At 45.4% G+C, this 288,358-nt stretch overlaps 5 protein-coding genes across 9 annotated transcripts; 2 read left to right on the top strand and 3 right to left on the bottom strand.

The window, feature by feature from the left end:
- Positions 1–51,884: 51,884 nt before the first annotated feature.
- Positions 51,885–71,437, bottom strand: MVK (mevalonate kinase). Its single transcript, XM_063086707.1, has 11 exons — positions 71,373–71,437; positions 70,322–70,413; positions 69,360–69,507; positions 66,351–66,495; positions 64,229–64,384; positions 62,856–62,959; positions 62,020–62,065; positions 57,730–57,820; positions 57,196–57,312; positions 53,870–54,023; positions 51,885–52,794 (listed from the first exon to the last, which is right to left on the bottom strand). Exons 2-11 carry the CDS (start codon positions 70,397–70,399, stop codon positions 52,643–52,645), a joined length of 1,191 nt encoding a protein of 396 aa, XP_062942777.1. The 5' UTR covers positions 70,400–70,413; positions 71,373–71,437; the 3' UTR covers positions 51,885–52,642.
- A 274-nt stretch (positions 71,438–71,711) lies between these two features.
- On the top strand, positions 71,712–85,156 carry MMAB (metabolism of cobalamin associated B). The gene is made up of 9 exons (XM_063088105.1): positions 71,712–71,863; positions 72,996–73,057; positions 74,824–74,917; positions 77,883–77,940; positions 80,245–80,317; positions 80,561–80,658; positions 80,955–81,019; positions 82,761–82,820; positions 84,786–85,156. The coding sequence occupies exons 1-9, from the start codon at positions 71,748–71,750 to the stop codon at positions 84,883–84,885; spliced, it is 726 nt and encodes a 241-aa protein (XP_062944175.1). The 5' UTR covers positions 71,712–71,747; the 3' UTR covers positions 84,886–85,156.
- Positions 85,157–107,694: 22,538 nt separating this feature from the next.
- Positions 107,695–167,767, bottom strand: UBE3B (ubiquitin protein ligase E3B). 2 transcript variants are annotated; one of them, XM_063088104.1, is made up of 28 exons: positions 167,646–167,767; positions 164,342–164,444; positions 162,880–163,061; positions 162,619–162,739; positions 161,106–161,165; positions 160,594–160,698; positions 152,161–152,257; positions 150,862–150,947; positions 149,670–149,752; positions 143,038–143,143; positions 142,607–142,727; positions 141,426–141,603; positions 139,661–139,824; positions 138,246–138,413; positions 134,335–134,506; positions 132,775–132,893; positions 132,032–132,146; positions 131,186–131,285; positions 126,612–126,731; positions 122,503–122,679; positions 122,262–122,372; positions 119,477–119,614; positions 119,065–119,130; positions 116,990–117,048; positions 114,323–114,505; positions 113,724–113,835; positions 110,841–110,933; positions 107,695–109,884 (listed from the first exon to the last, which is right to left on the bottom strand). In XM_063088104.1, the coding sequence occupies exons 3-28, from the start codon at positions 163,038–163,040 to the stop codon at positions 109,693–109,695; spliced, it is 3,207 nt and encodes a 1,068-aa protein (XP_062944174.1). In that variant the 5' UTR covers positions 163,041–163,061; positions 164,342–164,444; positions 167,646–167,767; the 3' UTR covers positions 107,695–109,692. The 2 variants fall into 2 exon arrangements, with proteins under 2 accessions (XP_062944174.1, XP_062944173.1); XM_063088103.1 differs by having other exon boundaries at positions 167,632–167,767.
- A 325-nt stretch (positions 167,768–168,092) lies between these two features.
- On the top strand, positions 168,093–209,046 carry KCTD10 (potassium channel tetramerization domain containing 10). Of its 4 annotated transcripts, none has more exons than XM_063086314.1 (8): positions 168,093–168,171; positions 174,892–175,105; positions 183,836–184,005; positions 186,706–186,795; positions 187,104–187,156; positions 188,463–188,658; positions 192,746–192,974; positions 208,889–209,046. In XM_063086314.1, the coding sequence occupies exons 1-7, from the start codon at positions 168,169–168,171 to the stop codon at positions 192,968–192,970; spliced, it is 951 nt and encodes a 316-aa protein (XP_062942384.1). In that variant the 5' UTR covers positions 168,093–168,168; the 3' UTR covers positions 192,971–192,974; positions 208,889–209,046. The 4 variants fall into 4 exon arrangements, with proteins under 4 accessions (XP_062942384.1, XP_062942381.1, XP_062942382.1 ...); XM_063086311.1 differs by having other exon boundaries at positions 192,746–192,966; XM_063086312.1 differs by having other exon boundaries at positions 186,709–186,795; positions 192,746–192,966.
- On the bottom strand, positions 196,450–236,224 carry MYO1H (myosin IH). Its single transcript, XM_063086310.1, has 31 exons — positions 236,072–236,224; positions 233,391–233,506; positions 231,960–232,158; positions 231,038–231,118; positions 228,511–228,690; positions 226,184–226,282; positions 225,063–225,176; positions 224,537–224,608; positions 223,688–223,807; positions 222,547–222,614; positions 222,114–222,219; positions 221,683–221,763; positions 219,446–219,537; positions 217,909–218,003; positions 214,696–214,742; positions 212,121–212,201; positions 211,168–211,273; positions 210,326–210,443; positions 207,271–207,384; positions 205,715–205,791; positions 204,258–204,326; positions 202,877–202,961; positions 202,042–202,201; positions 201,361–201,444; positions 200,474–200,567; positions 200,210–200,265; positions 199,317–199,452; positions 198,875–198,945; positions 198,624–198,721; positions 197,420–197,519; positions 196,450–196,473 (listed from the first exon to the last, which is right to left on the bottom strand). The coding sequence occupies exons 1-31, from the start codon at positions 236,195–236,197 to the stop codon at positions 196,450–196,452; spliced, it is 3,069 nt and encodes a 1,022-aa protein (XP_062942380.1). The 5' UTR covers positions 236,198–236,224.
- Between the last annotated feature and the right edge of the window lie 52,134 nt (positions 236,225–288,358).

The raw sequence follows: 288,358 nt of genomic DNA on the forward strand, positions 1-288,358 counted from the left end.
TTCTGAGTGGTTGAATTTCAGGTGATTTTTTGTCGTTATTCTAATCTTTGCACTTTTCCATATCCACACATTCATCATGTATTCGTGTATTCATACAAACAAACAAGCATACCAAAATAAAAAACACACTCAAGGTTTCAGAATGTTTACTCTGGTGGGAGCCAGCCACCATACAAGAAGTGTGACTACTGTGAGACCACCTTGTGAGGAAGCCCAAGCTAGCTAAGTGGATAGCCTGTGTGGAGACAAGGGACATGTCCAGCCAGCTCCAGCTGTCCCAGCCATTGAGCCCAGCCGTCAGATACGTAAGGGTAAGAGCCATCCTGGACATTTCAGCCCCAGCACATGCAACCTGGAGAAGAACCAAGCAACTCATTTGACAGCCAGAACTATGACCCCAGACATATCGTTATTTAATTCACCCTAAATTAGAACCCAGTCATGGAACAAATAAATACAAGGTGTCCTTACTGTGCTCTGCCTAAATTCCCACCCACAAAATGATGAATATAATAAAATAATTCTTGATTAAACACACACACACACACACACACACACACACACACACACTCGACCTGGATTTGAATTCCAGCTTTGCCATGGGTTTGTGCGTGACCATGGGCAAGTCTCTTTAATTTCCGGTCTTCGTTTCTCTACCAATGGAACTGGCACTGGAGAGCAATAGGTGATCAAATTGATTTCTCCCAGATCTTTCTCCCGTCGTATCAGGAGGGCAGCATGATGAAGTGGCACTAATCTGGGCTTTGGAGTTAGAATGCCAAGTTCAAGTCTTGGCTCTGGCATGTATGAACATGTGACCTTGATTCCCCATGCAATGCTTGGCTGTTTTGTTTGTTTGTTTGTTTGTTTTCCCAGTTTTGCTTTACTATCTGTTGAAAAATGTGTGATGTTCGATGCCACTGCAAACAGAACTGTGGCTAACGTTGCACAATTTATATTGCTGGTTTCAAGTACTTTTGATGGTTAGACATGTTTTGGCAATATTAAAAAAAATTGCTTCTGCAAAGTTGTTGGGGGGAATAAATGCTCTCCTCTTGTACCTTAAGCCTGAATTCACCAACTACTCCTTAAGGAACACACAGGGTGAGCCCCTAGGGTGTCTATGCCCCAACCATTAGCCCCCACCAGGGTGGGATGAAGGTCTTGACAGGGCCCCTGCAGCCCGTGTGTGCATGCACATACATACAGACATAGAGACACACATAGAGATACTCACAGATCTGGCCTGATTAGAGTCAAAAGGGCGAGTAAAGGCCAGATTGAATGTGTGTTGATTATGCAAGGCTGTGCTCCTGTTTATTTCTCATAAATAAGACATGAGCCCTGTTTTCCACCCACCCCCCAACACACACACACACGCATGCATGCATGCACACTTCCTGGGGGTGATATTTATTATATGCAAATCAGAAACTGAACTGCGGGGAGAAATAATCACCTGTTTATCAGATGGCGTGTGGATTAGGCAGAAAATGATAACGTGGGGTAATGACGCTGTATCTGTTTGGAGGTAGATGACACAGACCTGTGTTTGGATTTACAGTCTTCTGGACAAGTCAAAGGCTTAGGCTGAATGGGCTAGCACAGCCTGAAACTGGGACCCACTGACCCCCTGCCTGGTCAGGTCAGACGGGAGATCCCTCTGCTCTGATCAGTGGCAGTCGCTGGGTCATGGGGGGAGGACAACACAGGCATTCGCAAAGCAGCAGGGCAAGGACACCTGCCTGTGCTTGGGCAGCTGTTTGCAGGTGGACCTGGTTCCAATGCAGGACCTGCTGCTCCTAGCTGTGTGACCTTGAGCATGCTACTGAATTTCTCTGGGCCCCTGCGTCTTCATCTGTAAAATGAAGACAATCCATAATTCCAGTCCTGGAAGGTGTTGGGCGCATAAGACTCAGGTGTGACTGGAGCGAGGGACTTGGACCCCCCTAGACCCTTCACTCTTTCTCACCGCCTATATCTGATGGGAGACTGAGATCTGCCATTTCTGCCTCATAAACATCGCTTAGATGAGAATACTGCCTGACACCCAGTAAGTGCCCGATAAATGCTGTCATTGTGAAGTCACTTCTTGGGTCTTACCATCCCTCGCAGAGTGACCATCTTGTGGCCAATCTGTTCCTTACCCTGCAGAGAGAGTGCTCTTCCTAATGTGAAAATCCCTTCATTGCATCACTCCCCTGCTCCAATGCCTGCTCTGGCACCTCAGCACCCTCTAGACACGAAATCCACACTCCTCACAGTGTCCCACAAAGACCCTGGCCTCGCCAGCCCTGTGGCTGCCTCCTTCACTATGCTCCAGCCTCCAGGATCTTTTTCAGCTCCTTAAGCTTGCCAAGCTCATTCCTACCCCAGGGCCTTTGCCTTTGTTGTGTCCTCTGCCTGGAACTTTCTGCCCCTGGCTCCTGTTTCATGACTCCACTTAAATGTCACCTCCCTAGGGAAACCGCTCCATCTAAATTACATCCCTTGCCCGCTATTCGCCCTCTCTTGGAATCTTGTCAGTTTCCTTCACGACACAGATCACAATTTGTCATAATGCTATTTATTTGAGCTTACTGGATTGTGGCTGTCTCTCCAGCAGACTGTGAGCTTCAGAGGGTCTGTTTTGCTTGCCAAGGTAGCCCCGGTGAACTGGTGCACGAGTCGCTGCTTCATGGAACTTCTTTGCTGGCTGCTGTATACACTGCCAGGGAGGCACTGGGGGGTGGCCAAAGTAGAGGGGTACTCTAGGCTGGGGACTGTGTGCCCCAGAGGGGAGGGAGCTGGATACCTGGCTTCTTGTCTCTCTCCCTGGCTCCCTGCCAACTCTAGAGGTCCCCAAGGGATGTTTTCCTCCCTCTCCCTAATGGCCTGACATATAAGGTCCCAGTGACAAACCTCCCTCTGATAAAAGATGCAAAACTAACATCTGGCGGTTAATTAATAAAGAGCAGTGGTGTCTGGCTGGGGCACGTGGTGTGCTGACGCTTGCATTTTCCTTGCCTTCCCCAAGAGAGGTTGACACCATCTGCAAAAATGGGGGGAAAAGATCAATTTGGAGCAGGCCCTGATGACAAGGCTCCTGAGGGGCGGGACACCCCCTCGTCCCTTCTTTGGGGGCTGTTGCTTAGTACTCCACTGAAGGGGCGTGGGTGACAGAAGGGGGAAACTCGTCGACTGAGTGCCTGTTATGTGCCATGCCCTGTATCTCATTCATTCCTTCCAGACGCTCCAAGAGTTGACTATCCCTGTCCCATTTATGTACAGGGAAACTGAGGCTCAGCTGCCTGCCCCAAAGCGTAAGCTCCTCCCACATCACCAGGAAGCGGGGGTGCTGGGCTGTGCCAGCTGGGAAGCCACAGAGGGTGCTTGTCACAAATGCAGGCTCCAGGGCCCCATTGCCACCTAGTCTGCTGTTCTAGGTTGGAGCCAGGGGTCTGTATTTGTAACAAGCACCCCATGTGACTCTGGAGCAGGTAGATCAGGTATTTCACCTCGGAAAACATCGGTCTTGTGAACACCTTCAAACATTTCATCAGCACCTTCTGTATGCCGTGCCCCAGACTAATCCCAATAATGCTATGAGGCAGGAGGGATTGATGTCTCCACTTTACAGACAAGGCCCAGAGAGGGGACAGGACTAGATCAAGGCCACACAGCAATTTGCGTAGGCTCCAACCCTGATCCACTGGCTGGCCCTGGGCCCAGTGCTTCCCGGCTGCCTCCACATTGCCCCTGGGAAAGGAGAGGGCCCTGCCTCACAGCTGCAGGAGGTGCTGCCAGGACAGGGCCGCTGAATATTAATAAAGCTGATGTTTCAACTACTACTTAGGCACATCAGCAGGGCTTGCCGCAACTGCAGCTGAGTGTGAGTACAAGGGTGACCTTCAGCAAGTGGGGGGCCCACCCAGGGGCCTGCAGCTGGTGTCCCCACTTCTCAGACCAGGTGAGTGGCCACCTGAAGTCCTGTTTGAAGGACTGGGAGAAGTGGCACCTGGGCAGTTCTCTGTGGTGACCAGGAGGCCACAGGGTGGATTGATGGTGGGGCAGGTGGAGGGTAGGTAGGTCTGAGGCTCCAGAGAGAGGCAGACAGAGGGACACATGAGATTGAGACTTATAGCAACCTCTGGCTGAATCCTAGCTCCTTCTCCAGCTCTCTTTGGGGCTGCACAGGGTCTCGCCTGCAAACAGGGCACCTAAGGAACCTCCCTTACCAGTGGTGAAAAGGAACCAAGGCGCTGGCTGCAGACTGAGGCTTGGGCAGTGAGAATCACTCTGAGAGCCTCGGGTTTCAGGCAGACTTGGATTCAAACCTTAGTTTCACAGCTTTTGGGTTGAGAGACGGAGTCACCTCACCTCTCTGGACCTCAGTTTCCCCATCGTCCCTGCTCACAGGGTTGTTCTGGCTAGCAAAGGGCTCAGTATAGAATAAAAGCCAACAGACATTGTGGCAATGACACATGGGGAGCTGTCTTACTACTGTTAATATGATCATTATCTTGAGAGCTCATAAGCATGTGTTGCTTACTCATTTTGGGGTTTCCTGTCCCAACTGAGCCCAGCCAGTACTCTCTGCTCTAGGACCCCCACTTCCTTGTGTCTGAGCGGTGGCCTGGTCATCTGCCACAGAAGGGGGCGTCAGCCAGCACAGAATGTCTCTGCATAATCAAATTGTCACCGACTTGCCCTCTTGACTCTCGTCCACAGACATGATAACACTCCCAGGGCTGAGCTGGTGCCCACCTTGGAGACTTCCCAGCACCCCAGAGGGCAGCCAGATCAGGCTGGGGGTTGGGGTCTCATGGGGATTATGGGATGTGTGTGTGTTGGGGTCCCTGGCTCTGCCACTGGTCATCTTGGTCAAGTCTCTTATGCTCTCTGTGACTCAGTCTCCATCTCTCAAGTCAGCTCCTAGGGTTGAGGCTGGGGGAGGGGAGGAGGAGAGAGAGAGGTTGGACTTGGGCTCATTTGAAGCTTCTTCCCCACCTCCCCAGCCCCACCTACCTCCCTCCTTGACCCATTCTCAGTCCTAACCTCCCAGAATCCTTCCTTTATATCAGATAATATTCACTGCCTACGAAATAGATTTTTGTGTTAACCCCATTTTTCAGCTGGAGAAACTGAGGCTCAGAGAGGGAAGGTAACATGCCAAGGCCCACTGCCAGGAAGTATCAGATCCTGGACTTGAACCCAGGTCTCTCTGACATTTGAGCCCACCTTCCTACCCTCCCTACTCTCCTGCCTTCCTTTCCACCCCATCTTCCCCTTTGCCTGGACCAGAAGTTGGGGAGACCCTCCCCTGGCTTCTTGTTTCCCCAGCAACCTCTCCACCGCCTCCTCAGTCCTGCCTTGGGCAATCAGTTTCTGCAGATATGATTTGGGATTCTAATGAACAGAATCATTTAGCATTTAAATAATTATCCACTCTCTAACTGTTAGCGCTGCTGAGTCGGGAGAAATTTCCGCATCTTATTTATGAATATGGTTTTTCCCCCTGATCGGGTGGAGATTTCCCAGCCCATCTCCCTCCCCCCAGCACCTCCTCTCTTAAATGCCTTTTCAGCACACGGTTCCAGTGAAGACCCCCCCCCAAGCCCCTAAGTGCCTATTAACAACTTTTCCCCTTCCGCTATCAGCACCCGTTCACGCCCCTTTTTATCTTTACATTTCAATATCATTACAAATCCTAGTGTTATTCAAATTGCATCAATTATTCAATTTCTCCTCCCTGAGTGGAGGCAGCGGCTTCCCAGTGGCTGAGCAGCAAAAAGCAAAGGCCTTTCAAGGGGAGTTAGAAATTCACAGGGGGATTCGGCTCTGTTCCATTAACCTGGGCTTTTTGGCTCCTACAAACCATGGAATTGATTAAAACACACAGTTTCAATTTGGTGTGGGGAGAAAGCCTGCTGCCGAGAATCACTGAAGGGACGGTTTGGGAGATAAAACGCTTTTGCTGCCCTGGGATATTCGTTCACCGAAGGGTTATTGGGTTCCTGCTGTAAGAATAGCATCCACCATTAACTGAGCACTTACTGCGTGCCAGACACAGCCCCAGGCTCTTTACAGAAGGTGCCTCCTTGAATCTTCAAGGCAACCCAGTCAGGTAGTTATCATTACAACTCCCCTCTTCCCATTACACAGGTGAAGAAACTGAGGTTCAGAGAGGGGAGGTCTCTAGCCCAAGGCTGCCCAGTGGTGGAGCCTGATTTTTGTCTTCAGAACTCAGGCTTTTAACTATCACGCCATCAGCTATGGTTGTTGAGTGTGTGGAGCCAAGGAGTAGCTAGAGAAGGGGCTGAGGGAATTCCACTGCTGGGTATGTACCCAAATGAATGGAAAGCATCATGTCCGAGAGATACCTGCACCCCCGTGTTTATCACAGCTCTAAATAGCCAAGAGTTGGAACCAACCTAAATGTCCATCATTAGATGACTGGATAAGGAAAATGTGGTATGTATAAACAACGGAGTATTACTCAGCTATAAAAAGGAATGAAATATTGCCATTCGCAGCAACGTGGGCGAACTTAGAGAAAATCATATTAAGTGAAATAAGCCAGGCACAGAAAGAGGAATATCGTATGTCCTCACCCATAAGTGGGAGCTAAAATAATAAACATATAAATAAAAGAAAGAAAGAAGGATACAACATTCACAATAATACATTGAACTTCAAAACGATAACTGGGGTTACTAGAAGCAGGAAGGGAGGCGGAGGGAGGAATGGGTAAAGGACTGCGAATAGCAATGACAGTGTACATTATTGAATACAATAATTATCCTGGTGTGAGCATCACATATTGCAGAGGAGTATAGATGTTCAACTCTGTACCCCACAGATACGTCCAATCAACTTTGTTACAATAAAAAAGAGAGAGAGAGAGAGAGAAGGGGCTGAGGGAGTAGGGGAAAAAAAAGAGAATTAACACTTAACTCCCACAGGGCTCATTTTTGAAGAATCATATGAGATATTACTCACATTTCATTTACCAAGAAAAGCCAAATTTTTCAGCCTAAGCAACTGGTAGTTTCTCAGCCTATGGACACGAGGAGTCATGTAATGGTCACATTTTTCCCTTGCTTTGGCTTCGAGGGAACTCTGAACCCACATACATCCCACCACTGGAAACTGTGCAAGATCTTACCCTACAATCCTGTTATCCTGTTCACCCCATCAGGGTATTTCCTGCTTTGGCATTGTGCTCTGTCTTTGTAAGCCAGTTCTAAGCCTTTTTGAAATGAGGCCAGATATAAGTGCTTTTTAAGAGAGACTTAAGCATCCATTATGAAGAGAGCATTCTACACAAGTTCTCATTCAACCTTAGCAGAGGGTTTATTCCCACTTTACAGATGATAACACTGAGGCCCCGAGAGGCTAAGTGACTTGCCCAAGGACACATAGTAAGTGGCAGAACCAGGAGGGAACACAGTCTGCAGGCCTCTAGCACCATCCTCTTTCTATCACCCAGGGGATAAGGGAAGGCCAGGGAATGTGGCCCAACCCAGGCTTCACCCCCTCGCTCTAGGTCTGGCAGAAAGGTGTCATGGAAAGAGCATTCAATCTTGAGGCAGCAGACATGGGTTCCAGCACCTTGCTGTGTGATCTTTCTCTCCCCGGGCCTCAGTTTCCCCACCGAGCATTGTTGGGCTGATTTCCATGGCTGCATCCAGCTCTGACCTCATGTCATGACTTTTTTGCCTATTTTACCAGCATATCCACGATCATCTGAGTCTGGTCCCATCTCTGAGTCACAGCTACCATCCCTGAGGCAGGTGCAGACCTGGGTTGTTGTGTCACCTGGTTCTTAGGGTTTCGTGGTACCACAGACAGGAAGAGGGGGCAGTGGCAGTGGTGGCCACAAGGCTGTGACATGTGCCTTCCACATTAGCCACCTGTGTGCTTCACGATGCTCCTTCCCGGGCAGGCAGGAGGAAGGGAGGGGATGGGGAGAGGCTTAGATCTGGCTGGAGCTCAGCCCTTTCTTGAACTGAAGGGTGTGGGTCTCAGGTCCTTTGCCCCAGCCTGGCCTAGGAAGGTCTGAACTCCAAGAAGGCAGGTAGAATCAGAGAGACAGAGGAGGGAGAGGCTCTGGAGAGTTGGGGGAGGGGGCAGAGACAGACTCCCCAAGGGAAAGAGATCTCATTTATTGAGCACCTACCAAGAGCATTACCTTCCACCCAAGCCACAGATCAAATCTAGTCCACAAACATGGTTTATTTCACCCACCTTGTGCTTTTTAAAAGCTCAAATTAGTTTCTAACACTTAGAAGTGGAGAAATACTACACATAATCAGGATTTAGGGTTCCCTACCCCCACAGTCTCCACCCAGCCTTCTTGTCTCCTTTTCATTGCCTGCCTGGCCCCTGTGGGCATCTGAGTGTCTGACCCTCCCCTTGTAACCATGAATGCCTTCTAGGTAGGTGTTATGATCCCATTTTACAGACAAAGAGACTGAGAGCCTGGAGGTTGCATCCATCCCACCAAATCTCACAACACTAAGTATCGGAGTCAGGATTGAGCCCTGTCTCTAAGCCCAAAGCCTCTGCTGTTTGCAGTGCCGCACACCCTTGCCCACCTATGGAGGCCAGGGTGGGCAGCTGCAGCAGCTCTCCTTTTCAGTGGTCTCTCTAAGGTCCTCACTGCTTCTATCTGTAAAGTGAATGGCCTGTGGGGACCTTTCCCAGCTTTCATGTGGGGTATTGAAAATTGAATTGGGCTTCCCTGGGGTTGGAACCAGGAGTCCAGCTAATCATCATACAAGCTGGTGCTATTGAGTGTTCAGGCTTTGTGCTGGGACCTTCAAACACAATTGCATTGAACCCTCACACCCTCAAAGGAAGTAAGTTCATTCTATTTTGCCCATTTAACAGATTAAGACACTGAGACTCAGGAACTTGCCCTAGGTCACATGCTTATTGCTAGGATTTTCCACCACTCTCCAGGGTCCAGCCTCTCTGGCTTCCTTTTAGCTTTTTGACGGTGTCTTGTGTGTTCCTGCCCCAGGGCCTTTGTCCATGCTGTCTCCTTTGTCTGGAATACTTTACGCCCTTCCCCATGCAAGCTTGAATCCTCCTTCAGGTCTTCCCTGGCTCTCTGAATAAAGTCTGGCTCCCCCAGTTATTCCCTCTTAGATCTCCCTGTACACTTCATAGCATTAATAATAACAGTAACGCTATCCTCCCATAAGCCTATGGAGCGGCTATGATTATTACACTCATTTTACAGATGAGGACACTGAGGCACAGAGAGGGTATGTCACTTGCCCAAGGTCAGCGTTGAGTTTGCCTGCCTTCCCCACCTCCACCCCCCGTGTCCCTGGTGAGAAAGAGGAATTGTGGGGGTTCCCTACCATGGACAGGGGTGCCCTCCTGTCTCCTCAGTGGAGTCTTGTAACTGTCCTCTCACCTCCCCCTGCCCCCCGCCCCATGCCAAGACTGGGGCTGTGGACTGGCCTCTGGGAAATGCCCAAGGAGCACCCCCTCCACCCTAGTCCCCTGTCCCCTCCCTCCTCACCACCCTCCCCTACACCAGTTTACTGCCAATGACATTCAGATAAATGGCTGCTGTCAGCCTGGCTGGTCCTACGGAAAGGCGTGTCGAGTGATGTATGGCACCATCTTCTACAGCCACAGGACTCGCTGTTCAGGAGCTCCAAGGGGTGCTCCCCACCTCCCACCAGCCTCCGACCCTGGGCCACATCTGGGCCTTGGGATCCCCCTCCTGTCCAGCCCTGGGGATGGGTCCCCGGTCAGACACAATTACTGGGGTCTTTAATCACATGCCGTTAAGCCTGGCCCACTCCCCTACTCTTTGGGTTGCCCTGTAACATCCCTGTCTGGAATATTTGGGGCTCAGGGGGCTGAGAGGGTAGTGGCGGTCTAATGCTCAGCTTCTGGGCCCAGGGGGAGGAGAACTAACCCAGCCCGACCACCAGTAGGGCAGCTAATGAAGCCTTGGCTTACAATCGTGTTTTTTCTCAGCCCTGGTCTCAGCTGACATGAGGAGATCAGGGCATGTGGTGAAACTGCTGCCCCTCTAGACCTGCCAACAGCCCCTGGGGAAGGCTGATGTGTCTGGATCCACCCTGTCTTCACACCTCAGGGGGCACCAAAATGTCCTCTCTTGCCCTTGGGTTTCTGCCAGCTGCCAGCTCTGGCACCAGGTTTGTCATCTTTAAAATGGGATTAACAATAATAGCTATCATTGACATAGCACCGTTCTGTGCTTTAAATGCAGTAAAACCCCTGCCGTAATATTAAAGATGGGGTCCAAAGTATCCAATTACACACAGTACAAAGTCCTGTGTGATGTTAATATGACTGGGGAGAGACAGCGGAGACTTCTGGGGAACCAGCTCTGTTGTGTTCAAACTCACACCATAAGGTTTTATATTCAGCCCTTGTAACAACCATCTGAGGTAGTTATCATTAACCCATTTCCCAGATAAAGTAGACTGAGGCCCAGAGAGTTTCACACACTTGCCCAAAGACACACGGCCAGTAAGCTGCAGGGCTGGGATTTGAAACCAGGAGACAGGGCTCTGGGGTTCTTACTCTAACCAGCACCCCAGGCTGCCTCAGAGCCAGGATGAAGATTCAGTGAGTTAATGCTAAAAAGTGCTTAGCATGGGGACAGGAACAAGCAGGCACTGAGGTCTCCTCCCACTTTTACCCTGGGCACTAACGTCACACTCCCACCCCCTGACCTTGGGGGCATCACCGCGGTCCTCAGTGACTCAGAAGTAATCTGACATAATTTCTCTTCCCCATCTCCTCCAGTAGGATCCAAGTCTTATGTACTTTGTGATCCTGAACTGTGGGGGATCTGCTTCCTTGCCTCTTGGGCACCCAACTGGTCACCTGTACCTGGCAGAAGTGGAGATGAGAAAATCCGTAAGTTTAAAGCACATTCATAGCTTTAAACTCTCCAGGTGAAAAACAAAGGAAAATCCACCAGGCATGAATGAATAAAGACAAATGCCCTTACAGACCTTGTTCTTCTTTCTTAATGATTTACGGAGCACCTACTATGTCTGAGAGAAGGAGGAAATGCAAACAGCTCTGAAACATTCTCAGAGCTAACCGTGTGCCTGGGAGACAAAACTTCCCTGCAGGGAATTGGGTGGTCAGACTCCACCAAGAATTTGCTGAGCTTCTGCTATGAATGAGGCACCATCTGGGCACTAAGGCCACAGCAGCAAACAAGACAGACAAGGTTCCTGCCATCATACACGTGCATTTCAGTGGAGGGAGATGACGATGAACAAACACACAAAATAGGACCCGTGCAGTGCACAGAAGAAAATAAAGCAGGCAAATGCAAAAGAGAATGAAAGGGGTCAGGAAGGACCTCTGCAAAGAGAACCAACGAGCTGAGAAATGACGGGTGAGAAGGGGCTGCCCTGTGAAGACCTGGGGTGAGAGCATTCCAGGTGGAGGGAACAGCAGAGGCAAAGATCTGAGGCTGAAGGCATCTGGGGAAGCCTGGAGCACAAGAGAGGGGTGGGGAGGCTGGGTCAAGAGCAGAGGGGCTCTTGGCCAGCAAAGATGGGGAAAGGCTGGGAGCAAGAGAGAGGAGGGGGTGGCCAGTGGGGCTCACTCTGTCAGTGCTGTGTTAGTCTGCTAGGGCTGCTGTAACAAAATACCACAGAGCGGGGGGCTTAGACAACAGACATTTATTCTCTTGCAGTTCTGGAGGGTGGAAGCCTAAAATCGAGGTGTCAGCAGGGCTGGTTTCTTCAGAGGTCTCTCTCCTGGGCTTGTAGACGGTGTCTTCTCATTGTCTCCTCACATGGTCTTTCCCCTGTGCGTGTCTATGCCCTAACCTACTCTTCTTATGAGGACACCAGTTATATGGGATAAGGGCCCACCCAATGACCTCATTTTACCTTATTACCTCTTTGAAGGCTCTGTCTCCAAGTATAGTCACATTCTGAGGTACTGGGGGTTAGGGCTTCAACACTGTCACAATTCAGCCGTAAGTGTCTCACCCACATCCTCTCACCCTAACCACGTGGGTGCCCATTAGCTACCAGCGCCCACATTTCTCTGCCCAAAGACTTCCTTTGCCACCTGTATGCTTAGCCAGAAGTGCTGGGGAATTAATAGCCCCTGGAGCAGCCCCAGTGGTGATGGGAGTTCATCTATCAAGTTCCCAACCCCAGTCCCTCAAAGTGTGTGTTCCACACAGTGTCCCAGCGTTCCCTGTTGGAATTATGCCCCAGTCACCCACAGTGATGGTCGGGCTTGATGACATACCCTTTATTGGCTCTCTCCTTCCCTGCCTCAGTTTCCCCTTCTCCAGCTGGTGTGAGCTTCATCTCCAAAACAAACCACTTGCACTCAAATCCTCATCTCAGGGTCTGCTTCTGGGGAACCAGCAGTTGGGAGGGTGTGGGAATTGTCTCTCCAAGCCCACACAGTCTGGATATAAAGACTGTCCTTGGTAAGGGACAGGTGGGAGTAAATGGGGTCCTGGTAATGAAACAATAGTCATAGCTCCCATTTATAGAATATTTCCTCTTCCCTAGTCATCCTGCCTGGCACGTTAACACCCTCGCCTTAAGCCCTCCCAACAGCCCTATGTGAAGCAAGTACTATTCTTAACCCCCTTTTGCAAATAGGGAAAATACGGCTCAGAGAGGTTGAGTCACTTCCCAGAGGATGCAGGGCCGGGCTCTCAACCAACACCCTATCTACTGCCCTATGAGGTTGGAACCTCAGGCATCCCATGTCCCAACTGCCCAGGGTGGCAGCTGTGCAGGGCTCCCTGGTTCTTGTCGGGGACCATGACAACTCCCCACCCCACATCCCCCTACACAGCCGGGACCTGTTATCTGTTTTGCGCACGGCCTGCGCCGTCAGGGTAATGGACTGTGCTTGTCCTAGCAGAGGTGGCCTCTGGCAGGGATGATGTATGAGGCGCTATTGTTTGATATGAATGCATTAGGCGACATTCCCGATAAAGACTTTACCAGCAGAGCTGCACTTGCTGGCAGCAGCCCCCATGGAGGAAGGGGGGCAGAGACAGAAGCCGAGTCCCCATCAAGCAGGGCCACCTTCAGGAAACAGACACTGGGCCGCTCCTGCTTTCAAAACTTCTGGGTCCTGAGCCCGACCTCTCACAGCCTTGCAAGCAGCAGGGTATAGACCTAGGGATCTCACACCTCAGAAAGCATCAGAATCAGCTTGGGAGCTGCCTCAAAAGGCAGAGTCCTGGGCTCCAATCCAGACCCACTGAAACAGAATCTCCTGGGTGGGGCCTGAGATTCTGCCTTTTCAAACCAGTTCCCTTGTTGAATGTAATATAGCTGGGCCAGGGCCCAAATGTGGTCCAAAAATGATAATGGGATGAAGAGAATGCGTTTGGAGTCAGAACCCCCTGGATTTCAGTCTGGGCTCCTCTAAGAAGCAGCACAGCAATCTCCGGCAAGTCACTCAGGTTACAACTCTCCTCGACAAATAAGCCTCAGTTTCTCAATCTGTAACATGGGCATAACAGCAATGCCTGCTGTGGCTGCCTCCCTGGGCTCAAGGAGACAGAGCCTGCAGTGCTCTGCCCATACACTCACAGCTCCCAGGGGCCGGGCAAAGTGGTCCCTCCATGTCTTTCCAAGGGGAGTCTTCTGGGGGCAGCACACTTACCTGCAGGCTGATGCTGCAGGAGATTCCAGCCACCATATGGGGGAAGGGGAGCCTTTTTAGGGCTGGAAGATCCTTCAGAGCACTCACTCCACAAATCCTTTTTTTTGGGGGGGGGGAACATCTATCGTCTGCACGTTCACTGTTTGCAACCTGGTACTTTCAGGATGCAAAGTGGACAGAATCCAGATGCTGCCCCTGAGGAGGCCTAACAGGGACAGGTGGGAGGGCATTCCTGGAGGCAACATGGAGGGTCCCAACAGAGACAAGGTGACTGGGGCTCTAGGAGGTCCAAGGAGAGAGAGGATGGGCCCACCCAAGAGGTGAAGATGCAGGGAGGACGTCCCAGACAAGGAGGTGGGTTTCGTGTGTGTTTGAAACAGAGGCAGATTCAGCCATGCAGAGGGGGTGCTGGGATGTAGGCGAGTCCTGTGAAAAAGTCAGGTCTCTCCAACCCCATCATTCATTCACTCATTCATTCATTCATTCATTCCACCAATATAGACTGAGCCCCAATTCTGTGTTAGGTGCTGTCTTGGATGCTGGAGATCAGTGAACCTCAAGTCTCTGACATTCTAGAGGGGCAGACAAGGAGCAAATAAACATAGAAAGTGTCACACGGATGGACCTGAAAAACATTATGCTAAGTGAAAGAGGCTAGACACAAAAGGCCACATATTGTAGTGTTTCATTTATATGAAATGTCCAGAATAGGCAAATCCATAGAGACAGAAAGTAGATTAGTGATTGCCCGGGGCTGGGGGACGGGGGAATGGAAAGTGACTGCTAAGGAGTCTAGGGTTTATATTTGGGGTGATGGAAATATTCTGGAATTAGATAGTGGTGATGGTTGCACAATCCATGAATACACTAAAAACTGCTGAATTATACTCTTTAAAAGGGCAACTTTATGGTATGGGAATTATATCTCAAATAAAAAAAATTTTTAAGCCACAGGTTATGAAGGAACAAGGCAGAAGCTAAGGGAGAGTGGCCAAGGGCAGAGGGGTGACTGTCTAGAGAGGGCCAGGGGCCAGGGTCACTGCATGGACTCTGGCTTTTCACTGAGGGAGCTGGGAACCGTGGTGGGTTTTTGAGCAGAGAAGTGACGTGCTCCCCCATCTCTGAAAATGTTCCAACTGGTGGCTGTGCTGAGAACAGACTAATGGGGAAAGGGTTGAGGTAGGAAGGCCAGTGACCCGGCTGGACAGCATGGTGGCTTGGTCCAGGGTGTGCTGCAGCGCTAGAGGTGGTGAGAAGTGGCTGGATTTCAGGTGTAGTTAGGAGTGACACTGACAGGGTTTGCTGATGGACTGGCCATGTGCTGTGAGAGCAAGAGAGGACTCGAGGACCACACGGAAGGTTTGGGCCTCGGAGGATGAAGCTGCCACTAACTGAGAAGAGGAAGACTGACAGGGAGAAGGTCGGGGCTGTGGGACACCGAGGGGTCAGTTTGGGACGTGGTCACTCTGTGATGACTACTGGAGAGGCTAAGCGACCAGCCAGACACACAATCCTGGAATTTGGGGGTGAAGTTTGGGCTGGGGATAGAACTAGGACGTCCCCAGCACATGGATTGGTCAGAATTCTCTGGGGAAACAGAACCAGTAGGATATAAAGATATATAGATAAATATAGGAGGAAATTTACTATGGAACTTGGCTCACATAATTATGAAGTCTGCGGAATCCTACAATCTGCTGTCTGCAAGCTGGAGAACCAGGAAAACCAGGGGCCTAATTCAGTCCAAATCTGAAGGCCTAAGAACTAGGAGTGCCAGTCTCCAAGGGCAGGAGAAGATGGATGTCCCAGATCAGGAGAGAGAATTTGCCTTTCCTTGCTTTTTGTTTTATTCTGGCCCTCAGTGGATGGTGTGTTGCTCCCCTGCCCCCTTACATTGGTGAGGACAATCTTCTTTACTCAGTCTACTGATTCAAACGCTAATCTCTTCCACAAACACCCTCACAGACACACCAGAAATAATGTTTTACCAGCTACCTGGGCATCCCTTAGCCTAGCCGGTTGACACATAAGATTAACCATCATAGATGGGATGAGATCCCAGGGACACATCAAGGCAGAGAGGGTGAGGGCCCAGCCCTGGGGCCTTCCAACCATGGTGGGCAACCTTGTCGTTGTTATATATCTAAAAAGAGAGAACCCTGGTTTTTTTAAAAAATGAAAATCTGAGTTTGCCATTTCTATGTGTTTCCTATTGCTGCTGTAATGAATGACCAAAAACTTAGTGACTTAAAACAGTACAAATTTATTATCTTATATTTCTGGAGGTCAGAAGTCCAAAGGGGGCTTTATGGGGCTAAAATCAAGGTGCAGAGCTCCATTCTTTTTCAGAGGCTCTAGGGGAGAATCTACTTCCTTGCCTTTTTCAGCTTCTGGAGGTCTCCCACATTCCTTGGCTCACAGCCCTGAATTGCTCCCACCTCTTCTTCTATCACCACATCTCTGACACTGACCCTTCTGCCTCCCTCTTATAAAGGCACTTGTGATTAGGTTGAGTCCATCCAGATAATCCTCCCATCTCAACGTCCTTAACTTAATTACATCAGCAAAGTCCCTTTGGCCAGGTAAAGTAACAAACTCACAGGTTTGGGGGATTAGGACATGGATATCTTTGGAGGCCATGATGCTACCTACCACACAATTCTTTGGCTTAAAACCCTCCAATGGCCTCCATCGCTCTCAGGATAATGCCAAAGCCTCTCGCAGCAATTTCTATCATCTCCACCCTTTGTACCGAGTTTAACGACATTTTAAAATATCTTCAAACTAGAATGGCAAAATGTTGGCAATTGCCGACGTTAGAGGATGGGTTTGTGGGAGTTCATGATCTTATTCTTCCTACTTTTGTGTGTGTTTAAAGTTTCCATAATAAAGAGGAAAAAAAAATCTTCCGGAAAGAAAAAAAAGCAAATATAGGTCACTTGAGGCTCTACTTTTGAGACAAGAAAGCAGAGGATCAGAGAGGTTAAGAAACCCACAAAGATGCCCCCAGCAAATGCCTAAGTGCTGCGGCCAGGATGCCCCAGACCTGTCTGATTCCCAGGGATGTGCTTTCTCCTAGTTGAGGTTCCCCTAAAGGCCGTCCTCCCAAACAACTCAGTGCTTCCCCACCTCTATGCCTCTGGGCCCTCAGCCGGAAGGCTGTCTACAGCCCCAACTCTGCCAGTTGAGAACCTGCCCATCTTTCCATCACAGTCACTCAACAATCATGTAGGGGAAACTATGGTGTGCCTGGCACTGTGCTGGGAGCTGGGGTTCAGCACCAAAAAGACAGATACTGTCCCTGTGCTCAGGGAGCAAAGTCCCTAATGCCATCTCCTACAGGAATCCCACCTCTCAGTGCTGGGACCTTAATTTCTTAGGAGGCCTAAGTTCTAAGTCTGTTGCCAAGTTCAGCTGTTCCACGGCTGCAAGCACCCTAGGACCAGGGACTGTGCCTCCTTTATCTCCTGTCCCCAGTGCCTGGTGTGGGGCCTAGCACATAGTAGGTGCTCAAGAAATGGCCTGTCAAATTGAATAAATGCGTGAGAAGGTGAGTGGATGTAAGGGTGAAAGCACTGGTCCTGTACACAGTGGGCGCTCAATACTGGGTGACTCCAGTTGATGGTGGTGCTGCTGATTGGGGGGGTAGAGGAAACCCTTGTTCTTATACTTTGACCTTGAGTTGGGAGAGAGGCTGTCCCCCTCCACCCTGTGCAAACACATTCACATACACGGTCTCACATGCACTCACACACTGTCACTGGAGACGCTTACATGCTGTGCCTTTACACACTTATTTGTGGGCACAGGCTGTCACACACATATGCATGCATGAACACACACATGCACGCCCTCTTTTGATAAGGTGCAGGGTGAGATGATGAGGAAGAGGAACAGTCAAAGCACCTGGTCTGAGTCCTGGCTCAGACACCTTTGAACGGTCTGGTCTCAGCTCCTCAGTTTCTTCACCTGTAAGATGGAGATTATACAAACCAGCCTCACAAGGACATGGTGACACAAGTTCACTTATGCAAAGGTCAGGCCTACAGTGGTTCCTTCCTTCCCTTCCCACCCTTGTCTCTGGGACTCCCAACTGGATGTTGGAAGTGTGGAAAAGGGTGTGGAGTTGCTCGTGCCCCTCCCCCCACGGCCTCTGAGCAGCCACCAAGCCACCTTGGTGGTCCTGTCCTCACTTTCCTTCACTCCCAGGAGGTGCTCTGCCCACCTATGCCTCCACTTTCCCTCCACTTTCCAAAGCTTGCCCCTCCCATGTCCCCATCTCTTAGCATCCCTATTTCACAATCTAGGAAAAGAATCCTTGAGTCAGTGTCCCATGGGCCATGAGCACAGACACATTTCAAGCAGAAGCTTCTAGAAACAAAGTGATGCTAACAGTGAGTATTTCAGGCATGTATCAAACCAACTTCAGCCCTCCCACCCACCCCAAGCCCACCCAGGTTTCAGCAGGAAACAGACTGCAGTGTGGCGGCTCCAGATGTGATTGTTAGAGCTAATTTATGCTCCATTTACACAGGCTCCAGATGTCACCGGCTCCTTTGTGGATTTATCCAAATGCCAGGGAAGGAGGGGAAGAGCTGGGGCAGAGGCTGCAACCCCCTCCCCCTAGCTGGCTCCCTTTTCCTAGTCGGGCTCTGAGGACAGCATTCCAAAGCATGTCCCCGGGCATTGCCCTGCTCTGCTGAGCCCCAGCCCTGCTCCCCAAAACTTCTTTCTGCCTGATGTTTGGGTCATAGACTGTATGCTCCGTGAGAGTAGGAGCCACAGGCCTGGGCCAACTCTGGGGGCACTTGAGTGCTAATTAAATGCCTCTAGCAATGGGATGACAGCCAGTGTGACAGTGGGTAGAATTGTGTCCCCCCAAAAGATATGAAGTCCTAACCCCTAGTACCTGTGAAAGGGACCATATTTGGAGATAGGGTCTTTCAGATGTAATCAAGTTGAGATGTAATCTAGTGTCCTTATAAGAAGAGGGAAATTTGGACATAGACACAGAAAGGAAAACGCCATATGATGACAGAGGCAGAGATTGCGGGGATGTGTGTACACGCCAAGGAGAACACCAAGGATGAGCAGCAACCATCAGAAACTAGTAGAAAAGCATGGGGCAGTTTTGACCTCAGAGCCGCCAGAAGGAACCAACCCTGTCGACACGCTGAGTTCAGATTTCTGGCCTCCAGAACTGTGAGAGAATATGTCTCTGTCCCCAGTTTGTGGCACATTGTTATGGCAGCCCTAGCAGGTGAGTGCAGCGGCAATAAGGGCGCAGTGCCGCTGGCCAGCCTGGCCCAGGCTTCCTCCTCCGAGGCTTCCGAGCCTCCTTGCCATGGACTCTTCCCTACGTAGGGCTGCCACGATCTGCCACACGGAGGCCTGCACCAGCTCCCTGGCTCTGCTTGTCCCTCCTGTTCTCCTCCCAGCAACAAGGGGAATCTTTCCAACCACTAATCTGGTGCCTTCACTCCTTCCCACCTCCCACTCACTCCTCAACTTGCTGCGCTCTGCTCTGACCCTCTGTCCCCTGACACGTGCATCAGCCCCACCTCGCAGGCCTCTCTGGGGCGTCAAACACTGTTCTAACTTTCTCTTTGCAACTCTCTCCTCCCTTCGAGTCTGAGATGTCTTCTCCTGTTCTCCTCTTACCTCCGCAAACATGCCTGCTCGCTCTTCTGTGTGCGCAGCTCCTCCTTTTCTTTTTAAAAGATGACTGGTAAGGGGATCTCAGCCCTTGGCTGGGTGTTGTCAGCACCATGCTCAGCTAGTGAGCAAGCCGGCCATCCCTGTATAGCATCCGAACCCGTGGACTTGGTGTTATCAGTACCGCACTCTCCCGAGCGAGCCATGGGCCGGCCCGCAGCTCCTCCTTTTCTGCCTGCCCTTGAATGCAGGCGTTCCCCAGGGCTTTGTCCTTTTGCCCCCTTTGCTTCTTGTTCCACATGTGGTGATGATGGTGATGGTGGTGATGGTGGTGATGGTGGTGATGATGGTGGTGGTGATAGCAATGACAGTGATGATGGCGCTGATGGTGATGATGGTGCTGATGATGGTGATGATGGTAGTGGTCGTGGTTATGTGATGTTTGTGCTGCCGTTAAGAGATTCTCTCAACACAGAAAGTGTGTTAAGCCAGGCAATGCTGAAGCTTCAGATTTCTCATGCACTAAACCCACTTGTTATTTGGATCTCCATCTCTCTCTCTATTCTCTTTCCTCTCTTCTTACACAAACGTGTGTGCAGATACACTGTATTAGTCTCCTAGGCTGCTTTAATAAAGTACCGCAAACTGGGTGGCATCACACAACAGAGATTTATTCTCTCACAGTTCTGGAGGCTGGAGGTCCCCAGTCAAGACATCAGCAGGGCTGTGCTCCCTCCGCAATGCTGGGTGGACCTTCTTGCCTTTTCCTGGCTTCTGGTGGTGGCCGGCAATCCTTGGCGTTCCTTGACTTGCAGCTGCAACCTCCGCCTCTATTGTCACATCACATTCTCCCTGTGTGTCTCTGTCTCTTTTCATCTTCTTATATCTTCTTATAAGGACATCAGTCATATCAGATTAGGGGCCACCCTAATGACCTCATCTTAACTTTATTACACTTGCAAAAACCTTATTTCCAAATAAGGTCACAGTTATAGGTCCCAAAGGTTAGGACTTCAGCATATCTTTTGAGGGGACACGGTTCAACCCACAACACACACACGCACACACTTTTCCTCTGCATCTGTGTCTCAGACTTGTATCATTTTCATACCCCATTCCTCGCACTATCACACATCTGCCTCTTGGTCCCCTCCCTTCATTCGTATCTCTCTCTTTCCTTCTCTCCCTTCTCGTACCCTTTAGGCATTCATCGAGCTTCACTTTCCACTGAGCTCTGTGCTGGGGAACTGGAGACATGTACATGAAGGTGACATGCAGGGACCCTGTCCTCGGGAGCTCACTGTCTAGAAGGGAGAGTGAGACCTGCATAGGCCATGGGCAAAACAGCCTCATGAGGGCTTTGTTAGGGGTCCCGGAGGGATGCTGCTAAGCCAACCTGTCCTTGGGCCTCTGCCCCTCTATGCCTCCCAAGCCATCTCCTCTCCTGCCCACCTCAATAGCCATAACCCCGATGCTGCTCTGATGTCTACCTGCTCACTGGATGCATCCATCCCCTTGGGTCATCAAAGGTTTCTGGGAGGAATGGCCAACCAATCAAAGGGGTGTCAGGGCTGTGCACCCCTCTGACACAGGCCCACCTCTCTGCCTCCCCCTCCCACTTTCTCTGCGCATGTCTCATTACAGAGGCTGCAGATTGCCCAGCCTGTCTCTGGGCTTTGCACTGAAAGGGCTAAATGATATGCTGACACCTTAATTATGGCCCATTGTCACGGAGTGCTTTGGAAACTGTCTGAGTGATCCCTGGAGAATGGGCGCTAACCAGCCCGTCAGCACCTTTGATTCCCCGTGGCAGATTGGAAAGTGACACAAATGGTGGCTTGTTCCAGCTGCAGCCCCTGGGTGACACCTGCGGACCACTCCTCTCACACATCTACCTGCGTGGTTGCCACAGGCAAGTGTCTCTCAGGCCTCAACTCAGGGGCCAGGGGTGTGCTGTGCCCTCATTCCTGGTTTACCAGGGAGGAGATACAACAGTGCTGATCCCATTCTCTCTCTCTCTCAATCGCTTTCTCTCTCTTTCTCTCTCCCTCCCTCCCTCCCTCCCTCCCTCCCTCCCACTACCCTTAAAGGCTGGCCACACTTGCTAATATTTACTGAGTCCTGCTATGGGTCAGGCACTTCATGTGTAACCACGACTCAGATCTTCACCACAACCCAGCGGGCTGCATACTCTCATTCTCCCATTTTACAGATGAGGAAACAGAGGCCCTACCTGTGGAGGGCAGAACAGGTAAGCAGGCTTCCAGCCTGGGCCTTGGCCACTGCGAGGCACTGCCACGCAGCAGTATGATCCTCCCCACTGTGCAGATGGTGCCTTGAGGCCCAAAAGGGAGGGATTTGCCAAGGTCAGTAGGGCCCCTGCAGCCAACAAGAGCCAGGACCCAGACCCCTCACACCCACTGCACGGCTTTTTCCACCAGGGCAGAAATCTGTAAAGTGTATCTATGGGGCATGCTGTTGACAATAACAATAACACAGTAACAGCAAGGACCCGTCACTGAGGTTAACAGAGCATGAGCTCTGTGTCTTGCAGGCCCACGGGAACTGCAGCTCCACAATCAGCTGTGCCGCTGTTGTTAGCATTGTGTGAACTGGTGCAGGAAGAGCCAAGTGCACTGGAATGGGGGCCTCACGCTCCCCCCGCCCCAGCCTACAGCCCGGAGGGCAGGGGCGCCTGATGCCTGGTGACCAAGTGCCTGGGGATGGGGGAGGAGAGGCTATGCCCCCCAGGTCTCTGATCACCCCCGACCCTTCGGCCACCCCTCCGTCTGTTACCATCTCTGGGCAAGTGAGGGGAGGGGTGGCGCTGGGCACCTGGTAATCTGAGCCCTCCCCTCTGGCTGTTTAATGGAATCACAGGTAAGAGGAACCTCCTAACTCTACTAACTGGTCCCTGTTCACTGGAAAATGAGCGAGGGCACCTCTGTGCAGAACATTCATTCGGCACCCCCAGGACAGGCAGAACTATGGGCCATGACCCAAGGTAGGCATGCAGGAGCCAATTGACAGCACCCAGCCCGAGAGAGGGACAGGGCAGCGGGAGGTGCCCCAGGTGCCCTCACAAGCACTGTGAGGCAGGGCCAGCTATGGACCGTGATTATCACCTTGGTTTCCTCCCAGGGAGCCCAGGCTTAGGTAAGGGGCTGGCCTTCCCCCTCCACCCCCAACACCTGGGGGCATGAGAGAGAGACAGAACTCTGTTTGAAAACTCTGGCTATGTGCCCTGTGCTTTCACAAGCTGAGAGGCTGGGTGTTATTCCCGTTTCACAGACGAGGAAACTAAATCTCCAAGTCATGCATCTTTCAGAAAATTTACTGAGTGCCTGTTTTGTGCCAGGGGCTGTTCTGGACTCTGGGACCACATCAGGGGACAAGACAGATGTGGTCCCAGCCCTCGGAGAACTCACACCCACAAATAAAACCTGTTGCTTGTTGCATTCCTACCAGGAGGAGGCAGGTCCAGACTCTAAGCAGCTGGAGACAAGGGACTTTATCCCTCAGACTGGGGATCTGGCTCTGTGACCTTGGCAAACAATTTCCTGTCTCCAGGCCTCAGTTTCCTCATCTGTAAAATGGGTGCCATAATGACACCTCCCTTCCAGGGCAACATAGTCAGTGCCCACAAAGCCTGGCTCTTCCTGCTCCATTCCTGCTGGCAGGAGCAGCAGCACCTGACAGTTGACACAATATTTCCAGGGCTCTTCCTACCCCAGTGAGCCTTCTCTCTCCAGACTTGTCATTTCAGGTGCCCCACGGAAAATCTGGGAGGCTCCTTGATTGTCTCTGTTTGGCAGATGGGGAAGCTGAGTCAGGGATGGAGAGATTCGCCCAGATGTCATGGCGGGTAAGCCCCACCCCATCTCTCCACACCAGGCAGCTCCCCTCACCAGGCAGGATGTTCCAAAAAGCCTCAGAACTGCCCAAATGCCCTTACAAAACCCAAGCACGTGACCCGGCAATTCTACTCCTTGGTATCTATCCAGGAGAAATAAAAACATCCCCACCAAGATTGTACAGGAATGCTCATAGCGGCATTATTTATAATGGCCCAAAAGTGGAAACAACCAAGATGCCCATCAACTGAGGACTGGATAAACAAAATGTGGCACATCCATACAATGAAATACTATTCAGCTAAACAAAGGCATGAAGTACTGACACATGCTACAACATGGGTGACCCCTGAAAACATCATGCTCAGGGAAAGAAAGCAGTCACAAATGACCACATGTTGTATCATTTCATTTACACGAAATGCCAAGAACAGGCAAATTCACAGGGACAGAAAGATTAGTGGTTGCCGTGGGCCATGTGTGTGTGCATGTGCATGTGTGTGTGTGCGCACATGCGCTTGCTAATGAGTAGAGGGTTTCCTTTTGGGGGAAATGATGAAAGTGTTCTAAAATTGATTGTGGTGCTAGTTGCAAAACTCAGCGAATATACTAAAAACCATTGAATCATGCAATTCAAATGTGTGCATTACATGATGTGTGAATTATTTCTCACTAAAGCTGTTACAAAATACAAAAACAAGAACACACTGGTGGGTACACCCCTGTCCAGAGTCTCTGTGATGCGTAGTCAGAACCTGTGGTGAGTGGAGCGCTCAGCTGGGCTGACCCAGGCCTTCAGACTCCCCCACCAAAGCTAGGCACAGCCCACGAAGTAATGAAGGGAACCCGCCCCAGAGATGCTCTGGGAAAATTTCTGAACCTCTCCATCATTCAACCTCATTCAATGCCCCTTTGCTGAGGGCTTACAACTTCCAGACCCTGTGCTAGTGCTGGGGCCCCTAACCCAGCCCAAGTCTGGGACAGTCTCCCAAGGAACAAACACACAGGCAGAGACCTGAAGGAGCTAAGGAGCCAACCAACTCAGAAGCACAAAAGTCATCCAGTATTTTAGGCCAAATTCAGAGGAAGAAAGGGAGAGAGGGGGGACTCAGGACGACCCCCCAGGCTCTGTGAGGAGGAGGCTGGGAGGGGCTGATTTGAAGCAGCCCATGGCCAGCTCAGCCAACCCTGCATGGATTCTGGGCATCACCCTCCCAAGAAAAAGCCAGCTCCAGGCCACCTCTCCTGTCCTGGCAGCCCTTCCCTGGTCTGGGACTCTGGAGATCCCACGAGAGTGTCCAGTCCCACACAGCTGAGGTTCCCTGACCTGGCCCCCAGCACCTCTCTGTCCCTCTCCCACACCACCGTAAGTGTTAATCACAGCAGAAGGAAAAGCAAGACAACATTTTAATGAGACATCTCTGGGATGTCTTAAGCTGCATTTAAAAGCCCCTAAGCCTCCCATGACAGGGGGCCCGTGTTAGGAAGGGTAAATATTTACGGCTCCACCTGAAAAGCAGGGCCCATTTTTCACGCAGGATTTTAACAATATAGATCATGCCGAGAGTGAGACATAAATAGAGGGAAATGAAACCACGGGTGGCTGCCGCACCAGGGCCCTGAATTATGGATATGAACCTGTCCCCAACTTCTTGTTTTTAATTAAAAAGCCCTTTTCAGTAATTCCATTAAGAGGCGGCTGTGGTTGGAAAGTCTCTCGCTCGTTCTCTTTAAATTATGAAATGTCCCATCGGCCCCTTTAAGTTTCAAGGCGGGAGGACGGGAGTAGGGGAATATTAGGATTCCGGAGGCCGCAAAGTGGGCCTTGACATTGGCTCTGAGCCTCCCTGGCTGCCATCACGCTCCAGCCATACTCACCTTGTGCACCTACTGTGCGCTAGGGCTTCCACCCCATCACCTCCGCTGCTTAGGATACCAGTATGAGGTCAGGATGATGATGCCTGGTTTACAGAGTAGAGGAAGCTGAGTCTCAGAGAGGGAAAGGGCCTGGCCCAAAGCCACACAGCCCATACATAGGAGAGCTCAAACTTGGAACCAGGGTCACTCCAAGTTGCCTGTCTTTGCCACCTCTTGCAAGAATCAAGAGAGGCTGGAGTCCTCATCCTGTCCATTGGCTGGGCCTTGGGGGAGGGATGGAAAACCCCAGAGCCTTGATCAGCCCAGACCTGGGATCCAGGGCCCTGCTGGCAGCACATTGTGCATTTGTTCAAGAAAGGACCTCCAAGCACCTGTTCTGTGTGGGGACCCTGGCCAGGAGCTGAGAGATGCACATTGCCTGCCATGGAGGGGTGCAGAGCACCCTCTTCTCAGTTTGTCTGCAGATGCTTCCTCCTGGAAGTCTTCCCTGACTACCCTAGCCGTCATTCCATCTGTCACTCCTCCTTCCACTTGCTACCTAGACCCTAACTTCATATCCATCCACCCACATATCCATCCTTCCATTCATCTATTCTCCCATCCATCCTTCCATCCCTCCCTCCCTCCTTCCATCCATCCACACCCCCCATCCATTCATCCATCCATCCACCCACTTACCCTTCCACTCATCTATTCTCTCATCCATCCATCCGTTCTTTCACTCATCTACTCTCGCACCTATCTATCCATCCATCCATTCCTCTCTCCCTCCCTCCGTCCATCTCTCCATCCATCCATCAATTCATCCATCCTTCCTGCCACCCGTCCTTTCACTCATCTATTCTCCCACCCATCCACCCACTCACCTATCCATCCATCTATCCTTTCAATCATCTATTCTCCCATCCATCCATCCATCCATCCATCCCTCCATCCATCATGAAAAGGAACCAACACACCTCAAGCCATTATTATATGTCACTCAATGTGCCTCTCTCATCAAATTCTCATATCACCTCTGCTAAGTAAGGCCTATCATCTCCATTTTACACATGAAGAAACTGAGGCTTGTGAACACTTTCATGCTCTTCAGAAAAAAGAAGAAGAAAGAAACTGAGGGTCTGAGAAGTGTAAGTTGTTTGCCCAAAGGGAAGGGAACGGAGAGCTAGTAGCACCGTTTTAGGTGTGGTGCCAGGCCACTGACGGTGGTGTGTTTGGGTCAGGAAAGAGAGATCTTCCAAATCATGCCATGTGGGTGAGCTGCCCATTTCCCTCTCCCCAACTACCATGGATGGGCTCAGCCGGTCCTCCCCCCTTGCTCATAGGCTGGGCACCAGCCCCCAGAGTGGTGCAGGGAGAGGAAGGCCCCCAAACACAGGGTGCCTATTGTACCCCTCCCAGGAGCACAGGCTCCCATTGTCTGGAGGAAGCTGCAGGTGGGCTCTAAGCTGCTCCTGAAGCCCAGTGCCTGTTGTCTGGCTTTGATTGTCACCATTGTGTGGCCACAGGGGCCCTTTGTCCCTAACAGCCTCTCTCTTTGCTTGCCCATCCCTTCCCTCCCCACAGTCATGGTGACAATCATGGTGATTTGCACTCAGAATGGCAGAGAGATTGGGGAGGGGTGGTGGAGAGCACTGGCTTGGTGGCTTGGGAGTCCAGAGACCCCAAGACATTACATCCTCTCTGAGCCTCAGTTTCCCCATCTGCAAAAGGGGAAGATAATTCCTGCTGTGCCTCTTCCATATTGGAGACAATGATAGGAACTTAGAGGTTATTCTGAATATGGGTTTGATCCTAGTTCTGTTAGCCTCTTACTGTGTGGCCTTAACACACGTCATTTGCCCTCTCTGTACCTGTTTCCACATCTGCAAAGTGGAAATAAAAGAGGGCCTGCCTCAGAGGAGAGACAGCGTGCAGAGTGCTTGACTCTCAGGCTGCACTAGGGGACAGCAGTCTCCATTTCTGTCATCTTCAGTGGTGGCGGCAGCAGCAGCCCTCTGAACACCAAGGAGCTCTGTGCCAGTGCAGGTCTTTCTGCTTTTTCTGTTGTACTTCCAAACTGTCAAAGCCCTTTTTTAGGTCATCTCAGGTCTCAGCCCAGAGAAGTTAAGCAAGATATCTCAGGTCACACAGCAAGGGATTGCCAGCCAGGCTCACAGACTTCGGTACATGAGGCTTCAGTTGTGCTATGGGCAGCCTGCTGGTGGGGCTGGACAGGGCTCTGCTTCTGAGGGTGGTTTAATGCGGGGCGCTCAGTGAGGACAGGGACTTGATTGTAACCCCAGTGCCTGGACAAGCTCTACCCATTGTAGGAGCTCAGTAAGTGGACAGATGGATGTCCCGGGAGCCCCAGAGAGGCACCAGATTTAGAAATGGCTGAGGAAGGGTCCAGCCCAGGGTAGGGCCCTGCTGCTGCTGCCCCTGAGGACAGAGAGGTGTTAGAGTGAGAGATGCTCCTCTGTGTGGGGGCAGGAGGATGGACAAGATGACCAGGGTCAGACCTGCGCAGCCTGATCTGTGGTTGCCGAGGACTGCTGTCTCTGGGATGGCTTCCCCTGTTCTAAGGGACCCAGCCTCAGAGTCTAGGGATGGCAGGCAGATGGGCAGAGTGGCTTGGATGACTCAGAGACTCAGAGATGTGTCCAGTGGTCACCAGCCTTTGCCAATGCTTAAGGTCCAGCAGGAACTCTCCAGCCTGGGGTACATGGTTACAGTCCACAGGGGACAGCACCACATGGACACAGCAAGGTCACCTGATGGTGTCATGGGGACACACTTAAACAGTGACACACAGACACACACAGGTCATCCGGACAGTGTCATGGAACCCGATAAACAGCATCAAAAACACACACAGGTCACCCAGACGGTGTCATGGAGATAGATAAACAATGTGACACTATCTAGGTTCATAGGGGAAGTGTCACACACTGTCTGATTTACAGATTCCTGGGGCAGTGTCCCCATTCACTGACAGGGGTCACCTGGACAGTTCCTTGTAGACAGAGATCAACAGTGTCACCTAGATACACATAAAATTCCACACAGACAGTTAAAGTGTCTGGAGGTCAGCAGCACTGGACAGTGTCACATGGACACAGTTAAACAATGTCCCATCCACTCACCAGGGTCGGGCACTCAGTATCACACTGATACAGATAAGCTGTGTCACACAGACAATAGATTCGCCTGGCAGTGTCCCCAAGACATGGATAAACAGCAAAACTGGGACAGTGTCATCCCAGTAGACACAGTGTCTTGTGTCATTTGCTGGCATGATATTCCAGGCATGGCGTCACACACAATGTGGGACACATCCCTATTTATCACACGTGTGGCCATGACCATACACCCGTGCTCTCTCATGCCATGGGTCCAGAGCGGAGGGCCAGGATGTCCCATGGGGACGCAGACCTGGGCCCGGACCTTGGCCATATCCCTCTTTCTGTGTGTCCCCCTCCCCACTCTGAGCCTCAGTGTCCTCCCTGAGAAAGGGATAGGAATGGCTACTTGCCAGGTTAGTGGAGGCCCCAGTGAGACCACACGCATGCAGGGCCTGGACGAGGCCAGGGCGCCGCGGGTGCTCTGTGAAGGTCCACCGTGGGTAGCGTGATTACAGTGACGACAGGCCCAGCCTTGGTGTGGCCATGACGAGTCTCTGGCTCCCCACAGCAGGCCTTGGACATGCAGCATTTGTGTGCTTTCCAGGCATGGAAACCTCTCTTGGGGACTTCAGGGGCGGGCCTCAGGTGGGGAGTAGCACAGAAGGGAGGGGGACCAGACCACCCACACACAGCCCCCTACTTCCATGGGCAAAGCTGGCTTAAGGGGCAGCCCCACCTTGGTCCCGGGCCGCCTGCATCTTAGAGGGCCTGGCCAAGCCCCTTCCCACAGGATGGGCAGTTTATGGGGTCCAGGGGACATGCCCACCAGGAGCCTGTACCTCTCCTGACCACCCAAAATCCCTTTCTCTAACAGCCCTGAGCCCACTTCCAAGACCTGGGGAACTCTTCCTGAGGTCCAGCCAAGGTTCATCCTCCAAGACAAACATGCCACTGATGTGAGCACTCCAGGCCCCAGGGGTGGCCAAGGGACAGCCGCTTGAGGGGGTGGGTGTGGGCCAAACTTGGCCTGGCAGGCAGGTGTCTACAGGTATGTGTATGAGAGGCCTCCAGTCCTAGACACAGCCCATATTGGGAAGAAAAAGCTGTGTGGGCTGGGGCCGAGGTTTCTACCTGAACCTGATCCAGACTCGGCAAGTGTCAGGGGCAGGCCTGGCACAGAGCCGGGCCCTAAGACTGGACGTGTCAACGCTCAAGCCATTCTGCCCGGCCAAAGATGTCAGACGCCTGCTTGTCAGGGGCAATCTCCTCACCTGACGAGAGAAATTCCAGGCCTGTGACTCTGGCCAGCCTCAAATCCCATCAGGTTCATGGTACCTCAGTCCTACCATGGGACCCCCACATGACCCAGGGATTCTAAGCCACAGCCCTGGAGCCTGCTGGTCAACCCAAACATGAATGCATGGGGCATGTGAGTTTACAGTTTCTCCAGGAGCCTTGGGGTCATTGCTGGACTGAGCAGATGACCCAGCTCAGCCCAGGGCTCAAGCTAGTAGAATCAGGGCCACTAGGAATAATCTGACACTCAGAAACCCCAACAGATCTGAGTTCAAATTCTGACTGTTTGGTACCAGCTGTGTGACTTCAGGAAAGCTATTGAGTCTCTCTGAGCCTTACTCTTTATTCTTATGGAAACTAGAGATAAAAATCTGCCTCCTAGGGATATTGTTGGGATAAAATGTAATCACGGCTCTGAATTCTCCCTGCCCAAAGGCTACACAGGCATCCTTGGCCAGTCTTAGGGAAGTGTTTGTCTAATGAATGATTTTAAAAGACAATCTGAAAAGTAAGCCCAAAGGAAGCCATAGATCTCAACACAGCCCCAGCTCCCAAATCCCTTCCTCCACACAGCCTGGGACTCTGCAACAGTAGCTGAAGCCCCTTCCTAGGGCGGGGACCCTCTGCTCCTGCTCAGAGCCCCTCCCCAAGCTGCAGGAGGCGCAGACACATGTTCGGAGGGGGCATTATCTGCGCTCGGTTGACTGTAAACGTTTAAGCGGAATTGACTGTGTACTCAGCCACTTTCAAACACAACTAATCTTCATCGGGGCGACGGGAAGTGAAATATGTTATTGTCGGTGGCAGTAAATTACCCGTGCCAGACCTGGCGCATGAGGCATTATGGGCCGTGGCCGGCACACTCCTTCACCCGGCCACTACCCGCCTGCAATCCATTACCACAAACAGCCCTGGTCATCTCCTCGCCGGGCCCAGGGACATGAAGCTGGCTGCTGGCCTCCCAGGGCCTGGCCCCCACCCATCTTGAATGAGAGTAGGGCACAGGGGTCAGGGCCTGGCTTCGTGCCTGCCCCTTCTCCCAGATGCCGGGGCTAGAGATGCAAGAAGACCTTTGTCCATCAGATTCTAGAAGGTTGGTAACAGATGGGGAGACTGGGGCCCAGCAGGGAAAGGGATTTGATCCAAGGCCTAGCCTTCTAAGCCTCAGTTTGTGCACGTCTATAATGGGAGTTCATTCACTGTTTCACATTTTTGCAAATCTCTTTAATGGCTGGCTTAATAGAACACAGCTGGATTCTCAGATCTTCTGCATTTGGTTTATTTTGACTTGTCATTTTTTTTGAAGTATATAAAGAACATCTGGCCTCACACAGATATGTAACTCAAAAGGGAAGAGTATTCTAACAGGCTTCTCAGATAATTGTGGTTATTCTTCCTTGATACTAAACCAAAACTCTACAAGAGGTGGTTTCTTAATGGTTAGTTACAATATGGTACCTGAAACCACATCCAGTAACCTTTCAGACTCTTAAATTAAAACCCATGGGTCTGTTTTGCACTTTGTGTGGAGCCTTTACTCATTTTGTAACATTACACCTTGGTCATTGGGAACACATTGGTTTACTGAATTACTCAGCTGTGCCACATGTTGACATGTTTCATAAAACAATATCAAAAAAAGTCACATTCACTAACATTACCACCCATCTCTTCAGGAATGTGCTAAGTAGGAAACTGTCAAACCCACGGTGGCAGATACAAGTTCTCCAAAATTCTCATTTTCACTTGAAAGTCAAATTTTATCATTGGCAACAAATACTGTCAGTTGACAGGCAACTTTGTACATTTTTGAGAAAATATCTGCCAAGTATCCAAGTCTGAAAGGCTGTGGTTTGTTTGCCAGCTGTTCTTTCAAGTAAAAATTGTGTTTGAAGGAGGGTGGCTCAGGGCAGCCCACAACCTGAACAACCACATGGCACTTTTCTCGAGCCATCAGGGGTACAGAGGAGAGGCTTTTTGTGTGTCCTTCTCATTTCATTACCCAGAATATTTAAAAGCTGTTTAGTCGAAGGTTGAGTTTTCTTTTTTGGCAGCTGGCCAGTATGGGGATCTGAACCCACGATCCTGGTGTTACAAGGCGGCGCTCTAATCAACTGAGCTAACCAGCCAGCCAATATTTTTAAAAATTAATAATATTTTTACTTTTTATCAAGGGCATTCTTAAGTGGAGTCTTTATGGCGAGAGTGTTTGGGGTGAAGAACGTGATCTCCATTACAGTTTGGTGCTGCGGCCTTGGCTTGATGCAGCAGTTTGATTCACACATTGATTTTGTGCCATCGGTGCAAATGTCAACACAGCGGGAAAAGCAGATGACGTCTTAGTGTTATGAAAATGGTTTTGACCTCGTAGTCACTATGAAAGGGTCTTGGGGAACCCCAGAAGTCTGTGGACCAGACTTTGAGAACCATTGGTCTGGGGTGGTTATACTGGGGTTGCCAGGCATTTGAGAAGATGCGGATGAAATCTGATGAGTGAAATGACCTTAATGAATGGCTCTATGTCACCAGGTACCACCATGCCCATTTGGGGGCAAATGTCTCCTATCACCAAGCCCAGCCTCCCCCCCTCCCCAATCCCAACTCTAACTGAGGCTGCTGATAAAAACCCTTTGACTCCTTCAAAACCCTCTTCAAAAGTCAACTTCTTCCTGAAGCCTTCCCAAATATAAGCCCTCAGTGGGGTTCCTGTCTCCCTCCTCTGAACCTCCACTCCACTCTGTTATCTCTCTTATGGCCTCACCTCATTCCTAGCAACCCTGCCTTGGTTATTGTAAGCCCTCAACAGACCCCAGTGGCTGGAAAGGCATAAAGATATAGAGAGCATGACTTGATCAATGCTGGGGGCTGTTGAGTGACATCGATTAACCAGTGGTTAGCAGACCAGAGGATTCTGGGAGATCCTGCTATAAATCCCAGAACACGGTATATCCCCAGGAACTGAGCACCAGGGACTAGCACCCTGGAAAAACTGGGATGGGTGGGACCTGGAGGAGAAGAGTTACAAATTCTCCTAGGGCTGATCTAGACAAAACTGTGACCTTGATGAGGCATATATTTAGTGTCTTTCTTGCTGTGTGACCTTGGGCAAATCACTTAACCTCTCTGGGCCTCGGTTTCCTCATCTGTCAAATGAACTTCGGACAAATTCTCCCAAATTCTGTGTGTCAATGATATTCATGCGCTAACAATCCATGATGTTGACACTTCAACTTCCCATGAGACGGACATTCAAGCTTTCCAGTCTACTGTCATGTGAACATAGCATGATGCTGACCTTCACATGTTCTGTAACATCATCCGATGAGAACTGACATCACACACACAATAATGCTAACAAGTGAAAAGGCCCTCATGCTGACTTTCAAACACGCTGTTGCTAACATTGAATGCTCTAGGACATCATTCACTCAGGCAGTATAACTGACTGCCAGCTAAGTGCCAATCATGCCAACAGCTGGGGAAACCTATGAGTTCATCAACGGCCCCTTCTCGGAACTTTCCTCTCCAGACACCCCCATAGCAGTACCAAGCAGTGGCTTACAGGGGCTTTAGCTGCCCCCACCCCCCACAGTCCATTCTCTTGCATGAAGAATTACTGTTGTCTCAACATAAAGCAAATGCAATTTTAACACAAGTCCTGTGGCCCTTCTTCCAACCAGATCCTGCCCCATAAGAATCCAGAGAGGTTATACGGCTGTAACCCCTGTTCCCCAAGATCTCCCTGCCCCCTGCTTTCCACCCAGGGCCTAGCCGGCGAGAACATGCTGGTGGGGGCCATCCAAGGAGAAATCAAGGCTCAGGAATGGGACTGTGTCTCAGGCCCCTCCTCTCACACCCCTGTCCCTCTGGCTGAGGCTGGGTGCCCACTGCCCATGCCCCAGGTCGCTGCCCAGGTAAAGGCTCCAAGCCCCAGATTGCCCTTGCCTCTCCTGCCTCTCTTTTTAAAAAAAGAAAAGAAATTCCTGCAACTTGAACAATCATTGTGTTGGATTTGGGAGATGTTATTCCTAGTGACAGACAAGGGCAATTATCTGCAATCCGCCAGCAGTTTTAGCCTAATTTCATTACTGCTGTGCAATTCTCCCTGAGCTGCTAGTCTATCAATGTCTTGCAGAACGGATTAGCGGGCACTTTCTTCATCTTCAAATGAATTTTAACTGTCATGCCCTTGATGAATAGAGCAGGAACAGGCGACTGACCTGGGCCGAGCAGTGGCCAGGGGGCGGCAGGCAGGCGCCCTCAGGTCCTGGTGGGAGGTGAATGTGGTAGGGGGATGGTCCTGTGAGGTGAGTGGAGGGGAGGTGCCTGAGTGGTCCAGCCTTCCCAGAGCCCTCCATGCCCAGGACTGAGGGCTGCTTGGACCCATCTACTGGGGTCTTGCATACTGAGCCCCCAGCTGGGACAGCTTCCCAGGTCCTGGGCTGAGAATATGGGAGAGGGCTCATTTCCTGATGGGTGCTGCTGAGTGACATTGGGACAACCACCCCACCCTGCCCCATTAACACCCAAAAACTCCAAAACTCCAGCTTCGAGTCTGCCTCCCTGAGACACCTCGGACCCCACAGAGGAGTGGCCCAGGGGGGTCTTGTCACTGCTGTGACTCCAGAGCCCGGCTTGTAGGAGATGCTCAGACAGCATTGGTTGCAGGACAAATGATTCTCCATCTCGCTGCAGCTTGGCTGGGGCCCGGTGCAGACCTGGCACATGGCAGCAGCCCAACCTCTACTAGATGAATGGGTGAGGCCAGGGGTGGCTTGTTAGGAAGAGACAGAGAGGGGAGGAAGCAAGTGCGGTATGAGCACCTACCATGCGTTGAGCACTGTGCTGTGGACTTTGCTCATGTGGCCTCTTAACCTCAGAGAAGGGAAGCCGCTGAATCCAGGGCACAAGCAAGTAAGTTGGGAATCGGCAAACCCAGGCCTGTCTGACCATCCTCTGCAACTCCTAAGGAGCACTGTTTTGGGAGTCCTGGACATGAGGTGAGATTCTTCTCATGGGCAGGGCAGGTCCTCATGCAGAGACCTCATGGGACCCAGTGTTGACAACATGGGGTGAAGTCCATGCCTGCTTAGGACCCCCTCGTGCCCTCTCCCACCAGAAGCCTTCTCCTGTAAAATACTTATCCGAATTCCTGGGAAGAGGGGCTGGGCTAGGTTTTCTCCCTTTTATCACCTGTCCATTCCTCCACTTCCCTGCCCAGCTCTGTGCACTGGGAAGCTGACCCCACAGGTGCACCTGGGGCTCCCTGCCCTCTGACGTCCAGGTGGAAACATATCATGGAGGCCGGGGTGGGAGGAGGGAGAGGTTGGAGTTCCACTCCACCTGTTTTGGCGCTGCAATCCTGGCAGTAGCTGAGTCAGTCTGTGTCTGTGGCTCCCACCTGGTGGCACAACCTCCATGGCTCTGGCTCTCAGTGGGCTCTGGTAATTCCGTTTCTGCCCCATCAGACCTGTGAGTCCTTGCTGTTTCCAGGCCCTGGGAGGTCTCATCATCCCTGGTTGGTTTGCACCCGTGCATACAGAATTCCCTTTACTAAAGCCTCTTCACTGGTACCATCCCAGTGGAATGTCGTGTCCCACTGGGAGGCTGACTGTGGCGATTCAGGTGGGACTCTAGTAGCTCATTGTGACAACAGCTTCCATTTATGCCACACCTGCTCTGTGAAAGCTAAGCCACAGGCAGACGCCAACCCATTAGAGACTCCCAACACTCAAAGGGTGGTGCTATTTACAGAGCAGGACACAGAGGTTCAGAGAGGTAAGGAGACCGGCCAGGGTGCCCCTTGGGGAAGGGGAGTCAAGATTTGAACTCTCATTGGCCCAACTCCAGGTCGTGTCATCTTAACCCCACAGTGCACACACTCAACTCTGTCCTGACCAGAAATTGGAGCCAGCAGAGAGCTCTGCGAGGCCATCCATTGATGATTCTTTGGAAAGACCAGACGTTCTCCTTCACCCTTGGATGGCAGCCATGGTGAATCCTTTATGCTTCTCCACCGCCAGCAGGCTGCCATGTCAGCAAAGGGCAGTGAAGCCGAAGAGGACGGGGCTCCCTCCATAGTGGCTGCCCCACCGGCCCCGACCCCCGGAGAGCCGGCTGTCCTCCCAAAACTGCCAGGAACAGAAGGAAGATCCCTGGATGGGGGCCAGTCTAGATGCCCATTTTACAAGTGGAGAAACTGAGGTTCAGAAATGCAAAAGAACTTATTCCAAGCCAATGGGGAGTCATGCAGAACTGGGCCCCAACCCAGGAAGCCAACTGATGTCCCCAGTGCCATAAAATGAGGCTCAGACCTGCCCGAGCAGAGCCTTCTCCCCCACCTTCTGGTTCGGTTCTTCTCTCCAGGCACCAGGGAGACTGTCCCAAGTTATTGATTGCCGGGGAAGCCTAGAGTCAATACGGTGCACTTTGCTAATTAATCTTTTCCAGATAATTGCAGGAAATTATTGGCTGGTGTGAAGCAGGGATGGGTAGGCAGCCTCTGTTCCCCGACCTGCCCTGAGCAGCTACTTGGCAAAGCCCAGGATGCTGGCATAGACCTATGGCCCAGCGTCCTGCCCACCCACCTGTCCTCACTCACTTTTCTCTGCTTCCATGTGGGGCAGATGAGCTCTGTCTCCCTCCAGAATCCTCAGCCCAGGACCCCCACCAGCTCAGCTCCCATGGCTCCACTCTGGATGCAGTGGGGAACACTGGGATCAGGATGGTCCTGGGTTCAAATTTTGTCGTGGCAATCACTACACTAGCTGTGCAACTACGGACAAATTGGTTACCCTCTCTGAGCCTCAGCTGAAAACAAAAATAAGAGTATAATCTCTACATTACAGGCTGCTTATAAAGACAAAACAAAAGTAGGCTTTTTAATACTGATTTAATATGACCTCTACAACTAATAACTGCAACAACACCAGCTAACACTAAGCCAGGGCTTTGCCACCTTCCAGGGACTGACTGGAGTGTCTGATAGGTGCTATCATTATCCCCATTTTATAGAAAGGGAAACTGAGGCCCTGGCCCAAGTTTACATAGACATTGACAGGCAGAGCCCCAAACCCTGTTCAGTGCCTGGAATACCAATCAGAGCCTCAGGCTGTGTCACCAAGCCTAGTATAGTATCTGGCATGCAGCATTGTCACCAGGAGCCAGCCCTCCACTGTGCCCATCTTAGAAGCCAGGGCACACTAGTCCTGGGTGGGAAGAAGGTGGAAGTGGGTCCCAGGGGTGGCACGGGGCTCACAGGCACCCAGAGTGTTCCATTTTAAGTCCCCTCACCCCAAAACTCAGGGCCTGAGGGAGTTATTGGGCTGGGTGGACTCAGGGCCCCCAGGGGCTGCCCCCTTGTCCTGCAGTAATTAATCATAACTGGACACTCTTGGATGAAGTTTCACATCCCTTCTGGATTTCTCTCTTTCTCCCAGATCTTATTTAATTTATAACCTCACTGGGCTGTATATACCTGCTCCTAATAAACCTCTAAGACTTTAATGAACTAAATAGCAAATTACTTTTTTATTCAAGAATGAAATTTCATCATATTCATAATTCATATTTTATTTCAGACATCTGCTGCTGATTACATTACATTTAACTAAAATTAGATGATGCTCAGAATGCAATTAAGGCTCTGCCAAATTCTTCTGCCCACCAATGCCGGTGGAGCTCAGCGGGGGCCGCTAGGAACCTAATATGTAATTAGGAGCTATTTTCTAGCTGTTTTTAAAGTCTGAAAATTAGCTGCCTTTATTAATCACACAGACAAATATAAAGTGGAACCAACGCGCGCTGAAATTTCTAAAAGGGATTTTTTGTTTAATTATACACCACAGAGCGCTGCGACTCGTTCTGCATGTTGATTTGTTGTGCACTGACATTTTGACAACTGGTTCTCAATTTGTCTGTCGTAGTTAGGCAACAACAAAGCCGACGGTAATACTTTAACTTTCAAAACCTTCAGTGTGCCAGGGAGAGGGAGACTGGCATTCCTCGCCACAGGCCTGCGGCGCAGGCTCTCGAAGGCACAGGGGCCAGAGCTGCCAGGCAGAGCAGGGCTTGGTGACAGCGCTGGGTGGGGAGGTGGCCGGAGCGCTGGACCTTCCTCTGTGAGGTGGCTAAGACGGAAGCCTTTCCTCTCCAGGCCTCAGTTTCCTCCTCTGCACCACAAAGGGGTTTGAAGTCTAAGATCTTTAAGGAGCCTTTAGATGCTAAAATTCTGTCTTCTTTTCTCTGTGTGTCAGTGTTTTCTATGTATCATTCAGCCCTTTGACCTTACCAGGGGGATCTTTTATTATTCCATGGCACAGAGGATAAGACTGAGACTCAGTGAGATTTGGTGACTTGTCACCGGGTAGTAGGGGGCCACACCAGAAGTCAAACACAGATCCCGTTATCTCCAGATCCCGCGGTCTTAACTCTATCTACTTTCCTGGCTCAGTAGCCCTGAGCAAGAGGTGGCTCTCTGGGCCTCAGTTTCCCATCTGCACTGCTTGGACATGGGGAAGTAGCACTCAGCTATGCTGAGGGCCAGGGAAGGGGTGCATAGGTGGGGCCACAGCATGGAGCGATTGAACCCCCGTGGGGTCTCTCAGCCCTAGGGCAAGCCCTGAGCTTGCTCTGAGCCCTCAGAGGTCCCTTGGGTCACTCAGTGGGCAGCATCACCCAGGGATGTCCAGAGGATCCTTGGGACAGAGAATGGCTGCCAAGGGGACCAGATTCCACTGCAAGTTAACAACAACAGATGGCTTTTACCCGCATGCCTAGCACTGTGTTGATACATTATTACCTACACTACCCCTGTGCGGTGTGTTCACAGCCAGCCTGGGACCCTCACAGCCTGGCTTCAAACCTAGCCCCACGAATTCTCTGCCGTGGTCACCTCAGCCAGGCCACCTCACCTCTCAGAGCCTCCTTTTCATACCATGAAAGTGAAGATCCTTCAAAAACAAAATTCTAAAGCATATATAAAAGAGGGCTGGCCTGTGGCTCACTTGAGAGAGTGTGGTGCTGACAACACCAAGTCAAGGGTTAAGATCCCCTTACCGGTCATCTTTAAAAAAAAAAAAAAGCATATATAAAAGAGACAATGATGCAAAATTGCATGACTGTCTCGCTAAATTCTTAAAAAATTCAGAGATCTTTGATTTAAATCACATAGTTATTTTTTTCTTAATAGCATTTATAGGGATGTGACTCAATTCGTAAAATAATTGATGATCTGAAATATATAGTAATGAACATTTTGAACTGAAAAGTTGTAAATTACATGGCAAAAACCCATTGCAATCTGGGCCTTCACTCATCCAATTATCAACAAATAAAATTGAAAAAAAAAAAAGAAAGTGAGGATCTTGATGGCACCCATCTCTCCGGGTTCTGGGGAGGACTGAACAGGATAATGGGTGCTCGGCCCAGATTAAGCCCTCAGTGATGGAAGTTACCATTTGACAGATGGGCATGTTGAGGCTCTTCGGGGAGAAGTACCTGCCCTAAGGTGCCTATCACTGAGCTGAGAACTGAACCCAGGTGGGTCTGACACAATCTTCCCTCCACCACCATGATGCTTCCCTGGTACCCATGGGGGAGGGTGGAGGAAGGGCCTAGGGACCCACTGTGGGGTCTGAGCTGCCCCATCTGGCCACCGTGGTGTTTCCAGAGGCCCCCCTCTCCTGTCTCTCATTTCCCTTTTGCTCCCCTCAAGGGAGTGCCAAGCAGCCTCCGGCTGGAGCCAAGGTGTGGCTGAGGCCACCCTGGGAGTCTCATGCCCCGCTAACTTTGGCCAGTGGAGCCAGCACCGCCACCTGCCAAAGCCCATTTTCAGGAGCCAGCCCTGCCTCCTCCTCCTGCCCCCAGACCTACCTGATGAAAATGCCAACGCAGAAAGGGAGGTTTTTTGAGGTGACAATGAAACTGCCAATAACATCTCAAATGCAGAGATAGGCAATGACTGCTCCATGTATTCTGACAGTTGAGACTTTGCTGGGGAAGGGAAATGACAGGTATCTGCTGACATCAACACCACTTCTTTTGGAGAACAACTCTCAGGAGAGGCATTCCCAGGAGACCTGCCTTGCCCAGATGCCAGGTGGGCTGTGGCCGTGCTGTTGGCAGAAGGAGCCGGGGCAGCCACAGAGGGGAGGCTGGAGACCCTGACTTAGCCACTTATTCATCTGTTCCATGACTCCCCTTTGAGCACTGACATGTGCCAGTCTCTGTGCTGGGGACTGCAGAGGCAGAAACAAACCAGCAAAACCCCTGCTTTTAGGGAGTGTTGGGGGTTGATGTCCCCCCAAAAGAGATGTTGAAGTCCTGATCCCTGGTTCCTCTGAATGTGACCTTACTTGGAAATAAGGCCTTTGGGGATGTAATCAAGTTAAGATGAGGTCATTAGGGAGAGCCCTAATCCAGTGGCTGGTGTCCTTATAAGAAGAGGACATGCCATGTGCAGATAGAGGCACGGGTGAGGAGGCCCTGTGATGACAGGCAGAGACTGGAGGCAGGCAGCTGTAAGCTAAGCGATGCCAGGATTGCTGGCCCCACCAGAGGCTAGGAAGAGGCAAAAAAGGGTTCCACCTAGTGTCTCAGGGGAAGCATGGCCCTTCTGACACCTTGACTTTAGACTTCCAGCCTCCGCGACTGTGAGAGAATAAATTGCTGCTGTTTTAAGCCACCAAGTTTGTGGTATTTTGTTATAGCAACCAAAGAAACTAACACAAAGGGCTCCCATGCGAATGAGGGGATCAGCAAAGAGACCCCACCCCTGGCAGGAGACTATCAGAAAAGGGTGTACCTGCTCCTTGCACAGAGGAGACAAGTTGGACTCCAAAACTGAAAGGGCCCTTCAGACACCTATAATCTGTCACTTATCTGTCCCTAGTGCTACTGCCCCCATCCAGCAGTTTCACCTCTCACCCCCTAACTCCTCTTCCCCATCCCCTCCCTCCATTATGCCACAGCCAGAAAACTTTCTAAAGCATAATTGTAACCCTGCCCTCGGCCTAACACCCGCCCTGGCTCCCCAGGTCCCTCAGGATAAACGTTGCTTTGTGTCAGGCCAGGCCCTGCCCATACTTACCATAGGCTCCATCTGAACACAGAACTGTTTGTGGCTTCCCTGCACATACCTCACCTCAGTGCCTTTGTACCTCCTCCTCCAGGAAGCCTTCCCTGATCCCCGCCCCCCAAGGCAGGGATATGCACCCCTCTTTTTCTCTGGCTCCCATGGTAACTCAGAACCCCCTGCTCTTTATTATCATTGTCAGTTTGCTTAGCTGGCTCTACCCTGTGAGCCCTGGAGGGCAGGAATGGGTCTCATTCACCCCTGAAAGCCCAGAGCCCAACGCATAGTCTGAGCTCAGGCAGTGTTACCTGTTACCACTTGTTACCTCGGCCCTAGCCAAACTCAGCCCTTGGCCAGGAAGCTGGCTCTGGGAACAAATGTGGGCTCAGACATCAAGACCCAGGCCAGACTGCCTGCTGCTCTCGTCAGTATGAGATTGTCCAGGGCCAGAGGGAGAGAAACTCGGTTTAGGATCAGAGGACCTTGGCTTGAGTTCCATTCGCCAGCTGGCTGGCCACAGACACATTGCTTTATCTATCTGAGCCTCATCATCCTCATCTGTGAATGCAAACAGTGAGATCTACAACATGGGGCTGAATTGTAGGGATTATTAGTGATTATTGTCATTATAATGATGATCAATTCATTATAATTGTAATGATTGTTGTGTGAACTGCTGTTTCTAAAATCCATGTGTCTTTCAAAGCCACCTTCCCCAACCTACTCCTCAGAAGTGTGACTCATACTTGCACCCTGTGAGACTACTCAAAGTTCCTACTTGTCATTGAATTATTGTAACTCTTTACATATTAATATGTCATCCCCTCAACTGGATGACATCTCCCATACCAACAAGTACTGTGTCATACTTCAGGGGCTCTTGAGGGACTCAACAATTGTTGATTGATTGATGTGACCCCCTCACTGCCTATCTAGGGCCTAACACAGGTCTGAAACAATCCTAGGAGTTGAGTTGAGGAAGAAACTGCAAGGTAGAGATTGCAAACTGAATGTGGAGTCAGGCAGACCTGTGTTTCCACCCAGCTCTGCCTCTTTTTTTTTTTTTTTTTGTCGTTTTTTCGTGACCGGCACTCAGCCAGTGAGTGCACCGGTCAGTCCTATATAGGATCCGAACCCGCGGCAGGAGCGTTGCCGCGCTCCCAGCGCAGCACTCTACCAAGTGCGCCACGGGCTCGGCCCCCAGCTCTGCCTCTAACAGGCTACAAGGCCCCTCACCTCTCTGAGCCTTGGTTTTCTCTTCTGTAAAATGGGGAACAGAACACCTACTTCTCAGGATGTCAGGAGACAATGCACATGCAGGTGTCTGGCACAAGCAGATGTCAGGTTAAGAGGAAGGTGTTTAACCTCAGAGGGAGGGTGGGTCCTTCCTGTCTGGGTGATGTTGGACATGCCCCACCACCACTCTGAGCTTCAGTTTTCTCTCTGGAGAATAGAGAAAATGCCCACCACTGAGAGCATTGTGAGAATGCAATGAGGTCATGGGTGTCAAGCCTGGCATGGGGGACGTGCGCAATAAGAGGTGGCTGTTATTTTATTGCACTGAATTGTATAAATGTCTAGACCTGTCCTTCCCTGGAGCCAGCCCTCCTCCCAGATCTGGTAAATGGGGTGAGGAAGGGGTACAGGTGGGTACTGGCAGCATCATCCCCTCCCTGCAAGTGAGGACATTTCCTAGGCCTGGGACCTTCCAGCCCATCACTTCAAAGGACTCGCCAGCGCCCTGACTGCTGGAAGAGGGAGAGTCCATGGAGTCCCTTCCTTCCCTTTGAGTAACGAAAGGACATGAAAGAAAGCACCCACCCCCTTCTGACCAAGATCTGACCCCCACCCATTCCAAGACCCAGCAAACCCTTTTGGAGGGCTGGGGAGGTGGGCTCAGAGCAGGCAGGCTTCCTAAGCGGACACAGTGGCTGCCATGCAGGTGTGAGGGACCACTTCCTGTCTACCTTCCTACTCATTCATTCATTCCTCTATTCGTCCATTCATTCATTCAGAAAGCCTCAAGCTCTTGTCAGGTGCCAGGCACTACGCTAGACGTGGGGGAGACAGCAGCGGGCAAGAGCACCACATCGCCTGCCCCGGGAGGCTGCTTATTCCTGGGGGAGACAGGCAATGTATCAAGGCAACAGAGGATGGCACGGCTTGGAAATAAAGCGGGGTCAGATGGACAGCAACAGCGGAGGACTCCTTTAGCAGGAGGGATGGTCAGTGAAGACCTCTGTGAGGAGGTGACCAGTGAGCTGAGACCCGGAATCAGCTTGGTGAAGAGAGTCTGCATGTGGAGGCTGGGGGGATATGTCCCAGGCAGAGGGAACACCTCATCACTGTCATCATTGCCATCATCTCTCCCATCTACCCCTCACTCCCTGCGAGAACTCGTGTAGCGCTGGGAGTGGCCGTGTCCATCCTGCACCGGAATGTGAGCTCCCTGAAGGCGGCCCCGGGTCTGCCTGGCCCACCACGACTTCCTCCAAGACAAGAACAGCGCCTGGCACAGAGTTGTCACTCAACACACAAAGTGAATACGGCAGACACTGTGCTAAAGGCCCAACACCTGTTACCTCATGTGAGCAGCACAACCGCCTGACGTGTTGGTTTTCATTTCCTTTTCCCAGATAAAGGAAGTGCGGCTCAGAAAAGTGACATTGCTCGCACAAGTTCCCACAGCCAGCAAGTGGCAGAGCTGGGATTCGAACCCAGTTCTATCTGGGCTTTTACTCTGCACTGCCCAGGCCCTCAGTCCCCTGGATCAGGAAAGGGGGCAGCAGAGAGCAGGGCCCCAGCCCCCTTCCCCAAAGGAAGCAGGTCCCTGAGGGACAGTATGGCCAGCCGGCTCCATAAATAACCCGCGTCCCTGGGCCCTGCCAGCGGTTTAGCAGCCTGAGAGAGAGAGTGTGTAATACAAACAGCACTAATCCCCTGTCAGTTAAACTGGATATCAGAGGAGACAAGCTTCCGAGCGGGGAGGCCTAATTGAATCGAATTGAAAAGGCGGAATGGGCGGTGGGCTGAAGAGGAGGGAGGCCGGGGAGTGAAGCAGGCGGCTGGGGACGCAGCTGCCCGGGCCTCCCCTGCCCTGGCCGGGAGGCGTTCCAGCCCCCGCTGCAGGGAGCCGGGCTGGCGGGGGTGGCAGTCATGGGGAGGGCACCCCAGCCAGGGTGCTCCGCCCCCTCCGGCTTCCCCTTTATCTGCTGGCTCTGCCGTTTTCTCTCCATTGCTGACCCTTTTTCTGCTCCCTCTGTTATCTCAAATAATGTCACTGCCTCTTTAGAATCTATTCATCAGAGCAGAACGAAGCCATTGCTGACACTGATAAAAAAAAAATACCATCTGTGCCTCCCGGGAAGAGCTCTCCACCCAACCGCTGGCGCCCCGCCGCCCCCGCCACCCGCCCGCTGCCATTTCGTGGGGCACCAAGGGGGGAATCAGATTCTGCAGGGGTGGGGCGCCCTCCTGCTGGGGGTGCCTCCTACTCCCCGGCTCACTCCCCAGAGCCAGTGGCTCTCTGAAGGAGTCTCAACCCCAGGTAGTTTTCAGTCTGCAGCTGGACTTGACTTGGCCACTTGGTGTTTTTTAAATTAGTTTTTCTTTATTGCTAAACAGGATTTAAAAATGAAATTTTACCCCCAAATCCAGATTTCTGAATTCTCTTTTAAAACTAGACAGAAAAGTCTGGACAATGGGTCCACGACTGCACAGGGTGACAGTTGACTGCAGCTGGGGTTAGGGCTCTGCTGTGTCCTCCCTAAGCCTGACTGGTTTGTGTCACCTGGAGGCTTGAGACCCCTGAGTGCGTAAAGTTCCTCAAAGTGATTCTGAGGGGCAAGTGGAAGACAAGATCAGGCCACAGACCCAGGATGCTTTTCATGGGGCTGGAAATAATATTCACAGAAACAATGAGCCTAAGGCCCAGAGAAGGGAAGCCACTCGCCTAGGTCACACAGCATTTCGGAAATCTCCTGATTCCCTGGATAGTGCTCTCCTCAACTGTACAAGGCAGGTGGAGAGATGAGGAGTGCTGTCCCTGGCCTTGCCATACCCCCCACCCTGCTTCCCATCAGAGCCATAAGACTCCAGCATCCATGTCAGAGCTCACTATGGGCACTGGTGGAGGTACCAGCATCTCCCAGAGTGAGCAAGGACACATTAGCAGCCCTCTCACCCTTTCTCCTGGCCTTGGAATACCCCATCTTGACCCAGCACCCTCAGCCATTCAGGAAGCCTGGGTTCAAGTCCAGCTGTACCACAAACACACTGTGTGGCCATAAGTAAGTCACTGACCAACTCTGTGCTGCAGTTTCTCCATCTGCAGAGTGTGGGTCCTTGCAGCTGTTATCATGGAAGCGTCTCGGGGGACAGACATCCCTTTTCAAATGGTGGACTTGCCTCTCTGAGGCAGATGGCAAGAGACGGTAACCTGGGGTGAGTGAGAGACGCTCCGATGCCCACCAAGGACAAGGCCAGCCGTGTGCACAGAACATCCCCTGCCCGGTGGAAGCCAAAGGGGGCGTGGAGCAGATGTTGGCCATCTTGGCAACAGAAGGCAGGTGCTCGGTTTGAGAGGAGTCTCTTCCTCCAAGTTCATGTTCTCCAACTCCCAGAACCATGGTAATCACTGGCTGGCACTGTGATCTTGGGGACCGCAGTGTCTAAGGCAGCTCAGCCAAATCCGCCTTGTTGCCGAGCCCCTCAGGGCTGAGAGGGCTGGCTCTTCCCACCAGTCTTCCTCGTGTGCATCAGCAAATCCTAGCCTCATCTCAGCATAAAAGGGTAGGAAGCCCCAGGCTTTGGAGTTAGGCGTCACTGGGTTCAAATCCCAGCTCAGCCACCTCCAAGCTGTCATGTCACTTCTCTGAGCCTCAGTTTCCCTTGCTCTGATAATAACAATAGCTCCCGTTTACCAGATGCTCACTCTATATACCAGCCTCCAGGCTACATGTTAGATGTGCATTATTTCCTGGTATTTCCACTTTACTGATGAGGAACCCGAGGGTCAGAGAGGTGATGTGGCCTGCCTAAGGTCTCACAGCTAGAAGTAGTTGGGTCACATAAGAAGGCCAGATCTATCTGAGCCCAAAGCCCACGAAATATCGATTGCTGGGAGGATTAAATGAGGACATGAGGGCAAAGCTCCTGGCACAGTGAACAGACACCGTTATTTCTATGGATGGGAAAAACAACACCCAGAGAGGGCAAGAGACCTGCCTAAGGTCACACAGCAAGTCACCTCTTCCTCTTTATTTTGGTTTTCTCCTCGCCTTCCTCTCTCCATGACCCACTTACCTCTCTTCTCCCACAAATGCTCACCCACCCATCTGGGCCAAAGACAGCCAGGGCCTCACAGGAAGAGCACTATACTTGGAGTCCAGACCCATCTTGGGACCTAGCTTCTGCACCTGATGACTGCATGACTTGGAGCAGGGACTTCCTCTCTGGATCTCAGTCTCCTTATATGTAAAATGGGGCTTACCACACTTTCCTCATGGGCTTGTTGTGGGTATGAGTGGGCAGAACCGATGTGAAAGCATCTAGAATCAGGGCCAGCATGCCCAGGAGGGCAGGAGTAGCTCTGGTTGGTCACCTGGCTTCCCAAGGCCTAGCCCAGTCCCTGACACATAGTAGGTGTGCATTTAACATCTGCTGAATGGATAGAGCTTATGAGTGAAGGGGCCAGAACCTGCCTGCAGCCCTTGGCAGTCGTGGGGAGGGCAGCCTTTCTCTGGGCAGGAAGGAAACCTGGGGAAGCCAGGTACATTCAACGACAGCCTTGGTGCCCCATCAGCTTTCTGGGGGACACCTTGGCCTTAGCTGATGCATTATGCAAATACCTCAGAATGGATGTTTTCCTTATCAGATTGAAAACATTGTACAACAGACCCAGTTAATCTCCAAGGGAGGGAGTGAGGGGGTTTGGCAGAGCAGCCTGTAAAAGAGGCCCAGTTGCCATTTCATCTGTTACGGTGCTACCCCCCACGCCCCACCCCACCCCCTGTGTGGAATTAGGTGGCTCCCCCTCTGTTAACCCAGAGTGTGGTGAGAACTGGTGCCCTTGGGCCTCATCCCTTCCCATGCCTGGAAGGGAGGCAGGGGATGGGGGGGCTTGGGGGGGATGAGGTCTGGGAGGGGAGGGAGCCCCTTCACTCTCCCTTGGGTGTGGCCCTTGTTCCCACCCCCACTTTGCAGGACAAAGCAGAGCCCAAGAGAACCCGGCAGCTGGAGGCTGATGGGCCATTTTTCTGCAGCCTTGTTCGCCACATTACAAGATTTTTTGGCTGCTGGCCAGTAAGGGGATCCAAACTTGTGACCTTGGTGTTACCAGCACCACGCTTTCCCAGGTGAGCTAACCCGCCAGTCCGTATTGCAAGATTTTTGGTGGGAAAAAATTAAATAAGAAGGAAGACTCCGTTTTGACATAATAACTTGAGCCATTGTACCCGGGACCCAGGGCCGCTAACCATTAGCCTGCAACCTGCGGGACGGCATCTTAGCCCCACTGGCTGGCACGGGGCTCTCCCAACCCGAGTGACAAAGATGGGCCCGGCCAGACCCTGCAGTGCAGGATGGTCACATACAACCAGACTGATGGGGTCCAAACCCAGGCTCACCCCCTGGGCGTATCTGAGGGAGCTTCTGTCTGTTTCTCTGCAAAATGGGAGAATAATTAGGGCCCATGGTCCAGGATGATCTGAAACCCAGACACTGGGCACCCAGACTCACGTGGCAGCAAACACCATCTGGGCTGACATGTTATTTACAGTCTTTACTCCACTTGGTGGGGCTCTTCATACCTGGGGCTGAAGAGTTGGGGGTGGGTGGTTCTGCCCCCAACACCACTAGGGATGAAATGCAGGGGGTCTATCCTAAACCCTGTAAAATTTGGAATTCTCAGTCACATCTAGCCCCAAGGTTTCAGCCAAGGGATGGCGGTTCTGTTGTACCTGCACCACAGGGTTGTTGTGGGAATTAAATGTGACAATGTTTGAGAGGTTTGGCATACTGCCTGGCATTTTACATTTGAGGAAACTGAGGCCCAGAGTAGGGGGGGCTTCCTGCTCCAAGTCACACAGCAGGTACGGAAGCCAGGCCCTGAAACAGAACTCTGGACACCAAGTGATCTTCCTGTGAGGCCCTGGAATAAGAAGAAAACCAAAAGGCAAGGAAGAGGACAAGGCAGCACACTGTGTGACCTGAGGCAGGTGTCTTGCCTTCTCTGGCCCTCGGTTTCCCCAGCAACAACAAATAAGGTTTTGACTGTGTGGTCAAGGATTCTCTTGACCCTGACACTTGCATTCTAATTACAAGCAACTGAAACATCTGTCAGTTGATGTTGGAGACCAGCCTTTGCCCACGGTCTTCTTTGAGAAGACACATGGTGTGGGGCTCGTGCAACCCAGTACTCAGCTTTTCTTTGGACATGAGGAGTTTTCTCCAGGCACAGCTCTGTGACAGCAGAACTCATGGTGCTCTTTGGCAGCTTAGTCAGTTTGCCTGTTTGTTGTGTTGTCAGGGCCACAGGGGGGTCTGAGGTGTGCGTGCCATGAGGGCTGAGGGGGCAGGAGAGGCAAGCTGGGCCAGCGCTGCTGGGGTGGAGGTGACAACTCAATTACGTCAATTAGGCAGGGAAGGGGGAGGGGGCTTTGGGAGGTCACTGGTTGTCTCCTTGAGGAAACAGTCCAGGACAGTGGCCGAGGACAGGGCTCTGAAGCCACACAGACCTGCATTCAAATCTAGCTCTGTCACTTGCCTCATGACCCTGGGCAAGTCACTTCTCTTCCCTGGGACTCAGTTTACTCATCGACAGAAAGAGGATAAGAATAATAACTATCTCAGTGAACTAGAGGATCCCCAAGGATAAGTCACCACAAAGCACTTAGCACCATGCTGGGCACATAGTAGGTGCTCAGTGAGGGTTCTGTTAGCTCTTTGGGAGCTCCCAAAGCCATGTGGAGGGATCGGATTCCGAACAACAAAGATAGAAGACAGGACATTCTGCAGGACGGCTGGGTCTGCTGAGCAGGTCATGGAATGGAGAGAAGAGGTGTGAGTGTGTGTGTAGGGCTGCTGTGCTAGATGGAAAGAGAATTCAGGGCTACAGCAGCCAGATGAGTGGTATTGTACAGAGTTCTGGACATTTTGGGGACAATTGGGGGAAATGTGACTATGATCTGGGCATTAGAGTTAAAAATATACTGATACAGAAAGGTGATAGTTAATTTAAAAAGAGTAGGTAACAAAATAGCATTCACAGTATGATCTCATTTTATTGAACAGCATGTACACACACACACACACACACACACACACACACACACACACACACACAGAAAGTGGAAGCTGTTAATAGTGCTACTTCTCAGGTGGTAAAAACACAATACAGTACTTTGATTTCCTTACTTTTGCTCATCAGCATTTTCTTTCTACAGTGTATATATACTGTCTTTGTAATAGTAAAGAAATTACAGTTTCAAAACTAAAGACAAGAGCCCAGACTCTAGAACCAGATGGCCTGGCCTCGAACCCAGCTCTCTGTGCCTTTAGGTGTGAAGAGACAGCCAAGGAGCTTGTCCAAAGTTAGCTGCAAGCCAGGAAGGGCTGGGGCAGGGGCGCCTGCTAGGTGCTGGACACCAAGCTGGGCACCTTACAAAGAGCTCTTGTGAGGAATGAGAACGGAAGCAGCGCTGGAGGTGCTAAGGCACTGACCGGCCCAAGCACGCTCAGAGGGCAGGGCCAGCCCGATTGCGACTGCTGACCTGGAGGAGACACTACACGCGACAGGCTGCCAGCGGCCACGGGAATTGTTCCGGGGAGGGAGAAAAAGCATCCTCCCCAACAGAAAGCGCATGGGTGCAATCACAGCAACTCCTCAGTCGGTGTGAATCACAATATTCGCTCCTGTCCCCAACATGAGACCCCTGCTGGAAGTGAAGTTCTCTGCGAACTTCACTGTGAGGCTGTGAGGCTGGGAGCGGCTCCAAATGCTGACTTGAAAGAAACTGCTGCCCTCAGCCTGGCAAAGAAGGCACTGGAGCTATGTGCCTCTTTGGAGAGGAAATGGCAGGTGGGAAAGCCAGCGGCATGAATAGTGTTCCTCCAACAGTGACCCAAGGGATCTCTACCTACAGGCTTTGGACCAACCAGGCTGAATGCTTTTAACCAGCCCCGTGCACCATTCTCAAGTTTCTGAGCTCTGAGAGACACCCTTATCTTTTAGCACAAGACAGTTATAATACTGAACATTTACTGAGCACTTAGAATGTGCAGGCACCGTGCCAAGGGCTTTATGTGTATTTTCTCATTCAGTCTTCACAAATCCTCTAGAAGAGGGTATTACTATTACTATTTTCTAGATGAGGAGGCTGCGGCCTCCAGAGGTGAACTGGCTTGCCCAAGGTCACATGGCTGGTGGGTGGCAGAGCTGAAGTGGAGCCCAGGCAGAGCTGAGCACTCACCCACCATGCTGGTGTGCAGGGATGATCTTGGGGGTCACCTAGTTCATTGTCCTCAGCCCTGGCCATTAGAATCACCTGGGAGCATTTAAAAGATACCAGTGATGGAGTCCTGCTGAGAGCAGTTAAAGCAGAATATCTTGGGGTGGGGCCAGGCATCCCTGGGTGTCTTTTACAAGATCCCCAGGTGACTTTGATGGCAGCTGAGAGTGAGAACTACTACAGTTAGCAATGACAGGGTGATAGCTGTACATGCAAACTATCTGCAAATGTAATATCAAAGACAGGTGGCCTGGGGTGGGTGGGTGGCACTAGGCCCATTTGGTGGCTGGTAGCAGTGGCTGGGGTGAGAGGCTGCACTGGCCCAGGCACACGGGCAGCTGCTTCATTCGGGCAAGAGCATCAGTCGGCCTCTGCTCCAGGAGTGCCGTCCTGTCCCCAGGAGTTGAGAAAGCAGGAGGGCCTCAAGGGGCACGTAGGCTCTGGGGGTCTCAGCCTCTGGACACCCTCCCCCTCTAGAGATCTACAGCAGTCGTGGGCATCTGTGGAAGCCCCCGGAGGCTCCCAGGCCCACCTCCTGCAACTTGGAAAGTGGCTGTTAACCAGCCTAAACCTGAGAACAGTGCCTCTGGGCCCAGGCTGCCCATTCAAATCATGTGGGGAGAAAAAATTCCAGGCCCAGGACCCACCTGACCACGTACATCAGGATCCAGCGGAAATAAGGAGCCTGAGACTGAAAGGCTAGAACATCACAACAAACCTGTGCACAGAGCTGTGCCAGGCGGAAGCATGCAGGGGCTGACGGCAGGCTCTGGAGTCGAACTGAGTTTGAAACCTGGATCTGATGCTGATCGGCTGTGTGGCCTTGGACTCAACCTCTCCGAGCTTGTTTCCTGATCTGTAAGATAGGGATGAGACTGGCAGCTACGCTCTGAGGTTGGGGTAGAGATGAAGAGATGATGTATGTACTATGCTTAGAACAGTGCCTGGCCCCTGGTTAAGTGCCCAGGATTAATATTACTGTTCTATGTGTTATTTGTGTTTTAAAGAGTGGGGGCAGGGAACCCCCATCGGTGATGTGGGGCCATTTTTACAAGCTAAGCTGGGGCAAGTGTCCTTCCTATTGCCCTCACATTGCTGGCAGTGACCCTAGACAGGGCCTGGAGAGGGGTCTGGAGTGAGGGTGGTCTCTGCTCTTCTGGCCAGCTCAGGCCACCTTCCACTCACCCTCCCCGGGAAGACGCTGGGAAAGGCGCCAGCCGCCCTCTACTGGCCAAGGGCAGACGCACTCTGAGCCATTTTAACCAAATCCCGAAATCCCTGTCCCTGCTCCCACCTTTCTGCTCTGACTCTTACAGATCCGAGGCTCCCAGAGGTTCTGCTGGCAATGCGCTAGCTACAAGGGTTTTCTGACGGATTATGCCATTTCATAAAGAGCCAAGTTGACTGGCAATATAAAGTTCAAATAGGGCCAGGTAGGTGCCAGGCACTAGGGCTATGAACACTTAAGGAGTTTGTTTTCTCCACCTGGCCCATTAATCTCAGAAAGGAAGGAATGTTCAGGAGCTACTACAGGTTATTTTCATGGCTTACAAAAGTGCATGAGTGGGTGCTCGTGATTCCAGGAGCTAGGAAACTTAATAGTTCCCTTCTGGAAAGGCAGCCTGGTGTTGTGGACTGAAAACCTCGTCCTGGCAGACGTGTCCCCAGCCCTGTCCAGCAAGGGCTATCTGGGAAAACCCACCCCAACCCCAAGACAAAACAAAGCAACCCAAAGCGCTTATTTCCTTCAGCTCCTGAAGAACTCCACCGGGGAAGTGGCTGGAAAGGGGACAGGGACAGAGGAGGAAGGTGCAGATGGATGGAGTCTGCCAGATCCTCACCTTTCCGGACACGGAGTGAAGCACTGTTTATTCAAGATCTTTTTATTCCCCTTTTGCCATCTGTTTGGCAAACCCCTCAGATACAGAGTGGAAGAGATTGCTCATCGACTCTGCTTTCATTACACCTACCCTCAGGCCAGGACACAGTAAGCAAAGACCACCACCTGGGTACCCGCTGGGGGAGACCAGTCTAGCTGAAGAGACGGGCTGGCCATGCAAAGTGCTGAACAATTTAGACAGAAGGGAGAGGGAACAAGGGTGGGCCTGCCAGGGGTCAGGAAGGCTTCCTGGAGGAGGTGGGAGGGCCCTGGGCCCTTGGAGACAGGTGGAAGTGTAGAGGCAGCAGGAGAGGGGAGGCACACTGCTCCAGGAACCAGATCTGCTCCCGGCATCCAGCATGCCACATCCCACCTGGCCAGGGAGTTTGAAGGTGAAGGCAGAGGCCCAAAGCAGATGGGTGTGCGGGAGCTTCAGGGAGGACACAGAAGCCCCTCATGTCTCGGATCTGAAGCTTCAGAGGACCCCAGATGGTCTCACTGCCTGGCTGCTTGAGAGAATGCAGAACGCAGTGTCTCCCTGGCAGCCCATTTCAGGGCAGACTCTGGGGTCCCACTCCTGGGGATAGAGGGGCACAGTCAGCAGGAAGGGTGTTACAGAGGGGCTGGGGGCCTCTCTATCAGTGTTGGGAGTTGCGCGCCCGCTGGCCAGCACAGAGGCCAACTCCTGCCCACAGAACAATCCAGGAAGGGGCTCCTTTGTGGGGCTGCAGCGATGTAGGCTCATCTTAGAGGCCATCCAGGGCTTGCTGGACATAGCTGTCCAGGGAGGTGGCTGAGTGGATGGAGACTCCAGGGGCACCAATGCTGGTTTCCCAGCAGTCAAACCCACAGCTGGTCAGGGCCTGCTTCACAGCCTCCACCTCTGACTGCTCCAGATCTGGGGGAGAGAGAAAGCAAGTCACCACTAATAACCAGCCATTCCCTTACACGGACCTGGCCCTGCCGTGTATTGGCTGTGTGGCCTCAGACAAGTAACTTGCCCTCTCTGAGCCTCTGTCTCCTCATCTGGGAATGAGGCTCATAATGCCTAGCTCTCCAGAGTTACAGTAAGGCTTACATGGGATGATGCAGGTGAAGTGCTGGCCTGGCACAGGGTATGCTCCAGAAATGTCAGCTCTTACCATCGCCACTAACCCCGAACTAGGGACCAGCGGTCAGGGTCTGCTGAAGTGAGGACGTGGCCACTTCCTGAGGCCTGGAAGTCACCACAGGGTTGAGGGATGCCTTGGGGCCACTGGTGGGCTTAACACAAAGCAAAGAAGAAAGGAAGGATGAAGAAAGGGAGGGAGGAAAAGATAAAGACGGGAAGATAAAGAAAAGTGAGACCAGAAAGGAGTGGACAAAAAGCACAGAGGGCAACAGAGGCAGATGGTGACGTTTGGTGCCTAATAGATGCCAGAAACGATCCTGAGGGCAGATGTGGTGTGTAGAGTACTTAACCACCACCAGGAGCCCCTTGTCAGGCCCTTAGGCCCCAGCACAGGTTTCCCCAAGCCCATACCCTACTCTTTCCTCAAAGACCAGAGAGGAAACCTCTTGGTTCTGTAGCAAGATAACCCCCATCCTGGCCACGTCAAGAGGTGAGACTATGTGTGGGGGATGTATGTGTGATGCTGACATGGACGGTGACAACATCCTGGTTATTTCTCAAGCTTGTGGGAGGCTCAGAAGGTCCAGAGGTGGTGGGAACACCCACCAAGACAGGAGCCCCTACCAAAGCCAAAGCCTGTGTCAGGCTCTCTAAATACGCTTTTCTCCTTGAATCTGGGTGACAATCTTGCAAACCAGATGCTCTCATCCTTATTTAAACAATGAGGCAACAAAGGCCCAGAGAGGTTCATTAACTTCTCCAAGGCCACACAGCAGAGCTGAGACCTGTTCACAGGCCTCTTCCTCCTCCCAAGGGAATTCTCCAGGTGGACCCTTCATAGGAGCCCAGGCTGGCAACATACCTGGCTTGAGGAGAGTGATACCGCAGCCACCTCCGCCTGCGCCAGTGAGCTTGCTGTGCAGTCCATGGGCTCTGGTCACCTGACAGAGCTGGTCCAGAGAGGCATGGCCCACACCGAGAGCATTCAGATGATGCTGGTTCATGTCGATGAGCTCCTGGGGAAAGTTCAGTCTGTTCCCGCCTGGCCTGTCTGAGGCTGAGGACCTATGCCCACCTGCATGTCTGCCCTGTCCATCTGACAGCTGCTGGTGTGGGACAACTAATGGCTTTGACTACCTGGCACACTGTCCCTCTCCACTGGTAAAAGAACTCCTCCTTCCTGCAGGATTTCCCATGGGCTGGGGTGGAGCTGAACTCACCCTCCCACTACAGTGGTGAGCCCCAGAAGCTCCTGGCCCTGGTGACCCAGGTATGGGCATGTCACCCTAGCTGGGTGAATCAGGGCCCTCCCAGGGTTTTCTGTGCCTCTTTCCTCTAGAGCTGCTAAAACTTGTTAACTTCAGACACAAGCTGCCAAAATAATCTGCCATACTTTACAGATCAGAGAGTACATGGAAGATGGAGAGTTCCCCCAACAAATTGTTTCAGTCCCTGGATTGAGCTATGCCTGAAGCTGTTTACCTCTGGTCTTCTCAGGAGCCAAGAAATTCCTTTTCTGCTAAAGCCTGGTTGAGATGGATTTCTGTCTTTTGCAAGAGAAAAAAAAAAAAACTCAAATAACATGCCACCCTACAGCTGCCTCAGGGACTTTTTATAGTTCCAGCAAGGTCATGAGTGGGGGAAATAGCTAAATGTTTGTCTATGGTTCTTCAACTGCATGTTAAGAGAATTCCTGCTGTCCAAGGATCAAACAAGATGCACATGGATGGAATAATGAAACTAACAGCTACCACCGTCCAGGCACCTGCTACTGACATTTCATTTACCAATATACACACATGCTGGACACCATCTAAGGATGGGCACCCAGCCAGCGCCCTGCTGATGGGAAGTTGAGAACACAGGATCTGGGGCTGGCTGGTTAGCTCACTTGGTTAGAGTGTGGTGCTGATAACACCAAGGTCCAGGGCTCAATCCCTGTACCAGACAGCCACCAAAAAAAAAAAAAAAGAGAGAGAGAGAGAGAAAGAACATGGGATCTGGAGTCAGGCATGGGTCTGGGTTTGAGTATCAGCTCTGCCCCTTCTTGGTCACAGGTCTTTGGGCAAGGTCCTTTGCTCTGAATCAGTTTTCCCCCTTGTAAACAGGGATTATAAGTGTCTGCCTCATTGCTGTGAGGTGAGTCTTTTGTATCTTGTCTGGCACAAATTAAGTGCTCTGCAAACAGTTGCTATTAGCATTTTTATGGGCATGTTACCATCATCCCCATTTTACAAAGGGGGAAACTGAGGCTCAGAGAAGAAAGTGACTTGCCTAAGGTCACCAAGTTAGTAAGGTACTGAATCAGCACTGGAATCCAGGTCTGCCCCACACAAAACTCCTGTCTACCCTGCTTTGAGCATGCCCCTGGCATTCCTGCCACCACCTGCTTCTGTGGGAGTAAGCAGGGCTTGTGGTGTGCAGCTCGACAGTGCCAAGCTCTGCTCCAGGGCACAGGGAACGCCTCTGTGCCAGGAGCTGCCAATCACCGGGACATCTCTGCTGCGGCCCGCCTGGTTCTCCCACCAGGGATGGCAGTCAGATAGGGTCGGGTCAGCTCTCCCCCATAGCCCACCTTGTCCCCCGTTCCCCCCCAGCACTTTTGACAAATGAGCAGACAGGCATGATGGAGCAGTGGGTGCCTTTCACCAGCCAAGCAGGCTGGATGTGAGAGACTTCTGGGGGTCTCTCTTTGCGCTGAAGCGCCAGGTGTCATGTTGCTGAAGCAAGTTCCAAACACCTGTCACATTCTGATCCAAAATCGGTCAAGGATCAGATGACAGGTTGTGACACAGGAGAACAGCTCACTGGTTTGAGTGCAAAGCTGCCCAGGAGCCAAGCTGAACATTTCAGCAGCTGCTGCAGCCAGAAATATACACAATGTATAATCAACGTGCTGTTCCATGGCATTCTCCGGGGGCTCAATGGTGTATTTTAAGCAGTACTCTATCATTATTAATTTCCTACTCAGGAGGACTGTGTTCCCTCCTTCTACGTGAAAGGAATAGAGAGCCAGGATGGCAAAGGAGGGGAGAATGAGGGCAGAAGCACAGGATTGTATGGAGGCCCCACACCTGCACATAGTACGTGCTCACTAAAAATTTGTCGAATTAAAAGAATAAACAAGTAAGCCAGTTTAACCCCTGGCTCAGCCACTTGGTAGGTGGATAATCTCAGAGGAAGTTACTCTCTTTAGGTCTCAGTTTTTACATCTGTAAAATGGGGATGATTCACCTACTTCATGAGGAGCAAGTGACAAATCATTTGTAAAAAAAAGGCTTGATTTAGTAGCAGCTTCCATTCATTCCAGGGGCTGCAGACAGAACTGCCTACAGAGGGACAGGGAGGCTCCAGGCAATGACTGTAGCACATAAGTAATAAATTGCAGAGCGGTGGGGACTGTGGCAGGATGGAGACACCGAATAGCCCCTCTCCAGGGAGGCCTCCCATCAGCAAGCGACTGCCCGGTCCTCTCATTCTTCAAGGAAAGCCAGATGGCTTTGTAGTGTCAGCCCACATCCACCAGATGCTGTGCTTGTGTGTCACCCAGGGGACCTCAGAGCATTCTTAAGACACCCCTATGAGACCACACAGCCAACAGAGGCGGAGCCAGGATTCAGAACACAGGCCGCAACAAACCCAAAGCAGGAGATCTGAACCTCTGCACTAAAATTATGCAAATTGTGATGGGGGAGGAGGATTTTCAATAACAAAAGAACAATTTTAGAAACTGACCCAAAGCAGGCAGTTAATAAATAGTTGTTGAATGAAGTTAGCAGTAACAGCAGGAAAAAGGAGGCCAGGTAAGAAACCATTCCTGGATTGATGGAGAACTCTTTCAGCAACATTCCCATCTACCCATATGAGTTGGCACTCCTTAAACATGTGACCCCAAACCTGGTCCATTGCACTTATCATGTGCCAGGCACTGCCCTGAACACTTTCCATGTACTCTCTCTTACTCAGAATCACCTGGAAGGAAGCTTTGAAATACCACACACTTGCACTCATGTGCACACACACAAACTCCAGGCCCAGGCCTGGGGATGTCAATAGTGTAGAACAGAGGCAGGGCCTGCTCTCTGCGTTCAGCTCCCAGGGGCTTCTGAGCAGAGTCAGACTGGGGAGCCACTGCCTCAGAGAGTGGCATGGAGTGAGTCACTCTGGTTCCTGCAGATGGGCGCTTACTTCCAGCACGAGGTACTGCTCCAGGGCCGGGGCTGCAACCATCTCTGACAGCACGCGCTCACACTCCAGGGAAATGGCACTTATCGAGGTCAGGAGGGGGGCCACGATCTCTGGGAACTGGAGGGAAAGGAAGGAAGGGCTCGTGAGGCCTAGGGGCAGGCAGACACACGACAGCTGCCCCAGCAGTGGGGTGGAGGGAGGACGTGCCCCCACCACTTACACCTATACCCTGTGGAAACCTCTTTTCCTTCCAGCCTGGTCTTTGCCTTGCCGGCTGCCCCTGTCATCAGGAAGGGGACCCTCAGTGCAAAGCCAGTGTGTTTTTTGAGCTCAATCACTGTTGTTTTAGGAATCCCTGTACTGTTTCTTATCCACACATGGGCATGGACAGCACCTTCTTTCCTGCACAAACTGACTCCCGAAGTCTCCCCTCCCCTCCCACCCCCTCCCCCAAGAGCCCATCAGCCAAAAGGAGAGCTCAGAAATCCAAATGTGACTATATCGTAACCTGCCCAGGAGGGGAACAAGAAGCACCTTGATCAGCCTGTTCCTGACGCCAGCCACAAGGGCCTTGGTGCTGCGAGGGACGTTGGTGTTGGTCAGCAGGATCTGAAGAGCCAGTGGCCTGTAGGGTGAAGAGGAGGCAGGTGCACGCTGAACTCAAAATGGAGGAGCTGGGTCAGGACTGAAAGTAAGCTGGGACTCCACCCACCCTGGTACAGAGGAAGCAGAGGCCCAGGAGATGACATCAGGTTAGAAGGGAGCATGAAACTTCCACTGCCAGCCATGGCTATGTCTCCACCTTTGCCCATGGGAGGATGGACACTCTCCCTCAGCTCTTCACTCATCCATCCACTCACCTTCGACTGGGCACCTACTATGTGCTAGGCACATGTGAGGGAGCCCAGCTTGGCCTGGGGACTGGGGCAGAGAGGGGAGGGGGTGAAGGGCAAAGGCTTTCCCTGGTGTGAGGTATAAGCTGAGAACTGAGGACGGGTAAGAACCAACCAGGGCAAGGGCAGGAAAGAGTTTGCAGTGGGCAGAACGGCCTGTGCAAAGCCTGGAGTGGGTAGAACATGGCACATTCAGAGACTCAGAAGTTCAAAGTGACCACAGCAGAGTGCAAGGAGGAGCCAAGGTTCAGTCGAGTGGGCCACACATTCTGGGTGCTGAGGACTTGGAAGAAAAAGTAACAGGAGCTGGGACGTTTGGCATGCAAGGGTGTGGGGAGGGAAAATGCCCGGGATGGCAGGTCCTGGTAGCACTATTCACCAAGACAGTAAACGCAGGAGTGAGGGGAGGGTAGGCTGCTGAGAAGATGTTTCCCAGCACACTGAGCCCTTTCCTGCCCTACCTCAATGGCGCCTGGGCCAGCAGACCTGGCACAAAACCAGGCATGGTTTGAGTCAACTGTCTACTCAGCTGCCGCAGGTATAAGAACAGACCTGCCCAGGGCAGCTGCGGTAAGCTGCCTCTCCAGCATGGCCCTGGTGTTCTCACCTGCCCCCAAGCAGCCTTATAATCCCTCCTCAAGCCACGATCCCAATTGTCCTTGTGGTTATCCATCTGCGGGGGCTCGGGCCACTATTTCTTGTCATCCAACCTGTCAGTGCTGCAGGCCTGGGATGCAGGGCAGAGAATCTGGATGAACTGTGGCCTGAGACAGCTGAGGTGGGCAGACCCTAGATACCTTTATTCGCTCTCTCTTTGCAGTTCAAGATTGTAAAACCCAGTAGGGCTGGAAAAGGCTGCCAGAAACCTGCTTTATCTCACCGCCCATAAGCCCATGAAATTAATATCGATTCTCAGCTGCCTTGGAGGCTGGCTTTTTTCTTTTTTAACTTTACAAAGACAAGAACATTCTATTTGGCTTTTCTCTTCCCTTTAAAGACAAGCCTTTCGTTCCTCAAAAGGGCAGCGTTCTGGAAGGCCGCATCTTGATCCACTTCGCAAACAATGCAATTTTTTATGGAGAAGCTCCAGTGAGGTTTGGGGGGAAAAGGGCTATTCTTCAAGCCATCTGTGGGATTAATGTGGGGTCTGATCTCCCACTGGCCATCTGCTCATGTGGCACCCTGCGGCCAGCAGCAAAGGTCGGTCTACTCTGTGCTCCCATCCACTGGGATGGCAGAAGTCTGTACACTGCATCATCTTTCTTAGACAAGTCCTCTGCAAATGGGCCTGCCACCAGCCTGAGACCCAGACTCCTTTGACACCCAAAAACCACCACTCAGGGTTATGCTCTGTAAGCATTCCTGTGATTGAGGCGTGGCCATGTCCCCAACCTCCTCTCATCTCCTCCCTCCCCTGGGAGCTCATGCCACTCAACCACCCTGGCCTCCTAGCTATGCCAGACAGCAGGGGCACTCCTACCTCAAGGCCTCTACACTTGTGGTTCCTCAGCCAGAGACGCGCCCCCACCCTGACAGCTGCGTGCCTGGCTTTGCTTTCATTCAGGTCAGAGGCTCCCCGCGACCACCCCATCCAGGAGGCTCCCTCCTTCACTTTCGGGTCCCTAGCCCTACTTTGTTTCCCAAAGACACTTGTGACTGCCTGACCCGCTCTTACAGGGCCACTGATTTGTTGGGTGCCCATGAAGACAGGACTTTCTATTGTGCCCTGCTGAGGCCCCAGCGCCCAGCACATAGTAGATGCTCAATAATGTTTGTGAAATGGATGAATAAATTTGGTCAGCAAAGAGCTGAGCACTTTAAAGACACTGTTTTTGATATCGTGCTAGGAGCCCTGTTTTAATGAAGAGCCGGAGATCTCAGGAGAAGTGACTCACCCAAGGGCACCAGCTGGCAAGTGGTAGAGCCAGATTCAAAGCCAGGCCTGTGGACCCTGGAGCCTCTGCCCATCAAACCCTGACAACTGGCTGTTCATCCTGCCTCCCAACCTTGGAAACCCTCCGTCCTTCATCTCTGGATTCCCCCAGGAGAATCATGCTGGCAGTGCTGAGGCCATGTCTTAATCGGTTTTCTCTCCTCAGGGCCTAGTGCAGTGTTTAGGCTCCACCTGGCTCTCAGGAAACAAGGATGAATGAAACGCCACTGCCTCCATGCAGGATTCCTTAGAAGTACAGCCGGATTTATGCCGCCCCTTACTGTCATCCACAGCAGCTTCAGAACCCTTTGGGTGCCTTCTCTGACGGTTATGGTCACGGCCTCCTCCAAAAGACCGTGGGCTCCTGAGGGCAGGTCCAGGCCCGGCCATCTCAGAACCCTCCCCTCGCTCCTGCGCTTGTTCCCCGTGGATTTGTACCACTGGCAGAACCAACCTCCCCTGGGGCCCCCGAGGCTCCACTGGCAACGAATCCATGAGCAGCCACAGGACGCTGTTCCATGCTCCTAAATGGCTCTGGTTCCTCCTTTGTGTAGAGCAGCATTGACACCAAGTGTGACTTTGCCCTCCAAGGGGACACTGGGCAGTGTCTGAAGACATTTTTGGTTGTCACAACTGAGGGGCGCCACTGGCACCTAGTGGGTAGAGTCCAGGGATGCTGCTCAGCACCCTGCAATGCACAGGACAGCCCCCCCAATAAACAAGTACCCAGTCCCAAATGTCAGCAGTGCCGAGGGTGAGAAACCCTGATGTAGAGCCATGGAAAGGCAGGCCTGGCTCCCAGATGCCAACGGAGCTGGCACAGGAAGATCCCAGAGGTGCAGCAGGTGCATGCAGATCCCATGGTGCAGCACATGGCACGCCAGCTTGCTGGGCCTCTGCCCATCTGTGAAGAAGACCGCCCTGGGTAAAGAAGGTAAGAGAGAGCCCAGGACTCTCAAGCTGTGGAAAGGCCCACTGAAGCGGCAAAGCACCCTGGGACAAACACTACCACGCAATTCAACTGAAGGCTCAGAGACAGCCAAAAAGGTAGCTGGCTCCCGCCTGCCAGGTATTTAATTCCCTGCACCTAATATTTCCACTGTAGGTACACACAGGACACAGGATGTTGGAAATTTTTTTTTCATAGCTGACTGGTATAGAGATCTGAACCCTTGACCTTGGTGTTACCAGCACCATGCTCTAGATATTAAAATTTAATATGCATGTTTGTAATTCCAATTACTCCAGAGGGAAGGGTAAAGAAACATATAAAACAGGCTGAGAATTGCCAAATGTCAGCTCTGCTTGGGGCTGGCTGCTTAGCTCGGTTGGTTACAGCGTGGTGCTGATAACACCAAGGCCCAGGGTTCAATCCCTGTACTGACCAGCAGCCAAAACAAAAAGTCACCTCTGCTGTAAGCCTCCCACAAGGCACATGCAGTCTTCAGTCCTGCCTCTGCCTTGTATGCCTCCATCATGGCGACTCTCACATTGTCTTGTAATAGTTTTTGTGTGCACGTCTGCCCCCACACCACCCACCCAGACGGAGAACTCTTAGAAACTGTGCCCAACATTCATCTTTATATTCCTAGGCCCTAGTACAGTGTCATCAAGCACACAGAAAGACATCAATTCTTGCTTACTAAGTGAAGAGATGAATGAATGAATGAATGAATGAATGAATGAATGAGTGAATGAATGAATGAGCAGCCAAGGGTCTGAGGAACAGCCACTTGCTGGAAGATGGATGGGACCGCCATGCATGACTTTCCTCTCTTATCTCTCGGCAATGTAAGAGCTGAAGTGGAGAAGGAAAGAGCCACTGCCAGGTCATCCTCACTGCCCTGCATCCTCACAGCCAGGAGACTATGAGGGTCATACCTGGGGAGGGAAAGGCCAGGGACACCTGTTCCTTGTGTTACTGAACCAAGATGCAGCGCTCTCCCTCCAGCATGGCAATGCAGCCACATGGGAACATGCTGCTCCACCCAGAATTACCTCTTTAAGGATGAGATCTTCCCTTGTTGGTACCGGAGCGCTCCTCCTAAGGAGAAAAACAAGCAGATCAGAGCTGGAAGAAAAGCTTATTTTTACCTCTTGGGAGAGGGGTTAGAATTTTGCCCCATCCAGGGACCAGGCTAAACAGCATAACTAGTCATCTCAGCTTTGTATACAAAAGGTCCAGGAGGGCAAGAAGGCCCTCGAAGTTTTGCCAGGGAGTTCTTGCCAGGCCTTGGGCTCCCAGGTCTGTCCCTCTCCTCCCGCCAGGCTGTCCAGCTCCACTCCGACAGGCCATGTGATGAAGGGTGACCCAGGACTCAGTGTCTAGCCCAGAAAGCAAGTGTCTTCACCAGAGGGAGCCCATGTGTGCACTGCAAACTCCACAGCAGTGATTGTGCAGCTTGAATGTACTGACTCCCCTGGGGAACTGGCCAAAGCTGGAGATTCCTAGGCCCTGCCTCACCCCACAGATTCTGATTCGGGGTGTGAAGTAGAGCCTTGAGATGTCTTCCATTCTCCCCGAAACAGGAAAATGCTATTTTCCTCAGAATCCCTTGATTCTATTCATCCCAAACTAACAGAGCTGGGGCAGCCACAGATGTAGCAGGCATTTTTATTTTTATTTTTTAATTTTTTAATTTTTTTTTGTCTTTTTCATGACCGGCACTCAGCCAGTGAGTGCACCGGCCATTCCTATATAGGATCCGAACCCACGGTGGGAGCGTCGCTGCGCTCCCAGTGCCGCACTCTCCCGAGTGCGCCACGGGCTTGGCCCTAGCAGGCATTTTAAAAATAATAAAAGTAAAGAAAACAAACCCGAGGCAAGCACCTACCCCAGGTGCTGACAGCATTGTCCACACCAGAGGGGTTCCCGTGAATCACCCTCTCTCCCTGGTAGGCCCACTTGTTAATGAATTCCAAATCCTCCTCGGTCCACCTGAAGACATAGAAGCACATCTTTGCCATGGTGGGGATAAGTACGAGGACAGGGATCACTGCAGGGCAGCAGAGGGCAGGAGCCACAGGCTGTGCGTGGTGGAGGTCAAGAGACAAAGGCTCAGGCTCTAGAACTCAGAAGGAAGAGCGAAACAGCCAAAGCCACGCCGACCCCTCCCTTCCCTCCAAAACCCGCAGTGGAAAGAGCCCGGGTGTTGGATTCCCGTGGTCCTACTTTGCTTCTGACTAGCTGAGTGGCTCTGGGCCCACCTCCTAACCTCTCTGAGCCTCTCTCCTCACCAGTACACGGTCACTCCACCTCCTCAGAGGCTGACTGTGTGCCTGGCAAGGTGGCCACAAGTCTGGGAGACGGATGAGCCCAGCGGTCCATGTGAAAACAGTACAGCTGGGCTCCACACAGCTGGTACCCAAAGCCCTCCAGTTGGGAGGGTCCCCCAAACCATGTGGGCCCAGTGAGACGCTTCACAGAGAAGCTGCCAGGCTTGATGCTGAGGCCTTGTCCACAACTCCTGGTGCCCAGGACAAACTGCATAACTTCTGTGCTTGGGTAGTTTCTCAAGTAGCACTCCCCAAATGACAGAAATGGCCTGCCTCAAGCCTGTCTTGATAAGCCTCACTGGCTCCCACAGTCCCCTAGGTGAGACCACAGAGAGCAACACTCCCTTGATGAAGACAAGGTCAAGGCCACAGAAGAGACACCTAATCTAACCAGACACACCTCCTTATGTTGACTTCTTGGCACATTATACTTTTTTTTCATAACTGGTACAACCTCACAATAACCCCGTGGGCATTACCATCACTATGCAGAGGAGGACGCTGAAGCTCCGAGGGGCACAGGGACAGGGACAGGGCCAAGGTCCCTCAGCAAGTCCATGCAGAGGTGAAAGGGCTCATCCATCCCACAGCCCTCTACTTCCAAACTCAAGTTCTTTCTGCCATACCTCGGGCACTTGAACCCAGGAGAGCCAAGATGGGGTGAGTGTAGGGAACAGAAACAGGTTAGCGCAGGGGTGCAGAGCTCAGACTCTGGATTCAGACTGCCTGGGTTCAATTCCCTTTCTGCCATTACCAGCTGCATGGCCCTGGCCAGCCATGTGGCCTCTCAGGGCCTCAGCTTCCTCATCTGTAAAATGGCCACCAAGACACCTCTCACCTCACAGGGTGGCAGTGAGGTCTCAGCGAGAGAATCCACGCTTGGGTCCTAATGCACAGGAAGGACAATGACCAGGGCAAGGCCCGTGATTACCTGCTGATGCAATCCCTGTCCTTTAGCGGGTTTGGGATCTCCTCACATGTGGTCAGGAGGGCGGCTGCCAAACACACTGAGTAGGCGGCACTGGAGCCCAAGCCTGCACCGGTGGGCAGCTCTGACCACACTACGATGTCCAGGCTCGGCAGGGCCCTGAAAAACACAAGGTCACAAGCGTGACTCTCTTGAAGGGGAACCAGGGGCCGAGGCCCAGGACTGGATGTTGGCAGGACTGACTCTAAGTGTTTGGCCCAGTTTTCTGAACTCGGGGAGATTTCCCGACACCAAAGCCGTCCCCATTGGATGGCAGGACCTCATGGTGAATCAGATAACTAGAAAACAGGTACCAGATTCATTTAAATCACCACATTGTCCAACCAGAGCTCTTCCTAAAACTGCCTTGAGAATTACCAAGCCCTTTCTTAAGCTTCTTCCTGTTGCCACCCATGCTAGACTCCTCCACGATCCTGTTCTTCTTAGTACAGGCTGGTCCCTCTGCTTAGGATAGCCTCACACCTCTTTATCTCCAGAGAGATCCCTACGCATCTTTCAAGACCTTATCAAACGTTGCTTCCACTGTGACGCTTTCCCTGACTACCCACAAAGGCCATTCCCAGCCCCGCCCGGGACCCCCTAGCAGGTGACCTTCCTCCACTGTCACCTCTATGTTCGTGCCCTCACAGGGAGGACTCTCCCACCTGACAGCATTCCCCAACCCTGTGTAACGCAGGTCTGTGTTTGACCACAGGGAAGTTAGGAATCACTCCATCTTACGAGCATTTCCCCCCAAGTGAGAATTGTCAAACTTTATGGTCACAAATTTCCAGTAAGTACTTTTCCCATTTTCCAAACATAAAACTTGTAATACTGAATGTGCTTTTTCAAATTATACATGTCCACTGCCCAACCCCCTCAAGATCGGGAGATTCTGAAATGCCCTCCACCCATCCAAGAGGACATGCTCCTCTCAAGATGAAATTCCCTGCATTGGACAGCAAGTGACAGGCCATTTACAAATGTGTCCTCAGCCTAGCGCCTGGCCATTGAGCCAGTATCTGCTGTTGTTGTGAAGGGCTCCCCTCGAGTTCCCTAATTTGAAAATCTGAAGTCCAAAATGCTCTAACATCTGAAATTTTTTGAATGCGAGCATGACACTCAAAGGAAATGCTCATTGGAGCATTTCAGATTTTCAGATTAGGGATGTTCAACCAGTACGTATTCTGCAAATATTCCAAAATCCGAAAAAATCCAAAATCCAGAACACTTCTGGTCCCAAGCATTTCAGATAAGGGATACTCAACTTGTAATAATAATAGCTAACATTTATCAAGCTGCATGCCAGGCTCTGTGCCAAACACTTTAGATAAATTAACTCATTTCACCTCACAACAACCCTATGAGGTAGGTACTATTACTACACCCATTTTACAGATGAGGAAGCTGAGGCTCAAAGAGAGTAAGCACCTCAAGCAAGTGGCACAGCTGGGGTTGAAGCTGATGCAGTCTGCAGCTCAAGCTCGTGCTCTCTATGACCATGTGACACTGCCTCAACAGTACTGTCACCCTTTAGGAGCTGGCTTCCCCAGGAACCGATAACCCAGATCTTATCAGTGGTGAGGTGGACACCAGTTTCACTCTGCTAATCAGAGTTTCCCTGGAGCCATGAGACGTGGAACAAAGGTATCTATAAGCACGGCATGGGAGAGGCCACACAAGGATCCAAGAATAGAATTTGGCTTTGGTTCTACTGAACCAAAAAGAGCAGAGGAGAAAGTATGGGGTACAGCATGTCAGTGTTAGTAAAAAGGTGAACTGAGTTAATTTCCCGGCTCCACCACTTCCTAGCTGTGTGGCCTTAAGTGTCTTTATCTCTCCGAGTCTCAGTTTCTCCAGGTGTAAAATGAGGCTAGTGTCTCTACCCTAGGGTGCTGTGAATATGAAAAGCAGGCCATGTATACAGTGTTTGGCAGGGTGCCTGGCACGTGGTAAGCTGACGGCTGCTGTCATTAGAAACCTAGAAGGGAGCATGTGTAACATGCTCCAGTAACAACGACAGAAACCCCTCCCGCTTCTCCATGGGGGACTGAGTCATGACTCCTTCCCCAGACCACGCACACACCTCTGCTTCCGGCAGATGGACAGGTATAAGTAAAGGAAGGCCAGCACGGCCAGGCGCTCAGTGGCAGCACAGTCCTCGGAAAAGCCTGCCACTTCCTTCAGCTTCTCCACTTGCTCTGGGATGGGCATTGGGACGTCACCTTGTTCTGTCACACAGGCAGACAAGCAAACACAGGTGGGTGAGAGGGCCGCAGGTGCTTTTATCAACAACAAAATACAATACACTGAGTAGTCAGTGGAATTAGAACGTGGATGGATGTGAATTTATGGTTCAAGAGCCACAGCCGAGTCTATCCATTGACTCTGACCTTTGGAGGCAGGCAGACTTGGATTTGGGTCCTGACTATGCCATTTACTAGCTGTGTGGCCTTGAACATGTGACTTAACCTCTCTGAACCTCAGTTTCTCTCCTTGGTAAAATAGGGATAACAACAGCACCTCTTCACAGGGTTGTTGTGAAGATAAGTTAAATAAGGTATGTAAAACTCTTAGCACAGCTCCTGGCACATGGTAAGTGCTGATTAATAGTAGCTTATACACACACAGAGTGAATACTAGCACAGTCACTCAAGTGCCTGAGTTTCACCTTCCATTGTATAAAACCAAAATCAAAGGGAGTATTAAGTTATTCCTAAAATATTTCCCTCTCCAAAAAGATAATTATCAAGAATAGGACACTCAAATAAAACCAGTGAACATGAAACACTGCTTGGGCAGGAGGGCAAGGTGAGGCTAGCAGTTTCTTTCTCAGAAACATGTAGGAGGAACCTGGGCCACTTTCCTCTGAGATCAGGAGGGGGCAGAGCAGGTCTGACCAGCTTATCATTGCCTGAGCCTCAGGCCAAATTCTAAAGGAATGTGAGATGGGGTTGGGTGTGCCCGTGTTAGGAAACTTTAGGACACCTATTAATTGCTCACTAAAATGTGTTGGATGAATTCAAGACAGCCAAGCCAGTAATGTTATCAAGAGCCCAGGGTCTGAATCCTCCTTTATCACAGACAACCAGTGTGACTTGAGCCACTTGACCTGTGAACCTCAATATCTGCATCTGTAAAATGGGGATGAATAACACCATCTAATTCCAGGGAAGGCTGGAGAATTCTAAGAGTGCCAACATAGTTAACACCCATAGTTCAGTGCATGGCACACATAAACACCTGATAAATGTTCACTGTGTTTATTACTATTAGGAGGAACAAAAGGACATTGAAAGAAAGACAGCAGATCCTGGCAACCTAGTAGACAGTGTGTCTCCAAAAGGCTCAAATTCCCTTTGTCTCCTACACAAAGCAGACTGACAAGCCCTCCCCTATGTACTGCACTCTACAGCCTAGCCCTCGTGTCCATCTCTAAACTTGCTGGATCCTCCCAGACATCACCAAAGCCAGGTGGGTTAAGTGACCTGCCCAGGCTCACCCAGGGAGTCAGAGTAGTCTGAGACATGTCCCACCACACCTGGCAGTTTCCATCCTATGCTACTGACATATAAAAGTAGCAGCTATTCTCAGGGAACATTTCTGGCCTGGCTCAGTGGCCATGTGCACTAGGGAAAGCACATTCTAGGTGCTTGGGCTGGCTATTCTCTGTGGCATGCTTCAAAGCAGTGGCTTTTAACTGAAGGTATCCCTGGAATCACCCAGGGAACCCTTTTCAAAATACACATGCCTGGTCCCCTACCACCACTACCAATTCTCAATAGGAGAGTGGCAAGGCCAGGAATCCATCTGTATTGTTGAAAACAACAACAAAAACCTCTTCAGGTGATTCCAAAGCATGACTGAGGTTGAAAATATTTTCTATAAAATGTGGATTTTCAACTCTTACTCCATCTCCATACAGCATCTGGGAGTGGCTGAGTGGCTTCTCAGGGAGAGCATGAAGCAGGTGTCCAGGGTTCAGGTGTAGTTTGGAAAAAAAATCCCTAGAGGAATGTCATTTGCCCCACCCAGACTGAGAAACACTGTCCCAAACAGTGAGGCCTCAACCCAGAGAAAAGACAACAAATTAAGAATAGAAAATGAACTCCAGCTCTGGTGCAGGTAAGTGACTCCACTGATTGAAAAAAACCTGGCCTGCTTATGAGTGGAAGCAAATTCCCAGTGCTGTCAATAATCAGCACAGAGGCCTTTATTTATTGGCATGGAAAGACAATCCTGATACCCTGAAGGAAAAATACCCACTTATTTCTGAATGGTTAATATGGCCTGATCCAATTTTGGTTAAAAAAAAAACAAACGAAAAAAACAAACAAATAAACAAAAACAAGGTATCTCCCTAACTCAATCAATCTACAAAATAATAATCCAGAAGGATACCAAAATGCTTAGAGTCATTATTGGGGGGTGGTGGGTCAGGGGGGTGGGGAGGAGAGGCAATAATAGATTTTTTTTTTACTTGCAATGTCCCAGATTGAATATATTTTCCAGTAATAAGCATAAGTTACTTTTATTTTTAATAATACAAAATGCCGACACATTCTCCTTGTTTAAGACAACAACAATGGGCTGGCCAGTTAGCTCAGGTGGTTAGAGTGTGGTGCTGACAACACCAAGGTCCAGGGTTCGATCCCTGTACTGACCAGCCACAATAAACAAACAAAACAAAAACAACGGCAACATTACAGAAGGTAAGACTCCCTTTGCCTGCTTCTGGCCCTAGGACCCTCCCACAGGAACTGATTAACATTGCCCATCTGGCATCTATGCCACCAGACCTTTTTCTATGCATTTACACACAGACTTATACATAAGTATGTACATATGCTGTTTTGCATCTTATGCTTTTTCACTCAACAACAGCCCACAGAGATCCAGTGCATTGCTTTATGCTTTGAAATTGGAAATAAATAAGTGAAGCTAATTTTATAGGGTCAGAATAGAAAACACCCCTGGAATCTCTGGCCTCTGGCTGCCTGGGGGATAGACTGGAAGAACTACCCTGCTCCCTCTTTCTGTCCTTTCTTCAGGACCGAGGCTCTCACCATACCTGGTTTCTCCTCCCTGCACTTACCCAGAAAGCTTGTGTCCAGCTGCTGAAGCTTAGCCACATCCCAGGCCCGCTTAATACCAATGTTTGGTAATTTAAGGCCCACTTTCCCATTGCTGTGGGGTTGAAGCCGGAGGAATGTTCTCAAGTTCAAGGCCACAGCCAGTGCTACCTATAGAATAAAGGGCAAAAACAATAAGCCTGAGGGTGATGGCAAAGGGACCAGTGTCAATGTACTAAGAACACCCATGCCCTTGGCAGACGTTGCTAGTCAACCTCTCCACACTCTTCCACTAAGTCTGGGCACAGCCACTACCAATGAATGAAGAGTTACTCTCCCCTTATATCTGCCTTCCCCATGCAAAATCTCAGAGGTTCTCAACACCGAGGAATCATTTCCCTATAGTCACCATGTTTTCAAAGATAAATGTAAGTTAAGAACATAAAGAATGGCAGTTAGAATGGAAGAGTGAAAAAAGTATGAGCTTTGGGTTCAGACAGGTTCACTCCTAATTCTACCAAGGTATATGGGACCTTGTTCAAGTTACCAATTCTTTTCTAAGCCTCAGCCCTCGCATCTGTAAAACAGGAAAATAAAAGGATGCACCTCAGAGAGTAGTTATAAGGGTCAAATGAGATAATGAGTCTTTCTAACTCCTGTGCTAGATCATCTTTCCAAATTTTAAACATAGGATGCCCCAGAGCTAGTCTTCAAAACTCTTTTCTTCTCCAATAAAGCTCACTTCCTAGGTGACCTCATTCCACTTGCGGGGCTTTATATAGCATCTTTTTGCTATCTTATTGAGGGAAGCCAGAGAAGCCTTTCAGTGGGCATAAGGCCTGTATTTTCCTTGCCTGTCTGGGGAGAAACTGACCTCCTCTGATCTGCTCCCAGGCTATGCCTCAGGGCTTCCTTTTAGCTACCTGCAAAATTAGTGTCAAGGAGAAGTGGTGCCCAATCCTTGAAGGTTCTGAGGGCCTTTTACCTTGCCATGGACGACGGCATGTTCTCCATGAAGGATGACTTTCCCCGGAGCAGACACCAGCAGGACTTCTGACAACATGGCTCCTGGGAATCCTGAAACGGAAAGCCAGAGAGAAGAGCAAAGGTCTTAGATGTTATTAGAACCAGCAGGAAGGGATGTTAGAGAATGCTTAGCTCAAGCCCATTATTATAACAAAAAAGGCAGCTACCATCCAGCACTTGCTATGTACCAGAAAGGCAGTGCAGTGCAGAAGTCAGCCGTACACATCAGAAAGATTTGGGTTCAAACCCCAGCTATCCCACTCTCTAGTGATGTCAGCTTAGCTAACTTACTTAAATGGCTGTGAACCTCGATTTCCCTACATATTATATGGGGACGATAACTGCACCTACCTCGATGAGTTGTTAGGAAGGTTAAATTAATGCAAGAGAAACTCTTAGTGTTCGGCACACGGTAATCACTAGATCACTGATAACTACTTACTACTGGCTCTGTTCTTGATTTCAGCTTTTATGATCATCTACTATTGAAAGTAGAAATTTAAATGAAACCACAGACCAGAAAAGACTCTTTCCTGGACATTTAGGCTGTTTCCAATGTATCACAATTACAAACAAGGCTGCCGAAAACACCTGTTACGCCCCGTTTTGCACACTTAAGCGAGGATTTCTGCAAAACAGAGTCCTAGAAAGTGGCTTGCTGGGTTGGGTCTACAGGCGTGCGGATTTTACATTTTTATAAGTAATGTCAAATTACCCTCCGTTTAATGCTTTACGTAGACCATCTTATTACACTAAGACCTCAATGGCACTATGAGCTAAGTACTATCGTGATCTCCGTTCTTAGAGACGGAAACTGAGGCTCAGCGCGGAGACGCCTCTTGTTTGTCCGAAGCTCAAAATCACGACTGTCAGATTCGAAATCACCTATCCCCGGGACGGATTCTGAGTTGGGGAAACTGAGCCAGAGAAGCAGGGCGCCCGACCCGGGGTACTCCCGGGGCTCGGACTCGGACCTCGCGCCACCCAGTCCCGCGACCTCGGCCTCTCACCTGCAGGCGCCACCGCCCCTCTGAGCCCGAGCCCAAGTAGCTCCCGGGCTCCTCCATCCCGGAGTGTCCAAGCCCCAGGGAGGCGGCCTCTTCCTTCCGCCCAGCCAATCAGAGCGAGCGACTCGGGAACCTCTTTACCGATTGCCTTGAGCATTGGCCAATGGGTACTGCAGCCAACCGTCAGGTGTTCTCCCGCCCCGCTTTTTTCCGTGAACCAATTGGAAACAAATTCCTGGGAGTGTCCCGCCCTGGGGAGAGAGCCACGGACCAATGGCAAACGGCGGCTGAGCGGTGGCGCGGCCGACTGTAGGTGGAGTCACCCCTGAATCCGGACGGGAGCCTGGCGGGGTCAGCCCCGGTCAAACGGCCAGGCGCATGGCTGCGTGGGGCCTTGGAGGTCGCCTTGGCTTACGTGGGTGCCTCGGCGCCGGCAGGCTACTGCGTCCCCGTTTCCAGAGCCGCGGCCCTCAGGATGTGGAAGACGGGGACAGGTGAGTGTCTGGCTGGGAGGGTAGCTCGGAAATCTGCTGTGAATGGTGGTGTACGTCACACCGTCGTGAGGTCACCGCAGCAACCGCCGAGTGACGTCTCCTCTCTGTCCTGACGTCATCTTGGCAACGTGGGCAACGTCGAAGCCAGCGACCAGGATTTCTTTGCAGGAGTCTGAACGAAGCCCAGCTATCAGTCAGGGCAGGACATATCCCAAGTGGGCCAGGAGCCGTCAATTCAGGTTTTGACCCATCTCCAAAGCAGTTCATACTCTTAAGACATGAGACACCAATGCGATCTAAAGATGCCTTTCATCATATACCTTGGAACTTGTACCCCAACCCAGATCTCAGAACCTGTAGAGTACCATGAATAAATAATGGGTTAATATATTCATAGACCCAGTTATTTAACATTTGAGTGACCTCGTGATATCATATTTTAACTTTGAAGTATGTATTTAAGTTGTATGTTGCTATTTGAAAATGGCAGTTTTCGAACGCTGTTTTGGCAATTCTTCATTTCTGAGTATATTTGAAACCACACAGAATGGAAGTGGCTTAGGTTTCTTTCCCTCCAAGAGGCCCTGACTTGGTGGAGTACAGGGTAAGAGTTTGGGTAGGGTAGAGGTATTTGGGCACTGGAGTAGGACAGTCTTGGACATGAATCTTAGTCCTACCTCTTCCTTCCTGAGTGACTTAGGAAGGCGAGTCCCACTTTGTGAGCTACAGTTTCCTCAATAGTAAAATGAAGGTAATAGGTTGTGCCTACCTTTGGGACTGTGGGAACGTTCCAGGGATAATTGTGGGAGATAATGGCTGTAATCTACTTAATACAGTGTAGGGTCTATGGTAAGCAATCAGTCCTTTCAGTGAGTATTTATTGAGCATCTACGTTGAGCAGTGCACTATATCAGCTGCTCTGCAGATATGGACATGTGCCACACACAGAGCTTACCCACAAAGCACCTGCAACTAGAAAGGATGGAGGGGAAAGATGTCAACAGGAGATACCACCCAAGCAGTGGGGGATGAGTGCTGTCTCTGAGGTTAAAGCAATAAGCTGGGACCCACTGTAGGAGGTGTCCCTGTGGCTAGGCCCACTCACCGCCTCTTGATGTCTGTTTCTTATTAGGCTACAGCCTTCCTTGAAGACACCCAGGATCCCCAAGATTTACACCAAAACAGGAGACAAAGGTAGGGTGGGGATAAGCGAAAAATACAAAGAACTATGGAAGACACCATTTTAAGGTTTTTTGAAATTCTTTGCAGCCATTAAAAAGTATATGATGGGCTGGCCAGTTAGCTCAGTTGGCTAGATGCAGTGTTATAAGACCAAAATCAAGGGTTCAGATCCTCCTACCAGCCAGCTGCAAAAAAAAAATGTGACAGATCTCAATATACATCACAAAAAATCATGTGAAATGAAAAATGTCCAAGATATATTAAAGTGATAAAAGCAAGTTGCAGAACAGTCCAGATACTCTGAATCCATCTGGATAAAAAGCATGTGTGTATGTGTGTTTTCAAATATGCATAGAATAGTCTGCAGGGTTACATCTTGGACTGTTACCTGTGAGAGAGATTGAGTTATGGGAAAGAAGAATGACCAGAATGGCTTTCATTGCTTACTCTATATACTTTTATTCTATTCCATTATTTTTTATAATGACCATATATTACTTTGATAATTTAAAAAACATCAGAACATGATGTTGCACAGAATAAAGTAAGATGCAGAAGAATATATCAGTATACCATCTGCTGAAGCTTAAAACCATGCAGATCACTAGTATATATTGCTTTTTGGATACATACTTATGTAGTAAAGGTATAAAAACATGCATAAAATGTACTTAATGCCACCAAATTGTACATTTAAAAATGGCTTAAATGGTAAATTTTATGTTATGTATGTGTTACTACAATAAAAAGAAAAAAAAAAAGAAGAAAACATGCATAAGAACAGCAAACATCAGGTGGTGGAGTTGATATCCTTCAGCCAAAGACCTCCAGGGACAATCTCTAGTCAGACACAGCTGGGTCAATTGGCCCATTAGAATGAGGGAAATGTCACAGCATAGGAACTGTGGGTGTCCCAGTGAGAAGGTGATGGAAAGGACTTATAGGATTGGGCTTGTGTTGGCTAGTTTGGGGGAGGATTCAAGGAAGTGAGGCTTGCTTCTGGATTTGATGCCATCAGGAAGCAGGGCTAATTTTGTAACTGGATATCTTAATAATTTTTCTCTAGAAGGTGGCAGGGACAAAGAGATGCTAAAGCTGTAATGGGTAAGGTTGCAGTACTCACTTTAGTCAGGAAAGAAGGATGTCTGGTCATTTTTGTAGTTTGGACAGTGTTCTGTGCTCATATGTGATTACAGAGTGGCCTTGTTTTTGGTTTTCATCCATCGCAGTCATAGAGTGGCCCGTCTGATGGGTTCTGTGCAATTGCTTGTGTTCAACAGAATATCACAGCCTACCTGGGAGTGCAGGTTTTTTCTTTCTCAGAGGCAGGGGAGAAAAGCAGGAACCATGACCAGGCAGAGGTACAGAAGACCATGATTTTGTGTGAAATATAATCACAAGTACAATGTATATATAATGTGCACATATTTGTTTTATTTCTTTAGCAGGATGGTTAGCACATAATTCTTAAGTTTAAAATAAAAGCATATCAGAGAAAAAAAAAAAAGAAAAAAAAGTATATCAGGAAAGGAGAGGATAGCGGTTACCCTTGGGTTGCAGTGACTGGAAGCGGGTACATGGGGGCTTCTAGGGTGCTAGTCATGTTCTGTTTCTTGAGCTGGGTGCTGATGACGGAGGTATATCAATTCATCAACTTGTACACCTATGATTTGAGCACTTTTCTGTGTATATGTTATACTTCAAGTTGAAAGTTTTTAAAAAAACAGCATATCAGTGGAAAAAAATCTTAATTTGGGTGGCTAAACGTTTTTTCACAGGGTTTTCTAGCACCTTCACGGGAGAGAGGCGACCCAAAGATGACCAAGTGTTTGAAGCCTTGGGAACTACAGATGAATTAAGTTCAGCTATTGGGTAAGGGAGATGGGATTGGCCTTGAAGTTGAGTTGGAATTGGGGCTTAGTATATGTACTTAGTGTGAAGTTTTCATGAATGCTGAGCAGACCCAGAGGTTGCCAACCCTTGCTGAACTTGCCTCAGGCTGGAAGTGTAGGTGGTCAGCTCCACAAGGCTGCCAGGCTGCAGACATCTTTCCCTCCTGTACCAGCATCTGCCTTCCCCCTCCATCCTTGGTTCCCTCCCCTTTCAGGTGAGCATGTGTGTGCCACTGAGGTACCTACATTAAGTGAAAGGGTCGAGTTAGTATAACACACAGTACATCAAATGTGATCCCTGTTGTGAATGTTGTTTTTTAAATAAGCCAAAGTTTAGAAGGTTGACTCAAGGAATTAGTCAGGATGGGCCAGGTTGTGCTGTGGTAACAAACAATCCCCAAATCTCCCTGATTACAACTCCAAAGGTGTATTTCCTGCTCTTACTTCAAGCTCATCACAGACTGGCTATGTCTCTGCTCCAGGTAGCTTTTGCTGTAGGACCCAGCTGCCAGGACAGCCTCTGTCTGGGACAAGACCACTCATGTGGCAGAGGGAAACGAGGTCATGGTGAAGCTCACACTAGCTCTTAAGGCTTCCAGGGGAGTGACACCTCCTACGTATTGACATTTCATTGGCCACAGCCACCCCATCAGTGGTGGGGGCGCAACATGGACTCCCCATCAGTGGCCATCAGTATGGTGGGGTAGGGAGCAACAAATATTTGGAACAGTAGTACAGTCCACCATGCTCAGCAGCTATTAACAGTGTGAGCAGCCACCATCTCAAGTGCTGGTTCACAGGATCTGACGTGGCTCTGTAGTTATAGGTGCGTGGGAATCAGACAGACCTGGCTTCACAGTCTGCACCACTGCTGACTGGCTGTGTGACTTCAGGCAAATCTTTGGCCTTTCCGAGCCTCAGTTTACTGTTCTGTCAAATGGTCTCAGTAATGATATCCATCTCACTGTATTCTTGTGAGGACTAAATGAGATAATTCTGTGTTTCACCCCTAGGACAGTGCCCAGTACAAGTAATAAAATAATGTTAGCTATTATCATTATTATTAAAACTTTCCTGGGCCGGCCCGTGGCTCACTCGGGAGAGTGCGGTGCTGATAACACCAAGGCCCCGGGTTCGGATCCCATATATGGATGGCCGGTTCACTCACTGGCTGAGTGTGGTGCTGACAACACCAAGTCAAGGGTTAAGATCCCCTTACCGGTCATCTTTAAAAAAAATAAAAATAAAAATAAAAAAATAAAACTTTCCTGTTCACGGCTACCACTTCTCAGTCGTGGGCCTGATGAGGTGAGATTTTCAGGACAGGTAGTGGGAGGTGGAGATAGTCTTCCAGCAGGTTGCAGAAGGCAGACCGCTTGGTATGTGTGGGAAGTGTGGGGAGAGAAAGACACAGATGAAGTGGGCAAAGGGGAGGGAAGGCGCGTTCCAGTTCAGAATGAGCAAGTCAGAAAGCCATTATCTCTCAGCTGAGGTGGGCAGGAGGTCGGAACACCTCAGTTGTGGGTTCTTCCTTTGTCAGATGTTGACCACGCATCTCCATGTGCCAGGCACTGCTAACCAGAGGTCCTCAGTCCTGCCTTGATGGGGTCGTGATCAGGGGGAGCAGACAGACACTAACCGGGCAGCTACAAGTGGTGGGAGCTGGCAGGGGACAAGCACCGAAGAGGAGCCTGCCCTGGCTGGGCTCATGGGAGCATCCCTCAGGGAGAAGACATTTCTCGACACCTCCTGCATGCCAGGCCTGAGGCGGACTGCCATGATGAAGACAGGCTATGTCCCAGCCTGCTTAGCCCTCCCTTACAGTCCAGAGGGGAAGACAATGCCCAGACAGCCAAGTATATATTTATTTATTCAGTTCTAATTGTAAGATGGGCTAGGAAGATGTACTGGCTATTCTTCATCTGCCCTTTCACATCTGTTTTCCACCTTTTAGCTCTCTGTGCCTGGGAGGCCAACCTTATCATCTGGTGACTGTATTCCCCCACCCCCACCCCGATTCCCTGGTCTTTGACTTTCAGGTGGGTCCAGCCAGTAGGAAGCACCAGCAGGAGATAGGAGAGTGGGTGGAGAGAGGACTGGGAGCATGTGCAACCCCATTCCCCAGCTGTGTGTGGCTCTGGCAGCAGCTGGGCTGTCTACCTAACTCCGTCCCTGCTGCGTGGCTCCTGTCAGTTGCCCCCAGCATCCAGCTCTCCAGGCTCAGTAGCACCTTCCCCTCCCTTACCCCTCCAGGCTCCTGCCCTTGCTAGTCTTTGCCATCCATTGTCAGTTCCTGTAACTCTGTCCACACCTCTGTGAAGAGTCCCTTTGCAAAACTCCCAGAATCCTCTGGTGCACCACTGTCTGTCCCTGCCAGGACCCTGTCTATACAGGAGGGGGGTGCAGAGTTCTGAGTAAACCAGAGTCAGAGTCCTGACCTGCTCCTGTGGCAGTTTGCTTTCCCCACCCCACCCCGCCTTACCAGGGAACTCCGACTCAGCCTTCAAAGTCCCACCTCCAGCGTTGCTTCCTCCAGGGAGACCTCCCTGCCCCCCTAGTCAAGACCAGGCAAGGCTTCTGTTGCCCTTTCTTTCAGAGCACTGAGCTCAGTTTGCAACTTCACATTCAGTAGTATGATACGTTATTCACACCTCCCTCTCCTGCGGGACAGAGCCTATGCCGGCTGTGCTCACGGCTGAGTTGCCTGGAACTGGCCAGAGTAGATGTTCAAAAGGACCTGTCGACTGGGAATAATGAGCATAAGAAACGGCATTTCTAGAAACAAATACCCCCATCCACATGGAAGGTTACGATGTTCTTACTGTCAGCAAGAAAAATAACACCATGGCTGTTATAGCTAAATTAGCTAAATGGCCTCCCTGAGAATCTATTGTCTTACAGCAACATTACAGTAGAGGCAAATTCTTCTTCGTTTTTCCTCATAGGTTTGCTGTGGAATTAATCACAGAAAAGGGCCACACATTTGCTGAAGAGCTTCAGAAAGTGAGTAACATCGTCTCACTCCAAGCTAGGATTTTTCATCCCTGAGGCCTGGTGGCCATAACTGGGTTTTCCGTCCAGCCATCACTTGCTTCCTCTTGGTGTCACCTGGTGCTAGTCACTCTCCCTCTGTGAGTCTCAGCTTCTTCATCTGTAAAATGGGGACAGACGAGATAATCCACAGGTGAATGGTGAGGATTGCACTGAGTGATGGGAACGTAAAGTGCAGTGTTCAACCCATGGTGACTCTGCCCTCCGGGGCACACTGGGTGATGTCTGGAAACATTTTCAGTTGTCACACCTGGGGATGAAGGTGCTACTGGCATCTAGTGGGGAGAGACCAGGGATGCAGCTAAATATCCAACAATGCATAGGACAGCCCCCACCAAAATGGCAGTGGCACTAAGGTTGAGAAACCTTATGTAAAGTGCCCCAGCTCGTGCCACAACACAGAGTGGAGCTTGGGGAGGCCCAGCTGCAGTAAGCCCTCAGCCAGTGGGACTGATGCTTCATCCTGTTACTGTTCTGTTCATTGACAAGGAGGGGGCCTCTGAGCCTCAGAGAGAACTTAAACACAGAGACAGGGATGCCACCCTGGGACACCTTGGGACATGACTGAGGTTTCTATCTACACATGGACCTGAGTCTTTAGAATCTGCTCCCTAGAGGGTTAGCCAGCGGCCTGGACTAGAGCCCAGTTGGGCTCCTGGGAACAGACAGAGGGGAGTGAGTGGGGCTGCCACAGGCTGTGGCTGCAGAAGGATGGCAGGCTTCAGCTGTCAGAACATTCTGTGAATGAGTCAGCTCCTGTGTGATGGAGGATGGGTTTCAACCTCATAATGAGGAACCATGCACATCCTCAGTGGTCATTCCTATATGTTGTGCTCATCTTTGAGCGGGGTTTGCAGAGGGAGAAGGCACCAGTACTTCATGACCCCCTGTCTTTTGGGCCACAGCTTCAATGTCACCTCTTCCAGAGCCCTCCCTGGCCACCCTGCCTCCAGCGGGGTCAGGAGCCTCTCCTGGGTTTCCACACCTTCTAACCGCAGCATCAGAAGGAGTGCTAACCTGCCTGTTCACCTGTCTGCCTCTCTAGCAGGCCTGGGCACCATGACGGCAGGAACTGTCTGGTCTACCTGGGAGCTCAGCTCAGCCCTGAGAGCCACTCGCTTGCCCATGGGTGAGAGCTGGGTAGCGTGTCTGCTGCTGTCCTCAAATCACCCCATCTGACCCTCACAGAAGCCCATTAGGTGGAGCTTAACATCCACATTTTATAGGGAGCAAGCCAAGTCTCTGAAAGGCTGATTTGCCCAGGCCTTGCAGCCAGGAATCAGTGGAGCTGGGATCTGATTCCCAAACTGGTATAGACTCTCTCCAGCCCCTGTGGTAAGCGCTGCAATTGGCCATCCAGGGGGGTGGTATTATTCCTCCCCCTTCCACTGTGAAGACACAGACATCAAGTGGTTGAATAACTTACTCAAGGTCTGTTGGGTGGGCATCCTCTGCTCTCACCCCTGTGGCCTGCTCTTTGCACTCTGTCACAGTGGCCATCTTATCAGAGGTTAGATGTTGCAGACCTCCACCCTCCCTGCAGCCCACCGTCTAGCTTGAGTGGACATTGGCCAGGCCCAAAGTCTGAGGCAGTGTTTGTAGGTTTTGTTAACACAGGAGCACATTGGTCATTAGTCATGTAGGGGCCTGGTCCCTTCAGCAGACCTCTCCAGGCCACCTCTGTTCCCAGCAAACCTGCCCCTGATAGGTAGAGCACAGGCCTCACTCAGCCAGGCTTCCTGCTCCCTGAACATCCACACGCCTCAGCTCACACAGTCTCCCAGTTCCCTGTTCTTACACTTGGGAAAGCACTGTCATGTTTGGTCTCTTGGCCCAACTATTACAGGTTAGAAAACCAAAGCTGTCAGTGTGGAGAAAAGAAGAAAACCTCTTAGGGCCCAGGTATGTGGGAGACACCGATCAGGGCCGAGAAAGTTCCTCTTGCTCATCACCAAGGCACTTGATGCTCACCGTCAGCAAAACTCAGCTGCCCCCATGGGAGCCTTTTCTTCCCTCAGACTCTGCAAGAGCCATGCCAGATCCCCGCTCAACAGGGCTGGTGGCCAATGAGAATGTTGTGCTGAAGATTCAGGAAGTTTGTCCTTAAATGTTGGAAAATTAAAGGTCAGACAGTCTCTAGCAAGCCAGCCCTTGCACACTTTGCAGGCATGTTAGGTGGCACCTCTGCATGTGGAACTACATTATCTCTGTCAGGCTGCCACAGATCTTCATTCATGCCTTCTGTTGCTTCCCCAGATCCAGTGCACATTGCAGGATGTTGGCTCTGCCCTGGCGACACCACGCTCCTCGGCCAGGGAGGCTCACTTAAGTAATTCTCTGCACCTGCTGTGGGAGTTCACAGGGCCCTGGGGTTGGGAATGTTACCACCTGGTAGCCCAGTCCCCCAGGGACCCGCAAGTGGGCTAGTTGCCTAGCTTGTAGCTCCTGGGAGGGAAGGTACCTTCTGAGCTGGGGAGGCAGGACACACAGGCAGAAGGGACATGGGGCGGTTTCCTCGATGCTCTGGTGGGCAGTGGCTCACAGCAGTTCCTCCTGCCCCTTGATTCCTCAGAACACACCGCATTTGAGGCAGGGCGCATCCTGGAGCTGGAGCAGTGGATCGACAAGTACTCCAGCCAGCTGCCCCCTCTCACGGCCTTCATTCTGCCTGTAGGTAGTGGGCGGCCTCACCTGGGGCTGGCTGTGGGCCAGGCTGTGGGTCAGAAATACATGGGCTTTGAATAAGTCCCTCTCTTTGGCTTTCAACAGTGACAGAAGCTGTCCTGCAGTCCCCCCAAATCCTTCCAGGTCCTTTCCAGCCCCTCCCCAGCCCTGCCCCCTCTGGAGGGAGGTGCCAGTAACACTGTCCAATGTGGGCAGGGCCTGGACATTGGAGGAGCTCCCTGTCCACAGCGGGCACACCTCTCTGGCTCCTGCCCCTGCCCATACCTGCTTTCTCCTTGCAGTCGGGAGGCAAGAGCAGCTCCGCACTGCACTTCTGCAGGGCCGTGTGCCGCCGCGCCGAGAGATGGTAAGGGGCCTGCGGGCAGGGCGGCTGTGGTGGGGCCGGCCCCGTGCCATGTGGCACTCATGGATAGACCTTCACTGTGCCAGGCGGGTACCGGACAGAACAAGTCTCTGTCCTCAGAGCCCTACATTGTGGAAGAGAGACAGCAACACATGACTAAAACAAACTGATGATGTAATTACATGCGGCTCGTAGGCCCAGAGGGTTCTGCCTTTATCCTGAGGGCAACAGGAAGCTGTTGATGGGCTGTAGACTAAGGGGTGACATGAAAGGACTTCACTGGCTGCTCAGTGGAGAAGGGTCCAGAGGGGTCCGTGTGGTCTTGGGAGGCCCAGATGGAAGCTGTCAACAAGTGAGCCACCTGCTGACCCAACCCCTCCCCCAAAAGCTACTGACAGGCTTTTCAAGGAAAATTTGGAAGAGTAATTGCAAAATTTCCTTTTATACCACTCATAGACACAGGCTGCCACCCAGCCTTACAGAGAGAGAACAAAGCCCTACTTTGACTTAACAGACGGACTGTGCCAGGCACTTTATGTCCATAATTTCATTTATTCCTCATGAGAACCCTGGGAGAGAGGTGGTAGCAGCCCCCACTTTACAGGAGTCAGGACACTGGGGCTCAGAGAGGTAAAATCATGGCCAAGGTCACCCGAGTGGTCCATGGCAGAGTCCAGATTCAAGGCCAGGTCTGTCTGTTCAAACTGAGCTCTTTCCACAGCCCCACATCACAGAGATTTTGTCCTTCATGAAAGGCTCTTGAGCCCAGATAGTTCCTAAGGGATCCTGGGGAACAGAAAGAGCTTTGGCTTCAAAAGAAAAAAAAGTCATTTGTACAAAGCCATCCACATCAGCAGTGCTTCTAATAGCAAAAAATTGGAAATGACCCAAAGGCCCAACAAACGGAATGGCCGAGCAGACAGTGAGTCCTCAGTACACCAGACACTAACATAGCTATCGCAATGACAACCATGCAGACTGTCGGTGAGGTGGGGACAGGTGTGTGGACACCTCTGGGTGGAGAAGCTCCTCGCTGACTGTGAGGTGCCCACAGAGGCCACCTGGAGCTACAGGCCAGCCTGGACACACACTCTGGCTGGGCCACTAACCAGTCATGTGGCTCTGTACAGGGACAAGAAGCTGAGGCTGGGGTTTGGGGGAGTGCCTCCCAGCAAGGGCTATGCAGCAGAGGCGATGTGCATGAAGGGCCCAGCAGGGACCGGTCACATCGCTGGTGTTCATCACGTGACTGTCTCTTGTCTATAATGTCTGCATACAGACTGGCACTGACGCCAGGGAGTTCAGAGTTGTGTGGAGCTGGGAGCCTGGTTTGCCTGGGTCTTTTTCTTCCCTGTGAAGTTGCTCTATGTCATAACTTGGAAGGGGCTTAGAGTGGTAGCCCCTTGGGAATTAAGGGTCAGTACTCCCTTCCTTTGAAGGCTGAAGGCTGACCACCCTACCTAGGGAGGATGGCAGGCTGGACGGTGGTAGAGCCTGCCCCCTCAGCTTCCTGCCATCCTCTGTCCCTTCCTGCCGGGCCCTCATGTGATGCACTCAAGGAAAGGCGGTTGGGTGACCTGTAGAAACCCACTGGTGTTGGATTTTCCTTCTCTAATGCCGCTGTTGTGTGCAGGTTCAGGTCAGGTGGTGGTGGGTTGGAAAGGCAGGTCAGATGCAGGCCCTGGGTCCCACGGTGTGTGGAGTCCTATAATGTAGCATGATGGTGTGTTTCCTCCCTTTCCAGTGTGGTGCCTCTTGTCCAGAGTGGAGAGACCGACGCAAACGTGGCCAAGTTCTTAAACAGGTACTTCTCTGGAATTTGGAGAGTCTCTCTCCTCTGAAAAACGAAGCACACTTATGGGGAATGTCAGCAACACAGTGGGCCTGAGGAGCTGTGCCGGGCAGTGTTCTTTCTCTCAGCCTTTGTGCATGTCTGCTGGGTGCCAGGCACTACGTGAGAGGAACTGTGAATGAGGCAGACACTGTGCCTGTCCCTGGTGAGGTTAAGATCTTGTTGGGAGAGCCTGCTGTAAAAACCAGCAAAGAAGATCCTGAGTATAAAGGGACAGTACAGTAGCCAGTGGTGCTCTCAGAGGCTGGGTGCTCAGAGAAGGCCTCAGAGGGTGTCTTGATGGTTACTGCCCAGGGAGCCCAAAGATCAGTCACCCTCCCAAGTCCCCAGGACAGTGTGAACCGAGGGAAGATAGCCAGGCTGAGCTAAGCTCAGGGTCCCCAGAGCAGGGCCAGGTGAGCTGGGCTGGGCTAGGGAGGACCCTGACTCTGCCCTGAGGTTGGCCTCCGTGGCAGGAGCCACACTGGGCCCAAAGCCTGGTCTGCTGGTTTCCGCTCCCGCCCTGGCTCGTGCAGTGCTAGGGTGAGCAAGGAACCCAGTGGAGCCCAGGGGCAGGCAGAGAGCTGGGGAGAGGAGGAGGGGGTGGGGGCTGCACCCCTGGAATCTGTCCTGGGTGCCCAGAAAGTGACCTCACAGCCAGATCTGGCCCCTGACTGTGGATGCTCTTCTGCTGGGACACAGCCTGGGCTTTGTGGGTTCTGACCAGCTTCTTTCCTCCTGGGAGGGGAGTCTCCCAGCCAGCGAGTGAGGAACGACTCCATTTTCTCTTTGCAGCAGCAGCCACTGGGGAGCCTTCACGGTCCCGTAGTGTTGTGTTGGCCAGGTTGGCTCATCCCTCAGCAAGGCCTCACAGAGCCAACAGGAACCAAGCATGTCACTTCCCTCCAGGAGCACGTGGTCCAGGGTGGGGGCACTTACGCAGAGCAGAATCTCTTTCACTGTCCCCGAGAAGGCCAGCAGTGGTGCCACCAGGAGTTAGGACGCATGGGTCAGGAGGTCCCAGGAGGACGTGCCATGGAGCTGGCCTCCGAGGGTAGGACTGGGCAGAGAGAGGTGGAGGAGGGTGGTGGCCGGGTGGAAGAGCTTGGAGGACCTCCCTGTGAGCATCTTAAGGGCAGGCACGGCACCTTCTCTCATGTTTCTCTCCACCACCCCCCACAGAAGGCGTCGGGCATAGCGCCCCATCACTGTTGGCTCAGAGGATGGAGAGGGAGGGACTAGTTCCAGTCACTAGAACACTCCAGGCCAGTGCTTCTCAACCAGGACATTGGGCAATGTCTGGAGATGTTTTTCGTGGTTACAAGTCGGGGTGGAGTGTGCTACTGGCATCTCGTGGGTAGAGGCCAGGGGTGTTGCTCAGTGTCCTACAGGGCAAAGGACAACCCCAGCCACAAAGAATTACCCAGAATGTCAGTAGTGCTGAGTTTGAGAACCCTGCCTAGGGCCCCTCTTCTCAAAGTGTGGTCCTCAGCCCAGCAGTATCAGCATCACCGGGGCAGTCAGACCTGCAGAATCCTGGGTCTGGCCCAGCCCTCCCAAGTCAGAATCTTCACGTCACCAAGACCCCAGGTGATGCCTGTGCATGCTCCGGTTTGGGTAACGCTGGTCCTGGTCACTCAAAGATGCAGAAACCAGCCCAGACGGTGGTCCAAAGTTGCCTGCCCTGTGGGTAGGGTGGAGGCAATGGCCTTGTCCTGCAGGCACAGCCCAGCCCTGGAACCGGAGCTGGATCCTTGGCTGTCATGGAAGCTGGCCTCAAGTGCCATCCATCAGGGCCAAGTTGGCTGAGCACCTGCCATCCCCACGTGATGCTCCTGGGGGCACATAATTTATATTTCCTCCTTGGAGGCTAAAGTGGGAAGTGAGCATTGATCTCTCATTTCAAATCATTCCCTTTGCTTCTCTCTGCCCCTCCAGACTTAGCGACTATCTCTTCACATTAGCCAGATACACAGCCATGAAGGAGGGGAATCAAGAAAAAATATACAAGAAAAATGACCCATCAGACCGAGCCTAAGCCACTTTGAAATAACAGAAAGGGGGAGCTTTGTAGACCCCTCCATGGTGACAGCGGTGAAGAGAGTTTACCTTTCTGGTGTCCTGGCTGCAGAAGATGTCATGCAGAGGGGCTGGAAGTGGGTTTTTTGTCCAGACTCAGCTTTGTTTCATATCCTCTGCCAACTCCCTCAAGGGACTGTGGCCCTTTGAGAATTCTGTCCTTGTTGCCCCAGGTTGCTGCGAGGAGAAGGAGCTGTGTGGAAAAAAGAATAAAAGTGGGAATGGCTTGAGCCGTGTGGTTGGTGTGAGTGTGCGTGTGTGCGTGTGTGTGTGTGTAGGAGTGGGAGCCCTCCTCTGCCAGCTCAGCTTGTTCAAGGATTTGGAATGGTACCAGAGACCCTTGGAAGTGTAATTGTGATTTACCTGTGCCAAAGGGGCTTTAAATGTCTCATTTATAAAGGGGAAGGCAGACAGGATTTGGAGGTTTCGTCGCCTCTGAGCCACCCACCACCACCACAGTGAGGGGAAGAACAGCTGCAGATTGATGGGCGAGGCGTCAGAAACACTCGACCTGCAGTGCACGTGGCGGGGCTGCAGCTTGAGGAACCCTCTCTAGAAGGGCTGCCTCCATCAGGGCTGGAGACCCTGGTGAGAACAATGCCACCACGTAAAGGCAGCTATTTCCTGCCCAGTTGGACCAAGTCGAGGGTCCAAGGCAGAATGTATTCAGCTTCAGTTTCCGGCGAAGCTGACACCGATGAGACTTATTTCTCTGCTGTTGCACTTGGCTGGTTTATGCCTCTGAGGTCCATGGCACGGCTGTATTTTATTTAAGTTGTCCCCACCGCTCCCTCCTGCTATGAAATGACACTGGCAGTGCCAGCTGTGTCCTTAGGAAGGGGGATATTCATGAAGGGCAAAGAGGCAGCCCCGAGAAGCTAACGATTCCACGCTGCTAATTGCAGGAAATGACTTTGGAAGGGCAGGCTCTTGCTGATCGTCAGGGCTGAGATGCCTGGCGAACTCAATTCAGCATCATTTATTTACCAAGTACCTTCTAGCATGGGGCACCACACTAGGCTCCGAAAGGCTGGTCACTGCTGTCCTCCTTGCCAGCACATCAGCAGACAGTAAATTCTCAGTGACGGGCATGGTTTGTCTTCATTCTCACAGCCTCACCTGCTAATTTTGCAGCAGGGGCAGGTATGTTCGTGTCTGCTGGGTCCTTTCATTGCTGGTTGGCTGTGGTGGTCCTCAAGCCTCAGGCAGAGAAGGTGAAATGCAGATCACTGGGAGTGAGTGAATATGTCCCCACCTCCGTAGTCAGCACCAGGAGTGGTCCACAATAGGTGCTCAGTGTTTGCAGACAGAACTGAAAATACGAAAAGCACGAGTGGTCAGAATATGACGGTGTTAACTGCCAGGTACTCACTCCAGGCGCGGCCAGGGAGGCGGGTGTTCCAAGAGTTTGCAGCAAATCATTCAACGTGCTTAGTTCTCCCTGCACCTTGAAATCTTCCTGGAAAGAGCAGGATGTATATAATAAAACAGCAGCCCACACTCCTAGCCATGGTAAAGCATAGACTACAAAGGATGAGAGAAACTGAGTAAATACGTCATCCTAAAGTGATGATGTTTGAACCAAGGCAGTTTGCTTGTTGTCAAATCCTCCATCAGGAGCGGCTGTTAACATGCTGGTTCCCAGGCCCCCACTTCTTGTCTGTCTCCACTTTCACCAGCAAACATTTCCCTGAGAAACCACCCAGGAGCATGGCAGACTCACCATCTCAGCAGGTGTTCCTCTCTTGTGCCACTAACTTGGGAAAAACAGAAAACTTGCTTTGGGGGCCTGGAGGATGTGTTGTTTGAAACACTGGGTCTTCTGTAGTGAATATGAGGCCATATTAGAGCCCAAGGCAAAAGGAAGATATGTACTGTACATATGCTGATCAAAATATCTTCCCATCTTACAGCCAAGTGAGGAAAGTTAATAAAAGCTCTACAATCAAAAATCATGACTATTTATAAAGCCCTGTGTTGCCCAATCGGCACGGTGTTGTCAGCCCTGATAAATGGTCATTTCCATTGCACAGTAACGCAGCGTTCAAAAGAAACAGCAGCCTGTTTTTATTTAAAATTGTGATGCCTTGTTTATTACAGATTTTTTTTTTCATAATTTTTGAAAATATTGCATGAAAATATTCTCTTCATTACTGTGGTTTTTGGCACCCAAGAAAGTGCCTCCCTACATTTTGCATCCAAGAAAGTGCCTCCCTGCCTTGCCCTTGTCTGGATGGGGCTCCCTGGGACACAGAGGTTAATATCATTACCAGACATGAGCCGGTGGCTGGCTCTCCCATCTGAGAGAACCCCACAATAACACTGCCTCCAGCCAGCACTGGGGAAGGGCTTGCTATGTGCCAGGCCCTGAGCCAAGTGCTCCACAGACATCAGCTTATTTGAACCTCAGGCAGCCCCGGAGGGAGGCCTCTACACGCCCCACTTCACAAGTGAGGAAACTGAGGCTTAGCAAAGGGAACTGACTTGTCCTGGTGAGTCGGTGCTAAGATGGGAGCCCGGGATGTGGCCTTGTGACTCCTTGCCCAGTGCTCTTCACCTCCCACCCCACTGTTACTTGACAGTCGTTTTAATCACGACCTGGGCTGCAGCGAACAATGCCAGGCACTAATAGATCCTGCTGTCTCATCTCTCAACCTAGTTTCCCTTAACTGATATTTCATGGCTATTGTTAATGTGCATTTTTCACTGAGTAATTTCCACAGCCTGAACTTGTAACACATCCCAATGACAAACGTTCCCAGTTCCGAATCTCCCATCAGCTGCAATGTCACCCTCGCCTCCTCCCCGACACCTTCCGACAGCCCATCCAGTTTTATGTTCGCTCTGTCCCAGTGATCACTACTGAACCTTTAAGAATCCAGACGCATTTCAACTTTAATTGAATAAAATTCTTTGTATAATAAATTCTGCGTGAATGCTACATAAATCAGTGCCTGGAAAGATTTGTGGCTCATCCCTCCCCTCAGATGGGCTGAGGAATCTTGCTGGCAGTACTGGAGCCAAGCTGGTGCTGTCTTGATTATTGAGAGGAATAAATTCACCTTTACTGTCCAGCTGGGGGTGCACTTTTAATTTGCTTTGCCCTATTGCTTTTTGTCTCTGAAAGTCCTCATCGAAGACAGTACATAAGGCCAAGCAGAGGCAAGGGATGGGCAAGTTGGGGAGACCTAGGAAATTTGGGGGTGTCCCTTGTGTTCTCCCACTCCACAGAATCAGAAACTTATAAAGCTGTGGTTTGTCAGCTTTGGAACCCTGATGAAAGCTATGTACACACTCTCTAAATAGATGCACACACATGTGTTCACAAGTTTGCATACAACCTTAGGAAGTCGATGGAACCCCTAGGTAAGAATTCCTGATCTAAGACAACCTGGGCAACACCCTCTTCAGGAGCTAAGTCCACCTGTTCCAGCAGCTTCTTTGGGGGGTTCATGTAGCCCCAGCCTTGACATGTGAGAAGGAACACAGGCTGGCTAGAAGAGACTGCTGGATGACCTGTCATGCTTGCAAGACTTCCTGGGGCAGTGAGTGACAAACACATGGCTTGAGCATTGTCCTTGGTCAGACTCAGGTTCAAGACCAGCTCTGTTGCTTCCTAGCTTCATGACTCTGGGCAAGTCTTTCCCTCTTTCTCAGACTTGCTTCTTCATCTGTAAAATGCAAACAATAATATCTACTCCATAGGGTCATTGTGACAGCTTAATGAGGTAATATTTAAGAGAGTAATATTGCTCCCTGAAAATTGTTAGCTACTATTATTATAGTTGTTTATTATTATTATTATTTGAATTCGTATTCCAACTTTGCCACTTCCTAGCTGAGTCACCTTGAGCAAATTGTTGAGACATGTGAGCCTCAATCTTCATCTTTTATAACTGAGAAGAGTAATACCAACTTCCAAGGGCTCAGGAATAAGTCTTCGGGTTTGGCACATGGTAGTAGCTTAAAAAAAAAAAAGTAGCTATTGTCATCGAATCATGTTTTACCCTTTTCAAAGCACTTCCTAATGGCTCAGGCCCAGGTGCAGCACAGGACCCCTTAGCAGCGCCTCTGGTTAGTTACACTCACTGCATGTGAGTGAGACAAGTGGTCTCCAGAGGGGGCTGGTCACAAACAGACCTGGGGGACTGTGCTGAATGAAAGGGAGAGTGACTCAGTCATGGAAAACGAGAGCTGAATGCGGTCACAGAGATCATTGCCCCACTTTATGGATGAGGAAACTGAGGCCCGAAGAGGAGAACAAGTGAATATTAATAATGACCACAAATTGAGCACTGATTCTGTCCTGGCATCTTGCTAAGAAACTCACATGCAATAGTTCATTTAATTCTCTCAACAGCTTGTGAAGGCAGGACTGTTAATATTATTACACCCCCAACTTACAGAGGAGGAAACTAAGGCCCAGAGAGGAGAAATGAATTTCTCAAGGTCACACAGCTCTAGGAGGTGCAGCTAGGCTTAATATCAGGGCCCTATGCTTCCAAACCCCACAACTAGCATTTACTCAACACCTCGCTACATGCTTGTACCACAATGCCAGGTTTTTTATGTATCTTTTATTTCTCAGAACCCTATGGGGTATATACAGTTACCCTCCCCTTTCACAGGTGAGAAAACAGACTCAAAGGGGTGAAGTCACTTGCTCAAAGCCACACAGTCTCCACTGGGGTGGTGATGATGGTTATAATGATATCATCATAAACAGCACACATTTATGGAGCTGTTCATACATGAGGTTTTTAAACCTTCTCACCATAGCTGAACTTGAGAGGGCACCTGCTGTGTGCACTTGGCATATACTCTCCATAATAGCCCCATCAGATGCAGAAACTGAGGCACAGGGAGGCTGCACCTTGGTTGCTGTCCCATAGCAAGAGGCGAAACTTCGATTTGAACTTCAATTTGTCTATCTCCAGCATGTTCTTACCTCTGCACGGTGACTCACACTACCTGAGGTCTTCCTGTGGGCAGCAGCAGAGCCAGGACAAGGGCCTTCGTCTTCAGGTTCCTATGGGGTGGCCATCTTGGGACAGTTGGTGAAGAGGGTGTGACTGACAATTAAGTTGGGCAGGGGAAGAGAAGAGAGTACCATAAACATGGGAGCAACCTGGTTGCCCCAGGTACAAGTAGCCTTTCCAAGGAAGAGTGAAAAGCAGGTGCCAGTTTGGGGTGGCACAGGGACAAAGGCACCTTGGAAAACTGATTGAAGAAATGGCACAATGGTGTCCAGCTGACTCAGGACCTGGGGGTTGCAAGGTGACCTCTCCCCCACCAGCCCCACAGGAATGACTCCCAGCAGATGTTCCCAAGGCACAGGTTCTTCAGCCCTCGCCACTGGCCGTCTGCAGTGCCCACATCCCTCCCCAGCCAAGCAGGTGCCTTTATTTATGATCACCTTGGAAGGGTCGAGCAGACATATGTTGCTAAGGGTCGTTTATTCTTGTTTATAAAATTTATGGCTTCACCTCGATTACACACTGTCAAAACGGGAAGGATTGGCCCCAAAGTCTCTTACCGCATGACTGCCTCAGACGTGCGTACATCTGTTAACTCCGTAGGAGCTGTAGAGGGAAATAAGGTTCACTATAACTCAAAAGCTTGCTGTCCCACCATGAGGTGTGAGCAGCGGGCCTTGAGAAAAGACATCCAGACGTGCACGTGGACAGGGAGGAGGTTGGGATCCGCGAGTGGCCGTGCCAGGTGGCCTTGGACCCTGCGCCGGCCCTGCCGTGAACTCTCTCAAGGTACTTTGAGTTGGGAGGTGGGAGAGAAGGAACTTTATTCCTATGGCTCTCAGGTGTTCAGCTGCAGGAGCCCAGCAGCTGGAGAGAGTTCTGAGCCTGTGGCTCTCCACCTGCCGACTTCAACGGGGAGAGAGAAACGTGGACTCTCCACTGTTGGGGGGAATGGAGATCGGTATGAACGTTCAGGAGGGCAATTTGGCAATGCATGTGAAAGTCCTAGAAATGTGTGTACTTTACGGTCCTGCAATTTTGTGTCTGAGAGTTTAGCTGAAGGAAATGGATACATCGGTGGAGCTGTAAGGGTTTTTTTCAGTCCAGTGTTGCTCATTAAAGTGAAAAATTGGAAACCAATGTCCAACAATAGGGAGCTAGATAATTAAACAAGTAAAGTATTTAACAATAAGGGACTTGGGCCGGCCCGTGGCTCACTCGGGAGAGTGCGGTGCTGATAACACCAAGGCCCCGGGTTCGGATCCCATATACGGATGGCCGGTTCGCTCACTGGCTGAGCGTGGTGCTGACAACACCAAGTCAAGGGTTAAGATCCCCTTACCGGTCATCTTTTAAAAAAAAAAAAAAAAAAAAAAAAAAAAAAACAATAAGGGACTGTAAGAAACATCATGCAGCCAATGAAAATGATGGTGCTTATGTATTTACTGCTATGGATAAGTGTTCGCTGTCTATTATTGTGTGAAAAAAAATACCCAGATTACAAAATATTATGTATAGAATGATCCAAACCCTGTAAAAGAAATACACATAGGTGTATAGATACCATAGAAAAAATGCAAGGATCTATTCTATGTTAATACTACTTATCTCTAAGTGGTAGGATTATGGGTGGTTTTAACGTTCATTTTTGTTTTTTTGGATTTTCTAATTTTTCTACAGTGAAATTGGGTTGGATTTGACAAAGGCTTATGTAGTGAGTTGAATTATGTCCCCCCAAAACTCACTGAAGCTTGAATTGTGTCCCCCAAGTTTTATGTATTAGAAACTTAGCCCCCACTGTGACTGTTAAGAGGGTGGGACATCCTATTATGGTAATTGAAAGGTGGAGCCTTGAAGAGGTGATTGGATTGTAGAACCAGGCAGTAGTGAATGAATTAAAAATGGTGGTCAGGGGCATGGTTCTGAGGGCTTTAAAAGAAAAGAGAGTCTCTCTCTCTCTCTCTGCTCTCTCTGCTTTTACCATCTTGCAATGCGAGATCCCTGGGTCACTGTTGCCACCACCAAATGGACTTTGGACTTCCCAGCCTCAGAAACTGTAAACAATAAATTTTGTTTTCTTTATAAATCACCCAGTTCCAAGTATTTTGTTATAATCAATGGAAACGGACTAATAGAGCTTACTTGTGTAATGGACATGAGAGGGCACCTGCTGTGTGCACTTGTGAGGAAAAAGAAACGAACTGGTTTCTCTGTCTGTAACAAATCATCCACCTCCCTTAGGATGGTTGAAGACAAGAGAGAAGCCTCTTGGAGGCTGATACCCCCCTACATTCCCCACTCCCCCACCATGGGGGGGTTGCCCTCCAGTAGCCAAAGCCATTGGGCCCCTCCAACGTCTAAAAGCCTGGAGAATATGCACTGTGTTCACTCTGTCAGAGACAGCTGGCTGTCTGGGGTCCAGCCTGAATACAGACACTTGGCTTTCATTCTTGGGCAACAGAAAAGGGAAGAAAAATTATCCTGGCCCCACCAAGGTGCCCCCGGGATAATCCTACCAGCTTTTCACCAAACTGTTGAGGATGTTGGCATCTCTTCTGCTGGTGGCTGCATCTTTATCTTGTACAGAGTTTGAGAGCAGACAAAGAGCTTTCATATTTTTGTTATCTCATATAGATTTTCATCCTGGATTATCTCTCTAGCTTTCCCTGGACAAACTGGCACCCAATGCGTAGAGGGATGAGCTGAACGTGCCACAGTTAGCAAGTGGCAGCACCAGCACTCTAATCCCTCTCCTCTGCTCTGCTGAGAGCGGGAAAGGGCTTATCCCAGGGATGGGAAAGAGACGTCAATTCCAGCTGATTGCCTGCCTGGAGGGCTGCGTTAAGATGCAGCCCAAGGCTGGGTCCAGATTCAACGGGAAGGAGTTGGGTAATCGATTAGCAGTGTCTACCATGGCCTCTGCCGGAGGTAGTGGAAAGAGGGGTGTGCATTTGGCATCTCTGGATTCCAAGGGCAAAGCCCTCAGAAATCTCAAAGGCATGGGGACTTCAGAGACAGTTATGGTCCACAGGCTGCCGGAGAGTTGTTAGATTGTCCCTCCAATCCAGCCCAACAGCTCCCCAAGAGAACTAACTAGCAGGAGAGGAATTTCTTGGAGCTTTGAGGAGACACATCAGGGTCATAGATCTCTGAGAACAAAATACTTATAAATCTGACTAATTAATTAGTCAGCCCTGACAAGCTCACCACCATAATTCAGAATCTGTAATTACATTTCATATTAAAGGATGCAAAGTGAAAATTAAAGCCAGTGAGAGATGGTGTGACACCTCCCACCCCACCCCACCTCCAGCCTCTTCCCAAATGTCCATCTTACCTCCTGCCAGCAGGCAGGTCTCATAGGGGATAAAGTTCCAGAAGCTACCTCCCTTTGGCTACTTTTTCTCTTGGTCCCCGTGGTGCTGTTCCCAGCTGTGTGAGGAACCAGTTCCAGCTCCCTTACCCTGAGGTGGCTGCGTTTAGCTGGGGCAAAAAAACATTTTGTTCGGGGGGACATTTTGGGGTTTACAGTTTACAGTGTGCTCCAGCAAAAGACCACCAAGAACACACCTGTGGTCAAACAAAGTTGGATTTATTGTCCTGTTGTAACGAGAGAACACACACACCTTGGGGAACTTTGGGGTGCCTCAGGAAGAGGGTGTTAGAATTTCAGCTTATGTTGGGTGATTTGGGGGAAGGTTCAAGGAAGCGGGCTTTGTTCTGGGTTGGATGTTGCAGGGGTGATTCTGTGATTGGGTATTTTAATAAATATTACCTAGAAGGATGAAGGAATGAATGAATGAACGAATGAGGCTAAAGCTATAATTAAATACACTGGAAGGTCAGGTAGGCATAGCTCCCACCCTTGAGGAGCTGGCAGTTGGCTTGGGAGACCTTCCTCGCACACACACGCACACATCCGCACCAGGACGTGATCAAGTACTTGGTTTGGGAGGTAACTTGGTGCCTCCAGACACTGCATGCATGACCTCATTTGACCTCACAGCAACCTTATGTGGGAAGAATGACCATCCTCATTTTTCAGGCTTGGAGAGGTTAAATGACTCGCTTCAGGTCATGATGAGGAAGTGGCCAAGGCCAGATTTGAATTCTAGTCTAATTCCAGAACTTGAATCCTTACCACCACCCTGGAGGCCAGAATGGGCCTTGAAAGCCCTAAAAATGGCAGAAGCCTCTTGTGGACGTTTGCCATGTCTGGGAAGCTGCCATCATTCCCTCCTCTTGATAACCACGCATCAATTTCCATCTGAAGATTTACTTCTGCCCAAGGGATACAGCCTCCATGGGGCTTCTTATTTGTCTTGTTTTCATCACACCAGAAATTATCTTATTAGTTTCCCATCTGGTTGTCTGTCTTTCCCAAAATAGACTGTATCCCAGTGTCTAGGACAGTGCTTGGCACACGGCAGGTGCCCAGAAATATATATTGAACGAGTAAATGAAAGAGTGACATCAGCGCCATACCAGTCTACTCTCCCTGAATCTTCTCTGAATTTCCCTGAATACTCTTGTGTGCACTGAGCAAAAATAGGCTACTGGTTGGAGGGGACTCATTTATGCCCATGACATCTTGGAGACCCAGCTTTGTTTGTTTGTTTGTTTGTTTGTTTTTTTAAAGCTGACCGGTAAGGGGATCTTAACCCTTGACTTGGTGTTGTCAGCACCATGCTCTCCCAAGTGAGCTAACCGGCCACCCCTATATAGGGATCCAAACCCGTGGCCTTGGTGTTATCAGCACCACACTCTCCCAAGTGAGCCACAGGCTGGCCCTGGAGACCCAGCTTTGGTCTCCACTGCCCTGGCTCCCGTTCTGCCTGTGTCTGTGCCTCCAGCCCTCAGAATCTGACGGCAAGTTCCTTTTCTGTCTTGGTGAGGCAGAGCTGGCTTATGTTGCTTGCAGCTCGAGAACGCTGGCTGACAGACCATCCTCAATGGACATTTGGAGGTCGGCAGTTTCACTGTCCAGCTTTGTAGTTTGAAAACATGCTGGGAAAAGCTTGTTCACCAGGGGCCACTGTCATAGCAAACCGAGAGGAAAGACCAATGAACTCCAGCCACAGAAGCAGTGGCATGTTCACTGTCATTATTAAGGTGTTTGGGGGCTCAGGGACAAGGGCACTCATAAAGGAGACACTCTATCCCCACCCCCCCATCTCCCCACAGTGGAACATGTTCCCAGATGCAGCGAAGGAACCGTACACAGAGTGGGCAGTGATCTTGTCCTGTCTTGGTCTCTGCCTTGGCTGGTGAGGGGAGAGGCTGCAGCCCGTTGGGACTTGAGGGATGAGCTGAAGAAGTGATGGGAGCCCTTGAAACTCCTCCAGTTCCCCCTCTCCCCCCTACACCTGGTGAACTTCTATGGGGTGTAGGGGGTAATTCACCAGAGCAGGTGGCGCTTTGCTCAGGCACACTCCCAAATCCAACCCAGCCTGTTAGCTCTCTAACTGGGACCAGCTGCTATTCTGCAGCCTGGCACCTCTGCTGATTTTGCAGAGCTCTGGGGTCCTCAGCAAATCCTTTAAAATGCTGCAGGATATTAATCCTTTGTCAGATGTATATTTTGCAAATATTTTCTCCCACTCTGTTGGTTGTCTTTTAACTCTTTTAATTGTTTCTTTTGCTGTGCAGAAGCTTTTTAGTTTGATATAATCCCATTTGTTTATTTTTCCTTTGGTTGCCCGTGCTTTTGGGGTCGTATTCATGAAGTCTGTGCCCAGTCCTATTTCCTGAAGTGTTTCTCCTATGTTTTCTTTAAGAAGTTTTATTGTCTCAGGGTGTATATTTAAATCCTTAATCCATTTTGAGTTGATTTTAGTATACGGTGAGAGGTATGGATCTAGTTTCATTCTCCTGCATATTGATATCCAGTTATCCCAGCACCACTTGCTGAAGAGGCAGTCCCTTCCCCAGTGAATAGGCTTGGTGCCTTTGTCAAAGATCAGATGGCAGTAAGTGTATGGGTTGATTTCTGGATTCTCTATTCTATTCCATTGGTCAGTGTGTCTGTTTTTATGCCAGTACCATACTGTTTTGGTTATTATAGCTTTGTAGTATAGCTTAAAGTCAGGTAGTGTTATGCCTCCAGCTTTATTTTTTTTGCTGAGCATTGCTTTGGCTATTCGTGGTCTTTTATTGTTCCATATAAATGTCTGGATAGTTTTTTCCATTTCTGAGAAAAATGTCTTTGGAATTTTGATGGGGATTGCATTGAATTTGTATATCACTTTGGGTAGTATGGACATTTTCACTATGTTGATTCTTCCAATCCAAGAGCATGGAATATCTTTCCATCTTCTTGTATCCTCTCTAATTTCTCTCAGCAGTGGTTTGTAGTTCTCATTATAGAGATTTTTCACCTCCTTGGTTAACTCAATTCCTAAGTATTTTATTTTTTTGGTGGCTATTGTAAATGGGCAGGCTTTCTTGATTTCTCCTTCTGCATGTTCACTATTGGAGAAAAGAAATGCTACTGATTTTTGTGTGTTGATTTTGTATCCTGCTACTGTGCTGAAATCATTTATCAATTCCAACAGTTTTTTTGTAGAGGTTTTAGGCTGTTCGATTTATAAGATCATGTCATCTGCAAACAGGGACAGTTTGACTTCATCTTTTCCAATCTGGATGCCCTTTATTTCCTTCTCTTCTCTGATTGCTCTGGCTAGTACTTCCAACACTATGTTGAATAGGAGTGGTGAGAGTGGGCATCCTTGTCTAGTGCCTGTTCTTAAAGGAAAAGCTTTCAGCTTTTCCCCATTCAGGATGATATTGGCAGTGGGTTTGGCATATATGGCTTTAATTATGTTGAGATACTTTCCCTCTATACCTAACTTATAGAGGGTCTTTGTCATGAATGAGTGCTGAACTTTATCAAATGCTTTTTCAGCATCTATAGAGATGATCATATGGTCCTTCTGTTTGAGTTTATTAATATGGTGTATCACATTTATGGATTTGCGTATGTTGAACCAACCTTGCATCCCTGGGATGAATCCCACTTGATCGTGATGAATAATTTTTCGTATGTGTTGCTGTATTCTGTTTGCTAGTATTTTACTGAGGATTTTTGCATCTATATTCATCAAGGATATCGGCCTGTAGTTTTCTTTTTTGGTTATATCTTTACCTGGTTTTGGTATCAGGATGATGTTTGCTTCATAGAATGAGTTTGGGAGATTTGCATCCGTTTCAATCTTTTGGAATATTTTGTAAAGAATCGGTGTCAATTCCTCTTTGAATGTTTGGTAAAATTCTGCTGTGAATCCATCTGGTCCTGGGCTTTTCTTTGTTGGGAGCCTTCTGATAACAGCTTCAATCTCCTTTATTGTTATTGGTCTGTTCAAATTTTCTACGTCTTCACGGTTCAGTTTTGGGAGCTTGTGTGTGTCCAGAAATTTATCCATTTCCTCCAGATTTTCAAATTTGTTGGTGTATAGTTGTTTATAGTAGTCTCGAATGATTCCTTGTATTTCAGATGAATCAGTTGTAATATCGCCTTTTTCATTTCTAATTTTGGTTATTTGAGTCTTCTCTCTTCTTTTTTTTGTTAGCCATGCTAATGGTTTGTCAATTTTATTTATCTTTTCAAAAAACCAACCAGAATATATAAGGAACTCAAACAACTTTACAAGAAGAAAACAAGCAACCCAATTAAAAAATGGGCAAAAGAGCTAAGTAGGCATTTCTCTAAGGAAGATATCCAAATGGCCAACAGACATATGAAAAAATGCTCAACATCACTCAGCATCCGGGAAATGCAAATCAAAACCACATTGAGATACCATCTAACCCCAGTTAGGATGGCTAAAATCCAAAAGACTATGAACGATAAATGCTGGCAAGGCTGCGGAGAAAAAGGAACTCTCATACATTGTTGGTGGGACTGCAAAATGGTGCAGCCTCTATGGAAAATGGTATGGAGGTTACTTAAACAATTGCAAATAGATCTACCATACGACCCAGCCATCCCACTGCTGGGAATATACCCAGAGGAATGGAACTCATCAAGTCGAAGGTATACCTGTTCCCCAATGTTCATCGCAGCACTCTTTACAATAGCCAAGAGTTGGAACCAGCCCAAATGCCCATCATCAGATGAGTGGATACGGAAAATGTGGTACATCTACACAATGGAATACTACTCAGCTATAAAAACGAATGAAATACTGCCATTTGCAACAACATGGATGGACCTTGAGAGAATTATATTAAGTGAAACAAGTCAGGCACAGAAAGAGAAATACCACATGTTCTCACTTATTGGAGGGAGCTAAAAATTAATATATAAATTCACACACACACATACACACACACACACACAAACCGGGGGGGGGGGGGAGAAGATATAACAACCACAATTATTTGAAGTTGATACAACAAGCAAACAGAAAGGACATTGTTGGGGGGGAGGGGGGGAGGGAGAAGGGAGGGAGGTTTTGGTGATGGGGAGCAATAATCAGCTACAATGTATATCGACAAAATAAAATTAAAAAAAAATAAAATAAAATAAAAAATAAAATAAAATTTATAATGAAAAAAAAAAAAATCAGTGTATAACCAAAAAAAAATAAAAATAAAAATAAAATAAAATGCTGCAGGGACTTACCTGCAAAATGGGTGTAACTTTGTCAGTCTCCAGCAGCCCCTGAGAGGGTAAATGGGATGGAGGTGAACGACAGAGGCAGCAGGGTCTGGGTAAGGGACAGGACAGCCCTGAGGCTTTGCTCAAGCCAGGCACTTTGCTGAGAGGCTCTGCCACCCTCTTCTGCCACTCAGACCGGGTGAGGGCTCTGGAGTGTGGCAGGCCAGGGTTCCAATTGGGCTCTGCCAACTCACTCTGGAAACTTGGACAACGGAATGAGCATCTTTGGACCTCAGTTATCCAGCTATACGGTGGTCATCTTAATGGTGTGGCATTAGACACTGGGGACAGTGATGACAGTAGGTGATCATACATTTTCTCCTTGGATTAGGCACCACTCTTTCCCCACCAGGTAGTGAACTCTGTGGTGCAGGGGGTCCATGTGGTTCCCGATGTGCCCCCTGCACTCAGCCTAGCCTACAGGGCACAGCAGCCCTCGGTGTCTATTTGTCAGATGAATGAATGCGAGCCTGAACTCCCTGGCAGTCTGGCTTCCTGGGCCGGCTGCTGGCTGGGACACCTGCCAGCTGCCCAGCCCATCTGGCACCATCTGTCATGGTGACAAAGCCATCTAGCAGATTCCACACCAAACCCCTAACTGCCCCCCACAGGCTGACACTCTCCTCCCTGGACAGTGTCCCTGGTGGGACAGGAGCAGGTCAGGGAGAATCAGTGAGGCCAGCTCCTGTGGGGAAAGGATCGTGGAGCCTGAGGCCTGGTACGGGTACTCAGGGCAGGTAGAATTTGTCCAGAGGGCAAAGCGTCACTGTGTTGCTCCCCAGTTTCTCTTTGTCCCCACCTTCAGTCTCCCCTGCCTCCCCCTGGAGACCTTTTTCCTGCAGCTCAGTTCTGTCTGCCTTTTTGCACCCAATGACTTCTACAGCCCAGTCTGGGAGAAGGCCCTAGCTGCCCCCCTTGCCCCCCACCCCCAGGCTCCCAACTGCACAAGCTACCCAGCACCGACCCTTCCCCACGGCAGTGGCCACACAGACCCAGGGCCAAATCCAGCTCTGGCACTCTCTAGCTATGTCGTCTCTTGCAAGTGAATTCACCTCTCTGAACCTCGGTATCCTCATCTGTAGAACAGGGTAAGTTATACTCCCAGTTCCCAGGGTTCCTGGGTAGATTAAATGCGGCCAATTGTGCAGGGGGCTGAGCACAGTGCCCCACCTGCGGTGAATACTGGGGGGTGGGAGGAGGGCTGTGACGCCCATGCTCTGTCCCTGGGGACAAATGTGCTCCAGTTCCCACCGTTCACGACCTCCTCACCTTTGGTCTAGCTGCTTTCTCTGCCCCAGTGTCCCCTCCCAGTGTCCAAAGTGGAAACCTTCTTTTCCAGGTGAACATGACAGAACACGTCCTTGATGGCCCCTTCTCCACAAACAGATGTGAGCCTCTTCTTTGAGCCCCACACACTATTTGTCTCATGATTTTGAGATGCTTTTTAAGGCTCATCATGCCCATTTTTTAGATGGGGAGAGTGGGGCTCGGAGAGGGGGCCAAAGCACCCACAGCCAGTGGGTGGTTGGCTGGGCTCAGCTCCCACTCCTGACCCACAGGTGCTGTTTCCACCACTACCTTGGGCTGTTGGTGAAGGTTTTATTGTTGGGGCTATTTCACTGGTGAGGAAAGAAGATCCAGGGAGTTGGAAAGCTGCCCAGGGTCACTCAGCTTATCTGAGCCAGGTTCTGATGCCAGGTTCAGGGGTTTGTCCCACCTGCCTGAACACTGGGCCTACCCATGCTCCTCAAAGTGTGGTCTGTGGTGCAGCAGCATGGGCAGCACCCATGAGCCTGTTGGGATGTGGGATCCTGAGCCCCAGCCCAGACCTTGTGAGTCAGGATCTCCCTGGTGACCATGTGCACGTGAACATTTGGGCAGTGCTGCTCTGGCGCTCACCAGAGAGGCGTGCTCTGTGGCTTGGCCCTGTTGAGAAGGGGTGGGGAGGCCTATCTCACACCCCTGGGCAAGCCTGGTTCTCATTCCAGAGTGACACCCAGCCTCCAGGACACCAACATGTCTGCAGAATGGGCCGTCTGGGAGACAGAATGCCGCTCCTGCCTAGCAAATACTTCCACTAAGGCCTCTGGCGCTCCGGAAGGCAAGTGAGGTCACTTTCCTGGCCTGCCACCTGGGTTCAAGCCCCAGCTCCTTACTTCCTGGCTGCGGGTCCCGGGGCAAGTCATTCCACCTCTCAGAGCCTCACCTGTAAGGTGCTGATAACACTGTCCCCTTACAGGCATGGGAAATTGAGATGACAGATATGAAAATGTTTTCTTGACTGGGATCCACTGACCAAATTTATTTCCCAAAACCTTTTACCAAGACCGCTATGCCTGACTGACCAGCTCATGGTCAGAGAGACTGGTTGGGGTCTACTCAGAAAAATGCATGAGTTTATGTTTTATGGCTCTGACGGTCCAGGGGCAGTCATGGCTGAGTAAACCATCACCATCTCCAGTGATACACAAGGGTTTTGATGTATCAAGGGGCCCTGGAGGCCAGCCTGCAGTCAGGGATGTGCAGGCTGAGAGAACACTTGCCCAGGGCCCCAAAGAAGCCTTCTCTGGATATATGGGGTGGCAGTGGCTTGGTTTTGGGAGCTGCTTTGTCCTTTCTTCTGGATTTGTGCCATGGCCATTGCCAGGGAAGTTCTTACCACCACCCAGAAGTCTAACACCCTTGGTGTCCTGAAGGAGCCCCATCTCCAGCTCCCCATCCACGAGACCTTGGGCCCCATGGCCCTCAGATGTTCCAGTCCACACCCAGCCCCCATCAGCACAGCCCTGCCAGGCCTTCTCAGTCTCTAGCTCCCAATATCCATCTTTGGCAGAAAATTGGGCAGAGCAATGTCCTTCCACGGCCTGCTGGAATGTGTCCCACACAGTGTCCACATTTGAAGAATAACTTTCTATCTGGCAAGGACGGTGGGGACCACACTCAAGGCAACTCAGCAGTGTTGCTGGGGCCGGCAGGTCCAGCTCCCTCCCTCTTTCTTTAATGACCAGAGCCTTGGGCAGCTGCTTCCTAAATATACCTGCAGTATGAGGCTCCACCCTTGAGCCTACCTTCTCAAAGACATAGGTGGATCCAGCCTACCTGGACCCTAACATCTTGGACAGCTGCGTCTGTTTCCTGGATCACTGCCAGGCTGATTTTGAGAGGGACTCTCCAGTTTCTTTGTTGTACCCTCTCTGGATATGCTCTAGTTTTCCCCATGTTCTACTTAACATGCAGTTTCTGGAGAGAAATGAAAAATTCTGGGTAGGGTATGTCCCACGTAGAACAGAACCCTCACCTCTTCACTCTAGATACTCTCCCTCAATCAATGTGACCCAAGACCCTGTTAGGGCCCAGGCTGAGTCCTGATGTGTTCACAGGCAACTGAGCCCATTACTGAGCTGCTCTCCCTAAACCTGCTGCAGGAGGCTGGTTTCTGGCATCTGGGTACAGGTCTGTGTATTATTCCAGTGAACGTCATCTGCAGACGACTCCACCTGTTGCTCTATCTAGGCTGTCAAGACCAATTGTTTGGATTTGGAATCTGGTATCGGATACTGGAAGGACTGGCTACATGGCAAGTCATGTACAGACGCAGCCCCAGTGTCTTTTGTGAGACTGAACCGTGTGTTTTAAAATTTTCAATTATTTGTAAATTTTTTTTTTAATCTGGAGATTCCACAGATACTGGTATTTCTAGCCTCTCTTGAACAATGGGAAGTCTGGCCACACAGAATCTGTCCTCACAGGGCAGCCAGCAGCTGGGCCTGAGCAGCGGTTGCCTGGTTCCTACAATCCCTACTGGCCCAAGTTCAAGTCCTGGTTGATCTCTTCCTGGTATGTGACCTGGGGCATGTGACGGCAGGCCTCAGTTTCCAACTCTGTATTAGTTTCCTGAGGCTGATGGAACAAAGTACCATAAACTGGGGAGCTTAAACAACAGACATTTATTCCCTCACAGTGCTGGAGGCCAGAAGTCTGAAATCAAGGTGTCAGAAGGGTTGATACCTTCTCCCTGTGTCTGTGTCCAAATTCCCCTCTTATTATAAGGACATCAGTCACACTGAATTAAGGGCTCACTCTACTCCTGTATGACCTCATCTTAACTAGCTACGGGGGCACACCCTATTTAAAAATAAGGTCACATTCTGAGGTTCTGGGAGGTTTAGACTTTTTTTTAGGGATTAATGATCTCTTGGGGGATACAATTCAACCCATAACACCATCTGTAAAATGGGCATAGTAAGACCTCATACAGCTGTTGAATTTAGTGCCATAACCCTAGCAAAGTGGCTGGAACCTGAAAAAACGTTAATTATGACTAATTATTATTATTTCTACTACACCATGAAGGGGCCTCTTGGGGTAAGATATACACCAGGAAATGGCAAAAATGTTTCGCTTCCTGGGCCCACTGCCATTGACTGCTGAAGGCACCCTAGGCTTCAATTAGGAATCAATTAGCATTGTCTACCGTGGGCGAGGGTCACCCCGGGATGAGCAGTTGTGTTCATCCACCCCCTCCCCTACCAGAACACTTAGAATACTTGAGTGTATGGTGATCCCTGGCATGGTCACCTCATGCCTCATTTGCTCTAGAAGGCAGCTGTAGGGGGTTGTGTCCCCCCCGAAAGACATGTCCGAGTCCTAACCCCCAGAACCTGTGCATGTGACCTTATGTGGAAATACGTCTTTGCAGATGTAATTAAGGTAAAGATCTCAAGATGAGATCATCCTGGATTAGGGTGGGCCCTAAGTCCAATGACAAGTCCTTTTAAAAGAATGGGGAAAAGACAGGAAGACATAGAGGACAAAGGCTGTGTGAAGACGGAAGCAGAGATTGGAGCAATGCTGCTACTGGCCAAGTAATGCCAGGAACCACCAGAAGCTGGAAGAGGTGAGGAAGGATCCTCCCCAGGAGCCTTTAGAGGAAGTGTGGCTCTGCCCACACCTTGATTTCAGACTTCTGGTCTCCAGAACTGTGGGAGAATAAATTTCTGTTGTTCGAAGCCACCCAATTTGTGGTAATTTGTTGCAGCAGCCCTAAGAAACTAATAGAGCAGCCAACAAATTTCCTTGAGAAGAGTGACGAGAGGGAGATTCTGACCTGGTATTGGCTCCACCCAGGCTGGCCCCATTGCTAAAGGGAGAAGGAGGGAGAGATTTATTGTCACCTACAACTTGCCAGGTGCTTTGCAAGTACGATTGTGTTTACTCCTTGTGGCAGGGAGGAACTGTTACACCCACTTTACAGCTGAGGAGAACAAGGTTCAGAGAAGCGAAATGCTCCTTCTTCAGCACCGCTGAGGGGGTGTGGTGACCCAGGGTTCAAGCCCAGGCCCGAGGTCAAGGACTATGCCTTGACCACTAGTACACACTACCCTTGTTGCTGGCCAGAGCCATGGCTTGGTCTTCCGCTGCCTCTTTCTCTGGAACTGCTGCATCCAGAGCCTTTGCTGCCCAAGGCATCCCAGCCTGTCTTGTCAGAGCTGACCGAACCAGGGAGGGGACCCTGCCTGGAGGCCACTCAGCTGGGGGCAGGCGGACGAGACTGGAATATGGTCTGAGGGATGCAGAGGCAGTGGTCTGGCTGGGGGTCCTGGGAGTACCAGGCTGTGTTGTTGCAAGGATGGTGGCATCAGAGGAAGTCCACGGGGACAGAGGAGCCAGAGAGAAACAGAGCAAGGCTCCTGTGGCCCAAGAGGAGCGGACCACCCCAGCCCCTGCACGCCCCCCAGGTCCCACGGCTGTGCTTCCTGTTTGGTTTCCTGGAGCTGTTCTGCTCCCCGCAACCGCATGAGCTCTGGCCCTTGTTGTAAAACACCTTGTCCTCACCCAGAATAAGGCAGGCTGGTTTAGGATTCTATGTGAGGGGCAGTCCCGGAAGGGCCAGAATGATCTCATAATAGCTTCCCTTTCACACACCCGTGGCATGAAGGCCAAGGACACCGAGTTTCCAGCACATTGAAGTTTTTAAGCCACCACATGCCACCCAGATAAGTGTCTTCCTTTACTTGACAGCCACTTCCATTGCCCCATAAGAGACAGACTTAGAAAGAGGCATTCGGAGGAGGCAACCTGACGGGAATGCCACAGATGTCTCTAGGGCAGATGCAGTTCCAGAGCCTGGCACAGCCAAGGAGAAACCGTCGGCAGTGGGGTTTCTGCTTCCGGCTTCCTCCGCAGGCTTCTCTGGGGTGAGACACAGGGCACGTCTTCAGAGGGGCTTCCTCTGTCATCATGGGTGTACTGTTGGAGTCTGGCTCCCTTGATGGAAGGTCTTTAAACTGACACAGACCCCACGCCAACCTGCCCAAGCCTTTGAGTCTCCCTATGGCTCAGGAACCACCCAGATAGTCAGGGGGTAAGAAGAGCACAAAGGAAATGTGGCTGCCAGTCCACATGTGGGGGTGCTGCAGCCCCAGTGTGGTGGGAGCTTGGGCACAGAGGAAGCCCGCAAACCTGGGGCTGAGAGAGAAGCCCAGTAGAAGCTCCTCAGGATGCTCTGAGAGTGTCTGTGGACACCTAGCAAGGAGTTTGAAAAACAAAGATAACTCTGGAGAGGATGTCAATCCAGTCCCTGGAAGAAAATAATGACTGTTCTAATAGTCATGAGTCACCGACTGTCCACAGATGGCACAGACTGGGGTTTTCAGGCCTTTTTCCCGCTGTTCACATGGTGGGTGCTGCTATCCCTTTTTCACGGAAGAGGAAACCCCAGCTCTGAGAAGCAAGGGGGCTTGCCCCGGACTCCCAGCTCACGGGTGGCAGAGCTGGGACAAGAACCCAGGCGCAGGATGCTCCGAAGTCTCTCTCTAGGCCCTAGTGTGATCCATAAATACTCAGTGTGGGCTCTGGAATCTGCCCTAATCTGTTAAGCATACGCTCTTAACAAATGTCAGCTGTGTGATGATTGTGACAAGGAAACAATTGCATTCTGACCCCACGCTCCAGAAGCTGGAGAGGACTGTGGATCCAGCCTGGGCCTCGGTGCAGCCTCTTCCACATCACAGTCTGACACCGAGTATGTATATGACATGGCGACACATGCCTGCAAACACCAGCCCGTATCCTTCTGGCTTAAGTGCTCTTGGCATGCATACTGCTCTGCTCAGATGAAACCCCAGAGGCAGTGCAGAGGCGGGACTGTGCCTTCTCTCCCATCCTGTGTAAATTCCAGAGAGGTCGCAGATGACCATTCTCTACATAATTTCTTGTCATCCTATTGTGATTGTCTCTGGCAGTTTGATCAAAGCCTGATCACCGGGTCGTGGGTAGCCCTATTTTCTTAGAGTGAAAGGTGAGAAAATGTAGGAAGAGGACTAATATTTAGATGCTTACTTGGTGCTAGGAACTGAGCTAGATACATTTTTAATATTACTTCATTTAATTCTCAGCACTCCCAAAGGAGGCATCAAGACTACCATTGTCCAGACAAGGAAGTGGACACACAGACGTGGATTCTATGGGATTGAGGCGGGAAGTTGAGGGACAGGGTTTGCACACACATCTGCACAATTCTAGGGCCCGCACTCTGCTTTTTAGAAAAGTGCACAAACGGGCCACTTTCCACAGTTCATCAGCCACTTACACTAATTTAAGGTTTCCAGAAAATAAGTCAGACCTGAGGGAACCCTGGATTTACATGGTAACCACGCTGAGAGATGACCCACCTGTCCGTCCCCATCACACACTTCAGTAGTGCAGTATCTCCTGCACGAGCAGGACAAAGGTAGGTTCATGGCTTTGCTGGTGTCAGAGACAGTGGAGACTGGTGTTTCTCAAACTGTTCTGCCTATATAGTCCTAGGTAATTGCAAGTTCTGACAACATATTAAAATTGCATTTCTATTTTAATGATAATTAAAAAAAAACCCTTATTTTTCCTAGTTATAAAGACAAACTTTCTCTTTGTGGTGGTAACTTGTAAGTAAAAGTCAAAATGTCACAGAATAACATTTCAGGCAGGTGTGCATTACACTAGAGGCTACCAATGTATTTTGGGGGGTTGCAGTATTTTTTTCCTTTGTTGGTATGGATACTTGGTGTGAAAAAGCCGGAGTGCACGGATTCCTCTTGGGTACCGAGGCATTCGATTGATGGAAAATGGCCATCAGCCTGTCAAGACTTCTTTTCTGATTGGATTTCAAAAGGCCAAGGTCCTGTTCTGATCCTCAGGTGTTCCTAGGCCAGGGGAAACAGTGAGAACTCACTGAAGTGTTGGAGCTGCCGCAGATGAAGGGAAAACCCTCCCGAGGTGGACTCGGAAAAACCAGCAGGTTTGAGAAGGGTTCCCTGTGCTGAGGCTTCTCTGCTGAGGGAAATGTCGGCTGGTTTAGCAGAACGAGAAGGGCTATGTGAGCTGTGAGAAAGGCGGCAAGTATGATCCTTGGTAAGGATCACACATACCCAGATGGAGCTGTAAAAGCTGCACATACCCAGATGGAGCTGTAAAATTTCATTTCATACACTTCCAAATTATCTGGATTCTTTTCAACAAACATTTATCACTTCTGTAAGTTACCATGTAAAACATGGACTGCAAAGATACATATCCATTCCAGGGTGACTAATGCCTCTGGGAAGCAGGTGAGAGGGACAGGACCACAGAGGGTGCTTAGCTGAAATGTGCTACTTCTTAAAACAAAACTGGGGGCCGGCCCGTGGCTCACTCGGTAGAGTGCGGTGCTGATAACACCAAGGCCACGGGTTCGGATCCTATATAGGGATGGCCGGTTTGCTCACTGGCTGAGCGTGGTGCTGACAACACCAAGCCAGGGGTTGAGATCCCCTTACCGGTCATCTTTTAAAAAAAACAAAAAAAAAACAAAAAAAAAAAACTGGAAGCAAATGTGAGGAGCCGCCAACAACCGTGAGCCCTGGCTAGTGATGCTAGAGTGTCTGTCATCTCACCCTTTCTATCTTCCTTCCACTGAGGGAACCCTGTACGCTCCTCAAGCACCACATGCCTGATCTTGGACTACTAAGGCACATAGCTTGATAAAAAACAGAACAAGGACTGGCTGGTTAGCTCAGTTGGTTAGAGTGTCATGTTAATAACACCGAGGTCAAGGGTTTAGATTTCCCTACCAGCCACACACAGACACACACACAAAAGGCAGAACAAGTCATCATGTGCTTAAGTACAAATTTAATAATGCCTTTGCTCATGTCTTAATCCATAAGTTATCTACGAAAACAAAAAAGCCCACAACTTTTTAGAGCCATCAAGAGCCATTAAGGTGTCAATGAACACCAGCTATAAAAGTACAGTCAGTGTTTTAGATAGTGCAATATTTCCAACTGTTGAAAAGAATTTAGACGAAATTACAAACTACACCTCCTCATCAAAAAATAAACGGGTAAAGTTGATATTGGTGCTTATAAACCACTCTCTCCCTAATCCCCCACTAGCTCTGATTCTCAGGTAATAAAAATCAAGATGGGATCAATCTTTTCTATGCAGGTGGACAGTTACTAGGCCCCAACACATATGTACGAACCTTCTCAGTGTACACACGTTCAGAAGAAATCTTCAAAGAAATCAAGTTTTAAAGAAAGTGGCAAGTCCATAGAATCAGAATTTACTAAACAATCTTAAATAATAATAATAATAAATTCCTGTATTTAAATTCCTTGCCATCTTTCCATCAAAGTGAAGCATACATTCTGTTCTCCAGAAGCCCAGGGGCTCTGTCCTGGGCAGGACACAAGGCTCCAATGTGGAGACAGGCCTTGCCCGCTCTGCTGCCAACATGTCAGTTCTTGCTGGAAGGGGTTCTGCTGCTCTGAAGAGACGTGAGCCCTAAGCTGGCACCACAGAGCAGAGGAGGGCCCAGCACTCCTGGCTTCAGTCTAGGTAGTGGGGATGTGGAAGAAGCACGAAGAGGTGGGAGAGGGTAGGACAGCTGTCAACAAAGACCGCTCAAGGGCCTTTGCTTCATCCCCTGGATCTAGAGTAAAGTTCTAGGGCATGAGAAGAAAAAAAAAAAATAGAGTAAAGTTCTCATGACAAGGTAAAGAATGAGGGTAGAGGAGCACACTGGGTTGGAAGAGAAAATAAAGTGGAAAAAAAAAAAAAAAAAAAAAGAGAAAACCAGCCCAGAGGGTTTGTGAGTTTCCTCAGCCTCGTGAATCGTTGTCAGTGCAAAGGGCTCCTGGGTTCCCTGTGCTGAAGAAGGCCAGGCAGCAAGGCCCAAGTTTCTTGGGATTTTGCAGTCTATGGAGCAAAGCCACTGCCCAGATGGAACAAGTACCGTAGGTCGGTGTTTGTTTCTTCATTAGATAACAACAAGTGGGGCAGACAAGCAGGAACAGAGGCAGCTGCACCCTTGGGAACTGGCAGGCTTTGGGTAACAGCTAGTGCATCCTGGAAATGGAGCTGTTCTTAAGGGCCGGTGGTTTTTTCTCCCAAACCAGGACGCTGCTGTGAATGCATAGGACGGAACCAGCCAGTGGAAGCTCCTTGGTGGCTCGGCCTGCTGAGGACTCAGAAGGGGGGAGGGCAGCAGTGTGGAAACGTGGCATCAAGGTGGGAGCAGTGCCCTGAACTTCCAGTGCTCCACAGCCTCCCCAGCAGATACCTTGGCTTCTCTGGGCAGCAGAAGGGCCTGGCTGTCTGGGAAGAGGCGGCTGTGGACAGGATGGAGGCAGAGACTTTGTTGGGTGCATAGAGGCTTGGCAAGGCCTTACCTGAGTAAAGGGTTTTCGGAAACAGAAGGAGAGGATCTCGCGTGTAGTAGGCTTCATGTGCTCAGACCCATGTCATGAGAACCATTCTAGACTCTCAGAGCTCCTGGGACTTGTTCAAACACAGCTCACTCAGAGGGTTAAGGAAAGACAGACTCACAAAAAGGTCAAACTATAAAAAAGAAGCCCCTCTGCAATCACCAGGAAAAAGGACCAATGTGGGCAGAATCCGGTGGTTTATTTTCAACACCCCCTTCCCCTTATTATCACCTGGAGAATGCTGTGTAGTGTCATCACGTGCTTCTAAAGTTCCTGAGGCCACGGGGGAGTCTCATGGCTATAAAGAGGGTCTGGGGGCTGATGTCACCTGGCATGTTGGTCATGCTCTCAGGAGCTGAAGGTCCGGAGTCCACAAGGGCAGGTGGGTGGGTTGGGCGCAGGAGCTAGGAGAGCTCGAAGCCCGTGTTCATGCTGATGGCATAGCGTAGCTTCTCACGGAGGACGCTCTTCTTGCTGTAGTTGGGCAGCTTCAGCAGGTTGAAGCAGGTGGAGGAGGTGGGCAGACGGCCGCCAGGCTCCCGCTTGCGGATGGTGAAGAAGCCCCGGAGGACACTGCCCAGGGTGTCGCCAGTGTCCTGCAAGCACACAACACAGCCTTGGGTAGGGAGGCACCTGGCCTGGAGACCTGGCCAGTCCCTGGGCACCAGGCAGAGTGGAGGAGCTGCCCTATGAGTGCATGCACCTCTGCCTGAGGTCAGCCGCAGACTCGGGACTACTGGCCTGAAGGGGATGAGTACAGGAAGCAACTGCTGCTCCTCAGGGCCTGCGCGGGGGAATCCCATGCCAAGTAAGCTCATGGAAATGGGGCCATCTGGCTAAAAGCTAACTCTCGCTTAACCAATTTTCAGAACAGAATAACGTAAAACTATTTTAGGTACCAAAACACTTCTGAATGCAGCCTAACATTCCCCCCTAACCTTGCCTAAGACAGACGGTAACTTGAGTCAACTTTCCCTATGTGTGGAGCTGAGGATCGCCTAGTGTCCTATACGAAGAGGGATCAGGAGCTCACACTGGGGCACCATGAGAGGCCATTGGGTGTTTACGGGGGTGGCACACTTATCTCAGCACCCACTATGGTCAGCCTCGCCATACACAGAGCACGATAACCCCTGTGGCATTCATTCCCTTTTAGCAGATGAGGAAATGAAGCAGCTTGCCAAGCTGTGCATGGCCAGCCTGGGGAGGAGCCAGAACTCCATCTGCATCTGTCCACTCCCTGAGCCCTGTTCTCACCCTCTCCCATGCTGCCTCAAAGGTCTGGAGCCCTGGCCAGACCAGCAGCTGCTAAAAACAGCATGCCCCCACCCCCCACCAGGTACTCTTCCCTGAGGAAGGAGAGAAAGGACCACCAAGAGAGACCTGGGGACCTGGAGCAGACTGAGTGCGCGGACGCCTCTCCTGACGTGAGAACTGTGGAAGCCCCCTCAGCTGGCTCTGAGGAGCCCGCTGCCTGCCTGCCTTGCTGAGAAAGTGGGCACAGCAGATGACCACTAAGAGGGAAGTCAAGGAACCCGAAGCCAGCTCTTACCTGATCATCCGACACTTCGACACAGCGGATGGAGAAAGGAGGCTTGAGGTAGGAGAATCCCAGGAGCGGCGGCCTGGAGCAGCTGGTCACAAACTGCAACATAAGGCGGGTCAGAGCGCGCAGAGCGGGCTCTCACTGCCATCGGGAACACTGGCTTTCTTGGTCATTTCTTGGTCACTGGATCACTAACTGCTGTTTAACCAGCAGCAGGGGGCGACAGAGAGAGGTTCCTGGCCCACAAACTGGGACATGTCACATCTCTCTCAAGGGTGTTGTTCACTGGGACTAAAACACATGAATTCCATACCCAACAGACGTGACTAGTGGTTTGTGGGAGAGCGTGACTGAAGAGTTTAGAAACAACACAAACTCCCAAGCAGGCACTGGTATGATGCCCGAGGAGACAGGTCTCCAGAGGACTGCCACGTGGTCAGGAGGAACAGAGTGATGACTGACACCCTTCCTTAGAGAGAGACTGTGCAATAAGAGCACTGGAGAGAGCAAGGCAGAAGCTGGTGGTGCACACTAAGTGTGGTGTGAGGGGACAGGCTGTGCCCAGAGCTGAGGCCCAGAGCCAGGCACAGGGAGCCCTGGTATAGCAACCACCACTGACCGCACTTGCCTGGCATTGCACCTGGTGTCCCGCTCAGGCATGCCCTCCTGAGCACCAGGGCTGGTTTACAGAGTGGCCTCTGTGAGCTGGGCTCCTGTGGGCCCCTCTCCAGGAAACTGATCTGCTCTCAGCATGCTGACAAAAATCAGGCCTCTGGAGCCAGCAAGGTATTGCGCAGCCCTCGTGGGGCCTGTGGGCAGCCAGCCACACTTTCCTGCTACGTCCCGGGAATTCCTGGCATTCTCCAAACAGCAGCACCTGTGTTATTTCCCTAAGTGTGCTAGCTCATGCCTGGACACCAACCTAGATATCCAATGATAAACCTGCACAGAAAATTCCTAAGAAACCATTCATTTTCTTTAATCCAATAGTGACCAAAAATGCTCTCCCTTCTCTAGGGGATATAGGGATCTGCTACTTACAACACCAAGCTATGCTCCAAAATTCAGTGGCAAGTTGAGAGTTTGAGTTTTAAAATAAAATATTCCCATTTAAACAATGATATAAATGATTGTGATATTCCTGAGACCACCCCAAGACAGTTTTTGTATGTCATGCTTCAAAATAAGTTTTTTAAAAAGCACTGACAAGATAATATTCTTATTCTAACATGTTCCATTTATAAACAGCACAGCAGCAGCAGCAGCAGCAGCAGCAGCAGAAGCTCACACACAGAGAGAATGACTGTCTCTCCACACTGGGCCGAGTGTTCAGTGAACACAACCTCACCCAACACTCCAGCATGCTGTGTGTTGGGACTGTGGTTAGACCTGTTTTAAGGAAGAGCAGACAGACACAGAAGTGTCTGCATATCAATCCAGGCTGGCTCAGACCTGCTGCCCACTGCAAATTGGGGCTGGTCAAAGGAGGGAGGGGAGCTTTCACCCTCCTGCAACAGGACGAAAAACGGAGGGCATGGAAGCCTCTGGAAGCTCTGCTATCATTACATCTAAAAGCAGCACAGTCACATCACTTCTGTGCAAGAGTTACATTTCCTCCACCTGGCTCTGGAGTCTGTCTGCAGTCACAGAAAAGGGAAGGCACTCGACAAGGAAGTGCAGTTTTGACAACAGGCTATCCAAAGGCACAAACGTGCCCACTGTGCACACGGGCATGTGGTTATGAGACCCTGGCTTTCCTCTCTTTCTAGGAGAGGCAGGGATGAATGGTTTTACAGTTAGCAGAGACTGCTCTGCCTGCAAGAGGCACTGCTGGGAAAATGAAACCAATTCTCCTCAGGATCAACCTCTAGAATTCTGTCCTCCTCGAGACCTGTGGGGATGACTAGAGTGCTTGTGTATCTGCTGGACTAGAGTTAAGGCCGTCTCAATAGGAGTGAACTACCCTTAGAATGACCAACCAAGGAGAAAGAAAACCAGCTGCCATTTCAATTGGTGTTGATACTGTCTACGTTGCCTCAACAATGGAGGTCATGTGAGATGGTTCAAGAAACTCAAATGCCTCCAGAGTATGGCAAGATGTTCATCCTATACTGTCAAGTAGAAAAGCAGGTGGTAAAATGATATGATTCCATCTTTATAATAGTACACACATATATCACACACACACAGAGAAGTGTGTGTGTCATCTAGTGTCCTATAAAATATTTACACTTTGCTGATGTCAGGAACAGAAAACAATGCAGTTACATCAGGGGGAACATTTTGAACATTCACAACTTCATGGTTACCAGAACAGGGGAGCTGGTTAATGTCAGCCACTCAGTTTGCAAAAATATACATCGACATCAGCCTAATCAATCATGTGTGTTTTACTGGGACACTGTGTGTGTGTGTTGTACATGCATGTTTTACCCTAAAGAGAAAAAGGGCACATGGAGGTAGTCCCTGGTGAGTAGAAATGTAGATTGTTTAAAATTCTACATTGTAGGATACAGATTAGTTAAAATTTTGCTTGTCTGCATTTTATTAAGGTAAGGTAACAAACATCTATAATGAAAGGAAAGAAAGAAAACAGATGTCAGCAAGGCCAGCATGAGCAAAGAGGACAGAGTGCCACACCCAAAAGGCACGCCCACCAGTGCAAAGATCTTGTCCCTGCAGCCAGCGGCACCCAGCAGCTCAGCTTCACCCCTTAAGCTCCTCTCTGGCTACTGCTTGAGGTAGGCCTATGTGGGAGGCCTACCTATGGGAAGGATACACTGGATAATTTCATTTATTCCAGTGTAAATTATTACATCAACTGGTCTTCTAGGTTTAAGATAGTATCTATGAACCCATGAATGCATGCACAGGTAATAAGTAAAATACCTTCAGAAACATGGCTCTCTCATCGGGCGTGAAGTCAGAGGCCAGAATATCCCAGAGCCAGATAATGACTCTATGACTTCCATGGAAACCACCGTAGTACACTGTGTGCTTCCTGCAAACAATCCAGACAACGAGCTCAGCAACATACTACTCTGATGGGCACTTACGGACACAGGTGGCCATAGTAAATTAGACAAGGTGCACAACCAACACTGACAGGCTTGGTTAACACTACTAACTTTTCTTAAAGCCAGAAGTTCATGCCTTAATAATCCCGTCTCCTTTAAAGCTAAATGGGCAGAGATTTTGAAAGATGGTCTTGCTTTTCCCAAGCAGAAACTGACACAAGATCCAGGATCCTATAACACCTAGAGCTTCAGAGAACCCTGCAGGCCTCAAGACCTGCTTCCACTGTCAGTCTCTAGGAAGCAAGTAGTTGAACTCTGACTCCAAGGGAGTTCAACCAGTGATCAGGGAGGAGGAGGACATTTAGAGATGGGCTCCTGAAACAACCCTCCAAAAGGTACCCCGTGAAGGGAGCATCTCACTTTCTAGAAGGCCTAAAAATTTCACCCTTTCCCCCCTTGCCTGCCCCTTACTTTAAATCTTCCAGATCAATCTCAGCATTGTCACCAGAGATGAGACGCTGCAGCTCAGGGGTTGAGAACATTCGGATCCACTCGGTTTTGATAATGGAACGAAATCCGCTAATGAGGGCAGCTGTCTGATTTTTGATTTGAGTGTGCATTCGAAAATGTGCCATCAGATGGATGTAGCTAATTCTGTTGCCAGCAAGGAAGAGAAAACAATGGAAATTAACAGGACAGGGCAGGTTGTTACCAATGGGCTGAAAGATGAGGCTAGTCTTTTCTGAACCATTTTACAAAAAACGCAAAAAATAGGACCAGAGCATTTCACCAGAACAGTGATGACAATGATTATAACAGCGCCCCTGAACTGCTCATCCTGTGCCACTATGGATTCGTTAAGTGTTCAAGGGCATTACCTCTTTGCTCTTCCCAAAAACACACGCTCATACCACAGGATAACCCCCAACTGTGCTGAGAACCAAAGTGAGATATTCTACAGATAAGAAGAGGGCCCTTCTTACAAAGGGTTCTTTTTGGACTTTTATTTAATCTCATCCCTCTGAACATAAGTTAAGATACAATTCAGTCCTCCAATAAGCGTTAAAGTAGAGAAAATTTGTTTCATGTTGAAACTTCAACCAAAACCTTGCTAATCTGGACCAAGAGTCTAAGGCCATGAAAAGGCAGACCTGCAGGATGTTTGTAACAAATACAGCTGGGTCATGTGTAGGTTCAACTGGAAAGTCAGAGTGAGTAACCTGGTTTCAAGCAGAAGGTCTTCTGGGTCTGCTTTTATGAACACAATGATCTCACCTACAACTGTATAATACATCCCTTTTGAACAGGGTGAATACATCCTATGGGCTTGGCTAGCATCACTGATTTCTTAGTAAACCATTTACTTAGAGATTAAAAAACTTGAACCCAGCCCAAGTACAACTCTCACAAATTCCAAATTAGTACAGTCCAAGTTTTACCCCACAATGCTCAGCACTAAGTTTCTGACTTTAAAAATATCCCTATTTAAAAAAATTATCCAGCAGCAAACCTGTACATCAATACATTTAAATATGAATTTTCTATTATTGCTACTCTTTTCATGTATTCTTTGAAACAGGTTACTTATACTATTCCATTTTAGAGAGGGGGAGGGGAGAGAAAGAGAGAATGGGAAACAGCAACACCCAGTAAGTGCAGTATCAACCATCATCCCTAAAGAGGGGGGACCGGCATTGCCAGGCCTTGTAAGTGAGTCTGCAGAACTGAATACCCTTACACTTACACTGAGACTTTTCTAAGAAGATGTAAGAGTTTCTGAAATAAGTTTCCACAGAGGAGGTTTCCAGGCAGGAAATGAGTCTCACTGCAGCACAGCCCACATGGGCCTACCTCCTCGTCTGCTATATGCTGCAGCCAGAGTATGTGTTGGGAAGAATGAATGACCTACTACCATCATCCCCATGCCATAACACCTGGCAAAACACGGCCTGTCGGGGAGTTGTGGCATTTATGTGACATGTCACGTATCTGATGATGGTGATCACCACTGCTGTCATTTATTAAGCCCCTCCTGTGAGTCCAGTATCCTGGAAGGTACTTTACACACATTACCTCCCGTGCAACCCTCTGAAGGAATGGTCACAGGTTGCGTGTTGCGCAGGATCAGGACTCACCCCTACTATCTGATGCCCAAGCCTGGGTCCTCTCTACTCCCCCAGGCAGCCCCTCCCAACCTACACTTTGTTCAAACTAATGCCCCATGGCCAAGGGGCAAAGCTGGTAATTTCAATCATGATGAAAACTGGGTCTGTTCTTCTAACTGTTCTGACAGTCTAAATAAAAAACTCCCCAAGCATGCAGACTGATCGAACCACCTGATCTGAGAGGAACATGATGCTCAGGAACACTGGACTGTAACATGCATCTGATTCAAATGACTCTTCAGGTGGGACTGAGCCCTCACTTGTCACTGAAGAGACCAATGCTCAGATTAACAGTTCAAATGCTCAGCTGAGCCTGGCGGCAGAAGATTGACAGACTGACAACAGGGCCTACTCCACATGCCAGGGTCTACTGCTTTAATTAGGTGAGAATAGGATTAGGTGGAGACAGTGCTTTGAGTGCTTTTCTTCTGGGACCAGAAAGGTTGACACTTAGAACACATTCCTAAAAGCCTATTATCTGTGACAATAGCTGCTGGGCCTCAGAGTCTCCTCTGATTCTCCATGTCTACCTCTGGTCTGCTGTATTTGAATTCATCACTGTGTCTTCTCAAGCACAGTGTTTTATACAATTGCCACACGCTATCATTCCACAATGATCTGCCCCTCCAAGATGTCTTTCTGCCTCCGTGCCCTCTTGGTTCAGGACAATGTGCCTGAACAGCTCAGAATCCATCTGTCTGCGTCTAGAGCCGTCATTAAATTCTTAAGATCACCACCGCCTGGGTGCCTCTGACCTTAGAAGTGCTACTGCAAAAAATAAATTGTCAATTCTTATTTTGCAAATCGAATTTAATACAATTTTGGCCTATGAACTGTAACCAGTAAATTCCATTATGATATTTATGGCCTCTTTCTACTTCAATCTATCTTAATAAATTCTCAAAGTAAGCCCAGAGAGCCAGAATGAAGTCTTTTCAAGTGGTGACCTTAAAAATCTAATCGCTATACTCACTTATTTTCATCTGTAACAGGAATGGTCTTCCCTCCGGGAATCAGTTCATGGCAAACAAGCTGGGGGAGAAGATGGGAAGTAATTACTAGAGAGAATTCTAATGTGGAAATAAAGCTTCTTGAAGATGAAAGAGCCTGACTCAAACATTCATTCTAATGATGGAATTAAGATGGTATGTGTTTTCACAAAAAGTCAAGGCTGAAACATCAACAAGCAGACCCTATGTGATCAATATGAAAGGTTTCTTCTCATTGGATCCTGCTCAAACATTTGTATTAAGGCTCCAGGATGTCACGGAAGGGAACATGTTAGCATTTAAGCACACAGCAGGGTGGTTAAATGAATGGTTGGTATATCCATAGCTTGGAATACTGTGCAGCTATTAAAAAATATAATGAAAAAATATTTTTATTGAAAAGGTGAAAAAAAGCAAATTATATAATAGCATGCATGGTATAACATCATTTCTGGAAAAAAAATTATATTCATGCCCAGGATCAAGTCTGGAAGGACACAGGCAACACAGTAACAGTGGCACCCTCCAGGCACTGGCATTAGAGGTGGTTTTCATTTTCATCTTTATGTTTATGTTTTAGCTGAATTTTTTGTTAGAAGTTTCATTATTTTTGAGGAAGGCTCAAAATGTGATTAAGGATTTATTTGAAAACTCTATAGAATCAACTGCTCCCCTCAACTTCAGTAAAATTTCTGTGGGTCACCTAAAAATCAAAGGATACCTAATTTTAAACCTAATCCTAAAAGAAATTCTATTGATACACTATAACTCTAAAGATGTAGAAAGGAACAACAGTGATCCCTAGTCATAATGCTGTCAATATCTAGGAACACAAAAGAGGATTTTAAAGCTAGGAGGGTCCTTAGGAATCACCCAGCCTGGTGTTTCCCATAAAGGGTTCCAGGGAACACCATATCTGTGACATTCTTTCTTTGAGAAAAAGAGTTCTGTGATTAGATTCTGTGATCAAAGAGTTCTGTAATGAATTGGGGAAACCTGAGGTTAACACAATCACACTAAGGTTTCTTTCTCACAGGCTTCTCAAAGTCCTTATAGGCAGCCTGCTCAGTGGCCTTTCAGGAGGAAGATAGGGCATGCAGGGTTCCAAATGGTGTTTGAAGACACTGGTCCCATCAAGAACTCACATTTGAGGGCCAGCCTGTGGCTCACTTGGGAGAGTGTGGTGCTGATAACACCAAGGCCACGGGTTTGGATCCCTGTATAGGGATGGCTGGTTAGCTCACTCGGGAGAGCGTGGTGCTGACAACACCAAGTCAAGGGTTAAGACCCCTTACCAGTCATCTTTTAAAAACAAAACAAAACAAAATGAAACTCTCATTTGGCAAAGGAAATAAGGAAAATGGGGCTCAGGGAGACCGAGTGATCTCTCTGAGGTGACTCAGGCCCAAGGCCAAGAAGCCAGCTTTGCTCTAACAGGCTCATGGCGTGGTTTCTCCAGAGCAGCCTTCAGCACATTATGCACACAAAGCCTCACGCAGGTGCCTTCACTGGGACAGAACTGGAATGGGTAGAGGACACTTTACAGAAAAGCCAGAAGGAACAGCTGTGGGAGGAAACACTGCTGTTGCCATGATCTCAAGGGTTTCTCCTTCCTGCTCTGCTCTTCATGATGAGTATGAACAAGGACAGCATTCTGTGAGAGCTACTTTTCGGGTGGCTTCGTCCGCCTCTTTAAGTCATAATCCTCCACTTGTAAGGGCTAATCCTTGCCATGGTAACCAAAAGCAATGTTATAAATGGGGAATTACTGCTTCCATCGGGAATTACCCTAAAATGTGATATAAACAAAGCAAGGTCTCTGTGGGGAGCTCTCCGAGAGGTGAGCAGGAAAGGCTAGGTTGACTGGGAAGGACAGGGGGATACCCTCCCTCCTGGCAAGGTGGATGGGCGAGGGGAGAGGGAGGGGATGAGAGACCAGAAAGACAGACAGATCCTCAGTTTGCGGATCTCTCTCCAAGGACAACACCAGGAGGAGGGCAGGTCTCAGGCAACCCATGTAAAGCAGGGAAGAAGAGCTCAGCGAGACAGGCTGACCTACCTGACCCATGACGTCCTCATCATAAGACAGCGTCAGGCCCAGGTCAGCAATGTCCCCGTCATAGCGCTAATGCAACAGAGGAGGAGAAAATGTTGGGGCTGAGGAGCATTACATTCTTGAAGATTTAACTCTTCCCCTCCTCGAGGTGCTGCTTTGGTGGTGTTAACAAGCTCGAAGTAAAGGAGAAGGCCAGTCATCATTGTGAGGAAGGAGGCTGTGAGGATCAGTTCTGAAAGGAAGTGCCAGAGGGGACGTGGGGCCCTGCAGCACCTACAGGGACAGCAGGAAGGGAAGGGGCAGGAGAATGCCTTCCATGACATATGATAGGGTAAAGTTGAACCCTGTGGGGCTTCACGTAAGCTGTGAATTCACACTGGAGCTAGGTGTAGCTCAGCCGCCATTCTACACTCACCTTAATGGAAGTGAGGTTTTTATAGAACTCTGAGTCCAGAGAGGGAAGTTCATCCACAGAACTATAGAAGATGCTGTGGTGATGCCCAAGCAGCTGGCTCAGGAAGAAGGATGCGAAGGGCACGTCCACCACGATTCCCTGTGAGGAGAAACAGAAGCTTGCAATTCCACTGTCGAGGATTCTGTCTCACACTGCAGCGGTGGCCTTAAGGGTGTCACTGGCATCTCTAGTGACTTCCTAAGTTTTCTTTTTTTGGTGGCTGGCTAGTAAGGGCATCTGAACCCTTGACTGGGTGTTATCAACACTGTACTCTGACCAACTGAGCTAACCGGCCAACCCATTTCTTAAGTTTTCAGTCTGGAGAGCAATACCATCCCTTCGTTAAACAAACACAATCAAGTGCCTCCTAGGGACGTTACAGTGTAGTGGTTAAGGGCACAGGCTTTGGAGCTACACAGCACAGGGATCAAAGCTCAGCTCAGCTACTGCCAGGCCACGGGCCATCAGGTTTCTCATCTGCAAATAGGGACCAGCATTGGCCTCTCAGGTGTAAGGACTGAATGAGCATAGTACCGACCCCTGCTAGGTTCCCAGCACAGAAGTGGGTGACGTGTGCTGTGCCACAGGTACGAGCAGGGTGCCAGAGGAGCACAGAGGACGGGCTTGCACCCAGGTGCAAGGCAGGGAAACTTCCAGGAGGAAGGAATAACTAAGCTAGGCCTAAAGGAGCACTAGGCCCTCTTACGAAGCCACAGGTGTGCTTCAGGGAGGGAACACAGGTCTGTCTGGCCATAGCACTGGATGTGAGGGAGGGTAGGAGAGTGATGAGGCCAGAGAGCAGGCAGGACCAGATCAGGTCGGGCCCCCCAAGCCTCGCTGCAGCCTGGATTCTACCCCGAGGGCACAGGGAACCCCGGGAGGTTCTAAGCTGGGAAGTGACAGATTTGTACTTCACGTGGGGTTTGGGCTGGAAAGAAGACAGGAGGCAAGGAGATAGCTAGGCAGCTGCTACATAAGGCCTGGGGAAAATGCTGACAGATTGTACTAGGGCAGTGACCAGAAGGGTGAGAGAGATATGTGGATTGGGGAGATTTAGAAGGCAAAGTCACTCAGACTCGACAATGGCCTGTCACAGAGGACCATAAGTGATAAATGAGTTAGTACACACCACTCCTCACGCTAAGCCCAGTATGTCCGCACTTCTCTCATCAGTACAATCATTGTTGGAGGTAAAGGAGAGGGAGGAGACAGAGGAGAGGCCCAGGAAATGAAGACATTCCCAAAATCCAGGAGGCCATGCTTTTCAGCTGGCCCAGAAGAGTCTAGGCCTCATCATGGCTACATGTTTAAAGGAAAAACATGGCATATACCCAGGTAGGTCCTAATGGGATTTGAATTTTTTTAAAAAATGGGAATGCATTGAGAAATTGTCTCCATCTTGCAAATAAGGAAACAGAGGAACAGAAAATGAGGCCAGGTCCATACCAGTACAGGGCAGGAGGAAGACCAGAGGGTATTTGGGCAGGGACTCCGAGGGGACACCCGATTTCATCAGGGCCAGAGACTCAGGCCCCTGTATAGAAGCTGTTTCCATAGAGAGACAATGCCGAATTATTCAAGAGTCAAAGTCATTTTCCCCAAATGGCTTCCCTCTCTCTATGGGCCCTAGTGCCCGGCCTCTTCTGTTTGAAAAATGTCCTGGCTTCTCTAGGACTTGTGGGGGTGTGAGATAAGTCTTGCTTGGATGACCCCCTTCCTCCATGCCAGGGCCAGGTGCCTGGCAGAGCCTGGGCCCTGGGAAGGTGCGCCATAGCTCTGGAGCTTGTTGTGAAGTTCACAAAAACTGGCTGCTGATGCACTCGCACCACAGCTTTACTTCCTTCCTGGGGAGCAGGACACTCCAGGCAGAGAGAGGGTCAAGTGCCACCTGGAGGTAGTCCCACCACGGCTCTCAATAGACAGGGACCAGGAGCTGTGTGGGCCTCACCTGGAGCCTGAGAGCAAAGAGCAGAAGCTCAGGCACTCTCCCTCTTTATAATGCTGAGTATGACAGCTCCTGGGGTGACCAGGTGTCTGGCATCACAGGAGGTGCTCACATGTACTACCTCATTTACCATCAACAGCAACTCAATAACATAGGTTTTATTATCCCCACTTTACCGATGAGAGAACAGGAGCTTAAAGAAGTGACTGGAATGTACACGTTCACATAGCTGGCTGGGGAGGAGCTAGTCTTGACCACTTGCTATGGGATATGTCCAACATTTTTGTTCTCGTTCTAGTCTGCAGGCGAACTACCTGGCATCTCGGGCTCACTTTGAACCACAAATAACAAAAGATTTTAAAACCATCAAAGCCCACATAATGCTGCCCTCCTGCAATGGGAACCAAGCCCCAGATGGCAATCTGGCTCTGGCATACTACCCCTCACACCTCAGGGGAGAAGAGGGCTGGCTTAGGACTTGGGCTGGCCTGGGTTTGATTTCTCCTTCTACTGCTCAGCTGGTAATGAGACCCTGGACAAGTGACTTCTCGAAGCCTCAGTTCTCTCACCCTCAAATAAATAAGACAGCAGCAGCCACGTCACAGGAATAAATGAGATGACACATGCAAAGCATCTAGCATTTGTGTCCGACAAATCTTGCTCCTGCCCCTCTTCCCTCCAATTTATCTTAGTGACACGTTGTTTACACGGCTGGGCCTGGTCACATAAGTGTATATGAAGTCCATGGTACCACTAGCATTTTATTTTAAACTTCAGTTCGGTACACCTTAATGTGCCTACCTCATACACAGCCTTCCCCAGCATCTTCCCCACAAACTCGAAGAGCTGCAGGTAATTCTCATGAATGTAGGATGTGGGCGAAGGGTATAGCCTCTCATCCCCACTGGTTGTCTGCAAGGCAAGAGGATGGGGAGAGGCAGAGAGGTTAAGTGCTTTGTAAAGAACAAGCCCAACTCTTCACTTCTCATTTGTCACCTCGAATCTGGCTGTTGTCAACCCTGCTGTCACTCCCTTTAAATACCTTGAACAGATTGAGTGCTGGGTCAAACACCCTCTTGATGATCTCTTCTAAGAACTCCTTGAAAACGCCATCTTGATCAATCCCTGCCTCATCCACTCCGAGGTCATTGACGAACTTCACGCGGATCACACCCTTCATGGCATGCTGGGAGAGCTGCCGAAGCTGCTCGTAGCCGTCCTGCCAAGGGAATTACAGCCCATTAGGAACCCAAGGCCTCCTGCATAATTCAGGGCTCCCTGCTCAAGGCTCTTTCTCCCCTGCAGAAGCTTTCCCAGTGTAATTATGATGTGTGCAAGTCAGGGGACGTGGGTGCATGAGAAGAGCAGTCCTCATCTGCTTGTCAATGAGCCTAGCAAAGGAAAAGTTCATTTGGGGATGTGATGGTATCGCTTTCTGCCCTCAAGAGGGCGGAGAACAGCGAGATGGAGAAATTAGATAAAATGAGTCATGACAAGCTCTTGGCCATCAGACAGATGGAAGAAACCAGGACAAAATGAATCTCTTTCTCTTTCTCTTTTAATGCTAAGAGTGTCTTTTAGGTCATGGTAAAAAAAATTAATAAATAAAAACTAAACTTATGGAACACTTAAAAAATAAAAACACACAAAAAAACCCAAAACAAAAATAACAAAAAGAAAAAAAAAACCCAAACAAAAAAACCCCTTACAGAACATTTAAAATGAAAAAAGTAACCCCCATCCCTAAACTCCTGGTACCTTTCCCCAGATCATGAAGGACCTTTAGAGTCATGCTGAGGAATTTAGGTTATATCCTGGGGAACACGGTTTTATGTAAACAAATCTGAGAATTACTTTTCATGCACATAAAGTTTGAGAACCATTCAGTTAGATGAACAAAAGGGAGAAATAGGAAGTCAGCATGCAGCTGTAGCAGTATTTAACCATTTGGCCTAAATTTAAGATAATTATTTTGGCACTGAGTTGAGGACAGGTGGAGGATTCCAACATGTTCCTGTTAGCCTGCAGGATTTTTTCCATTCTGCTTTAAAATTATGCCTCCCTAACCTTAATACACATTAGTATTTAGGTTTATCATTATGTGGATTAAACGAGATGGTATGTGTGAAAGCACTTAGCATGTGGCCTAACTCAAGGAACACTTGCTGCATTCAAATCTCAATCTTGCTCGATCAATCCCACATTAGCCTCTTCTTTAAAAACTCATATAGAGGAAATTGCCACCTTCCTCCTTTGATATATTTCCTGCCCTCTGGGAACTGTGTGGCTGTATGAAGATTATGTATATGCCTCCCAGGAAGGTGAACGTGAGTCTGGCATCCCAGAGATCACTGAGCTGGGAAAAGGAGGCCTGGATCACTGATACCTGAGCGACCTTGATTGAAAATCTAAACTTCTCTGGCCTCAGCTCTGTCTTTGACAGGGCAAGGGGAAAGAGTTGAACAAGAGTATGTCTGAGGTTCCTTCCAGTTCTGAAATGCTAGAGTTCTAGCCCAAAGTCACCCCTCTGGGAGGACAAGCTTTCCTGCAGGATTTTAGATTAACACTTGGAAGCTGAATATGGAAGCACGATCTTCAATACAAACCATAAGGAAGCAGAATAAAAGCTCAGGATAGCAGATGAGTCTGATACTGACTTTCTGACTCCCCCTGGTGTTCTAATCAAGCAAAGGCTGCTGGGCTCTCATGTTCTAACAACCAAACCACCAATCATGAGAACTGGGGTAAGTGAATAAACAATCCTCTCCCCTTCCTAATTCAACTTCATGACAAAATATCCTCTAATGGAAAGAGGAAAATGGACTTTGCTTAAAATCTAAGACTTTGCTTAAAACCAAAGGACCTCCCTCTTTTGATGTCCCTGAGGAACGTGTTTTAAAAAGTAGGCCCAGTGTAACTGGGATGTCAAGTGAATTTCCCATGAATGATGATATTTGAGGAGGGAGTCAAGGGATTCTGCCACTCTTGGGAGATACCACATCTACACCACTTGGCTCTTCCAGTGGGTGGGTGATGGCCACATCTAAGTGGGTATGATGGGTGGTGGGACTGAGGACTTTTATAAACAGGCGAGGTGCACATGATTCCAATGAGGAAAGTGCTGGAGGAAGAAGTTTCTATGACACAACTGGGCTTTTTCGTTGAGTCAAAAATAAAGGTTGCAAACTGGTGGCCCATAGGTTGAATTTGGTGAGAAGACAGGTGTCACTTGACCTTCGGGGTACTTCTCCAAATTTAACTAGTTCATAACATGAAAAGATCTGGGGATTTCACACAAAACCCTGAATTTTGGCCTTCTCTTAAAAATTCACAGCATGATGGAGCCCGCACCTCCATGTGGCAAGTTGGGAGGAGCTGAGTGGAGGTGGCCTCTTTTGGGGGAGGCATGTGTAATTCATTTGTCCACCCATCTCTGGCTACTGCTCCCCAACACTAAGGCTGCATGTCAGTGTCATTTCTTAACTCACTCAGGGGGGTTGTTTTTCTTAAGGAGAGGCACATAAACTGAGAGGGTCTAAAACAGGAGAGAGTAGTAGAAGTGGAGAACACAGTTGGCCCTCTGCATCCGTGGGTTCCGCATCAGTGGATTCAGCAACCACGGATTGAAAATATTTGAAGAAAAAAATGCATCTGTACTATGTGCAGACTTTTGTTTCTTGTAATTATTGCCCAAACAATATAGTGTAACAACTAAAGCACTTACATAGTATTAGGTATTACAAGTAATCTAGAGATGATTTAAAGTATACTGGAGGATGTGCATAGGTTATATGCAAATACTGTTCTACTTTATACCAGGGACTTGAGCATTCAAGGATTTTGGTATCCTCGGGAGGTCCTGGAACCAATCCCCCACAGATACAGGGGGACAACTGTATTTCTATTTGTTTAGCATGCAAACAAAATTTTCCTGTGACGAGACCCACACAGCCAGATTTATTCATTCACATGACCTGCAGGGCCCCTGTGGGTACTTATGCTCCTTAGGCCTACTTTTAAGAATGTCAAAAACATCTACTGTTTAACACACACTGCCTTTCCCAGCAGCTCTTGGTGTCAATCACCAATGGTCTGGGCAACTAAAACTAGCTTTCCAGTAAGGAGTGACACAAATATGGCATAAATGCACTGTAGGAGAAAATAAAGACATGTGAGGAGGAAGGGCTACTGCCCAATGCCATGTGCTGGCTATGTGGCCATATGCTTGTCATGGGATCCCATGACTATTCTATGCTGCAGAACATGCTAATGAGGAGCTGTGGCTGGAGTGTGATAAAAGGTCTAAAAAGCAAACACAACAAATAAATTAAGCCAAGCCTCTCCTGGGAATGGGGACTTTCAGCTCAGTCGCCAACTCCATTGCTGGCAGGACCAGAACGTATGGACAGGTTTGTGCACTATACAACTCTGGGAAAGGGTGTGGCATGGACAGCACAGACATCATAGGGAGGTACAATGTTTATTACAACAATATTCCAGCAGATTGTAGTCAGGGTCTTGTTTCAACAAAATTATTGTGACAATTTTCTGACACATGGAAGTAAAGCACTTTGAGGACAGGCACCAATTTCTAATATATATGAAGTTACCAGATGGTGGCAGCCCTGGACAATGGGTTTGGCTGTGGCGGGCCACTTCATGTGTATCTCATAAGTTTATGTGTACAAGTAACTTCTAGCTCTGTGATAAATCTATTTCTCCGTATACCTTGGTAAACATAACCCCTCCATTCCACCTTCACTACATGCATGGTTGGGAGTGTGGGCCAAGTTCCTACCATGACAAATGGAGTTTGTCCACTGCCATGAGAATGTCAGTGCAGCTGCTGGAGCTGGCAGTTCCTTTCCTCATTTCAAAGAGGCATGAAGAGTCTGATGCTCAGACCAGGGGCCCTCATGGGGTAAAGGAAGACACTGTGGATCTCCAGCACGGAGGACATGTTAAATCAAGCAACTCTTCAGAATCATCAACAGGACACATGACCCTTTCCCTGCCTCCAGAGCCTTGGTTTCAGTCATTAGATCAAGGAGTGACAAGAAAAGTTCAGAGGTAATAGACCATCTGCTAAAAATTCTACCTATTGCAGAGCACACCTCTCTGTGATAGGCTTCCGTAGGCCTCACCACTCACCTCCAACATCCGGGACCGACGGATAGTGATGTGAGTGACGTGGGGGGAGGCAGAGCTGGTTTCCACAAGCCCCAGTTTCTCCTTCTCTTTGGTAACCATATTTCGGAACAGAAGAACTCTCTGAAAATGAGCAAAGGTGGGAACAGAAACAGGGGTGACATCTGCTGATTCCATAAAAACGCTCTACAATATTACTGAAATTTAAGTCACATGAGATACAACCAGAATGGGACACTTTGGTATGTGCTACCAGTTAGAAGTATCTTGTGAGAGGGTAAACATTCCCAACAACACTTTTGGGAATCAGAAATATAGCTAAATACATGCAAAGGAAAAAATGTTCCAGAAAGAGTGATCTGGCTGCAGCTAGAGCCCATCTAGGAACAGTCCAGGAGAAAATCATTCCCCTCATTCAGTCAATAATCCACCATGGAAACCTGCAGCAGAACAAGTTACAAAGGCTGCTTTATAAAGCTGTGCCTGCTTTAAAGGAAATCAATATTATGAATCAAAAAAAAAAGAAATAACTTCCACTGTCAGAAATTTAAAAAATGATCCTGTAGTATAAAGGTCTGTGACCTTTTTATCTGTTCCCTCTGTGTCTTCAAGCACACCACAGTCTCCCCAGTAATATTTCTCAATTACTGTTTGAAAAGAACCTTCTTTCCTTATTCTTGAGATTCTGATAAACCCTTTTGCCCCATCCTGGATTTGAGAATCACTACTGTAATAGCATTCAAATAAAGTCAGCTGAATGAATACGAGGGTACTTCATAAAGTTCATAGAAGAATTCATATCTTTTAATTCTGTTTTTCCATGAACTTTTTGAAGTCAGCTCGTACATAAATCTAACCAGAGCTGCTTTCTTAAAAATGGAAATCTCCCCCAAAGTCAAGAGCTTTATTAAATAATAAGAACAGTAATAACCATAATATTAATAATAACAATAGCAATAGGGTTAATTATATGGGGGGCTGGTTAGTGCATTTTCATTTAAACATTAACTCTATGAAGCATACATGGTTGTAATAGAAAAAGTAATGGCCAACGGCCTCCTAAGAGGAAGGGAGGATGGTACCCAGTGGAGGGACTATTGTTCAGCCAAGCGTCTCGATGTTGACTGGTTTACAAGTCTAGAAACAAGGACTGAAGTGCTCTGAATAGTATCAAAAGCTGTGGGCTCCAGCGCCATGTGGAAGGGGAGAGTGGACTCAGGACGCAGTGAGGGAAGCTGGTGATGTGGATGAAGGCTGCTCCCACCTCTCCCTTCTACAGTGGGGTAAACTGCAGGACTGTTGGGAACAGGTATTTAAGTCATGTGGGGCCGTGTTGCATGTGATCTAGCTGCTTCCTATGACCTCAAATCTTTAACACAGTCACTTGAACAAGGGGTGCCGTGTTGTGAAACATGAGGTGGAAGACGCGTTTCACATCCAGTCAATCCAGTATGGTGCAGAGACAACTTACGTAGAAGTAGAACTGCAGAGACAGAGGTGACCACGAAAACACCAGCCTCCCAGGAATCACAGAAAGCTTGGATGGGGCTCTGGATTTCCACGGGGCATGGAAGGTTTGAGGCAACCTTATCCACCTGGGAGACCTCAGTGACCTCAGCAGACATCTGGCTAAGGATCATTATCCCCATTTTGCAGATGAGGAAACTGATTTACCCAAGTTCACACAGCTGGTGGGCAGGGGGGCCAAACTCCAAGCAGAGCCCACACATGGACCACAACACTATGCAGCTGCTGCTCCGTCCCCCTCCCCCAACTCCCACCCCTGAAATTAGGCCTTCCAGGCTGAAACAAGGGATGAGGTCTTAAGTCCCAGTCGGGAGATGAATTGCACATAAATTGGTAAAACAACATAGTGAGTGCAGAGAATGAAGCTGTGTTTGTGAGCCAGGCAGAGCTGAGGCTTTTAAAATGTTACGGAAAATAAGAAAGGCATTATAAGCCACCCACTGGAGTGGGATCAAGAATGAGGGAGAGTTCAGCATGTAGGGCAGATGGCACAACAGTAACAGATGACAGAGAGAGATCCTATTACCCTCCTGTGTGCTCCAGCAAAAATATTTTAAGGGCAGGGGGAAGCACACACAGTTAAGAGGGAAGTGAAGCCCCAGTCGGGAGGAGACAACAGGACAGCCTCCTGCTCTGAACACACCAGGCCTCAGATACTCTTCCCAAGACCTGTTGGTGCAATCACAGGGAGCAGGACAGGGGCCAGGAGATGAGGAAGGTCCTACTTTCCCAAGGGAGGAAATTTTAGGAGCCAAGGACAAATAGCACTGATGGTAATCTTAATCAAAATTCAGAAAAGAAAAAGAATGGTGAGGATTAGCATATAGCCTGGGCTCACAAGTCATTCCAGTTCATCTCAGTGGTTCTCAAACTTTCTTATTCACAGTATCCCTATTATCGCAGTAATTTTTTTCATGGCACTCTTAGGCCAAAAGAAATCTCCAACAGTTCCTTTTACTAGGTAGTTATGTTCTAAGAACCTAGTGACTATTTTTAAAATGCACATAAATTAAAACATAAAATATTTTATTTTATGCTTAAAAATCCAGTTTTAGGGCTGGCCAGTTAGCTCAGTTGGTTAGAGCGTGGTATTGATAACACAAAGGTCTTGAGTTCCATCCCTGTACCAGCCAGGTGCCAAAAAAAAAAAATGGATAGGCCCAGGGGATGAAGGGCTGGACATTACCTCAGAGGAATAGTGAGAGAAGCTAAGAATGCTACACTTGGAGAAAACAGAAGGCTCAGGAGGCAAGCAGGAGCTGTCTTGGAAAATCTTGGAAAATTTATTCCATAGGTTAGAGATATCACTGTTAGGGGTTGTTCAAGGGCCAAAGGGTAGAAGTTGCAGAGAAGTAGGTCAGCTTAGGATGAGGAAGAACGTTCCATCAATTGTGAGAGTAAAGACACAGAATGGCCTGCTTTGCAAAGCTGTGCATTCTCTATCGGAAGCAAGGTCAGGGATATTGTTGAAGGGGCTCCCTCGAGGAGGGCACGTTGGACTAAGTAATCTCTGTGAGGTCCCTTCCTTTCTGAGAGTCTGTCAAGTGCAATAAGAATTTAAATAGCCACATCATTTGCACATCACTGCTTGAGGGGAAAGAATAGCAATCGTAAGTATTAAAGTCAAGATCAAAACAGTATTGGAGAGAGTAGTGAGGATTAAGTATCTCTGAAAAGTGAGATTTAATGTACAAAAAAGTTATTTATATTCTTTCCTAAAAGAATGTCAGTTTTGTTTAAGAAAGAAAAAATGGTACAGGAAAGAAAAGAAAGGGCACACCTAGACTCGTAGGAGCCTCTTCTGAGAGGTGCACAGTATTGTCACGACATCCAAAAGACATTTCTGGAATGCCTGCTACTCACCAGGGACAGGAGCAACGCTTTCCCTTATTTTCTCGATGTCATAGTACCTGACCCTTCCCAAGTTTCTCATGTCTCCTAGGTATGTGACACCACACTCTCCTGATTTCCCTCCCTCCTCTGATTCCTTCTTCTCTTGTACTGGCCCTTTAAGTGCTGGGTCCCAGAGGGTTCTGGTCTCAGTCCCCTGGTCTTCTCACTCCATCTGGTTCCCTGACTGCCTCACCCACATCCATAAGTGCAGTCAGGAGGTTTAGGTGCTGTCCATGTGTAGAGTCTATCTCCAGCCTAGTCCTCTTTCTGAGATCCCGACCCCATGTCCAGTGGCCACCAGGAGCCACAGACACCTCACACTCTACCTGCTCAAAGCTGAAAACACCAAAATTTCCCAGACCTGCTCTTACCTTTGCTTCCACCTTGAGGAACGGCCCACCCAAGCACCCAGCCACCCAAGCCAGAAATCTGAGCATCATCTGAATTCTTCCCTTCCTTCCCCTCTGAATATAATTACTCTCCAAAGCCTGTAGGTGCTACCTCCTCAAAGATCTCTAGACATGGTCATCTTTCTGCTCCCATGGCCCCTCTCTAAGTCCAGGCCAGCTTGCTTTAATACCTTCTGTTTCTAGCTAGTCCTCTGCAAGGCAGCCAGAATGATCTTTCTAACGTACAATCTGACCAGGTGACTCTAAATGGCTTTGGATCAAACCCAAGCTCCTAGCCTAAGGCCCTTCTTGCTCTAGCTCCTATAAACCTCCACATCTTCATTTCTCAACTCCTTCCTTTATATTCTCTCCAGCCAGACTGTACGTTTGGCTCTCTATCAACACTGTATTCTCTCATCCTGGACTTTAAACAGTGTCCACTTCTGCCTCTGGGGCCCTCTCCTGATCCCGTTCCCCTCACTCCAGCTGGGTCAGGTCCCTGTGCCAGGGCTCCCACATCATCCACCCCCATAGTACATAACTCATTCTACCAGAATCGCCAGTTCACACTGTACTCTCAAGCTCTGTGCCTCCAGCACTTAGCGTAATAACTGCCATAGTGCAAGATCAATCACCATTCGTTTGCTGAATGAATAATATCATTTAATCATTTCCAACTGCTGTAACAAAGCTGGAAAGTCAGGAACCATGTGGTGGAAAAGAGAGACACACCAGAAGCCCAGCTCTTATGTTTACAGTACAACTCACATTTTTGTGAGGAATGACATGAGGAATGTACTGCAGGATCAACTGTGCCCGTTTTCTGTCCTTGTCGAGTTCTTGGAAAAGCACACTAGGTTTGAGATCCCTTAAGAAGAAAGACACAGGTTTGGAATAATTAAAACATGAAAAGCATTTTCTAGTGCAGGGTTGGGATACTATGGCATGTGGGTCAAATCCTGCCTGCTGCCTGTTTTTGTAGTTTTCCTGGAACACAACCATACTCATTCATACATGTATTGTCTACGGCTGCTTTTGTGCTACAAGAGCAGAGGTGAGTAGCCCTTTGTGGGCCTAAAAACACCTGGCCCTTTACAGACGAAGTCTGCCAGTCCCTGCTCCAGTGCCATAGCTTCAATGTTACATAAGAGTTGAAATGTCAATGATAAAGAGACTGACATACTCTTATGTTCAGCTGTTGTAGGAAGATCCGTCACCCAACTCCCCAAAACACATAGAAGCAGTTTTTACTCTGGTAAGTCTGCTGATAAATACTGCTATTTAACTATCATACCCTGATGCTCAGCTCAGCTCAGCTGAAAGCCCTTCTCTTCCCAGCCTGGATAAAAAAAAATCTGCTAAATATGCCTTGGCTTGTTGCCATTAATTATATTCAGTGTAGGCATCTCTTAACAGATGACTGCTAGGTGATGCATCCTGACAGGTGCGTCACAGGAACAGCAGCTCTCCTTATGCAGACGAGCGGACAGGATGAAGGAGGGGAAGACATCCTCTCTGCCCTAGAACATGAGTGGGAGCACTTGGGCACCTCTACTGTGGGCAGCATGATGGGGCAGGCTCTGGCTCCATATGCCCCCCACCCCTGGTGCTCACTTTCGCAGCCAGTGGTCCTCAGGGGCGAAGCGCCGTCGGCAGTCCCGTTCATAGAGCACCATCAGCCACCCGTGGACAGACTGGAACAGCTCCAAAGTCCCACCTTTGGCATTCTCTGTGCGGCAAACAAAGGGGAGAGACACATTCACGAAAGAGAAGTCAGAAGTAGGGCAGTGGGAGGAGCGCTCTTTCTCCTGTGGTCATCATCAAGTCCTCGATCTCCCTCACTCTGAATTTTACGCAGAACAGAAGGAATTAAAAGGCACCCTGGGTATGTTCTACGAGATTGTAGGGCCTGACCATCTCCTAGACACAATCACTCCTGCTGCCTCCCGCTAGCATACTGTCCAAAGGTCCTTTTTAATCTAAGGAGCTTTGTACTGAACAACTGGAAACACTTCAGGAGGTTGACTCTCATTTGAAGTGTAAACTGGCACACATTTTATCTTCATGGAAATCAACTCAAAGAATCAAAAGGAGATTCAGGGAAAATTAATCATCATTAACAATCCGTGACATATACATGCAAATCCTGCAGGATGCCTGAGACTTCTACAACCACACTATTATCTTAAAAGGTCACAGATAGAGAGTGAAGAAATAAAATTTCCAATTATGTGAATAAATGTGCATTTTCTATTAACTTTGATGACAATAAAGCTAAAATCAGTTGATGTAACATTGACTCTTTGGCTTCCCTGAATGCAGCACCAATTGAATGACGATGGACACCTTTACCTTACCTATGATTCCATCCCAGATCATCTTAAACACAAAGGAATTCAAAAAAGAGGAAATGGTGACCAGCTCTTCCAGTTTGAATGAAATTTGTTCTTCATAAACTTCAATGTCATCAAGGATCCTAAATGAGACAGAAAATTATTCAGAATTCCCACTAAGAAAAAAGAAAAGAACTATACCAGTTATTAGACAAAACAAACATGGTTAAGAAATAAGCTCTATCTTTTAGAGATACTTATTAGAAAATTTACAGATAAAATAAGATTTCTAGGATCTGCTACAAAATAATCTGGAAGAGGAGAGCAAGTGAGAGTTTAGATAATGCAAAACTGGCCATGAGTTGATAACTGCTGATCTGGTGATGAGCTCATGAGGGTTCATTATACTGTTCTATTTTCTTGTTATTTGAAATTATCTGCAGTAAAAAGTTAAAAGTACAATTATGAAAAAAATAAGCAATAAGCTCTACTCTATATTTTTCTTATTCATAAAGACCTGACTGAGACACTCGCTTAATTCAAACCTGAATTCATGCCTTATTCATGCCTGAATATTAAGGAATCTTAACCAAAAGTGTGTTTACTGAGGAAAGCTGTGGAATCTTATTCCACATGTAGTGGCACTTAGTATGTATTTGATAAGAATTTGTGAGTGAATGAATAAATGAATGAATGAAGAATTCATTCATAGACACAGCTCTATCTGAAAATATCTTAAACCGTTCTGTACACTTTAGACTCACTCTTGGGTTACCCTTTCCCAAGCAAGTAAGGATATCTTTACCAGCCACTACAGACCTCTGCTCTCGCCTCCAACTGTTCACTAAACCTAAAAAACAAAGCAAGTGACCGGACTAACATTTGTTCATTTCCCACTCTGTGCCAGGCACTATACTGAGTACTTGACATTCCTTTTCTCATTTACTCTCTATCAGATTGGTAATAGTTTCTCCATTCTATTAATAAGGAAAGTGAAGGTCAGAAAGGTTAAGCAACTTGCCCAGGTTTAGCTGGACAGTAATAAGAATAATAGTCAACAAGTATTAAGCTCTTCCTATGTGCTAGGGACTTTACTAAGTACTTTGCACTGATTATCTTTTAATCCTTATTATGTGCCTAAAAGGTAGGTGCTATTGTTATTCCCATTTATAGATGAGGATCCTGTGTCTCAGAGAGGTTGAATCCCTTGATCCCTTGCCTATGGTGTCTCATTAAGTGGCTGAGCCAGGCTTTGCACCCTGGCTCTCGAATTTTCCAAAAATTTATCTAGCACAGTAAGTAAATGGCTGAGCTGTGATTTGAACCCATTCCCAGGACACCCCAAAGCCCACACTCAGTGGTACTGATCCAGCTCCCCTGAAAGGATGGGAACTATCAATTGCTCAACACCTATGGCATGGCACCCACTCTGTAAATATTTCCTTGCCTAATTCTTATAATGACCCTGCCACACAGGCCCAAATGTATGCCATAATCACATCAGCAATTACTTCCTTACTGGCACTGTGATTTGGTCTCTCCAAATTCTAGGAAAGGTATTCAGTCTCATAGCAGTCAACCTACGTGATAAGATGCCGGGAGCAGTCACAGAACAGCATCAGCATGGCCAAGAGCTGCTTGGACTCTTCGGTGTCATTGTTCAGGCATTCCAAGAAGAGCTTTAACCCTCCGTGGGGCCCCAGCTCACATATAAAGGCCCACAGTTTGGGCAGCAGGTCATCAAGGTAAGTGAGACCTGGAAAAGGATAGAGAAATCGGAGCTTCAGGTGGGGGCTCCAACTGATCTGTTATTTCTCCTATCTACTGGGAAAACAAAACACCTAAACCTATTACTGAACATTTAATGTGCAGGACAGAAAGAAAGTACAATTATTAAGAAAAGCATTATTCCCATGACAATAACAGCTAATATTTAATGGGTGCTTACTATGTGCCAGATACCATTTTAAGCACTTTGCATGAATTTTCTTCTTTCCACCTTCTCAAGCCCAGTTATCTCCATTTAATAAGGGAACAAATTGAAACACAGAGCGGTTATTTAATTGACTCAAAATAACATAGCCAATAAGTATCAGGGTCTAAGAATATAACTCTAGTCTGTTTGTTTTTTTTTTTAAAAGATGACCGGTAAGGGGATCTTAACCCTTGACTTCGTGTTATCAGCACCGCACTCTGAGTAAGCCACAGGCCGGCCCCTAACTCTAGTCTGTTTGACTTAGCATCTTTGTTTTAAATCAGAGATCAGCAATTTTTTTCTGGAAAGGGCTGGAAAGTAAATATTTTTAGGCTTTGTGAACCAGATGGTCTCTGTCACAACTACTCATTGCTACCACTGTAGCAAGAAAGCAGCCATTGACAATAGGTAAATGAATGGATTTGGCGTGTTCCATTAAAAGTTTATTTACAAAAACAAGTGGTGAGCTGGATTTGGCCCACAAGCTGTAGTCAGCTGATTCCTGCTTTAAATCATCTGGCAGGCTCATCCATACTAATCAAAGCTTTCCTCTCATCTTCTGTTATTCTACCTATGTTAAAAATGGGAAAGCAATGAACGGCTGGCCAGGGCAGAGATACTCTGAAGTGTTACACAACAATTTAACCCTGGGGATGCAAAAGGTGACGCAGAGAGCATTCTAAGTCTGCTTCCTGAAGGCTACAAGGCCTCAGACACTCAGGCTACATCACTGGTATATTTTAAGTCTAATAATGCAGCTACTGACTTAGAAAGTCTGGTTGTAAAGTTCCATGTGTCACTGAATATACAGTAAGTTGTGTTCCTCAGAAAAGGGGAAGTCACCCTTTAGGGAACCTATCCTAGGCCCAAGGGCAAGCCTTTATACTCCATCCCTCTGTTGATGCTCCCCCAACCCCAGAGTGCACTCAAAGGCCTGCTGAACACCTCTGCCTGTATGCCCAGCAGGCACCTGACACTCTTCACAGTCACAACAGAACTCTCGATTTCCCATGGTCACGCATTTGAGCCCTTAAAGTATCTATCATTTTATACGGTACTCTGAATTATTTGATTTTGAGCAAAGAAATGTTCGTGAAGGATACAGTAGCCTAGGGATCTCAATGCTACTTATGGGTGCTTAGAGGGTGAAGTGAAAGAACAGTAAAGGAGGCAAACAAATGTAACACCAATTTAGTTATTATTCCTAAAGGCTTGACCGTACACTGTCAAGGGTAGGAGAATGTGGAGGATTAAAAAGTCTTTAAACAGCAAGAGTTTCTTGACCTGGTTGGTGGTTATATAGGTGCTCAGGTCATAACTAGTATATGTTACATTATCCACACCAAGAATGCATATCTCTCACAATCTAAAAACAGGTTAAAAAAGAGTAAATAGTTATATTATGGAGATCACAAATATATTCCTGTAGGACAAAAGAAAAAAAGCAGCTGTCCTTGTGGTATATGAATGGGACTCACAGTGTAGACAAAAACATTTATAGCATCATACACCAATCCAATAAGGGCTGCATCCCAAGCAATTTAGATAGAAATGAAGATGATGGACTCAGGAAAGCTGTGCTAAAGGACCAGCAGTGGCTCCAGTACCATCAGGGGCATGAGGAGCACAAGCAAAGACGCTTTGTAAACTGTGAGTAGAAAAACAGTGGTAGTTTTGAAACAAATGTTATTTTCTATAATCTAATTTCATATGTGCATAGTTAAACTATAACTATCATATATACACTTTGGACTAGTTTATCTTCATCCTTAAATGTGTGTATTTTCAGGTTGGAAAAAAACCTTATTTTTGGATTCTTGCACCTGGGAAAGTGAGCTTAAATGTGAGCTCATCTTAAAAAGCTGGACACAGGTTGTAACCTCAGAATCTTCTCATCTAGTATGCTCCCCAAACCCTCAGTTGCTGGGGTGCTTCAGTGTGGTGTTACCCCTTCTCTCCTCCCTCTGCTCTCATTTTCAGGAAACTGCGCCAGGCCCAAGGCCAAGCCTTTACACTCTATCCCTTTGCTGATGCCACCTGTCCCACCCCCCACCCCGCAGAGTGCATGCAAAGGCCTGTTGAACACCTCCACCTGTATGCGCAGATGGCACTTTATATACTTGTCACAGCCACAACAGAACTCTCTATTTCCCATAGGCCTCACCCCAACTGGTCTTCCCCAGCTCAACAAATGGTGCCATTATCCACCCAGCTGCTCAGGCCAAAAGCCTGGTATTGTCTTTAAAACCATTAATACTCATGCCCCCCAATGCAATCCACCAGTAAGACCCATTGAGTACCTCCAAAAGACATCCAAAATCCTCCCACTTCCATCATCACCACTACGATGCTAGGCCAATGGCTCTCAACCAGAAATTATTATGTCCCTCAGGGGGCATTTGGCCATGATTGGCTATCACAATGTGGGTTGGGGGAAGTGCTACTAGCATCTATGAGTAGGGGCCAGGGGCTGCTAAATATCCTATAATACACAAGACAGCCCCTCACAACAAAGAGTTATCCAGCCCAAATGTTAACAATGCTAAGGCTGAGAAACCCTGCTCTAGTCCAAGCCAATGTTGTCTCTCATAATTGCCATCTTCATAGTGCCCATGACTATATTAAATCTATTCTGCTTGCTTATTATTGGTCTCCCAATACTAGAATATAATCCCCTGGGAACAGAGACTTGGCTGTCTGGTTCGCCTCTGCATCATCAGTGCCTGGCACATGTATGTGCTCCATAAATATCTAAAGGATGAATAAATATGCGTGAAAGAGAAAAGCAGCAACAATTTATGGTTTTAAAAAAAGTAAGATGCAGTTGAGAAGTTTTTAATCCTTTATGTAGTAAATTGCTTCATGGTATACAAAGACCCTTTGTGCTCATAATACCAATTCATACAACTCCTGAGCTGCAACTTTAAGCCCTTGATGCCCAATTCTGTGCTCACAGAGGGGACTTTCTTCCTTGCTCAGCTAAAAAGGAAAATGTTGGTCACATCAATACAATGGAATATAAGCAGCCAATAAAAAGGAGGTTTTTGAAGAATTTTTGATAAAATGCTTATGATAAATGGAAGAGAAAGGATAAAACTATATATTTCAATTTAAATATATATATATTTGTAGTACATTCAGGCACAGATGGTTATCTTTGCACTGCAGGATTAAGTTTTGTGTAAATTTTCTTTTTCCTGCTTCACTATCTTTTCTAGTTTTCTATTCAGAAAAAATAACAACTTCTTATTTTTTTTTAATCTTTTTTGTGACCGGCCGCACCGCACTTAGCCAGTGAGCGCACCGGCCATCCCTATATAGGATCCGAACCCACGGCGGGAGCGCTGCTGCGCTCCCAGCGCCACACTCTCCCAAGTGCGCCATGGGGTTGGCCCAAAATAACAGCTTTTTAAAAGTAAATTGTACTCCATAATTAGCCAGAAAAAAAAAATCAATTTTTTCTGAGAAAAATTGTCTGCCAAATTTGAGAGATGGAGGAATATGCTTTGGGACTCCAAACCTGTGAGTATCTGTAGACGGATCTGGGTGAGAGTTGTCAATGAGGTCTGGTAGAGGACACAGATATTGCAAACCTTCTGGACTTCTGCAGAGTCGACGCGTTTACCCCCCACAGGCCTGAGAATATTCCGGACTGATGCAGATTTCTGAAATGCACGCTTTAGGAGACCTGGCATGGAGATAACAAGAAATGAAAAAGCAAAAGTTCAGCCATCTGCCCAATTTCACTCTGTAAAGAGAAAACCATTTCAATACACCTCTGAATTTATAGCCAGGGCCAGACAGTGGGGATGCTGCTTTGATTCAAAACATTTCTCTGGGATAAATTAAAAAAAAAAAAAAACAAACAACATTTACAATAGGTTTTTAGGTGCATCCCAAAGACCTCTTCCAAATGTCGGAAAACTTCTCAGAATAAGCCACGCATATTCAAATCTTACATGAGATTCTCTCACTGTATCACCTAATCTCAGAACCCACAAAGGTAAAAATTCAGAGCACTACACTAAGGGAAGAAGAGCAAAGGCAGGAGGTCCAGCTAAGTCAATTCTCTGGGCTTTTAGAGTGAAGTAAAGCAGGGACAATTTCAAGTACTGATATTTGGTTTTAAATGGTATTCTATTTTTGTTTTAAACCCTTCTATTTCTATCCTGCCAAAGTTACATTTGCTGAGCCTATGCTAGCTACAAGACAGAACTTTCCAACACACTGAGTGGCAGAAGAAAAGCCACTCTGAAACAGAAAATCTGCCACAGGCATGTAACTCTACTGAATTAGGTGTTATTGGCACTTCCTCACCATTTGTCAGTGTGGGCAACAAGAAACCTTTCCATGGAACCCATTACTGATCCTATAGTAGGGATGCTGCTGAGATGCTAGCCTGGACTGTCTCAGTGGCTTTATAAGAAGCCTCACCTGAGAGATTTATTTTATGATTAAGAACTTAGAAAAGCTCTACTTCCCCTAAGACACAGGTCTTCTTCCTGGAATTGAGAAGACAGGGTACACAAATCCCTTTTCATTTTGGCTACAAGAAAGTGCACAGCCAAACTGAAGTTCAGTGATAGCCACAGTGGCCTCATGGGACATGTATCCCTGGATGACATGATCTGGATTTTGTTCACCTATTTCTATTTCCCCAGTCTTTGTTTTCTATTCCTATGGATTTCTGTCACTGTTTTCCTAAATGTGAACTTGACTAAGCAGCCTCAAAATCTCTGTGGAAGAAGTTAGAGCATCCCACAGACAGAGTGGAGAAATTTTTCTTTTTTGGTGACTAAGCCAATATGGGAATCCGAACCCATGAACTTGGTGTCATAAGGCCCACAGACAGAGTAGAGAATCCACACAGGAAGAATCAGAAGCTGCATTTCAGCTAAGTGGAGCCCTGGTGTCAGGCCTGCTCCGGTCACTCACTCTTCACTGGAAGCACATTCTGTGGGGACGCTGGCTGCGTGTGGGCCAGCTCCTGGTTCTCCAGCAGCTTCTTGCTCAGGATGTCATTAAAGAAGATCCGGATCAGAGGCACCCCCCACAGGAACTGCAGCTGTTTGGTGATTAAGTGTATTGACTCGTTAAGGCTAGGAGAGAGCAGGAAGAGACCAGGTGTGTCAGTTCCCCCTGATGCAAGGCCAGGAACAGCCCACTCAGCTCCTAATGGGCCTTCCACTTGGAGGTGAAGCTATGGCCTAGCATTCAACAGAGCAAGAATAAGAAAAAAAAAAAAAAAAAGAAAGAAAAATAGAACCAACAAATTGTCACTGAAGGCCTGGTATGTTGAAGGCACTGACTCTTGATCTGGTCTGTTGCTCCACCCAAACTTCCTGTGCTACCAGCAGTGTTACTGCCTCCCCTAGGTCACCAGGCTCTACATGTCAGTTGTCTTGGAGACACCCTCTATCTGTTCTCCATCCTAATTTCATCTGTTTACCACAGCCCACAAAAGCTAGTTCATGTTTGCTGTGTTGCCTTCCTTCTTGCAGATATCCTGCAGGGGTGGCCCACAAATCTAGATGACTCACCTGCTTTCCTTAGTGTTTCCTCACCTCCAGGGGCTCCTGACTCCGTGCTGTACCCCCAGCACCACTCCTATTCCTGAAACCTGCTGTCATCAACCCCGCCTCAAGACCCCACACTGGCTCCCCAATGGATCATCACAGTGATAACAGCCACCACCAGCTACTGACAGGCCTTTAAACACATCGTCTCATTCAATCCCTCGAGAGAAGCCTATCAGAGGGGCTATGAAAATCATCCCATTTCAGATGAGGAAACCAAGGCAAAGTGAGTTGTCCAGAGTTCCTCAGAGAAGAGGCAGTAGAGCTGGGACCAGGCTGTCCACTAAGGTGCTGTACTGCCCCGTCCTGCCTCCCAACATATGCTCCATCCTCTTTAGGCTAGGGGGTCACACTGGGGGAGGGTCGTCCTCTGGCAATGAGTCTTTCTAAATGGAAAGGGCCTAAAGATGTCACTCAGGCACAGAGGAGAAGGGTGCAAATCTGGGATTTCCTTCCCCGGCCTTCAGTTTTCTGCTGTAAGGGCACGTGCCAGGAAGCCCATGCTTTAGGCAGATATCTGAACAGGAAAACAGCTAGGCATTATAGCTGAGGCTCCAGAGACAGCTTCATTTCAGCTCAGAGTACACATTTCAAATGCATGATGTTGCCTTACTTGATCCCTGTTTTTCTGGCCTAGGGTTTCTAATATTTTTGAATTCTTAATTAAAATTTTTAAAATTTATATTCCACCTTTTGAAAAGGATCTGGGGTGACTTCTATTTCCTTTGAATCATTCGTCAAGTTTTAGCCTCTGCAAAATATGGTAGTCTAGGCAATCAATAAAAGTAATATTGAAGAAAAGATAATGTTGATAGATAAGGTTCATAATTGATTAAAAGATAACAATACAAAAATAATATGATCTCATTTCTGTATTTGTAGATAAGAAAAAGACTGAAAGGATGTTTACACAGGTTGTCCTTGGGTGGTAGGATTATGGGATAGTTTTTATTCTCTTTTGGTCTTATCTATGTATATTTTAGACAATAAATACATATTATATTTGTAATAAGAAACAAAACAACAGAAGCTGAAAGAATGAAAGAAGGAAGAAGGGGGAGATGGTGGGGAAGAAGGCAGGAGAAGGCAGGAAAGACAGTGATTGATTTGCCTCCAGGACTCACCCATAGTCCACAGATTGGGAGAACCAGCCAAGGACAGGGTGCCAGTGGGTCAGGTTGGATTTCTTCTGGGACACGTACTTCTGACAGTAGCACAGCATCTGGGTGAGCAAACTGACAAACCCATCCGTCTCCTCCTCTAATACTCTGGGGCTGAGGGAGCCCAAGTGTAGGAGATTGCCTACAGAGAGAGAAGGCTGAGTAAATGGGCCCACACAGAGATGCTTTGGTGCCTCCCAGCCCTGCTCTCTGTGGTTCAGGTAGCACGTCATATGTGCATAAAAAAAATTCTACGTGAGAAGCACCAGTCAGTGCTGGGGGCTGCAGTGCAGTGCAGGGGTAAGAAATAGGCCGACTTGACTTCAAATCCTGGCTATTCTACAAACAAGCTGCGTGATCCTCAACCCACCTCTTGAATCTGTTTTCTCATCTATTAGACTGGAATAATGACCCCCACTCTCCATGTGAGGCTTATATGAAGTAATACGTAAAATGTCAGGCACACACAGGTACATATTTAGTTTGCATATTTTAATATTAACATTTAAGACTCAAGGATCAACATAAGAAATGACCATGTAAAGAATATTTGAATACTAGGAAATCACTGTTATTCGATGTTCATCAAAGTTATTTCAAATCACTTGTGTGAAAACTCTTACCATAAGCTTCTCCTAAAGTTTAACCCCAAGAATGTTTTTCTATCTAAAATAAATTTCTTTTTATTAGGCAATAAAAAAAATGTGCCTCCACTGTTTTCAAAAACGTCTATCCGGAAACGCTTTCTTCATCTATAATGAAAACATCATAGAACAGGAGAGGCGGGCCTACTCTGATCTAAGCCCTACCCACCTGCTCCCTCCCTTTTGTCTTGAGATAAGAATTACCCAGGCAACACTACCCCCATTTTCATTTTTTCCTTGGCCAACAGGAAGCTAAGTGCTGAAATTTAACATTCATTTACAGTCACTCAACTAGCTTGCCAGGTTGGTATATTTTCCAAATGATTTTAAATTTTACACGTCTATTTTAAATTGTCTATCTGAATATATATATTTTTTATTATAAGCACTTCCAATTGTTAGTAAAAACAGCTTATGATCTATAGAAGGGTGAAAAGCAAAACACTCTCAGGTTTTCCCTGATGGCCAGGACATGATCACACTGCAGCCACAGATACTCACCCATTAGACAAAGTGTATGGCATCCTTCTAAACTCTCACATACGTCACGGCATCGATCTTCGTCTCTCAAAAATACGATGAATTTACGAAGCAAGTCATGAGATTCTAAAACAGTGAGGCGCTACAAACAATTGCAGACAGTTAAAGCAGAAATTGACGGGAAGAATTTCCTACTACAGCATGACCATGATCACTTGCAGACCACTCTCTAGGTATGGGGAACATGCTACCAATCGCCAAGAAGAAAACAAAGATGAGACTGCTTCTTTGGATGGCTAACTCGAGTGTGTCTATGGTAGCTACTGCTCAAGAAGAAAAATCAGGGGAAGGGGTAGGAATTAGCAGAGAAACATTTTAGAAATCTTCTAATTTCTGAGAAGAAAAGCAATAGCAGAATTGGTTTTTTAGGGGGAACTTAGGAGCCCACTTACCTCAGGGGTCACTGTGCGCAGATGAATCGTAAGAGCAGGCACGGACATGATGTGGACCAGGAAGGGACGAATCAGATTGTCTGAATATTGTGCAGCAATCACAGGGCTAGACACAGACAGATCACCTTATTCAGAGAGGTCTGCATGTACACCTGGAACTAAACAGCAACCCAACCAGTGCTCTCAAATCCCTAAAAATTATGGTTCACAGGCCTTTGAGGAAAACTAAAGGCTGAAAATGAGGATACGTGGTAGAGGAATGACTAAGTCAATGGCAGTACAATCATATGATGCAGTATTGTGCAGCTATGAAAAATCAGTTCTGAAGTTTCACTGACATGAGAAAATGCTTATGCTATAATAAACTTAAAAACAGAATAAAAAACTATATACATGGGAGAGGAGGAGGGGCTTGTGATAGGGAGGGAGAAATGAGAGGCTTCTGGAGTGCTGGTCCTTTTGTTCTATTTCTTGATCCAGTGTGCTTACCCAGGTGTGCTCACTATGGCATATAACTCACTAATAACTCATACTTGAATTAAGCAGTTTATTTAAAACACACACACACACACACATATATTATGATATTAACATTTTAAAACATATACAAAAACACATAAATATATATAAATAAATAAAAGACTGGGAAGAAAAATTCAAAAAAATGTTAGTAAGGCTGGCCAGTTAGTTTGGTTTGTTAGAGCTTGGTTTCATAACCCCACAGTGAAGGGTTCAGATCCTCATACTGGCCAGCTGAAAAAAAAAAAAAAAGTTAACAATGTATCTCTGGGTTGTAGAATCATGAGAATTTTTTTTTCTGCTTTATCCAGGTTTTCTACAATAAGCACATATTACTTCCATAATCAGAAAGAGATAAATATTAAAATAAGAAAATGACCCCTACCTCACACCATATACAAAATAGATCAAAGACCTCAATGCTAATTTTATAAATAAACAATAAAACTCTTAGAAGAAATCACAGGAGTGAATCTTTGTGACCTTGGGTTAGGCAATGACCTCTGAGATAGGACACCAAAAGCATAAGCAACTAAAGGAAAAACTGATAAACTGGACTTCATCAAAATTAAAAATTCTGGTGCTTTAAAAGACACCATCAAGAAAGTGAAAAGACAACCCATGAAGGAAATATTTGCAAAACATATATCTGATAAGAGACCTGTATCCAGAACATATAAAGAACTCATACAACTCAACAGTAAATGACAACCCAATTAAAAAATGGGCAAATGATCTAAATAAACATTCTCTAAACAACAACAACAACAAATGGTTAATAAGTACATGAAAAGATGGTCAACATCATTAGCCATAAGGGAATTGTGACTTGGGATACCACTTCACACCCACTAGGATGGCTATAATCAAAAAGACAAGTGACAAGCATTGGCAAGGATGTGGAGAATCTGGAACCCTCATTCAGTACTAGGGGGAATGTAAGATGGTGCAGTCACTTTAGAAAGCAGTTTGGCACAGAGCTACCATATGCTGTAGAGTGGATGCCCACCAACTTCACTGAAGCTTTATCCTCACTGTAACTGCTGAGGGTGGGAAATCCTATTATGGTAATTGAAAGGTGGGGTCTTGAAGAGGTGAGGTGATTGTAGGACCATGCTGTAGTAAATAGCTTAAAAATGGTGGTTATGAGCATGGTTCTGAGGGCTTTAAAAGGACAGTGCATGAGGAACTGTCTCTCTCTGCTTCCACCATCTCACAATGTGAGACTCCTGGGTCACTGTCACCACCACCAGATGGATTTTGGACTTCCCAGCCCGAGAAACTGTAAGCAATAAATTTCGTTTCCTTTACAAATCACTCAGTTTCAGGTATTTCGTTATAAGCAACAGAAGCCAACTAATACACCATATAACCCAGAAATTCCACTCCTACGAATATACCTAAGAGAAATGAAAACATACTTTCACACAAAAACTTGTACATAAATGTTCATAGCAGCACTATTCATAATAGAAAAAAAGTGGAAACAACACAAATGTGGTAGATACATACAACGGATTATTTTTGGCCATAAAAAGAACGAAATACTGATTCATTCTATATCATGGATGAACCTTGAACACATTATATAAAGTGAAAGAAGCCAGTAACAAAAGACCTCATATTATACAATTCCATTTATATTGACATGTCCAGAACAGGAAAATTCAAAGAGACAAAAAGTAGATTAGTTGTTGTCAGGGGCTTTGGGGAGAGGAGGAAAGGAGAGTGACAGCTAATGGGTATGGAGTTTCTTTTTGGGGTGATGAAAATGTTCTGGAATAGATGGTGGTGATGGTTGTACAACTCAGTGAATATATTAAAACCATAAAATTGTACACTTTAAATGAGTGAAACATATGATATGTAAATTACTTCAATAAAGTTGCTATTTAAAAACAAACACCCAGAGGCTGTATAGAAAAAAAGATAATGAGAACTTATAGGGGAAAAATGATTTCTTCTAGCTAATGTGTTCCAACAGCAATTAGTGGATATGTTACTGGTATTTAGAACATCAGAATTCCTATTACAAACTTTTACTTTCAGGATACCATTTTTGAGACAAGAAAATTTTATAAGGCTGAAATGCTCAAAATATCAGTGCCTATGTTAACCACTTGTCCAAATGAGACTGACCAACCAAACTAATCTCACTGATCTGTGTTGGCGAAATTTTAAAAAGAGAATCAAGTTATTTTCTGTATGTTACAAAGAGGTTTAAAACAGGACTAAACAATTCTCTAGACAAAAGAAAAGCATACCACAAGAGAATGACAGTGAAGCTATAATAGTCACTTCACATTTGCATCATGATAGGGATACAAAAGGCCAGCGCCTTGTCTGGGGTCTCTCCTGGGACCCTAAGGATTCCATCCTGGGCCACACCCCCAAGTGATAGCCTGACTGACCAGGAGCGAAGTACTGGAGAACGAACGCCTTATGGACTGCAGGGCTGCCATGCATGAGTCCTGTCTGAGAAGATCTCACACACACCAAACACTCCCACATGTTTCCCTCAATTTCCTATTACCTGCTTTCACAGCATGAGGTCCTCGGAATCTTTCTTTAGACTACTTGTTGTTGCACTTAAGCCCCTTGGCAACAAAGTCTATAAACGTACTGCTAGTACATTTAACAGGGCTAGACATGGTAGGGGGAGGGTAAAAGAGGTTGATGAACCGTCCCTGCCAACAGAGTTCATGGTGTATGCAGGGAGCTGGGCAGGCACGTGGGAAGAACAGAAACCAGGGCTAGTGGGTGGTGCATGACTATGCACCTGGGCAAACAAGGGCCCAGATAACAAATGCTGTGGTGGTCTGAGGAACAGGAGAGTTTTGGAAGGCTCCCACATGACATTTATTCAAGAAATAAGTATTATTCTTAGAATACAAAAAATGTGTCTGATACGTGAGGCAAGTGTAAGGAATAAGGAGTAAAGAATGTGGGCTCTGGAGTCAGATGGCCTGGGTTTAATTCCTGGTCTGTCCACTCCCTGCCATGTGACTCAGAGCAAATGGCTTAAATTCTCTGGGTCTTAGCTTCCTCATCTACAAAATGGAGATAAGAGAATGTGGCCAGGCGTCAGTTAATGTGTGCAGAAGTCTTATGTGTGGCCCATGATTGTTAGCTATTCATATTTCAGGATTTGGTGATAATGTCTAAACATACCATTGATGATTTTATAGACTCACTATATTCCTGTATGATGCAACCACTGAAATATCTTGTTTTAAATTGTCCTGCTAATGTTCAGTTATATACAAATACTCAGAGTGGGGGAAAAGTACACTGTTTAGGAAAAAGGCTTTAGAGTAATATGGCCTTAACAAGTGGTTCAACAGGATCTAATACAGTTGTCCCTCAGTATCTGTGAGAGATTGGTTCCAGGACCTGCCGTGGATACCAAAATTCAGGATGCTTAACCTATACACATTCTCCCGTATACTTTTTTTTTTTTTTTAAAGATGACCGGTAAGGGGATCTTAACCCTTGACTTGGTGTTGTCAGCACCACGCTCAGCCAGTGAGCGAACCGGCCATCCGTATATGGGATCCGAACCCGGGGCCTTGGTGTTCTCAGCACCGCACTCTCCCGAGTGAGCCACGGGCCAGCCCTCTCCCGTATACTTTAAATCATCTCTAGATTACCTACAATACTTGATACAATGTAAATGCTATGTAAATAATTGTTATACAGTATTTTTTAATTTGTATTATTTTTTACTGTTATATTGTTATTTTTTATTGTTTTTTTCCAATCTGAGTTTGGCTGAATCCAGGGATGAGGAATCCATGGATATGGAGGGTCAACTGTACATAGAATGATAAATGTTGTTATATTCTTAAAGGAGAAGAAACCTGATGGAATGAGTAGATATGACCATGCTTGGTGAATGACACTGTGAATTACAACCACACTAAAGCAAGGAAGGGATGCTAGAAAGGGAAGAAAGGCAAGGTGCTCCTAGATCTTATTCTCCAGAGTTGCAGGAGGGGCAGAGCTGCTCCTGGGCTCCCGGGCTCCTGGGCTCAGGCCTCAGCCTGATAACCCTTCACTTCCTCTGATGGAGGAGAGTGGGTGATGTTGCTGGAAAGAGCTGCCCTACAATGTGACTCAGAAACGGAGATGCACTGAATCTGTATCTTAGGTTTCTGGCAAAACCTGTTTGTCCTTAGATGTTATGGCTCATTAATACGACTCATGTAACTTCTCTCAAAGTATGAAACGAAGGTACAATTGTTTACTAGATAATTTGTTCTACTTTTGTAACTAATGATAGTGTAACTGGTTGGATCCTGTTCCTCCATCACGAGGGTCTAGCCTCTAGAGGTATGCACTATAATATAGCAGCCACCAGCTACATGTGGCTACTAAGCACTTAAAATGTGGCTGGTCTGAATTCAGATATGCTGTAAGTATAAAATACATACCAGCAGTTTGTGAAGACTCAGTATGAAAAGAGAAATGAAATATATTATTTAATTTTAATTAAAATAAAAATTTTAAATATTGATTAGATGAAAAAATGATAATATTTTGGATACATAGGTTTAAATAAAATATATCATTAAATTTAATTTCCCCTTTCTTTTGGCTTTTTAATATGACTCTCATATTTCCATTGGACAGAACTGCTCTAAACCAGTCTTGTCCATTAAACTTTTTGTGATGATGGAAATGCTCTATATTTGTGTTGTCTAATACAGTTGTCACTGGTCACATGTGGCCACTGAGCACTTGAAATGTGGCTAATGCGACTAAGGAAATGAATTCTTAATTTTATTTAATTTTAATTAATTTATTTTTAAACAGTCCCATATGACTAGTGGTTAGTAGAAAGCACAGTCTAGACCAGGGTCAGTAAAGTACACTCCACAGGCCAAATTCAGACCACTGCCTATTTTTCTGATGAAAGTTTTATTGGAACATAGCCATGCTCATTTGTGTATGTGTTGTCTATGGCTGCTTTTGCACTGTAGTGGCAGAGTGGTTGTGACAGAGGTTTATGGCACCCGAAATAGAGCTGAAAATATTTACTTCCTAGCCCTTATAAAAAATTTGCCAACCCATGCTTTAGACCATCATTTTCCAAATTGGTGTTCCATGGAAAATGATTCTATGAGATATTAATAGACATGCTCCATTATCCAAAAATGAGGCGGGGGTATTCTATGCTCAGATATGTGGGCCAACATCAGGCTAAACAAGCCCAAGGGGTCTTGCTACCACCACAAGACTTCTCAGAGCTTTCAGCACTGAGGTGCACTGTGGATTAGCCAGAGGGGGCAGAGCAGGGAGCTTCTACCAAGCTGGTTTGACCATGACATTCTTTCTTCGAGAAGCTCTTATTAATATCACCCCAAGTTAGTGTTCCCCTCGACAGTTTAAGAATGTTGTGAACCCATTAACATGCAGAGCTTCTCTCTCTTTTTTTTTTTTTTTTGGTGGCTGGCCAGTATAGGGATCAAACCCTGGATGCTGGTGTTATCAGCCACAGGCTCTAATCACCTGGGCTAACCGGCCAGCCCCACAGGCACAGCTTTTTACATTTAGCAGTTCTCAGAATTACAGGTGTAATTTCTGAAAGGAAATATCTAGCTTCTTATGTTCTTTACATCTCCAAACTAAGTGAATACAAATATCACATCCTCTCTGGTCCCCCAAATTCTAACATTTTATTTTATTTTTTTTGTTGGCTGGCTGGTATGGGGATCTGAACCCATGACTTTGGTGTTATAAGACTGCACTCTAACCATCTAAGCTAACCAGTCAGCCCCTCTAACATTTTTAAACCTGTGTTCATGACACTAGTCCCATAATCCTTTGATCCTGCCCTTTGCTGGGCCTCCTCCAGCTCTTAGGTTTCCTCTATTTTGTCAATTAAAAATTCAAAAGGAAAAATGATTACATCTTGGCCACTGGCAGAATGAAAGCATATTCAGGGGTACAGATTCAAGGCCATGAAAAAAATCTAAGCAGTCACAAATGTATCACTTTCACTAAGAACAACACTACCCATGAATTCTGACAAACTGCAAGTCTATACCTAATACCAAGAGGAAGAAGCATTCAGAAACATGCCAACACCTCAGCCATAGTTTTTTACTTACCGCAATGCTAGGGAAAAGGCTGCTGTTAGAGTGCCTTTGGACAGACAAGGCCGGGGTCTTGCCAGTCCATGGGTTAGCAATACCTGAAAAGAACATTTTAACTGGTTATGGGATGATACCAATTTTATATTTGTTTGCATTTGTAAAAAAGCAGCAAAAAAGTAAAATGAGTGCTTCAGGTAAAAAAGCTGTATTGGAATGTTTTCAAAAAATGAAGGGGAAGAATAGTATTGGATGTGGAGGTTCATTCTACCACTCTCTCCCCACTTTAAATTTTATGTTTAGAAGTCTTTAAATAATAAACAGCTAAAAAAATTAACAGCTGATTAAAAAGAACCCCAGACTTAAAATTTCAAGATACCATATTATTTGAGAAGCAGTTCAGTTATACTGTCAAGTAGAACCTTCCTTTACTGAGATAAACTATTGGTAATACCACCTTTTGCCATCACCCCACCTCACAGGCTTGTCGTAAGGAGAAAATGAAACCAAATCAGGAAATAGCCCATCATGGCACCAGGCAGAAAGAAGAGCTAAATTAATGTCACTTCTCAAACTCAAGAATTCTAAAGTACTTTTAAACAGCAATTAGGCTGCTGACAATTCCTGGGAGGTAGGAACTGGCACGATAAGATGCATCGTGAACAGAGGCTGTTTGAGGACACAGAGCTGGAAATATCATTTTGGCCACCAACCAAGAAGAAACCTGGGGGAACAACCCCCGAGGCCTCCTTCCTGAGTTTAAATTTCTTTCTTTCTTTCTTTTTTTTAAAAAGATGACCGGTAAGGGGATCTTAACCCTTGACTTGGTGTTGTCAGCACCACGCTCACCCAGTGAGCTAACTGGCCATCCCTATATAGGATCCGAACCCGTGGCCCTGGTGTTATCAGCACCGCACTCTCCCGAGTGAGCCACAGGCCGGCCCCCTGAGTTTAAATTTCAAGAGACTGGATTACCCTTGTAGCCAAAAGTGCAGAGCAATAAAGGGATCCCAGGGCCACTGTTCTCCCTTTATCTGAACCACAAGTAAACCAAGGCAGGGGGAGGGAAAAGAGGACACTGGGCAGTAAGCTCTTCCTGCAAAGGGTATTTCTGGGAGGAAAGCACCAAATGCCAAAACCGAATGTAAAAAATCCAAGTTCAGGGGTTAGAGAGTCAGAAGGTCACATATTAGGGGACTGGGTCACAGACCTGCAGCACAGAATAAAATCCATGCTGGTTGAGATGTCCCATTATATTTGCACAAATGTGGTTCATGGCTGGTCGAAGACTCTCACCTAAATGAAGAAAAAATTTGAGAAAAAAAAATCTTCCATAATGTGACCTATTTATGTGGGATAGAAAATTATGCCCCAGGCCCAAAGCCATAAGGGAATAAGACACTCTGGCTTGCCTTCCCATTCCCTTTCATCTGGTACCAGGGTACAGGGAGGCACTGCATATCTGGAATCCTATCTCTCCTGGAAGCCTGGCTCAAGTGTTACCTCTTGAGTGATGAGTATCATTCCCCTAGCCAGAAGCAATGGCTCTGGCATCTGAGCTCATGCAGCACTTTTCTAATTCACTCCTAGGGGCTAGCACTTTTTATTCTCCATGGTTGCTTCCTCTCCCCACTGGGACATGAGCTTCCTGGCAGGGCCCAGAACTCAGTAAGTTTTAGATCCCTCCCAGAGTGCAGGGTAATGCTTACAGTAAGCCCTCCCCATTGGCCTGAAGTGTCTGCGCACACGGTTTCCTCTGCTTTCACAGTTTTGTCCTTCCTCCTCACTCTGTGAACTTCAAGTCTCCCTCCAGCTTTTTGCTCAGACACCACTTCTTTAGGAAAGCTTGAACCCCAGACCAAGCAAGGCCTCCCTGGTCTCACTGACCATCCTCATTTCTCTTGTATTCTTCCTTCTGAGCACTTAACCATACTCGTGTTATCTTATATATTTATGAGTAACTTCTACTTAATGTTTATTTCCCTCCACCCCCCTAAGCTCTTTGAAGAAGGGAGCACCCAAAGTCCCCGAAGAGAAGTACCTTTTGTTTTGCTCATCATTGTATCTCCAGTGCCTAGCATGGTATCTGGCACATAGAAGGCTATTCATTAAATGGATAAATGAAATGAAATGAAACATATAAGGCTAAGGACAATTTTCAGGGAAGGAGATAGCTTTAAAAGGTAAATTTTATGAGCAAAATAGAATTACTTGCTGCCTAATGATTCTCCAAATGAAACAACAACACTTAAGTGACATCATTTGGAGGCTGAGCTGCTGTGGAAGTTATAAAAAATGAGATCATAAATTCAAAGGAGGGGAGAGTGTAACATACAACATTGAACATACTCTGGATGCAACAATGCAGTCTGATGAAAAGTACCAAGAACATCTTAAGCCTTCCCTGAGACTTGTGGTGGCACAAATACTTCTTACAAAGGAGAAAAGATCCCCCAAGCTCTCTATGGAAATGCCAGTTAAGACAGATTTTGAAGCAAGTCCCACAGACCTTTTCCCCGAAGAATTTTCCATGTTGAAGTGTCTGTGAAGGTGACAAGCATCGTGAGGTACAGTGTGATAAGTCTGGAGTCTTGTAAGATTTCAGGCTGGAAACAATAAAAAGATTAAGATTAAGACACACAGACTCTGATCTCAGACTATGGAGCATCCAATTTACAATTTTTCTTAGAGCACTCAGACTCAAATAAATGAGTCAGGATTATAAGTAAGCCTTCATTCTTTTTTTTAATGGGGAATGACACATTAGGAGTTAAATGACAAGGATTTCGGCACATTAGTGCTTAACCATGGAATCAAATGTTCCTAGGAATGGAGAATTCCTGGGAAACAAGATGACAAGGGTTGTCTTGCTATATGTACATATATGTCTGTCTGTATGAATACTGCAGCAACAGAGCAGAAACTGGGCACAGCAGGAACTCTGGGCTCAGACTTCTTTACCACTTACTAGCTGTGTAATCTTGGCAAGTTTCTTAATCTGTCTGTGCCTTAGTTTCCTCACTTACTGACTAGGGATAGTAACAATGCTTTCCTCATAGAGGTGTTGTAAGGAATAAATGGATTAATGCACACAGGTGCCAAGAACGGTGCCAAGCACAGTGCCTGGCACATAGATAACTGCATGTAATGTTGCCTATTGTTATAATTATGATGATTGTTTATTGTTTCTCAAGAGTAAGTCAGGCAAAGGTACTGCTTTCTAGACTGAGACACTATAGCACGTACACCTGGAAGGGAACCTGGAGACCATTCAAGTTCAAATCCCTAAACTTACAGAGAAGAAGAGAGGGGAAGTGATTTGTGCAAGGCCACATGGGAAATCAGCGGCAGAATCAGGACTAAATTTCAGATCTTCCTGGCTCCAGATCCAGTGTTCTTTTCTCCTAATGTCTGTTTCTTCACATAAGGTTTTTAAATTTTTTCAAAGTAGAAGACCTTCCTCTCAAAGAGAAATCAATTGTGGAATGCAGACACAGAAACAAATAAAAGATGTGTCTGGCCCAAGTGAAGGCAGGGGAACAATCTGCAGGGTTGGCCCTGAGGCATTTCAGTGGAACCCCAAGGTTCCAAGGGCCTGGGTGTGAAGACCACTGCTCTGAGCCATAATACTTCTCCTGACAAGCCAGGTGTGGCTTGCTGTTGGCTTGCGGTTTGGCTGGGTTGCAGCCAAGAGCCATTCACGGGCATCCCAAGAAGGATGGCTACAAATGGATTGCTAGGGGTCTCTGGGGACATTTGCTCCATCACTCAGCTGCTGCCTGAGTCCTTGCCAAACCTCTGTCCCTGTAACCACTCCCTCCCTATTACAAACTGGAAGTGGCTGCTGTTTGGTCCGCTTACACCCCTCTCCATATTATCATAACACAAGGGTGGGCACGGGACCAAGCTGGGCCAGAGGCAGTACCTGATCCCTCTCACCACTGTGATTGGTTCTGAGATGAGTCCAGGACTCCAATGGGCCTTGAACAGTCCTCCTGGATTTTTGAACTCATGAGGGAGGATTCCCTTTCCTCTTTGGTCAAGAGAGTAAGGATGTGAAGTCAGAACTGCTGGCTGCCATGACTACAGCACGAGGGGATAAGTTGACCATAAAAGGGTGGAGAGATGAGAGAAAAGAACAAAAGGAAGAATCCAGAAGCCCATGGCTCTAGTCATTCCCAGCTGCCATGTATTCTGTAACAAAATGTTCTCTTTCTTGCTTAGCCTGTATGTATGTATTGTATGTATTTATTTATTTATTTTATTTTGTCGATATACAATGTGGTTGATTATTGTGGCCCATTACCGAAACCTCCCTCCCTCCTCCCTCTCCCCACTCTCACCCAACAATGTCCTTTCTGTTTGCTTGTTGTATCAACTTCAAGGAATCATAGTTGTTATGACTTCTTCCCCCCCACCCCCCGGGGGTGGGTGGGTGGGTGTGTGTGTGTGTGTGTGTGTGTGTGTGTGTGTGAATTTATTTATTTATTTTTAGCTCCCACCAATAAGTGAGAACATGTGGTATTTCTCTTTCTGTGCCTGACTTGTTTCACTTAATATAATTCTCTCAAGGTCCATCCATGTTATTGCAAATGGCAGTATTTCATTCCTTTTCATACCTGAGAAGTATTCCATTGTGTAGATGTACCACATTTTCCGTATCCACTCATCCGATGATGGACATTTGGGCTGGTTCCAACTCTTGGCTATTGTAAAGAGTGCTGCGATGAACATTGGGGAACAGGTATACCTTCAGCTTGATGAGTTCCATTCCTCTGGGTATATTCCCAGCAGTGGGATAGCTGGGTCATATGGTAGATCTATCTGCAATTGTTTGAGGAACCTCCATACCATTTTCCATAGAGGCTGCACCATTTTGCAGTCCCACCAACAATGTATGAGAGTTCCTTTTTCTCCGCAACCTCGCCAGCATTTATCGTTCAGAGTCTTTTGGATTTTAGCCATCCTAATTGGGGAGAGATGGTATCTCAGTGTAGTTTTGATTTGTATTTCCTGGATGCTGAGTGATGTTGAGCATTTTTTCATATGTCTGTTGGCCATTTGTATATCTTCCTTAGAGAAATGCCTACTTAGCTCTTTTGCCCATTTTTTAATTGGGTTGCTTGTTTTTTTCTTGTAAAGTTGTTTGAGTTCCTTGTATATTCTGGATATTAATCCTTTGTCAGATGTATATTTTGCAAATATTTTCTCCCACTCTGTTGGTTGTCTTTTAACTCTTTTAATTGTTTCTTTTGCTGTGCAGAAGCTTTTTAGTTTGATATAATCCCATTTGTTTATTTTTCCTTTGGTTGCCCGTGCTTTTGGGATGGTATTCATGAAGTCTGTGTCCAGTCCTATTTCCTGAAGTGTTTCTCCTGTTTTCTTTAAGAAGTTTTATTGTTTCAGGGTGTATATTTAATTCTTTAATCCATTTTGAGTTGACTTTAGTGTATGGTGAAAGGTATGGGTCTAGTTTCATTCTCCTGCATATCGATATCCAATTCTCCCAGCACCATTTGCTAAAGAGGCAGTCTCTTCCCCAGTGTATAGGCTCAGTGCCTTTGTCAAAGATAAGATGGCTGTAGGTGTCTGGGTTGATTTCTGGATTTTCTATTCTATTCCATTGATCAGTGTGTCTGTTTTTATGCCAGTACCATACTGTTTTGGTTATTATAGCTTTGTAGTATAGTTTAAAGTCAGGTAGTGTTATGCCTCCAGCTTTATGTTTTTTGCTCAGCATTGCTTTGGCTATGTGTGGTCTTTTGTTATTCCATATAAATGTTGGATAGTTCTTTCCATTTCTGAGAAAAATGTCATTGGAATTTTGATGGGGATCGCATTGAATTTGTATATCACTTTGGGTAGTATGGACATTTTCACTATGTTGATTCTTCCAATCCAAGAGCATGGGATATCTTTCCATCTTCTTGTATCCTCTCTAATGTCTCTCAGCAGTGGTTTGTAGTTCTCATTATAGAGATTTTTCACATCCTTGGTTAACTCAATTCCTAAGTATTTTATTTTTTTGGTGGCTATTGTAAATGGGCAGGCTCTCTTGATTTCTCGTTCCGCATTTTCACTATTGGAGAAAAGAAATGCTACTGATTTTTGTGTGTTGATTTTGTATCCTGCTACTGTGCTGAAATCATTTATCAACTCCAAGAGTTTTTTGTAGAGGCTTTAGGCTGTTCGATAAATAGGATCATATCATCTGCAAACAGGGACAGTTTGACTTCATCTTTTCCAATCTGGATGCCCTTTATTTCCTTCTCTGATTGCTCTGGCTAGTACTTCCAACACTATGTTGAATAGGAGTGATGAGAGTGGGCATCCTTGTCTAGTTCCTGTTCTTAAAGGAAAAGCTTTCAGCTTTTCCCCATTCAGGATGATATTGGCAGTGGGTTTATCATATATGGCTTTAATTATGTTGAGACACTTTCCATCTATACCTAACTTATAGAGGGTCTTTGTCATGAATGAGTGTTGAATTTTATCAAATGCTTTTTCAGTGTTGAATTTTATCAAATGCTTTTTCAGCATCTATAGAGATGATCATATGGTCCTTGTGTTTGAGTTTATTAATATGGTGTATCACATTTATTGCTTTGCGTATGTTGAACCAACCTTGCATCCCTGGGATGAATACCACTTGATCGTGTTGAATAATTTTACGTATGTGTTGCTGTATTCTGTTTGCTAGTATTTTAGTGAGGACTTTTGCATCTATATTCATCAAGGATATTGGCCTGTAGTTTTCTTTTTTGGTTATATCTTTACCTGGTTTTGGTATCAGGATGATGTTTGCTTCATAGAATGAGTTTGGGAGATTTGCGTCTGTTTCAATCTTTTGGAATAGTTTGTAAAGAATTGGTGTCAATTCCTCTTTGAATGTTTGGTAAAATTCTGCTGTGAATCCATCTGGTCCTGGGCTTTTCTTTGTTGGGAGTCTTCTGAGAACAGCTTCAATCTCCTTTATTGTTATTGGTCTATTCAGATTTTCTATGTCTTCATGGCTCAGTTTTGGGAACTTGTGTGTGTCTAGAAATTTATCCATTTCCTCCAGATTTTCAAATTTGTTGGCATATAGTTGTTTATAGTAGTCTCGAATGATTCCCTGTATTTCAGATGAATCAGTTGTAATATCACCTTTTTCATTTCTAATTTTTGTTATTTGAATCTTCTCTCTTCTTTTTTTTTGTTAGCCATGCTAATGGTTTGTCAATTTTATTTATCTTTTCAAAAAACCAACTTTTTGATTCATTGATCTTTTGTATTGTTTTTTGGGTTTCAATTTCATTAAGTTCTGCTCTGATCTTAATGATTTCTTTCCATCTGCTAACTTTAGGTTTGGATTGTTCTTGTTTTTTTAGATCTTTAAGGTGAAGTGTTAGCTGGTTTACTTGCCATCTTTCCATTCTTCTGAGGTGAGCATTTAATACAATAAATTTCCCCCTTAATACTGCTTTTGCAGTATCCCACAGGTTTTGGTATGATGTATTATTATTTTCATTAGTTTCAATAAATTTTTTGATTTCCTGCTTGATTTCTTCTTGGATCCATATGTCATTAAGTAGAATGCTGTTTAATTTCCATGTGTTTGTAGAGTTTCCAGAATTTCGTTTGTTATTGATTTCTAGTTTTAATCCATTGTGGTCTTAGAAAATACATGGGATAATTCCAATTTTTTTGAATTTGCTGAGACTTGATTTGTGACCTAATATGTGATCTATCCTGGAGAATGATCCATGTGCTGATGAGAAGAATGAATATTCTCAGGTTGTTGGATGGAATGATCTGTAGAAATCTGCCAATTCCAATTGGTCTATAGTATTGTTTAGAACTTGTGTTTCTCTGCTAATTCTTTGCCTAGATGATCTGTCCAATATTGACAGTGGGGTGTTCAGGTCCCCTGCTATTATGGTATTAGTGTCTATTTCTTTCTTTAGGTCTGAGTTTGTTTTATAAATCTGGCTGCTCAAACATTGGATGCGTACATATTTATGATTGTTATGTCTTCTTGATGGATCAGTGCTTTTATCATTACATAGTGTCCCTCATTGTCTCTTTTAATGGTTTTTAGTTTAAAGTCTGTTTTGTCAGATATAAGAATAGCTACTCCAGCTCGTTTTTCTTTTCTGTTTGCATGGTAAATCTTTTTCCATCCTTTCACTCTTAGTCTATGAGTCTTTATGGGTGAGGTGGGTCTCTTGAAGGCAGCATATAGTTGGGTCCTCCTTTTTAATCCAGTGAGCCAGTCTGTGTCTTTTGATTGGGGAATTTAAGCCTTTTACATTAAGAGTTGTTATTGAAAAGTGTTGACTTATTCCTAGCATTTTATTGATTGTTTGGTGGTCTTAGGTGTCTTTTGTTCTTTGCTTTCTGATTTACTGTTTGTTTTCTGTTTGTTGGTTCCTTAGGTTGTAGATAGCCTTTTTGTTTGTTTGTTTTCTCTTCAGGAATGCCATTTTTATTATACTAGTGGGTTTTGATTTTTCTTGGGTTTTTATGGCAATGGTAGTTATTTTTCAGGAACCAAACCCAGTACTCCCTTGAGGATTTCTTGTAAGGGTGGTCGTGTGGTAGTGAACTCCCACAGTTTTTGTTTGTCTGAGAAATATACTATTTGCCCTTCATTTCGGAAGGATAGCCTTGCAGGGTAGAGTATTCTTGGCTGGCAATCTTTGTCTTTTAGTATTTTGAATATATCATCCCATTCCTTTCTGGCTTTTAGGGTTTGTGATGAAAAGTCTGATGTTGGTCTGACTGGGGCTCCCTTATAGGTGATTCGACGCTTCTCTCTTGCAGCTTTTAAAATTCTTTGTCTTTGAGTTTTGCCAATTTGACTACAACATGTCTTGGAGAAGACCTTTTTGGGTTTAATACGTTTGGAGATCGTTGAGCTTCCTGGATCTGAAGATCTGTGATTTTTCCTATACCTGGGAAGTTTTCTGCCACTATTTTGTTGAATATGTTTTCAATGCAATCTCCTTTTTCCTCCCCTTCTGGAATACCCATGACTCGGATTTTTGAGCGCTTAAGGTTGTCTGATATCTCTCTCAGATTTTCTTCAATGCCTTTGATTCTTTTTTCTATTTTTTGGTCTGCTTGTGTTATTTCAAACAGCCCATCTTCAAGTTCAGAGGTTCTCTCTTTAACTTCTGCAAGCCTGCTGGTTAAACTCTCCATTGTGTTTTTTATTTCGCTGAATAACTTCTTCAGTTTGGCAAGTTCTGCTACATTTTTTTTCAGGGCACTGATTTCCTTGTAGCTTTCTTCTTTCGGGTCTTGTATACTTTTCCTCATTTCGTCATGATGTCTAGCTGAGTTTTCTTGTATCTCATTCAGTTTCCTTAGAATTATCACTCGAAATTCCTTTTCAGTCATTTCAAGGGCTTCTTGTTCTAAAGGATCTAGAGCTTGAGAGTTATTATCCTTTGGTGGTGTACTTTCTTGATTTTTCGTATTTCTGGTATCTTTTCTTTGATGTTTATTCATTGTGGCAGGGGGTTTCACAGTCCACAGGTTTGACACTATTGACTGACTAAGATGTTGCTGTGGTTGCCAATTTAGTATGGCTACCTCAGTGACTGCTCAGTGGGCCACTAGTGCCTTACGTGTGTGGTTGCCTCAGGTCTTGGGCCTCTCCACGGAGCCACCTCTATGGTCAGCTTGGACTCTGCCGGGCTGCTGGATCACGGGGCAGTACCGCAGGGTGTGTGGTCTCTGCTGAGCTTCCACCTCCCTGTTCCGTGAACTCTGGCCTGGGCTGCTGGCCGAGGCACCGCAGAGCGTGTGGTCTCTGCAGAGCTTCCCCTTCCCCTGCAGGATATCTCCCTGCTCTGTATGTGCTAGGCTGGGCTTGGGATGGAGCCGGCTGGCGGTGGTGAAGCCTACCTGCTGCTGGATTGCACGGCAGTGGCCCCCCCACAGGGTGTGTGGACTCTACGGAGCTTCTATCTCCCCTGCTGGACGTCTCTGTGCTCCGTACGCATTGGGCTCGGCTGCTGAATCGCGCAGCAGCAGTTGGTCCCCGTGGAGTTCCCGCCTCCCCTGCCAGATGTCTCCCTGCTCCAAGCGCACTAGGCCAGGCTGGGAATGGAGCTGGGTGCCTGCGGTGAAGCCTACCTGCTGGATCACGCAGTGGCGGCCCCACAGGGTGTGTGGTTTCTGCGGAGCCTCCGCCTCCCCTGCCGGACGTGTCCCCACTCTGTGCACACTGGGCTAGGCTGGGAATGGAGCCGGGTGGCAGCGGTGAAGCCTCTCTGCCGGATCGCGTGACGGCAGCCCCTCAGGGCATGTGGTCTCTGCGGAGCTTCTGCCTCCCCTGCTGGACGTCTCCCCATTCCATATGCACTTGATGTTATGTTTTTATAGTTTAAATCGGTTGATTTGTAGGAGAGAGTGACGCTAGGGACCGTCTATTCCACCATCTTGACCAGAAGGCCTGTATGTATTTTTTTTTTTTTTTTTTTGTCTTTTTCGTGACCGGCACTCAGCCAGTGAGTGCACCGGCCATTCCTATATGGGATCCAAACCCGTGGCGGGAGCGTCGCTGCACTCCCAGTGCCGCACTCTCCCGAGTGCGCCACGGGCTCGGCCCAGGACTGTATGTATTTATTGGCTGTGCTCATGTTGGGTTTCTGTACTTGTAACGAGAGGCCTGACTAGTATAATACAGATGATAAGTATTCAATACATCGAAAGAACAGGAAGGAAGACAACAGATTCCCTGGCATGGAGGCTGTGGCATGTGTGGTCACTGTTCAACATACTACACAACAAAAAGGGGCTCATATCGATAACAGCATGTAACTTGCTCTCTCTCAGAGAAGGGGCTTAACTAAGTTCTTTACTAGAGTCCAACTAAGATCTATGATGGGAACTCTGAAAATACAGACAAAAGGCCCTAGATGAGAATGGCATATTTAGTTTGTTTTTTTACCTTGAGCTGCTCAAGAAACTCACAGCAATGCCAAAGAATGTCCTTGATCTGTTTAATCCACAGGAGGGTGAGATCCTTGGAAAGAGCCAGGGACACATACCACACCTACAAGCAGGAAAGAGAATGTCACGGGCAGTTACAGGGATCATGTTACATATGCTCTAACTACTGGACTGGACCTGTTAGCTAGGTCCAGTGCCAAATAAGGCAATGGAGATTAATGGATGAATCAGCAGCAAACAGAACTTACTTTTAACACTAAACCCAAAGATAAGAGAGGCCAGTAATGGAATTTACTATCTTGAGTAAGAGGCAAGAGCAGAACCTAGTTTCTTGGATAATGAGAAGACTAAGGAGGAATCATTTGTACACTGTTAATGTTTTCCATCTGTTACTTATTTGCATTTGTAAGTGAATTAGTCCTAACATTCAACAGGAACTTTCAGAGCCTAAGAGGCTGGCCCTCAAGATCAAGAGCCTGTGGGACACCGTCCAGTTCCCATCCCATTTACCTTAGGTTCATTCTCAGCGTCCATGCTGCTCAGGATGCAGTGACACAACTTATCGAATCTCTGCAGAGAGGCAGAATGGGCGTTATAAATCCTCACAATAACAAAATGGAAAGAGAAGGTAGCAAACGTTTGGTGGGCACCAGGCATGTGTAGGCAACATGCCAGGTGATCCACATGATAAGTAAGGATAATATTTAATTTCTTCTTACAGATGTGGAAACTGAAGACCAGAAAGGCTAAGGAAGTGCTCTCAAACTGGTGGCCTACAGGCTGGATGAGCCCTACGGATGTGTTTTAGAAATTGGTGACTTCACATAAAAATCCAGATTGGGGCTTCTTGCAGGAAACAAAATCAATCAGGGCTTGGATTCCTACAGATGAGCAGCTGTCTCCTAAATTGTACTCCCTAGTTTGCCATTTTACAAGCACCATGGATACTGAACTTTTGCCTCACAGACGATAGCCAAAGGCTGTTATTCATCATTTTTATCCTGAAATGCAAAAGGAAGAAAAGTAGAAACTGGAAAGCAGGTTACACTTGGACTATACCAACCCTGGGTCCACCCTTAAAAGCAGTGTCACCTCGGGCAGGTTGCCCTACCATACTGATCTGTAGTTTCCTCCTCTATAAGATGGGGGTCACCTCCCCGAGCTGCTTGTCTTCATCTTATGTGATCACATGCTCACTGCCTGAATACTCCCTCTTCTGCTGGGCTACCAGCTCCATGAGGGTAGAGACCTTGCCCATCTTGTTTCCTTCTGAGGCCCCAGTGCCTAGAAGAGGTTGGCACAAGGTAAGGCTTAGCAATAGCAAATGCCTAACACCTGGTAACATGGAAGCACACCTCAATATATAGTATAGTATATATATAGTATAGAGTATAGTTGGTACTACTACCAATAACCAGCTGCTTTTCTGGAATTGTATTTTCCAGGCTGATCATTCTAAACCCATAGTGCAAATTGGCATGTTTTGTTTGGTTTGCAGGAGATAAAAAAATTTCAAATTGGCTGCCAACTTTAACAAATTATGACATTAAGCATAAAGACCCAGATCTGCAGCATCTCTTTAAAAAAATCAGAGTATGTGCCCACCACTGGCTGAAGGCAAGTGGCAGTGTCTCCCTTTGGATGGGGCAGGCCACAGACCCCATTGCTCCCTTTGATGTCCTCACCACTGCCGACTGTCAGTTACCGTTCATTACGATTTGTATTTTGTAACATGTTTTGTCTCATATATGGCTTCTTTCACTTGTTTACCTAGCCTGCCTGTCTCCTGTATGCATGTGAATCCAACCTGTGCTTGTAATAGTGAATGTGAAAAGATTCCCAGAAGCACTGGGCATAATCGCTACAAAAGGGGTCCCATGAAACAAAAGGGGCAGGATGTGGGGGTAACAGTACCTACTTCACAGAGTTACTATAAGAACCAGATGTGTTAATATTTACAAAATATTTACAAAAAGATCTGGCCTATATGAAGTACTGTGTATGTCTGCTATTATTATTTTACCTCATTATCCTCTTTAATTCTGAATAAGAACAGCAGCTTCCTGGCAATCTTGAAAATACAAAATGCACTTTTTTTACTGGACCCAGAGTCATCTGTTTTAAAAAAGTCATCGATCTCTTGCCTAGAAAGAGAAGGACAAAAGAAAAGACATTTTAAATTAGGAGCACTTAGTATCTGAAAGGCTTTTTGAGAACACAAAACTCATATTTTCTATTAACGGGGAGCCAGAGAAAAATGTGCTGGGGAGATCCTGGCACCCACCTGATGTCTCTCTGCAGTCGACCCCGACAGAGAAAACTCCGGATGTGGGCCTGAATCTCAACAGCTGCCCGCTCCCGCTCCTTCTGCACGAGCCTTTCTTCTCGTGCCTGGCGGGCTCTATCAATAAACCATGCTCTCGAGGTCTGAGATACAGTGAACATGTTTGCAAACTTGCACAAACCCTGCAAGGAAAGTGGTGAGTAGCTACTGTAGGTCATTCAGCGAAAAACACACATTGAGAGGGGCTCAAGGGCAAAGGGTGGGCAGGGACTTGGGCAGCAGGAAAGAAATAGTCAGGACCCTCCAGCACCTTCTGAGGTGCTAACGGCTCTCCTGGCACAAGTCCCAACTTCCTACCAGATCCTTTCATGCAACTCACCAAGACCAAGGATGCTAAATTCTGTATTAAATAATTACATCTTCTTAAGAGAAAGAGCACAGCACCCAGCATAGGGGACGGGCAGGCTCTGAATAGTTTTAACAAAGGAACAAAGTCAATCCCACCCATGAAGCTCTAATTCAAAGTTCCCAGATATCTGAATTTTAAAAAGCAGTCCATAATATTTGGGAAGCCAGCATTGAAGCCAATATTTTATTTTGCCCAGTAAAGACTAGAAGAAGAAAAAAATCTAACATGATTATTTACTGTCACCATTACTTTATTCATTTATTAACTCAACACACATTCACTAGTGCCTACTTTGTGCCTAGCACACATAAAAAGGGGCCGTTTTAACATCAACAGAGCAAAGGGTACACAATTTCGGAATGCAAGAAAGCCCATTAAATAGAGTATGTTCAGTTTTATGTATCACTTATTTGAATGTCTTTACTGTTCTCATTCTGCCAAGGACCGATGAAAACTTTACAGCAGAACTGCTCCAGTCCACCGACACGTGCTTTTCTGAACACAGGCTCTAAATTATATATTACATTTTTACCTAAATTACCAGTAAAATCTCAAAGGGATGGCTTTGGCTAGCAGCCTAAAGCACACAGTACTGATCCAAGGAGCCTCCCATATCTAGATGATTTATTTAAATGCTTTAAGTACTTGATCATTCTATGCAAAATGTACAATCTGCCCAGCTGACAAAAACACTAAAATGAGTTATTGAGAAATCCAGACTTCTGGAAAATAATTTCTTTACCCTGTTACTTCACATCACTCAAAACAGCACCCACATGAAAACATCAACCAGAATAAAAAGTTCATGATAGGCTCCTGCCACATGAACATATATCGATGGACCTCTGTAGCCCCTTTCCAACACTGATTCACATCTGTCAAACAACATCAGGGCTTTGCCAACACGTGGGTCTATCATAAGTAATTCTTCAAACAAATTAACAGAGCCTGCCTGACCGCAGGAGGGAGGGTAAAAAGACTAGATAGGAAAAGGTAGCAGTCTTCTGAATCATTCACTCTTCTGCCCCAGCAACGGAAGTCTGGAGAGCTCACCTGAGAACGTGTTTGTGTCGCAGAAATGCTAGGTAATCATTAGTGATCTTGCACAGGACTCACAAGTGAGAACAGCTTCTTGTGTCAGAGGAGCTTGTTATTTCTGGGAGAAGCAGAAGAAAAAAATCCAGATTTAGGATTAAGTTTTATAGGTATGGCATCACTTATCTTCCTCACTAAGTAAAAGTAATAAATACAGCACCTATGGTTTTTTTTTTAAAAAACTTGTGTTAATGGTTAAAACACTCTTCAGGTAATGGTTCATCTAACTGTTAGACTGTAACTCCCCAGTCCTCACAGTTTAAAGGTAATAAATTGAAAATAATCTCAAAGAAGATGCTCTGTGGTACTAAGCAAGAACAACATTTAGAGGTAATGGAATGTTAACATGCCACTGAAAATCATGTCTGACATTTTTAATGATATAGAAAAATGTTTATACCTTAGAAGTGAAAAAAGGGCTGTCTGTGGACCAATATGATCCCAATATCTGATGGAAAAGAAAAATGCATGTGCACACATAGATACAAAACTGTGATGAAATATACCAACATGTTTAGAGTGGTTGTTTTGAGGTGGTGGAATTGTGGGAAATTTTACTTCATTGGTCTCTACTTTCTAAATTTTCCACAAAAAGTATGTGGTGAAGCAGCATGGCGCAGAGAGAGGCACATGGGCTTTGGAGTCACACAGAGCCAGAGCCAGTCCCCAGTTCTGCCATGTACTATAGGGAGAGAGTCTCAGAGACTTTCTGCCTTCATCTGTTAATTGGCTGAGAGGTCAATCATGAGGATTAAATGAGATTGTGTATATCAAGTAGCTATGGATGTGCTGACAGAGCACACAATCAATAAATCCGATGTATTGTTTTCACAGACACAAAGTTTTGTTTTTTTTTTTAACCCTTCAGCAGGGGTTCCCATCTGCAGTCACTAAGGTTCTTTGGGTAAGAAATAATGCTGGCACCTTGACATTGCTCATCCATTGAATTTTTTTTTATCCATGAGTGCACTAAGATTCACTAGTCTTGTCACTTGGGCTATGAACCCCAGACTCTGTAATCTAAGGTGGAATTTTGTTCGTTTGTTTTTGGTGGCTGGTGGTATAGGGATCCAAACTTGGAAGTTGGTGTTATCAGCACCATGCTCTAACCAACTGAGCTAACTGGCCAGCCCTAGACTGGGTAACAGCTTCAAGCTCTTGAAAGTCACAACAGAGCTGGGCCATGAGAACAATAGCATGTTCTCTCCATAACATGTAGACAGACCATTTCTCATTGGCAGGAGGTACATGGGGGTCAGAAGAGGAAGAGGGAGCCTCTTGCCAATGGAAAAAAGAGAGTTGCACATAAACTGCCTAACTACCTGTAAGACTATCTCAAAATTTTCACTTCTTCCAGGATAAGATCCGTTCCTTGAGATTATCATTCCTGTTATGTGTTGGTTTCTACTTATACCACATAGTAGTCTATGCTTTGCAGTTTTTCTCATTCTTTCCTATATACCTCTTCTACCTGCATAGTGTATATTGCAGTTCATCAATCAAGTAAAACACACAATCAAGCATTAAATACTTATTCTGCTAAATGCCATGGAGAATCAAAGAAAAAGGCTGTGGACAACAGAAAAAGCCTTGGATCAAAGAAAGTAGCCCTTGGATCTTTTTAGTCCTGATTCTACCTCTCATTTCACCAAGTTATTATCCTCTCTAGGCCTCAGTCTCCTTAACTCTAATTGAGGATAATAATAGTACGTACATCTTAAGGCTGCTGAAAGGATTAAATGAAACATTTACCATTCTTGTACCTCAATTTAGTCATCACAACATTGTGATCAGGATTAAAAGGGAAATATTAATAAAGGGTATCTGAAAGCATACAGCATGTAAGTGAGTTTTACCGTATTGTCCTTAAGAGCTTACAATCCAGTTAGGGTAACCAGAATTATATAGGCAAAAACATTAGAAAACAAGAGATGGGTGATAATCATTCGAAAAGGAAAATAAGTCGAGTACCCACTATGTGTCAGATCCTTTCTAAGTTATCTCATCTACTAAGAACAGCAACCCTAGGAAAAGATCATTTATTATCGCCCATAGCCCAGATTAGACTATTAGTACTAATAGTATTATCGCCCATAGTCCAGATTAGACTATCATTACTAATAGTATTATCTGTGACTATTATTATTATTAGTCGCAGAGCCAATATTTTAATACTAACAGATAGGATTCACGCTCCACTCTACCTCTATATTCCCATAAGACCTGCTCAAAATCAATCTTTTCTGGATGAGGCCAACTTCATGGAGAACTCAAAAGCACATGACCATCCAGAGAGTATGGTCCAAAGGTGAAACGCCATAAATTCCAACTGCTGACTGAACCCAAGAGGATTCTCTCTGTACAGCGGGAATAGCGGGGCTGCCAGGTTTAACCACCACCAGCATTTGTTAAGGGTGGACCATGTACCAGAGGGTGTGCAGATATTTAACCAACCTTGTCTTTTTAACAGCTCTATCAGGTCTCAATAGTCTAATTTTGTTGTTGTTCCTGTTTTTAAGAATAGGCAACAGGACTTAGGGACATTATTAATAATAACAGCTATCACTGATTGAAAGCTATAGACTATCAAGGTGGATGCTATTATCAATTCCACCTTCACATGGGGAAAATGAGGACTTGCCGAAGGTCACCGGGTTCCTGAATTTGAACCCACATCTAACTCCAAAGCAATTGTTTACTGGTAAGTAAATCAGAGAAGACCCAGGCCTCCCTCATTCACAGACTGGTAAAGCAAAGACAGGCTGAGAATGCCAGGCTGCCCGTGGAGCTAAACTGGAGTCAAATTACGACCAAGTTTTTCTTTATTGAGAGCTGAGTATCAGGCACAGTACTAAACCACCCTCTGTGAATCGAGCTAATTACTCCATTTAACAGAGGCAGAAACTGAGGCTCAGAGAGGCGAGGGAACTCATCCAAAGCCACACAAACAGCGAATAGGATTCGAACTCCAGTTTGGGTGACTCCTGAGGCCCGGAGTCTTTCCTGGGCATCAACAACTACCACAACAAATCCTCTTCGCCCAGCATTAGTCCGCTTATAAAGGCCTATCTCCCCCAAAATGAAAAGAGGTGGAAAGGTCCGAAGAGAGACCCCCTGGAGCCCGAAAACCAGTACCCAGCACCTGCCCCTCAGAACTGGCCAGACAAGGACTCGGCCCCAGAGCCACCTCCCTCAAAGTCCCCGGTCCCACAATACTAGAACCAACGACCCTGTTCCCACTCGCTAACCGCAGGCGGTAGACCTTTATCCGCTTGAGGCCCCAACGCTCGGGGTCGGGGCCGTAGCTGCCGCCGCCTCAGCCCAAAACCCCCGAGCTCTGCCAGACCCGGGGCAGCACCCCAGGCCCGACCGCCATCTTGCCCCGGGGTGTTCGCTCTCAAAACTCCGCCTGGAAGCAAATATCCAGTTCCGGGAAACGACAGTTCCGCAGAGCTTATTCACTCGGGAAAGAAAACCTCCCCGCACCTTGTCCTCCTCTCTGGCAGCTGAAAAAGCGGAGCATTCAGGAGTGAGATAAATGCTTGACCCAGCCGAAAGGAGAAGGAACCCATGCCGGCGGAGAAGTTGGAAGGAAAGCGGTCGAAGACTATGGAAACAGCGGATACTTTAGGAAGGCGTCCTCAGAGGGGCGGAAGTGAGGTCTGAACAGCGGAAGTTTCCGCCCCTGCCCGCCCCCGCCCGCCCCCGCCCCCGGCTCTCGTGAGCTGGGTGTTTCCTGCCTCTCTCAGTCCGGGTTTGGAGACTCCCGCGATCTCCGACTTTTCATGGTAAGGAGGGTTGTTCCCACCGACTGCGGGCTCTGGGCTGCCAAGGGAGCAAGGCAGCCTCAGAGTAGAGGGAGAAGGGACCTAGAGGAGGGGTGCGATGAGGGGCGGTCACGATAGTGGAGAGGTGGTTGGGGGATTAGATGGGGGCGAGTGTGGGTGGGGGAAGGACTTTGGGGGGAGAATTAGGGTGTCCCTGGCTATTGGGGATTCGGGAAAGGGCGTTTGGGCTTGGGGAGTAGATACTAATGTGGGTGAGTTGGGGGTCTTTGGGTCTTGGATGCCTGTTGGGAGATTAGAATTGGTGATTGTGAGAACAAAGAGATGTCATTGAAAACTGACTTTTGGGGTGGAAAATGAGGATTTGGAGGGTTGTGAAGGAGAGTGGGGAGGTTATGGGAGAGTGAAGTGGGATTCCTTGGGACAGAGCATTTGGTGTTTTGAGGTTGTGGCTGGAGTCGCAGGGTTTGGTAGAAGTAGGGAAGGGTCTCCCAGGTACATCTGAATGCATGGGCGAGTGGAAGAAAGAAATAGAGGAGCCGGCAGGCGGGTGTTTGTTCAGTGCTTGGAATTCCGGGGGCTTGAGGTCAAGGTACTTAAGCCACGGAGTCCAGAGCCGCAACTGGCGCCTAGGCACCTATCTAGTCACTTCCGTTGACGCCCGAGGTGGCCACGCCTAAAGAGCCTAGGATCTCACATGCTGTGTCTCAGCTGTGGGAAGGTTTCTGTTTGCTTGGGATCCTCAAAGGGTCTGTTTCTTGAATAGCTCTTTGTGAGCGGGGACGACCAAAGATCAGCCCAGATTTTTTTTTTTTTTTTTTTAACTTGTTTGCCACTTCCTTGGAAAGTGCAGTGTTTAGGGAAGATCAGTCCCAAGGACACTGCTGAAGAAAACTGAGTCAACTTTTATCTGACTGACTGGTCTACTGCATTTTGTGCAAAGTAAGGAACACCTGAGGGGAAGAAGGCAGCATAAACCAGTGGTTCTCAATCTATGGTCCCCAGAGCAGCAGCAGCAGCACCTGGGAACTTGTGAAAAATGGCCACACTTTCAAGCCCTACCACAGACTACTGAATTAGACATTCTGGGAGTGGGGCCCAGGGATCTGTTTTAACAAGCCCTGCAGGGGATTAGAGTAGCGATTTCTTGATTTGACCTATGTAGTGAAAGGGGCATGAGAATTGGAGTCAGAGAACCCCTACAGTTCTGATTTTTAGTTTTCTCCCCTAAAAAGTGAAATTGATGATTACATCTTCCTCCTAGACTGTTGAGAAATAAGCCAATAATATGTGTGCTAAATGTAGGAAGAGGATGGCATTTGGAGTAAGTCTTACAAGTTTTGGGTGCAAAGTAAGGCTACAATTACGTGGTTGATTGGATTTAGTTTGGTTGAAATGGAGCAGCAGACTTTTCTGAGATGTAGAAATGCCTTCAGTTTGGAGAAGTTGTATAAGTAGCCTCAGTGCAGTGTTTCTTAAACTTCTTTGCTGTAAGAATACCCTGAGTGGATATTTTTGCTCCACATGCCCAGTGATTTTTAGATCAAGCTGGTTAAATGCCTTAGCTCAGTGGTACTGAGCCCTGGCTGCACATCAGAGTCACCTGAAGATACTTTAAGATTCTGATTAATTGGTCTGGGGTGTAGCCCAGGCAGGCACCAGTGTTTTTTAAAAGCACAGTTGATTCTAGTAGCTAGGGTTGGGAACCACGGATCTTAAAGAAAGCTAAGTGACGGTGTATGGCTAAGTGACTACGCTAATTGTATGGCTAGGCAATTCATAACTAAAGCCAAAAAGTTTCATTATCTTGTTTACACTAAGTTTTCCATTTGTATTGTCTGGGCTAGGGGTTAGGGCCCATAGACCCTTCAAACCCATTGTACACTAACCCCTCACATGCCAGACTGGGTCAACAGACCCCTCACATGCCAGGTTGGGTCACTAGAACCCTCACACACAGGTCCACAAGCTAGGTAATTGGGAAAGATCCCGGGAGCCATTGGCAGGCGACATGAGCTCAGTCCTCAGTTTCCTTGGCAGTGGTGGTGGCGGCCTCCCTCGGGGCATCCTGGGGGCGGGGGACACTGGATCAGAGCCTTTCATCCTTTATACTCAAGTCCAATAACCCAGGACACCTGGGCGCACATGCGCAATTACAGTAGACAACCAAGGAACACCTGGGTGCACGTACATATTTACATCAAAAGCTTGGCAAAATTCTGAACATCTGAGGGAGCCCTGACCATTTTCTTATATTTTCCCTACAGATAGAAGGGAAATTACACTAAGGACTAGGTGCCAAGTCCTTTTTTTCCCCTCCTATATAAAGATGACTGGTAAGGAGATCTTAACCCTTGACTTGGTTTTGTCAGCACCACCCTCTCCCAAATGAGTTAACCGGCCATCCCTATATAAGGATCCAAACCCATGGCCTTGGTGTTATCAGCACCACACTCTCCCAAGTGAGCCACAGGCCGGCGCTGCCAAGTCCTTTAACATTCATTCTCTGAGGGTTATTTTGAAGATTATGGCTTTAACACTCCATTTTACAAGGTAGGGAACTGAAACTTGGGTTGTCTGAACATCACACAGGAAGTGGTGGAACTGGGATTACAGTCCAGGTTTGCCAGACTCTTGATTCAGTTTTCCTTCCGCACATACACACGCATAAATGCACGCACAGGACAGTTCTACAGAGAAGTGTATAGAAAACGTCTTAGGGTCAGGGATTTGGGGACTTTTTTCTTATTGTACTTGTCTGGGTCTTCTTTCAAGTCAACCATATTCCCCCTTCAGCCTATTTTAATTTTCTCAAGCATCCATACAATTACTTCCTGCCTGTGGCTCTTAAACTGTGAAGTAGGGCTTGCTTTAGTTTATGGTGTTTTGGTTTAGTTTTATGTATGAATCAGGAATTCACTGGGCCTATAGAGCAAAAGGTTGAGGAGTTTCTCCAAGACCATGGAGTTAATTATAGCCAAATTAAGGGGTACAGAATTTTTTAGAACAGTAGGTTGCAATCTTGGCTGTGCATTAGAATTACCTGGGGGAGTTTTAAAAATTCTGTTGCTTTGGCCACACCCATCAGACCAATTACAACAGAATTTCCACGGGTAGGACCCAGGATCAGCAGTTGCTTAAGCTCCCGAGGTGATTCCAATGTGCGACCATGTGGCAAGCCACTATTTAGGATCAGCACCAGTATATTCAGGGGAGATGGGAAGGAGAGAAGCCTGGACTTACCTGTCTAACTGGAATAAACTTCTGATTGGATAGAATCTGTAACCAGTATCTCAGATATTAATCACCTCTCTGTTTCTTGTAACCATTTTGCTCTTTCCTGTCCTACCTCCATAACCTCATTAATAATGAAATCAAACTTTTGAAAGAAGTAAAAAATCAGAATCCCAGTAAGGACAGCTGTGAGAGTCCTCCGCAGAGAGGTTTGCTTTGAGAGATTTGTTGTCTTCTGCTTTGTGTCCTTGATTCACTGTAACTTGGGCTCAGGGACATGAACACAGCCAGAACCTTTTCTTTAAGGGCCTCTCCTAGTATCAGGTTGACTGACCTTTGGAGGGGGTGGGCTCCAGAAAGGTTCGGAGCTTTTGTAGCCTAATCTGGAGTCTCAAGCTATATTAGGATTGTTTCTGCTTTTATCTTTTAGTAATTCACTCTGTTATTAGAGCTAGAAACAGTTTCCAAAGAGGAGAACAGAATTTGAGGCTTTGAGAGCATTCTCAAATAATCATAACTTGAATGTTTCCTGTGTGTGTTTACTTTGAGCAGGGGCCATGCTGGGTGCTTTCTGTGGCCTCCCTCCCAGCAGCCCTGTGAGGCAGGGGAGGCTGGTGTCCTCCTTTGGTAGATGGTACTAGACTTAGATATCTCACCCACGCTCAAATAGCTTCTAAGTGGCAGATCTGGGGGCTTAAACAAGGTCTCAGTCCCAAACCCAAGCCCTTAACCACACATTGCTTCCCATCTTTTTTTAGGGCTTTTTTTTTTTTTTTTTTTTAAAGATGACCAGTAAGGGGATCTTTACCCTTGATTTGGTGTTGTCAGCACCACGCTCTCCCAAGTGAGCCACAGGCCAGACCTTATTGTACTTTTTCAGGAAGGGAGGTGGGGCTCTCCTTTCTCAACTTATATGTCATAGCTCTAAATATACCAAGCACAAGCATGGTGGGCTCGGGTCCAGCCAGGGCTTGACCACGTTCACTTGCTCCATCACTGAGTCACCTCCTGGCTTTGAGAAGTGACTGTCCCTCTCTGGGCTGAAGCATCTGAATCCACAAATGGGAATAATGATAGCTGTCTTCCAGCACTGTTTAGATCTTAAAAAGCCATATGTGGTGATAGTAATTAAGTGGTAAAGGGGCATGGAGGAGCTTTCTGGAGCCATGGAAAGGTTCTCTACCTTGATTAGAGGAGGGGCTGCATAGACACATATGTTGACCAAAACTCATCAAACTGTACGCTTAAGTTGCTTTAAAAAGGTATTGGAAAGTCAAAAAAAGTAAATTAAGTATACTTCGTATACTTTTTTCTGTTTCATGGTAGGCGCCTTACAAAATGCTAGAGCATTTCCCATAAACATGTACTGTTGTAAAAATCTGAATCTGAAAAGCGTGCTTAAAAAGTATTTCCATTTTTGGTTAAATTCTGCCCTACCTCCCCCAAAAGAACCCAAACTATGAGCCTTTTCTTTTTCTGTCCAGGTCTTCAAAGCTTTTGGAAACTCTTTATTCCTGTAAGCAACTACTATCATCCCACAGACAAAGAGTTTTTTGGGGGAAATTGTTGGCACAATAACTGTTAGTGTAGGGTCTCTGGGGACTGATTTCAAAGGAAAGTCAGAAGGGAGGGGTAACTGCTTCCTCTCAGCCTCTTATCTTTTGTGTTTGGCATCAGGTCACAGCAACCCCAGGTGAGTTAAGCCTGGGCTTTTGAAAACTTTCCTTCTTGTGATGTTTTCACTCGATGAAGCAGGAACAGTTTCTTGAGAAAACACTTTTTTTGTTTCTCTCTGCAGGGCCCTGATACAAGTTCCCCAGCAGGTGACTTCCAGGCCACTGTTTTGGGGAGCTAGAGGTGGGGAGGGTTGGCCAGAAGACTTGGATAACCTTGAATTGAATATTGCCTGCACTGTTGCTAAATCATTGCCTCTTCTAGTGCTGGTTGATGGTAGGGCACCCTTTAGTCCCTGTCCCGTTTAACAAATAACATTTGTGTTTACCAGTTATCACCATACTACATCTGGAAAAGACAGAAAGGCATAAAGAATTTAATAACAATACTTTTTCAGTATCAGGGAGTAGTTCAGAAAAGTTATGTGCTTTCAGTACCCTCTAGCCAAGAACCGCAAGGAGCTGACCTGTAGTCAAAGTTGGGTTTATTTCCTTGTATTGGAGGAGACCTGTGGGGCATCTCAGAGAGAGGAATTGGGTTTGTGTTGGATGATTTGGGGAAGGGTTCAGAGAAGTGGGGCTTTACTCTCTGTTGGATGCTGCCAGGAAGCAGAGCTCACTCTGTGACTGGGTCTCAGTGATTCCTGTCCTGAAGGTGGGAGGCTAAAGCTCTAGTTGGTTAAGAATCCTCCAGGATAGGAGGATATTTGGTCATTTTTGTATTTTGAATAATGTTTGTGTTTTTGTCTTTGTTCAGAGATGATTACAGAGTGGTCTTGTTTTTGTCTTGTTGCAACATGGTAATGGAGTGTCCTTGTCCGATGGTGATGTGCTGTGAAATTGTTCGTGTTTAATGGGAATGCTAAGGCCTAGCTGTGAGGTCCAGGCCAGTTCCTGGCTATCAGGCTTTTTTCTCTTTGTGCCAAACCCCAGATTCCTTAGAGATTCAGCCCACTCTTGGACATCTTCCCCAGCACTAGAATTTTACCTATTCAAGAAATGTTTTCTTTGAGTACACATGTGCCAGGTACCAGTCTCCTTTCCTAGGCCTGCTTAAGTCAGACATTACATTCATTTGTTTGACTGAGATGTGAATAAGAGCTGGCAGTACTGTCAGGGAGACCATCATAGGATCCTACTATTTGGGGCTGCACTGATGTAGGGGGTCTCTAATTTTGCAAGAACTTGCTTCTAAGAGTTCTGTGTCTGTTGTTAGTCCCAAGAAATATTTTCTCCTGATAGGAAGTATGAGGAGAGGGATTCTGAGTTGGAATCCCACTCGGCTTCATAAAAGCTTATTTCATCTGTAATTCAGCTGAAAGATGGCACTTTGAGCAGTTCAGTGGTGCATGGCAGTAAGGAAATGTCAAGAGGCCTGGGCAGTGCTTCGGGTGCTGTAGGTGCAGCCAGGGTGTTCATTTATATGGGTATTGAGCAGAAAGAAAATCCTTGTAGCATAAGAGTTAGTGGCAAACTTGTGCGTTCAGGCTCAGCAGGTGAGGTCAGTGTTTAAGGATATCAAGGCTACTGGGCAGGGTTTGGGGCAAACTGGGAGGTGCATTCCCCTCTTCAGGTACCCCAGCTCCCACCAGTTGTTGCCCTGCTGGCCCAGTTTGCCTCTGATTTTAAGAGAAACCAGAAATCCAGATTTTTCTGTGAACTTTTCTGAATTGTCAACATTGGAAGCACACTTTAAGTTTCAAATGCAGTATCTACGTGGACCAAACAGAACACATCTGGAGGCCAGATTCAGTGCACAGGCTGAAAGAGGTAAACCAGGCCTGGTGTGGTGACCCTGTGTCTTCTCCACTGCCAGGAAGAGATGTCAGGAGAAAGTGTGGTGAGCTCAGCAGTGCCAGCAGCAGCTACCCGCACCACTTCCTTCAAGGGCACCAGCCCTAGCTCCAAGTATGTGAAGCTGAATGTGGGCGGAGCCCTCTACTACACCACCATGCAGACGCTGACCAAGCAGGACACCATGCTGAAAGCCATGTTCAGCGGGCGTATGGAAGTGCTCACTGACAGTGAAGGTAAGCCCGCTCTGCCAGGAGCCTACCTCTGGTTGTATGTTCAGTACTGTGCCGGGCTCTGGGGACATGCTTGTGGATGAGGACTTCAGTCCAGTTCAGAAGACTAACATTAATGGGCAGTTGTACACACAGGTATGGACTTCTCGTTGTGCCCAGTGTTAACCATGGTGTGTGTGAGGAGTCTTGAGAGTGATTAACAGGAAGACTAGATCTGGTCTGGGTGGTCAGGAGGGCTTCCCTGAGGGAATGATATTTAAGCAGAGACCCGAAGATGAGTAGGAATCAGCTGGATAGGGATTCCTACAGTCTTGACTTAGTTTTTGAATAGCTCTGTGGCTTTGAGAAAGTCACTTCTCTATTTTGGGCCTCAGCTTGCTTATCTGTAAAATGGAGGCTGGACAAGCTGCCCTAAAAGGTTCCCTTCCAGTCCTCTCTGAGATGATTCTGTGACTTCAGAGTGAAACTCAGCCTGGGAGAGGCATAAGTGCTTTCTCTGGACCCTCGGCCTTCTAGGATTGGGTCCTGACAAAGACTCACAGATCTGGATTTGAGTCCCAGCTCCCCATTTAGTATCTGATGATCCAACCAAGTGGCTTAACCTTTTGATGACAATTTTACCTCATCTGGTAAAATGGGTACCATGATACCTACCTCATGGGGCTGTTGGCATATAGTGTTATATTCATGTATAAAGTGGTCTTGCCATAACTACTTCCTACCCACATGGAACAATCAAAGAGCACCTGGCAAGGAGGTACATCCTTACCTGGATGGGTTTATGGGCAGGTTACACGAGGTTTAAAAATATCTCCATTCTGGGCTGGCCCCGTGGCTCACTCGGGAGAGTGCGGTGCTGGTAGTGCCGAGGCCGCAGGTTCGGATCCTATATAGGGATGGCCGGTGCGCTCACTGGCTGAGCGTGGTGTTGACCACACCGTGCCGAGGGTTGCGATCCCCTTACCGGTCAAAAAAAAAAAAAAAAACTCCATTCTTCATTCCTTGGCCTGAGATTGCTTAACATTAGGACAGACCACAGCTTGGTTTGACCCTACCTTAATCTATTTCTGAGACTGATCTTCTGTGCTGATGCCCTCACCTTCCCAGGGACATTGACTTGGGAGGGCAGGTGAGTTTTGACACAGGCAGGTGGGGTTGGAGGCCTTAAGCCTTGTGTGCCACAGTTCATTCTCTGATCCTAAGAGAGCTGAAGCTCAGGCTGCCCACTAGTTAGGGTGTTTCACAATGTGTCCTGAAGAAGGCCAGACTGTGGGGCTGGAGGTTCTGCTTCCCTGGACTTCCCGTGAACTCGGGTTTCTGGCCCAGCAGCAGTTAAAAGAGTTTGGAGCCCCGGAGCTGCCATCTGCATCTCACCCAGAAAACACTTAGCTTTTTATGAGTGGGAGGATCTCCTTTGCTGTGCCACACCCCACGATTGCCTGGGAATATTTGTAGAAATCAAGACAATAGCACCCCAGCTGCAGAAGGAAACAGACATTATCCGAGAACCCAGGATTGTTGTGGTTTTTCTTCTGCCCTACACAGTCTCTGGAGGGGCTCAGGAAAAGTAGCAGAGCCACTTTGAAAGCTAAGTGGAAGCCTCTTGTCCTAGAAAGCCCTTGCCTTGGTGGCCTAATTCCATATAGCAAAAGAGACAGAGTCCTCAAGCCTCCCTATCCCCCAACTGGACACAGTATGCGAATGGTACCAGTGGGATTGCTCACATTCTAAATGCCTGCTAAGAAATGTCCTTGGCCCAGTGCTGCCTGGATAACCCAGCTTCTCCGGAGAAGCACTGTCATCTTTGACACTCCAAACCTCGGCTCATTTCACTTCCCTAGAGCTGCAGCCCCCTTCATATCATTATGAAAAGCTCACAAAATATGACATTTTATGGGTGTTATTTCATTTAATCCTCACCATAACCCTTTGAGGGTTGGATGCTGCTGTTACCATTCCAGATAAGGAATCCACATCTCAAAAAAGGTAAAATGCTTTTTCAAAAGCTACAGGGCTGGAGAAGGTGAAGCCATTGAACCCAAGACTCACTGGCTCTTACCATCTGCTGTCTGTGATTTGATGTGGGCCCAGCTCCCAGGCCACATCGCTTGAGTGTAGCAGCCTTACGGTTCAACTGCCAGCTTTTGTGCCTCTTGGGGGGCCCTGTGGAAGCCTGGGCTGTCAGGCTGGGTATCTGGTCTTCCAGCCATCAGCTGTGCCAGGCAGAGCAATCCTGTTGGCCTTTGGGGAGAACACTGCACAGCCTGACCCATGACCTACATGGTGCCTCACGTACGCCCTTGGGTCTACCAAATGGGATAGACTTCCAGCGTCTCACAGCTTCACCCTGGCCTTTGGGTCAGAAGCCTGTCAGCTGCAATGAAATTTGTTACACACAGGCATAAACGCCAAGTGAAGATCAGCCAGGCAAGTGAATCCAGCAATAGAGCTTGCTGGTTAGAGAACAGGCTTTGAAGGTCCAGAACAGTGTGTACATTGTGTTGCTAGAAACCTCTAAAGGATGTCTGAGACAGTAGTTGCTTCCAGATAGAGGACCTGAGGTCCAAGGGGGGGTGGAAGAGCCTCCTTTTCATCCTGTGCCCTTTGCCTGTTTGAGTTTCGTACTGTGTGTGTAATTCCTAAACAGAGAAGAACATGGATGTTGGAGGTTGACCTGGGTTTGAGTCCTGGCTCTGCCACATGGTAACAGTCACAGCTGACGTCTATGGAGCTGTTTCTACATGTCAGGCGTTAGGCGAATTTTGGCTCTTTTGCCGTTTACTGGTAGCATGACATTGAGCTAGTGACTTTTTCTCTGAGCCTCTTTCCTCGTTTCTCAATTGCGAATGATAATGCTTTGCAGAGTTGTTATGAGGATTAAAAGAGTACATTGGAAAGCATTTGATTCAGTGCCTGATAGGTTGGGAAAACTCAATAAATGGGAACTGTTAATTATTGCTTCAGTGCTGTCTGGGCTGGGGGCATAGAGGTGGAAGGGAAGAGCACTGCTGAGGGGCTGCAGAGCAGCAGCTCTGAGTAGCATGTTGGGGAGAGGTTGTTCACCGTGGCCCTCAGAGATGAGCGTGCTGCCGTTCCATGTTACCCCCTACAGGAGTGGCTTTTCCAAGAAGACGAGGACACTATGGCAGTGAGCTGGCCTTTCCCAGGTTCCCCCTCTGTCCTTCTAATGCTATACTTTTTATCTGAGCCCTTGGCAACATTGCCATTGGTCTGTGGATTCATGTAGCATGTTTCGTAAGAGGAATTTCATTTAGCACTCGTCTGTTTTCATCCCTGTTGCTTAGTGCAGTACTTCTCTCCTTATTTGGTTTCTGATTTTTTGCAAATGTTTTTGGAATTAGGGAGTATATAAACTAGATTAAAGAAGAGAGTCATTCATCTTATTAGCAGCACACTTCTAGAAAACCAAGAAGTCAGTGAAATCTGTGGGAAAACTGTAGTACTTGGGGGTTTCCCTGAGATCTCCAGCCCTTCTGCCTTAAATAATAATGCTTTTTTGTGAAATTCTGAAATACTTTGAGAGCTTTTTAAATTGTGAATAATATAAGACTTCCTTGTGCCACCACTGAGACCAGGCATAAAACATGATGGTTCGGCCTCTCTGTACCATCTCTGTTTGCCTCTCTTACTTCTAGAGGTAACCAATAGCTTGACTTTGGGGTCACTAGGTGGATCTCAGTCTTGGCTGAGTTACCCAAGGAGTTGAATGCTGTTGCCTGGGTCCCAGCCCAGAGAGCCAGGTGTCCTTAGGGTGTGGCTGGGGCATTAGGACTTTGAAGAACTCTCCAGGTGATTTTAGTGTCAGCCAGGATTCAGAACCATGGGTGTCGATCTTTCCAAGTATTTTCCCACAACTGTTTATGTCTCTAAACAATGTACTATTGGTGTGTTTTTAAACATTATACAAATGGGGATGTATTGTTTGTATCCTTCCTGCTTCTGCTTATTTAGCATTACACTTGTGAGATTGATCCATGGATAAATAGCTGTAGTTGAAACATTTCCCTGTTGTGGAATGTTCCATTCTAGAAATACACAGCAGTTGATGGTGCCGTATTCTCTTGATGGCTGTGTAGATTTTTTCCAGTGTTCACTATTAGGAATGTTAGCATTCTTGAACACTCTCCCCATGCATGTGAATTTCTCTAGGGCATAGCTTCCCATCCTTTGCGACATCATGGTGCACAGACAGTCTAATTTCTACTTTGGTAAATAAGGAGGCTCTGGACTCCCAGGCCCACCCAGACACCTCAAGGGCTGTAGCATTAAGATCTTACCCACCGTTGGGAGCTCTGCGCTAGTTTGTTCCCATGAGGGGAATTAGGGATAGCATCTTCAGCTTCATTACATATTGCCAGGGTACTCTCTCAAGTGGTTGTGTCAATTTGCAGTCCTGGCAGCAGTCTGGATTTTTGTGGATACTTGACACTATCAAACCAATTGTTTGACAATTGTTACCAGTCTGGTGGTTATGATATGGTACCCTATTGTTTTATTTAGCATTTCCCAATTTCTAGTGTGTTGAGCATTTTTTTGTTTACTGGTCATTTGGGTTTCATCTTTTAGCTGCCTGATTGCATCTTGTTTACATGTTTTCCTTTTTCTTAACTGCTTTGTAACAGTTGGTGTTCTAGATCCTTTTTCTTTGTGTTTCTATGTTGTAAATACCTTCTCCCAGTCTGAATTATCTTAGCTTTTTTAATGGTGTCTTTTGATACCTCAAAGTTCTTACATTGTTTTTTATATTTAGGTCTTTGATCTATCTCAGTGCTGCTCAAGCAGGGGTGGTTTTTTTTTGACCCCCCCCCCCCCAAGGGACATTTGGCAATGTCCAGACATTTTTGGTTGTCACAACTTGGGGATGGGGATGCTGCTGGCATCTAGTGGGTAGTGGCCAGGGATGCTGCTACATACCCTTCAAGGCACAAGACAGTCCCCCCCCAAACAAAGAATTATCCAGTCAAGAATGTCAATAATGCTGAGGGTGAGAGACCCTGCCCTAGAGATTCTGATTCAGGAATGAGGCAGGTTTCTAGAATCTGAGTTTATAACAAGTATGTTGGGTGACTTTTATGATCAAGTAAGTTTGGGAACCACAAAAATATAAATGCCTTAGTATGGCGAAGAGAGGTCAATGAAGGCTCTCTGGAGAAGAAGCATAGGAGAGGTCAGACATCCCCAGAGAGAAGCACACACTAGGCTTGCAGTGCTGGGAGGAGGTAACCTCCTCCAGGAGTTCAACCCCTCACCCCCAGGGCACCCTTCTCCCTTGGAACCCTGAAAGCTGCACAGACTCTCTCGGGGTCGGGGAGGGGGTGTTGGAATTTGCCCCCTCTGGAGGCTGCTGCTGCTTGGTTCCGCAGCGATGGTGGCAAGATGTGGGCAGGGATCCTTGTCAAAGACCTGCAGCTAATTGTGAGTGTTACTACTGGACGCAGCATTGTGCTCAGTGCTTTCTGTACATTATCCATTCTCTCATCTGTTCTTTATGCCAACCCATGAGATACCGTTTTTAGAAGAGGAAACTGCTGGACATAGAGGTAAAATGAAGTACCAATGTCATCCAGCAAGTAGGTGGCAAAGCTTGGTTTCCAGCACAGGCTTTCACTCTTAACTACTGTGCCATGCTGAGAGATGTCCTGGAGTCCACTCTCTAGCTTTGCCAAATGGGTCCTCGGACCCTGGGCTGCCCTGACTTGGACTGTCTTCCTAAATAGCTCCTGTACTCTATGGCAGCAGGAAAGACACCCCCACAAACAAGGACCTGCTTGACTTCCTTTTGCCTTTGTACATGCTAGGCATATGAGCTGTTTCAAAAGGATAGATTTCTGCTTTGAAAGCAACTAAAATATTTTAAAGTCAAAATGCTAATTGAAACCTCATGGAGAGTGTGCCTGGCTCCTTTGCCCTTATTTGTCCAAAGTATGATTCCTTCACCACAAGCATTTCCTGACAGCATTCTTGAGCTGGAGCCCAGTGTCACGGTCCGTCTATTCGTTTGTGGAAACTCTGGGCTGTCACTTGGATAGTTGATTTGAAGGGCCCTTGCTCTTTCTGAGCAGCTAAGTTGTCCGTGCATCGAAGGCAGAATGTGGAAGTCTTATTCCTGAGCAGCTGAGGAATAAGTTGAATTGGTTGCTGTTTCTCTTAAAGCCTGAGTGCTTCTTGTCTTCCTAGTTCTGGTGAAAGGAGTTTGGCTATGAATTTCTTACTTTTTCTTTGTGGTCTAGTCTTGCCTTCCCCACTTGGGGATGTCACTGAAACTCTCTGAGACTCTGTTTTTGTCTGTGAAAAATGTAGGGAATGAATGTCCCTTAGAGAGAACTGTTGGGAAGATAGTATAGTCTTTCCATACCTTGTCAGCTCTTTTTTTTTTTTAAATAAAAATCAGATGACCAGTAAAGGGATCTTAAACCTTGACTTGGTTGCCAGCACCACGCTCTCCCAAGTGAGCCAAGGGCCGGCCCTTTGTCATCTCTCTGGAAGAAAAGTACTTGGTGTAGAGTAACACAGAGGCTGCAAGCTGATGGCCTGCAGGCCCAATTCAACCTGTAGATGTGTATTGTTTGCGCTGTGGTTGGTTGATGACAGTTTAGTTTTAAAAAAAATTAGTTTACCAGCTTTGGCCAGTTACTCAGTTGGATAGAGTGCACTGTTATAACACCAAGGTCAAGGGTTCGGATACCCATATGGGCCAACTACCAAAAAAAAAAAATTAGTTTACCAGTCTTTAAAAATCAGGAGAGTCACAGAAAAATCTTGATTTCTGGCTTTGCTTGGAATGTTAGAGCTCATGCAGCCCTGGCCCCACATTCCTTCCTGTGCACTCTTGGCTGGAGTGGAAAGAGGCCGCCCCTCCAAGGGGTGGGGCACATGCTCTCGCTCAGCCACTGGCCTTAGCCCCAGCCAGCCTGTACTCATTTATGCTGTCTGCTGGCCCCTGTAGGCATCTGAATTGCATAAGAGACCAAGTCCATATTTTGTTGTCTCAAATGTAGAAAAAAGTGAGCTGAGAAAACCGTGGAGCTCACTGTCACGGTGATGTGATTTACCATGCCTGTGAAGGCCTCTTCCTTCCTCAAAACCAGGGGACGACTCCAGGCTACACATTTGCATTGTGTTTGCCCCCATTGGGTTTATTCTTCCACTGTACTCAGGAAATCATAAGTGTGGAAGGATGAAGTGGAAGGCTCTGGAGGGTGGAGACCAGCCCTTTAACAAAAGGCCTAGGAACTTTAGGCTGAGTAGTTTCAGGAGGGGAACATTGAAATGGCCTTGTTATCAAACTCTCCTGGTGATTGTGGCAAAAAATATCACATAGTGCACTAAAACCACAAGAAGGCACTTGGCAGGGGCTGGATTGGGGTAACAAGGGATAGAGGGAGGCAGGTGGATTTGTGACTCTGGAGCATGAAAAAGATGCATGTGTGTCTCTGGACTTTAGTTGGCCTCTGCTGGTGATCCAGGTCCCAAGGGTCTGAGAAGGTCTCAGGGCAGGGCACAGTGTTGTCAGGAGTAGAAACACTGGCTCCTTCTCCTAAATGGGGAAGGAAAGTGGAGGCATAAAATGACCGATTCCTGTTTAAGCCTCTTACCTGCCCTGTGCATTGGTCTTATCGCCTGTAATGTGGGGCAGGAGACTTGGTAAAGCCCCTTGCCTGAGGTTGCCCTGCTGCTTGGGGAGGCCAGGACTTCACCATCTCATTGGTTTGGCTTTTTAGTGCTTCATGCTTATTTATTTATTTATTTATTTTTATTTTGGTGCTTCACACTTTTTATTGAGACATAGTTGGTCTTTGCTCCATTCCTACCTCTGTTTTCTGTACCTCCTCCTTTTCCCAGGCTGCAGTACTGTCTGCTCCTCCGATTACCACTCCCAGGGACATTTGTATTTTGGTAGAGGAGTTTTGAAAACGCTTAGGATCGCTAGTAGAGGAATATCAGGCCAGTGACAAGATTAAAAAGGACATTGACAGGCAGAGGGGGTAGTCCTCCTGGCCACCCCCAAGAATTTTTCACTGCATTTGGTTCTCAGAGTTTGGGACATTTTTGCATAATATCCAATAAAAGCAAGTTCCATCTCCCCATGTTGATTGAGCTGCTTAAGGGCAGGGTTTGCCTCATTCACCGTTTTACGTCTGGTTCCTGTCACTAGTCAATAAGTGTTTGTTGTGGGAAGTTATGAACAGGACTTCCTGTGGTGGGGCTTGTGAGTGTCTGTGGGTCACCCTCAGGAGGCAGAGGTTGCACTCTGCGGGGGCAAGGCTTGTGCTTCCTTAGAAATGGCTCTGTTACTTGAGAGTCTGAGCAAAGCTTTGTAGAAAGAGGAAGCAGAGATTTTTTTTTTACCCAAGAAGCCTTTCCCTTATTGTTGGGATGTGGTCATTTGGACCCATTTTATCCAGGTGTGGTACATAGGCCCTTCTTGGGATGTTCTTGTCTAAGGGATATTTGAGGGTACTTGAGGCATCCAGCAGAGCCTAAGGCCAGTGGTTGTGTCCTGCCAGCAGGTCCCAGAGGCTGTGGCAGTACTGCCTGGGCAAAGAGCTAGTCAGCCTTTGTCGGTAGGTAGGCAGGTGGGGCCCCAACTCTGTGGGCCTGCCCTCCTCAGGGAGGTAGAGGGAGCCAAGAGACACCACAGTTCTGGTCAACACTTCCCACAAGAGGACTACCCATGTAACTAGCCGCTCCTCCCCGCTCCTCCTCCTGCAGGCTGGATCCTCATTGACCGGTGTGGGAAGCACTTTGGTACGATACTCAACTACCTTCGAGACGGGGCAGTTTCCTTGCCTGAGAGCCGCCGGGAGATTGAGGAGCTGCTAGCAGAAGCCAAGTACTATCTGGTCCAGGGCCTGGTGGAAGAGTGCCAGGCGGCCCTACAAGTAGGCATCCCCCTTTCTTCCCATATGGGTGGGGAGGCGCCAGGCCTACCTGCCTTCCTCCTTTCCCTCTCTGCAAAATGGAGGCAGTTCCCCTCTCACTGAAATGTTATGAGAGTTCATGAGTTAACGCTGGAGCCTCTCCCCTTTGGTAAGAGTGACCCCTGAGAGGCTTCCCTGTAATGCACAGGCCACCTAACTACTCTCTGACTTACTTTAGTCCCTGTGGTGTTGGGTCCTCTCATGTGTATATTACAACCCTTTGCAGTGAACCACAAGGTGTAAAACTTGATCAGTTTTCTGGACCCATCTTGGTACTTATTCTGGCCCCACAAGTCATTATTGGAGCCCAGCATGATCTCTATAGACAGACACCTCTCACTCCTCAGCTGGGGCAGGACTGTTGGGGTCAAGTCTAGTGATGGTAAAATCTCACAAAACCAAAATGCTTCTAGACAGAGCCAGCAGCCTTTTATTTCAAGCAAAGTCCAGCATGGCAGAGAATCAGAAGTGCCCGTTTGCATAGTCACAGGAATACGATCTGCGTACATGAAGCTTTTGTTTGTGCTTACCCTGAGCCACATATCTGCGGCTGGCCCTACCCTGGAGTAGAACCCATGATGCCTAGCTCCTCCAGGGATGGTTGTTGGCACACACCACCTCTACCCGAGAGTCCATGAACTCATTGTAAACCCCACTGAATGTTGCAGCATTGACTTTATTATTACTTCATTTTTATGTTTATTTTAAGTAATGCACGTATATCATGTAAGAAATCAAATAGTACTGCAAGGTTGATGTCAAAAACACTACTATACCCCCTCCCACTCTTATTCTCGAGGTACCTCTTTTAATTCTTTCAGCAATTTTTTCCATTTACTTTCATATTGCCATGTAACTTGCATGTACTATTTATTGACTTCTTGACATTATATACTGACATTACTACAGAAAGTTAGAATTTAGCTTGTGCACTACCACCACCGCCAACCACCACCAAACTCACACATACACATTCCTTCTCTCGTTCTCCCAGTATAGTTCTTCTCAGTCTTAGATAAGTCAGTATTCACAATTTACATTATGATATGAAAATATTGTTAACAGTTGAACCACAGAGTATACAACAACTGTTTTCTTTCCTGCATAACTTCAAATTCTCCAGAGTTACTGATTGCCTCATCATTTTGTTTGTGTGTTTTTCTAAGTACATATCCCTAATTTAGCCCCAAATTGTCAGACAGCCGGGTCAGTCCTATATTGGTATGTTCAGACAAATTAGAGATTCTCTGTTTCATCTCTGTTTTGGAGACATGCCCTCTGGGTTCTGTTTCTGTAGCTTCTGTTATTCTGATGTTAAACTTCTGGGACTGACCTCCTAATTCTTTTCTTCTAGTTTGTCTCTTTTATCTTTCTGTTTTACTTTCTCAGAGTTTTTTTTTCAATTTTATCTTTTAAACCCTTCTATTGGATTTTTCATTTCTGCTATCATATTTCTAAATTGTAAGAGGCTTTTCTTGTTCTCTGAATGCTCTGTTTTATATAGAATGCTGATTTGTTTCAGAGGATGCCGTCTCTGCTCTCATCTGTCTGATGATACTATTTGAAGTTTTGTTTTTGTTCCCTTTATCATCTGACTCCTTCTCTTTTGCTGTCTTCGTTTTTGTTTTGGTCTCACGTTTGAGAGGCTTTCCACATACAATCTGATAATCCTTGGCTGTCTGTTGAAAGAGTAAGACTCTGAAAAGCTGTACGTGTGTAGGCAGTCCTGTTGTCCAGTGGGCTTCATTGTGGGATGAGAAGAGTGACTTTTTCAGTGGAAACCCCAAATGTCAGAATCTGTAAGCCTTTTTTTTTGAGCAGATCATTTCCCCATAGAGAAATCCTCTACCCTCCTCCTACATGGTGGGTATAAGCCTGACTGGCTGTCTTCTGGGATCTAGCAGGGGAAAGGGCTGGGGGTGCTTGCCATTTAGTATGTAGATGTTTGCTTAATCCTCTTGTATTCAGGACAGCAACTCAGCCCTGTCCTCTACTGTGCAAACTGCTCCAGGAATGTGGACCTTTCTTCTGACAGGATGAGGAAGGGGATTGATCTAGGGGTCTCACCAGTGCTGCTTCCAACTAGTGAGCAATCCTCTGCTCTTGCCTGTGCCTGCCAGCCCTCAGAGCAGTTCTCTGAAGAATCTCCAGGATTCTTTCCCACCTGCTGACTTGCATTTCAGCTTTCTCCATTTCCTGGTTTATCACTTATCTATAATCTGCTTCCCAGTCTCTAATTTTTGACATGTCTAGCTTGCTGACCTCACTCCTCCCATTCTTTTCCTTCTTATGGAATTATACCTTTTTATTCCTCTGCAGTCATTATAGTGGGGTTTTAGGAACTTTTGATTAAATCATGTTTCATCTGCCATGTTGTGGGTTTATTTTTGAATGGTTTCCTGCCCTGTGGAAATTATGTCATCATTGTTTGTATTTACTAAGCATCCTGGCATATGATAGCCCTAGCCAAAGAGCAGACTTACTGGAAGATTCAACTCCTTGTCTTCCTCCATCCTAATTCGTTGGCGGTAAGAATTGTCCTCTCTTCCCAGCCATGACTGCCCCATCTCCCCTCGCCCCAGTCTGTCTTTGCCCGGCAGGCCAGCTTAAAAATTCCAATGCTGGGCAGGCCTCTTAGGCTGAAAATATGTTTTGTTCCAGCAGAACAAAGATACTTATGAGCCTTTCTGCAAGGTTCCTGTCATCACCTCATCCAAGGAAGAACAAAAACTTATAGCAACTTCAAATAAGGTATGTTGGAGGCACTCGCATGGGATTTCTTTTGCTACCAGAAAGGATGGAGATTCTTGTGAATAACTTTTGAAATAAAAACATGCATAATTGCCTGAGCAAGGCTTGAGAAGTTAAGAATGGGAAACTGGGCTCATCTGTGTCCCCTGCGTTTGGGTCCTGCAGTCTCCCTCTCCAGCCAGCAAAGCAATGCTTGTCTGCCTCTTCTGCCTCATGGCACGGCCCCAGCCCTGTGGGAAGCCAGTGATTCATTCATTGCACCTGCATGCCAAGTAACTCTTTTCTTCCTTTTTTAAAACAACCTATAGCCAGCTGTGAAGTTGCTCTACAACAGAAGTAACAACAAATACTCATATACCAGGTAAGAGTCAGCCTGAAAAGACATCTGCACTTGCTAGGAAAACCTCCACACATACCAGCTAGGCTCGACTCCTCTTGTTCCCTTCAGATGAGGATGACCCCTCTGGAATGCCAGATAGATAGATGGACGGATGGATAGATATAACTTTTACATATAATTCACACATGCCATAAAATTCACCTTTTTAAAGTATACAGGTAGGTGGTTTTTAGTAGAATATTCACAAAGTTGTGCAACGATTAACACTGTCTAATTTTAGAACATTTTCATCACCCCCAAAAGTAAAGCTCTACCCATTACCAGTCACTCCATGTTTCTCACCAATCATTCTTCCTCCAACCCTGGGCAGTGACTAAACTAATTTCTGTCTCTATGTAGTTGCCTATTCTGGACATTTCATATGAATGGAATTATATAATACATTGCCTTTGTGACTGGCTTCCTTCACTTAGCATAATGTTTTCAAGGTTTATCCATGTTGTAGTGTGAATCAGTACCTTTTATGGCAGAATAATATTCCATTATATGGATATGCCACAGTTTACCCATTCATCATTTGTTGGACCTTTGGGTTGTTTCCACTTTTTGGCTATAGTGTATAATGCTGCTATGAACATTCACCTACAAGTTTTTGTATGGACATGTTTTCATTTTTCTTGGGTAGGAGTGGAATTGCTGGGTCATGTGGTAACTCGCTTTAGTCATTTGAGGACTTGCCTAACTGCTTTTTAAAGTGGCTGCACCATTTTACATTCCCAGCAGTAATATATGCAGGTTTCTAGAATGCCTTTTGGCTCTTGGGAACATGTGGCTCTAAATCTGGAACTTGAGGGATTTGAGGGGGGAGGGGATTTAATAAGGTTACTCAAGACCCTTAAAAAGACCTAGGATAAAAAATCTCTTGGGAAGTGCCATTCTGCTCCTTGTGTGGCTCAGTGGGGTTCACTTTGCCACCTGGTCCCTGTACCCAGAGGCCCCACGTGTTCAGCATTCTCTCTCTGGCAGTTGCAGAACAGGCACTTGAGCACACGGGGTAGGAACATAGGCTTAGGGGCCAGAGCTGTCTTTTGAGTTTTGGCTCTGCCATGTATTAGTTTTTGGCTTCAGTCAGTTACCTAATTTCTCCAACCCTCACCTTCCTTCTTTGTGCAATGGGAATTGTAGTGCCTTTCCCATGGGAGTAGTGTGAGATTGAAACGAGATAGTGGAAATAATGGATCCAGTAGAGCCGTGCATGTGGAAATGCTCAACCAGTGGTGGCAGTTCCTACCAGCTTGTGGTCACCTTATCAAATGCTCTTTTACAGCAATTCTGATGACAATATGTTGAAAAACATTGAACTGTTTGATAAGCTCTCCCTGCGCTTTAATGGAAGGGTCCTATTCATAAAGGATGTCATTGGGGATGAAATCTGCTGCTGGTCCTTTTATGGTCAGGGCCGCAAGATTGCTGAAGTCTGTTGTACCTCCATCGTCTATGCCACTGAGAAGAAACAGACCAAGGTAAGGGCTTTGAGGGGACAGTTCTTAGTGGCTATTATTAAATATGTATTTGAACAACTTCTTTCACTTGTACAAAAGCAACTTAAAGAGGGGAAGTTTTTAAAAAATGCTTTCCTTGCCTTGTGGTTGCTTAGTGTTAAAATATTTGTTATCTTTAGGGCCCTGGAAAGATCCAAATGTAGGTCTTAGAGAAACAGAATGGCATTTCCATTCTGATGCTCAGCAAGTAGACAGTCATGCTGCACACAAGTTCTTTTGCTATAGATATGGATTTGGACTTATCCTTATCCCCGTGTGTACCCACTACCAGCATTTTCTCCATCTGTTGTCATGATCTGCCACTGTGCTGCTACTTGCCCTCCTCCATGCACCATAGTTTCCCACCAGCATGGCCCCATTCTGTCTCAGGCACCAGAGGAACAGTGCTACCTTTGGAGATCTCAACCCTGGCTTTCTAGTCATGACCTACTACTTCCTTGCCTCCCTTCTGCACTCCTTCCCACTACACCCTCTGCCATTCCCTTCTCAACCTATCTAAGGGAAATCTGATTACCAGTGACATGCAGTAGGTCTGCCACAGGCAGATTGTCATGCCTCTGGTCACCTTTATATAGTTCATAGATCACTTGCTCAGTTTATCATCATCCCTACAGCTTTAGGAGACACATAGTTCTGTGGGATTCTGGAGCTGGCCTCAAATTAAATTACAAATTAGAAACCAGAGTCTTTTATTATTTTAACTTATTGAAAATTTAAATCATATCCAGAATTAAAGTAGTACAGTGATCTCCCATGTACTCCTCACCCAGCTTCAATGGCCATCGACTTATAGCCATTCTTGCTCAGTCTGTGTCTACTACCCCTCTCCAACACATGCAGGATTAATTTGTCACCATATTTTATTCATACGTATTCAGCAAACCCTTGATCAACACAGGTTTGAACTGTGGGGTCCCTTACATGCAGATTATTTTCATTAAATACAGCCAGCAGAACTTGTGTATACGGAGGGCTGATCCCTCCAAATCCAGAGAGCATACTTTTCATATATGCAGGTTCTGTAGGGCCGAGTGTTATATGCAGATTTTTGTCTGTGCAGGGTGTGGGTCAGGGGTCAACTGTATATTGTTTTTAAGGTAGCCAAGTAGGGAAAAACAATGAGGATCTTTTTTCTTTCAAAGATAGCAGGGGGACCAGAATGGTCTGCTCCCCTTGCTACATTAGCAAGATACATACTGCATTTTTTCTCCTTTGAACTTTTTTGGGGGACTATGAATTCCTCCTATATCTAGATTCCTATTTTGTCATTGTTGGTTTTTTTTAATATATATGGGTTGCCTCTGCCCTTGGGTATAATCACATTGATTAAGCTTTAAAATATTAAGACTTTTCATTTTTAGAGCTTAATAGGGGGCAAAGGGATTTAGAGACCATGTGTCCTGATCTCAACTACTTATAAATTAGCAGGCTGGGAATGAGCCTGGATTAGTGTTTGTGGAGCTGGTTAGTGGCAGAGCCAGGATGAGAGGCCAGGGCTCCTTTTGCTCTGCCAGCCCATCGCTAAGGGCGTCTTCCTTTCTCCAGGAGAAGCGTGTGACTGGCCTTCCTGGAGCTGTGTCAGGGACAGCTGTTCCTACAGAAACAGGTTCCTCCTTCATTCAGCCCAAACCTCTGGGAGCTGTCGTTTGGGCCTATGTTTTGTCTCAAGTAACTGTACAGATGTTCCATTTGGGGGGTTTTGTTGATTTTTTTTTTTTTTTGCATAGTTGGTATCTTCCTTGGCACAACACTCCAAGTGCTTTACTAATTCTTTTCATCATCATTTAACTGTCTCTGGTGGTTAATTTGGAAAGGGTGTGGCTTGCTGAAATTAAAGTTTAGGCAGGTGTGTAATACATGCGTTGTTTGGTTCTTAATTCTGATTTGCTGAGGATTAGGTGATAATTAAGTGCAGAATTCTGACCTTTATTGGTCTTTTTACTTTTTGCTGTTCAGATTGTATTACTTTTACTGACTCTGTTCCCTCATCTCCACTGTTATTGAACCCATCCAGTGAGTTGGGTTTTTTGTTTTTGTGTGTTTGTTTTGGTTATTGTAATTTTCTGTTCAAGAATTTTCATTTGGTTCTTTTTTCTGTCTTCCTGCTGAAACTTTCTATGCTTCCACTTGCTCTAAGAGCATTTGCCCTTACTTGTCGGAACATTTTTAATAGCTGCTTCCCAGTCTTTGCAAGATAATTCCAACATCTTGTGTCATCTTGGCACTGTTATCTATCTTTTCCCCCTAGAGTTGAGATGTTTCTGGTTCTTCCTGCGCTGAGAAATTTTGAATTGTATCCTAGACTTTTGAATATTAAGTTAAAGAACTCTAGGTCGTGTTTAAATACTAGAGAGAATGTTGGCATTTTTGTTGTAACAGGCAATTGACCAAGTTGGGTTCAGGCCATGAGTTCCACCCAGCCTTCTGTGGGTTATAGTTCCAATGACAGTTCTGTTTTCAAAGCCTTTAGATGTGTCCCATCTGTGTGCCACGCTGTGGACAGTCTGTCCTCGGCAGTGCCTGTCCCATTGTTCAGTTCTTACAGTCTTGTGTGTGCTGTTTTGGGGCAGATCTGCAGTTGGAGGAGAGTTTTCAGGAATTTGTGCACAACCTCAGAGGCTACTTTCTCAAGCTCCCCTTCCTTCGCAATCCCCTCAATACTTTTTGCTTCCCTGGGACTCCCCTTTTTCAGTTGTCTGGCCAGAAAGCTGGGGCTTTAGTTACCCCACTCTGACACCCACTTCCTGTGACTGCTTATATCTGGGGCCAACCAGCATTGAGACAGAGAAAAAAGGCAGCAGGGATTCACCCCATCCTGTTGAGACCACAGCTCTTCTAATCAGAAAGTAAGGTTCTGGGTTTTGACTGCAGCAGTCTCTGTTTGTGGCCGAAGCCTCTGCTGTCAGGAAGTTGCTCGGGGCTCAGGTACAAGAAAATAGAGGAAAAATAGGAATTTCCCTCCACTCTCTGCGTGTTAGATTCTATTGGCTCCTCTGGCCGCTGGAGACCTTCTGGAGCACTCTCTATCCTGGTGCCCATTTTGGGGTTTCAGGCTGCGTTGAGCTCAGGCTACATTGATGCTGGTGGGGGAAAAGCAGTAAACTCACTACTGGTTTGGTTTTACTTCAAATTCTGGTCTTTTTCCCCAATCCGCCTGCCACTGTTTATTTCTCAGAGTCCTCACTTAGCTGCTGCATGCACCCTCTCCTGGTTTTGTAGCTTTGGTGAGAAGCACCAGGGGGATTGTGCTTTTACATCATTTCTCACGAAACTGGCACCTCAGAATCCTGCTCTTGGGAGCAAAGTCTAGTCAGTCAGTCAGTCAAGTGTCTATTTGTGTGGCCCTTTTCCTGTTCGTGGTGCTTTAGCCCTGAAGGGTAACAAGCAAACACAGCACTTTGCCAAGCAGCAGGGATTGTGTCTATTTCATGAGTGTCCCTAGATGGTCCCTGTTCAAAAAGAATGCTACTTTAAAGACTGCTTTGAGGTGTGGAAGGACTTGTATGTGAGATTGCAGCTCTGTTAGTAGCAACATATTGGAAATGACATAATGTCCATGACAGTGAACTGGTTAGTTGCATTTTTCTATTCTTTATAGTTCCCCAATGTGGAATGATCTTCAGGTTAAAATAGAGATAAGAGGAAGGTACAGAAAAGCGCGTGGTGGGCTACCTTTTGTGTTTTTTACAATGTGTGAATATACATGTGTACATATACATGTTTACATGCAGGGAGTCTCGGTTGGGGTTTAGAATGACATGTTGCCTTCAGGAAGGGAAACTGGGGGGCAGGGAGGACAGGGAGACCTGTTTCACTGTGTCCCCTCTGTCTCTTGTGAATTCAGCCCCTTGTGTAAATGTTGCCCATTGAACATAACAACTGATTTAAAAACAATGATGATATTCTTTAATATCCTTTCCTAAGGGGCCTGATTTAGCCTGATAGCCCTATTTGCCTAGAAGTACAGATGGATGTACTGGTGCGGTAGATGTGGAGGACTGTGTGTATGTTATGATAAGTTACCTGCCTTGTATTTTGTGGGACACAGGTTGAGTTCCCTGAAGCCCGGATTTATGAGGAGACCCTGAATATTTTGCTGTATGAGGCCCAGGATGGCCGGGGACCTGACAATGCACTCCTAGAGGCCACAGGTGGGGCAGCCGGGCGATCCCATCACCTGGATGAGGATGAGGAGCGGGAGCGGGAGCGGATCGAGCGTGTGCGGCGGATCCACATCAAGCGCCCGGACGATCGCACCCACCTCCACCAGTGAGCAGGCAAGGGGACAACTGCCCTCTTCCACCCCTCCCCCTCCCCCTCCCCGCCGTGCCACACTCAGATTCCGTGCAGGCTCCTGGGCACCTTCCACCTCCCCTGGAGCCTGAAGATACTTTTGTAACAAGCCAGATTATTGTTTTGATATTTCTTGACAAGGTGACCTGATTGTCTTCACCCAGGTGTATGCCCCTTATTGCCGAACAAGCTGTGTCTAAAGTCTGTACTTTTTGTGAGAATCCAGGAATCTTTGGAGCCAGGCTTTCTTGGTTCTCAGAGGAAAAGTATGAATGATGTGAAGTATATGTGAGGACTTTTGTTTTCAATATTTATTTTTGTGGGTGTTGACTACCTATTTGGGCTTCTTGGGTGACAACTCCATTAGGGTTCAGTTTGACAATTCTGAGAGGGGTTCTGGCATTGGCAGCCACCAGAGGTGTCTGCAAGCTACCTATTTCATAACCCTCCAGCCCCAGCAGACTGGCTTCTGCTTCCCATGCGTTTTGACTGGGCACAGTCTCCACTGCGTTGCTAGATGTCCATTCCACAATGTGGTTTTGTGCTTAGAGCTTACTGATAAATAGTTGCAGCTTGGAGCAGTGGAAATGTGACTGTCATTATCTCTGTGCCTCTAAATTGTTGTCACTAGTGTAGCTTTGGCTGCACGTTAGCTTTGTTTAAGGGGCAAGCCTTTTGCTGCTGTGGCTGATCTTTGGTCTGGTGCTTGCTGGGACCCCCCCCGGTCTGAGTAGGAGTAGAGCTTTCCCTGTCACCGAATGTTCAGCTCTGTTGCTGTTTCCCTTCCCCAACTCCTGCCTCTTCAGTTGTTCTCCTCGTTGACCTACTCCATTCCAGGAAGGGCATCTGACCCTGTGGTAGGCATAGCTCACAAACCGTCGCTCCAAGGGCCGCACTCCTTCCTCTTTGGCCTTCTTCCCCATTAAGTTGGGCTCTAGCAAGTAGATGCCCTGCCCTTTGCTTAGAAATTAAATGTGGCCCCAGACTCTTTGTCCTCCCAGCCTGGCATCCAGGCAGGGACACCACTCACACTACCAGCCCCAGGGGAGGTTGCCCATCTCAGGGCAGCTTCCCTGCTGTAAACACAACCATCTCCCAGAGATCCCCTTCTTATCTTTGCCTCCGATTTCTATGCAGTAGAGAGTGGCCATCAATGAACAGGTTGAAAGGTGTGCAGATACCTTTGGGTCCAGTCTGTGTTATGTTTGTTTAAGGGATGTGTATGACTGTTGGCAGGAATGTGTGCTTGTGGGGCACAGGTGGCCCTCTCTGGAGCCCGGCTCTCTGTGTGGTGCTCTTGTAGGATGGACGTTGTTGGTTACCTACCTCCTAGTGTTCTCTGTGCCTGCAAAGGAACAGAAGTGAGTTGTGACTGATATGGGTGGTTGAGACTAGACTAGGTAGAGTAGTTACAAGGAGACGTGAATGTCAGCTAATGGATTAGTTTTGTCTGCTTATTAAGGGAATTGTTACTGTTTTATACCAAAGGTATTAATACGGGCAGCCTTCGACACATGTATTCCAAAAAACAAGTTTATATTTTGAAACGGTTTTTACAGCTTAGACTTTGTACGTACTGCTCTACCTGTGACAGTTGTATGCCTTTTTCTTTTGTATCCAGCAGCAAAGCCTACAATAAAACTTTAAAACAATCATGACTGAACCTAGCCTAAAAATCATGTATTGGATAGACGCTTTTTAAACTGTTGAGTGGGAAACTTTTATATTAGACCATTTGGATTTTTATTAAGTACTAAGGAAAGGGGACTTACAAAATAATATTTTGTAAATATTTTATACTGTTTAAGTTTTAAACACCAACCCTGCCATTTGGGTTGAACTTTTTTAGAAAGTTGAAGTGAATGTCAGTTTGTTTTTCTGTAGGAATGGAAAAGCCATTGTATAAATGCTGTTTTTTAAATGTTTGTGTGAAGAATAAGTTCGTGGAACAGTCTGATTTGTTTTGGCTTCTATACTTATGACCTAATGCTTCTGGCAGCTCACTCTACCTTTCCTTTTCCTCCAACTTTGTACCTGCAGTTTTGAGTCTTTGCCTCCCTGGATATGAACAGGTTTGTAAAACATTCCACGGTGAGTGAGACTGTTAAGCTGCATGAGCTGACAGACAGTGCCCGCTGGTCCAAACTCTGTTAGAGTATTCTCTACAAGGAACGGATTTTTCTTATGCTAGCACTAAGGGGAGAAGCCAATATTTATATTTAAGAACTATCCAAGTAAAACAGTGGCCTAAGATTTGGTAAAGAGTAGGGTTTTATTGCATTGTAATAGCTTACAGTTTTAAAAGTTGGAACAGCTTTTGGTCTGTTGTGATCAAGTTCAGTCTTGTTTTTATTTTATTTTTTACTAAATCATCTGATTGTGGTGACTAGGGGGCCTATGCCTGAGACAATTCCTGGCATGTCCTCTTCCCTCCCTCCTGTGGTGGATTAGCTGGCTGATCACCGTGCGGGTACCCCAGTCCCCTATACAGCAACCATTCAGGACCTAAGTGTGTCATTAACTGTGCTATGAAAAAATGCTGTAAGTTTTGGAAGTAGTCACTGTATGTTGTACAAGCATTTGTGCACATATGTAAAATAAAAGTTATATAATGCTTCTATTTAGATCTGTTTTCTGGGTCTTTTCAGCACAGTGGAGCCACTGAAATGCAGTTTACAGCAAAGAGAGCAAGGCAGAGCTCTACATTCTGCTTTACCACCTCAGAGTTGCTCAGGGTGGAAGGAAAAGATGAGTCATTTTTCTGTAGTGTTTGAATTGAAACACTGAAAGGAAGTCTTGGGTGGAAATGCTGCCTGGCTTGTGAAAAAGCAGGATGAATCAGCTGGTGTTACTGGTCACTTAATATTGATTGAGTGGTGAGGGGACTCACCTCACCATCTGGGACCTTAAAGAGCCTATCAGAAACAACGCAATTCCTTGCCACATTTTTTAGGGGGTGGCTGGCCGGTGTGGGGATTTGAACCATTGACCTTGGTGTTATCAACACCGTGCTCTAACCAGCTGAGCTAACTGGGCAGTTCTCCCCTAAGTTCCATTTATTTAAAGCAAAATTCAAGCTTTGCATTGCTATGAAATTTCATTTACTTACTAACTGTACATAGTATTTCATTGTGTCTCGGGCAGTTTGACAAAAGTAAAGAATCCTTTGCCTGCCCTATAATGACACGTCGAAGTGCCCATCAAGTGTAGGTCCTATGAGGGGTGTTTAAAACCACTCCTTGGGTGACTTGAGGTTAGCTCCCAGAAGGCATTGTAACATAGTGCCAAAGGGCAGCTAAGAAGCTGGGGTCAGGCAGGCTTTGGTTGAACATGCCACTCCGTTTCTTCCAACGCAATCCTTTCCCTAGAATGTTTCCTTGGAGATGTAGCTAACTGGATCACATTCCCAGTTCTATCCTCAGTTGGAACAAAAATGATGATGGTAGACGTAATTCTCTATCAGGACTTCCTCCGGACCGACACCTGGGAGAGAGTCACACTTAGATTTAGAGACCTCACAGCTCCCCACACTTGGAAGGAAGCAGTTAGCACCTCACCATCAGCATCGTCCAGGTGGGTGTGGATGACCTGTGAGGAGCCAGCCCTGCCTCCCATGAGAAAAGAGATCTACAATTGGCTCACTTAGGCCTGTTGACGTTTTCAGCCTGAGCCAGTCAGGGAGGAAGACTTGGTATAAGTTTTAAGACAGCATGTAAAGTGGAAAATCACCTTATAGTTTACATTCAAAATGATCCTTATTTTAACTTGTCTGTGAAAGAGTTAATAGTGTTTAGGGGCAATTATGTTATAAAATTATGTTGTGGGTACTATTTACATCCACAAAATGATTTTATAGGTAAATATTTGTAAATTTAAATGTGTATGGGACATTCTGTGTTGATAGACCATTTTTGGAGTACTTTGTATCAAATAATAATACTTGGTATAAAATACATTTAAAAGATTCAGCCCCATCTGCTTTTAACATGTCACTTCTCAGCAACATTGGATCAAAACAAGCTGTACTACTTGCCAGCAAGGACTATGGGGACCTGCAGCCGAGTGAGGGAGGACCAAGCACCTGAGTGCTCAAATGAGACTTGGGGATCTCTTACATTCCCAGGCCCGGGCCACCCCCCTCAACCAATTAAATCACAGCCTGGGCGGCGGGGGACACAAGCACATTGATTGCAATGTGGAGACAAGTTTGAGTGCCAGCGTCTAAAGGCATAAGGCCTTCACCATCCAGTGAAAAGTTAGACTTTGACATTAATGTCCGCTTCTGGTTCATTGACAACTAAGTGTGATAAACTTTCTTCCCTTTTCATTTAGTATTTATTCCTTTAATCACTCAGTTGAAATTGGTAGAATTTTAACTTGTATTCTCATCTAAAATTGCTAACCTCCCTCCCCAAACACAGCCACTCACCACTGTTAACTGTCCATTTTTATCTTTATAGACTTGTTCTTCTGGTCCAGTGTCAAAAACTATTGTGCCTTCTTTTCCAGGACTACTATAAAACTGTAAACTTAAAATACACAGAGTGACAAATTACTGACATTTTATTTGCTTCCCTTATCCTTTAATCTGCAACAGAAATTTACTTATGAAACTTCACTAGTTTCAAGATCCAATTCCCGTTTTATTGCATATTTGAGCAATCAAAAGAAAACCATTTCTGCAACTGGCATGTCTCTATAGTTATTCTCAAGTCAATTTAGCAATTCAATTCTTCAAAGGGCCAATTTAATGTATGAGAGCCACCTACATGTTGAAACTCTTATTGTGGGCTAAGTATTCCCTCAGAGGTGCAGCAGAATAGAAAACGCTTTTGAAGGATTCAACCCTCTCCCTTTTCTAACTGTGAGTTTGCTCATCAGGTTGTGAAAACGTGGAGCAGCGAAAGTCTAGGGAAAAAGAAATAGTACTCTCCAGGAGCAGCCTGCCTTCACGGGGGCTGTGGGAGTGCTGAAGCAGCTGTACGTGATAAGGTCTGGGAATGAAGCGTGGGCCTCGGGAATCCGAGCACCATCAAGCACCAGCTATGCGATATCAGGCATGCTGATTAACCTCGTGCTCCACTTCTCCTGCCCGTGAAATAGAAAATAGGGCACTGCTTAAGAGTTGTTGAGAGAATTAAACCCAAGTATCATAGTCTGTGTGCTAGGTATTTTTCTTTTACATCCTAAGAAATTTTAGCGCATTGCCTAATCTAAGCAGCCTGCGAAGCTGCAGCCAAGTGTGCTCAAGCACCCGTCCCAACAGGCATCCACTGTATAGGTGTGGCTGTAACCTGCTCTGGCCCAGGGGTTCACCTTTTACATGGTGATGACTTCCCTCTGGAACATAAGCACCTCCTCTGAAAACTGTTCAGGAAGACTCTTGCTTCGTGGGGTCATTGACTTCATTTCTCTGGAGCCCGAGATCACAGGGGTGAGGACAAAAAGATTCTTTACACGAGAGGGCAAGGGTAGCCCCACTAGAGGCTTCTTTCCCACACCTTTCTGGTAGATGGTACTTGCTTGTTTTGGGGGGAGGAGGCAGGCATGGGTGAAATAACATTTGCCTCTTTCTTGATCTGTTAATAATTTAACATTGAATTACTTCCTCAGCTAAAGATGATGCCACCCACCTTCCTTGAACAACATTTACGATGTTCTCCTTCTTAACCAGCATGACGAGCTTAGTAACCGCTTCAAATATGTGTTCACACTGTAAGATGGCATCCCCCTGAGGTGAAGAGGAGACAAGATGGCCGGTTCGGTATTAGTGGCTTAAGAGAAAAAACACACACTCAAATACCATGGTTTCCCAGTGGTCAGCTTAACACTTTATCAGTGTATTGCTTCCCTCTTTTAGCCGTGACTGGCGGCCTTCAATTACCTTTTGCTTGTTGTCTTCTGGTGAAACATGAATGACTAAGATTCCATCAGTCAGATTGCTAGTGGAGATACCTTAAGACAGATCCAGAGTTAGGGGCCAGGAACTGGACAGCTTGACATAAACACAGAAAAAAGATGTGCCCAGGTGTTCCCGAACCCCAAGCTCTTTTCCTCCTGGCTGGGCCCAGGAGGATGAAGGGTATACTTCAGAGGGATCTGAGTAAAAGATCATTGTGGAAAGTGACTATTGTCCAACCTGGACACCTGAGTGAAGCGGGTGCTGTTGATATTTATGTCATAATAAGAGGCACAGGCCAGGCCTGGCAGTTCCCAGCTTTCTGGGTACCTTGTACTTGTGGCGCCCATATGAGGGTGCTTCATTACTGGTATGCCCAGTAGCTGACTCAACTCAGTGAGTTGTCTTAAGGTTGCCCACTTCTTACCTTTGAGTGCTGAGTATTCTATTTTCTGCTTGATTTTGGCAAGTTCCACAACATAAGCTGCTTTTTGAGTAAGAATGAGTTGCCGCTGCCGTGCCTTGAAGCCTTTCCTGTCATATTTAATGACAGGGATACCATACTGCAAAGGAGGTTACCATCACCATGAGGGGAAGGTTACTTGAAACACTCAGGCTCAAATAGATTTTGCGCAAACAGACTTTTTTCTGTGCCCTGGTTCTCTGCGTGATCTTGATTCCCAGCTCTGCCTTACTGAGTTGCCCACTGAAGCAGTCAAAGCTATGATTGCTCTGCCTCACAGGTCTGCTCTGAGGGGTCAGCAGAGATGAAAACACTGTGGGCTTGAAAACCCTCACAGCCAGAGGGTAATCCAGTCCAGCCACGCAGCCTTCTATTCTCCAAGGAACCAAAAGGAAAGCAGCCACCTGGGCACATGTAAAGGCAAATGTTCACCTGCTGCTACATGCCAGGCAGTGACCTAAGCACTTCACACCCATCGACTCATTCATCCTCTCAGTAACCCCACTATCCACACTCACAGAAGATCAGAGGTACCAAGAGCTGAAGTAACCTGCCCAGGATCTCACAGCTACTAAGTTAAGCCAGTTCACCACCCAGGCAGGCGGCCATACTGCCTCTTACTAATGGGGGGATGTGTCATGATTAAGCTCAGGGCCACATTTCAGTGCCAAGAGAAAACTGAGTTTCTAGGATGACAGAGAAGGACCATAAGAACAGCAACAGGAGCCCTGGCCAACCCAGCCGCACCCCTCTATTTATAGTGCTTCCAGGCAGACGCTCTTTATAGAGAAAACAGACCCTGTTCTCAGACTTAATCAGAGAATCCTGTTTGAGGCTGAGGACACACATTGCCTTACCTGGATTTTCTCATTGCTAATTAGTTGAAGCACTTTGGGATTAATGTCTCCTTCATCTAGGGAGGGAACCAGAACACCGTGAATCATCCTGATTACCACTCCTGTGCAAAAGTCACAGGTACCTGCTGGTTTTGTTATGTCCTTCTGTGCAGTGATTTCAGCTGGGGAAATAGCTGTCAGGAAGTGCTACGGAGTCGAGCATCTTCCTTTGGCTTTTTTTTTAGAATTGGGAAACAGAGTACATAGATGGGAAAATGTACTTACCTATTCGACTGTTGGCAAAGGGTTGATTTAAACTTTCTGCATAGCCTTCTTTCTTCCCCCTGAATATTTCACTTGTAACCATCTTTTGCTGCATCTGGTAACATTATTAAAAATATGAAAATGGTAGCCGTGGGGCTCATTGGGATAGAGAAGTTTTAGACCCATGGTATCACATACTTTGCTGGAAAAGCTGTAGGAGCCTGTTAACACTTCTGCATAGAAGTCAAAACACGTTCCTGGCTTTGGCCAAAATGCCCTAAAAATTAGATTGGTAGAGATGGGTTGACACTTCTGCTGGTCCCCTTACTCGCATGGGCTTCCTGAAAGTGGAGTTTTCAGAACTTGAGTGCAGTTTCTTCTAGATCAGAGATCAGCAAACCCACAGGCCTGCCATCTGTTTTTGTAAGTTTCTTTGGAACACAGCAGTGCCATTCACTTACATGTTGTCTAGGGCTGCTTTTGTGCTATAGTAGCAGTGTTGAGTAATTGCAACAGAGATTGTATGGCCCTCAAAGCCTAAAATATTTACTCTCTAGCCCTTTACAGAAAACATTTGCTGACCTGCAGATAACTGAACAAAACCAGACCTCCAACAGAAGGGGGTCCTGCATTCTTTGCAGTGTGGGGGCAATCTGGATCATGTTCCCATGGTAACAATAGGAGCCATGTTTGTTACAACAAATAGCTGGTGTTCATCAAGTGCTCTGTGCTAAGTTGTCTACATGCATTTATCCTCCACACATCTACAAGGCATGGGCCTGTCATGACCCTCGGCTTGTAGGTGAAAGGGTGGATGGGGACTTCTGACACTAGGAGTTGACTGCAGGACCAGCCCTCGGCGCCCCCCCCCGCCCCATCCCGTTGCTCTGCAGCTGACATGCCCCTACCATTGCTCTCCACTCAACTGGGATCCCACGGCAGTACTTCCGCACCAGGTTCCTCGTGCACATTTTCCTGAGAAGATTTGATGCCTGTGTGGAGAACACACATCTTTCCCACCTGCCTCACTCACAACTTGTCTTGGGCTGTGGTGACCAAAATAGAGGCTTTTAAAACACAGCTGAATTCAGTTTGATTTAAAATACATCATAATGTTTTATATTCAAAGCAGCTGATCTTCCAATCTTGCTTTATCTTTTTGCTATTGCTTAACTAGAGGTTCTCAAACTTGAATCCGTTTGAGACACCTGAGGAGCTTGTTATAATGAGAGTCCCAGAGATTTTGACTCAGTGGGTTTGAGGTGGAGCTCAATTTTAGAGTAGCCCCTGCTCTATGTTCCATACACACAGGGTCCTTGGAATACCTTTTGAGAAACACTGTTCTAGGCCACAGTCACCAAACCCTTCTATCAAGGATAGAAACTATTCAAAAGTGCTATCTAAACAGATCTCCATTGGTTTTATAATGCTAGTAAGGCTATCACGATTTCTCGTACAGCACCCTTGCAAGGAAGTGCTTTGCTAAGGCAGCCCTTCCAAACTGAAGGAAGGCAAAACAAAGAAGTACAAAAGTTAAGCTCCATCAGCATCCATGTCACTTGCAACATGAGACCCAGTTTAGTCCTTACATTTTCCAAGATGCCAGGAGGCCTCAGCCAGCTCTTGTCCAAGACGTTCTGTGGAACGTGATACCGAAGATTCAAGATGTAATTCTTCCGCACGAACACTATGAATTCCTCATTGTCAGGACAAAGGGGTTTGTTGCGATTGATGAATCCCTTGATGAACCTAGAAAGGAAAGTGTTTTGTTAGTTTCTGGCCCATTTCATCACTGAGACTTATGTTCTGTCCTCATTTGCTTGATTCAGAGGAGGCCAAAATGGTAAGGTTAAATGACCACATAGGCCAAATCTGCCCTAAAGATATGTTCTGCTTCACCCACACTGCTCTTTGTTTTGAGTGGCTTAAATTAGTTGTCAGTAAAAAAAAACTGGGAGGTATTACATAAAAGCTGGATTTCAGCTTTCCTTGAAAAATCAAACGACCTGGCAGTATTGGCCTGGCATTTCTCCATGGCAGCAGTTTACTAGAGCAGAGTCGTTTGTGTTCACTTTGAAGTATACTGAGCTTTCCAGTTTGCTGCAGTCCCTACTATACCCTATTGTCTTATCCAAAATCATAAGACTCACTCCCTTTACCTGCCTGGCATCAGGAGGCATTTGACTTTGTGTCTTTTGATCTAGGCTTAAGAGAATTTACAAATGTATTGAGTTGTGATCACAATCAAATTCAGGAGCTCAGAGCAAAAGGATAGAACTGCATTTCCAATGCATCCTGAAGGGAAGGTCTCCTTTCTGCACAAATCCAAAAACCACAAAAAAGTCAATCAAATCCATCACCAGGGTCCTCTGCAGTGCACCAGCATTTAGTGACCTTTTTCCTCTGTTGGACCCAAGAACTTACTTTCTTATAATCTGCACAGCCCACTTTCTTCTTTCGATCTCCTTCCGAGCCAGGGCTCCACGCCAGTGGGCTTCCAATGTAATGGCTGAAAGAGTTCACTGCTGGCATTAGAAGGTGAGCACAATCATATGTAGATACAAAAAGCTTTTCCAGAAGTGTTCATCCACTCCACAGACATCTGGACATCCACCACAGCACTCCGCTAGTACAGATGGAAAGTCAAATGACTGTCATCGGTTCTTGCCTGGGGGTGCTCAGATGGACAACTGAACCAGGGACACAGGACAAGACAGGGTGCTGTGGGAAGCCCCACAATTATGTGATGGGGTCAGAGTTTCCCAAGGTCTTTTTCAGGGACAGGAGTGGGACTTTTGATAGTAGTCTCACTACCCAGTGTTTTCTTTGATTTAGTTGTCTACATTTAAAAATTGGTTTACATAAACAGGGACACACAAAAATGAGATTCTGGCTTGTCTCCCAATTTTTAAAAGCTTTCCAGATTTTTTTCAGTTATTCCGATTTTTAACATGCTTTGCTTTTATTCCTCAGAGTAGCATTGTTTCTATTACAAAAATGAGCAGTTGGAAGCAACTCAAATGTCCATCAACAGAACAACTCAGGGGCCAGCAAATACAGCCTACAGGCCAGCTGCCTGTTTATTTAAATAAAGCTTTATTGTAACACAGCTGTACCCATTCATTTACATATTGTCTAAAGTTACTTTTGTGCTACAGTTGAAAAGCTGAGTATCTGTGATGACCCACAAGTCTGAAATATTTACTATCACTTATAGTAGAATACTATACAGCTATGAGAATGAATAACTAAATCTAAACACATCTGGTCGGATTTCAAAACAATTTAAGTGCAAAAATGTCGCCAAGAAATACCAATAGTATAATTTTAAGTTCAAAACATGCCAAACTATAAATATGTATCTTTGTGATGCATCCATAGATGGCGAAATTGTAAAGAAACCAGGGAGTGATAAATGCAAAATTCAAGAGAGTGGTTACTTCCACAAAGTACGTGTGTGGAGTGGGGAGGGAGAGGTGGTTTGAGAACATAGTTGGAGAGAGACAAAAGGGAGGGGCTTAAGGGTACTTGTATTCGTAACCTTTTTAAAGAATTATTCTCTGAATATGCACATGTTGTGGATCAAATAAAACATGTCCATGGAACAAATACAGGCTACTATGTTATAGTCCCCCGGTAAACAGGTAAAAATGAGAACAGGCCCCAGAACTGGGCCCTAAGGCAGCCCTGCACAAGGTTTCAAGGATGGGCAGAGAGAACCAGCAAAGGAGACTGTGCCCCCAGGTGCTGAGGGGATGTGAGCAACAGACCATCGCAAACCGACAAGTTTCTGTTTAATTCTTACCTGCTTGTCTTTTTTTCACATATTCTCTCCTTCTTAGGCAGCCTTTGTATGTGGCTTGGATTCTCGCAACTTAAAATAAAACAAAAATTTTGGTAAATGGCTTTCATTTGTGCATCTTTGTGGTTGTGACCTCCAGAGGGGGGGACGTCAGAAGTGGCCCCAAAGGCCTGCAGTGTAGGGATGACACAGAAAGCCAATTGGGCATGGCAGAAATGAGAGTGGGTGGGCTACATTAAGCCTGGCCCCCAGAAGCTGTCCAGTAACTGGAGTTTCCTTTCTGCCTTTCTCTTTCCTCATCCAGAATAAGGAACAGACCCAGTGGTGAGTGCACCAGGTTCCATGCCAGGCATTATATTTCATCCTCACACCCCCCCGACAAGGCGGGCATCATCAGCACATCTTACAGATGGGCATGTGGGCTGTGATGGTGAAGACACTTGCTGAGCTGGTCCTTAGTAGCTGCAGCTCCTAAGGAGGAGTATGACCAGGTCTGAGTGACCACAAAACACACACTCGCCCTGCAGCCTCTCCGTCCTCCAACCACCCCCTCCACACAGTGAGGTCCCACCAGAGGCCAAGCTCATGGAGGTCCTTGCAGACCAGCAGTGTCACATCCCCTGGGAGCTGGCTAGAGATGCTGACTCAGCCCAGCCAAGCCAGTACCTGCCCCTCAACCATATCCCCAGTACTTGGTACCCAGTGCTGTAGAGGTCAAAAAATGAGACCATCACTCTCAGTGGTTACGAGCCCAGGCCTTGAAGCTAAACAAATTCATGTTCAAATGCCAGCTCTGCTGCTTACTAGCTGTGTGGCCTTCCGGTTACCAACCTCTGTGCCTCAGTTTCCCTGAATATAAAGTGGAGATGATAATACCTACTCCATAGGTTTGTTCTGAGAGAGAATAAAATGAGATTGTGGCATAAAGAGTGCACCTGGCACATGAGCACTCAAATTTCTCAAGTATAGTCTTTCTTGACAGACCAGTTCAGATTTTAAGGGGGAAGGTCCCCTCCCCCAGTAGTTTTGATTTTTTATTTATTGCATTTTCCCCCCATCTAACCTTTCTCATTTACCATTCACAGGAAACACCCTGGCTACAGGCTTTGAACTACATCGTCCAATATCAGATACTTATACAAATGAAGTTTCTAAAACCTTAATTTAAAGTAGACAGACACCCCTTAAAAGTGTTAGATCCTAATATGACACAACAAGGTCTGATCCAAATTAGAACTGAGATGGCACTATAATTGATGTTTCTGCCTGCATCTGTGATTGCCCCGCAAACACTTGTTAAGGAAAAAATTCATATGCATCTTATCATAATCACACATCTTGTTCCTTGTTTTCAGAGTAAATTCTTCTAACATGATATCACGTACCCATGTTTAAGATTTATCCCCAAGCTAAACTTATTCATTTCACATTCTGTTGAAATCAGGGCAGAAAAATCATACCTAATTGATGTTTACTAAATTCAAAGGCATCTTCGGTAGCAAACAGAGTTCTGGGGAAACGAATGAATATTTTTGTTCTAGAAGTGAAAAGAAATGTTTTCATTATTAATTGGTCAGTTCCTATCTATGGTGGTTTGAATAGTGGCCCCCAAAAATTAGGTCCACTTAGACCCTGAGTACCTGATCTTCTTTGGAAATAGGGTCGTTGTGGATGTAATTAAGGTAAAGATAGAGATGAGATCAGACTGAATTAGGGTGGGCCCTAAATCCAATGACAGTGTCCTTATAAGAGACAGAAAAGGATACACAGCAGAATGCAGAGGAAGGAGGACATGGGAAGATAGAGGCAGAGACTGGAGTGATGTGGCCACAAGCCAAGGAACTCCAGGAGCCACCAGAAGCTGGAAGAGGCAGGGAAGAATCCTTCCTTAGAGCTTTCAGAGGGAGTGTGGTCCTGCCAACACCTTGATTTTGGATTTCTGGCCTCCAGACCTATGAGAGAATAAATTTCTATTGTTCTAAGCCAGCCAGTTTGTGTAGTTTTCTATGCAGCCCTAGGAAATGAATATACCATCCTAACCCAAAGTTGCTTCAAGTTATGCTCCTGGGCTTTAAGGAGTGATAACAAAGAATACGGATCTAAGTTTAAAAGAAGATCCCATTAACCAGCATAGAGAAATTACAAATATGATTTCAGATGACCTGCCCCACCCACACACCCACCTTCTGTGGGAAACTTCCCAGGGCAGCCACTGGGGCAGCAGTGTGTTGTGTCATTTGATCCCACTCCCCCATCCCAGTTTATGGAACAGGGACAGACAGATGCCTCTGCTGCTGACCTCCAGGGCCTGCTTCCCTCAGCATGTGCTGAGCCTGATTCCCCTCCAGGATGCAGATTGAATAAGCAACTGATTCTTGGAACAGGGCCCAGAATAGGAGCCTAAAGATGAAGAGCAGCCAGGGTAGCCACAGATGGCCATGTACAAGTGTGAAATTAGGAGTTATTGATAGATTCAAAGGCAGAGATCCCCGAAGCAGGGAAGCTGTGAGGTCTGGGAACGGATCCTCTTCGTGCCTGGGCACTGTTCCTTGCAATCAAATTAACCCTGACCAAGTAATAGAACAGACTCAGATCATCCTGACTCATCCCACTGAGTTGTGCCTGAAAGCTTTCAACAGGTACAAAAATTCTCTGCCCATGGATAACTACAACGCTAGAGTAATGATAGCTGGAGTTCTAGAACATCACTCTCTGGGAGGATTTCACCTCTGGGAGGTAGGTCATGCATACATTTGAACAATGAAAGAATCTAGGTATAAGAGGCTCATCTGCTGAGTCAGGTGTAGAGCACAGGACTCTCTTCTCTGGTAGGCAGCACTATATCCCTTCTAACCATTTAGAGCTGCATTTAAATTGGGTGGAAGAAAGCAACTGCTTGTAAATCTACATAAATCCCTAGAAAGTGAGTATCTGGGCTCTAGACGGATGCGGATCAATGTAGGAAACACTTTGACTGTGAGGGGAGAGACCACTTGGCAGTTTCCTGGTCACTTACTTTCCTAACTTGTAGTCCTCGGGTTTGTAGCCGATGTAGTTGATCAGCCGTTCTACACCCTCTGCTGGAGGCCCGTGCCAGTGCGGCCATGTGTCTGGGCACAAGGACTTGTACCTACCGGGAGAGGAGAGGGACATCTAGAAGTCATCATCGTCCCTTACTCCACACCTGCCCAGCAGTCTGCTTAGCTTCACTGTGGCATGTCAGCCAGTCAGTGTACACTGTAGTCTCATCACAGGAACTTCCTTGAATTCAAAGATATATGCTTGGCCAGAAAGCAAAAAGAGAGAAACTTTCAGTAGAGTGGGCAGTTTGGCCTGTCTTCATAGAACAGTGACATCATCAGACACTCAACCCAAGTAACTCAATTTCACTCCAAGGTATATACCCAAGAGAAATGAAAACACGTGTCCACATGAAAACTTCTACATGAATGTCCATAGCAGAATTACTCGTTATAGCCAATGGTGGAAATAACCCAAATGTCCATCACTGGACAACTGAACAAACAAATGTGGTCACCAGAAGAACAGGTACCATGCTTGGGAAGTGGCGAGGGATTTTTTTCAAGGCTAATTTTGGCTCCAGTCTTAAGAACCTGATTCCAGTCTGCAACTCCCTTCTAATAATCAGTCACTATAAAGGTAACTGGGATGTCTATAATCTAAAGAAATAAGTGAATGCAGAATTCAGAAGAAGGGCCTGGACCAAGGCTAGAAGCCGTGCTGCAGTGGAACTGGAACCAGGCTGCCTGGGTTCAAGCCCAGCTCAGGAGCTGGACAAGTCACTTCATTTCCTCACCTGTGCAATGTGAACAGTCACAGGACCTTCCCCACAGGGTTGTCATGAGGTTTCAATGAGATAATCCAGGTAAATTATTCAGCATAGTCCAAGACTCAATAAATGTTAGCTACAGTGTTCCTATTAGTCTACCTCCCCCATCCCCCACTTAATATCATAATGTTGTTTGTATTATTTCCAAATCAAATTTTAAACTGTTAAGAATATTTTTATTTCCCTGGAACTATACTTTATGAGCAAGTCCTTTAAGGGTATTGGGTGTCACACATTCTTCCTTGATTATCTCCCTCTGCCTGGCCACATACACAAAGGCACGAGATGCACACAAAGACACAGCCTCCAGAACTTCAAGGAAAGCTGGGGAATGCAGGGTCTCCAATCCCAGGGAACGCAGCACAGCCTCAGGCCCTGCTTCCACCCATCTGGACCTCACCCAATGCTAGCACACCTCATGGAAGGTGCCTTAAATGCCTTCAGGATGGAGGGACTAGGAACTTCTGACCTTTTCAACTGTGAGATGTGGTTGTTCCCTGATCAAGAGAGGGCATGGTGCACAGTCCCATGGGTCTCCCCTGCCACTCTCTCTGTCCTGCCAGCGTGCCAAGCTCTTAGCTGGTCCTTGAGCCTGCCCAGCTCCCACCTCCAGGTTTTCCTCCCTGGATTGCTGGTCCCCAAATGCTGTAGACTGAATGTGTCCTCACAAAGTTCATGTGTTGAAACCTAACCCCCAATGCAATAGTATTAGGACGTGGGGCCTTTGGGAGGTGATTAGGTCATAAGGGCAGAGCCCTCATTAATGGGATTATTTCTCTTATAGAAGAGGCCCCAGAGAACTCCCTCCCCACTTACACCATGTGCAGACACAGTGAGAAGGTGCCATCTATGAACAAGGAAGCAAGGCCCTCACCAGAGACCAAAATCTGCCAGCATCTTGATCTTGGACTTCCCAGCCTCCAGAACTGTGAGCAATAAATATCTGTGGTTTATAAGCCACCCAGTTTATGGTATTTTGTTATAGCAGCCTGAATGGACTAAGACACCAGATATCCTCATGGCTCGTTCCTGCACTCAGAGAGGCCCTCCCTGAACCCCTTAACCAATGAGGGATCCCCGCCACTCTTTCACCTTACCCAGATTCACCTTTCTTCAACGAATGTATTCCCACCTGGCCCTATGTATCTCTTTGCTACTGCCAGTCCCCCACTAGAAGGTAAAGCCCATGAGGGCAGGGGTGGTTCTCTGCTGCTACCCCAGCCCCTAGGGCAATGCTGGCTCAGAGGAGGACTAGTATTTATGGAAAGAGTGAGTGAAGCTTGAACAGCAACAGAAATAGAAAAATGGTGGATGAAGTTCAAAAAATGCAGGAAGATGGAAACTCAAGCGTGTGTGTTTGGGGGTGAGGTGGGCGGTGACTGTTGCTTCTGCTATGTTCACCAGAAGTCAGATTCAGGAAAATGGATGGGATGAGGGTGAATGAAGGACAAGCAGCTGATGGGCAAAAATGGCGGCAAAAGAAAGACAAAGGAAAAAAAAGAAAAAAGACACATAATCTGGCAGTTCCTGAAATGGTTATACTCAAAAGGAGTTTAATGAGGTTGAACCATATGAAATTGTCAATTATTCAACCATTTTGACCTACAGAAGTGACTGTTTTATTATTATTCTTACCTTGACAGTGTGTTGCTATTTTAGTAGCACAAATTCCCATGCAGCCTGTCACCAGAGTAGTGTTGGTGTACCAGCGATTTGGGGGATCGTGGTGGTGGTGGGGTTTATCATTAATCCCCATATTACAGGTAAGGAAATAGGGCACAGCTATGACAGACAGAATGAGGATCTGACCCAAGTCTGTGTGGTTTCAAAGCCCGTGTCCCCACTACTACACCATTGCTCTTGACAGCCCATGAGGCTAAGACACTAAACAAGCTCCTGAGGTCACAAATAGAGTCTCCCCAGCTGAATTAGACCCAAGCAGGCACTGCCCGCCTCTGCCCCCTGGTGGCAGGTCTATGCACTCAGCCTTGCCCTTCCTTGACTGCAGGAAGTAAGTTAGGGCTTCGTGAAATGAACAGAAGATAGCAAACTGCACTGGGTTTTTATATTCTTCAAAATGTTAGTGTTTTTTGCCGTCAAAACTACAGCGGCTAACTGAGTTCTCTAAGGGATGGCATTTTATTTATCACCGTATCTCAGAGACCGGCGTGTGGTGGGTGCTCGACTTTTAATGGCTTCAGATCCACAAAGCAAACCTTACCTTTGCAAGAAATGCTCGTATTTCCGCCGGTACGCGAAGCCGGCCCGTCTCACCCGCAGGTGCTCCATCAGCCCCAGGTACTTGATCTGATGCCTTATGAGGAAGTCATCAAACTTGCCTTTGGAGAAACAGAAGAGAGAATGACAACAAAGGACCCCGTGGCTCCATTTCAACCAAGACAGACCAGAGGCTGCAAGCTGATGATCTGTGGCCTGGCCACAGACACATTTTGTTAGGCCTTAATTGTGTTTTCTAAATGGGAGAATTTTATAGGAAATTCTAGATTTCTGGCTTCTCCTGAAAAATCATGAGATCTAGCCATCCGGGGCCCAGACTCCCATGTGGCAGGAACTGTCTGGAAGGGAGCAGTGCTGCCGCCCCTTTAAACAGGATGTGCCTTCTCCAGTGTGCCGCAGTCTCCTCTACTCCCTATTGCAACACAACCAGGTTGCTTCACACATTTGCTCTTCCTGCCTGGCCTCTGTAAGCCTCTGACTGTGCAACTTCATTATAGACCATGGCAAGAGCTTAGAAAATCCCCAGTCATGGACCGTTTTGGAAGACTGATCACTGGCTAGAGAGAAGCCACATTGCTTCCCCTCACCTCTTGCTTGTCTCAGGTGTGTTGCTCCTGAAACTGGCCAAGCTCTGAGCAATGCTCACTCTGGACCACCAAAGGAACTCCTCTCCCAATTTATTTACCCGCTATTGTTTAAAAAGGAAAATGATTCACGGACAGAGGACAATGGGCGAGGCTTTTCGGATCTAAACCCACTGCCATCTTGGTTTGCCGCCCAGCCTCTTTTCCCTGAACTCAGCATCCAAAACTAGTCTCAACTCACTGGGTTCTTTCCTCTCATTGGGCTTGATGCAACGGATGTATGAGGGCTCCTTAGAGATGAGAATTTCCAGAAGGCTGCTCAGACTGTTCTTAAATTGAGTTCCCACCTGCAGAGAGAGAGAATGAGCTGAGCAGATATTGCTGCTTCCAATTAATTACAGAGAAGACTGGTTAGGACACAAGGCTCCAGCCCTTTTGACCCAAACTCCTGAAAGATTGTCCTGTTTGCTACCATTTTGCCCATGAAGAGGAGGCTTTAGATGTCCTCACCTGAGAGGCCCAAGCTTGGTCTGGTCAGGTGGAAGCTGAGCAAGCATCTGACCAGGATGCTTCACTTGCTAGCAAATTCATGGTAAGAGCCTTGTGGGGACCAGCGCCAGAGCTGAGCCTGTCACCCTCCGCCACCTTCCCTTCTTTCCTGTTGCCCTGCTTCCTTCATGACACTTGTGCTGTGAGTTCTTTATTTTATTCACTTGGTGGCACTTTCATCTACCCTCTCCCACTAGTTGTAAGCCCCTTGAGAACAGGGGCTTTGGCTGGCTTGTTATTGCTAAACCCAAGTCCAGCGCGGTGCCTGACACACAGTAGGTGCTCAATGAATGTCCACAAATGAATGAACTGCTCCTAAACTTGGAAAGTATGTCCTTGGTAGAATCTGTTAGAGAGGGATACTTCCAGAAAAGAGAGTGGCTTAAAAAGTGTAACTGGGGGCCAGCCCATGGCTCACTCGGGAGAGTGCGGTGATGATAACACCAAGGCCCCAGGTTCGGATCCCATATAGGGATGGCTGGTTCGCTCACTGGCTGAGCGCGGTGCTGACAACACCAAGCCAAGGGTTAAGATTCCCTTACCAGTCATCTTTTAAAAAAAAAAAAAGTGTAACTGGAGGTTACTGCACTCTCTGGATGATTTTTGTTCCTTTTCCAATTCTGCACAAGCATTTTTCCCACTCACTGTGGGCGGCCTCCTCCGGTTTTCTAACTCGGCCACCAGGAAGCATTCCCTCAGGATGCTGTTCTTGGACCTACACAGCACCTGTAAGTGAAGAGAAATGAGCACCACATTGGCTGTCTCAGAAATCACTGCTAGGCTTCAGGGAGGCTCACACAAGTGAGTAACAGAGCCATCTGTTTCTTGAGCACTTGAAGACATTCCTAGCATTAAAAAGAGGGGAAAAACACAATCATGCGTGGAAGAAAATGTCCAAATATCCATTCCTTCGTCTAGATGATAAGGCCATCTATTTTTTCTCTGATGTGATGAAGCAAAAACATTCCCAGTCCAGCACATCTGCTACAGAAATCAACTCTTTGAGAATGATCGCCAAGATAATAGTATTAAGTGGAAAAAGCAAGATGCAGAACCACATGCACATGTGTGTGCTATTACTGTGCAAAGAGAAAGAAAAGGGGGCAATATGTTTACACCCACACACTGGAAAGACGCACAATAAACTGGTAAGAGCCTGGCTCTTAGGAGAGAGACTGGGTGACCTGGGGCCAAGGACACTAGCTTTTGTACTGTTTGGTTTTTTCCCCCATGCACATATTTTTGAAAATAGCCTATATTACCCAAAGTCCTTAATTAAAAAAAAAAAACACTTTATACAAAACAAATTTCCTTTATATGCATACAATGGAATATTATTCAGCCTTAAAATGGAAGTTCTGATACAAGCTACAATGTGGATAAACCATGAGGACACTATGCTAAGTGAAATAAGCCAGTCACAAAAAGACAAATACTCTACGATTCTATTTATTTGCGGTACCTACAGTAGTTAAAGTCATAGAGACAGAAAGTAGAATGGTGGGTGCTGGGGCTGGGGGGAGGGGAATGTGGAGTGGTTGTTTAATAGCTATTGAGTTTTGGTTTTGCAAGGTGAAAAGTTCTGGAGATTCATTCACAAAAATGTGAATGTACCTAACACCACTGAACTATTTACTCAAAAATGATTAAAATGGCAAATTTTATGTTATGTATATTTTGCCACAATTTAAACATTTTTAAAAATTGAAAAAATTTTTTCTGTTTAACCCATCCCAGTTCTAAAATTTACAATGGCATAGAAGAGTAATTTGCAGGTAGGAGAGAAAACAATTAGAAGTGATCCATGTAAATGTCAAAAAGAGTTCAGGGCACCTCAACCCAGGCTGGTGAAGTGACAGATTCATAGACGCGCACTCGGTAGATTGGCTTGTGAAGGGAATGGCCACGGCCCACAGAGGAGAAAACCGCCTGAGGAACACGGTCTCCCCTGGGTTAGTCAGGCACTACCACTCCTGTGTCATTCACAGCAATTCCATGAGCAGGGCATCGTCAGACCCATCCCACCAATGGAGACATCTGCCACAAGACCCCCAGCCAGGAAGGAGTTGGCCTGGGACCGCCCAGAGAGCAACCGCCTGGTGCAGATAGGTAATTAGGAATCGCTCATCTACCCTGAATCTAAAGAACTTGGGACGAGTCCTAACAGTGCTAGAGAAAGCTCAGGAAGGGCAGAAAATACTCTTGAGATGAACTGTTTGCCTTTCACTTGGAAAATGTCACCTTTAGGCTTAAGGTTTTTATAAACTAAGCTAATTAAATAAACTCCAATATTGTACAAAATAGTTAAATATTTTAATGCAAAATAAAGGCTTTACAGTTTTCTCTGATTGGTGAGATATATGGAAAGAGACTGGGAATTTTATCAGCATGCTGTTCCCACCTAATCCAGCTCCAGCTCCACCTCATGATGTGACCTTACATGAGCTATGACTTCCCTAGGTCTCAATTTCTTCATTCTCAGGTCATGTCACCTCAGATATTCCCCCTTCACTGGAATAAGACCTTTACCCTTCCCTGTGGACCTCACCCTGCAGAGCTCTTGGCCTCTTTCCTAACATGACCCCCTCTCTAAATACACATTGAGCTTATCTGGGCCACAGGGCCTTTGCACATGCTGGTCCCTCTACCTGGAATAATCCCTCATCTTACTCATTCTCATTGGTGAGATATACGGAAAGAGACTGGGAAAATCATTCTCATTCAGGTTTCAGCTCAGACTCACCTCCACAAGGATGTTTTCTCTGATCACCTAAACTTATTTATTTTGGCAGCTAGCTGGTACAGGGATCTGAACCCTTGACCTTGGTGTTTATAAACTAAATTTAAAATGTCCCCTTCAATAACTATTCCTCTTCATAGTACTGATCACTGATGGATAACTTATTTGTATATATATATTTTTTCTCTGCCCCCTCCCACCCCCAACTGTCAGCCCTGCAAGAACAAGGACTGTGTCATGTTCACTGCTAAAACTCAGAGCCGGCACCCAGGAGGGGCACTGCACACATACACGAACCAGTTTGTTGAGGGAGGCATTTGCACAGATAATCTTCAATGTCTGTTCCAGCCGTGGTATGCTGGACTTCTAACACAATGCACGGAAGAGGAAAATCCAGAAGGCAAAATCTAACCCCAAATCAGTGTCATGGATGATATTTCAAAACCATGAGAAGTAAATGGAGTTTGATCTCAGACTTACTTCCTTCAGATGTCTGTAAAGGAGATCATTGTTTTTTTCCAAGAATCCTGCAAAACATTGAGTAAAACATTTTTGAATCAATGGTAACTAAATGATATTATAAAGTCAAAACCAGCTAAGACAGACATGCATCAAAAATATCAATTGTGGGCCGAGCCCGTGGCGCACTTGGTAGAGTGCTGCGCTGGGAGCGTGGCAACGCTCCCGCCGCGGGTTCGGATCCTATATAGGACTGACCAGTGCACTCACTGGCTGAGTGCCGGTCACGAAAAAACGACAAAAAAAAAAAAAAAAAAAATCAATTGTGCAACCTTTTTACATGACAATTTGGAGTCAACAAAACTAACTTTTTTATGGTGGTAAAATATACTTAACATAAAATTTACCATTTCACCATTTGTAAGTGTACAGTCAGTGGTATTAAACACATTCACATTGTTGTGCTCCTGTCACCCCCATCCATTTCCAGAATTTTTTCATCATCCCCAACTGAAACTCTGTACCCATTGAATAAAAACTCCCTGTCACTGCCTCCTTCAGCCCCTGATAACCACTATTCTACTTTCTGCCTCTATGAATTCACCTAGGAACCTCATAGAAGTGGAACCATACGGTATTGTCCTTTTATGTCTGGCTTATTTCATGTAGCATAATGTTCTCAAGGTTCATCCATGTTGTAGCATATGTCAGAATTTCATTCCTTTTCCAGGCTGAATAATGCTTCGTTGTTTGTATATACTACATTTTGTTTATCCATTCATCTGTTGATGGACACTTGGGTTGTTTCCACCTTTTTGCTGTTGTGAATAGTGCTGATGTGAACATGGGTGTACAAATATCTGTATGAGTCCCTGTTTTCAATTCTTTTGGGTATATACCCAGAAATAGTCAAAACTAAGTTTTTGTTTTTTTTTTTTTTTGGGCGGCTGGCTGGTGCAGGGACCCGAACTCTTGACCTAGCTGTTATCAGTACTACGCTCTACTGAGTAAGCAAAACTAACTTTTGATAGAACTTTCATTCAGCAATACCACTTGTGGGAATTTGTTATATGGATATGATGTGTAAAAATGGTTCAAGGGAAATATACAAAGATGTCAAATGCAGTAGTGTATATAAGAGAAAAAGTTGGAGACAACCAGTGTCCATCAGATAGATGTCAGGACACAGCCATCTGAGGGCAGTACCTGCAGCCTTTCAGAAGAAATGCTGCAGAATCTGTGCTGCTCAGAGAGAAGATGACGGTCAAGGGCACAAGGCACAAGACTGAAACCCAGCTCTGACACTGAATGGCTTTGTGACCATAGGCATGTTACTTTACCTCTCTGATCTCAGTTTCCTTATAGATTTAAAGGAGAATAATACCAATTCCCACCTCAGGGCTCTGTGAGGTTTAAAATGACAGCAGAAAGCCCTTGGCCCATAGTAAGTGCTCAATGAACATCAGTTAGAATCCAAATGATCTTCCCCATAGGCATTAAGTGAAAAATGCAAAATATATACCACAAAATAACAGTTTGTGTTATTTAAAAGAACACGTGTGTGTCTCAACATTTGTAGGTATATACATAAGACATTTCTATTTTTCTTGAGGTAATTACAAGAAAGTGTTGGTTTTTTGTGGTTACTTCTGGGAGACAGTAACAGTAAAAGTTTTATTTGAAAAAAAATTTTTTTAAAAATAAGCCTATTAGTTTTCCTTCTGTACTTGTCTGTGCTGTCAGCAATTTCTAGCTTTATTTTTTACACAAAAATCAGGAGATTATCTGGACAGAGAAATTCATCCTGTTCTAAAATTTTTTCTCTTTATACCACTTTGCATTTAAAGAAAAAAACTAATACATGTTATATTATTTTTTAAAAATTTCTAGAGAGGAACTTATTTAGAAGTAAAAATAATTTTGAACCAAAAGTACAAATGACAAAAGGAAATAAATTGGACTTCAAAACTAAAAATTTTGTGCTTTGAAGGATACCATCAAGAAAGTGAAAAAACAGCCCATAGAACTGAAGGAAAGTATTGCAAGTCATATATCTGATAAAGGTCTATTATCTACAATATATAAAGAACACTTACAACTCAATAATAAAAAAAAAAAGTGCCAGGTGCTGCACTCAACAAAAAACAAAAACAAAAAAGCAAAATGAAACCACCAATAACTGAAATTTTAAAATAGGCAAATAATCTGAATAGATGTTTTTGTAAGGAAGATGCACAAATGGTCAATAAGCACATGTAAAGATGGCCAATATCATTAGTCATCAGGAAAATTCAAATCAAAACCAGGATGAGATACCACTTCACACCCACAAGGATGGCTACAATTAAAAGACAATAACAGGTGTTGGTGAGGCTGTGGAGAAACTGGAGCCCTCATACACGGCTGGGGGAAATGTAAAATGGTACAGCCACTTTGCAAAACAATTTGGCAGTTTCTTAAAAGGTTAAACACAGAATTATCATATGGCCCAGGAATTCCACTCCTAAGTATATGAGTATACCCAAGAGAAATGAAAACATATGTCCACACAAAAACTTATACAGGCATGTTCATAACAGGATTATTCATAATAGCTAAAAAGGTGTAAACAATCCAAATGTCCAGCAAGGACTGATTGATGAATTAATCAACAAAATGTGGTATGTCCATGCAATGGAATATTATTGGGCAATAAAAAAGGAACAATATCATGGATGAACCTTGAAAATATTATGCTAAGTGGACGAAGCCAGACACAAAAGGCCATTTACTGCATGTCTCTATTGATAGAAAATGTCTAGAACAGGCAAATCTATAGAGACAGAAAGTAGCTTGGTTTGTTGCTTAGGGCTCTGAGGGGTGGGACTGAGGGCAGTGAGGGCTAATGGGTACAGAGTTTCTTTTTGGAGTGACAAAATGTTCTAAAATTGTGGTGATATTTGCACAACTCTGTGAATACACAAAAAACCACTGTACACTTTAAATGGTGAAATTCAAGTTCACCCACATTCACATGGCATGTGAATGATATCAGAATAAAGTGGTTATATATAAAAATACCGAATAAATTACAAAGTTTTTTTCCAAATGACATGCTTGAAGATGAGGCTAGGGAACGTTTGAGATGGCTGTGCAGTGTTTTCTCAGTGGACTCGCTGCTTTTTTTAGGACACTGGGCTGTGTGCACACACAGGGCACCTGCATAGTTGTGACCTGCCCTGCACAGTCACTCACCCTTGGTGCAGTATGTGACCTCTCCTGCGTAGTGGAGGAGACGGAACTCCATCCAGCCAATCCTCTTTTGGCCCTTGGGACCAGCCAGCTTACGGCTATAAGAGAGAAATAGACATGAATTGACTGCAGGAAAATGGCACTAATATATAAAGTAAAGAATGAGAGAAAGTCTTGGAGAAGTTCTTTAGGAACATGAAAATCCACAAAAGGCCAGCACAAAGTTAACCACATACAGAGGCTCCCAGGAAGCTTTCTGTACCTATTTCATCTTGCTACAGACCAAGGTCTCTCTAAGATTAGACCCTTCCTTCTCATAAATTCTGAGTAATAAAAATACACGTATGAGCACAGAAACACATGTATTTGTACAATAAAATCACTTCTATTTTTCTAGGTGATAACTAAGAAATAATTTTACTACCACACATTTTTATGATGTTGAGAAACTAAAATACTCATGAAACATCATGTTTCAGATTCTGTGATTCACGCTTTTTAATATAACTCTTTCTTGAATTATAACGTGTGTTTACAGCACACATATCCGCAGTGTACAGCTCCATGAATTTTTGTAAATTGAACACACCCGCGTAACCAGCACCCAGTCATTCCCTGAGAACTGTAACCAGTCATCCCAGTCGACTCCCTGAGAACCTCCTCCTTGAGTTCTTTCCAGTCAAGACTTGACATCTAAGGGCATAAGTTAGTGTTACCTGGTTTTATACTGTATACAAATGGAATCATACAGTATGTACTCTTTTGTGTCTGGCTTATCTTGTTCATGTTTGTGTGATTTATCCACAGCATTGCATGTAGCTATAGATTATTCTTTCACGTGGAGGTATTATCCTTCCATTTGTGAATGTACTAAAATTTATTTTTCACTCTTGATTCATAAAATCACACGTCCAGTAAGTGGCTAAGCTGGGATTTAAAACCAGGTCTTTCTGAATCCAGAGCATATGCTCTTAAATTCTCTCTTCTTTGTGTCAAAGACTCATAAGTTAAATTTGTAGCTGATTTTCTGGGATGCTGTAATGCTCTATATCTTGATCTGCATGGTGGTTATGTGGATACACAACAAATATAAAAACTTATCAGTTGTACATTTCGAATCTACACATATCACCGTGTGTATTTTACACCTGAATTTTTTTAAAGAGACTATTTAATGCATATGGACATTTCCAAAATGTAATTATCATTGAATAAGGCAAGATACAAAATCTTTTTTTTAAAGATGACCGGTAAGGGGATCTTCACCCTTGACTTGGTGGTGTCAGCACCAGACTCTCCCAAGTGAGCCACAGGCCAGCATCTAAGATACAAAATCTTTAAAAAAAAAATTCTATTGGGAATTCATTTGAGTTTGATTTCTACTAACAAAGGGATGAAAATATATGATTTGGTGTATCATGATGATAGTTCTGTAAGTGAGGAAGTAGCTGTACGTTTGAGGAGCACTATCCACATACCAAAGAAAATAAATATACAATTATCTGCCCCCATGCAACAGCTTGTCAGATGAAGAACGTACGTTTGGAAGTGTGCGTGCTTGCCGACTTTCTCTTCCAGTTTCTCCAGGAAACTCAAGTCTGTAGCAGGACCAGGACGAATACATTCTTCATCCTTCAAAAGAAAAAGAGGAGCCTCCATCCACAGCACCACAACTCCATCAATTTAAGTTTAAATGCTTTTGCCAGCTGTGGCAGAAATACTGGACTAAAATACTGTCATCTCACACAAATCCAGGTGAACATTCTGGGGCATGGGGGGCTTATTTATTACATGCGCTCAGCTTTGCAGATTTGGGACTGTGGGGCCCAAGGGACTGGAAATTCCATGAAAAGTCAACTCTCCCATCCATCTGACATATACATGTGTGCGTGTGCATGTGCGTGTGCGTGTGCGTGTGTGTGTGTGTGTGTGTGTCTGTCTGTCTGTCTGTCTGGCAGGTATGGATGTCCAAACCCATGACTTTGGGGTTATATGGCTGCACTCCGACCAGCTGAGCTAACTGTTCTGCTCAACTGACCTGTATTTTCAAAGTCTTCCCCAGGATACTCTGTAGCTGCTGCTACCAGCTCACTTAGACACTCAACCTCATGCTCCCTTACGCGTGCATCTCTGACTGAGACCGTGACATCTACAAACTCTTGTAGTAGGAACAGAGCCTTTGTGGAAAGAAGGCTATAAAACCAGTTGAGTCTAGCCTTTCATATTTTTCAAGCTACATCTTTCTATTTTTGGTCCTCAAGAATGATACCATTTAACTGACCATCTTAAAAAATTTTCAGAACAACCCCATAGCTTTTATTCAAATGACAATAACAATAAAAAACCCTGGGTTGAGGTTGAGACAATTTTTATGAAGGGGCATTTTGAAATGTTTTCTGATTTTATATGTTAATCAAATAGAAGCAAGTGTTTATTACTAAAATATTGTACAATACTAGTCTAGCAATCCACATGAACATTAAAAGTGCATAAACTAGTTTCCATCCTAGTTTATGCTTTCTGGAATGCACTTCTGCAAACATCTACATGGCTTGCTCCTCAGCTCCGTCAGGTCTTTGCTCCAATGTTACCTTCTCAGTGAGGCCTCCCTGACCATCTTCCCTAAAATTAAACCCCGCCCTCACCTCCCACAGCGTGCCCAATCTTCTCTTTCTATTTTTTCTCCATGGCACAATCTATATATTTTGCCTACTAGGTGGCTTGTCTGTCTCTCCATGCTAGAACTGAAAGCTGCCTGAGGGTGGGGGTTTTGGTCTGTTTTGTTCACACTGTGTCCCACAGCACAAGGCATAATCCTGGCACAAAGCAAGTACTCAACTGGTATTCGTTGTTGGATGAATAAAGAGTCTGAGTGCTTATCATGCATTGGGCATAGTTCTAGGTGCTCTGGGTCTATTATCTCACTTAATTTGTCCTTATACCTCCTCTCTGAGGTAAGTGCTGTTATCATTGTAGCCATTTAAAGATGATGAAATTGGAGTTCAGAGAGGTTAAGACACCTGCCTAATGTCACCCAGCTACTGAGCAATGGGGCTGAGATTTGAATCCAGGCAGTGCCCACGTTCCCAGCAACTAATCACCACCCATTAATGTCCCTGCTGTGTTTTAGCGTGTTGAGTTGGTGGCAGTGTGGGGGTATGGGGACAGGAGGGTAAAGTGGACCAATTATTTTCATCAAAAGGGAAGCAAGCAGTGCTGCCGGTGATCCCAAATAACAAGCAAGGCAAGGAAATAATTTCTCATTTGCCTTTAGAATTTATTTTAAAAATTGGTGCTTGAATTTGACCAACTGTGGATTTGAGGTCACTGATATTCTCATAAGTCACAATAGTTGAAACAAGCCCATTCTGAGGACCCTCAATTCAGGATCGGCCAAGGTTCTTCGTAAAGCCTTCCTCTGTGTTTCCTGGCTTCCTGCTCAGTGCTAAACATGATAGTAGACCCTCTTCAAGTGCCACCAAACACCTGCCCAAACTGGGTCCCCAGATTCTATGTCTATGAAAGATATACCTGCATGCTTTCATTTTAAAGGTCTTTCCTTGCTGTCTCCCAGTGGGCTATTATTTAGGCCTAAGAATCTAAAGGACAGGGGAAAGCTCAGCCTAAAGCTCCAAGCAAGAGTTCAGTGAACCAGGTCAACTTGCACCTTCAATATTCTAGTGCATTCCACTCTCAACCCTTTTGAAGCCTGGGAAAAAGTCCTTCCACTTGTAAACGCTGGATGAATGGACTGTAAGTCAACATTAATTTTCTTACCAGAATGGATATGATTCCTTTGTGTCTCTCTTCTACCAAATCACAGATGATCTTGTTGTTGAAATATTGAATTGGTTCCCACTAAAATGACAAAGAGGAAAGAACTCTCCAAGAAGTACTTAGATGAGCATAAAATAGACTGGTTTTAAGTGGATTTTCCAAAAATTTTTTTTTCAAAATCTGATTTTTTTATAACCCACCTTAAACAATACATTCTGAATATCAAAATAATTTCCTAGGAAATAAGTGGGAAAAGACTAAAAAATATTCCTTAGTATTAATCGGGAAAATCTCCAATGAAATGATATTTCTCAAGTAAATGGCTTTAGTTAGATTAAGAACTCAAATGATCCATAGGGGCAGACAGGAAAAAGGAAGAAAGAAAAAAGAAAGAAAAAAATCAAGTGGGGAGAAAACATCAAAATGTTTACCTCTATACCTTCCATTTCATATTCTGCTTGTTCTGCCTTCAGAGTCCTCTCTATTAACAGTTGTTGGAGCTTCTCGTTGCAGTAATTTATACAGAACTGTTCAAAACTAGAGATGCAAAAGATTTAAATAACTAAAGTTATGCAAAGAGACCAATTTTTAAAAACCATTTAAGGATGCTCTTTAATTAAAGAAAAAGCAGAGTTCTTATTAATAAAATAATTTACTAAATAGATAATAGAGTCAAGTTAAAATATGTTTGCATTTTTCATGCTTATTCCACTTCTAGAATGGTCTGTGAAATAGGGCTATGCAAATCTGGAGAATTTCTGGGGATGGCCATGTGAATTCTAAGAACATTAGAGATCATGTAAACCTTGACTGAGACCTTAAAGAGGGACAAACGATGGGTAGGTAGGTAATGACAAGACTCACCCATTCTTGTCGAGGACTTCAAATCCATAGATATCCAGCAATCCAATCACAGTTTTCTTGGTGAAATCCTAGTCAAAATAGCACACACCATTAATGATTAGATCTTTTACTTTGTGATACTCAAAATCCTGTAGCTTCCCCAAAGCTGGGACTTGGCTATAAAGCTCATGCCTTCTCTCTCCAACAATGGCTCACAGTGGGTGGAAAGAATGTGCTCAGCCTGCTCCTCCTGTCTGCAGCCTGCCCGGATGCCATCGCGGCTGCCATATCCACCACCTGAGCGCTGCAACCTCCCCCTTCTGATTCACTTCTTTGCTTAAGTCCTCCTCAGCCTCCCAAGGCCATGTTCAACCCAAAAAGAAAAAAAGAAAAAGCCCTATAGACAGCCAGGAAGACGCTTAGCCAGGTGAGAGGACAGATGGTACGGGTATCATCGTACAGAGGACCAAGTACTGTCAGGCAAGGATGGACAAAGATAATATGCTTTTTTTTTAAGGGACATAATTTAATATTCTGTATCAATGGACTGAATCGCTGCCTCCCAAAGCTGTCTTTTGCATCCTACGTCTGTGAGTTTCAACATGTCCATGTACTCCACCCTCTGGTATCATTTCCTTAATTTCTAGCTTTGAAGAAACTTCCTTTTTTATTTAAATAATTTCTCTTAAAAAGGAAACGTGACCTAAGTGTGAGTTTAAAGCTCTAGTTATATATATATTTTTTGACACATTAAAATTTATTACTGGTAAAATAAAGTTTCAGGGCTGGCCAGTTAGCTCCGTTGGTTAGAGCATGATGCTGATAACACCAAGGTCAAGGGTTCAGATCCCTGTATGGGCCAGCTGCCAAAAAAGAAAATAATAATAATAATACAAATAAAAGTTTCTGAGTACACCTGAAGCCATCTGGCTTACCACAAGTGCTGTGCCTACCACACTTTGGGATACTCTGTAAAAGCCACTCAGCATGCATTCCTGTGACCTACTGTATGCTAGACATTGGAAATGTGGATGTGAAAAGATACCATCTCTGCCCACGAAAACCTCACAGTCCATTCTCATAAATGCTTTATAATAACCGTGGTGATTATAAAACATGACCACGTTAGGGAGAGCAAGTCATCCAAAATGTGTTGACCAACCTTGTTAACTAAGGAGGAATTGATTTTGTTGACCAGCCAAGTAAATGTCCTTCCATAAACAGCCTTTGCCATTGCATCTCTAGCGTAGACAGAAAGTTCTAGTATCAGTGGGCATATCACCTGAAAAAAATGACAAGGTGCATTGTTAGACATGAAAGAAAAAGCTCCCTGAGTTTTTTAGTCTTTAATGGTGACTGGCAAAGGATACATGTGGGGGAAATTCCACTACTGCCTGTTATCATTCACACAGTAGCTATTTCTTGAGTGCCCACTGTGTGCCAGGCACTGCGCTGGGCTGCTGAGATATAGCCTTGACCAAGACACACATTCCTGGCCTTCCTGGGCTCACAGTTCAATTGGGGGTGGTGGTGGGGGTGGGGGTTGGGACATAGGGGAGACATCTGAAGAATCACACAAAGAAGATTCACGTTGCAAGTGGAGTGTGACACGTGCTATAAGAAGATGCAGATGGTGCTTTGAGGCAGGCAGGGGTGGATGATCTGGGAAGGCTCCTTGAGGAAGGGACCCCTGGGAACTGAGGAACAGGGAGAAGTTAGCTAGATGAAGCATAGGGAACGGTGTTCCAGCAGAGAGAACAGCAGTGCAAAGACCCCATGGAGGGAGGACGTGGTGAGTGTGAGGCATGGAGTGCTAGCGTTGGTGCGATGGTGGTGGTGGGAGTGGCGGGGGAAGATGGGCAGGACACCCTGGCAGAAGCTGGACCACTCAGGGCCTAGGGGGCTGGGTTCCAGGTTTTGGCCTTCCCTAGGGCCACCATCCTGCTGTCATATGAGGCAGGCAGCAGTGGTGGGCAGGGCAGGCGTATATCCACCTAGAGCCAGTTTTTACCTCCTCGGTTTTGGCTTCAATCTTTCTGTGAGTGAGAGCTTCCAGAAGGACCGATGCATGGACCCCCAGGAGCTGAATAAAAGAAATCCAAAGTGCCATTCAATGACTTAGTTTTACTCACTCACTGATGAAGAGTTTGTGGAGTTTCCAGGCCCAGGGTTATCCACCCTGACTGATCACTGTACTTTAAAGCAAAACAGACCACATTAGACCTTTCAACAAAGCGGCTTTTTTCCATGCCCTCCCCCCCACCCCCTCACTGAAACTTCCTAACCAGGGCTGGCTGGTCAGCTCAGTTGGTTAGAGCGTGGTGCTGATAACACCAAGGCAAAGGGCTCAGATCCCCTTACTGGCCAGCCACCGAAAAATAAAATAAATTAAAAAAATAAAATAAAGAATAAGCCTCCTAAACGGTATCAGCTGAAAGAACATGGGTTGGCCATTTGGGCTCAACTGTGAGCATGCAGCTGCCCCCGCTCTGCCTCTCAAAGGCAGGGTCTCTGTCCTCATTGGAGAGGAACATCACCTTGGCAATCCATTTGATCTCATGGGTGTCTGGGATGGTGGCACAGCCCCGGTTGTCTTCTTCAAAGCAAATGTTCCCCAGGTGCAGGACACTGGCGATAATTCCAAAGAGATTCTAGGAACATGGAAAGAGGTTGGGGGCAGGGGACCAGGAGGACAAGGAGAGAAAATGGCTCATTGATAAATGGCATCGCAGAGACACCTGAAGGGAAACACCCCCTTCTCCCGAATTCCACCCCCAAGTTCACAGAACTGAGCCCCCCTCCTACCCAGAAATCGGTCCTCTCACTCACTTCAAATGTTAAGGGAAGGGGCAAAAGAGCCTCACTCAGTCTCCAGCACAGAACACTTCTATTTTCACACACAAAAAATCCCTTTTATTTTTCATAAAATAAACCACTTTTATAAACTATTTTATTTTATTTTATTTATTTTTTGGTGGCTGGCCGGCATGGGGATCCGAACCCGTGACCTTGGTGTTACAAGGCTGAGCTCTAACCAACTGAGCTAACTGGCCAGCCCCTATAAACTATTTTATAAAACATTTTATAAAATAAACCTCACCAAAAAACCACTTAATTTTCAAATGCCGTGGTCTCAGATTTTTTTAAAACCCCATTCTTGTCTTTGTAAGATTAATAGTCTAACAATCAAAATGAAAAAAAAGAAGACAAAAAGATGTAAAAACAAAATGTTTATAATCCTACAATTTGTTCCAGTTTGTTCCAAAATAGAAGCTTAAATAAATGACACTCCTATGATTCTATGGAATTTAAATTGTTGAGAGGGGACTTAATTTAGGGGAAGAAAAATATCACCTCCTCCTTGCACGACACATTGGGAAAATTTAGGGCTGGCAGATAAAATAACAGAATGCCCAGTTAACGTTCCAATTTCAAATAAGCAATGACTAATTTTTTAGTATAAGTTTGTGCACATGCAATATTTGGGACATACTTATTAAAAAAAAAATCTTCATTGTTTATCTGAAATTCGTCAGGAACTGAGCGTTCTATATTTCTATTTGCTGAATCTGGCAACCCTGCTATGCAAACACCAAGATACCAGGACTGTTTCCTCGACCCCAGCCAGAACTAGCAGTCTTGTCCCCAGCACCCATACCTCAAGGTCAGCTTCAGTAAAATCGATGACAGAAAAGGCATTGGACACAGTTTTCCAGTCGTTCTTGTCGTTAATAGATGAGTCTTTGGCACAATGACCCTGTTGACACAAAATTGGGTCACAACGACATTTTTATAAGGACGGTAAGTGTGTGTACACCTATTTCTAAATCAAAATGCTTTTCTTTACAAACATGCAAAAGCTAGTTCTGTCATATACTAAATTGTAAACAAGTAGTTTTTACTCTAATTGTCTAGGATATAATGATTTGCCAACCACTGCTTTTCCACATTTATCTGGAATTTTATTTTTATGTCTCTGTTCTGGGAAAAGTTTCAAAGTTACGTATTAGCGTTATATCTTTTGTATGTGTTTTTAAACATAGTTTGTCATTTTTGCTAAATAAATTGAAGCTGTTTGTCTTAATAAATACCTGCTGAACCATGGAGGGAAATTACAGTGCTTAAATTCAGAAAAGTCTTGACTTGCATGAGAATCTCCAGCAGTAATTTCACTGAGGGACTAGATGGAAGGAGACCCTCACTCAAGGAAATAAAAGTTTGGCATTTAAAGAAACACAGATTTCATGGAAATGGTCACTAGCAAAGATGTGTTAAGACTTTTTCCACTAACTCTAGAAGTTGTCTTTTAAATAACTAACAGGCTGACCAATGTGACTATTTAAAGAAAAAAAAATCACACTGGACAGGTGTTTTTTATTATTTTGCTTTTGTGGTACAGAGTGTTGCTAGCTTCCTGGTTATCTGAAGATTCATTATCTTAAAATTTTTCTTTGTTGTGTGCGGAAATCAAAGGTGTCATACCATGAAAACATTCACCAGTAAACTGGCCAGTATAAAATTTGCAACCTCACAATATCCTTTCCCATAGAATCAACAGTATCTGCCCCTTCCCCTCAGGCAGTGTCTGAACAAGTCAATTCCTCTTGGACACCTGTTGGTTTGAAAACAGTGCAAATATACTACAAAGTAAAGCCATGAAATTAACCAAAGTTATAGGAGATCATGAAATTGATTGAAAAAAATAATAATGGCAAGTTGCTAAAACCATTTCCAAAGCCTCTGGGACACCAGTATCTGGGTGGATTGGTGTGGCCAGAAAATAATCTGCAATAGACATGTTATATTCCAAAAGAGAATGATTTGATTGTCAAAGGGTTAGAGAAGCCCTTGAGGAAATGGATGAAGCTCTCAAATACTTTTATGAGTTGATCATCTCTGATCATGCTACGAAAATTCAAACATGATACAACTGTACAGTTTTTTGGGAGGGAAAATATTGGGCTCTCAAAAAGAACAAAAAAAATCAAACTTAATTTATTCTTCATTCTAAAAATTAGCTCAAAATCTGTTAAATATAAAATGAGATTATGAGATTCTTTTATCTTCATTATTTAGCTTTAAATAAACTTCAGTCAAGCAAGTTCCATGTTTTCTGTGAAATACTGGCCCTTATTTTGTGAGATTCACTTTATAAGACCTTGTTCTCTCTCTCTAATGATACCCCAACCTGCACTCTGCAAAGTGACCTCAAAATCAGGCCCAATAAGAAGAGAAAAATTTTAAAACCCTGGGACAAAAAGGGTGCTAGCAACATCAAATACTGATCAGTGTCATACAGTCTGGGCATTCCAGAATCCTACTGCAGGCTGCAGAAGAATTAATGCTGCAAAGTTATATTCTGACAGTCAATTTTGCAACAGTAGACCCTGGAATTGCTTAGAGAAATGGCCTGAACTATTTCTTTAAGGTAGTACATTCATTTTGCAGCTAACAGTTCTCAAGACAGAAGGCAGGAAGGTGGGGGAAGGTCTTTTCAAAGCTAGTTTGGAAGCAGAATGAAGTGGCATAGGTTGTGGACATAGATGGATGGTTAGTTTCTATCACATGTAGACCAGCAGTTTTCACCTGAGCTGTGCATTAAATCACCAGGAAAACATTTAAAACAACTCTGATGTCCAGGTTCCACCTCAGACCAACTAAATCCAAATCTCTGGAGGGTAGGACCCAGGCATCTGTGTTTTTAAAAGGCTCCTCAAGTGATTCTAACTTCACCTAGGACTGAGAACAACTTGCCTAGACATTGGCTACTTTACCAAGATGATTATTTTGCTTTTGTGGTACAGAGTGTTGTATATAGCTGTCAGGCATAAGAGGAGACAGATTAGCTTGTTTGTGATATGTGTGAAGAAATCAGCCAGTAGGTACATCCCAAAATGATAACAGAACGTTCTCAAACAACCTATGGCAGCCCCAACAAACACCCTCCTCCAAAGGTCACCAACACCAGGTGCCGGTCCTTCCAACCTGCGAGAGGTATTTATACAGCTGGGGGTCTCGCTCAAGTCCCAGGTAAGCAAGGTAATCCTCTTCAGCACCTGCGAGCAGCTGGTAGAAAATGTGGAAATTCCGCTCACCCTGATTGTGATAGACGACTCGGGACTTTTCTATCAAGTAACTGATGATATGCCCACCTACAGGAATGCCCTTCAAAACAGAACAAAAAAATGCAGCTATGACAACCATCAAGCCTCTCTCTTACTGGCATCTTCTGGGAGAACAGAAGTTCTTAATTTGTATGAAGTCCAAACTATCAATCTTCTATGGTTAGCGTTTCCTGGGTTCTTTTTTTAATAGATTTTTGCCTACCCCAAGGTCATGAAGATATTTTCTACATTTCTGTCTAGAAGTGTGATTGTTTTAATGTTTATGTTTGGAACCACAAACTATTACTATTTGATTTTTGTTTATGGAGTGAGGTATGGGTCCAAAGTCTTTTTATCCATGTTGATATCCGGTTCATCAGCACCATTTATTGGAAAGACAACCTTATCTCTACTGAATCACAGTGGCACTTTTGTCCTAAGTCAGGTAACTGTATATGTGGGGATCCTTCTGGACTTTGTTTTGGTCCATTAGCCTATTTATCTATCCTCATGTCAATATCACACTGTCTTCGTTATTATTTTAATAATATGTCTAATAAAGAATTTTTATTCCAGGACACATACAGAACTCTTGAAAATCAATGAAAAAGAACAGACAATCCATTTCAAAATGGGCAAAAGACCTGAACAAAAAAGAGGATCTTTAAGTGGCCAATAAGCAAAACTTTGTTAATTATCAGGGAGATGCAAACTTAAAGCACAGTGAAAAGGTGCCGTACCACACCACAATTTCTAAAACTAAATAGACTAACAATACAAACATTGGCAAGGGTGTGGAGCAATGGGAACCATCATTAATTATCATAACATTGCTAGTAAGAACCCAACAATTCCACTTCTGGGTATATACACAACATAAATGTATGCTTACATGTACTAAAAGGCATGTGCAAGGATGTTCAGATCACTATTAGTAACAGCCCCAAATTGCAAAAAACTCAAATGTTCATCAACAGGAGACCAAATAAATTGTGATATAGTCATACAAGTACAAAATGAGCAACTCCTACATGCAACAACATGAGTGAATCTCATAGAATAATGTTGATTGAAAGAAGCCAGACATACACGAGATATAATTTCACTTATATAAAGTTCAAGAACCAGCAACATGAATCTGTGATTATAGAGGTCAGTATAGTGGTAATCTGTGTTAAGGGGGATATTGTTGGAGAAGAGCAAGGGAACCTTCTGGATGCTAGAAATTTTTATATCTTGATCTGAGTGGTGGTTACACAGATAGCTACATGTGTGAAAATTCATTGTGCTGTTCTCATGATTTGTGTCCTTTTCAGTATGTGAGTTGAACTTCAATAAAAAGTTTTAAAATATGCATCGTTATTCAGTTTCTTTCAGTCAATGCACATGCCACCAGAGGTCCCCATACCAGCCTTTAGGAGGCCCTGAGCCAGTCTATCCTCATCACTGCACTCAATGCTTAGCTAGCTGGGGTTCTCTAGTCCAAGTGTCATTTTACCACTTGGACCTATATGTCCTAGAGATTGTGTCTACTCTTCTCACTTGCATTAGCCCCATTTAAATTCTGCATATAACACAACCACACTCATTCATTTACGTATCGTCTATGCCACTTTCATGCTGCAACAACAGAATTGAGTAGTTGTGACAGAGGTTGTATGGCCCACAAAGCCTAAAGTATTGACTCTCTGGCCCTATCCAAAAAAGTGTGCAGAGCCCTCAACGTAAGGAGGCATACCTAAACAATACATTGTTTACTTTTTTGTTTGTTTGTTTGTTTTAGTGGCTGGCTGGTACAGGGATATTGTTTCCTTTTGATATTGTTTTTAAGCCTTATAAAAAATGGCATCACAATGGCACACGGTATATTCCCCAAACTCTTCCGTGTTACGTGTAGCTGTAATTCATTTGCTTTCACTGCAACGTGTGTGAACATACCACAATTTAACTGGCCGTTCTCCTGTCCATGGACATTCAGTCCTCTCCAGATGTGTTGGTTTTTTTCAGTTCTTTTACCATCACGAGCATTGCTGTTGTGAACCTACTTACACATCTGCAGGGATAACTGTGGCAGTGGAATGGCAGCCTCTTCGGCAATGTTTTCCAAATGAGTTTTCACGTCGTTTTCCAAATGGGTTGCACCACTGTACACCCCCCAGCAATGTGTAAGAATTCTTAATGATCCACATCTTTGCCAACACCTAGTATTATCAGATTTATTAACTTTTGCCCATCTAGAAGATGTAAAATGGTGTCATTGCAGTCTTTATTTGCATTTCCTAAAACTATCACTAACCCTAGATATTTTAACTGTTTGAGCCCTTCCTCCCTTAAGATGCCTTGGGTTGGGATCCATCACTGGCAAAATAAGGGGTTCCCATGAACCAATAATAGCAACTTCAGTGTACCTGAAAGTCAAACTGTATATCCATGTATTTTCCAAATCTGCTGGAGTTGTCATTCTGGAGCGTTTTGGCATTTCCAAAAGCCTGGGAATACAAAGCATCATTCGCTGTCATTTAAATTCACCATGCTTGTCAAATTCCTGACCCCAAATAACATGCTTAAAAAATGGAAGAAAAAGAGAGGAGCCAGGGAAGAAAGCAATACTTATCTTCTAAAAAGGACTTAATGCCAAATGCTAGAGCTGGACTCAGAGTAAAGAAGGGAAAAATATCTTCTTAGAATCTGATCTAGAAATATATTAGAAATGGCCTAAGAAGAATCACATAGGACCCTATGCCCTTGTTGTCCTAGAAGGCATAGTGAACAGTCCCTATCACCAGACCCCTTCTAAATCAAGTTGTTCAGCTCAAAGTGTCTGCTGGGAAAATTATTTCAATTATGGACATCTTCTTTTATAGAAATGGCCACAAAAACACAGGAGAAAATGACTTGTTCAAGATTAGCCAGCAAGTCAGTGAATTGCAATAGTAGAAATAATAACAATGATTTAATAATAAAGATATTAATAAATAATAAAGTATTAGTGCTTTCTAATTCTGCTGTGTGCTTTTTGTGCATTCATCTCATTTAATCCTCAAAACTTCTTAAGAAGCAGGTCCTATGAGCAGACCCATTCTACAGATGGGTAAACGGGCTCCTGGATTTGGAGGGACTTGCAGAAGCTTGCTGGTGCTTGGCCATGCTGGAATTAGAATCTAAGCCTGCCAGACTTAATTCAAGGCAATGCCCTTAACCTTGACACTACCCACGAGACCGCTTTTTTTTAACAGAGCCCTGTTTTGACTGGCCTGCCCAGGCAGAGGATTCTTCTTACTTAGTGACCTTCTTGGAACTCCCCTCTGTCGGTCTTCAAAGATCACTTACCTCTAGCACAGGATTGGACAGCAGCAGTCTGTCACGGGCTATTTGTAGTGACTCAGTCATTGGACAGGTAACTGCAAAATACTGGAGAATCTTCTTGGAAGCTTCTGTTTTCCCTGCCCCGCTCTCTCCAGAAATGAGGATGAAGTGGTTACTGAGCTCAGAGCACATCATGCGGTAAGCATTGTCAGCTATGGCGTAGCTGGAGAGGGAGTGACACAGAAACAAATTGGTTTTAATGCTACTTCCCTTGGATGTGACATCCACCAGATCAGGACAAAGTACCCTGCCTCCAGGAAGCCACATTCAGACTGTGGTTCAAGGACACTGAGCTCAGACAGATATCAAACCCCCACTATGACCCACTGACTGATCAAACATGAAGTATACTAGATATCAAAACTCAAAGAGTAGAAGAGTTAAAGTGAGGAACTTGAGCAATAATGAAAACATTTTTCAAGATTTAACAAATTTATTTTAATTCACCATTTTTTTTTATAAGAATAAGCCAGATACTAAATTATATCCCCAAGAGACATTCTATTAGCTATAGGTAGAAATAACGTGTTGTCTAAATATGAGGGTGCCTCAGGAGGTTTGTGGAAAAATATAATTAAAAGGTAACATGAATCTCTCCATGAACTTTTTGAAGACTTCCCACATTAAATAATTTAATAAATATAATAAGATCTCATGTTTTCTCTTTCCCTCAAAACCTAGAGCACTAAGAATATAGAGGCAGGAAACCAAAAAGATTTAAAAAACTATTGTGATATCTTTAGGATAAGAGGTAAAACTACTATAAAGGCTTTATCTCCAAGATCAGAAACCAAAGCATGATGGTCTCCCAAGAGTATAATCTTAGCATGTGGCACAATGTCTATTTCAGGAAGTACTTGGTGGTGATGATGCAGAATGGTCTATAAATGCCTTAGGAAGTGGAGTAGCCGAGTCACCAAGACAAATGAGGGGAGAACCTAAATATTATTCCAGTCAACCAGGGAGGAGAACTGGAAGACTCAGCAAAGCCTCAGCCATGTAAGATTGGCAGGAAATTGCTCATTTTAGAGATTCCACAGCGCTGGTAAGTTTTTTTCTACCCATGGGCTGTCTTCTTAGCCGTCATGATACTCAGGCACCAGTAGATGGCACTATAGAGACCCACTTCCCAGAGAAGACCTCTCTAGCCACGCTCTTAGATTTCGCCTCTTGTATTTAAGCTGAGATTCAATAATGACCTTAAAGTTTTCTGCTGCTTTGAAAGACTTATTTCACAAGAATGCAGCAGCTTAAGTGAGGTACAGCACCTAATGAACATGCATCAAGGATTTGGGTGGGTGGGAAGGAGGAAGAGAGGGATGGAAAAAAGAAAAATAGAAAGGAAGGGGAAAAAATAGAAAAATACTCCTAGTGATGACCCTGGATGCTACTTACACATGGGGTGGCAGTTCAAAGAAATTGACCCCTTGATAAAGTTCCATCTGGCTCACAGTGTAGATTCCGAGCTCCTGGTATGGATTCACGGATACAAGAAGGGTCCCAATATATGTCTAGAGGAATGGACCAAAGCATGAATGAGGAATTCTGGAGAACAAAAGACTGTCACACCCTGTGATCCCCATGTGTTCATTCGGGGCTGGAGATATAACACAGGTGAAGTCTCTGCCATCATGGAGCTTACATGGGGTTGGGTCGCGGGGAATGGGCAGACAAACAACCAAGGGATCAAGACAGCTTCAGTGAGAGGTCAGTGTTGAGAAAGGTGTACCTAGGGTAATGAAAGTGTGCAGGACTAAGGAAGCCCATATCAGCTAGTGGGCTTAGGGAAGGCTTCTTTAAGGAGCTAACATCATAGCAGAGACTTGAAGGATGAGGAGCCAGTCATGAAAAAAGTGGGTGGGAAGGGTGTTTTAGGCTGAGGAGTCCAGTGTGGCAGGCTTGGTGCACTGCAGGCCAGCGTGGCTGAAGCTCATGAGTGAGTAGAGGATGGTAAGATAGGATGTCAAAGAGGGAGCAGGTTCAGATCACACCAGCCCTGTGGGCTGACAGGAGGAATTGGAGTTTTATTCCAAATCCAATGGATGGTGGAGACACCGCCCACCCCTGCTGAGATGAAACACCTGTACATGAATAGGTGCTGTGAGAGGGGAACGCCGTGATCGGATTTATGTTCACGAAGGTCTCTCTGGCCATTGGGGAAAGCAGGGCGAGAATATCTGCCAGCCTCCTAAAACTGGGCAAAGTGCTCCCACTATCGACACTTATTTCCCTAGATTTCAATGTTAGGCTCTATTCGTGTTCAAGTTTTTCAAGTACTTATATTTGCAATATAACCACTAACATAAGACTTTTTGAAATACAATTATATGTAAATAAAGAGCTCCAAGTTCTTATGTAGAAAAAAATAATTATTGGGGCTTCTTTGAAAAACACACATCGGGCCGGCCCATGGCTCACTCAGGAGAGTGTGGTGCTGACAACACCAAGGCCACGGGTTCAGATCCCATATAGGGATGGCCGGTTCGCTCACTGGCTGAGCGTGGTGCTGACAACACCAAGTCAAGGGTTAAGATACCTTTACCGGTCATCTTTAAAAAAAAAAAAAAAAAAAAAAGAAAGAAAGAAAAAGAAAAACACACTTGGTATTTTCAGATTCTGAGTTTGTTGTTGTTTCAAATCCTTCAGGTACTACAGCCTGCATCACGATTATGCTAAAATCATTACAACTAATGTTTCCAATCTCCAGGGCAGATCCAAACAGAGAACCAGAACGGAGAAGAGTGTTTTGACTAAAATTCTGTATTACTTCAGTCAGTAGAAACCTGCTCTTCCAGGGTGGAAGGTAGTTTCTGAAATTTCTCATTTTAAATAGGAAACGTTTAACTTAATCATGATTTGTACTCCTCCAATACTATGATATTTCTCCTTTGCTTACCCAGAAAATTAGATGGATTTTTTTTTTTCCATTTCTACGATTAAGGGTGATAATTATGAAATTATAATAATTGGAATTAAGAAATTGGAACTAAGAAATACCTTGCTTATTTTTTCTGGTAACCTTGGTTTCAACATATAGATTAAATCACAGGCACCTTTACAAACAAAATAGCTATAAGAAAAATATTTTTAAACAGCTTCTGATCGCCTGATTGACTTTTAGCAAAAGCTATTAAAATATCAAAAAAATTTAAATAATTTTAATAATTCCCACAAAACACACAAGGACACTACAAAGTTTACACTAGAGGAATTTACCCGAAAATTGACCGATCATATCAGGGTATGGTGATAAATGGAGAATTTACTAAAAACTGGCCACTGCTACATGGGACAAGATCAGTCTGGGAAGAGTTCTGGGCAAGTGCTGCAGTCTTGATCCCTGCAGGTTCAGAGGATGTGGTAGACATCTCTTACTTTTGCCTAACTAGCATCTATTCCTCTTCTTTCAACAGATTCCTTTGAGGAACCCTCTTCCCCAGCTTTCAGTCCATATTATCAGGGAGCTGTGACCCTACCCCTCACCTCCAGAGGTGGGCCTGGGTAAAACCATGGGGTTTGGTTCAGAGATGGGCACCTGACTCAAGATGGGCCATTCAGAGCCAACTAATACCAGCTCTGATAGGCACATGACTTGAAATGAGCCAGTCAGAGCCAATCACTGTCAGCTCTGGAACTGTCTCTTGGAAGATGTGCTCTCTTCTTGCCAACACTAAGCTGATAAAATGGCAGCCTGGATCTGCTGGCAGCTGTCTTGCCACCATGAGAATAGAGTTGGCTTGAAGAGGAAGTTGATGCAAAAGAAAGCAGAGCAGAGAGATGGAAAGAGTTCTAAAGACATCATTTGAAACCCTACGTCTATTGCTGGACCCTAAAGTTATTTAAGTTGATAGATTCCTTTTTGTGGCTTAGGCTGGTTTAAGTTGGGTCTCTGTCACTGGCAGCCAGAAAAGACTTAGCACAAAGGATCAAGGTACATCTGCTGATGGTCCCTCAACACCTCCCTTTAATGTTTAACCTAACAGAGTGATATTGTTCACAATCATCAAGGCTGTGAGGGCTGGGAGGTAGGGGGAACCACCGCTTTAGGAAAACAGCTGAGAAATGGGTTAAGTTACATATATGAGGTTCTCATTGAAACGCTTGCGAAGGTTGTCCACAAAGGCAGATTCGCTGGTGTGCGCATCCAACAGCACAAAATCCTGCACCCCGACCTTGTCCCGGGCAGTCAGCGTCCCTTCCATGTGCAGACGGATGTGCTTCCTCCTCACTTCTTCCTACAGGGAACCATACAGTCCTCAGCAGCTCATTTTTCTGGTACTTTCTATCACATGTCTAACGCATGCAAATAACAAGATGCTAAACTCTGCAGTAGTAGAGAACTGAGATTAACTTATGCTGTCTTCATTTAGAGTTCATAATCTGGTTAAAGATACAAGATGATGATAATAAAAGCAAATACATATATGTATTTATAAAACATATAAAATATGAACCACATATACGATGATGGTCCTATAAGATTATAAAGCAGCTGACAAACTCCTATCACCTGGTGATGTGATAATGTTGTAATGTCATAGCGCAGTTACTTTTTTTTATAAACTTAGCGTAGCCTGAGTTTACAGTGTTTATAAAGTCTACAGCAGTGTACGTAATGTCCTAGGCCTTCACACTCACTCACCACTCACTCACTGACACCCAGAGCAGCTTCCAGTCCCACAAGCTCCATTCATGGTAAGTGCCCTGTACAGGTGTACCATTTTTTATTTTTTATACTGTATTTTTACTGTACCTTTTCTATGTTTAAATATATTTAGATACATAAATACTTACCATTGTGTTACAATTGTGTACAGTAATCAGTACAGTAACATGCTGTACAGGTTGGTAGCCTAGGAGCCATAGGTTATACAGTATAGCCTAGGTGTGTAGTAGGCTACAACATCCAGGTTTGTGTAAGAACACCGTGATGTTAGCACAAGGATGAAATCATCTAAAGATACCTTTCTCAGAATGTATCCCTGTTGTTAAACAACGCCTGACTGTATACATGACAATAGCAACAGCTATATATGTATAAATTTGAGATGGATCTTAGGCCTGAATGTTAATGTGAAATCTATGAAACTAATAGAAGAAAATAGAGAAGGGTGTCTTTGCATCCAGAGGAAGGCAAGTTTTCTTAGGACACAGAAGAAATAATAAAAGAAAATAAGAAATTAGACTTTATTGAATATAATTCTTCTCATCAGAAGACACTGTTAAGAAAATGAATAGGTGCAGACTGGAAGAAAATATTTACAAAATATATACCCGCAAAGGATTTGTATCCAGAATAAAAGACTCCTACTGCTTAATAATAAAAAGTCAAACCCAATAAATATTAGGCAAAGGTCTTGAATGGACACTTCACAAAGGAAGATAGACGAATAGTCAATAAACACACAGAAAAATGCCCAACATCATTAGTTATCAGGAAATGCAAATTAGAATCACAATGAGAAACCACCAAAATAATTAAAATGAAGAAAACTGACAATACCAAACACTGGCGAGGACATGGAACAGACAGAACTCTAATACATTGCTGGCAGAAATGTAAAGAGATCCAATGACTTTGGACAAAGGTCTGGCAATTTCTAATGAAGTTAAGCATGCCTCTGTCCTTTGATCTGGCAATTCCACTCCTAACTATTTACACAAGAGAAATGTAAATATATGTCCACAAAAAGACTTGAACACGAAGTTCAACTTGTGCTCAACTTTATTCATAATAGTCCCAAACTGGAAACAATCCAAATATCCATCAGCTGGAGAGTGGATGCAGTACATCTGTACAATAGAATGAGTACCACAGTAAAAGAGAAATAATGGATACATGCAAGAGCATGGATGGCTCCCACAGACATTATGCTGAGTGAAAGAGCCCAGACACAAAAGGGTTCATACTGTATGATTCCATTGCTGTGACATTCTAGGACAAGCAAAACTAATCTGCAATGAAAAATCAGAACAACTGTTGCCTGGTTGGGGGGTTACCGGACAAAGGACATTTTTGGAGTGATGGAAACGTTCTATATCTTGACAGGCCTATGAGATACATGGGTGTATCTGTTTGTCAAGATAAATTGTTAAGATTTGATGCCTTTTGATTATGCACATTTTTTAAAAAAAAGAACCATAAACAATAATCAAGTGGGGAGGGGTTGGAGAATAGGTGGAGGTCTAAATGACAACAGAATGGCAGAATGTTAATAATTGTTGAAGCTAGGTGATGGGTCTAGGGGGGGTTATTACACTCTTCTGTTTACTTTGAATATATTTGAAATTTTCCATAATAAAAAGTCTTAAAAAACAGAATGGCCACCAGATGTCTCCCTATACTACCTAAATGAAGCTAGAATAAACAAAATCACCAGCAATCTAAGGTTGAAAACAATGCATTTAGGTCAAACAATACTTAGTGATTCCAAATATTTCCATTTTAAAGTTTTTTTTTTTTAAGGGGAGGATGAGGGAGGGGTTTGGGAAAGGTTGGTTAATGAATACAAAATTACAGCTAGATAGAAAAATAAGTTCTAGTGGTCAACAGTATTGCTAGGTAGGCATCCATAATTAACAATAATTTATTGTATGTTTTCAAATGGCTAGAAGAGAGGAGCTGTAATGCTCTCATCACAAAGAAATGATAAATTTTTGTGATTATGGATATGCTAATTAACCTGATTTGATCATCTCATATTAGGTATGTGTATTGGAAATATAACTCTGTACCCATCAATTATGTACAATTCATACATGTCAATTAAAAAATAAATTAAAAACAAAACCAAAAAACAATCCAATGGATAATCAATAAAGATGAGTTTGCATGGTCATAAACTTTTTTTAAAAAGGATTTTTTTTTGTTTTTTTTTTTAAATTAGAGACATCATTGCGTAGTGATTAAGCACAAGGACTTTGGAACCTGAGCCTACCTAGGTTCATATTCCATCTCTGTTGCTTCCTGGCAGTACAATCTTGGGAGAGTCTGTCAATCTCTCCAAGTCCCAAGTCTCTGGCTCATCTCTGTAAAATGAAATAATAATCGTACCTACTTTATAGGACTGTTGGTTTGACCAGAATCATGTAAAGCGCTTGGAACAGTGCCAGGCACAATGGAACCTCTGTGAGTACTTGCTTCTGGCATCATTAGTATTTATAATATGATTACTAGAAACAGGAACATTGTAAAGCAAAAAACCTGCTGATTAGTAACCAATGATTCCTTGTTAAACTGGGGGTGAGGTGGGGTCTAAAATAATGTCTAGAGCTGCATACAGAAACATTACTGCAAGTCAGGCTGCAGCAGGAGGAAGGTGCAGAGATTAACGTACTCCTCTCTCAGCCAGGTCCTAGGGATGCAGCAGTGGTATGCTTATGAGAATGAGTCCTGCAGGCAGCCCCAGGAGCTGATGTGACTTGCAGCCCAAAGAGATTTGACAAAACCTCCTAGACTAAGGAATGTGACCATGATTTTTAACTTGCAAGGGTCAAAGCACACTCCATCCACTTCAGACTGGAGTTTTGGTTTGTCGCAATATGACATTTCAATTCTAAGGCCTGGATTCCTTTTATCTGGTTCATTTCCAGATAACTTTAAAAGGATGTGGGATAACTAGAGTGTCCCAATAAGAATGACACGAAGGGTGAAAGGAGGTAAATGTTGGGATGTAAGAGGAAAGGACAATCAAGAAATTAGAGTGGTTCAGCCTTGACCAAAAAGGCAATGAAGAGATGTATCATGAAGAGAACATTAATGCAGAAATGATCAAATAAGAGGGGGGGAAATTAAAGAGATTCAATCACACCTAAGAAAATTAAGTTACATTATGTTAACTTACACCTAAGAAAGAACTCCATCTTTGGGGTGACAGAACTTTGTAGAGGACACTACTCTGCAAACCCATAGAGCAAGAATTCCAGATTCTGCCCCCTATAGGGTACAAGCTGCCAGGTGATGGGGTCTGGCTTAGACCACGGAATGAATGGCCATCTAAGGTATGTAGCTACTGCTCGGCTCCAGCTGGTTGACACCAGGCACGACTACAGGGCCTGTGTTGCCAGACTTTCCAAATATTTAAGAAATGTCAGAAATTTAGGATTCTGTATGAAGTTCCTGTGGCACAAATTTAGTCTTGCAGGACACTAGTTTGCAACCTCTTCAGCAGATACTCAAAAATAAAACAAGTCACTTTTTGTCTTGGATGGTTTAGACATGTCACTCATCTGAATGCAAGGGATTCAAGGAGATGCTCCCACCAGGACCATTATTTTGGGAGTATCATATACTCAGTGATGATCTGATCACATCTTCTTCTACATAATCTAGTGCTTGACCCAATATAGGGCAGGGGGACAGAGCAGGTACAATATGCGTAAAGAAGGGGAGATGATATGGTAGAGACAGAAATGCCTGCTAAATATTACATTGACTTCCCCACATTTTCCAGCCCCCTTGCATGTGGATTTACTTGACTACAACTGGTTGTGGGTAGAAATGACATCTGTGCAAGACCCTTCCAGTGGGCTGTCAGGACTCCTTCAGTGCTGCAACGACTGAGAATTTCTCTTGTTCAGTGGATGAGCCACATGATCCACACAGCCTAGATCCCTGAGATATCACATGGAAGAGAGATGTCCTGAAGAGTCATCCAGACCTTCAGTAGACATTGTGTAAGCAAGAAATAAACTCCTGTTAGGGCAAACTTCTGAATTTGGGGGGATGCTTGTTATTGTAGCCTAAGGTTGCTCATGCTGACTAACACAGATGCAGAAAAGAGCTTTTCCATTGGGAGATCAGCAGTTTGAATGCTAGCCACAGCTCTTGCTAGTCAAACTCAGGCAATGTTTTTGTTACTACCCTAAATGTCTGGAAGAAGAGTAGGGGATATTTTTAATGGGAAGAAGAGGGTAGATGATAAGCTCTGGAACTGTAGTTTTTGAATTTTATTGGAAGCTTCCGAATCCTTTGTTCAAGGGAAATCTTATACGAAACCTCAATATATAAAATTGAAAGCAGACCTTTCTGATTGAAGGAGGGCTAAGAGTCTCACTGGGTTGTCCTGTGGAAACTTGAAACGGGGTCCAGGGAACTCTTAGGGCAGAGGAGAGTTTGCAAACTAGGGCATGTTCCCCAGATCCTTGCTTCCCAAACATCAGTTGTATATTTCCTTTACATTTATGGTCATTGTCTGTGCACCACCACTATTTTGTTTTTATTTTTGTGTCTGTTTTTTGGTGGCTGGCTGGTCCAGGGATCCAAACCACCAACACTATTTTTTACTTTATATTTTTCTTTAAATATGTTTTTCCTGTAAATATATAGTTAAATATTTTATTATGAAAAATGTTCATATATAAAAGTAACAAAAGTACAACAAACCCAATGCACCCATTACAGCTTCAACAAATATGAACTCTTACTTTGGCTCTGTTCACCACTCTCCCAAACACTGTATTCTTCAGAAGTAAGACATAAACATCATATTACTTTGTCTATAAATATTTCAGTGGGTATCTCTAAAAGACCTCTTTTAAAATATATGTGTGTGTGTATATATATATATATATATATATATATATACACACATTTATATATATAACCACAATACCATTACTGTAAAGAAAGTCAAAATAATTTTTAAATATTGTCATGCCCAATGTTCAAATTTCTGTAATTATCTTATATGACATGTTTTACAATTGGCTAACTCAAATCAGGATCTAAACAAGGTCCATACACTGTATTTAGCCAATGAGTCTCTCAAGTATTTTGTTCTATAGGTTCCCCCTCCTTATTTTTCTTGCAATTTATTACTGGAAAAAATTGGGCAATTTGTCCTACAGAATTTCCCACAGTCTCAATTTTGTTGATGCATTCTTATGCAGTCATTTAACATGTCCCTTTTTCTCCTGCATTTTCTGCAAACTGATCATTTGATTTAGAGGATCAATCAGATCCAGGATTGATTTGTTTTGGCAAAAAGACTTCATAGGCAGTGTAGTATACTTCCAGCAGGAGACACAGAAGGGCTGGCTGTCTTTTCAAGATGTCTGTGCTCTCTGATGCACACTGCCTAAATCCACACTTTCTTAGGAGTTTGCAAGGTTTTGATATTCCAGCTCTATCACTCCTTCCTCACTTGTTGGCTGGGACCTATCTGTAAAGAGAAACTTTTCTTATCAACTATTTAGTTGCTCTGGGGTACATTTTGTAAAGGAAAGGCAAGATAAATGCTTGATTTCCAGTATTCAGAATAATGAGTTGGTTCTATAGCATCCTCCAGAGGTGACAATGAGTTTTTAATATCATTACAATTTCATGGGTTTAAGTGTATTTGATGTGTTTCATTCCTTGACAATTATTGAAACTAAATTTATCCTACTTTTGGCAGGTGGGAACCTATTAAGAGGGTTCTCGAGTCCTTTTGACATGGCCTTGATAGTCTTTAACAGCCTAAGATATTAGCGAATTAACTAACACATATAGAACATTGCACCCAACAACTGCAGAGTATGCATTTGAGTTCAAAAGCACACAGAACATTTCCAAAAACTAACATTATCCTGAGCTATAAAGCAAATCTCAAATTTCAAAGGATTTAAATTATGCAGTGCTTTTTTATTATAGCCATCTTGGTGGGCATAAAGTGATATCTCACTGTGGTTTTGATTCGCATTTTCCTCTTTCATCTCTTTTAAAATATAGGTTTTCTTTAACAAACGTTTTTTTAAAACTGGATAGTTTGTCCTATAGCACTTTAAAATGGTTAATTTTATGTTATGTAAATTACATCTCAATAAATTATTTTTTAAAAGAAAAAAATTATGAAGAAATCAAAGAACTACTAAACAAAAGGGTATACCATATTCATGAATTGAAAGACTCAATATTGTAAAGATGTTATTTTTCTCAGATTGATTCTTAGATTTAATATGATTACAAAATTCCAACAAGTTTAAGTAAAACTTGACATGCTATTTCTGGAATTTTTTATGGAATTGCAAAGGACCAAGAATAGCTAAGATACTCTTTATGTAGAACTGCTTATTGTTATGGGATGACTTGCTCTACTAGTTACCAAGCTATACTGTAAAGCTACATTAATGCAAATAGGATAGTATTGGTATGGGGATTTGAAGATGTCAATGTAACAGAATAGAGAGCCCAGAAATAAATGGACATTTTATTATGACAAAGTTAGCAGAACAAAGCAGTGAGGAAAAGGGAACCTCTTCAAAATATCATCCTGGGACATTGGGAAGGTGTGGAGAAAAAACAGGATGCCTACCTCACACCACACACAAAAGTAATTTTCAGTGGATTAAAAACCTAGATGTGGCAATAAAAAAATTGAAGTACTGGTACATGCTACAACATGGATGAAACTTGAAAATATTATGCTAAGTGAAAGTATGCTAATGAAACTAGTTACAAAGAACAAATACTGTATGATTTCATTTATACGAAATATCCAAAACAGGGAAATCTATAGAGATAGAAGATAGGTTAGTGGTTGCTAAGTGTTAGAGGGTTTGAGGTGACTGCTGAAAGGTATGGGGTTCTTTTCAAGGTGGTAAAAATGTCCTAAAATTGATTGTGATGATGATTGCACAACTCTGTGAATAAATGAAAAACCCTGAGCTATACACTTTAAATGGGGTGAATTGAATGGTATGTGGGTTATATCTCAATGCAGTTGCTATAAAAAAAAAAATCTAAATGTGAAAGGCAAAACCGTACAGCTTTAGAAGAGAATGTAAAGGTTATCATCATGACCTCGGGGTAAGGAAGGATTTTTTATAATTCACGCAAAAAGCATCAGTCATAGAGATTCTCTTTATGTTCAATTTTGGCTATACTAAAATCAAGAACATTTCTTTATCAAAAGATATAAAAAAAGAGTGAGAAGAAAAGCTACAGAGTGGGGAAAAGCTTTTTCTAACACAGAGAATCTAGGAATGAACAAAAATAATCAAACAGCTTAATATAAAAATGAACAAATGAAAAACAGTCACTTTATTTATTTATTTATTTTATTTTTTATTTTTTGAAAAGATGACCGGTAAGGGGATCTTAACCCTTGACTTGGTGTTGTCAGCACCACGCTCAGCCAGTGAGCGAACCGGCCATCCGTATATGGGATCCGAACCCAGGGCCTTGGTGTTATCAGCACCGCACTCTCCCGAGTGAGCCACGGGCCGGCCCGAAAAACCGTCACTTTATAGAAGAATCAAATAGGCAATAAAAATATGAAATGTCCAAATTAATACTCCAGTGGAATACAATTTCATATATACCAAATTGACGAAAATTAAAAAAGTCTGCCAAGTCAGGCTGGCAAGGATTTGGAGCAACAGAAGCCCTTACATTCTGTGGATGGGAGGATGAATTGGTAAAATTGCCTTGGAAAACAATTTAGTGTAGCCTAACAAAGGTGAGGAAACATAGCTTATGACCAAGAAACTTCATTCTGCTTTCTTATGTGCAGTGGGGAATAAACACAAAAAGATGCACAGTAGCGTTATTTGTAACAACTCAAAACCAGGAAGAATTTCAATTTATACCAATAGAATACACTGCTATTATAACTGCATAGTGGTATAGTCACACCACAAACAGTTATATAGAGTTGACGGTGCACCAGGCACTGCCTCAAGTGCTTTGCATGTATGAATTCATTTGATACTTTTCAACAACGCTATGAAGTAATAGGTACATTAGCTCCCATTTTCAGATGGAAAAACAGACACAGAAAGCTTAAATAACTTGCCATATAGCTAGTACATGTCCACTGAGCTTGAAACTAAGCCTGACTTCAGAATCCATACTCTTTTTAACACACTAGAAGGGCACTAAAGAAGATTTTTAAAAATGAAAAGACATTCCAAATTTTGGATAGGAAGATTCAACAAAGATGTTTAATTCAACCATTATGCTGTGCACAGCTGTGAAAGTAAATGAATCACCATTATGCTCATCAACTGGGTTCAGTCTCAAAAAACAGCACTGTTCAGAGAAAGAAAGTCACACAGGAGTTTATATGGTTTGATTCTATTTTAACCAAGGCCCCAAACAAGCAAAGTTATACAATAATTCATAGGTGGTAAAACCACAAACAAAACCAGGTTGGCACTTCATATCTTTCACTGGGTGGAGGCATAAGGGTGTTTGTTATTCTTTAAGTTATACATATATTATATATACTCCTCTATATGTGATATTTGATAAGAAAAATATAAACAAAACTAGACAACCTCACTTAGGAATATCAATATCAAATTCCTCAATAAGTGATTAGCAAACTGAATTCAACAGAAGAATGAAGGAATAATAAAGATGACCAAGTGGGATTTATCTCAGGAATTCAATATCAGAAAATCTATTAATAAAATAGATAATTCTGGGAATTCAATATTAGCAAATCTATTAATAAATAATAGATTTACCATATCACTAGATCAAGAGTAAAAATTACACATCTCCTTAAATTCTAAAAAAGTATTTGGTAAATTCATCTTTCATTTATCAAAACAATAGACACTTACTTAATGTCATAAAAATACAGCTATATCCCAAACACTAGCAGCATACTTAACAGTAAACATAAAGGCATGCCTTTTAAAGTCAGGAAAAAGATAAAAATGTTCTTTATCATCCTGTTCAACATTGTTCTAGAGATACTATCCAGTGCAATTAGACAAGAAGAGAAATAGGAAATAGACTGGAGAAGAAAAGGTAAAACTATTTGCAGATTATTGAGTACTTACATGGAAAAATCCAAGAAAACCAGCCAAATACATTATACATGATACATAAATTCATGCCAAATACAAAGTTAATAAACAGAAATCAACAGCTGTAATGTAACCAAATAACTATTATTTACAAGATGCAATGGAAGAAGAAACTCGACTTAAAATACCAAAGAAAGAGATGATATATAGAATAAACTTTTCAACAAATATGCCAGATCTCTATAAAAATAATTTTAACGCACTCCTGAGGGACACAAAAGAAGATTTGAACAAATGGAAAGATAATCCATGTTCTTGGATAGGAATACTCAATATCATAAAGATAGCAATTCAACTAAGCTCAACTATAAATTAAATAAAATCCCTTTTAAAGTACTGCCATGACTTCTTTTATACCAAACAAACTGAGTATAAAGTTCATATGATAAGTAAGAATATGCCGGAAACTTCTGAAAGAAACAAAAAGATTAATGAAAAGTTTTCAGCTTTTTCATTAACAGATATTAAAACATAAATTCAATAGTGTTCACCAATTCAATAGTATATGCTGCACATGAATTGACAAGAAATTCAATGTAGCTGAATAGAAAGGATAGAGCTTGTTCCAAACATACAGGGGAATTTATTAAATGATTAAGGTAGCATTTCAAATTCATGGTAAGAAAATGAATTATTCAATAAATGGCATTATACAATTGCAAAAACTCAGAGAAATGTCATCTAAAAAGGGTGAGTTTTACTGTATGTAAATGATACCTTTATAAACCTAACTTTCAAAATTAGTGTTGGGACACTGGATATTTCTATAAAAATAAAGATTATACTTTACACTAAAACAAGTTCCAGACAGATCAAAGATTCAAACATTAAAAAATAAAATTATAAAGGAAAAGTACTAGAAGAAAATATAGGTGAAGCAAGAAATGCCTTTCTAAGTATGATACAATTTAGAAGCCACAAAAGAAGAGTGCCTTGGATTGAATGTCCCCCCAAAACTTAATCTCCTTTGTAACTGTGGAGAGTGGGAAATCCTTTTATGGTAATTGAAAGGTGGGGCCTTGAAGAGGTTATTAAGTTGATGGTTTAATGATGGTCATGGGCATGATTCTGAGGGCATTAAAAGGAGAGCACATGAGGAGCTCTCTCTCTCTCTCTTTCTCTACTTTGCTGTTTTCTGCCATGTGAGATTCCTTAACTGCTGTAAAGCTACCACCAAAGAAAACCCTCACCAGGTGTGATCCTGGACTTTGGACTTCCCAGCCTCTGTAACTTTAAGCAATAAATTTCATTTTCTTACACATCACCCAGTTCCAGGTATTTTGTTATAAGCAACAGAAATGGACTAATACAGAACAGGTTGATCAATTCAACTACATTGAAAATATTTCTGCATAGAAAAAAACATCATAAGCAGACAAAAGACAAAATAATTTTGGAAAAATATTTGCAGCTCACATTCAGATAAATGATTAGTTTCCTTTATACAAAGAGCTCCCACAAATCAGCAAGAAAAAATCCAATCCTCCCCACCCCCAAAATGAACAAAGGATGTAAACAATTCACAGAAAAGAAAACACAAATTTGTCTTTTAAACGTGAAGAAAATACTCAAGTTCACTCAGCAGAGAAATGCTGTTAAAATACACTGAGATGCCATTTTCATTTCTGGCAATCTGATAGGTAAAGTTTAACAATACACTCTTGGTGTGAGTGCAGAAAGGGACAGGCATGTATTGCAGGTGAAAAGGTGTGTATATTGTAGAACCTCTACAAAAATTTTATTTATTCCAAAAATTGGGTATCCATTCTTTGATGTGGTAATTTCAGTTCTAGATATTTATCCTCTACATACACTTTCAGATGGAGAAAATGATAAACAACCCAAATATCCATCAATCGGGAACAGGTAAGTTAAATTTTACATGAATACAATGGAACACTACAAAGGTACACAATCTCCTGAATAGATTACTACCATTTGTAAGAAAAAAATATACACGCACATACACATATGATTATAAATTCAAGACATCTCCCTGAAAAGATAACCCCCAAATTGGCAACAGTGGTAACTTCTGAAAAAGGAGGTTTAAGTTGCACAGTACACCTGTTTGTACCTTTAAAATTTTGTAACTTGTATTTGTTTTACCTATTCAAAAAATTTATGAAATAAGTAAATCTCCCCATTATACTTTGTTTCTGCACCCTATTTGCTGCTCTTTTATAGCACTTTTTCACAACTTGCAGTTATTCTAATTATTTGATTTTTTTTTTTAAAGATGACCAGTAAGGGGATCTCAACCCTTGACTTGGTGTTGTCAACACCATGCTCTCCAAGTGAGCTAACCGGCCATCCCTATATAGGGATCCGAACCTGTGGCCTTGGTGTTATCAGCACCACACTCTCCCAAGTGAGCCATGGGCCAGCCCTCTAATTATTTGATTTCTTGATCTTAGGCTGATGCCTTACAGAAGCCTCTCAAGGGTAAATCTTGCTCATTGTTGTGTCCCCAGCTTCTAGTTCAAGTTTTGCTACATAATAAGTATTCAGTAAATTTGTCAGATGAAGGAATTAAAATTTTATTCCATTTCTGTGCCTTGTACAGATTTGAAACAGTCTAGAGAATTCGAAGAGGAGGCATTCTCACTAAAGTCATTGGTCTGAGAGAGGACACAGGTTAAAGAAAGATAACCAACATTGGTTTACCTAAATGTGTTCCTCCTGCTGCTAAAACATAACATTAAAATGGATAATAGCACTTTCTATTTATTGAGTTTGTGCTATGCACAGCACGCAGAAACTGGGAAGTTTGCAAAGATCTGTCTCATGTAATACCCATAACAACTCAGCAGCCACACATCTGGTATTTTCCTCACTTTGTGAAAGTAGAAACAGAATTAAGTGATGGGGGAGGCTATGGAAAGGGCTCAGGATCTGGACCAGTCTAAAGCCTAGCCCCACTGAGTAACTGTGTGCCTTTGACCAATGTCACTGTCCCCCTTGAACCTTGGTGTGGTCAAGGTGCCAGGAATTATCTCCCCTCCTACACCTCCTCCCCACTCCTGCTGAAGGGGTGAGCTGAACTGGTCACGTGTGGACCAGGGCATGGCACAACCTTGGCCTCAGCTGGGGAGGGGAATAGACCTAAATTGGCAAGAAAGTATCTGGCCAAGGAATTTGGGGGGAGTCTATAAAGCTTAATGCACTTTGTCACGGAAAAGTGAATTACAAGGTTATGAAAACTCAATGCTGTTGGCCAGACTGGCCAGTGTATAGGCAAAGACATCAATGTGCAATCCCAGAGGTAGAGAGACAGACAGACACTAACTGCCTGGTAACTTCCTGGTTCCTAATAAATCTGGCCAAACTTTTGGCAACATGGCACGTGTGTATGTGTACATGTACGTGAGAGACTTTAAAATATTAATATCATTAATACCATACAATTTTTAAATGCCAAAAAGCCCCAAAAGAAACAAAATGTTAAAAAGCCTCTCTCATCTCTTTAAAATTCAGCCCCAAAGGCTTACTACAGTTCAGTGTGCATCCTTCTTAAAAATGTATGCATAGATATCATTTGGTTTTTGTATTTACACAGACAGAACCACATCACACACGGCATGTCACATCTTGCTTTTTCCTTACTTAACAATGTATCATAGATATTTTTTTCGATCAGCAAGAACTGCCTTATTCTTTTTAATGGCTGCATTCTATCACATTGGTTATTACCTTCAATTATCCCCCAAACATTTATTGAGCTCCTCTTACATTCCAGGCCCTGTTCTAGGTGTTTGCTTGGGATACATCAGTGAACAAGCCAGGGAAAGATTCCTGTACTTGAGGAGCTAACAGTCCTACAGACACTTTGTTGTTAGTTTTTAGTGTCACAAACCATCTTGTAATGGCCATCCTTCCACTGGCAACTTGACCTCTTCTGCGAGGGGAACCAGCAGGAAGCATTTGCAGAGGAGGAATTACTGGGTCAAAAAACAATTTGCAAAGGAGAGAATGGAACTGAGGCCACCAGAGGTGGGAAAGGGGGATCGGTTGTCAAGAAATCGGTAAAGGGCCACAAGAAATGATTACATTGCGTAATGATAAACATAGAAAAAAAAATAACTAAAATCCTCATTCAAATGTGATTGCTTTATAGATTTAACTCTGGTCAGAGTAATTTGTGTTTTTCTATATATTATTCCAACTATAATAAAGCTGTTTATGCGACGTGGGAAAAAAAAAGACAATTTGCCGAGCCTGCCTAGCAAACATGCATCAACAAGATTGCTCCAGGGGCTAGCCGGTGAGCTCACTCAGTAAAGTGCAGTGCTGATAACACCAAGGTCAAGGGTTTAGATCCTCATACCAGCCAGCTAATGGAAGGGGAAAAGAAAAAAAAAAAAAAAAAAAAAGACTGCTCCAACTTCCCCTCCAACAAACTGCGTCCAAAAGTGCAGTTTCCCCCCAAATCTCTCCAGTGTTGGTATTATGGCTTTTTAAAATTTTCACCAACCTCATAATTGGAGATGGGAGCATTTTGTGAATTGCAAGAAGCCAGGAGCATCTTTTTGTGTGTTTACTGGGCTTTCTATGTTTGTATGTTTATTGGGCTTTTATATTTCTTTTTCTATGATCTGCCTGCTTATATCCTTCCTGTGAGTCTAATAGAGAGCTTATTTTTGTCTTTTGTTTGAAGAAGCTCTTTGTAAAGTTAGGAAATTAGCCCTTTGCCATGTGCTGTGAATATTTTGCCCAGTTTACCATGTCTTTTGACTTTGCTTATGGAACTTTTCCTGCAGAGAAATATCTGATGAAGTTAAGTACATAAAAATGAATTTTTTCTTCCCCCAGAAGTAGCAGATAATAACAATCAGTGTAGTAATAATAATAATAAGTGCTAAGTTCCTAGAGCTGGCAAGGGGTGGAGCTGGGATTCTATCCACATCTATCACTCTATGCCTACCCTTCTTGCCCCTACTAAACGGGCCTCTTTTATACCAAACGCAAGGGTTTTGTCTATACCTGTCTCAATGCTCAATATTGCACTTTATCCCTTTGAATTTATAATCAGGTTTATCTGCATCTGCATGAGAGTCACTGATTTGTCCTTGCATCAGGAGCTTCCAGTTCTTTGGCAAAGAGATCATTCTGGAAGTTCAGAAGGAGGCACTTGAGTAGATCTGCTCACCCTGCTTAAACCACAAAGTAAAACCTGCAGCTACAATGGTTTTAAGCCAATTTTAGACTTGACAGGTACTGAGAGACCCCCAATTTCTCCAAGCCTTTCCCCATCTTAGATAAACTGTAGCACTAGTGAAAAATTCACCCCGGATCCATTTTTAGGGGGCTAATTTATGGTACTTAGATTAAAGTTGATGGGACACTGGTTTAGGAAATTTTGGCAAAAAGAAAGGAAGCAAATTGAAAAGAAAAAGCATAAGAAGTTTTGGGGAAGGCGTGTCTGGCTGGTCTGGATGGCGGGGGGCTCACAGAAGCATCTCACCCCCTCACATCATGCTGGTGCACAAGTGTTCCCTGGTGCTGATGCTGGGCCCATGGCCTTACTTAATGTTAATCATCTCTCTTAATCCTCACAAAACCCCTCTGAGACAGGTGCTATTATCTCCATTTTTCAAAATAGAAAACTGAGGCTGAACTATGAAAGGCCCATGGGTGGTCAGTGAGGAAGGCAGGATTCAAACCAACAGCTGGACTCCAGAGCCCTTGCTCCCAACCTTCAAGCTCACCCCCTCCACCGAGCCTCTGAGCGCCCAAGGGGGAAAATACCAGATGGATGAAAGGGACTGAGAAAAAACCCAAAAGCCATTCTTCTAAATAGAAGCTTGATCCACTTCAGTTTTGCCTCAATACTGTCATCTGCCTGGGAAGTGTTTTCATTTTCGGGACAAAACTGGAATAAGAAAGCATGGCCCATGTTGAGCTGTGTGACTGCTATTGTTCCATCCTTTTGATGTTCAACATCAGTAACAATGAAATGCACACAAACTAAATCAACAACAGAACCATGTAATTACGATGTTATTACCACGGCCAGGGGACTTAGGACTGCGAGCACAACACACTACAAGTAGCACTGTACATTTTGATAATCCCTTTGAAAGTCAACACTGCCATAGGTACAGAACTAAAACCATGATACTATTCGGCCCGGTCCTGCTGTTTATTCTTTAGGACTTCTACCAAGGAAATATTTCAAACAATTTAAAAAATGATCTGTGTTTCTTCATTGTTATCTAAAATGATAACTCACATTACGTTTACAACAATAAAATTTACAACAGTAATGCCTATGAAGATTACGTAACCAATGCTTTCTCCCTTTTAAAGGAGAGCAGCAGAGTATAAATGTGTACGTGCACTATGATTACTTAAATATATATGCATATGTGTGCTTACGGACACAGACTTGTCTGGGACACAGGCCAGACATGCTGTTATACAAGCAGGTGGGAGAAGTACTGAATTGTCCACACTGCTCCCACTTCTAGTGTCTGTCTGCCTTTCCCACTGACTTGTCAGATGCTGGGTGTGAGAGTATTTTGATTTCTTTTTCCTAGCGTCGTGCTAGATATGTTTCTGCTCTGCCAGCATCCAGTCCTCACAGAGGTGCATCCTTTCACAGGTGGGACCAACCAACTAGATACTCCCACTTCTTTAGCCAAGAGGTGAGTGGTAGACACAGCTCAGACTTCCAGATTCCTCTCTCCAGGAACTCAAATCTCCGTTGCAGGGGCATGAGGAAGGGAGTCAGCATTGCTGACACCTTGGTTTGGAGGCGAACTCGGTGTCCAGCACTAGGGACTGGATAAGTGCACAAGATGCACCCTAGGGGATGCTCTGCCGTGGTCAGGGGCAGGAAGCAAAATGTACTCACAGCACCTGGGAAAGATACTAAATGCATTCTAAAGGCAAAAGAAACACATCTACTAGCATGAGATTAATTCACATGCACAAAAAAGTTACACATTGCACATGGATACAGGCATATAAAAGATGTATATCAAATGCACTGGGTGGGGAAGAGAGTCCTTAATTGGGGAGGTGACTAAGAGAAAGATGAAAAACATGAAACCAATTGAGACAGAGGCTTTGCAAAGACCAAAATGCCTGTGTGCTGTGAACTGGGAACTCTCCCTCTTCACCCCCTGCGTCTAAGGTCAAAAGAAAAGAACTCTTTCCTTTTTGGCACAAGTTAGATTGTTTCTATTGCTTGCAACCAGTGAAACCGATGTGGTTCAGGACGTGCTATGCTAAAATGTGGCATGTTGGCATTTGAGAAAACAGCAAAAGCAGGCCATAGAAACTAGTAAAAATTCTCCATAAAACCTAGCTGACCTTCCCCTGAAGGTAGGTCATAAGACCTTCATTCAGGGACTGGCGGGTTAGATCATTTAGGAGATCATGGTGCTGGTAACACCAAGGTCATGAGTTCGGATCCCTGTACTGGCCAGCCACCAAAAAAAAAAAGACCCTCATTCCAGGGGGGGGTCCTCCCTATACCCAGAGGAAAGGAATGTCTTCATCTCTGAAGACACAGAGCTGCCAAGAAGAATCTGAACAAACAGGCCTTGCTACGTTCCCCCCAGTGTATTACCATTAGATCAAACCCCCATTGTCCAATCATTCTTCTACATGACCACCTACTCTTCATCAAACCTAAGCATAAAAATACACAGTTTTCCCTGTTTCTCTGGGTCTTCATTTCTGAAAGCTCCCATGTTATGTAAAACTTATATTCAATAAATATATATGCTTTTCTCTTGTTAATGTATCTTTTGTTATAGGTGTCTGAGCCATGAAGCTTGCAATGGATGAGCAAAAGATATTACTTTTTCTCCCCTACAAAACCAAACTAAACATAGTGGATAGATTTTTTAAATAATAAAATTTAAATTCAGAAGAAAAAAAGATTATTTTTTGGCTCAAACTAGAGCTCAAATCATAAAACCATAAGGTTGAATATAGGGATATGTCCTTTCAATAAATCTCACACCCAATGGAGCCCCAGCTCCCCCCAACTAAATAATCAAGGACACACAGCTCACGTTGATGCTCCCCAACAATTATTTGGTGACTTGTAGTTTATGGGTAAAAGCTCTCCTTTTTGCTGATAGAATTACTAAGACTTTTGTGGCTGAGCAATAAACGCTGTTGGATGTCTGCTTACTCTTTCCAAACTTAAACAGAAATCAATCCACCCCAATCTGAAAGACAATTATTCATGACTCCATGGCTCCATGTTTCAGTTGCGATATTTGCTGTGTCCAAACCACACCTTTTCCGTCATTGACTCAATGGCTTTCTTTGCATTGATGCAGGATTAACGATAGCAGGCAGGCCCTCCTTTGATCTCGTTCTGAGTAATAGTATCTGCACAGTGATGCATTGGGTTTGCTGGTTGTTTTTCTTGATACACATTAAGACATCACTATGCTCATCTCTGTACCAGTTAGAATCATCTAGATGCTTCCATTTTGTGAAACTAGTCTGATTTTTTTAAAAAGCTGCACATTTTAAAAAAATGCTCAGCAAAAACAAGAAGTCATGAAAATCCAGGTAGTGGTTATCTTCAGACAGCACAAAGGAAGGTGAATGGTAGAAGCATACAAGAAAGTCCGCACTTTCGTTTTTCACTTATTATTTATAAAATTGTAGGTGGGTGAGAAGTAGGTGAGAAGCCTTATTTTACCTGGAAAATTAATTAGATGTGTGGAGATAGCAGGTAAATAGCAAAAACAAAAGAGAATGACTGGATAGACAGTCATGTTCATATCCTGGGAGGGAGAATATATCAACACTGTGATACCTTCCAAAATGTAGATTCTTGTTTCTCTTTCTCCATTAACACAGAATCCTGTGGTTGTCTCATGTCTAAAGCTTAAAAACCAACAAAGATTTCAGGTACAGTCTTGCAAGCAAGACCTATTTCTGTTGACATGTCTAACTCACAGATAAGAAATGTTTATTTGATTTTTTTCATCATATAGTCTTCAATATGATTATTCCCAGAGAATAAAAGCAAGACTGTAAATGTTTTTGGCTCCAATTCACACGTCTTCCATGAGGATCAAAGACGTTTTCCAGGGAATAAACACACTTACTCACTGCCCCCACGAAGGCAGATGACCAAGGAGTTAGAAAACAATACATTTCACAAAAGGTTAGCCTATGATGATCAGAAAACCACAGCCATTCTTGTCTCTAACTCCCCAACATTATTAGTGAAGTTTGAGAGACACACACACACACACACACACACACACACACACACACAGAGAGAGAGAGAGAGAGAGAGAGAGAGAGAGAGAGAGATTGGGGCAGGCTAGACCCTGGCTATGGTGGTTGTCTAATTGGCAACAAGACAGCATTGAAACTCTGAAATTCACATCTCCACACTGATTCAAGAAGCATCAGCAACTCTCGTTAATTTTGTCATAAACCGATCAGAGCTGGTACACAAACCCAAACTCAAACTTAGAGAGATGTTGAATAGCCACTCAAATCCCACTAGTTTCCCCAGTAAGACACACTGGGAAATTCTTAATAAGTTCACAAGATGACATTTGAAATTCCCTGCAGTCTCATATTTACCCACACACATCCAGAAAAAAAAAAAAAAAAAAGAAGCGTAGCCAAGAGAAAGTGCCAACCACCCATTCCTGGGACCTCTTCCTTGTTTCTAAGAAATGGGCTCCAAGACTCTTGTAAAGGCTGACTGTCCGGCTGCTGCAACAGGACAGAGGTCGGGGGGAGCTGCTTCCCTTTCCCAAATCAAAAGGGGGGGAAAGTAAGTGAGAAAATCTCCTGAGTTCAAACATCCCTTTAAAACCTTCAACTTTAAATACTAAATGTGTTTCATGGCTGCCATCTTGAAAAACATTAGTTTGCCAAAGGCGCCCTTTGATTCCCATTTGGGATGGAAACGCTCGCAGATAATCCATTGAAACAGGTCCGGCACAAAGGCCCTTTAGCAACAATCATGGTGCTTGTGAAGGACGACATTTTTGTGCGCAAAATAAAACATTTTAATGCGCTACAATCCATTACACATATAGCCCTCCATTTCCTTTCAGTAATTATTCATTAGAAAACATTTAACGTCACTGTGGATTTCACACTGGGCAGTCTGGACACAAAGAACAAGAGATGGCCCATTTATAAGGGGCTGGGGCCTTCTTTTCTAATCTGAGAAAGTCCAAGGAGGTGGGGCCCGCAGGACACAACAGGCCGGCTAAATTGTGCAGTTAACGGTCAAAGCCCCCCTGCCTACTTGGACACTCATTTAAAGATGACAGGGAACAATAGAGATTTGTTCTGTGCAACCCTTTCTTGTTACGCCGTCTACATCAGCTCCGCACATGAAACCGCCCGATATTTTATTCCACCTGCCATCTCCCTCCCGCCTTGGTCAACTCTCTCCTCTGCTACTTTGCTTGTTCCCACTTTAACACAAAGAGACAGGTAAAGAATATCATTAAAAAGGGTCCATTCAGCATGTCAGCTTTCATAATACAATTGCCTGTCAGGTTCCCTATGAGCTATGAGGCACTCTAATGTCTGGGTGTAAGCCAGAAATCCAGCCCACGGTTAGGTTAGTTAGTGAGCGCGACAGCTCCCAAAGCCACCTCCCGCCCTCCCATAGCGGAAGGCACAGACACCGAAAACCATCTTTAATAACAACAATTTGAAACATTTGCCACATCAGCAAGAGGCCACATAGAACTCCCGATGGGCTATATGTATATTCCTTTAATGCCTATAGTTTAAAATTTACCTAAAAACTCATCCCCAAAGACTCAAAAGCTTCTTTGTCAGAAAGGTTCAGAAATACTTCTCTTAAAGCCATTTATTAAAAGGTTTCCAACAGGGCAAAATAGTTTAACACCACAGGATCTTTCCCAAAAGTGGTCGGGGGGGAAAAAAATCTTGCCAGATTACCTGATATAGCTAATCGTGCAGGAATACATAGAGACCTAAAAACACTTACAGGATCATTTCTGCTGTGCTTACTGCAGAGTGCATACCACCTAGAGATGCTTCCAGAACACAGGGATGAGAAAGCAGTGAGCAAAAATAGGCGTTGGCTTTCATAGACTCTCAAAAAGGACTCGTTCACTGTACTGTTATTTTTCCTAGTACAGCAATCCTGATTATTATCATGATGTGTCTTTGAAAACCCCCTCTAGGCATACAGTGTAGCAACAAGAACAAGATAGATAAGATCAGTGGGTGCTTGAGTAAAAAGCAAAATCCCTAACGAAGCCAGTTGTAGAAACTCAGCCAGTGGCCAATGAAGTTCTAAAAGCAAAACAAGTTTAATGCTTTCTGTTAAAGAGCAGCAACTTATGGTCCACAGGCCAAATCCAGCCCCCTGTCTATTTTTGGATGGCCCTCAGGCTAAGAATAGCTTTTACATTTTTAAATGGCTGGAAAAAATTGAGAGAATAATACTATTTCATGACATGAGCGAATTACGTGAAATTCAGATTTCAGGGTCTATAAATAAAGTTTTACTGGAACACAGCCACACATATTCATGTATGTCTGTGGCTGCTTTGGTGCTACAACAGAAATGAGTAGTCATCATAGAATCCTTATGGCCCCCAAAGCCTAAAATATTTACTGTCTGACCCTTTACAGAAGAAGTTTACAAACCCCTGTCCTATGTCCTATTTAGCACACATTTCTCTTTTGCTTAGGAACCAGATTTCTGAATCGATGATATTTTAAAACTGCACACACCAAGTGTGGAATTTCAAAGATAATCCTTTTCAAAGAAATGTTTAATGGTTTCTAACACATCCCTCAAGCTTGAAGTCGTGATAGTTCTAAATTAAGATCTTTATTCCCAGCAGCTCTACAATGTTGAAAAATAATGTCTTTTAGAACCTGAGTTGAGACGTCACCTTTCCAGACCCATTGTTGCTTCCTGGCTCAACAAACACAAACCAAAAATTCACTCTGCAAAGAACAGGCAGCAGTTTCTTGCATAGAACTTGATGAATGTTTGCTCAATGAACAGACGGATAAGTCTAGCTCTTAAGGAAGACCCTCGGAAGGTGCTGTCCCCAATTCTGAATGATCATACTCAGTGGAAGCTAAAATTTAAACCAAACCATACATCAAGAAAGCAAGCATGGTCTGAGGTTTCGATTCAAGGGGTCTTAGCTATGGAATTGACAAAGATCAAACTTGAGTGATAAAATAATTATAATGTGAGTTTTTATGTGTCTGATTTACTCAATAATGACAGCTCTGCAGTTGAAATGAAGGATTATCTTTTTATCTAACAAGAAGACTGTTGGTGTTTGATTATCCAGCTGCAGCCTCTTAATTACCACTGAATGAGGATAATTATGAATATCAGCAAAGAGGATAATGCTTCTAAATTACCTTAGGGACTAGATGGTCTCTTAGTAAAAATGAAAGCAGTTCATAGTGTCTTAATTGGCCCATGGGAGTTGCAGGTGGAGAGAAAATAAATCACTGTTACATGGCCATACTTTGCAGCATAAATGGCTAATAAATATTGAATGCAGGGCCTAGACTTCTCTTATTACCTAATAATAAATGTTAGAAAAAAAAGATCTTTGGAAGTTTATAGCAGTTGTAAATGGAGCACATCTATTTTAATCAAATTTAGCCTTCTCTGAAGTCCATGGCAGTTCCCTGAAGTTGTTTACGGAGCAGAGTTTGTAGATGAACTTGTAAAAGAGGCATTTTCTTGCCTTAAGGGGAATCACTGTGGTATTCTCAGCTATCTTTGCCTGGAAGAAAATATATTTCACAGCTGCAAGCCTTGCAAACACCCAGCAGAAACTGGATATTGACAGGGGAATAATCAAAACCTATTTGGACCAACAAATGCAAACATTTACTGAGGTCTTTTACTTTTTTTCACTTCAGTCCAAGTCCCTTTGGGTTAATGAGAAAATTAACAGACTTCACACCATAGACAACTTTCAACATGGCTTTTTAATTATTCCCCATTTCCCAAAAGGGGTGTTTTAAATAATACGTGGGTAAAAATGGCTATGATTTGGGGCACATTTAGAAATCACTTAAATCTAAGGCTGTGGTTCTCAAACTTTAGCACGTGGGAGAATTACCTGGTGAATCCCTGGGAAAAACACAGAGGGTAGGACCAGGAATCTGCATGTTTTATAGGTATGCTAGGTCATTTCAGTGAGGTAGCCCAGGACTGTCCCTATAACCCTGCTCCTCAAATTGTGGTCCATGGACTGGCAGTTGTGGTATCCCCCAGGAGCTTGTTAGAAACGCAAAATCTCAGGCCCTGTCCCTGAGTCAGAATCTGCATTTTAACAAGATCTCCGGGTGATTTGTGGGCACTTTAGTGTTTGCAGGTGTAAGACCCAGTCTGGTGATCTAGGCAAAGTTTAAAAGTTAAGGAAGATTGAATGTAAGGGGGTACTGTCATTCCCCTGAGACAGTATAAATGCTAAAACTAGAGTTGAAGACAACCAGAGAGAGAAAATTCCATCAAACACTTCTGGGTAGAGAAAGAAATTCCTAGAGGAGGGAGGAAGGAACAGAGACCAGCAGGACGGGCTCCTGCCAGCTCCAGCTACCAGGAATGAAGGACTTGCTGGTTGTGCAAATTGCAAGACAAACTTTTCTTTCTTTTCCTATGACTAGAACTTATTAGAGTTTTTTTTTAACCCCTTTTCCACCATCTCAAATGCAGCCAATGGTGGAATAGCTCAGTTGGTTAAAGTGTGGTATTGATACCAACAAGGTCCAGGGTTTATCCCTGTGCCGGCCAGTGGCCCAAAAAAGAAAAAAGAATCAAATGCCAGCCAGGCTATTTCTCTTTTGTGACACTGAACTTGCCAAGCAGGACAGGCCCCCTCTTCTTTTTTCTTCCTCTGGGAGGTGAGCCAAAAAGGCCTAATCTCAAATCTATAAAAGTAGATGCTAGGTAGACACCGAAACCAAAAAGATAGTGCCAGTCTCTTTAAGATTCCTCTTCTTAAAGAAACATACCTTTTCTGTCCCAAATTTTTAACAAAAAGCAAAATGTACAAGCTTTTTAGCCAGAAATTGGATATACTTACTGGAAATATTCACTCTCCAACAGGCCAATTCTTGGGCACCCACCCCGGGCAAGTGGTAGCCTGGGTATCTTGGGCTGGGATTTTTGTGGCTTGTTATGGGAAAGAAGGCAGAGAGAAAGAAAGCACACAGGAGCACCCCTTGGGAACAAATATGCAAGAAATAAAGGTAAATGGGTACAATTAAAAATTTTTACTTTTCTGGATTTTGCTATTAAACTGAATGATTTGTGATGAAATAAAATAGGGAGATAAGGATAAAAGGTATACTTTAAAAACAAGCAGTTATTTAAAGCCCCCAATGGATATAGCTCTTTAAAATGGTACCTTGTTTGTTTGTTTGTTTCATTATAAAAGAATTACACATTCATTTTAGACATTCTGGAAAAATGCAATCAAGAAAATAAAAATCATCCATAATCCCACCACTCAAAAATGACCACTCTTTCATTTCGGAATATTCCTTCTGGTCCTTCTTATGCCTATGCATCTGTATGTGTGTAAATAATGCTGGGATAACATTTTATATAGGGTTTTATATCACTTTAAAAATAACATGATTAATCTTCATAAATTAAGAATAACACTTTAAAATATTACATAGTGTGAAATCACCTGGATTTGAAATATCCAGAGTTGCAAAGTTAGAAATCAAAATTCAGGCAACAGCTTATTTCCCAGTAAGTTTTATGAATACAATGGAATTTATGAGTCTTTTGGCCAAGTACCCTGATTATAGTATGAACACTAAGGACTAGAATGATTTTCATCAATAAATGTCACCATTTAAAGATTCTATTAAAAGTAATATTATGAGCAGAGCCAGGCTTATGTGACAAGGGAAAAAGAGGAAAAAACCTTAAATCTTCTGAACGATATTGAGAGTAACTTCTCATTCCACTCACTAGTAAAAGTTAAATTCTGAAGCAAAGAAAGCAAGCAAAGTTCACCTGACAGAATCCTGAATAAAAAACAACATGAAAGGGAAAACCGTTTCATTCTCTCCAAATAGCCGAGGGAAAAAGGTATAATTTGAAACAGCATCTCCCACCACCACGGAATCTTCAACCTTAGATGGTGCTTGAGTCAAGCAAAGACAAAATAAGATGATTTTATGCACCTGCTGAAACTGCTATTGGAAATGTTTACCCCAGAATCTGTATTGTTAGCCTAAGAAGCAAATGATCGCACTGGAAATTTAAGTGACTCTAATAGATAAGGACATGAGCATGATCGCAATCATCATACTTATGGGGGCTTTCTTCTTATTTTTCAAGTGAACTCAGTACCTGATCCACAAATCAGCAAATATTTTCTGAGCATCTACTGTGTTCAAGGAGTCATGGGAGGTACCTGGTCCCCAGAAACTTACAATCACTTTAGAAATAAAACACTGTTACAGACAGTGAAACAGCCAATAGTCCTGGACTATTGTGCCTAACCTTTTAAATGGCTTTTGAGCAGATGCCAATAAAAATATGGTTAATTAGGAAGTTCCTTCATATATTGTCATAAGTTCCTGCGGTGAAAATATGTGCGATGTGGCTTTTCCTCAAGATTTTAATATAAAATGCTTATTTTGATAGTTAAAAGATAAGATAGTGAGAGTTGACTAGCGGAAAGTCACCTTTGCTTTTAAAATAGCTGTACCATAATCAGTTGCAATATTAAAAATGAAGGTGTTTGATATAAGATCCAAGAAGCAGCTTATCTAACCCAGTTCTGCACTGAGCCCAACATGTTACTTAGACGCCACTTATCTGTCTTCTAGTGGACCTCCTCCTAACCGAACATGAGAATGAGTGTATGAACAGCTTAATGAGCTTAATTAATTAGCCCTTAAGACACCCGGGGGTACAAATAATTATGCTTGATTGCAGTGGTTGCTCCATGAATCCACAGAGGTGACAAAGTGGCCTGAAGCTATTCACACACATTGTATCAGTGTTATTTGTTCTGGTTTAGATAACATACCACAATTATGTAAGGTGTAACCATCCAGGGACACTAGGTAAAAGGTACATGGGACCTCTCTGTACTGTTTTTGCAACTTCTTGTGAGTCTATACTTATTTTAAAATAAAATGCTAAAAAACCACCTATTGCATTTTGATTCTTTGATATGTTATAAAGTTACAAAAAGATATTTGAACCATGACAGAGTACTTATTAGAAACATGATGGAAGCCTTCTTCTACAAACATTGCACATGGATATAAGCCACGAGTCTCTTCCTCACCATCCGATAGGGAAGCTTACTAGTTACTGACCAAGTCCCTACAACCCAACCAACTTGGAGAAAAGAGGCAACTGCCCAGATGATTTGCATAACGTGAGCTTTTGAGTGAATCACTCATGAACTAAATATGCCAACATGTGGATGATGTCAATCCGGTGGCATGAAGCAAGAGCTCAGTTCACTTTAGCGTCATTATTCATGTTGTTCTAAGTCTTCATTCTGCTTTCTTCAAACCCAGCTCCCTCTGAGGTCATTTCTGAATGGCTCCATCTCTAATATGTCCAAATGTTTCTTTTTTTAAATTTTTTAGTTTGGAATAATTATAGACTCCCAAGAAGTTTCAGAAATACTACAGAGAGATCCTGTGTACCCATCACCCAGCTTCCCCCAAAGGTAACATAACTATAGTGCCAGGAAATTGACAGTGGTACAGTCTTCAGATATTATTCAGATTTCACCAGTTTTTACATGCACTTGTGTGTGTGTAGCTCTACATCTTTTTATCGAGGGTGTAGATTCCTATAACCACCATGACCATCAAGATATAGAAGTGTTCCCTCCCCCCCAAGGATACACCACCCCTTCCTAGAGATATCCTCCACCTGACATGCCCTAACTCCTGGCAGGAGTAATCTGTTCTCCCTCTCTACAATCATGTCATTTTGAGAATGATATATAGAGTCATACAGTAAATAACCTTTTGAAGCTGTCTTTTTTTTCACTCAGCATAACGCCCTTGAGATCCATCCAAGTTGCTGAATGTATCAATCATCTGTTCCTTTTTATCATGGAGTTGCTGAATGTATCAATCCAAATACTGTTCTATCAAAGGAATCTGGGAATTAATTCACAAGGAAAGAGAGCTTCCTTCATTTTTTAAAAATGTATACCTACACATAGATAAATCTGCATGAATTCCATATAGCCATGACAATAAAAAATGCAACATATGACCTTGCTTGAGGACAGGTCTACCTGTTGCGTTTCCTCTGCAAGACCTTTTGCACAGTGAATATACCTCTGTAGAAATCAACCAAATTATTTTCTCCTAATGAATCATGCTTCCTAAAGTTATCATTTTGAGATGTCATGCAGGAACGACAAGTAAAACCTTGTTCTGGGTGTTCAAATACATGTTCGGCCAAGGATGGTGCCATTTCGAGTTACCAGTTGCCAAGGCGACAGTATTCGGTGCTATAGAAATGGATAATTGACTGAATGGATCAGTGACAGGCTGTAGCTAGAATTTCTTCATGGTGCATGAGGCTTCTGTGGATGGCTACTAAATCATCCTTACTACCTATATAAATGTTTCTGTAACCTTTTTGGCTGTCTAGAGAAGCAGAAACAATCCTTCAACAAATAGTGTTTTCTAGATACACATGAGATGGTTATACAAACAAAAAACCAGAAAAATTGTCCTTGTAAGCCTTGATGCATATAATTAACTCCTGGAAAGAGACAATAGGTTTGACACTCAAGCTCTGTCTTCCATCACCCCAGAAGAGCTTTTTCACTGTCTACGTGCCAATGAAAATAGTTCAGTTCAATTAGCTTCTTAAAGTAGATGACCTGGGACAATATTGGGTTACGACATTTAAAAGGAAACACAATATATCTGGGATGATAAAAAAATTACAATAGTCTTCCATGTAAGGGCAATTATTACCTACAATTTTCTTCAACATTAGGTCACCATCTATTATTTAAGGTTCTATCTACACCATCTAACACATTAGCCACTAGCTACGCGTAGCTATTTAAATTAATGAAAATTTAGTAAAATTTAAAATTCAGTTCCCCAGCCACACTAGCCACATTTAAGTACTCAGTAGTTATATGTGGCTAGCAGCTACAGAATTGGACAACACTAATACAGACTCTTTCTCTCATCATAGAAAGTTTTATTGCACAGCACACTGTTTTAGACAAATTTGAAATTAATTGGTAATACTCCACACTTTGGTTCTAAATGATCATACTTCCCCCAGCCAACAAAAGGAAGACATCTACTTGATCATCTTAAATAAAATTTTCACCACACAAATTCAGAATCTTATCCATGAGTCCAATTCTTTCCCCTCGCCTATTGGAAGCCCAGCATCACTGTCATTTAGATGACTCCTGGTGGAAGAGAGGTCACCAGGTGAGGTCACCTTCAAGTCACATTACCTGGGATTCCATTGTGCACGGAGAGAGAGTGGTTGTTAACAACTATTCCACTTGAGCCATTCAAAACTTGCTTCGCGCTGGCTTATGCTCCTGCAATGCACAACCTTCAGCAACAAGGACTAGGTGATTCTAGCTCGGAGGCGGGGCGGAATTAATAATTCACAGCGGGAGGCCGTGACTGCACCTCTTGGCTGCACATCTGTGGGCACCCGGGCCGCTCTGGAGTGATAAGAACTGGAAACCGGACCTCCCTTGAGATTACGTTACAGCCACTGCTGACCTCTGATTAGTCACATTCCTGACCAGTCGCTATCAAAATAAAGGCAGGACCCTCAGTGAGCTATGCTAAAAAATAATTAAAATTCTTCCAACCAATCTTAGCCTAAATCCACCTCTGTGGAACTCTTGTTGGAATCACCTGTTGGCTCTATTTGGAAAACTTCACATCATTTAACCTCAGGAAATCAAGGTGGCTGGAAAACTTCAAGGTTCCTAATACAGAGATTCTAGCCTTTCCCAGGTTTCCTTTATTTTCATTCTATTATTACTTTCAGGTGCCAAAGTAATTCATGTGTACCATCTCCTTGTAAAAAAGTATAAGATTCTGGATATTGGAAGCAGCTCAGTTACAGGTGGTTTTACCATGAAACTCGGAGTTCACCCCTTCCAGGTCTGAGTTTAATTGTATATTTATAAATTTGTATTCTTTTTCTTTAAAAGACCCCCACCCCTCACCCACTACGCTGTATAAGCCACAGGCACCCAAACCTGAGCCTACTGCTGCAATAGGGTCATGGCTAAGAGAATGGACTGTGGAGCAGTGGCTGGGTTCATATCTGTGGGCAAGTGACTGACCTTCTGGGCCTCAGTTTCCTGACCTATAAAACTTGGGAGGATTATTGTACCACCTCCCCAGATTGTTAGGAGGATTTAATACATAGAAAGCACTTGGAAGGGTGCCTGGCGCCAGGGGCACCCACCAAATTCTAGCTCTTGATGTTCTGGGTAAGGCTCTAGTCTTCTTTAAGTCCTCCTCCTCCTCCAAGGGCTCCTGCCCCTGGGGATCCACCAATATTGTCTCACTGTGTTTCCTTCCAGACTTTTCCTATACATGTTAGCACCTATATGTGCACCCATAACAAATACACTGTATTATTTTATGAGTGTATCATGTGCTTTATAAAGTTCTGCAATGTGTTTTTAAGTTTTGCTCAATGATACAGAGCTTGGGGATTTTTTCATTTCAGTGCATACTAGACTCTCCACTAGATCAAGCTTAAAATAATTTTTTTGGTGGGGGGGGCAGCTGACCAGTAACAGGGGTCAAATCCTGGACCCTGGTTTTATCAACACCAAGCTCTAACCAACTGAACTAACCAGCCAGCCCCAAGCTTAAAATCTTAACACACACATATGCTAAAAGGAAACAGCTACCAACACTCAGAGTATTATCTATCCCTTGATGTTTGTAACTCATATAATCAAAATTCCTGCAAATTCTCTCTCAAAATATCAGGCGTGGAAGCAGTGGATCTCAGCACTGGTGACATAGTAGATTCAAACAGGAGCTGATGCCCAAACCCCAGTTCCAGAGGGCCTAATGTCATTGGTCTAGGATGAGGCCTGGGCACCAGAATTTTTAAGAGCTTCCCAGGTCATCCAAATGTGCAGCCAGGGCTGAGAACCAGTGCTCTAGAGAGAGCTCCAAAATAAAGAAACAGAACAAAAATGCTACAAGAAACAAGTCTGTGACTTTTGTTTCCTGTACTGACCCAAGTTCAGGGACAGTGTTCAATAATTGACAACAAATAATTATGATTCCCAATCAGAGAGCCTGTCTGATATTAAGATGGGCACATCTGTCCCCACATTCTGTCACCAAATTGACTGCCAGGAGAGCTGGTATGTCACCTGGCTCTGGCACTCACTGGCTATTCAGCTTAGAGCTGGACCTTTCAGCTCAACGAGCTTCAGTTACCCCATTTGTCAAACCAGAGTTTCCTAATCATCAGCCATTTGCTACCATTATCATAATTCTTGCCTTATGCATGTAGACCTGGGAGGATATATTATTACTATAAGTACATTGACTGCCACAGAGAGGTCACCATAAAAATAAACACAACAATAACAAAATAAGTCTATGGTGGAGGCAGGGGAAATAGGATTATCCTCCCTTTTTCATGGGTGAGGAAACCAAGCTGCTGTTGGCCAAGGTCAGTCAGTAGGTTATGCGATAACTCCAGGACCAGGAGCCATGACTTCTTCCTCCTATACTATGTTGTATTTATGTAGCTCATCTTCAATCAAAGTGACTTTTATTAAACTTGCTATTTGTCACAGATAGCTTTATCCTTGTATTCCAATTGTCAGCCCAGGCATTCAGCACTGTGATAGTTAATTTTAGATGCCAACTTGACTGGGTTAAGGGATACCCAAATAGCTGGTAAATCGTTGTTTTGGGGTTGTCTGTAAGGGTCTTTCTGGGTTGTCTGTAAGGGTCTTTCTGGAAGAGACTGGCATTTGAATCAATGGACTGAGTAAGGAAGATCCACCCTCACCCGATGTGGGCGGCACCATTCAATTGGCTGAGGGCCTGGATAGACCCCATGTCTGGGGTCCTAGGTAAGGAGCCATGGCTGCAGCCCCCTCCACCCAGAAGCAGAGGAAAGGTGAATTCTCTCCTTTTTTCTCTCATTTTAACAATTTCTATGTTCTTCCAGAGTTATTTCATGCATAAATGTGTATGTATGTATGCATACATTTTTTGCTTAAAACACACACAAGTGGGAGCATAAAATATGTGCATGTGTTACTTTTTGCTTTTGGCTTTATCTTTAGTCTCTCTTGGTGATCATTCCATTCTGTTAATATACCTCTGGTGGCATATCGGTGGGGGGTTTGGGATGGCAGGAGCACCCAGGTGCCTGCAGAAAATTTACAAATAATAATAATAATAAAACCAACTAAAAGTCAGTCTGCTCTTTAGTATCACCAGGTACCAGCAAGTCTAAACAATATCAGTGATAAACTGCTTCTCCCTGAAAAGAATCTTTCATTGGTCTAAGTTTTAAACGATTACTGGATTACTGTTGGGTTACAATGATGTATATGTAAGCTTCAAATTAGCACTTTTTATTGATTGTTCTTTTTTTTTTTTTTTTTTTTTTTTTTTTTTTTTTTTAAAGATGACCGGTAAGGGGATCTTTGATTGTTCTTTAAAAAGCATTGCATTCTACATAGAAGTTAATTTGGAGAATTCCTAGTTATGCAGTCATCACCTGAAACACACAGACTAAGCTATGTGTATTCTTTTCAAGAGCAAGATCGTACCAAATTGGAATTGTTTGAGCTCACTTTGGATACTGTCTATGTCTCCAGTCCCTGTGATACTACATATTCCAGAGTTTACATAGTAGGTTAGAAATAAATCATCAGAGCTATATGTTATTTTTCTCTTTCAGAGTTAATTTTATTCTCATGTGAAGTTTTAATGGGATTAATCAGTCAAAAACATTTGCAAAGAGCCAGAAACAGCCTTAACCACCAAGCTTTAAAATTGTCTCTGGAAGATCTTCACACAGAAATTGTAGAGAAAGCCATTAACTATGCAAGAGTAAAATGTAAGGAAATGTCTATATGCATAGAAATAAGAATCAGTCCACCAGGAAGCAAGCAAGAGAGCATGCCTGGGGTCCTAGGTAAGGAGCCATGGGTGGGTTGTAGTCCCCTCCACCCAGAAGTAGGCAAGTGAGCATGCCCAGGGACTTAGACAAAGAGCCAAGGGCCACCGCCCACTCTGCCCAAAAGCAGGGAAAAGACTACCCAGGATCCTAGGCAAAGAGTTGAGTGCCATACCCCCTGCCCAAAAGCAGGCAAGAGAGCATGCCAAAGATACCACTTCCACACAGATGGCCCACCACAGCCAACTGCCACATCCATGGCTGCCAAAAAAGCAGCTTGATGTCACAGCAGCAGCCACAGCCACTGTGCAGGCAGCCCGCCAGACACTCGACTGCATTGACACAAGGAGAGTCATCAGCGGAGACCAGAAAAAGAAGAGGATATCTCTTTCCTTAAAGCCCACTCCAGAGTAAAAGAAGAAGCAACTGCTCTTCAAGATGACTAGACATCAGTGTAGAGATACTAGAAATATGAAAACCCAAGAAAATATGACAACACCAAAAGAATACAGTAATTCTCAAATACCAGACCCTACAGAGCAGGAAACCCTTGAAATGACTGAAAAGAAATTCCAAGCAACAATCTTAAGGAAACTCACTGAGATACACAAAGACTCAGCCAACATAATGAAACAAGAAAAATCATCTGAAGGAGGAAACGTACAAAGAGATTAAAACCTTAAGAAAGAATGTAGAAGAGCTAATGGAACTGAAAGATCCACTTAATAAAAAAAAAAAAAAAAAAAAAAAACCCACACAACTGATAGCTTAAGCAGCAGGCTAGAAAAAGCAGAAGAAAGAATTTCCGATCTTGAAGATAGTCTTTTCAAAATAACCCAGGCAGATGAAAAAAGGGAAAAAAGAATTTTAAAAATGGAGAAATCTAAGAGAGCTAGCAGACAACCTTAAGCACACAAACATTCACATCATGGGTGTTCTAGAAGGGGAGGAGAAAGGAAAAGACATGGAAAACCTATTCAACAAAATAATAACAGAAAACTTCTCTGGTATAGGGAGAGACAGGAACCTTCAGATCCAGGAGGCTCAAAGATCCCCAAACAGATTTGACCCAAAAATATCCTCTCCAAGACACATTATAGTCAAACTGGCAAAGTTCAAAAACAAAGAGAGAATCTTAAAAGAAGCAAGAGAAAAGCATCAAGTCACCTATAAGGGAGCCCTTATCAGACTAACAGCAGATTTCTCAATAGAAACTCTCCAGGCCAGAAGAAAATAGGATGATATACTCAAAATACTAAAAGAAAAAAACTGCCAGCCAGGCATACTATATCCAGCAAGGCTATCCTTCAGAAATGAGGGAGAAATAGTGCATCTTCCAGACAGACAAAAGCTGCAGGATTTCACCACCACATGACCAGCCCTGCAAGAAATCTTCAAGGAAGTCCTGCATTTGAAACCCAAAAAACAATAATCCCTTCCACAAATACACAAGAAAGAACAAAACCCACTGGTAGAACAAAAAATTAAATGAGAGGGAGAAAGAAACTACATCTTACCACCACGAAAGGCCATAGTGACAATGTCATAATGCCCTTATTTATTTCTGATTTTAGTAATTTCAGTCTTCTCTCTTTTTAGTTGGTCAGTCTAGACAAAGGTTTGCAAATGTTGTTGATCTTTTTAAAGAATAACTTTTGATTTTGTTGGTTTCCTCCATTGCTTTTTAATTCCCTATTTCATGTATTTCTGTTGTAATCTTTGTTACGTCCTACTTATATTTGCTTTTGGTTTAGTTTGCTCTACTTTTTCTATTTTCTTAAGGAAAGAGTTTACATTACTGATTTGATATTTTTTGTATTTTTAATACAGGTTTTTACAAGTGTAAATTTTCCTTTAAGCACTGCATGAGCCCTGCATCCTGTAAATTTTGATATGTTGCACTTTGATCTTTATCTCAAAGGGCTCTCTAATTTCCCTGTGATTTCTCTTTTTACGCATTGTTTATTTAAGAGAATGTTGTTTAATTTCCACACATTTGTGAGTTTTCTAAATTTCCTTATGTTATTGTGGTCAGAGAACATATTTTCTATGATCTTAGTCTTTTTATTTAAAAAAAAGAAAGAAAAAAATTAAACAAACAAAAGTTCATGGAAAGATTTCCATTATCTTTCAATTCTATTTTTCCATGAATTTTTGAAGTGCCTTTATGTTTATATTGTTTTATGATTTTTCTTGCAATTTATGTTGCTAAACTTAGATATTTATCTTGATTTCTTTTTATTAAATGGACTTATTGATTTGCTTAGAAATTAATTTGCCTTTGAAAAGTTTATTCATCTTCCTCTGTTGCAATTAATTTGATATTTGCATGCTTTTGGAAGACTTTAGAGAGCTATTTCAAATAATCATAGAGATTTTAAAATGAAATACATTAATTTTAATAAGTTTTATATCTCCAGTTTTTGTGAAAATTTGAAGCCCTACTTTCTACATTGTTATTCACCTGTTATTCAGTTTATGTATTTGTTATCTGAACAAATAAATGTGCATACCTTGTTAAAAAAATAAATATTCTATGATTTGAAAAAAAAAAAAGTCAAATTTCAAAGAGAAGCAGCAGGAGAAACAACAATAGATATTGGTTTTACCGGAAGAAATTGAAATGATAGTGTTTAAATGCTTGGATTGTTTCTACCGAGACCTAGAGGCTTGTTCTAAAGTGAAGGACAAAGTAATATCAATGTCATGGAAGACTGAATGTATAAATGGACAATGGCTAGACCATACATAAAAATAGAACTATGACCCACGACCTGCAGCAACCTACACAGTAAGCCAACCCATTATGTACAAATAACCAAACCAGGAAACCAGCCACCATTAAGTCACTCTCGTAGGAAATCAGACCATGAACTCTACTAACAGTCCAAGAAGCCAAGCAATAATCCCAATAACAATCTGCCCCACACAGCCAAGACTTGATTAACAACTGACAGCTTCCCTAATTTTTGTTCCCACTTCCAACTTAGTATGTTGGGGCTCAGAACATGATACCCCAAAGTACGGGACTTTGGCATGCTGAGTACTTTGAACTAAAGGAGATTGGAAGGCTTCAGAAGCAAGGCCTGTCTGACCTTCTCCTACCCTCCTGTCACCCGCTCCTCTTTTTCTCCTCCGAAGAAGGTCGTAGAAACTAGAATTCCTCTTTCCCAAGATGGGTCATAGAAATTAGACCTCCTCTCCCCCAAAGTAAGCCATAAAACCTGGAAAGGTCACTCTCTTCTCCCTTGAAGTCCCTCATTCCAGAGGGGTCATGCCCTACACCTGGAGAAAAGAACACTGCACAGAGAGGCCAAGAAGAATCCAAACAGACAGGCCTTGCTGGGTGTCCCCCTCAGTCTATTGCCATTAGATCGTACCTTTTTGTCCAATCACATTTCTTACAGGGCTGTCCATTCTTCAGCAAACCTAAGCATACACATAAATAGTTTTCCCTGGGTTTTGGGGTCTTCATTTCTGAAGGCTCCCATGTCATGTAGAACTTTGATTAAACACGTGTTATGCTTTTCTCTTGTTAACCTGTCTTTTGTTATAGGAGTGTTGGCCGTGACCCTTATGATGAGTGAGGAAAAGTATTACATCTTTCCACCCCAACAGGACCAACCCGAGAAAGCCAGATCTGCTCCCATAACCAATCACCTAGGATGCCCGCTTCTAGTTTGCCCACCTCCAGCTTTCCCAGGCCAACAAGCCTCCATTTAGGGCATAGCCAAAGCTTTCCCTTTTTTCCCCACTGTAAAGCTCTCCCACTCCTCTGCCTGACTTTGAGTGTCGGCCAAGTGCAAGTGATGGTGGCTAATTCCTTTGCTACAGCAAGCGCTAAATAAATGGACTTTTCTTGCTCTCATTTGGTTGGTCATCATTTATTTCCACAGTTGCTATCTATTATTCAGCCACTTAATCTGATTTTTGCAGAAGAAGAAAAACTTCAGAAATTTTTACCAAATATAATAAAAACTTACAATGAATTCTCTAGTGAAGATGTTTTAATGGAAATTTTTGACTACGAAGACATTTGAAATCTGGAAGGATTGATCTGAAGAATCAAAGACATGGATAATATTACCATTTCTGGGACGTACTATGAAAAGGAATTTTTATGAATGATCTCCACCAAACTTATCCTTATGTTCAAGACTTTTCCTGTTTATTTGTATATCTATTGAACATGCATATGTAAAAAGATCAATATTGATTAAGTCATTGACAAACTTCCAGAAGAGTTGAAAACAGAAACTGTAATCACAAATATGTAGGTATAACTTTTTAATCTGTTGTCAAAAATACATTAATGTAATTTTAAAAATACTAATCCATTACTTCTTTTTCTATTTTGTACTGCAATATTTATTTTAATTATGATTTTTTTTACCAGCAGAAATTTATATATCAAAGTTCAATAAAATATTTAACTCTCTCCACTTTTCTGGCTATGACTGTTATTTGTTTCATTTCATGATTATTACTGAAGATAATTTTGTAGTACGGAAGAGAGAGGTATGCAACTGTATGGCCTAATGTTCTTTTTCATGGCTGTGTAGGATCCTGTTGCGTATATTCACCATAAACATTAAACCAGGTCCCAAACATTAATGTTTAGGTTGTTTTGAGTTTTTTGCTAGTATAATGATGTACATCTGATTCTCAGGCACACATATGTGAAAATCTGTAGGATACTGAATTCCTATAAGTAGAATTACTGAGTCAAACATTATGTGCATTTAATATTTTGCTAAACACTGCCATATTGTCTTCCGTCAGAGATACACAAATTTATATACCCAGCAGGGCAAAAAAATACCTGCTGTTCTACACTCTGGCCATCACTTTGTATTATCAAAAGTCTTGACTGTTGTCTATCTCATGGGTAAAAAGCAGCATTTTCTTAATTGTAAGGGAGGTGAGTCTCTTTTATTATACTTAAAATCCGTTTGAATTTCTTTATGTTTAATTCTTCCTCTCCCTTTTTCTTCTCTCCTCTCCCCCTCCCCTTTTTTGAATTGTTGATCTTTTTTTCTAACTTATTTGTAGGAGCTCTTTATATTTTAAGGAAATTTGTCTTTTGTCATGTGCTGCAAATACAGTCATGCATCTCCTAACTATGGAAATATGCTGAGAAATATATCCTTAGGCGATTTCCTCCTTGTGTAAACATCATAGAGTGTACTTGTACAAACTTAAGTGGTATAGCCTACTGCACACTTAGGCAACATGATATTGTCATGAAAATTTTATGAGACCACTGTCGTATATGCAATCCACCATTGACCAAAACATCATTATGTGATACATGACTGTAATCATTCCAGTTTGTTTCTTGCCCTTTGACATTATTTAGAATTTTTCAAAAAAAATTTTTTTTCAATTTGTACATAGTTAAATTTTGCTAGAAGCCTTTTCCTTAGTGGGATTTGCTCATTAAGGCCTTTGTTACTCTAAGCACTCTGGTCTTTTAATCAATAACAAAGGCTCCAGGTGGAAATGTCAACTTATTAATGGGGAGGGCACTTCTTTCCTCTTGAAAACTTGCATATGAATCAATAAGGTGCTATGGACAAACCATCATTCTTTTATGGAAAAATAAAAAAGATTTTGACAGCCTCCTGTTAACTTGAGCATCATGACAGAATGCTCTGCCACCCAAAAAAGGATAAAGTTCTATCCAATTCACTTCAAGGAATAGGGAAGGCTGCAGGGTAAGAAGCCTAAGTCTAGAATCTAAAAGGTGAGTGTGAGGTCTGTCCCCACCACTTCCTGAGTGAGTGGCTTTGGGAAAGTGTCTGAATCCTGCTAAGCCTCCATTTCTATATCTGAAATGGGAGCAAACAATATTCCCTACTTTACTAGTCCATTTCTGTTGCTTATAACAAAATGCACAGAACTGGTATTTTATAAAGAAACAAAATGTATTGCTTATAGTTTTGGAGGCTGGAAAGTCCAGAGTCCAGGGAACACAACTGGTACGGATCTTGGTGGTGGCACCAGTGACCCAGGGTTCTCATAGCAGAAAATGGTGGAGCAGAGAGAGAGAGACTAACCTCTCATGTACTCTTCTCTTAAAGCCCTCAGAATGATGCCCCTCACCACCATTATTAATCCATTCACTATGGCACGGTCCTACAATTTAATCATGCCTTCAAGGCCCCACCTTTCAATTATCATAATAGGATCTCCCACCCTCAATAGTGACAGTGGGAATTAAATTTTGGGGGGACATCCAACCCAAGGCACCTACCTCACAGGGTTTTCTTTGGATTAAATGAGGTCATTAGCCCATGGAGCCCAGCATGATTCCTGACTCATCTGGAACCACTAAGTGGAAACTGGCATGATGTTGGCTATTCCCATTTAGTAAGCAGCTACTATGCAAGAGCCAGGAGACAGGGGAACACCCACTGAGGAACATAAAACACAATGTGATTGGAAGAGGCAAGAATACAACTAAGTGACATAGCAGGCTGAGAGAGAGATGAGCAAGGGGTGCTCAGTGTACATGATCCATTTGGGTCCTTCATCAGGAGCAGGTATTTGAGATGGTCCTTGAAGGATGGGATAGGAAATGCTTTCCAGGCAAAAGGGAACTAAAACACCGGCAGAAAAATCAGCAGATGTTTAGATTCGGGTGGTGTAAAGGGTACCTAGAAGCAAGAGGTTGGCTAGGCGGGTAACTTGTAGTCAATCTTCTGTCACACTTTGTGAGATCTTTGAAGGAAAGAAAACATCTCTCTTTTCCCTTAACTTCATGTTGCAAACAGCGGGAACTCAATGTGGCCTGTTTCTCTTCTTCTTTTTAGGAATAGAACCCTCCCCCCACTGTTAGCCAGACACATGGCTGCCCAGCTAGAAACTACATTTCCCAGCCTCCCTTGCAGTTAGGTGTGGTCACGTGACTCTTCTCACCCGTGGAGCATGAGCAGAAGTGATGTGGCCACATTCTGTATCTTTTTCCTGAAAAGGAAATTCTTTGGCTTCCACCTCTCATTTTTCCCCATCGTACGGGCTGGATTATATACCTGGTGATCAGCTGGCTTTGACCATGCAGATGAGGACAGTCCGTAGGAGACAGCAAGGCAACAAGATGGAAGAAACTTGGGATTATAGATAGCCTTGTGGAACAGAGACACCTGCCAACTCAACGCTTCTCACCTACCTCTGGACTGCTATAGGAGGGGGAAATAGCTTCTGTCTTCTTTGAGGCTCTGCCTTTGGTGCCTCTGTTTGAGCAGCTTTGACTGTACTGTAATGTATATACTTAGCAAATGATGCCAATTCTTGCTTCACATGTCAGGTCTTAGGAGGTTATCTCTTATTACCACCCCCATTAATAAAGTATTAAATGGAGTTGAGAAAGCTGCAGTCCCTCACCCAGGTAAGTAATGACCAAGCTGAACCGGGATTCACAATCTGTAGAGCAGTCAGTCATTCCTTTCTTTGGCATTTATTACCTCTTATGTGTATATGCCCTTTGGCTTCCAGAATGTACTCTCCAGAAAAAGGGACAAGTCATAAATATATGACAACGTAAGGAGAGGGTCAAACAAGAGAAAGGTCACGTGTCCAATTTATATGACATGTACTGAGAGAGCTCATGGAGAGATGAGAAAAATGGCCAGAGTGAGAAAAATGGTCTTCGAGGGAGAAATGGTGGCAAGGAAGAGGTAGGCACGGAGAGCCAAGGAACAGCCAAACCCAAGGGAAGAAGTAGAAAATTAGTTTCTAGAAGGACATGAAGGTTATTATGACATATCACCCCAAAATATGCCACTTTGGCATATTGATTATTTTGAACTGAGGAGAATTGAGAAACAGCAGATGCAAGAAGAGCTCTCTGCCCTCTCCCTTTCTGCCTAAAAGCAGAGAATAAATTTCCTCCGCTCCAGTACCAGGATGAGAAGAGCAAATAATATCACCAGAGCTGGAGGACTGGAACCAAGATGAGTCTGCATAAACAAACCTTATGAAAATAACTCTTATCATCCACTAGTTTCTCCCAAATATTTCCTATTCATATATTCACAATTTATCACCCTTGATTAAAATGGTATATGAGCTCCAAGTCTAACCATTCTTTGGGCTTTTACTTCTTTTCTTTCTTTCTTTTTTTTTTTAAACTTCTATTTATTTATTTTATTTGTTATTATTATTTTTTGTCTTTTTCGTGAACGGCAGCACCACTCAGCGCACCGGCCATCCCTATATAGGATCCGAACCCGCGGCGGGAGCGCTGCTGCATTCCCAGTGCCGCTCTCTCCCGACTGCACCACGGGGCCGGCCCTACTTCTTTTCTATGAAGACTCCATGCACGTGAAAATACTAATATCAATAAAAATTGTATGTCTTTTCTCCTGTTAGTCTTTTGTTATTTTAATTCACAGGCTTCACTGTGAACATAAGAGGATAGAGAAAGGGTCCTCCTTCCCTACATACAGTAAAGAGAATGGCTCAGCGGAATTGGGCAGCCATACTGGAAAAAACAAGAGATGAGATTCAAACAGTTTGGGACACTTGATGAAGGAGTTTGAACATGTGTCTGAGTGGGGAAGAAGATTGTTATCTGAACCTAAATGCCAGAAGCTTCCAAGCAGTAAGAGTATTCTAAAGGGATTCTCATGTGATCATTGTTTTAAAAATCATGTCATTACTGAAACTGAAGGATGATTTGTTTTAATAAATTGGTGCGTGGTGATGACGTGACCTACTAAATATGAGATAGCCAGTTGGGGAGGTCCCAGAAACTCAATTCCTGTAACACAGACATGGGGTGGGGATCTTAAAAGACTTCCACAGTGAGCTTACAGCTGCCTGTCAGACCCATACATGTTTTACCTGTTGTTGGTTGTTAATATGTTTTGGTGAATCAAAATGACAGCATTGAATTGTATCAGTGCAAATGTGTATTACATGTAAAATGTCTTTTTCTGCCCCCAATCATTAAACTGTTTTGGAGTAAAAAAAAAAAAAAAAAAAAAAAAATCTAAACTCCAGAAATACTGTTAAACCACAACAGGTTAATAATCTACTGTATTTAAATGTGATGTGGCATTTATAATGTTTAGCACTTGGCATTTCATTGTAAATGTTCTGGTGTATATAACAGAAGCCCACACAGAGGAGCCAAAGCAAAGGAGCAGGTTACTGTTAGCACCCAGGTGTGCATAGCAGGCCCCAACAGTGGATGGTGTGGTTGGGTTCAAGTTGAACTGAACAGGAGCTGGCAGCTCTTCAGGAGGCAGGGTGGGCATTCTTGTAGCTCCTCCCTAGCACCACACAGTTTCTTGTTTCTGTTTCTTCCTCCACATCTCTCCCAGTTCTCTCTGCAGACTAGCTTTCTCCAAGCACATTCTAGAAGGTGGTTGTGTATCCTCTATCCAGTGACCACCAGAGATTAGCTGGCTGCACCGCATCCCAAGCCTACACTTGTGGGAGAAAGAATCAGATTGGCGCTGATGTGGTCACATGACCACCCCTTGTCCAGTCAGGAATGGTCATGGACACAGGTCACAGAAGACAGTCATGGCTGCTGCTTCTCCCCCACCCCTGCAGGTGGGGAGGGTAGTTTCTATAGAGGTGCCTGCGGAATAGCTGGCCAGAGTCCCAAAAAGGTATCCAATCCAAAATACATTATGCTGTAACATCTTATGTCCTATGAACTACTGTAGTTTATCTTATTTGAATTTCATTTGCTTCCCCACATGAATTGTAGACTTCTTCTTAGCAGAAATATCAAGTTTTAGGTGTTTTTTTTTTTCTTTTTTTTTTTTACCGTCTATTCAAAACCTTCCAGAAATTAAGGGAGGCCTGGGTCACTTGAGTTTTCCGACACGTCAGGTCACAAAAAAACCTGAGAAAGCAGTGCCCCAAAGCAGAAGTACAGTCATTTCTCTTTTGTCGTAGCCAGTACAACATGGTGGTTGAAGACTTCTAAAGCCAGACTGCCTGGATTCAAATCCTAGCCCAACTAATTGTGTGATCTTGGACAAGTCACTTTGCCTCTCTGTGCCTCAACATCCCCATCTGTAAAATGGGATAATGATAGTACCCACTAATAGGATTTTGTTAGAATTAAGTGTAGACACATGCTAAGTATATAGAGCAAATGTTTACTTTTACTAAGTTATAACATTTTTAAAAAATTTATTTTATTTATTGAATCAAAATTGATTATACGTATTTTGGGGGTTGAACATTGAGATATGTTGATTAAATCAGTATTACTAGTATATATATTGTTACAAATCATAATTATTCTTTATGCCCCTTGTCCAACCTCTCCCCTTCCCCATCCCCTCCCCCTCCCCCCTCTAATTGCCCTAGATTTCTTCTCTCCTTCTGAAATAATAATGGTTACTCTGTTAACTTGTTGCCTAGATGATTTGTCCAATGCTGAGAGATGTGATCAGGTCCCCCAATATTATCATAGAACAGATGCTTCTGTCACTCTGAAATGGGTTTTGTGGAGAGAGACATCCTCTTCTTTTCTTTGTCTCTGCTGGTGACTCTCCTTGTGTTAATGCACTCCAGTGGTTGGTGGACCACCTGCATGATAGCTGTGGCATCTAGCCGCTTTTGCAGCAGCCATGGTTATTGTGGTGTCTGTGGTGGGCCACCCACGTGGAGGTGCTGTTTTTGGCACTGGCAGTATGCCTGGTTGTGGGGTGTGTTTGGTCCCCTTCTCCATGCCTCTGGTCCCTGGGCAGGTCCCAAGGCACTGGTGCCATGTGCCTGGTCGTGGGAGAGGGGTCCAGTCCCCTTCTCCATGTCCCGGGTCTGTGGGTGGGCCCCAAGGTACTGGCACAGTGTGCCTGGTTGTGGGAGGGTCCAGTCCCCTTCTCCATACCTCGGGTACCCAGGTGGGCACTGAGGTGCTGGCGTTTTGTGCCTGGTGTGGGAGGAGGGTCCAGTCCCCTTCTGCATGCCTCTGGGCCAGGCAGGCCCTGAGGTGCTGGCACAGTGTCCCTGGTTGTGGGAGACAGGTCCAGTCACCTTCTCCTTGCCTCGGGTCCCTAGGTGGGCCCCAAGGTACTGATGTGGTGTGCCTTGTTGTGGGAGGAGGGCCTGGTTCCTGGCTCCATGCCCTGGGTCCCTGGGAGGGCTCTGAGGTGCTGGCATGGTGTTCTTTGGTTGTGGGAGGGTGGTCCAGTCCCCTTCTCCATGCCCCGGGACTGTGGGCGGGCTCCGAGGCACTGGCTTGGTGTACCTGGTTGTGGGAGAGAGGTCCAGTCCCCTTATCCATGCCTCAGGTCCCCGGGTGGGCCCTGAAGCACTGGCTCAGTATGCCTGGTTGTGGGAGAGAGGTCCATTCCCCTTCTCCTTGCCTTGGGTCCCTGGGCAGGCCCCAAGGTGCTGGCATGGTGTGCCTGGTTGTGGGAGGGTGGTCCAGTCCACTTCTCCATGCCCCAGGACCATGGGCGGGCCCCAAGGCACTGGTTTGGTGTGCCTGGTTGTGGGAGGGAGGTCCAGTCCCCTTCTCCATATCCCAGGTCCCTGGTGGGCTCCGAGGTGCTGGCATGTTGTGCCTGGTTATGGGAGGGCGGTCCAGTCCCCAACTCCATTCCCTGCGTCCCTGGTTGGGACCCAAGGCACTGGCATGATGTGCCTGGTTGTGGTAGAGAGGCCCAGTCCCCTTCTCCTTGCCTTGGGTCCCCGGGCAAGCCCCAAGGTGATGGCGTGGTGTGCCTGGTTGTGGGAGGGGGGTACAGTCCCCTTCTCTATGCCTCGGGTCCCTGGGTGGGCCCTGAAGCTCTGGTGTGGTGTGCCTGGTTGTGAGAGAGAGATCCATTCCCCTTCTCATTGTCCCAGGTCCCTGGGTGGGCTCCGAGGTGCTGGCTTGGTGTGCCTGGTTGTGGGAGGGAGGTCCAGTCCCCTTCTCCATGCTTCAGGTCCCCAGGCTGGCCCTGAGGCACTGGTGCAGTTTGCCTGGACGTGGGAGTGGGGTCTGGTCCCCATATCCAAGCCTCCGGTACCCAGGCAGGCCCCAAGGTGCTGGTGGTGTGCCTGGCCCGGAACTAATTTTTTTTCCTTTGCTTCTAACATGGGGGAACTTCCTGTGGGAACCAGTACTTAAGCTGTGTGGTTGTTTAAATTGCTACTTTGCTGCTGTTTCCCTAGGGAAGGCTTTTTGTGCAGCTCAGGGTTTAATGGTTGACCTTATAGGTACTTCCGGCTCTCCGGAGACCCGGTGGATCTGTGTTCTGTAGAATCTCTGATCTGGGTCTGAGTTTTTTCATCAAACTGCACCCCATGCAGTTCTGCATTCCTGACCAGTCTCCTCTGAGTGGTCCTGTGCTGATTGGGGGCAGGTTGGCTGTCCTTGCTGTGCCCCAGTGTTCTCCTGGTGAGCTCGTCTCTCCCACTGCCCGTGCTGCAAACACTTCCCATGCGACAGGCCCTGCACTGGTCCCTTGCAATGACTCACTAGCCTCTGAGTGGCTCCGTTTTTTCAGCTGTTCTGGCTCCTCGCTCCTGTGTGGGTTCATGGGAACCCTATTCATGGTCTTGCTGTCCTGGGGGCCGCCAAGGCCCTCTTCTCCCCTGCCGCCTCCTACTAACGCCATCTGAAGGGCACAGCTGCGGCTTCTCCCAGCTCCTGCTCCTGTGCTCAGCAGCTCCAGCCTTAAAGCAGCTGTGGCCCAAAACGCTCAGAGCAGCTTTTTCTTTCTCTCATCGTAGTTTCTCCTGCCTTCATGAACTCTGTAGGTCTCTCCTCCTCTTCCTCTGAGCTCCAGTGGCCCCAGCTTGGCTGATGTTACATTTTTATAATTGTAAATTGGTTGATTTGTGGGAGAGAGTGACGCTGGGGACCATCTATTCCACCACCTTGGTTGGATCTCTTACTAAGTTATAACTTTAAATACACAAACCAAACACAAAGTAACATAAGTGTGCTATTCCCCCAATAATTTCAGGATTTATAACCTACTGGTTTTTGGTACACCACAGGTTGAAATGTAAGTTGAACAATGATTGTCTGTTGGTGTTTCTTTGTGTGTATATTCATCTCCTCACTTGGAGATGATGTCTACATTCTAACCACATGGCTCTTGGCAACTGTGAGGCTCAGACCAAACTGCCCTCTAAGCCCCTCTATGCTTCCAGGGCCCTAAGCCCCAGTAGCCACTTACAATCTGAATATGTTTGAAGGAAGGAGGAGGAAAGGAAGAGAGGAGGCGGGAGATGAAGGGAGGGGAAAGGGAGGAAAGGGTGGACATAAAGCAGAAGATAAAGGAGGAAGGAGCAAAACTTAACTTCAGATGTGATCAAGACATCCGAGAGATGCTATAAGAATAGGAAATGTGGCACTGGAGAGAGCAGGGTGATCAGAAGCTGACCTTCAGACATTGTCTGTCTTTGCCCTTTGATTTGCTATTTTTTCAAGCTGTACAGTTTTTCCTTTGAAGAGAAACTCACATGCTGGGCCTATCATTTCTTTTTTCCAGGTTATTAAAATACAGTGCTTAAAAGTGCCTCATATTTGGTGAGGGATTGATATTTTAAATGGTTTAAAGCACTAGGGGAATATTTTCCCTTTTTTCTTAGCTTAAATGGCCTTTTCAGTTTCTGATACAGGCTGCCTCCAAATCGAATCCTTACTGAAGTCTGGGGAACTTTTTGTATCTGTGTAGATATCCATGTATATATTCATAAAGATCTCAGAAAATCATTGCAAAACATCCTATGTTTCTACTAACTTAGAAAATTCATGTTTTGATTGGATAGGTGTGTGCATGCTGTACTACCTTCAGATTAAAGCAACTGTGATCATAAATGAACACACAACAGGAGCCACTCTTTTCAAAAGCAGGGTTCCAGAAGAGGTCAAACACCTATCAAGGTGGGACTCACTTTTATCATTGAGATTTCTCTGAACGGTACCCTGGACGTGGACATGCTATTCCTACAGTCATGGTCTTCATCATCTTTGAATTATATGAAGATATAAAGCTGCTATTCTTGAATTGCCACAACTCTTTCAGAGTAGAAAGGACAAAAAACTGCTCTCTGGAATTCACAGAAGAGAATGCTTTTGGGTTTCTTAACCTCTAGAAGCAAAAATACACACAAAGAGTGATGATGTCTTGTAGCCATTGTGATTTATCTCAGCTCAGTTTGTGGGTGCTTCCCTTCTACTCTCAAATGGTGTGTTCCAGCTGGAAGGTGGAAGAAAGAACCTAAGAGTTTCTTAGTTTTGGAATGGGGTAGTGGGGTCCTGCTATTTTTGACCACCCATCAGCCTCCCTCCTTCCAGTGTATGTATTTTGCTTTTCCTTGACCCTCAATGCCTCCAGCTTTATGTTTGGTCCATATAAGACAACTCCTCCGTGCTTCAAAGAAATGCATGGCCCAGAGCTCTGCATCTCCTCTGACCACAGCAATTGGTTCAAAAATGGGCATGTGATCCAGGCTTGACCAATGAAAGCACCGCATCCCCTCACATGAATGGTTCAAGAATTGGCTAGTGACCCAAGCCAGTCTGACAACTGTTCATTCTGGAAGTTTTTTTTTAATTCTTGGGAGAGGAAAGCCCTCTTTTTCTCACAGAGATTATTAAACTGTAGGAAGTTAGCCTGTAGTGCCTGGAAGCTATCTTAAGGACAGAATCTGCCTAAGAATAATGTCATCAAAGAGGAAAAATAAAGCTGAGACAGGGAGCGCAAGACAAATGCACTTAGTGTCAGCATTGAGCACCTGGATCCAGCCAAGGTTTTTTAGAAGTGCTATCTAATACTCAGGCCAGTTTGAGGTGGATTTTGCCACTTAGCACTGACAGTCTTAATGAATACAGATGTAGTTCCAGAGGATGTAGTAACAGGGTTGGATGGGAGGGAAGCTGGAAAGATGGATTGAGATGTGAGGGAGAAAAGAATGGACCAAATGAGGAAGGATTTAGGTGGCTAAAGGAATGTTCTTTGGAGTTGGGAAGGACAAAGAGAGGTAAAAATAAGAGATGTGAGAGACAACATCAAGGGAGAGCAAAGTGGATCTATAGAGTTGGGGGACACTGAATACTGTTTCACTTAGAGGTTTTAAAAATTAAGAGGATTGCAGATGAAATGATGTGCATAGAGAACCTAAGAGAAACAAAGTAAAAAATTCTAGAATTAATGAGAGAGCTCAGCAAAGTGGCTGGATGCAAGATAAATCATAAAGTAATGTTTTCCTATTGATTGTCTAACAGAAAATGGGAAGAAAACTTCATCTACATAGGCAATAAAATATCTAGCACTAACATCATTAACAAAAAAGAAATGCATAGGAGCCTTATAAAGAAAAATATGAAACTTTAATAAGAGAGATAAAAGATGGTTTCAACATTCCTGGTGGAAAGGCCAAATATTGTAAAGATGTCAGTTATCCCCCAATTAATATTTACATAGATTTAATGCAATTCCAATTCACTTTTGAAAATTGGTAAAATGTTATTATATTAAATATTTTGAAAAAGGAATAAATAGATTAGTCCATTCTCTGTTGCTTATAACAGAATACCTGAATCTGGGTAATGTATAAGGAAAATAGGTTTATTTCTTACAGTTTGGGAGGCTGGGAAGTCCACAGTCCAGGGCACAACTGATGAGGTCCTTCTGGGTGAGAACTCTCTACAGGGTCCCTTGGTGATGCAGGTGTATCACATGGCAAGAATTACAAGAGTTCTCTCATGTGCTCCTTATAAAGCCACCAGTCCACACCCATGATACCTCATTACTCCATGAATGGATTAATCCATTCACAAGGGCACAGTCCTCACAATCTAATCACCTCTCAAAGGCCCCACCTTTCAATTTTCATAATCAGATTTCTCACCCTCTTAACACTATTACAGCAGGGATCAAGTTTCCAACACATGAACTTTTGGAGAATACATTTGACCCATAGAAAGATGATAATAGCTAAGCAAAAAGATTATGACTGGTGGGGGGGAGGGGCTTGTCCTACTAAGATATTAAAATACCTTCTAGAGCTGTAACAGTTACATAATGTTTTTCTATATGATTGCATGACTCTGTGAATATATTAAAAACCACTGAACTGTGCAAGTTAAACTTGTGAAGTGTATGGTATGTAAATTGAACACTGACTGCAACTAATGAGAGGCTGATACCTAAGTGATAAACCTTACGCCAGGGTGAGACAGGCACTAGATGCCATTTCTCATCTGGATGGTGTGAACAGTCAACATGTCCAGAAAGGCCAGATAGGCTGTGCATATGCAATCATTCATGTACCCTTCAACAAATATTTCTTGAGGGCCTACGATGTGCTAGGTACTAGAAATACAGCAAAGAACAAGACAGATGAGATGTCTGACCTAAGGAAGCTCACAGCCCAGCAGGGCCAGGACCATAATGAGGCAAATGAGATACTCACCTTAGGTGCAAAATTTAAGGGGGTATCCAAAAACTCAGTAATTGTAGTTGTCAGCTTGGGCTGCCATAACAAAATATCACCAACTAGGGGCTGGTCAGTCAGCTCAGTTGGTTAGAGCATGGTGCTGATAACACCAAGGTCCAGGATTTGATCCCTGTACTGACCAGCAACCCCCCCTCCCCCCATAAAAATCACAAACTAGTGACTTAAAAAACAGAAATTAATTTTCTCTAGAGGCTGGTAAGTCCAGGATCAAGGTGTTAGCTAATTTAGTTTCTGGAGAAGGCTTTCTTCCTGCATTGTGAGTGGCTGTCTTCTTGCTTGGTCTGCACATGGTCTTTCCTTGGTGCCTGCACAGGGAGAGAGAGGAAGAGAGATTCTCTGGCATCTCTTCTTATAAGGACACTAATTTAATTGATCAGAGCCCTGCCCTTATGACCTATTTAACCTTAATTACCTCCTTATAGGCCCCATCTTCAAATGCAGTCATACTGGGGGAAAGGGCTTCAATATATGAATGGGGGGGCACAATTCAGTTCATTGCCATAATCAAAATTAATAATGTTTTAATGCAATATTTTTTTAAAGTGAAAATTAATGCAAAAAATCATGATGAACTACTAACAAGAAAGTAAAAAGACAAACCTCTTGTCTAGGAGAAAATATTTGCAAATCATACAAATTATGTAAGAAACTTGAATCCAAAATATATGAAGAACTCTTACAATCAATAATAAAAACAGTCTGATTTAAAAATGGCAAAGAATTTGCCAAAGAAGATAGACAAATATGCCAATAAGCACATGAAAGGGTGCTCAATGTCATTAGTCATTAGGGAAATACAAATCAAAGCCACAATGAGATACCACCTCATATCAATTAAGATGGCTAGAATCAAAAAGTCAGATAATAAAAAGTGTTTATGAGAATATAGAGAAACTGGAACCCTTGCACACTGCTGGTAGAAATGTAGAATCATACAGCCACTTTGAAAAACAATTTAGCAATTCCTCAAATACAGTTACCATCCAGCAATTCCACTCCTAAGTATATTCCCAGGAAAAATGGAAACATATGTCCATACAAAAACTTATACATGAATGTTCTCAGCAGGATTATTTATAATAGGCAAAAAGTGGAAACTACCCAGATTGTCCATCAACTGATATATGGATAAATAAGATGTGATGTATTCTTATAATGGAATATTATTCAGCAATAAAAGGAAATAAAGTATTGACACATGCTACAACATGGATAAACCTTGAAAACATTATGCTAAGTGAAAGAAGGCAGTTGCAAAAGGCCACATATTGTATGAATCCGTTTATATGAAATGCCCAGAATAAGCAAATCTACAGAAGCAGAAAGTAGATTAATTGTTGCCTAGAGCTAGGGACATGATGAGAGGGACCTGGGAGTGATAGCTAAGTGGTGTGGTGATATGGGTTGAATGTGTGTCCCCTCCAAAGCTCACATGGGAAGATTGATCCCCAATGTGGCAGTGTTGAAAGGTGGGGCCTTTAGGACATGATTGGATCATGAGGGCAGGGCCCTCATGAATGGATTAATCCATTAATGGGTTAATGAATTACTGGGTTATCATGAGTATGGAGTGGTGGCTTTATAAGGAGAGCACATTAAAGTGCTCTTGTCATTCTCTCCATGTGATTGCCTGCATCACCATGGGACTCTGCAGAAAGTTCCCACCAAGAAGAAGGAGGCCTTCACCAGATGTACACCTTGGACCTTGGACTTCCCGGCCTCCAAACTGTAAGAAAAAAATTTTGTTTTCTTATCAGTTACCTAGTTTCACGTATTTTGTTGTAAGCCACAGAAAACAGACTAGCACATGTGGGTTTTCTTTTGGGGGTGATAAATACATTCTAAAATTGATTGTAGTGATGGTTGCACACTCTGTATATACTAAGCCACTGAATTGTACACTTTACGTGGGTTACAATATATCTCAATAAAATGATAAAATAACCATTGTCTTTGTGCTCCCTTAAAAATGTCTAACCAGTATTTTGCAACTATATTAGTAAAGACTAGATTAAGCTAGCATTCTCAATGGACACTGAATCTGGGGAAAATTTTAACGAGGTCCAGGATATCTTCTTACAGATTGCGTATTAACAGAAAGGGGAAAAATGTTAATTATACAGTGGAGAAGTCAGACAACACCTCAACTGGGTTTCAAAAGTTAGCATCACCAGTGAGGAATAAATGGACCTTGTGGGCCTCCAGCTGTGGTAACTAGGAAGGATGCAACATCACCTCTGAAGAATTGTGGACACAAATGCATAACTGGCATCAAATCAAGGACATGTCAGACACATACAAAGTGAGGAATGTTCTATTAATAAAATGGGGGTGAGAAGGACTGCATTCTTTCAAACTGTCAATGTTATAAAAGATAAATAAAGCCTGTGAAAAAATTCCAGGTTAAAAGAAATTAAGAGATATGACAACTAAATCCAACACCTTAGTCTAGACTGAATCCTGTACTGGAAGGAAAAAATGCTAGAAAAAAAATGATTTAGGGGTAAAGGGAGCACAAAGGGAGCAATTCAGCACAATATTGTCAAAAGAGGATAAAGCAAATGGGATAAAATGTTAACAACAGGCAAATCTGGGAAGAGTATATAGGTCTTCTTTGTACTATTCTTATTCTTGCAAATAAGTTTACTATTAAGAAAATAGAAAAAATGTATAAAGTCATCTTTCTTTTGACCCTCAGTTTGTTTTCAGTATGTTTCTGATAATTACAAGGCTAATTATATTGATCATACTCTTAAAGAAATAAACTTTTAAATATTTTAACTTTCTTTGCACTTTTCTTTGGTGACCAAAAAAACCAAAACAAACAAACAAACAAAAAAACAAACAAAAAAACCCCCTCTTCCTCCCCACCCATCCCCAACATGCAAAACTACATCTAAAACTTACTTCTTTCCAAATTTTTTTACTTGCATACTGGCCTTCACAGTAACCAATGCAGCACCAAGCACAAAAGTAGTTTCAATTTCATGATATTGCATTATAGACTCAAAATTCTCTAAACCTAAGGTATGATTAATATTCAGAAGTGGTATATTACTTTTTTTTTTTTTTTTTTTTTTTTTTTTTTTTCTTTTGTCGTTTTTTCGTGACCGGCACTCAGCCAGTGAGTGCACCGGTCAGTCCTATATAGGATCCGAACCCGCGGCGGGAGCGTCGCCGCGCTGCCAGCGCTGCACTCTACCAACTGCGCCACGGGCTCGGCCCAGAAGTGGTATATTACTGATAAATAGCTTAGTCATACTGTATGGTACAGAGATACTGACCCTGTCTTTATCTAAATTTTTGATATTTTATTCATCATGGATTTTTGGCATTAATTTTGATTTTTTTTAAATGATGCATTCAAATATTGTTTATCTTGATTATTAAATTTTTGCACCCAAGGTAAGTGCCTCATTTTCTTTATCCTAGTCCAAGCCTTGCTGAGAGTCAATTATTACTGTTTTAAAAAATCAGAAGTGGACAGAAAATGCTTGCAGAATGCCGGCAAGGTTATTTAGCTGGTAGGTTTATTTCTCATTTGTTGTTGATTCCTTTTACACTATGAAAAGAGCAATTCTGTACAATATCATGAAAAAAAAGGAAGGTATGCACAATGCTATAAAAAAAGTTTTCATTTGCCACAAAGTTTCCTAATCCATTCACCCTCAAAAGATCATGTGGAAATTGTGGACTAAGTTATATAGCATGAAAAAAAATAACAAAATGCCTATAACAGATAAATAAATATACAAATGTGATATATTCATACTATGAAATATTATTCAGCCATTAAAACAAGTAAAGTCCTGATATATGCTACAACATGGACAAACCTTGGAAACGTGCTAGATCAAATAAGACAGACATAAAAGCCTGCATACTGCATGATTCTGTTTATATAAAATGTCCAGATAGGCAAATTCATAGAGACAGAAAGTAGATTAGTGGTTGCCAGGGGTTGGGGGGAGAAAAGAAAGGGGAA

Source organism: Cynocephalus volans, chromosome 2 (genome assembly GCF_027409185.1).
Source record: "Cynocephalus volans isolate mCynVol1 chromosome 2, mCynVol1.pri, whole genome shotgun sequence".
In the NCBI taxonomy this organism is placed as follows: Eukaryota; Metazoa; Chordata; class Mammalia; order Dermoptera; family Cynocephalidae; genus Cynocephalus; species Cynocephalus volans.

Coding starts and splice junctions, on each gene's coding strand:
- MVK (XM_063086707.1), bottom strand. CDS start 70,399: ATGTTGTCAGAAGTCCTGCTGGTGTCTGCTCCGGGGAAAGTCATCCTT. Junction 62,066..62,855: donor CAATGCTGTCAGCACCTGGG/GTAGGTGCTTGC, acceptor TTTTCTCCTTAG/GAGGAGCGCTCCGGTACCAA. Junction 57,313..57,729: donor TCAGGAACAGGCTGATCAAG/GTGCTTCTTGTT, acceptor CTTTCCCTCCAG/TTCCCAGAGATCGTGGCCCC.
- MMAB (XM_063088105.1), top strand. CDS start 71,748: ATGGCTGCGTGGGGCCTTGGAGGTCGCCTTGGCTTACGTGGGTGCCTC. Junction 77,941..80,244: donor TTGCTGAAGAGCTTCAGAAA/GTGAGTAACATC, acceptor TTGCTTCCCCAG/ATCCAGTGCACATTGCAGGA. Junction 80,659..80,954: donor TCACGGCCTTCATTCTGCCT/GTAGGTAGTGGG, acceptor TTCTCCTTGCAG/TCGGGAGGCAAGAGCAGCTC.
- UBE3B (XM_063088104.1), bottom strand. CDS start 163,040: ATGTTCACTGTATCTCAGACCTCGAGAGCATGGTTTATTGATAGAGCC. Junction 143,144..149,669: donor GCCTTTTCCCTAGCATTGCG/GTAAGTAAAAAA, acceptor GTCTGTGTCTAG/CCCTGTGATTGCTGCACAAT. Junction 117,049..119,064: donor ATGAGGACGTCATGGGTCAG/GTAGGTCAGCCT, acceptor CTTCTCCCCCAG/CTTGTTTGCCATGAACTGAT.
- KCTD10 (XM_063086311.1), top strand. Junction 175,106..183,835: donor AGTGCTCACTGACAGTGAAG/GTAAGCCCGCTC, acceptor CTCCTCCTGCAG/GCTGGATCCTCATTGACCGG. Junction 192,967..208,888: donor GATCGCACCCACCTCCACCA/GTGAGCAGGCAA, acceptor TTTCTCTTATAG/AAGAGGCCCCAGAGAACTCC.
- MYO1H (XM_063086310.1), bottom strand. CDS start 236,197: ATGGAAGGGACGCTGACTGCCCGGGACAAGGTCGGGGTGCAGGATTTT. Junction 232,159..233,390: donor TTTGAACTGCCACCCCATGT/GTAAGTAGCATC, acceptor CTCCCTCTCCAG/CTACGCCATAGCTGACAATG. Junction 201,445..202,041: donor CTCCTGGCATCTTGGAAAAT/GTAAGGACTAAA, acceptor TTCTCCACACAG/GCATCAAATCTTCTCAGGAA.